This window comes from Pantherophis guttatus, chromosome 4, assembly GCF_059756535.1.
Source record: "Pantherophis guttatus breed Tessera chromosome 4, ASM5975653v1, whole genome shotgun sequence".
NCBI classification, from domain to species: Eukaryota; Metazoa; Chordata; class Lepidosauria; order Squamata; family Colubridae; genus Pantherophis; species Pantherophis guttatus.
Window position 1 is genome coordinate 96241487 of NC_142066.1, and position 288358 is coordinate 96529844.

A 288358-nucleotide genomic window follows, 5' to 3' on the forward strand; every position below is an offset into this window, starting at 1 on the left:
ATTACCATATGTGGTGGATATGTGTAGAAGCGAAAAGATATTGGACTAAAATCTACACATGGTTGGAAAAAATGATAAAATAACACATGGACTTTAAGCCAGAGATTTTTTTATTAGGGATTGTACCGGAAACATACAATAGAGAAGTGAGATATTTGATTGTGAATGTTTTAACATTTAGCTAGAATTGTATTTGCTAAAAACTGGAAAAATGAGAAAATACCAATGCAAGATGAAATTATTAAGAAAATCATGGAATGTACTGAAATGAGTGAAATTAGAGAACAAGAAGATAAGCAATATTATAAGATATGAGATTTATTTTATTAATGGCTAGATAATAAAGCATGGAAATGAAATATGAAATATGAATGCTATAAACATAATAGTTGAAAATAATTTTTTTAGAAGCAACAATGCAATAGTTAAATAAATTATAAATGAAGATGTTGATTTGTTTGACAATATGAGAAATTAGATAATTAGTAAATTTTGAATAGTGGGATGATGCACAAAAGATTTGTAACCGACTGACACACTGTTTGTATTTGTAATGGATGATAGATTTGTTATATGTTTTGTTTTAAAATAAAAAATAAAAAATTTCTCAAAAACAAAACAAAACTCAGTTTAATTGGAAATTAACTTGGCCCCAGTCCTTCACATTTAACATTACATGGGGAAATTCATGCTTGAGACCAATTATTTCACACTTGATTTAATTAATTCTATTTATAACTGTGAAATCTATGCTTCAATTTTCAAGAAGTGTGAAGATCTGTGTCCCAATTTTTTTTCTCACATGCCTCATTGCTTAACAGAAAACTAGCTGCCAATATATTTTGATGTAGCAGTTATTCATAATTTCAGTATAAGTTTGTATCTTGCAGAGAGAGCCTTTGCCAAATTGAGATGTGAAGGAAAAGAAATGCCTTGTTATTTCAAAAAGTTACACAAAAAGTGTAAATAAAAATCCAAATACTGAAAGGTTTCCAGTTTAGAGAATTTGTGAATGCCTATGAGCCATATCTAGAGATCATATCATTATCTAAACATTTGCAATTAATTATTTTGAGATGATCAATATTTCAAAAAACAGCCAATAAGCGACCTCAGTTGACCAGCAAGGCTTTCAGTGAATTAGTTTAGGATGATCGCTTCACTCAACTGGTAAAAACTTTATAAAGTTAAATATAACACTACTAGAAGATCACTTTAGAAAAAATGAAAAGTGAATCCCCTTAGTAAGTGCTATTAACCAAAAAAGCAAGGCTAGACTGCAGATAAAGAAAAATTCAGGCAAACTATCAGAATTTTAAGTGGTGAATAAAATATGAAAAGGGGAATATAAACTTCATTTCATTTTTCTTCCCATTGCAAGGCTTATAACTATAGCAAACACTTCCCCAACTCTAAGCCCCTCCAAATGAGCCACTTAGATTGACAACATTTTCAGTCAGCACTCCTAGGTTAATGAGGATGATGGGAACTGTAGTTCAATACACTTGGATAATCAGTTTCCCCCACCAGTTTGGGGAAAAATTCTCTAGCCCAATATGCAATAAAATACGTGTGTGTGTGTGTGTGTGTGTGTGTGTGTGTGTGTATATATATTTTTCTAGTCAGGGTTTTTTCCTATGTAGATCAAGTTGTTAAATGGCCATAGTGGGATGATATCTCAAATCATCACTTTCAGGCTTGTCAGACATTTTGTGTTGTTTGTTCTGAGACTTATGGGAGACTGGGATAGCACTATTTCTGTCTTTTTGGACTTCATCGGCCAGCCACACCCATATTTTATGACTCCTCCCTGTAAAGGTCAAATATTTATTCTTTTTAATTCATAGGCTCAAATGTATGATATTTTTGTAGTCAGGGTTTTTTCCTATGTAGATCAAGTTGTTAAATGGCCATAGTGGGATGATATCTCAAATCATCACTTTCAGGCCTGTCAGACATTTTGTGTTGTTTGTTCTGAGACTTATGGGAGACTGGGATAGCACTATTTCTGTCTTTTTGGACTTCATCGGCCAGCCACACCCATATTTTATGACTCCTCCCTGTAAAGGTCAAATATTTATTCTTTTTAATTCATAGGCTCAAATGTATGATATTTTTGTAGTCAGGTCATAAAATATGGGTGTGTGTGCGTGTGTGTGTGTGTGTATAGTTAATATTTCGGGTTTCTTCTCGTGTAATTGTGGATATATCCCTAAAAGGGTAGAAGCGATGTTTTGACAGAATCCCATCTGCCATCATCAGGCTTATGTCAGCAGTCATTTTGCACTAACTGCCGTTGGTATTTCAAATCTGGTGCTGGTATTCTGGGTTGGCTCCACCTTTTCATTCTGATTGGTTGGGAGTCCCAGTATGTGTTTATTGGCTTGGCTTCGGGTGTATGGTCGGTTTTTCTCCACTAGGTGGCAGGGCTTCATCTTTGTGGCTGGTTTGAATATGATTTGGTTGGGATTTTTTTGATTAATGTTTGGTCTATGTTTTATATATGGTGTTAAGATTCGTCTATCTATGAGAGCAGGTTTCCAAATAGTAGGCAGACGTGAAGTGTCATCCCATTTATTCATGCAATATGGTCTTTTTTCTATTTCAATTGCTTCTGATTATCCTGCCATTGAGATGTTCTATTTTTGCAACTGTTTTTGTTTTATTAAAATTAATGTTGTGTCCTGTTGTATTTATATGTTGAACTAATGATGATGTGTGTTCTTGCTTTTGTATTGAGTTTTTGTGTTCCTCGATGCGCACACTCATTCTTCTGTTGGTCTGTCCAATGTATGTTGATTGGCAGGAAGCACATGGGATTTTGTATATGCCTTGATCTTCTAATTCTATTTTGTCTTTGGGGTTTCTCAGAATGGACGATATCTTTCTATCTGTGCAAAATATGGTTTTGATGTTGTGTTTATGTAGTACTTTGCTAATTTTATCTGTTGTTCCCCTTATATAGGGCAAGATGGCTTTCCCATTGTTTTGTTCCTCTTGTTGTTTTTTATTCTGTCTTGGTGTTGTATGTTTGATCATATTGATGACTTTATTTCTACAGAACCCATTTGATGTCAGTACATTAGTTAGTGTATATAATTCTGTTTGTAAATGTGCTTCATCAGCCACACGTTTAGTTCTTGTGGTTAATGTTTTGGCAACAGAGTTTATTTGTGCTGGATGGTGGTGTGATTTGGCGTTGAGATAGCGGTTCGTATGTGTCTTCTTTTGATAGATGGTATGTCCTAAGGTGCCATCAGATTTTTTATAAATTAATACATCGAGGAAAGGTAACTGGTTTTCTGATTCTATCTCCATGGTGAACTTTATTTTGGGATGGAGGCTATTCAAATATACTAAGAAGTTTTCCAATTTATCTCTTCCATGTGGCCAGATCACAAAGGTGTCATCAACGTATCTGAGCCATAATTTTGGTTTGTTAACAGTTTTTTCTAAGGCATTGGATTCGAATTCTTCCATGAAAAGATTAGCGATGACTGGTGATAATGGTGATCCCATTGGTGCACCTTCTACTTGTTTATATCTCTGTCCTCTGTGTATGAAATATGTGTTGGATAAACAATGTTCTGTTAAGTTTGTGATATGTTTTGGTAGTTGATATTTGTTTTTAATTGATGACAGGGCTTCTTTGACAGGTATTTGTGTGAATAGTGATACAACATCAAAGCTTACAAGAAGGTCACTTTCTTTTATGTGTTGCTTTTTTATTATTTGTATGAAATGGTATGAGTTCTCTACATATGAAGGAGCAGATTCTGCGTAAGGTTGAAGATGTTTTGCTAAATATCTGGCTAGATTTTGTAAAGGTGAGCCTATGGAACTTACTATGGGTCTGAGAGGTATTCCATCTTTGTGTATTTTTGGGAGGCCATACAGTTTTGGGCATTTTGATGATTTTTCTCTGGGAATAATTTTTTGTTGGATTTCTTTACTTATAGTACTTGATTTTATCTTTATCTTCGTGGTTTTTTCTAGATATGTTGTTGGGTCTGTGTTTATGGGTTTATATGTGGCGTCTTGAAGTAAGTCAGACAGTTTCTTTTCATAGTCACTGTGTTCATTACTACTGTTGCATTGCCTTTATCTGCTGGTAATATCATTATGCTATTATCGTTTTTTAAAACTTGCAGTGCTTTTTGTTCTTCTTTTGATAAGTTGCTTTTAGGTGGTTTACTACATGACGTCACAACATAGAATGTTGGTGACGTCATGTCTGACTTTATCAGCATCGTCAGCACTGAGTTTCTTTAGGCTGGTTTCAACTTCACATATGATGGTTTCTATTGGAATTTTATTGGGTGCCACTGCAAAATTAAAGCCCTTTGCTAAGACATTTGTTTCTGCTGTTGTTAGTTTTCTATCAGAAGCATTGTATACTACTTGTTTTAAATGATGTTGTGTTGTGGTTGGAGGTTTTTTATGTTCTAATTTCTTAATATATATATATATGTAGGTCTTTGGTTATTCGGGTTTTCTCCTGCGTAAAATTGGAGGTTTCTTGGCAACGTTTTGACAAAGTCTCATTCGTCATCTTCAGGCTGGTGTTCTCAGCTTCGTGCTTCTAGGAGCAATGTGTGTGATCACAGCTGTTTCTTCCTTTTAACTGCCAGTGGTGGTGTGAACTGATTGGGTGGGAGCTTGGCTGTGTTCTGATTGGGTGGAGGTGTGTTCTGATTGGTTGGGGGTTTGGCTGTGCTCTGATTGGATGGGGGGTTGGCTGTGCTTTGATTGGATGGGTGTGTGTTCTGTTTAGGTGGGGGCTTGGTTGTGCTCGGGTTAGTCGGAGTAGCAGGGAGATTTGAGCTTGGTGAGCTGTGTTGCTGTTGTTTGGCTTCGTGTTTGTGGCCATGCCAACTCTTCATGGTGGGTGTCAGTCTGCTTCATGTATGGATTGGAGGGGTTTAAAGTGGCTAATGATGCAGCTGTGGTCTGGCTTCTGGTCAGAGCTGGGTCTGGTGTTAATCTTCGTGGCTGGGACTCTTCTGTTGACTAGGGCTAGTTTCCAGATGTCCGGTAGGCGGGAGGTATGTTGCGTTTATTCATGTTATGGGGGTGTTTCTCTATTTGGATGGCTTCCATGATTATTCTCTTGTTGAAGTGTTCAGTTTTGGAGATTAATTTGGTTCCTTCAAAGTCAATTTCGTGTCCTGTTGTTTTAAGGTGCTGGAAAAGGGAGGAAGTTTTTTCTTCTTTTCTGATTGCGTTCTTGTGTTCTGCAATGCATGCATTTATTCTCCTATTAGTTTGTCCAATGTATGTGGCTGGGCAGATTTTGCATGGTATTTCATAGACTCCTTGATTTTCTAGCTGGATCTTGTCTTTGGGGTTTCTTAAGATGTTGGGTATTTTTTGGTCAGTGCAGAAGGCTGTCTGTTTGTGGAGAATTTTGCTGATTTTATCTATGGTGCCTTTGATGTAAGGGAGGAGGGCGATGCCGTTGTCCTGTTCTGTGTCTCAGTTCTTGGGGGGGGTGTCTCCCTTTGGATTAGGTTGGTAATTGTGTTTCTTTGGAATCTCTAACAGATATCAGGATATCACAACACAACTCAGGATATCACAACACTAGAACTGAGGATGTTAACATACAGCCCACTACCCAGGTCGTTAAAACACAAAAGACTAATGGGCACACATCAAGGACCTCACCCACACAGGATGTTATGAAACAGCTGGGTAATCTGCAAACATCAATTCCATCAACCAATCAAGATGTAACAACACAGGCAACCAACCAGCTCACAGCAGCAAAGCCAGCATCCCACACCTCCCCACCAGTATTTATAGAGAGACGGCAGCTCCGATCACGCTTTCCTTGCACAAGCACGAAGCTGAAGACACCAGCCTGAAGATGACGAGTGGGACCTCATTGAAACGTCGCCAAGATACTATCAATCTTATATGGGAAAAAACCCGAATACACCAAAAATTGCATGTGTATGTATGTATGTATGTATGTGTGTGTGTGTGTGTGTGTGTGTGTATATATATATATATATGTAGGTCTTTGGTTATTCGGGTCTTCTCCCACATAAAATTGGAAGTGTCTTGGCGACGTTTTGACGAAGTCTCATTCGTCATTTTCAGGCTGGTGTTCTCAGCTTCGTGCTTCCAGGAGCACGAAGCCGAGAACACCAGCCTGAAGATGACGAATGAGACTTCGTTGAAATATCGCCAAGACACTTTCAATTTTACGTGGGAGAAGACCCGAATAACCAAAGACCTACATACAAACACCCGTGAAAACCTGAGAAAACAAATTATATATATATATATATATATATATATATATATATATATATATATATATATATATATCTTACTTCTTCGTAGGGTTTATGTGTGTTTTTCTTCTAGCCAGGTTTTCCCTACGTAACCAAGGTTTTTTGTAGCTCCAGCTCAGTAGAATCACATCCACTCGATTCTGGGCTTTTTTCTTTTCTTTTTCTTTTCTAACAGCTAGCAAGCTCTTACTTGCAACAGCTTGTTAGTAAGAGCTTGCTAGCTGTTAGAAAAGAAAAAACCCAGAATCGAGTGGATGTGATTCTACTGAGCTGGAGCTACAAAAAACCTTGGTTACGTACAAAAAATTAAAATCTCGAGTGTTTTCCCGCATCATTGTAAATAAGTTGGTTAAAATGTTTAAAATTCTGGTTAAAATCCCAGCTTAAAATCTTCTAAAAATCCTTACAGAGCACTCTGCAAGGTCCTTTAAAACCTCAGCTAAAATCCTACTAGTGACTTTAAAAGTTTTTCTCATCGCAACGTTTCGACAGGCTCACAACCCTGTCATCTTCAGGCTCTTGTTTTGTTTGGAAGCTATGGGTTCTCTGTTGCGAGGTCGGAGCTGTCGCTTATCTATATTTGCTGCTGCTGACATATGCTGGCTAGCCTGCAACTCTGTGTCCCTATTGGAGGACAGCAGTTTTTCTTCCTGCTTCCTCATCCTAGCTGCTTGGCTGCGTGTTACAGGCCCAGCTTTCTCAGATTCCCTATTATTATCTGTCTGCTATAGAGGGGAAAGGATTCTGGTAGGCATCAAGAGCACCCTTGATTGTTAGTTGAGATCTCAGCCTGTCTTCTGGCTCGATCCTCTCTCTCTCCTTATTGCTAGCCACCCTCTGCAAAGAAGGAAGAATTCTGGCAGGCCTTACAACACCACTGATTGCTTGTTGGAATTTCTGCCTCTCTTCTGATGTTAACACTCGAATTTCTCTCAGTGCAGGTCCCCAAATGCTTGATAACCTAGAGGCGTCGTCTCATCTGTTCATATTCTGCGGTCTCTTTTCAATTTCGATGGCCTCCCTGATTATTCTTTTGTTGAGATGTTCCTCTTTCGCCACTGTTCTGGTTTTATTAAAATCAATATTGTGTCCCGTGGCTTTCATGTGTTGTACCAAAGAAGAACTTTGCTCTTCTTTCCTCACTGCATTTTTATGTTCTTCTGAACGCACACTTATTCGTCTATTTGTCTGTCCAATATAAGATGACTGACAGGAGGCACATGGCACTTCGTATATCCCCTGGTTTTCCAACTCAATTTTATCCTTAGGGTTTCTCACCATCATCGATATTTTTCTATCTGTACGGAACACTGTTTTTATTTTTTGTTTCTGTAATATCTTACTAATTTTATCGGTGGTCCCTTTTATATAGGGCAGGATGGCAGTTCCCATATTCTGTTCTTCTTCTTGGGTTTTGCTCTGTCCTACTGTCCCTTGTTGGAATATAGTTCTAATTCTATTTTCGTGGAACCCATTTTCCATTAATACTTCTGTGAGGTCTTAAGCTCTGTTTGTACATGTGCCTCATCTGCTAGACGTTGAGTTCTAGTGATTAAAGTTTTTGCCACTGAACTTATTTGTGAGGGATGATGGTGTGAGTGTGCGTTCAGGTAATGATTTGTATGTGTCTTCTTTTGGTAAACACTGTGTCCTAGGGTGCCATCAGTTCTCTTATATATTAGTACATCTAGGAATGGGAGTTGATTTTCATTCTCCATTTCCATAGTGAACTTTATCTTCGGGTGCATGTTATTCAAGTGTGCTAGAAAATTGTCTAGCTTGTCTTTTCCATAAAAGATAAAGTTCACTATGGAAATGGAGAATGAAAATCAACTCAAATCATGGGTTCCACGAAAATAGAATTAGAACTATAATCCAGCAAGGGACAGTAGGACATCCAAAGCTGTAAAATGACATGTTATCTTCTTTTTCAATATAAGGACATACATAATTGATTCAAATTTAGAACAGATACTCTTTCTTTGGATAAGTCCCAGGATACCCATAAATTTTTATATGAGGCCCGTGTCATTTGGAAACAATCCTTCCTTCACCTTCACAATATCTTCATCTTGCCACAAGGAGTCACTGTTTATCTAGCCAAAGGGAACCTGGTGATTTTTTTTAAAAAAAGACTTGATTCATTATTACTTAAAGTAAAGGAGCAGCATTCCAAAGGTTTCTAGCACTTTAAAGTAAGGATTTAATATTGGCTTTCAAGTACTGCGGGGTGGGTTCACTTACCTTTACTACCAGTTCAGTGCACCTGCGTGTTCAAATCCTCCATTATGATGTCCGGGTGGAGCCTCCCGACGTTTTTACTATCGGTTCGCAAGAATCGGACAGAACCGGGAGCAACCCACCACTGAAGTACTGGGCATTTATGTATTCACAACTATTCTCTTTGTTAATAGAATAGAATTGCATTTGTATGAAATAGTCTTCTATCCAAAGAAGGCAGATAAACCACCAAGGATTTGCATGAAACAAGGGTGGTGAATTGCAAAATGGTCACTGGGAAAAGGATTATTCCCCTTTCCTAGGTAGATTTCCAAATGTATTTTTCCAATGATAAAGATGGACAAATCAGGAAAAGGTATCACATTCATGCTAACATTTCATGCATCAGAGCAGACAAATACTTGCAAATTTACACAACCCTTTCTTTTACATAGATTAATCTATATACTATGACACAGTTTTTCAAGGGTCTTTTTATCTGCTGTATACAGCATTGATTTATTTCTCTATGCTCCATTTTTGTAGTGGCTTCTAGAGAGGGGAGTATTGTTAAGTAAATATAACAAAACTAGCCTTAATCATCTTCTCTATCAAAAGAAAAGAAAAAAAACCAAACCCAAATCAAGAAACCAATGTCTTGGGATAGCACTAGCGTTAGCACTTAGACTTATATACAGCTCCATAGTGCTTTATAGCCCTTTCTGGCCCTCTCTTTACAGCCCCCAACAATCTGGGTCCTCATTTTACCAATCTCAGAAGGATGAAAGGCTAAGTCAACCTTGAGCCGGTCAGGAACAAACTCCTGGCTATGCACCACCTGTGATAGCCTAAAATGATTACATCACAGAAATAATTTTTCTGAGAATTTTAGAGGACATGTTTATCATATGGGCCTTGGCAGGGAAGTATATTGCAATGCTCCATTTTCTAGAGTGGAATTATTTTGATCTTACCATCAATTTAAGCTATTTGTGAAGTGAATTTTCTGGATACTACTAACTGAGCAAGGTACATATATTCATTGCCTTATTGTATACATGAAATTAAATGATTATTGTACTACATGTATTAATATGCCTCCATTTATCATACAGAATATAGTGTAACATTAAAGATGTAGAAACTATGGCAAATATGGTTGAATCCATATTATAATCTACCAACAGAAAAGCTAAAGGAGGTGAGGTGATAGAGGGGGATTGATGAATAGCCAGCTGGTCTCCCCCTTGGATTCACTCCCTCCCGTGTGAAATGGCCTTCCCCTGTTACTGCCTGGACTCTCTGTTTGTGGTCGGGTCATTTTTTCCATCACCTCTGACTCTGGGACTTTACTACCACCCTCTTTGAATTAGTGTCGTTTGATCTCTATCTCCTCGTTGCTGCTGTTTGTTTCAGCCCTGCCTCCCGATTATCGCCTTCTGGCCTGGGCGTGGGGGAATTGGGATTGCAGGTTTGGAAGGAGAAACTGAGAGTCCTGGACAATGGCTGCTGCTCCATCTGCAGGAAAAGAGTTTAACTCTGTTGGCCTTATGTCATCCAGCCGCTGTGAGAGAATGGCTGTGGCCATTTGCTTGCACTGCAGCTATCTGACCTGGACGCCCCATCGCTGTGAGAGAGTGAGAGGCTCCAGTTTTGCCCAGATCCAACCGTATTGCTATCTCGCACCTCTAGGACCATCGCTGACACCCAGAGTTACTCTCCCTTACCTCGTCATACTTATATGGCTTATACCTCGGCAGATCTGCTCGCGCTGCGAGATGCCCCCCTCTCGCGGCGATGGCCTTCCACTTTATCAAAGGCCTACCTTAAGGACGGGCTTTGGAGCCCCGAGAGGTGGCATGTTTTAAAGCGAGGATTGAGGGTTTTTTAATTAGGGCTTTTAATAATTTTTTAAGGGGAATTGGGAGGGTGACCAAGGGGGATGGGGGGGGTAATCCACCAAGGTCGGGGTCGAGCCCGGCACGGGGTAACGGTTTGGAGGGTGCAGGACAAGGGATTGGGGAGGGGAAGGCGGGCTATCTTAATGAGGGATGTACCATCAGCACGGTGGATGGGAGGGGCAGATATGGCGGGAGCAGGGGACCATATCATGTGTCGGGGGTGCGCACTCACTACTTGAGAGCAATTACGCACCCCAGTCCCCAAGGCTCCTCTCGGATACTAGGTGGCACAGTTACTCAGGACTTGGGCCTCCGGATGATGCTGTGCAACACCAGGTCCATGGTAAATAAGGCCCCCCTCATTCACGATCTTATTCAAGAGGGGGGAGCGGACCTGGCTGGTATTACGGAGACCTGGTTGGGCCTGGAGTGGTCCCTCTAGTTGAGATGTGCCCACCAGGCTTCAGAGCATTCCATCAGCCGAGGGCCCAGGGGAGGGGCGGGGTGGTGGTGGTTATTATTAAAGAAGGTCTTGGTCCGAGGGAGACCACTGTGTCACAGATTGCCAGATGTGAGTCCCTCTTTGTGAGATGGGGTCATGGGGTTCAAATGGGCTTGCTGCTTACGTACCTGGCTCCCTGCCACGTGGCAACGGCCCTGCCCGAGCTACTCGACGTGATAGCCACGGTGGCAGTTGATACACCCAGGTTTATGGTCATGGGTGATTTCAACTTGCCGTCCGTTGGTGAAACGTCGGAGATGGCTCGGGAGTTCATGACTTCCATGACGGCCATGGACCTGACCCAGTTAGTTCATGGCCCCACTCACGGGGGGGGGGTACACACTCTGGACTTGATTTTTGCCTCTGGCTAGTGGTTGAGTGGTCTTATTATAGGGGATATAGACATGAAACCCTTATCATGGTCAGATCACTCACTCCTTCGTCTGGACCTTCGAACAGCTAAACCCTGCCACAGGGAGGCGGAGCCAATTAGGTGGGTCCACCCCAAGTACCTGATGGATCCTGATAGGTTCCAGATGGAGCTTGGGCCATTTCCTGAAGATCTGGCAAATGACTCGGCCAAGGACTGGTGGCTGCCTGGGATCTGGCGGCTGATGGGGCCTTGGATCGAGTCGTGCTTTTGCGGCGTCTGACCCGGTGTCAATCCCTCATGGCTCCTTGGTTCACCGAGGAGCTGAGGGAGATGAAACGCCAGAAAAGGAGAATTTTATAAGAAATTGGGCCACAAAATAAGCGAACTGGACTATAGGAACATCTGCATAGTTGGGGGTTTTAATGGGGTAGTAAATCTGGAAAAAGATTATAAGAGTGGAATAGAGAAAAAGAACAAGAGGGATAAGCTTCCAAAAACTTTTTTTGATTTGGTTGATGAGCACAACTTAGTAGACATATGGTGAGTATTACACCCGAATGAAAAGTAATATACCTGTTATTCGAATCCTCAGAAATCCTGGTCAAGGATTGACATGATCTGGGCCAGTAGGAGTTTGGGGTTGGATATTCACTCAGTAGAAATTACTCCGAATGTATGGGCAGACCACAACCCATTAGAGATAAGGTGGAAGAGTTTAAATAGGGCCAAACAGAAGAGATGGAGATTAAACACCCATATTCTTAGAGATAAAGAATTTACTAAAAAACTCCAGGGAGACCTAAAATTGTTCTTCCTGGAAAACGAGAGCCAAGAGATCTCTCAAGCATGTGTCTGGGATACAATGAAAGCCTACTTAAGAGGCCTAGTAATATCGTACAATATTTACAGCAATAAGGAAAAAAGGAAGGCACAGAAAGATTTGACAGCTCAGTTAGGAGAAGCAGAAAAGGGACTACAATGAGATCCGGGTGATGAGGCAAAAAAAGAAAAATGAATGATAATAAGACACAAATTAAATTTACTGGAACAGGAAGAATTGGCAAATAAAATTAAACAATCTAAACAGTATTATTTTGAGAATGCAAACAAGACAGGGAGGTATTTAATTTAATATAAATTAAAAAAAGAGAAGGAAAAGGGGATTATAGATTGTTTGGAGGATTCGGAAGGAAAGATGTTAGATAAAGAGGAGGAGAAACTCGAATATGCCAGACAATATTATGAGACCCTGTATAGAGAGGAGGAAACCTCAAGGGATAATATCAAGCAATATCTGGCAAACCAGAACCTCCCACAGATAAAGGAGGAAGAAAGAGAAATGCTCAATAGAGAGATCACAATGGAGGAATTAAAGGGCGTAATATCAAAATTAAAAAATAATAAATCTCCTGGCCCTGACGGTCTTCCAGGAGAATTATACAAAAACCAAGAACTGGAAGAAATACTTGTACCAAAACTATTGGTAATATGTAATGAGGCCCTGCGAAGCTCTATGATTCCAGACTCGTGGAGGAAGGCGTTCATCACATTGGTAGAAAAAGAAGGCACTGATCCGAAACAAATAAAAAACTATAGACCTATTTCCTTACTTAACACAGATTATAAAATATTCATGAGTATACTTGCAGGTAGGATGAAGGCAATATTGAGTAATTGGATCCATCCCGATCAAAATGGATTCCTCCCGGGATGACAGATTAGAAGTAATACAAGGGTGGTGATAGATGTTTTGGAGTATTATGAGGCACACTCAGAGAAGCAAGTGGCATTGGCCTTCCTTGATGCTCAGAAGGCCTTCGACAATTTAAATTGGAGATTCATGACCCAGCAAATTGAAAGGATGAATTTTGGAGAGTACTTTGAGAATGTGATAAACACAATTTATGATAAGCAGAGAGCAAATATTATACTTAATGGAGATATGACTAAAACACTCCAGATCGGTAAAGGAGTAAGACAGGGTTGCCCGCTCTCACCACTCTTATTCATACTGGCTTTGGAGGTGTTGTTAAGGAAAATTAGGCAGAATAATGAGATCAGAGGATTGGAAATAAGGAAAGAAAACTTCAAAATTCAAGCACTTGCCGATGATGTGGTAGTGATCATGGAAGAGCCGCTAACAACTGGGAAAAGAGTATTAGAAGAGATAGATGAGTATGGGAGGTTATCCGGATTTAAATTAAATAAGACAAAAACCAAAATGTTAACTAAAAATATCACAGTAGGAGATCAGAAAATCTTAGAAGAAAATTTGGGCATCCAAATAGTTAAAAAGATAAAGTATTTAGGGATTTGGATTACGGCTAGATGCTCAACCCTGAAAGAGGACAATTATATACCACTATTGGCAAAAATTAAACAAGATTTGGAACGATGGGGGAAGTTACAAATCTCACTGTTGGGTAGGATAGCCACCGTCAAAATGAGTATCCTCCCCAAACTGATATATTTATTCCAAACTACGCCAGTCAATGTAGGGAAAAAATATTTTGTAGAACTAAACAAGATAGTCAGGAAATTTATTTGGGGAGGGAAAAAGCCAAGGATTGCGTTCCGAACATTGCAGGAAAAAAGGAATAGAGGTGGATTCAGGCTCCCAGTGTGGGAGCTATACCATAAAGCCGCTAACCTAGTGTGGCTACGAGATTGGGCCACACTAGGAAATAAAAGAATCTTACAATTGGAAGGGCATGATTTGCAAAAAGGCTGGCATGCCTATCTTTGGGATAAAGGAAAAGGGGCAGGGGTATATTTCCACCAACATAAAATTAGAGACGTGTTAATGAAGACATGGAAAGAAATTAGGCGTATACATTACACAAAAATCCCAAAATGGACCTCCATAATGGAGGCAATGATTCATCCAAACAAGCTAAGCAAGGAAAAAATGCACACTTATCAAGATATTCTAGACAATAGCGGCAATCTTAAAACAAATGAGACCTTAAAGGAGCAGGGGATTCACATTGATTGGTGGCCCTACTTACAAATTCAATCCCGATATAGGAAAGACAAGCAGGAAGATGGTATAGAAGTGGGAACAAATAGCTTTGATAAGATATGGATGGGTGGTGAGAACAAATTATTAGCCAAATTATATTTATACCTGCTTGAATATGATAGAGAAGGGGAAATACTCAAGGACCAGATGATTGCTTGGGGGAGAAACATCGGATCAAAAATAAATCTAGATGATTGGGAAGAAGTGTGGAACAACAATCTGAAGCTGACAAGAGCGGTAACTTACAAGGAGAATCAGTATAAAATGCTGTATAGGTGGCATCTAGCACCATCTAGGATTGCAAAGATATACCCAAACGCAAACCCTAAGTGTTGGAAATGCGGTCATTGGCAAGGTACTTTCTACCATATGTGGTGGACGTGTCCTGAAGTGAGGAAATTCTGGAAATTGATACAAAAATGGATCCAAGAAATAATAGAGGAGGAGATTGCCCTTATACCAGAAATTTACCTCCTGGGAGTTCTGAAACGAGCATATGGGAAGACGAAGAAATATCTAATTATCCACATCGTTACAGCTGCGAGAATCTCTTATGCACAACATTGGAAGGAGAAAAGATGTCCAACTGAGGAGCATATAGTTAACAAAATATTGGAATGTGCAGAAATGTGTAGATTAACATATGTACTAAATGAGAAGGAAGATTAAGAGTTTTATACGGTATGGGATTTGTGGTATAGGTGGTTGGGAAATAAATGCAAAAGTTAATTACTAAGGGGGACAACACTTAACTATTAACTTAACTTATGTACTATTATATTATGACTTATAATACATTAATTTCATAAATATCTTACGATTCTAAATGTAAATTATCTATATAACCTATTAGCTACCATATTTATAAGCATATAGTATGACTATACGTTGCCAAACCGAAAAGGTTGAATTGTAATATATTTGTTTATTCAATAAAATTAAAAAAAAAAGAAAAGAAAAAAGAAACGCCAGAAAAGATGCCTAGAGAGCGGTTGGAGGGCCAGTCTCACTGAATCTGACTGAACATTGGTAAGGTCGCATATTAAGACTTACTTAGTGGCGATAAAAGCGGCAAAGTTTAATTACTTTTCCGCTCTTATTGCATCATCAGAGAATCATCCGGCCGCCCTGTTCAGGGTGACCCGCTCCCTGCTCCACCCGGGAGTGCAGGAGGACCCCCTGGAAGGCAGGGCCGAGGATTTCGGACAATATCTGTATGACAAAATCGCTCAGATCTGGGGGGATTTGGACTCTGACTGGGTAGATTCGGGCAGGGTGGCGAGGAATAGTCTTGAGAACGTTATCTGCGAAGAGTTTGACTCTGTGACCCCTGATGACGTGGACAGGATTCTGGGGAGACTTAGTGTGGCCACATGTTTACTGGATCCGTGTCCCTCCTGGTTAGTACTGGCTTCCCAGGAGGTTACACGAGGCTGGCTCCAGAGAATTATTAACACTTCGTTGAGTGAGGGTTACTTCCCCATGGCCTTGAAAGAGGCGGTGGTGAGGCCTCTCCTCAAGAAGCCTTACCTGGACCTGGCAGTATTAGCCAACTATCGTCCTGTCTCCAACCTTCGCTTTGTGGCGAAGGTTGTGTTGTGGCCCCGCCCTCTGAGCCTGTCCCATCGGAGGAAGAAAGCTCCGAGCATGAGGAAGAGGAGTCAGCCAGGCCTCCCTCTCCAGGCCCCTCCCCTCTGGCACTGTCTCAGGTGCCGGCCGAGGGAGAGGAGATTAACAGAGAGACAGGTGGCTCGGATGAGAGCGAAGGAGAAACATCATTCCTGGACGCACGCCTCCGAAGGCGTGATAAATGATGGCAGCAGCTCAGGAGGCGTGCTAGGGATTAGAACTGAGTCACTGGACCACACCCCAGAGACTATATAATAGAGGGTGGTGGCCAGTGATCCTTGTGACGAACAAAACTAACCTTGGATAGTCACTAAAGCCTCGTCCGGAACTGCTGAGAGAAATATTATTCTGCTTGGACTTTTTGTACGCTAAGTATCTTATCTTTCTGTTTTGTGGAAATAAACGCACTTGGCAGACGGTGTGTAAATTGCTGCCAAGTTGGAGATAAGACCTGGGTGTGTGCCAAAGTGTTTCCTTAACCCTCGGCTGGCTGTGTTTGTGTGTGTGGACGGGGACAGATCAGGTTGTTGAGAGTGTGGTCACACAACAGTTTTGGCAGTACCTGGAGGAAACGTCTTATCTAGATCCGTTCCAGTCGGGTTTCAGGCCCAGGCACAGCATGGAAACGGCATTGGTCGCGTTGGTAGATGATCTCTGGAGGGCTCGGGACAGGGGTTGCTCCTCTGTTCTGGTCCTGTTAGACCTCTCAGTGGCTTTTGATACCATCGACCATGGTATCATGCTGCACCGGTTGGAAGAGTTGGGGATGGGGGGCACCGTGTTACGGTGGTTCTCCTCCGTTCTCTCTGACCGGTCGCAGTTCATGTTGGCAGGGGGGCAGAGGTCGACCTCGAGGCCTCTTATATGTGGAGTGCCTCAGGGGTCGGTTCTCTTGCCACTTCTGTTCAATATTTATGTGAAGCTGCTGGGCGAGATCATCCGTGGCTTTGGGGTGAAGTACCATCAGTACGCTGATGACACCCAGGCCACCCCAATGATGCCCTTGAAGTGATGTCCTGGTGCCTGGAGGCTGTACGGATCTGGATGGGGAGACACAGGCTCAAGCTCAACCCTTCCAAGACTCAGTGACTGTGGCTCCCGGCATCCCGATATAGTCAGTTGACTCCATCACTGACTATTGGGGGTGAGTCTTTGGCCCCCTCAGAGAGGGCTCGCAATCTGGGAGTCCTCCTGGATACGCAGCTGTCCTTGGAGGAACATCTGACGGCTGTTGCCAGGGGGACTTTTGGTCAGGTTCGCCTGATCCGCCAGTTGCGGCCCTTTCTTGATCGGGATTCCCTGTGCAGTCACTCATGCCCTCATCACCTCTCGCCTGGACTACTGCAACACTCTCTACATGGGGCTCCCCTTGAAGAGCACCCGGAGGCTCCAACTGGTCCAGAATGCGGCCTCGCAGGTAGTCACGGGAGCCGCATGGTGCTCCCATAAAACACCTCTCCTGCGTGAGCTGCACTGGCTCCCAGTGGTCTTCCGGGTGCGCTTCAAGGTGTTGGTTATCACCTTTAAAGCGCTCCATGGCATAGGACATAGTTATCTTCGAGACCGCCTGCTGCTACCGACAGCCTCCCATCGACCTGCGCTCCCAGAGAGAGGGCCTCCTCGGGGTGCCATCAGCCAAACAATGTAGGCTGGTGACCCCCAGGGGGAGGGCCTTCTCTGTGGGGGCACCTATCCTCTGGAATTAGCTGCCTCCAGAGATAAGGAGAATCCAAGACCTCGGTGCCTTCCGCCGTGCCCTTAAAACCTTCTTTTTCCAGCAAGCTGGGCAGGCCTAACACTTTTTAAAATGTTTTTTAATTGTTTGTTATTGTTTTTAATCATGGGGCCAAATTTATATATATCTTTTTAATTGTATTTTAATGTTTGTAGTTTATGTTTTTATTTGGCTGTTCACCGCCCTGAGTCCTCAGGGAGAAGGGCGGTATACAAATTTAAAAATAAATAAATAAATAAATAAATATTAGACATTAAATCAAATCAAATCAAATATCTTTATATATTTCAACCAGTTTTCCAATAAAAAAGAGAAGTAGTTTGATACAACCATTTATTATTGGGAAAAACAAGAGGACAACAAAGCAATATATCTAATTAAAAGTTTTGCAAGGTTGAATGACTTGGTGAAGATATTTGGTCTCCTTAAATAATGTTAGTGTTGTATTAGCATTCCTTAAAAATAATTAATATAAAATTTATCAGTGTAACAAATCAGACATCTCTATTTATAATGTCCACCAATGAAATTTAAAAACAGACCATACCAAGGTACAGAAATTCCCAAAATAATTATTAGACCAGAGGGGATGTAGATAAATGAGAGATCCAGCAGAGCTCCATTCACTGTCAGCTATAATTAACTTTCTAAAGTTTCTCAAATATATCATGTGGTCCCTAGAGCCCTACTCTAGAGAAGAATCACATTTCTCTTTCATACAACTAGGTGGCCTTTACAGTATTTCCCAAACAACACCACAGCGTTAAAATAGTGAACAACCAACAGTTACAGACTTTGCAGTGGGTTCAAACCTAATCAAGGAGTCGTTAGGCAGAAACCAAATCAAATTCTGTTCATTTGTCAGCAAAGCTACAGCAATATCATTCTGTATATTTGAAACGCAATTATAGTACTCTAATCCATATCATTAAGGCTTTTAAAGAAAATTTCTTTGACAACATCATGTCACTCTATGTATAAAGCACCCAATTCTGAATCCTAGATATTACTGAAGAAAACTACATATGGCTATTAGGCTACCATTTAGCAAAATTGAACCTTCTCTTAAAGATACATTGTTTCAAAAATATGTTGTTGCCTGAAAAGGACATTGCATGAGTTTATAAATTTTTCCAGTAAACATCCAGTGAGAACAGGATAGCTTCTTTGCTTTATCAAAAGGCAAACGATTATCCAGAGACTTGGTCTGCAGTGATTTAAGAACAGGAAAAAGTGTACTTATTAATTTCACTTTAAAAATCCTCACTAAGTTTATATTCTTCAATTTTTTCATTAACATATCTGACCTGAAAAAAAATCTAAAAAATCAAGTCTCTCTTTCCTGCTGTCACAAAATACTACCTTTTAGAAGAGAGGAGAATGATTTCAAGCAGGTAATACCAAATACTTAAGACTTCAGCAAAGCATTCGACAAAGTAGACCACAACCTACTTCTTCGTAAACTAGAAAACAGTGGGATAGATAGCTTCACCACCAGATGGATTCGCAACTGGCTGACAAACCGTACTCAACCAGTAGTCCTTAATGGGTCTAAGTTTACATGGAGAGAAATAAGCAGTGGGGTGCCACAAGGTTCCATTTTAGGCCCAGTACTCTTCAATATCTTCATAAATGACTTAGATGAGGGAATAGAAGGGAAACTCACCAAATTTGCAGATAATACTAAGCTGGCAGAAATAGCTAACACCCTAAAAGATAGGCTCAAGATCCAGATGGATCTTGACAGACTTGAACATTGGGCCCTACCTAACAAAATGAAATTCAATGTAGAGAAAAGTAAAGTCCTACACTTAGGTAAGAAAAACCAAAAGTACACATATAAACTGGGGGAAACCAGGCTTAATAGCAGTGACTGTAAGAGGGATCTTGGAGTCTTAGTGGACAATCAGCTAAATATGAGCTAGCAGTGTGCAGCGGCAGCTAAAAAAGCCAATGCAATCCTAAATTGCATTAACAGAGGGATACAATCAAGATCAAGTGAGGTACTAACATCACTCTATAAAACCTAGTAAGATCACATCTAGAGTACTGAATCCAGTTTTGGTCACCACACTATAAAAAAGATGTTGAGACTCGTATCTAGAAAAAGTGCAGAGGAGAGCAACCAGGATGATTAGGAGACTGGAGACTAAAACATATGAAAAACGGTTACATGAACTGGGCATGGCTAGTTTAGTGAAGAGAAGGACCAGGGGAGACATGATAACCATCTTCCAATACTTGAGGGGCTGCCACAGAGAGGATGGGGTCAAGCTGTTTTCCAAAGCACCTGAAGGCCAGACAAGGAATAATGGATGGAAACTGATCAAGGAGAGATTCAACCTAGAAATGAGGAGGAACTTTCTGATAGTGAGAACAATCAACCAATGGAACAGCTTGCCTTCGGAAGTTGTGGGAACTTCATCACTTGAGACTTTCAAGAAAAGATTGGACTGGCATTTGTCAGAAATGGTGTAGGGCAGTGATGGCGAACCTATGGCACGCATGCCAGTGGGCACGCCAGCTCAGCTCTAGCGCGTGCCAACCAGCTGATTTTTGGGCCTTCTGGGCCCACCAGAAGTAGGGAAACAGGCTGTTTCCTGCCTCTCTAGGGCCTGGGTTGTGTGGGGAAGGCCCATTTTTCTTTCTTACCTGGCTCCAGAGCCTCTCTATGCATCTGGGGAGACTCCTAGAGAGGCTCTGGAGGCTGGGGACAGCAAAAGAGTCACTTCCTGTCCCACCGAGAGTTGGGAAATGGGCCCTTTCAGGCCTCCGGTGGGGGGGGGGCTCCAAGAGGGTGGGAAAGGCTGTTTTCACCCTTCCCAGATGCATAGAGGGGATCAGGAGCCAGGTGAGAAAGAAAAACGGGCCTACCGGGCCATCATGTGCCCATCATGTGCGGAGGGAGGGGAGGGCAGGGCACATAGAATTAGGGGTGTGGGCACACATGCACATGAACATCCCCCACCCACCCCCTCCTGGCACATGATGGCAAAAAGGTTAGCCATCACTGGTGTAGGGTCTTCTGCTTCAGCGGGGGATTGGACTAGATGACCTATAAGGTCCCTTCCAACTCTGTTAATCTGTTAAATCACTTCCCTCACATAAGTTCTGTTGTTTCCCAGCAGGCATGTTAAATACTCGTACAATTAATATAATATATAACTAGATCCCAAGAATCTTAATTGGACTTTATATATAAGATATTTGTTCACATACAGAAACCAGCCACCTAGCCAGGTATGATTCACATAGCTTTATCCTGTAATGGAGAGAAATATTCATCATTTTTGTAAGGGTAACAATGTTCAATAGTAGATTATTCATATATGGGCAAGAAACAAACATCTCTTCATAGGTACAAGAGTTACATGATTAATGCTATGACTCACACTCTCATAACGAAAATAAGTTATTCTACACAACTGTAATCAGTCTAGAATCTTTTATTGAGCAGCACTCAAACAGCTTCAACAACTGAATCTGAACTGCAAAATAACAAGAATGACAAAAAATAAATAAATAGTAGAGCCAGAATACCTCAAACAATTTATCAGAAAATAAAACATGATTCAATTACAATACTCTTCCTTTTCAGGTTGAACTTGCAGAGTATGCAGCTTGCCCTAACATGCATAATCAAACATCTGGTAAGAACAGTTCTGGCCTGACTCTGCTATTAAATGGAGTCTGATTCAACAGAACTATTTTAGACCATAAGTATGCAAACAGGTACAGACACAGCAGAATGAGGAAGTGGGTATCATAGTCAGAAATCACAGAAATGAGTTTGCATTTTTAAAGGAAAAAACATGCTGGATATTTTTAAGTTTGTGAATTGCCACATCAACTTGCCAACTACAATTATTTCCTGGGAGGTACACTTTCTAAAGGAGAGAAAAGCATAGTTTAAGTGTTCAGCGCTGATTAACATTCCACTTGATTTTGCAGGACAAAATCAAGTTTCAATCAATTGAAAATAGTTTCAATCCGAAGCACTTGGTGTAGCCATCATATGGGTATGCTTCTTCTATTAAGAAATATCAAGTTTTCATCAAGTTGGCATGTTCCTGGGTAAACCCTAATGTATCAATAGATGAATATTAATACATAATGGAAATAAATCAGCCACACAAACAGCAGTAGGCCGCCCTGCATTTGCATTTGAGATTCTGTTTAAAACAGCAGTTGTCTTCATTGCACAGACAGAATGTCTAGATAAACAAAAACAATACACAAATAGTTTATGATATAATGGAAATGAAGATAAGGGCAGATGTGATTTTCTCCAGAAGGAAAGACTGGAATATTTTCTCAGTTGTTCAAGTAATCATTAAACTACTGTTGCTAACGGAGTAGAAATCCATAAATTATGAAGGGTGGGGGGGGGGGAGAACCAGTTTGCCTACTCTAATTTAATATGAAACACTCCAAGCTTCTTAAAGATTAAGTCCAATTTGAGAAAGAATCTTCTTAATCTCCTGGAAATTTAAATACAAAAATATGTGAATATGCATTGGATAGACCAATAGTGTTGGCTAAGTAGATGGGTTGTGGCAGATATTTTGTAAAAACAAGTCTTTTGAAAAAACAACAATAGTTTCTTCTTAAAATGAAAAACCAACTTGAAAAATATATAGATCGTGCAAGTAATCTAATTGGAAAAATTCCAGTGTGATAAAGGAGGAGATAAATCTAAGGCCCTTTTCTTTTTTCAGTCAGATTCATGCCAAACTGTTATAACTCAGCCATGTGACTCTAACACAACCTTTATTCAACTGGCGCCTTTTCTGTTTATTAGGAATGCAAATCTCTGAATTCTGAAGCAGCAGTTTGTAGCTGACCAATTTAGGAAGATTTCTGTCCTATTTATTGAGTTATGCAACCATTGCTGTCAGGTGGGTTCTAATTTTTTTTACTATCGGTTCTGTGGGCGTGACTTATTTTGTGGGCATGGCTTGATGGTCATGTGAAAATTCTTTAGGATTTAGCAGAGGTACTGGTCTACCAGGCTTTTAACTGCTTGCAGAGCTGTACCAGTCTACTCATTTGTTTTTAGAGGTACTGGTCTACCCATTTATTTTTGCAGGCACCAATCTACTCATTTGTTTTTGGAGGCACTGGTCTACCACCACACTGTCTTTTAACACTGATCAGCTGTAGAGTGGCCCTTTGAAGCCCAGCGGCAAGAGTTTAAACAGTTTCTTTCCTTATAGCCCATCAGCTGGGACTCAGGAGGCAGCAATAGATTGGGGGTAGGGCCAAATAAAAGGTAAGAATAACGCAGGGGGGGGGAAACCAGTTCGGTGACGTCATATCATCACCGCTACCGGCTTGGCGGAACCAGGCGGAACCGGGAAGAACCCACTACACATTGCTGTTCTGATAAATCACTAATGCAGTTATCTTTTATCCTGCTGCAGTGGATACACCATATATGGTCAAATTCTAATCTATCTATATCGGAAGAAGATATTATAACAGAAATAAATGTCAAAATTAAAGTCAAGATTCAGAGAAGAGTTCATGACTCTTATTTTAATGAAGTTTTTATTTGTGTCCAATTCGGAAAATGAAGAATTAAAGTAACAGTGAATGTTCTGCTATGTTCTAACTGTAAATATTTCCATGAGAATTATTTTGTTTTGCATTAAAAGAGTCCATGTTTTGTACAAAGGCAGGAAAGTAGAGTGAACCAGTTTGTCTGTTTGATAACATTTAATAAAAGTAGATTTGACAATAGCAGTGCCTAATAGTTGTCCAGTCACATTAATGTTATATTTTACCTATTTATGTCACTAACATGCTGAGTGTTTAAAAGCATACTCATTAGATTAACAAACAGAGAAAAGGGGAATGAAAGAAGTATTTCTAAACTGCTATGGCCCACCCTTGCTATGCATTTTTACCTCCATTTTTTTTTTTTGTATGTGAAATTTAAAAGAAAATTCTTGGGTTTTATTATTTATTATTATTTGATTTTAACTGGTTTTAATTCGGATTTTTATTGTATGTTTTTGTTTGTGTTTGCCACCCTGAGTCCTTTGGGAGAAGGGTGGCATATAAATACGTGCAAATAAATAAATAAATAAATAAATAAATAAATAAATAAAAGAAATGGAATAGAAAAAGAAAGTGAAACAGGTAAAATCCACATCCTTTTAGTTCAATATTTAAATATAGTTTTAAATTATGATCACATAGAGCAGTGGTTCTCAACCTGTGGGTCGCGACCCCTTTGGGGGTCGAATGACCCTTTCACAGGGGTCGCCTAAGACCATCAGAAAACACATATTTTCAATGGTTTTAGGAATAATTTTATGGTTGGGGGTCACCACAACATGAGGAACTGTGTTAAAGGGTCGCGGCATTAGGAAGGTTGAGAACCACTGACATACAGTAATATTAATTCATTAATTCTTAATTTTCTCTCTTCAAAAATACAGAGCAAATACGATCTTCAACCCAAGATTGTAAATCTGGGATAGCAAAAATCTTTCTATACTTAAATAGAAATACATTTCTATACATTTTTATTACTTAAATATTTGTAATTAGTTCACAATTCTTCATACATTAGCAAACTCCAAATGTTAAAATAATTCATTTTATCTTCTTACATTTCTTTTCTGATTTTCAGATATGCGAACAGATTTTATTCTGTGAGAATGGCTCTAAATAGTTTTTTATCCCTTTATATCTACATTACAAATCCTTCATGTTAGCTTTTAATTTTTATCTCAACTAGGTTGTCTAAACATACATGCATTCTTAAAGAACTAAAATTTAGTATTTAATAGGCTATTTGATTCCAAAGATTATTAATTCACAGTTTTCAGGATGAAAAATAATCTTCAAACCACAAGCTAAAATGGAGAGAACACATTTATCCTTTTTTAATTACCAGTGAACAGAAAAATATGAAGGAATAGTTGACAAAGAAAAACTAATGCATTTTGTGCAAGTCTTCTTAAAATTGGTTTTCTTTTCTTTAATTTCTAAACATATAAATTTTATCATACAATAAAAAAGATTACCATAGCAATCAAGCTTTATCTAGTGTATTTTCCCTTTAACTATTTATAAGCTAAGAAGAACAAAGTACATTCAATCAGAATATCTTTTCTCTTCAATAACTCCATACACTTTGTTTGCTGCATTTCAAAGCAAGCTTCTCAGTAAAGAACAAGTCATTTGAGGTTTGCTTAAATTATCCTTGTAATTGTAAACATTCTTTTATTTCAATTTGAAGAATGAACAAAGTATATACAATATGCATATACACAAACATTTCAATTGTATGCATTAATGCAAATTAAATAAAACAGCTGTGTCAGAGGAACATATAAGAACCACCATGTTACAAGACTATGAAAACGCTAACATCAATACTTCCATTCATATTCAAAATGTGACAAACATTTACAAATATTCTAAATTAAGAAAACAACTTAGTAAGGTTTTTAAAAGTAAGAAAGAAATATATAAAGAACAAGTTGTAATAACTAAAGAATAGAAATTGTGACATAAAAGTAAAAAATGAGATAGGAGAAGAAAGTAGTTTTATAATGTTTATTTGACCCAACAGTTTATACTAAAATTTGGTTATTTGGAGTTTTGGATCTAACAACCTATCTTCTATTAGTGATAAAAGTAATAAAACTCTTGCTGTTGACAAGAATGTTGATTTCAGAAATAATTATGCTAACAGAAAATATTTTTGCAACTTTAGAAGGACAATTGACTGTGCTTTAATATACTTTCTTTTTCATTAAATAATCCCAAGCATCCCTGACAAAATTAACAATATGCATATATAAGAATGTAAACAAACTCAATCTTGTTTGCCTGAGGATATAAGGACCAATATCATACATAATTCTTTATAAAACAAACAGTAGTTCAGTTTATATCTAACCACACAGTTAAAGTAAAATAAAAATAGTACATAAACAGGAAGCAACACTCCCCACACTCAGTAGTACAGATAATGTTATCTGATTGGATAATGAAATGTCTCAAACAAACAACCAAGCTCAGAGAGCATCAAGGATCCAGTAAAATGAAATGATTAAACAGAACATTAAAAGCTTGGCTAATCTCATATTTGACTTTTCCTGTGATGCTGTAGCATCATCAAAAGGCTTCCTGCAGCCTTTGAAAAAATCGGGAGGCTTTGTGATGCAGCCTGAAACTTTTCAAACATTTGCAATCCCTGAAATAGGATAATAGAAATAATTACAGATGTACAATATATATTCTAAATAGTTTAATTTTTCATACAGATCAATCACGAAAATGTGGCAATTTCATAGCAGTCTTAGCATGCTCAGCTCTTTTTGTCAATTCATTACAACGCACATGCCATTCCAGAAAGTTGTCCAACCCCAGGAACAATCTGTTTGCTCAGCAAAGCAGGAGGAAGGGATGCTTTCAGAAGCTTCGCTGCACATACAAAGTGTGACCATAACTCCTTCTGGATTCTAGGAATTCATTTTGACTATTAATTCTTCTTTCTAAAAACAATCGTCTCATACACTTCACCAGGAAAATACATTGTGCAAGAGTCACTGTGGTTACAACAATGCAGAAGTTTTTTGCAGCTGTTAGCTGCTTACGTAGAACTTCAAAATGCTAAATTCAAGCTGAAGTAAAAATGCTTTTCCACATCTTCTCATCCATTGAAATGTATTGAGTAGAATTCTGTGTATTGCAAAAGTATCTTTCAAGATACATTCCATAAGAATAATAAACTTTAAAAAAAAACAAATAAAACCTGCTGAACTATATCTTTCCTGTTCCTTTTTTGCATTCTGATTTCTCAGGTCTTGGGTTAGGATACCCATTCTATATGGGTGTGGTTTGCCGTATCTACCACTGTTTTTTGTTGTTTACTTTTTAAATTTTTTTAGGATTACTATGTTCTGTTTTTATTCTATTGGTTCTACTGTATGCTATCCTGAGTCAGTTGGAGTGGACATTATCCAAATCAGGTATTCAACCCAAACTATTAAAGGTTACCGTAATTCACAATAGGCCAATCTATAGTATGCCTATGCTACCGTCTCATGATGTGTTCAAAACTGTATCTACAAAGGAACTTCTGTACCTTCCTTTCTCAAAAGTAGACAAATGGATGCACAGACTGACTACTGGTAATGTGTACATATCTATATAATAATCTTATATTGGTTTCCAAGAAATCTTATTGGTTCTTAGCATAAAGTGGCCAAGAAGCCATAGAACTCAAGTCGAAATATCTCAGAAGGCTTGTTTCCTATGTATCAGAATACTTTTACAGTCAATTACTTTGTAACAGTGGAACAATAATTCCATTAATTGCAGAATGGTCCTTTTATTTTCATTACAAACTTAGTGTTGTCCACCCTTTGAAATGTGTAACTGAGGATAATTTGTTAAAATTCACTAAATTATTTCCACAGAGCTAAAATTAAAAAGTAATATTTTTTTAAAAATACATATATTATACAATGTGTGTAAGGACAATAAGTAAAAATCTCATTTACAAAAAGCACAATTCTTGCATTTAATGCTCATTATCCAGCACAATCTTTGGATTAAGAGTTCTTTTGCTAACCTAATTTCTTAGTTTTGTTTAACATTCAGGTTTGCTGACTTTTTAAAAAAAGTTTACTTATATTGAAGATTAAAAATCTGTAAACTTCAAAGTTGTTGCATTCTATACAACAAAGTATGGCATTACATCCTCAGAAACCTCTTTCCCAAAATATGAACAGATCTGCTATCTATATTTTAGTAAAAAGAAACCACATAAATAGTTTTCAAATACAACCCATAAGTGAGTTATAAGTTTTTTCTTTGAATCAGAGAAGTCACAGATCATCAAGATATCAAGTCTAGTCCACAGAATTTCCCTGTTCATTGTTCCTGCTGCCCACGTGTCCATTACCATTCACATTCAGGTCACCATTATGAATATTCTCTGGCACATGACGTGCAAAGGTATAGTCCTCACTATCAGTTACAAGCATGTTTGATGATTCCTGCAGGTCTGAGCTCTTAGATATTTTTCTGATTGGAGGTGGGGAAGGTGGTGTAGTACTTACTGGTCCAGAAAAGGGCCTGTACACCCCTACCTCAGCCATCTCTGGTCTTGTAGAATTATCAAGCAGGTGCCCATAAACCATAACATCTTCAATGACTGCATAGACATGAGAATCATTCTTCTTCCTCTCCTTTTTAAAAATGCCCTGCCTTCCAGGTAACAAGGTGTTGACATTGGTATTATAAACTCCCACCACAGGGTTATGACTTTCCTTTCTTTTGCTATAAAAGAGGAAATAAATTTTAAAACAATACACATTTGGATTTTACTTTCTCACAGATTTTCATGATGTTGATTTACAAAGCTTACACTTTCATTTTGCTAATTAAAAGATGTCACATTTAACTTTTTACCATGATTCTTTCCCCCCAAGAAAAAAAATAGGTCTCACAGATTACATTAACATTTTACAAGTTTTAGCTCTTTCTGAAAGCCAGCTTCTACTTTCTCCTGTAGATTTTTACAAGTATTAAAAACAAATTCATATATCCCAGGCAATTAATTAAAAGCTGGCAGATTAGTCTATTTTGTGAGGTTTTGCAAACTTAATTCATGTAAACCAAATGACTAATAAAATATTCTTTCAATTTTATTTAATTTTTTAATGATCTCATATTGTGAGATGGTATGTTCTTATAACTTCATTAGTTTATTCATCTACCTTAATAGAAAAATCCTAAGGTTAAATTTAACTGCCAATGAATTATTACCCATGGCCAGCAGGTTATATGCTCTAGCGAGTGATAACGTGCAGAAATCTTATTAATAAAGAAAACAGAAAACACAAGATGCTCAGTTCAGCCCAAGGACTCAAGAAAAATAACTATGTTTTAACACTCTAGATAGAAAGACAGAATCTAATCTGCCCATATAGGGGGAAATTTCACAATAAGTTTTTTTCCCCTATGTAGCCCTTTGTCTAAACCTCTCTGGAGACTCAATGGTATTCCTATTTCATCTTCCCCGCAGAAGCAATTATTTTGAGTAATTTATTACCATTTCCTGATAATGAGATTTTCCATTTTATGTATGGCCTAAATCACATAATAGAAAACAGAACATTGTAGAATTTTGAGTGCAATATGACTCAGATTTACTCAGAAACATCTTTGCAAGTCTAGCCGGGGGTAGATGTCATCTATGAAACATCTTCAACTGGTTTTCCTTGTATGCCGTGGACATTGTTAGTTTTGTATTTATTTGCCACATTTTTTCCTATTTCTCCAATTCTATTGTGTGGTTAAAGTTTTTTGCCCATTTAATCATTGTATCCTTACAATGTATCCTATTTCTTCTTCCATTTTATATCGTAGCAAAAATTTGTATATTCTACTGATTAATTTCTCCTCCGTAGTTTGTATAATTTTGTCCAATTCATTTTGTTCAGTGTGTATCGCATTTTAATATATTTCTATATTTTATTATCTTGTCCCACTCAGTTAAATTTGGATGTTTTAATGTTTCTGTAGGTGAAATCCAAATTGGTATTTTTGTGTAATGTTTTTTAATCTTGATCCAATATAGTCTTTAACTTTTTCTTCTGCTATCTCTTCCTGACAGTATAGATTTGAGAAAAAACTTTTGTATAATTTCCTTTTTGTCCTCCCTTTTGTGTTGGGTTATTCCATTTTCATCTTTCAATTGATATATCATTCTTTTATCTTTTTCTTTTTTTAATTTATAGGCCAACCATCTACCCGTTTTATTCCATGTTAAAAAAAAAATTGTTTTGATAGCTTTATTTTCTGCGCTATTTCCTTTTGGATTGTTAAATTTATTTTATGTCTAACTATATTCCATTCCTCTTTTATTTTTTTATTTTGGGGATCTTCCTGTAATTTTCTTTCTAACTTTTAAAGTTCTTTCTGTAGTTTTTCTTGTTGATATTTCCTTTCCTTCTTCTTCCTGCGTTATAAGCCATTGTCAGTCCACAGATGTATGCCTTTAGCGTGTCCCAAAGGTTTTGTATTGATGTATCTTCTTTTTTATTCACATTAAAAAATATCTTCAACTCCTTTTCCAACATCTGTTTGTATTCTTTGTCTTTGCATATATTTTGATTCAATGTCCATCTTTTAAATCTTTTTTGTCCTTTCCATTTTATAGTTATTGGGTTGTGGTCTGCCCACTCGTTTACTCTTATTTTTACTTCTTCCACTCCTGTCTGTATTTCTGCTGTCATCCAAACCATATTAATCCTGGACCAGGATTGATGTGGGTATGAATAAAATGTATATTGGCTCTCTTCACTATGCATTTCTATCCATACATCTTGCAATTTTAGTTCTATTGTCATATTACAGAATTCTTGGTAATATATCTTTCTTTCTTTTTTTTTATTACTTTTGTAATCTTTTTTGATATCCACTATTGCGTTATAGTCCCCAATGGGGACTCAGATTTCTATCAGCTTGCATGAGCATCAGTTAAATCTTGCTGACACAGACCTGGCCATTTTAGAAGCAGGGCTGCATACAGGCACAGAGAGCACAGTCATGACTGTTTCATCATAGTATGATTTCTACTGGCAGGAAAAAATGAAGAAACTTGGGTTTATCCCTTCCTGAGTGAATGCTGATTGACCTAATGACACATAGAGTTGGCTGGGATGCTTTGGGAACTAGCTGACATGTTAATAAAAAGGAAGGGAGGTCAGTGGGTTTGTGGCAAAGCAATGGTGAAAATCACCATATCTAAGAGATGATCTTTGTATCTTCATTACAGAGATTCCCAAAGAAAAGTATTTTTACTCCCAAAAATTACAAATCAGTAAACATTATTGAGAGAAAATCCTAACAGGTTTGGAATATAACCATTCTTTGATAACAATTTCTGAAAATTAATACAAAAAAGTTAAGAAATCCAAGAAGAAATCAGCATGGTTGCCCAAAGATCTCTCTGATAAACTGAATGACAAAAAGAATAAGTACAAATGATGGAAAGAAGGACACATAACTAAGGCAGAATATCAGCAGATAGCCAGAATCTGCAAAGACTAAGTCAGGAAAGCAAAGGCTCAGAATGAACAAAGACTTTTTTTTAAAATTTGATTTATATGCCGCCCTTCTCTGGAGACTCAGGGCGGCTTACAATGTGTTAAGCAACAAAAGCAACAAACTTGCAACAAAAGTCAATGCGTTAAGCAACAAAAGCAACAAACTTGCAACAAAAGTCAAAGATAATAAAAAAAGTTTCTTCCAACTGGTCCAGAATGCGGCCACGTGGGTAGTCATGGGAGCCGCATGGCGCTCCCATACAACACCTCTCCTGCGTAAGCTGCACTGGCTCCCAGTGGTCTTCCGGGTGTGCTTCAAGGTGTTGGTTATCACCTTTAAAGCGCTCCATGGCATAGGATCTAGTTATCTTCGAGACTGCCTGCTGCTACCGACGGCCTCCCATCGACCTGTGCGCTCCCACAAAGAGGGCCTCCTCGGGGTGCCATCAGCCAAACAATGTAGGCTGGTGACCCCCAGGGGAAGGGCCTTCTCTGTGGGGGCACCTACCCTCTGGAATCAGCTGCCCCCAGAGATAAGGAGAATCCAAGACCTTGGTGCCTTCCGCCGTGCCCTTAAAACCTTCCGCCGTGCCCTTAAAACCTTCTTTTTCCAGCAAGCCGGGCTGGCCTAACACTTTTTAAAATGTTTTTAATTGTTTGTTATTGTTTTTAGTCATGGGGCCAAATTTATATATATCTTTTTAATTGTATTTTAATGTTTGTAGTTTATGCTTTTACTTGGCTGTTCACTGCCCTGAGTCCTCAGGGAGAAGGGCGGTATACAAATTTTAAAATAAATAAATAAATAAATAAACATATAAATAACAAGAAAAAAAATCAAGGAAACAGTCAGTCCATTAAAGAGAGAAGATGGCAAGGAAGTAACAGGCAGCAGAGAGAAAGCAGAGCTGCTTAACTCATTCTTTGCATCAGTCTTCATGCAAAAAGAAACTAGAGCCAAGGGGTGTCAAATTCGATTTCACTGAGGGCTAGATCAACATTGTGGTTGTCTTCGGGGGCTGGGGTGTGTGGTCGTGGCTGACTGGGTGTGGCCTGGGGGTGTGGCCAGCTTGACATCGCTCATGTGGGTGGTGGGTGGGGAATCCAGAGGTCTCTGGTGGGTGGGGCAGGGGATGGGAGGCTCATTCTGTGGGATAAGCTGAGGCGAGGCAGAGAGTGGGGCAGCTACCGCTGGTGTGCCATCAGTTGCTTTCAGCATCTTTCAGTTTTTTCACCCCACCCCCACCAAGCTGGTCTGGTCTGGTGGGAATTGCCTTCCGCCTTCTCTCCCATGCCACAAATGAGGATTGACCATCCCTCAAGCCCTGCCGCTGACAAAGTAAATCCCAGGCACTTCGCTGCAATGAACAGATGAAAAGCGCAGCTTTTGTCTGAAGGAGGAGGAGGAGCAGGGAGAAAGAGGGAAAGCAGCTAAGTGAGAAGCATCCTGCCGGCCAGGCACTGAAGCACGCTGCTGGCAGCCCTGGTATAACTCCCCAAGGTTGGATCAGCGCTCTCTTGCTCTCTCTCTCTCGCACAGTGCCTGGCCAGCAGGGTGCTTCTCACTTGCTTTTCATCTGCCCATTGCAGTGCATTGGCCAAGATTTACTTTGATAGTGGTGGGGCTTGGGGGATGGTCAATCCCCGTTCATGGCACAGCAAAGGCAGAAGGCAATCCCCCCACTAGACCAGACTGGTGGGAGTGGGGTGGGAAACCAAATGGCACCGAAAGCAGCTCTTTCTCTCTCTCACACACACAGAGGTTTAATCAGATCGTTCTCTTGCTCTCTCACCTCACCTCATGGTGGCAGCATCAATCATGTTCTCCACGGTAAGTCTGCACTGCTTCGCCCTCTATCCCCCCACCATCTCTCTTTGTTTGTCTTCATTCTTCACCACTTCTAATCCTTGTTCACTGCATAACGGAGCAGGAGGATGAGCAACAGACTGGTGCGGCAGCCACAAAGCAAGGCGGTAGGGGGGTGGAAGATGAAAGAAGGCTGTGGAGGGGTGGAAGACGAAGCAAGGCAAGATGCGCAGAACTGCACCACATGCTGGCTTACCTAAGGGCCCCTCAGCCAGGCCATCAATGTCATGACAACTGCCTGACCTCGTGGTGGCGCCTCCAGAAATCCGCCCAGGACCCTGTGTGGCCGCTGGCCTGCTTCTCCTTGCTTGCCCGCCGCAATGTAGCAAGAGGCTGAGGGATGCATGTGGGACCCTGGATGGGACTGCTGGAGTCGCCGCAAGATGAGGCAGTTGTCAGGATGTAGATGGCCTGGCTGCGGGGTGCTCAGGTAAGCCAGAGTGGGATGTGGGGGGCAGTTATGCACCCCTGTCTTGCTTCCTCCAACCCCCACCACCTCGCTTTGTGGCCACCACACCAGTGTGTAGCTCAGCCTCCTGCTCCATTACAGCAGTGAGCAAGGAGAAGTGGTGAAGAACGAAGCGAGGTGGGGGGGGGGGGTGGAGGACGAAGCAAGGCAGGGATGCAGAGCTGGCCCACCCACCCCGCATGAGCTTACCTGAGGGCCCTTCAGCCAGGCTACCCATGCCAAACCCTCACCCTCCCACCCCCCTACCCTCTCCCAGGGCAGCCACATCCCTTCACTAACCTGCTTTCCAGCTCCGTTCACCACTACCATGTGCCAGGCAACAAAACTAGTCTGTGGGTCTATGGTAAAAAAAATAGTTCATAACTTCCAACTTCTCATGAAAAAGAAAAAGATCTCACAAAGTTGGAAGGTCTGAAGTATTTTTTTTACCATACTCCCAACAGACTACTTTTGTTGCCCTGCATGCAACGGCAGTTAACTGGGTCTGTGTGCGCATGTACCCACTGCTTCCTGTGCCCAAGCATGATCACCGGGATGGCGTCGTCCAGGCCAAAGCAACTTGGACCAGCCCTTTACAGTTTCCAGGATGGCCATGCAGGCCAGATCTGACCTTATCATGGGCCGAATCCAGCCTGTGGGTCTTGAGTTTGATACCACTGCTGTAGCCCAACCTACCAAAAACATAACTGTAAAAGACAGACTAGAAATAAAAGTTAAAATAAGCAAAAAAAGGTAAAGAGAACACCAATCTGATGAATATAAATCACTGAGACCTGACAGATTACATCCCACAATTTTAAAGGAGCTGGCAGATGTCATCTCAGAATCACTGTACCACATCTTTCAAAAATCTTGGAGTACCAGGAAGCTACCAGAGGACTGGAAAAGAGCTGATGTGGTTCCCATCTTCAAAAAAGGGGGAAAAAACAGACATAGGGAACTACAGACCAAACAGTCTAACATCAATACCCAGGAAGATACTGGAAAAGATAATAAAAAACAGATCTGCCAACATCTAGAACAAGTAAAATAACTAGAAGTCAGCATGTGTTTGTTAAAAACAGATCATGCCAAACCAATCTTATTTCATTCTTCAATATAGTGACTAAATTAGTAGACCAGCGAAATACTATGGACATAATAGACTTCAGCAAGGCATTCCACAATGTAGACCACAACCTACTTCTTGGTAAGCTAGAAAAAAGTAGGATAGATAGCATCACTATCAGATGGATTTGTAGCTTGATGATAAACCATACTCAACGAGTAGTCCTTAATGGGACTACATTCACATGAAGGGAAATAAGTAGTTGGGTACCACAAGGTTTCATCTTAGGCCGAGTACTCTTCAACATTTTCATAAATGACTTAGATGAAGGAATAGAAGGGGAATTTACCAAATTTGTGGATGATACTAAATTGGCAGGAATAGCCAACACCTTAGATGATAGGCTCAAGATCCAGATAGATCTTGACAGACTTGAACACTGGGCCCTATCTAACAAAATGAAATTCAATGTAGAGAAAAGTAAACTCTTACACTTAGGCAAGAAAAACCAAAAGTACACATATAGACTGGATGAAACCAGGCTTAATAGTAGTAACTGTGAGAAGGATCTTGGAGTCTTAGTGGACAACCTATTAGCCCTAATTACAACTTACTGTTTTGTTTAAAATTATTGCTATACTTTATCATCAAGGAGAAGTGAAGCTACTGTTCAGAATATTCTGCATCAGATGGCAGCCTTGGTTACTGTGCAGTCAGAATTGAATTTGAGAACCTACTTCAGACCTTGTAATATTCTAAAACAGCCCTGGTTCAGGTACACAACTTTTATCATGACATCCCTGCATACAGGATGACACCTAGGAAGTTCTTTTACTCTCCTGCTTCAGACATTCTTTTCAAGTTTACCTGCAACCCATATGGACAATCTGAAATTCCTAGCCTGACTTCTCTTTTTCCCTTAGCCTTCCCATTGATGTCAAATTGCCATGCAATTAATGGCAAGGAAAAACCTTAGCAGAATTTTGTGTTTATTCCCCATGAAGCTCATCGACCTGGGATTGGAGGGAGAGTAAAGGTGACAGGGGAAAAACTAGAGCCGGAAGAGTCTTTTCTACTTGCTTCTTCCTAGGCAATTTTCCACTTAGCTCCCAAAACAGCTATTTCTGAGAATATTGTGAAGTATTCTTCCTGCAATGGGAAGTATCTGTCTTTCATTCCAACAGACAGAGCCTCTAAAAGAGAGATGATATTACTGCCACAGATGAAACCCCTCTTTCAAAGAAATTTCAGAGGGGAAATACCACTAATGCATTGTTTGCCTAAGGCCCACTAATCTGACAATAGAAAGAAACTTGTTTGTTACCGGAACAAAATGAACATACCTTTTTCTTTTTTTCTTAACATAGCAGATGAGGAGCCCAGTAATAGCTAGAACTGCCATCCCACCAGCCACCACACCAATTATGACGGTCAAATCTGTGAAAAGATAAAGGGAAAGAGACATTCAGGATGGTTCAAAGTAAGAGGGAAAGGATTTTGTTCCTTCCAAAACTACTCAAAGACTTCTCATGCAGAAGATCAGAGACTTGGAAAGAGAGGAGTTACACAGATTCTTCCCCTCCAGTGTCATCTTCCATGTCTTGAATAAAACACCCTCAAGACTAATTAAACATATTGACAATTTACTAAAAGCCAAATTTAAAATATTGTTGATTACATGCCTGTTTATAGAGAAATAGAAAGAGGGAAACAAAAATCAATTTGAAATTCATGAACAATTCACCGACTGCGGAGATACATAATGTTTCTCCAGTAGTTAATAGCTGGGTGGTAAGATGAAAGGGAGCGATGGTGAAGAAGTTAAAGAAAGACAGAAGGAAAAAACAAATAAACAGGAGAGGAGTCATAAGAAATTATATAGCAGAAAAAAAAGTCATGCATTATTACTGTCTCTTTTCAAAGATACTCTTCTCAGGAGGTTGGGAGTGGTTACCTGATATCTTCCTCATTTGTGAACTTCCATGCTCAACAGCATTTTGATTGCTGCAATTTTACATTTACATTATGCTGAAGAAATATCCATGTTAAGAAGAACGATGCACAAAATAAGAGACATCATATTGATTCGTGCCACATTTTAGATCTGTTTTTGTACCCAAAATTAAACCATGGGCTATGGGGGGTCTAGTTCCCTGGGCTAGTAGGTTCAAAAGATTCATTCATGCAGAATAGTTCTTTCTTTGTATGAAATTCATAGAGAACTTGGTTATGTAACAATGTGAGTATAACTTACCTGAATTTTTTTGAAATGTCACTAAGAATTGCAAACTCAGTTGTTGCTTGGCAGATGGTTTACAATTAGTGATATTAATCCAAAAATGCTGTCTCAAATTCAAAGTCCTCGGGAGTACATTATCATCACGGCACACAGTTTCTAAGGCTTTTGCACTCTGTTCTTTAATGTAGATAAAAGCCCTACTCTTTTCACATGTTATGCCCATCCTTTCATTTAAGAATGTCAGCCGTGCAACTTGCTTTGGCAGGACACTGATATTCCAATACACTGACATAAAAGGAAGAAGGCCTTCCAGCCAGTTAGGAGTCTGTACATAAACTTTGGTCTTTCGATCCGGACTAAGGGTGAAAATGCAATCTTCTGTAGAGGCAGGGAAGGAAAAAAACATTTTATTCTTTATTCTAATAACATAATCTGAAACAACACAGTTGCTTAAAAATGACAGTAGCTGTCTTACGGTATCAATAATGAGCTCAAATCTATAGGTGCCATAAATTATTCAGAGAATGATTGATTAGAACTCCATGGCAGCTACTGATCACATCATACGGTACATGCTACTTGTCTTATACCTTCTCATCTGCAAACTTACCTGAGCGCCTTATGTTTTGTAATGGCTTCTGTGATGATTGATCTATTCTCTGTGGTATTTTATTGCCAATATAGGTCATCAGGATCATACTGGTAGTAGTCAAGGACTTGCTTCTTTTTCAGTGCCCTTCTCTATTTTATGCCAGTTTACTAATTCTATTAAAATTTGCTTTATGGAATAGAAGTTTGCACAGCTAGAAAACTTTTGCTTTCCTTTCTCTAATCAAATAGTAATCTCCCTCAAAAGGGCTACCATTAATCCTTTCTGGATGATGATGATTTCAATTTAATAAATTATGAATTTCCAATGGAGTAGTCTTAAAGTATCACTTTTATAAGAACAGATAAAAAAACAAAACAAAAAACCCACAATCTATTATCTTCCTAGAATCACCTGACTCTTGTGCAAAGAATGTTTGGGTGTTTCTTATGAAAATAGTTCATGTTGTAATTCCTCCAGCTGGGGCACTGTTACTGAGTGGGGCCTAATTGAAATGTTTTCTCTCATGATAAATATAGTTTCTCTCTCCAACCCATCCAAATACTATCAATATTTTTATTTATTTATTAAATTTCAGTGTCATCTAACTCTCTGATATACCTACTCTGGGAAGCTTGCAACATAATTTTTTAAAAAATAATTAAATATATCACTGTTCAAACATTATTGGATAATTGTAATATACCAAAATGCTCTTTGAATTGGTATCTGTTGTGTTAAAGTTATTGGATAACATACATGTTTTTCCTTTAGCTTATTGTTTTAAATTTAATTTCCAGTTTTAACAAATAGGAAATCTTCCAAAACATTCATAGCTGAGAATTTGGGGAACTAAAGAAATGAATGTCTTGGAAGATTGGTAGACTGCTCAGGCTAACAGTAGGTTGTTGTAGAGAGGTACTATATTCTGCTCCAAGCTCCCCAGGAGAACAACAATATACATACAGAAACAAAAAAACCATTACCCCCCAAAACCAATATTAAAACATGTTGCAAGCTGAGACTTCTGGCGGTGACGACATCGTGCAGGGGTGAGGAAATGGGGCTGCTGTTTCTGGAACCTCAAACTCTCTATTAGAAGCTCTTTAAGAGCACTCCCGATCCCGTAGAGACCGGGAAATAAAAGAGGAAATCTTGATGCCCCTGGGCACTACGCTAGCATCGGAGGGGATATCGGATGAACCTCTTTAAACTGGTGGAGAGAAAGTTGGCCTCAGGGCAGATAGGAGCGATGGCGGCCGCCTAGAGTGAAGCTAAAAGGGACTGCAGTTTTGTGTGGTTGTGTAAAGAAACCCCAGATGGAAGAGAAGAAAAGGAGAAGCACGGACTGAGGTGGGCGCAAAACTAGGGGATTAACTAACGGTGGCGAACTAAAACAGAAGCGCAATAAAATGTAAAAAAAATCAACAACAATAGCATGAGAAAGAAGAGACCCGTGGAGTGACTAGGCAAGATCGGAAGACTGATAATCCCAGGACCCCAGAGACGGTGGTGGAGAAGGAGGGAGCCGGAGCCGGAGAAGGAGATAAACATTTTAACTTAAAAACAGCGAGGCTAAAAGGAACTTAAAAGATTTTTGAAGTCCCTGTGGGACTTTAAAATGGAGCGGCGTTATCAGTGATTGCAGAGAGAGAAAAAGAGACTTGAGGGGAAGGAAATCTGATACGAATGGACTACAGGAAATAGTAACATTTACAGCCACTGATGAGATCGGAGAAGAAACGTTAAGTACCATTAAGAAAAAAGAAAAAAAAACATTTTCCTTTATTTCTATATTTGATTAATTGTATTTTTATATATTAATTATTAAGGTAATGGAAAATAAAGGGGGGGAAGGAACAGAAATAATACCGTAACTCTGAAATATATATGCATTGTGAATTTATAAAATTTGAAAAAGGGGAAGGTGAATGAATTATAACCTAGGCTGATTGAAAATACTGTAAATAAGAACTGAAAACTTGTAAAATAATAACTAAGTAATATTAAGTGATTAGTAATCAATAGAAGTGTATCAAAGTGTGGTAACATTATAAGGGAAATTGGTGATTAAGAATTATATGTTAGTGTGGGAAAGTTTTGTACGAGCATTAAGTGTCAACTATAACTACCATAATGAAAACAGGGAAAAAACCAGCTGTAAATACCACAGCAATGGTGGCATCACCACTACAACAAAAAACGTTAGATAGCATGGTAGGAAAAGAAAAGGAGAAAGAGAAAGAGAAACCGGAATTGACACTAACTGCCATGCAAAGCATGTTTTCAATGATCCAGGAAACACTGTTAAAGACTCAAGAAAAAATAGCAGAAAATCATGAAGAAATGAGAATATTTAATGCAGAGATTAAAAATGAAATTGGAGAAGTTAGAGAGGATATTAAAAATATGAATGACAAAATCGGAGATATTCAACAATCAATAATAGAAAACGAACAAAGAATTAGAAAAGCAGAAACAAAAATAGATCAAGTAGAAACAAAGGTAGAGGCAATGGAGCAAAAAGCCCTTCAATTAAATGAGGAGATGTCCGACTCAATAACAATGCTTGAGATGGAGAAAGTTTCATATTTTCTCCGTTTTCAAAATATAACAGAAGAAAAACATGAAGACTTGGGAGAAAAAATGGCGGAGATAGTGTAAGAAATAATACAAAAAGACAAACTAGAAATAAAAGGACAATTAGATGAAATATATTGCGTACATGCAAACTATATAAGAAGACATCACCTGGCAAGAGAAGTACACATCAGATTTTTCCAAACGATCAATTAGAGAGGAGGTATATAGGAAATCTAGAGAAGGGACGTTGACATACAAAGGAAAAGAAATTATAGTCCTAAAACAAATCCCCCGAAGAATCAGAAATCAACGTCAACAGTACCAATTTCTAACAACGCAACTGAACAGATATAAAATAATCTTTAGATAGTTAACTCCGGAAGGGATCTTGGTCACCTGGGAAGATAAAAAATACAAAATAGACACAGTAGAAAAAGTGAGGGAATTTTATAATGTGCACTTTGACCAGGAGTAAGAGCAGGAAAGTAAAGAAGAAACAGAAATTAGAAGCCAGGAAGAAGAGCAAATAGAAGTGGTGCAAGAGAAAGAAGTGAGGAAAAATCAAGAGAAAGAAAGAGAGGAAAGAGAGGGGGCAAGAACAAAATCTTGGATGGAAACAAGACATACTAAAAAACAATTACATTAGACAATGGAAGAGGCAATGAAACTTTTTTCTGTAAATATAAACTGACTAAATGCACCAAAGAAAAGATCTCAAACATTTACAAAATTACGAAAGTTAGGAGTAGATGTGATATGCCTTCAAGAAACACACATCAAAAAAGGGTACCAAAAAATACTAGAAAACCCAAAATTAGGAAAATTATATACATCCCAGATTCAAAAGAAGAAAAGAGGAGTAGCAGTTTACATAAAAGAAAGAATAGATTTGAAACTATTATATGCAGACGAGGAAGATAGAACGGTGATGGTTGAGTTAGTACTAGAAAGTAAGAAAATATTATTAGTAGCAATATATGTCCCTAACCAAAACCAACAAGAATATTTTAAAGGAATACATAAAAAAATAGTAGAATTAGAATATGAAGAGATCTGTCTAATTGGAGACTACAATGCAATAGTAGATGTGAAAAAAGATTATAAAAGTAGCAAAAAGAATAAGAGAAAGAAGGAAATACTCCCAAAATAATTTTTTGATATGACCATGGAAATTAATTTGAGAGATGTTTGGAGGGAAACACACGAAGATGAGAACCAGTTCACTTTTTATTCCCACCCTCACCAATCCTGGTCCAGAATCCTGGATGACTGCAAATATTAGGAATGGGGTAGAAAAAATAGAAATAGAAGTAAATCAATGGGCAGATCATAACCCAATCCTTATAATCTGGAAGGGGAAAAAAAGGTTTAGGAGGTGGACAATGAATCAAAGGATATGTAAACAAAAGGAATTCAAACATATGTTAGAAAAGGAATTAGATTTATTTTTAAAAACAAACAAAAAAGAGGATACTTCCTTATAGAACAGGTGGGATATGGCAAAAGCATATATAAGGGGCTTGACTATTGCTTTCTTAGGAAAGAAAAATAAAGAAAGGAAACAGAAGATAGATAAATTATATGAAGAATTAAAGAATATAGAACAGAAACTTCAACAGTATCCTGATAATAAAAAAATAAAAGAGGAATGGAAAAAAGTTAAACATAACATAAATTTGATAAATCAAAATGAATTAGCACAGAAAATAAAAATGGCCAAACAGAATTATTTTGAGTTTGCGAATAAAACAGGCAGATGGTTGGCGTATTGAAAAAAGATAAAGATAAAAGAATGATACACCAACTTAGAGATGAAAAAGGAGATATTCAATATAGCAGGGAGGTGAAAAAAGAAATCATTAGGACATTTTATGCAAATTTATATAAACAAGAAGAAGTAGAGGAAGAAAAGATAAAACAATATATAAAAGGATCGGATATGCCAATAATTACAGATGAACAAAGAGAAATATTAAATGGGCCAATAACTAAGATGGAACTAGAATTCCCACTGAAAAAACAAAAAAACAACAAAACACCGGGGCCAGACGGGCTACCAGTGGAGCTATATAAAACTGTACAAGAAACAATAGGAGAAACTATACTAGAGGTATATAATGAGGCTCTGGAGAAGACAAAAATCCCATTATCTTGGACGGAGGCAATAATCACAATCATACCCAAAGAGGACACGGATCATAAATTAATTCAAAATTATAGACCAATATCTTTATTGAACACAGATTATAAAGTGTTCGCAGCAATTATAGCGGAAAGAACCAAAAAAGTATTGAATAATTATATCCATTTGGAGCAAAATGGATTTCTGCCGGGCCGTCAAATCAAGAACAATAATAAATGCACTTGAATACTATGAAGCACATCCGGAAAAACAAGCTTTGCTGGTTTTCCTTGATGCCCAAAAAGCATTTGATAATTTAAACTGCAAATTCTTAAAGGCGCAATTAAAGAATATGCAATTTGGAATAAAATTTGAAAAAATCATTGGAGAAATTTACACAAAACAAACAGCAAGAGTAATTCTAAATGATGACATAACAGACCAATTTGATATTACAAAAGGGGTTAGACAAGGCTGCCCACTGTCTCCATTATTGTATATTTTAACACTGGAAATCTTGTTAAAAAAAATTAGGGAAGACCAAGAAATTCAAGGATTAAAAATAAGACGAGAAGAATACAAAGTTCAGGCTTTTGCCGATGACCTTGTATTTATAATAGCAGAGGAACCATTAGAAGTAACACCAAAACTGTTCAAGAAAATAGAAGAATTCGGAGAGGTGGCTGGGCTAAAAATAAACAGAAATAAATCGAAACTAATAGCAAAAAAACCTCACGAAAAATCAAGAAAAGGAATTGGAGAATAGCACACAAATTCAAATAATGAAGAAAATAAAGTATTTAGGGATCTGGCTGTCACCAAGAAGCTCATCAATAAAGGAAAACAATTACGACAAATTAATGGTACAGATAAAAAAAAATTTGGATAACTGGAGAAACCTACAGATCTCATTAATGGGAAGAATCTCCACTATTAAAATGAACATTCTACCAAAATTATTATATCTATTCCAGGTCGCTCCAATAAAATTAGAGAAAAAGTTTTTTGAAACATTGAATAAGATAATCTCCAAATTTATATGGCAAGGAAAGCGACCACGAATTAAACTTAAACTACTTCAAGACACGAAAGACAGAGGAGGAACAGCACTCCCAGATTGGGAACTCTACTATCAATGGATGGAATTAAAAAACAGCAGGATATTAACAATTGAAGGCCATGAACTGCAAATGGGATGGCATTCCTTTTTATGGGATGAAAGATATAAAACACATACCTATTTTAAAAGACATACAATTAGGAATACACTACTACTAATTTGGCTAAAAATTAAAAAATCCGAATTGGCTATCACCATCAGAAGCGGTAAGGCACCCAAATTTAACAGAACCCAAAAACATAATTAGATATAAAGACTTAATTGATTATCAAGGGAAGCTGAAACCAAACAACAATTGGAACTAGAGTTAAATAGAGAAATCGATTGGTGGATTTTCACACAGATCCAATCCAAACACAAGGAACACATAAAAACATATGAAATCCACAGAGAGAAACAAGAACTAGATAAAATTATATTAGACTCACAAGAGAAATTAATTAGTAAAATCTATAATTTTCTATTGCGATATAAGATGGAGGAGGAAACAGTAAAAGATACAATGATTAAATGGATGCAAAATTTTAAATATACAATAGATTTGGAGAAGTGGGAGGAATTATGGCAAATGAATACAAAATTAACACTAGCGGTGGCATACAAGGAGAACCAGCTGAAGATGTTTTATAGGTGGCATATGTCGCCCACAAGATTGGCAAAAATTCATTCAAAGAATAGTTTATTATGCTGGAAATACAAAAAAATTGCAGGGTACTTTTTACCATCTATGGTGTACGTGCCCGGCAGCAAAGAAGTTTTGGTCTAACATCAAGAAATGGTTGGAACAAATAACAAAATTACAAATAGAGATGAAACCAGAAACTTTCCTGCTAGGAATCTTCACAAAAACATATCCTAACGATATAAAATACCTGATAATACATATTCTAACGGCAACTCGAATAACATACGCAAAGAACTGGAAACAAGAAAAAATCCCAACGGAAGAAGAGTTAACAGATAAAATCGCACAGTGTGCTGAAATGGATAGACTAACAAAAGAGATTAAGGAAAAAGAAGAGACAGAGTATTATAAAATATGGGACAAATGGTTACCTATAACGCCGCTAATAAAGATATATAGGTGCAAGAAAAATAGAATAAAGATAGATATATTAATAATTTCCTATGGGCAAGTAAACATGAACAGGAGTTTCAAAACAAAAGTATAATTCAAATATCAAGATTGTTAAGAAATCCCAAGGGGAGGGGAAAAAGAAGAGGAGGGGGGAGAAAAGGGAATGGGAAAAATTACTAGGCTAAACATAAGGGGAAAATCACAACTGTATTAATTGAAGAACCACTACAAAATATTGCTTTAAGAAGAAAATTTACTTATACGCTGTATGTTTTGTAAATGTGTTTTTTATATGTGTTTTATATGTGTTTTAATAAAGTTTATAAATTTTTAAAATTAAAAAAAAAAACATATTGCAAGCTAGAATTAAAGATGAGTTAGATAGGCTTTAAGTATTTAGGCAAGATTGCATTTGAGTCCTGCTTTTTTAATGGCTCCTTTAATGGCTCCTAATGTGTTACACTCCCAACAGGATAGCTGGACATAGCCTGGAACTGTTATCCATCTATATGACATTTTCTTTTGCTTCCATTTATCGTATGTTATTCCAAGTTAATTAAGTATTCCACATTGTGATAGAACCCAGTTATCATATCTTAAACATTAAATTAATTTTAATGTAATAACACAGAAAACGAATTATAGAAAAGAGCACTGCATTTGATTCTCAGTTTAGAAAGGCATGATAAAATCCAAGAATCTTTATATATTGCATATAAGCAAGAAATATAGGTAACCCTTGAGGTACGAATGTAATGTTGCTTGCCAATTACATTTGTAACCCAAGGATTCATCCGAGTGAATCATGTAAACATGAAAACTCCCTGCCTTTGCCCATGCATTCGCTAATCTAATGTGCTGGTCATTAACTGCACGAGGTATCTCAGAGTGAGGAAGGCCATGGGGGGGGGACTGATGGAACAGGCCATCCAAGGCCCTGACCCACTGAGATATCTCATACTGCCCGCAATTTCTTCTCCCCATCTTACTTGCCAAGATCTAGTGAGCTGTCTCCTCTCTGCCATGATTTGCCTATTTCTGGTGCTCCAAAATGTCAGCGTGTGAGTTCATGAATTGGTATAGACAAGGTAACAGGCCAGCCAATGGGGACTGTTTGGTGATCCAGACGGCTTGGAGCCTGGGAGTGGCTTAGGTTCACTGATCTGTATATATATGAGTGCCTCTGTATTATATCTTACTTCTGTGAGTATTACTTCTATGCTTCTGTAATTATTGATTCTGTACTTCTAGATTCTGAGTTCTGATTCTGGCTTTTGCTGCATGATATTGTATATAAAGAAGTTTCTTATATAAATGAATCCTGCTGAATTCTTTACTTGCGTGTTGGTTGGATTGCTGCAAACTCTGACACAAAAGCGGAGTAGTGAGAGCAGAGAGAGAGCGGGATGCGTGTGTCAGCTTGTTATCTCCCACTAGGCTCCAATTGTCTTTGCAAAATGCTCTTGCCCGCAAACAATGGAGCCCATGAAGGATGCGCCGGGCCCTCCCGGGCCCTGTTTTTGCTGGTAAAGTTTTCCAAAGGCTTGTCAAAGCCTAGAGGGAGATAGCATCCTTTTAGGCTCTGATTGTATTTGCAAAAAATCTTTGCTGGCAAGAACAGAGCCCAAGGATAGGCACATCCATCCTGGGCTCTGTTTTCAGCAGCAAGGGCTTTTTGCAAAGACAATCTCCCTCTAGGCTACTGCAAGCCTTTGCAAAAAGCCTTTGCCGACAAGAACAGACCCCAAGAGAGGCTGGCATGTCCACCCTGGGCTCCGTTTTCAGTGGTGAGGGCTTTTTGCAAAGATGACCTGAGCCTAAGAGGGAAATTGCAAGCTGAACAGGGCGCACTTGTCCCGTTCTCCCTTTGCTCTCACTGCTCCTGTTTTAGAGCAGGCAAAGAAACCGTGGCAGAAAGGCTGGAGAGGAGACAGCTTACTAGATCTTTGCAAGGTGAATCTCCATAGGCTCAGTGCTGGTAGAGACCTGCCCGACGGGAGGGCGGGGGGGGGGGAATAGGCAGGATGAATGCTGCAGTGCCTCTGCGGTCGTAAAGAGTGAACGACTGCTGTGGTGCTGCTACATTCGTAATTTCGGGACTGTGTCATAAGTACTTGGGGGAGGGGGGTTATGTCGTAATGTTGAATGTTCGCTAAGTGAATTGTCATAACTGGAGGATTAGCTGTAAAAAAAAACTAACTTACCTTGTAAGACTGTGGTCGTTTGTAAAGGGTGAACAACTGACATGGTGCTGCTTCATTCGTAACTTCAGGACTGTGTCATAGTACTTGGGGGGGGGGTGTTATGACATTGAACAGTCACTATGTGAACTGTCATAACTCAAAGATTATCTGTAAAAGAAAATTAACTTACCTTGTAGAACTGGCTTAAAAAACAGCTTCAGATCCCCTTTCTGAGCATTAGACTCATTGAACCATCTTTTGCCAAATGTCTTAAGGGTTATGGTGACATTATCTTTAATCTGGATTTTTTCAATGTCTCCAACAGGACAAAAATAACCAAGACTCCATGACCTTCCTGGACTGGAGCCATTAATAATATAACTATAACTTCCATTGCACCTTTGATCCCGGTTTGGGATATGTTGCTTGAGTTTCAAGGTGGAGGACCTGATTTCTATATTCACTGCTTCAAGAGCTTGAATTTTCCATGTAAATGTCTCAATTAAAATTGGCAGCTGGAGAAGAACCGAAGGTACAGCCAGCTGGAAGAATAGATTTTCACATGTTCTGGCATTCCAGCAAACTGTATTTAGAAAAAACAGAACACAGCAGATTTGAATCTGAAACTAATTAGAAAATCAGGCAATTTTCTATCTTTCCCATTATTGTTTTTTCTACATGGCAAGCATCTTTTTCTACATGGAAGATTTTCTGGTAAATCAATAAAACTTAGTATTTGAGAGATCTGTATTTGAGTAATTATCTGTATATTAATGTTACAAAGCTGGTGCCCTCCAGATATTTTAAGGTTCAGTTTTTAATTCACTATATTTTTCACTGCAACAAACTATCATTAAACTACTTTCAACAATACAACTATATTGGTTCAACAGTCACATTAAGTTGCCAATTAATTCTCAATATTCCCTTTCACCATATTTTTCGGAGTATAAGACGCTCCGGACTATAAGACACACGTATCTTTTTTGGAGAGGAAAACAAGAAAAAAAAATCTGCCTCTGCCTCCCAGCAATTTGCTTCTTTGCAGCAAACAGCTCGTTTCAATTCCAGTTTAGCACAGCCTTATTAGCACAAGCAGCTGATTGTCGGTTGGATCGGCCTCCCGAAGATCAGCTATTTCAGGCTGCAGGGATTGCCATAGCCTATTGCCGCCTCCGCGCGCCCCATTTTCCAGGCGGGTGGCGGGTGGGTGGGGCTACATTTGATGTATAAGACTCACCCAAATTTTCACCCTCTTTTATGGGGGAAAAAGTGCATCTTATACTCCAAAAAATACGGTAATTTACACTGATATGTGAACTATTGCATACATGATTACTTGAATATGTAACACCCTAATGGCTCATATAACACTTTAATGCGCAAGCTGCATTGGGTGCTGATTTGTTTCTGGGTCTGCTGACTTGTTTCTGTGTCCAATTCAAGGTGTTGGTTATGACTTTTAAAGCCCTACATGGCATGAGACCTATGGAAACATCTTCGTCCTATTACAACAGCCCAGCCCAGCCCAGCCCAACCATTCAGGCAGAGAAGACATGCTGCAGACTATCAATAAAAGAATTCCAACCAGTGGACCCAGGAAAAAAGCTTTCTCTGCCATTGCCCCCATCCTGTGGAACATTTTCCCCCTAGAGTGAGGGTCCCCCACTTTCCTAGCCTTCTGAAAAGGAGTCTTGGGGCTCATATAGAAACATGAAGTTGTGGGGCTGGCTAGTGCATTGAAAACTTTCCCATCTTTTAATTAATTTTTTATATTAATGTTTAATACATCTTTGCATTTTTAATTTGTAAATTTTATATTCTGTTTTCAATGTTTGATATTTTATCTGTATACTGTCCACAGGCAGTGAGGGAGATTAACAGTTCTGAGAGAAAGAGAGAGATGGGGGGAGGGAGAGAAGAGAGAGAGAGAGACAGAGGGAGGGAGGGGGAGAGAGAGAAAGAGAGAGAGGGAAAGAGAGATGGAGGGAGGGAGGGGGGAAGAGAGAGAGAGAGAGAGAGAGGAAGAGAGAGGGAGGGAGAGATGAATCCAGTGATTTTAGAAGCATGTAGTTCTTAGAAATCCTATAAATTTGAGTCGTATAACTGCCCTTTTATCATCAATGTTGCCATGTTTCAGCAGTGTTTGGAATAATTTGGAATAATTTCTGTGCTATTAATTTGTCTCCCACAGAGGCACCGGTGACCCTCAGATCCCCATCATTATGTTTAATATACTGCATATTAATAAATATCAAACTGAGATATTAGAAGAAATTACAAGACATTTAGAAAAAAAAACCTGTCACTGATATTCCTTCCATGTTACTGGCTTTTAAACTTTAAAGGCACTTTTAATTTGCCTTTCAGTTTTAATAAAATAATTTCTCAACAATCTTTTTGACAGTATTGTTACAAACATAAAATATTTGCACTGAAATAATGAATGGGGATTGGGGAGGAAGAGATTTTTATTTTTTCCATCGTCAAAGAGAGTAGCAATTGTATGGATAGGACCAAAAAAATTATTCTAAGAAATAAGGAATCACCACAGATACAGTCTTGCCTTTTCTAAGACTATGGAAACCAAAATAAGGCATTTGAAAGCTGAATTGGGTAGAATGGAATTTGCTAATATACCCTTCACATAACTCCTTCCATTTTAGGTCAAGAGAAACCAGAACTTTGGATTCAAACTAGTAAAAATTGGAAGGCTCTGCATTTCTGCAAGTACTGAAGAAAAGTTCTATTCTTTCTAGTTAACTACTGCATTCTGAATTTTGGATCCCATCTATAGCATATATTGTGGCAGTGATCAGAGTCAATTTTGTCTTTACATTCTATTTAAGACTGATCTTACAATCAATGTAACATAGAGATGAATGCTGGAAAATACAGCTAAACTTGCATCCAAAAATTATTATTCATTACTATAGATTATGTTTCTAGCATGTGCCACATCTCAATAAACTACATTTTCTTCCAATCTGGTATGGTACGAATATATCTTACATATACAGCTTTTATAATCTATAGCCTTCATGTCATAAGTAAAGATGACAAGGATGGTAATTCAACACAAGTGCAATTTTCAGATTGAATTAGATTATAAAAATGTAATGGCAAGGCAATCTTGTTTCTCCTATAGCATATGATGGTGCTCAGTTCTACCTGACTACTGAAATTAAAGTAAACAAGAACAAAATACATGTATGCATTCTGCTTACATCTTTCATGTAACAAAAATCTAAGTATTTTTCTCATACCTATACTTTGCTCAGCAATTATCCTTATATTCTCCAAATTTTGGCACAAGAAGGTAACAAAATATGTGCGACCATATTCTAATGTCACATTTGGTCTGCAGTTTCTGCTAGAGTGAACACAGATCAAACATTCATTCATTGATGATTTTGAATAAACTGTAAGATTAGTCTTCTCATGTATTAGATCAATTTTGTAGGTTACATCTAAAAACAAACAAAAATACACAAGATCAAATTTTAAAATAATTGCCATATTCTTACAAGAAAATGATACTGTTGTTATCTTGGGTTTCAATTAGATCTATTGAGGGATAGATTAAGTATGCAGGTTTACTATGATAAACTCTGAAGCAATGAAAGATTTGCAAATGAATGGGCAGATAAAATTGCCTGAGTTTTAAAAAATCTGAAATCTGATTTAACAATAGATTCATGCAAGAGTAACTGATTTTAACATTGTATCCACATAATAAAAACCCAAGATTGAAAATCTTAATTTTAATATTTGGATGATCTGTTTGTCTTGATAAAAAAGAAAAAGATCATTTCCAATAGCAATTAAAATATTATGTACTCAATTGAACAAGAACAAGAAAGATAGAGATAAAAATGAGGAGTGTGGAAGGCGAGTAAAAAAATGGATAAAAATTGAAACACTAAAGAGAAGAGAGGATGGATAGAAAGAATTGCCTTTTAAACATTAAGGGAGCTTGTTGTAAACTGATAGAGGCAGAAATAAAATTAGATAGGGGAAATATTAGAACATATATTTTAATAGAATAAACAAAAATAATTGATAGAAAGATTAGAGACTTATAGATGTTAGGCATTTTTTCCTGCTGTTTAAATAGTATTATGAGGATCACCTAAGTTTGATAAATGTGATAGAAGATTAAAAAAAATATTATGTACTAATTATATAAAATCTGTATGTGAATGCATGTATATCCGGGGTTGACAAGAACTGTAAGACAACACGGATAGAAGATACTAGTTGGGGAATGCGTCTTCAAATTTAGTTAATATGCAAATATATTAACCAAAGGAAATGGTCATAAGACAGAGAAGAACAGTTGCTTACTCTCTTCATTTTTAGGGTAATTTACTATCACTTTAAATAAGAGTCTGAGGAACCCTGGCTTCATGTCATCTTGGTCACATCCATACAGGGAAAGGTTGAAACTGCCAGGAATATTGACAGGTTGCACATCATCCAGGGATAAGACTCTAGCATCAGGAGAATAATTGGGTAATGAGTATTCCACCCGTTCATATTTCCGTTCACAGTTCGGTTTTGTATAATTGATGAAGTTGATATCTGCTCTTAAACTGGATGGAAGAACAAACTGCCATGTCATGAGTTCATCTTCTGGTAACCCCAATGGATAATTTGCAGACATCAAAGTTGCTGATGATTTGCCTTTAAATGTAGATTCTATAATGCAGAGTCCTATCTTAAAAAAAGGAAGATTTACTTCAAAGGAGAAATACTCCATGTACAGTAATCAAAGATTCTCAAAGTTTGAGGCATCAAAATTAGAGGTTGGAAGCACTGCAGCAATTAATCTCACTCTTGATTGTTCAAAACTCAGTGAAGCCACTGACCAATTCCTCTATTCAATCTAGATCAGGGCTGTCAAACTTGTGGCCCGTAGTTATAGTTGGGGGCCACAGTGTAAGGCACATCAAGTTTGGCAAAGGGGAAAAAAGTCCTGTCATGTGATGCCGCCATGACGATTTGCGTTTGACACCCCTGATCTAAATAGTGAAAATACATTGTTATAGTCTCTTTGAAGTCTAACAGCAGCATTCAGTTTGCCTTCAAATTAATGCCTTTTTTTCACTTGATATACTATATCCAGACAAAGTCCTCAAACCCTGCCAAGGGGCAAGAAAAAGTGGTGTGCATTGATATCCTCTATTGGTAGCATTAAGCTCCATTTACTGTGATTTGTGGGCACCCTTATATATGAATATGTTCTTAAATAGCCCAACTTCTCCTTCCTGATCAGTCTTTTTTACTCTGAGTTACAGCTTTGGCCTAGAAGTGGAAAATATTTTCTATTGTCCGATAAAGAGAGTAATATTTTCTTCTTCCAGACTAAGAAGCAAGACACAAATGAAGACTTCCTGATTATCAATTTTCCATTAAAAATATCTCAGTGAAAGTGGGTTTGATTTTGTTTATTAAGTACATACAGCAGCCAAGGTTGTTGCATGTATTTTGGAAATTTTAAAATGAAATTTAATTTGAAAAAGCTTGTTAAAAATCTAATGGTACAAAATAATGTGAATTAATTATTTTTTAAAAAAAAGTACTAGATCTAGTTACATAATAAACTGGGCACTTAAAAAGAAGCAAGGCTTTCTTTTCCCCATCAAATTAAAAAAAAGAGAGAGAACACTATTTGCTACATGCTAGATCAACTTCTTAGAACAGATTTTTGAGGTACACTTCTTAAAATATGTGCAAAAAGATGGCATAGATCAGGGGTGGGCAAATGTGGCCCTTTTACAACCTGTGGACTTCAATTCCCAGAATTCCTGAGACAGCCAAGCTGGCATAGATCCATTGGCATAGATCCATTGTTGGCAGCTTCTGAGTTTGAGCAAGTCCATCTTTCATATATATTAGTCCATATTTTTCTATAAACAGTTCCTCAATCTGAATTAGGCATTATCCACAATGTTGGTTTAATCCCTTCCACATTATCCACAAATAGACTAAATGAAGCTCAAAATTATAAACTTTCTGCTTCAAGTCTGCAACATTCCCATGTAATCCTTAAAAATAATAATAAACTGAAATAATCCATACAAAAAATTGTCATTCATTAAAAAGCAGAAATAAAAGAACCTAAGTAGGTCCATGGTGGACCAGCACCGGGCCACGGCATGCCAGAAACCGGGCCACACAAACAAGCAAAGCATGGATGCGGGCAGCATACAAAATCATATGAACTAGTTCCTGTTGCCCAAAAGGCTGGGGGGCACTGGTGTAAGGCATTTAAATATAGCAAATTGCAATGTGGCTGTCAATGGAAGCAATGTATCAATTTCCTATGCTTACGTTGTATGGATGATCTGCTTTCAAGCTTAACTCCAGAGGTTGCAAGTTTTGAATCCCAAGGAAGTTGTAGACTCAAAATAGCGTCACCTTGTGCCTTTACCCGTGACACTGAACCATTTCTGCAGAAGGTTCCAATGTGGACTCTATCTTTTCCCAGACGACTGCCAATGTTGTAAATAATTTGATCAGGGCAGGTGTCTCCAGGCAGAATTTGCCTTAACCATGGAAAGAATTTCAGTTCAAGTCCAACTCTTCGATTAGCTTTAGCCTCCCAAATGAAAGTCCTATTAAGATTTGGCAATCCAGGAGGCTGAAGCTGAACATCTCCAAAAGGACATGGACCTGACAGACAATCTAGAAACATAGAGAAATGTGTAAGACTTATACTCAAATCTGAAATGGTTATAATAAATTATATTGATTTGGTCTATGATTTTACTCTTCCTTCTGTTCATACTACCAGAATATTCTATCAACAATCCATAACTAAGCTACTAAAGTTCCTACATATACATAAACTAATTGGTTTTAACTACTTTACAGGATAGTAGTCTTACTCAGAACTTAGTTAGCAATAAATTCTATGGGAATTCTGGGAGCTATAATCCAACACAGCAAGTTACCAAACTTAGTAAATATGCTTAAAATTGTACTCTATACATTCCCCCCCCCCAAACTGTCATTTTTACACTTTGAGGGCAAAGATGTATACTGGTCCATCCATTTTTAAGTGGCAGCCTTAGCCTCTGCCTTGTTCAAGCAGTATTCAAGAAAGCTCACTATGGAATTTTGAACATGACATATTTTTATTTATTTATTGGGGGAGGGGGGGAATGTCCCATTAAATAAAAAGTCCAAAGATTATTATATTATAAAAAAAGGTAAGAAAACCTGAAGTGTAAACTTCAGATTCTTTTAAAACATTAAGCAAAAACAAAAAACAAAAAAAACCAAAAACCATTTTAACCCATTTCACTGATGTGGTTGTTCAAGTTCATTTAGACTTCTGACAGAGTTGGTAAATAATCCAGTGCTTTAAAAAGCTCCCACTAATTTTAGATGCAGTTCATGTAACATTGCTTACCAATGTTTTTCTCCACAAGTATGGACCAATATTTCTCTGGTGTTGAACAATTAAAGGTAAATTGAAACTTCTGTCCAGGGTTTATGATTTGCTCAAAAAAATAAGTTTTTTTTCCTTCATGCAGTGCACAGGTATTTAGAAAAGAAAATCCAGGTTTTATTTTAACTGTTATGTTTCCACCCAGAGGAAGAGAAATTTCAAAAGCACCTAAGATTAAAAGAGAGAAAACATATGGACCTCTGGCATTAAGACCTAGGCATTTATTATTGTATCCACTTTCATGCAATAATACAATCATCTTCATCTAATGAAGTGGATGTACATGATCAGTTAGACTACTAAAATGCTTTAGAACTCTGTTACTGTGTATTGAGGGAGGGACAGAGGGAGGGAGGAAGGGAGAACTATTTTGTATATATGTTAGTCTACCCCATCCGATCTGAATGAATGAATTTATTTTCTTTTTCTATACATTTGCATGGACATGTTTGAGAGAAACTCAATACAAAGCAAATATATTTATGTAGGTGCAACGCTCCTCTATATTTTACTTCCCATTACTGAAAACCCATCCTGAAGATTGCAAAGAGGGAGGAAGCAAGAAGAAAAAGAACAACTTCCTTATCTCATGCAGAAAGCCTCCCAAATTTGAGAGAAATTGGATCCAAGGTAAACGTTAAAGAGAATGCTACCACTGTCTTGGTTTTTAAAAAATTCAAGGCACAATCTTTTAAGATTGGCAATTTTTTCAAAAAAAGAAAAGTAATTTTTACATTAAACATCCACAACCTTCTTATAATCACCTGAAGTATTAATTAAACCTAACAATTGTTACAATTAGTAAGTAGAAAAGAACCATTGCCTACATATAGATATCAATTTTTTAAAAAAAGGTATTGTGAGAACATTTAAAGCAGAAGTGTCAAACTCAAGGCTCCTGGGCCGGATCTTCCCCGTGGGTTGCTTATATCTGGCCCGCAGGGCCGCCCTGGAAACAGCAAAGGACTGGCTCGCAATGCCTCTGCCAGCGAAAACAGAGTTTGGGAGGGTTGTGTGCGACTCTCCTGAGCTCCCTTTTTACTGGTAGAGGGTTGCAGGAGACCATTGCAGCTGAAAACGGGGCTCAGAGCCTGTTTCTGCTTTCAGAGCACTTGGGCCCTGTGGCGCTCCCAACATGAGCGATGAGCTGGCCATGCCCACCCTGGCCACGTCCATCCCAGCCCCCTGAGGGTAAACACAATCCTGATGTGAAATCAAGTTTGACACCCCTGGTTTAAAGGAACCTGAAACATTGCACAGTACATATCATACTCAGGAAAAATAATGAAAGGTTCATTCTACTCAAATACAAGTAAAATTTTATCATATTTACTGTGTTTTGCATCTAAAGAAGTGGTACTAGGCTTAACATACAATAAAGAATAGTACATTCTAATATATTTCAAAATAAGATATGTTAAAGTTAAGCAAAAGCAAAGCTTCAGGCCAAGTATGTTCTTCAAACGAGTACCAATTGGCCATTCTCAGTTATCAGTTGAATGTAAAAAGAAGTTGTATGAAGAAAGTGGTGGATGTGTTGAAAAGACAGTGTGCCTTCTCTAAATCTAATTGTTTATCAGAATTACATACTTTAGGAAAATAGTTTTCAAACAGTTTTTGCCCTGTAAATCACTTAAACATAAAGAGTTGGGTTGCACCTTTTCTAATTATTAAAAGGCATAAGCTTTTTATGAGCAGCTCACTCCATCAAATGCACTAAGTGGTTACACTGACGAGGAGGGGAAACATAGCTTAACACATAGACAAAATCTGTTAGTTAGAAAAGATGCCAGCAGATTCCCGATTATTTGTGTTTGTTTCCATAGACACAGTTGTCTTTCCACAATCACTGGAAACATGTAAGCCAACCAAACAATTTTTTTGTGGCTATAGTTATTCCACATTATTCACTGTGTTAAAGCCTTGGCTGACTCCTTTCAAAAATCTTGTCCAAATTGCTGAGAAGCCTATTCCATTCTCCATCTATCCATCAATCTAGTCAGCCTCACTTTCCCAATAAAAATACAGTTGATAGAAAGTTTACTTTTTCCATGCTCATTCTCATCTACTCAGTTGAGTAGATACACTTGAAAATTATTATCCATTGATGTTTTTAATGCATATATCATTGCCCATTGTTCAGAAGAGTAACAACTGTTGATCCAAAGCAATCCCACTTGAATAGCAAGCCCAAAGGAAGGTTAATCAAAATCTACTCACTAAATACCTGGAAGCACAGCATGAGTGTTCTGCATGTTCTATGCTTAGGACTAAGAAATTTAACTTATTAAAAACTTAATACAGATAACATTTAATTTATAATTATGATTCATAATGAAACTTTTCTTTTTCCTATGTTTCTTCCCACATGTATTCTTATTAGTATTGCAGGAAGTGTATGTACATCATTCTCAAAAGAAGGGAATTTTAAAAGCTTATTATAAACCAATGCTTCAGCATGACACCGTGGATTATGAGAGTTCAGTTCTTCCATGCTTAAATAAAACATACAATTGGTGGGAAAGTACAATAAAGGGACACAAAAGGGCCTAGATTTCTAAAACTCTAAGGCAGGGGTCTCAAACTCACATCATCACGGCAGTGTCACGTCATGTATTGGGACTTTTCCCCCCTTTGCTAAACCAGGTGTGGGTGTGGCCAGCATGTGACGCATCCGGCCCATGGGCCGGGAATTTGACAACCCTCTTCTTCTTTTTTTTTTGGTTTTAAAAAACAAACTTTATTAAATTTAAAAAGATAAAATTATATAAAACATTCACAGCCTTAAAATACAATCAACAATACTAATCACAACAAACAAAGTATATGATATATATATAAATACAAATATACACAGTGACTTATTTCCTCTTTTATCTTAATGATGGTGTATAATTATTACTTTTAATTTCTTACTAGATTTTAACTTTACCTTCTTTTCCATTGGTTTATCCACTCATACCAACTATCCCATACCTTAAAATACTGTGAGTCTTCCTTGTCTTTCAATTTCAACATTAGTCTATCCATTTCTGCACATGTATAAATTTTTTGAATTATTTGCTGCTCCATTGGCAATTGATCTGTTTTCCAGACTTCTGCTAGGGCTAACCTAGCCGCCATGATTATATGTAATGTTAGGTACTTTTTTTCTTTTCTAATGTTTTGTTTAAGCATTCCTAACAAAAAGATTTCTGGTTTTAGCTCAATATCTTCTGCAGTTATTTCTAATATCCAAATTTTTATTTTTATCCAATATTTCTTAATTTTTGGGCAAAGCCACCAGACATGAAAGAAGGTTCCCTTTGCTTGTTTACATTTCCAACATGTTGGATCAAGATTTGCATACATCCTCGCCAATCTCGCAGGGGCTAGATACCATCTGTACCACATCTTGTAATGGTTCTCCTTATATGCTACCGATTTTGTTCTTCTATAGTTGGTTTCCCATACCCTTTCCAATTCTTCCAATTGTATATTTTTACCAATATTCCTTGCCCAGGCTATCATTTGTCCTTTAACTAGATTTTCTGCCAGGTCAAATTCTAATAAATATCTGTAAATCTTTGAAATCAAGTTTCCATCTTTAGCTCCTAATAATTTGTCTAGTCGATTGGGATTTATTTCGATTCATCCTTGCTCACTATCTTCATTGTATCTAGTTTGTATTTGTAGGTAGGGCCATCAATCCATTTCTATACCTTGTTCCCTAAATTCCTGCTGTGTTTTTAATCTTCCATGGGAATCCAGTAATTCTTTGTATCTTATTAATTTATGGGAAGCTAGTGTGTCGAGGTGCATTGCCGCCTCCAATGTGGATATCCAGCCGGGAACCTTCATATAATGTTTATTTTTAATTTCAAACCAAGTGCCAATTAGCGAATTTCTTATTATGATTTTTAAAGTGTTTATACGTTTTGTCCCCAGCGTTCCACAAGAAGGCATGCCACCCCTTTAATAAGTCGTGGCCTTCCAATTTTAATTGTCTATAATTATCCAAATTGACCCATTCTTTAATTCATGTTAGACTTGCCGCTTTATAGTATTTTTCCCACGCTGGTAGGCCAAAACCCCCTCTAGTTCTATCGTCCTGTAATATTTTTAAATTTATCCTTGGTTTTTTTCCCTCCCATACGAATTTTGATATTATTTTATTCAGATTTGTGAAGAAGTTTTTCTCTAATTTAACCGGAACAGTTTGAAATAAGTAGAGAAGTCTCGGCAGTATATTCATCTTTATTGCCGCAATTCTTCCTAGCAATGATAGCTTTAGTTTCCCCCATCTTTCTAAGTCTTTTTTAATTTGTTGTACTAACTCTCCGTAATTATTATCTTTTATGGCTACATTCCTAGTTGTTAAATTGATACCTAAATATTTTATCTTCTTAACTACTTGTAATCCTGATTGTTTTTCTAACTCTTCTATTTGTTTTACTGTTAGGTTTTTAGTTAATATTTTAGTCTTATCTTTATTAATTTTTAAACCTGCCACTTTACAGAATTTCTCTATTTCTTCTGTTAATTTTAATTCTGTTTCTAATGGATCCTCTATGAAGAATACAAGGTCGTCGGCAAATGCTTGGACCTTGTATTCTTCTCCTTTTACCTTAAGTCCTTTTATGTTTTTGTTTAATTTGATTCTTCTAAGTAAATTTTCCAAGGTTAGAATAAAAAGTAATGGTGAAAGTGGGCACCCTTGTCATATTCCTCTACTTATTTCAAAAAAATTTATTAGTTCCCCGTTGACTAGTATCCTTGCTCTCTGTTTTGTGTATATTGAAACTATCATCTTTTCGAATTTCTCCCCAAATTTCATATTTTTTATTTGTCGTGTCATAAATTTCCAATTAACCCGATCAAACGCTTTTTGTGCATCCAGAAAAATCAGGGCTACCTGTTTCTCTGGATGCACCTCATAGTATTCTATTACATTAATCACCGTCCGTATGTTGTTTTTAATTTGTCTTGCCGGCAGGAATCCGTTCTGGTCCAAATGTATTCTACGGTTTAATATTGCCTTTAATCTGTTTGCCATCAAATTCATAAAAATCTTGTAGTCGGAATTTAGTAAGGAGATCGGCCTATAATTTTTTATCTGTGTTGTACCTGCCCCTTCTGTTGGGATTAGTGAGATATATGCCTCCCTCCAAGAGTCTGGTAGCTTTGCTTCTTTCAATGCCTCATTGTAGACCTCTAATAGTATCCAATTTAATGATTCCCCTAATCCTTTGTATAATTCTATTGGTAGAATAGAATTGTTCCCGGAGTTTTATTGTTTTTTTCTTTCCTAATTGTTTCCTGTAGTTCCTCTATAGTAATCTCTCTATTCAGTATCTCTTCCTCTTACCAGTAGTAACCCCAGTTACTACTGGGATTTCCTCCTCTTTTAAATATTAATCTATTTCCCCTGTTGGCACTTTATCCTGTGTGTATAAATCTTGAAAAAATTGGGTTACTATCTCTCTCTTCTTTTCTAGTTTCTGCTGTACTTACCATCCTTATCCTGTAATTGATGAATAGTTCATTTCTTTCTTTCCTTAATTTATAAGCCATCCACCTCCCTGGTTTGTTTGCCTGTTCAAATTGATTTTGTTTTACAAATTTCATTGTATTGACATATTTTTCTTGTTCAAATAGGTTCAATTTGTGCTTAGCTGCCATCCAATTAGTTCTTATTTGTTCATCCCCTGGCCTCTCCTGTAATTTTCCTTCCCAATTTTTGATCTCTTCTTGAATTTTATTATATTCATTTTCCTTCTCCTTTTTCCGTTTACTATTATAGGCTATTGTTAAACCTCTAATATAGGCTTTTGTTATTATTTTGAAGATGATGTCTCTGACTTTTCTTCGCACGAATCGTACGTGGACCTCTCTTGGCAATTTGTGTTGTCTCGCGTAGTTGGTATGCACTCTAAATACTTTATCTAGTTCGCTAATAATCTCGTCTTTATCTCTCTGCAGAGCTTCCGCGATCATTTCGGCCATTACTAGAGTTAGGTCCTCATCTCTTTCTTCTCTCACATTTTGGAACCTTAGGTAGAATGCCGCTCTCTCCATCTCTAACTGTGCCACCATGTTTTCAAGCTCTTTATTGAGGCCTGTCATTTTCTCATCTAATAACTATAATTTCTCTTCCGTTTGCTCTATTTTTTTTTCTATGGCCGTGATCCTTTGGTCATTTTTTTGTGTTATCTCTTGAATAGAGTCCATTTTTTCATCTAGTTTTTATATATCCTCTTTGACCGATTTTTTGACTTCGTCCAGGTCTCTCCTGGCTTCCTTATGGTTTCTAGACAAACACTCTTGCATTTTTAACATGGTCTCCTGTATTGTCGCTAATGTAGTCTGGACAGTCTGCATACTCATGGTGGAAGTTTGCTTTTCAGTCAAAAACATCCCTTCTAAAGTCTTTTGTGTTGCTGGGGAAGCCGTTAATCCAATTGGTGTTGAGGTGACCTTCTTTCCTGATTTTACTGTGGTTACTGTGGCGGATGTCATTTCTTTCAAAATTTTATATTGTTTTTCTAGAATTCTGTCTATTCTTCCCCAGATCAGCATCCACTTCTGGTTAGATTTTGAGTACTACTAATTACTAAAGTTCTTAAGTAAGCTTAGGTGTATTCCATTCCTGTTTTATTTAAATATAAGATCTCAATCTATAACTTACAATTTATGTTTTAACTAATTTACTATATATCACTGTAGTTGATTCTCAGTTTAACTGTATCTTAGTCTTAATCTTAATCTTAATGAAAATCCTTCCCCTGTTCCAAGGGCTATAAATACTATAAAGTACTATAAATGCTATAAATGCTTTAGAATTGTACTAACTTGTACTAAGATATTATAATATTATATCTCTAGACAGATTAATTAATTAATTATCTAACTAACTTAATATTAATAAAGATCTTAATCAAAATATGTATAAGGAAGCAACAGACAAAATATTATGGTATATAAACAGCACTAAAATATTATATATATAAATTGATTATAGTTTAAATTGATTGTCTAATAAATACTTAAAAATAATTTATAATTATTAAATAGTAGTGACTAATAAATATGTAAATCATTGTTATATATAAAATGTATATAGAAATTTTCCTTTCGTGGGTTAATCAGTGCGAAATTCCACTATAGTTGACACCAGTCCCACTCTGGCAACTCTCCAACACCAACAGTTATAAGTCCAAATGGAATAGAATCTTCTTTATAGGACAGAAAATGGAGAACAGAGTCTTTCACTCTCACCATCCAAAATGGCAATCTCAGCTCTGCAGCTTTCCCTTTTGTCCCTCTTTATTATTACCTATATCGTCCTTCTCCGTCGGTGCACCTTTATTAGAAGGGAAACCAACGTCCTGTTCTAAATCGCTTCCCTTCTCCGAATTTCAAAGCGCTTGCTTTTTCGAACGTCCCTTTTCTATTCCTCTGTATATATCCGACAAGACAGGTTTTGCTGCATCACTTCGCTCCCCTCGCTGTTTGCCGCCTGCAGCTTTTCAAGTCTCCCTTTCCTTCAGCTGCTCCTCTGGACTCTAGGCTTTATCACCTCCTCGCAGTTATCGTCTATAGCACTGTTTCTAATGTTTTAATCTCCTGCTTGCACCGCCAATCTTCACGCCGTACTCACTCTTTCGTTTCCCGATTTTTGCACTTGGGGTCTCTGGGTCAGCCATGTCAGCTGTCTTCTTCTGTGTTCAAAATGAGGGTTCTTCTTGGTGCGGCGGGAGACCGCACTTCTCCACACCAGCTCCGCCGAAATCACCCTCTCTTTATCGGTCCACACCAAGACCGATCTTTCCCGAAACGGGCACCGAAACACTGGAAATTCGACATGGAATACGGAGTGCTCCTTCCTCATGTTGCCTCGATCCACGCCTCAACCGGAAGTCCGACGACCCTCTTCTAAGGGGTCACTTTTCAGTATATTTTTTCCTATTGCAATTGGTGTTTTTGTTACATATTCAGGCTTGCAACAACTGGCACTTATAGATTCTATCCAGTGCCCAGCTATTTTACCTCTCTTTTTATTCTTCCCACCACATCTCATCTCATCTCTTCTTGCAGTACTTTAAAGGAACAGCAACATAAAAGACACAACACTGCCACTGCTTTTAATTATCACCGACAAGAAAATGTAAAGATCACCTCCAATCTATAGCTAGTAGCAAAAAATGTTGACTATTATTTTATATTCTTTGTAGCCTAATAGCAAAACTAGATATCTCTAGTGCCAAGCTGGCTGGGTGACTTTAGGCTGGTCACTATATGACAGCTCAACTCACCTCACAGTTTGTGGGGGAAATGGAAAAAAGAGGTATTGTGTGTTTGCTGCCTTGGTTATTTATAAAAATAATAAAGGTAGTTTATAAATAATAATAATACACCATAGTAGTGCATAATAAATTATTTGAATACAAAACATTTTGAATTTGCTTTAAGCTATAATATTAAGAAATAAAAGATTTTTTTGTTTTCTTAAGCACAGTGTGAGCGTCAAGCAACACTCAACACCCTGATGTCAGAACGACAATAAGCGATGTGGGGCCATAGGGCACGGGTGACGGTGAGGGTGAGGCGGCTAGGTATTATACGCACTGGTGGTGGGATTTAAAGGGCTTGGGTCGGGGCCCAGATAGCAGCCAAGAGCCTGCCAAGAGCGATGGAGCCTAGATGACGTCATAATCCTACAGCCACGCTGATTGTACTGGCGGCAGATTCGAAAGAGATGCTTTCCAGCTGACATCAATTGTGGCTACGCTCAAGCCGGCAATCAGCACGGGGTGGACCTATAAAAGACGCTGAGGGGCGGATGCTCTCAGTGCCGACTTTCTTCATGTATATTTTTATTTATTTATTGTTTAAATTTGTATACCACCCTTCTCCCGAAGGTCTCAGGGTGGTGAACAGCCAAAATTAAAATACATACAATATAAAATTTAAAATAATTTAAAACAGAATTAAATCAAATTGGCTTTCCAAAAATTAAAACCCATTACCCTTAAAATAACCCATTAAAATTTTAAGCCAGCCCATCTTGCTGAAATAGGAAGGTCTTCAAAGCTCGACGGAAGGTCCGGAGGTCCGGGATCAGTCGTATTCCTGGGGGTAGCTCGTTCCAGAGGGCGGGTGCCCCCACAGAGAAGGGTCTCCCCCTGGGGGGTCATCAGTCGACATTGCTTGACCAACGGCACCCTGAGGAGGCCCTCTCTGTGGGAGCGAATTGGCCGGTGGGAGATTATCGGTGGCAGAAAGTGGTCTCGTAAATAACCGGGCCCTAAGCCATGGAGTGCTTTAAAGGTGAGAACCAATACCTTGAAGTGCACCCGGAAGACCACCGGAAGCCAGTGTAGCTCGCACAGGCAAGGTGTCACATGGGAGCGCCATGTCGCCCCCAAAATTACCCGCACGGCCGCATTCTGGACCAGCTGGAGCTTCCGAGTGCTCCTCAAGGGGAGCCCCATGTAGAGAGCATTGCAGTAGTCCAGGCGAGAGGTGACGAGGGCATGAGTGACCGTGCATAGGGAGTCCCGATCCAGAAAGGGACGCAACTGGCGTATCAGGCGAACCTGATAGAAAGCCCCCCTGGCCACAGTCGTCATATGCTCTTCTAAAGACAGCCGTGCATCCAGGAGGACACCCAAGTTACGAGCCCTCTCCGTGGGGGCCAATGACTCGCCCCCAATAGCCAGAGATGGCATCAGCTGGCTATATCGGGACGCCGGCATCCACAGCCACTCGGTCTTGGAAGGGTTTAGTCGAAGCCTGTTCCTCCCCATCCAGACCTGCACGGCCTCCAGACACCGGGACATCACTTCAAGGGCATTGTTGGGGTGGTCTGCAGTGGAAATGTACAGCTGAGTATCATCAGCATACAGATGGCATCGCACCCCAAATCCACGGATGATCTCACCCAGCGGCTTCACATAAATGTTGAACAGGAGAGGCGAGACGACTGACCCTTGCGGCACCTCACAAACAAGGTGCCTTGAGGTCGACCTCTGCCCCCCAGCCAACACGGACTGCGACCAGTCGGAGAGATAAGAGAACCACCGTAGGACGATGCCACCCACTCCCAACCCCTCCAGCCGGCGCAGCATGATACCATGGTCGATGGTATCAAAAGCCGCTGGGAGATCTAATAGGACCAGAACAGAGGAACATCCCCTGTCCCGAGCCCTCCAGAGATCATCGACCAACGCGACCAATGCCGTTTCTGTGCTGTACCCAGGCCTGAAGCTGGACTGGAACGGATCCAGATAGACAGTTTCATCCAGGTACTGTGGGAGCTGTTGCGCAACCACACTCTCAACAACCTTCGCCACGAAGCGAAGATTGGAGACAGGACAGTAGTTTGCCAAAACAGCCGGATCCAGAGAGGGCTTCTTGAGGAGGAGCCTCACCACCGCCTCTTTTAAGGGGGGAGGTAAGACGCCCTCACTGAAAGAAGCATTAATAATCCTCTGGAGCCAGCCTCGTGTAACCTCCCGGGTAGCCAGCACCAGCCAGGAGGGACACAGGTCTAATAAACATGTGGTTGCGTTCAATCTCCCCAGCATCCTGTCCACGTCCTTGGGAGTCACAGGATCGAATTCCTCCCAGGTGACATTCTCAAGACCCGCCTCAGACACATCGCCTGAACCCACCCAGTCGGAGTTCAAGCCATCCCGAATCTGAGCGATTTTATTGTGCAGATAATACGCAAAGTCCTCAGCACACCCTTGCATGATCCGGCGCCTAGAAACTGTTCTGTAGCAGGAGAATAAACTGGGTTTCTTCAAGTGAAGCCCCAGGGATGAGGCTTCTGCTTCATCCCTGGGGGAGGTGATGTGGGGTTTGGAACAACCACAAGCAAGGCCATTGAGAAGGGATGAAGGTCATGTGACCAGCCGGCAGCCGGGGCAGAACAGAGGGGACCGTGATGGCACAGCCATGGGTCACACTATGGACTCCTTACCCATATGGGCTCCAGGAATGTGGAACCCGCAGGTGCCATGGGGGCCCCCTCCTGTGCAAGCAACATTCGACGGGGCTCTGGAATGGGTGGCCTTGTTCCTAAGCCAAGTAATCAGCCATATGGACCTTTATGGTTGCTTCTATCTGTCTCAATGGGCAATGGTTGTGGCGGTCACAGCAGAGAGCAGCTGATTGGGTGGCTGACCTCCACAGCTGACCTCATGGGGGAGGCAGCTGATTGGGTGGCTGACCTTCACAGTGACCATGCTCGTGAGTTAACAAACCTGGGCTTATTCCTAGAGGCTTTACGTAGCCGTTTTGAAGATGAAGCCTGTACCCAGGTGACCGAGGGAGAGTTAGTTGCTCAGAAGCAATGGAGAAGACCAGCTAAGGAGTATGTAAAGGAGTTCAGGAAATTAGCCAGGAGGCTGCAGACTTGGCCTTTTGATACATCAATTCCACATGGGCCTGGATAGAGCTCAGACAGGCTTGTGTTTACCGGGGTCTCACACCTCGTTTAGCTTACTGGTACAAGGCAATGGTGGAACTGGACGTTGGCTTGCAGGAATTCAGACCATGGACGGGGACATATGGGCTATCTCAGGGTAGACGAGGGGGGGTATGACAAGCAATGGACCGAGATCTGGTAAAACCCTTCATATCCATGAGCTCTCGGAACGTCGAGCAGGCTAAAAGACCTTTCCATTGTAATCGGTGCAATCAGGAAAGACACAGAGCACCAGAGTGTCCCTTGCCACCCCCGCACATATCTACTCCAATGGCTCCGGCCTCAGGAAAGCTCAAAGAGCGACCTCAGTGAACCCCAGAAAGGTCTAGGATTGCAACCCAAACGTCCATGAGTGATACGACCATGCATACAGATATTGGGAGTCCTCCTGGGACGACTCGTGTTTCTTTGGATTCCAGGATGAGCAAAGCAGAGGAGGACGTACAGGATCCCATGGTAAGTGAGCCAATACACCCGTTCATAATCCCTATAATCATTAGATACCTGGAAATGGGGAAAGAGAGTGATCAAGAGGCGCTCGTGGATTTTGGATGTACTCGATGACTCCAAGAGAACTGACGGCATTAAGGAAGTACATTGATAAAATCTGGCTAGAGGCTTCATTCGGCCTAGCAGAGCACATATGGTGGCTCCAGTGCTTTTTAGGGAAAAGAAGGATGGCGGTTTATGCCTCTGTGTTGATTATAGATATCTCAATGCCGTGTGCCTAGAACCATTATACCCTCTCCCATTTATGACGGATTTGTTAGCTATGTTAGCGACTGATAAAATCTTCACAAAGCTGGATCTTTGTGAAGCGTATTATAGGGTTCATATCCAACCAGGGGATGAATGGAAAACCACATTCAACTGTCCCCTGGGAAGCTATCAATTCCAGGTGATGCCATTTGGGCTACACGGTGCTCTGGCTGTGTTTATGCAACTAATCAATGAGGTGCTCCACGAGTTTTTGTACCGAGGGCTCCTGGTGTACCTCAATGACATTCTGATTTACACAAATACCATGGAGGAATATGTTCCGTTAGTTAAACAAGTGTTAACAAAACTGCTAGAGGCCCGACTATTTGTGAAACTCTCCAAGTGTGAATTTCACCGTACGGAGATAGACTATTTGGGGTTTAGGATTACTGGAGAGGGGATTGAAATGGACCCAAAGAAGGTGGAAACAGTGTTGGCATGGCAAGCACCAAGGACTAGGAAACAACTGCAGAGCTTCCTTGGGTTTGCCAATTTCTATAGGCAGTTCATCCCGTCGTTTGCTCAGGTTGCTTTGCCTTTAACAGACTTATTACGCACAAAAACAATATCTACTGGCAAACCCAAACCAGGACAACTATTAAGATGGTCTCTTGTGTGCCAAAAAGCATTCAAACATTTGAAGGCGTTGTTTGCCCGAGAACCTATTCTTAAACACCCGGATATGTCGAAACTATTCGTCATACAGGCCGATGCAAGTGACGTTGCTGTAGGAGCCATACTATTGCAAAGAAATACACAAAAGAGCCTTGGTAGTACAGTGGTCTAAGGCACCCTGTTATTAAGCTGGTTATTAAGACCAGCTGCCTGCAATTACTGCAGGTTCGAATCTCGCCAAGGCTCAAGGTTGACTCAGCCTTCCATCCTTTCTAAGGTAGATAAATTGAGGACCCAGTTGTGGGGGCAATAAGCTGACTTTGTATAAATATACGAAAGGATGAAGGCTATTGCTGAGCACATTGTAAGCCGCCCTGAGTCTCCGGAGAAGGGCAGCATATAAATCAAAATAAAATAAAATAAATAAATAAATAAAACCGAGTTCCAATCTTGTGCCTATACGTCACGTAAACTAACACCAACAGAGAGAAACTGGGCTGTATGGGAAAAGGAAGTGTTTGCTGTGAAATGGGCTTTACAAACATAGAGACATTTATTAGAGGATACAGAAAAAAACATTTGAAGTTTGGACAGATCATAAGAACCTGGAGGTGCTCCAAACATCCTATAAAGTGTCTCCCAAACAGGTTAGATGGGCACAGTATTTCCACGTTTTAATTTCGTTCTCAAATATGTACTAGCAGGAAAGAATTTCTTAGCAGATGTGTTATTATGCATGCCCCAATACAACAGCAAGAGGGACGGGATAATCCAAGCCCTAGTACCCCCTACACAGACGGGAACATGAGTGGTGGACAAAAAACAATTAAAACATGACTGGGTAAACATCCTGAAGAAAGAATCAGAGTCTGATCCCTGGCTATCGGTTAACATAAAGTCGGTTACACACTGAGAAGGATTGGCATGGAGAGGGGACAAAATCTATATTCCAACATCTTTGAGAATCAGGGTGATGAGGCAATGCCATGAAGTTAAAACAGCAAGGCATTTTGGGTTTTTGAAAACCTTACATCTAATCAGGAGACAATTCTGGTGGCCTAGAATGCATATGGAAATTGAGGAATATGTCAGAGGATGCCCGGTCTGTGCTACCTCCAAACCACGACCAGGGAAACCACTCAGTCTCTTACAGACAGTTGCTGAACCCAGTAGACCATGGGATGAAATCTCCATGGATTTCATAGTAGAACTACCAAGCAGTAAAGGACATACTGTAATATGGACTGTGCTCAATTTGTTTTCCAAACAGGCCCATTTCATCCCATGTAAAGGGTTGCCATCAGCACAAAAATTAGCTAGACTCTTATTCAGCACATATATCGTCTACATGGAGTACCGAAACGCGTCATAGAGGGATACAGTTTACTGCTAAATTCTGGAGGGCGTTTCTATGTTACATTGGGTTAGAACAGGGACTTAGCTCCGCATTCCATCCTAGCACCAACGGGGCCGTTGAACATGCCAATGCTATGGTGGAACGTTATCTATGGTCCTATGTGTCATATCAAAAGAATGATTGGTACGATCTATTACTGTTTGCGGAGGCAGCATATAATAATTCAGTTCACCGGAGTACAGGCTACACCCCGTTAGTAACAGGGAATAGTAACAGGGAAAGAGTTTCCTGCCATTCCAGACTTAGCTATACAAGCCTTGGAACCTAAGTCAACAGCAGACTGGACAGAAAACATACAGAGAGTCTGGCCCCATGTGAAAGAAGCACTAGAGAAAGCATTCTAAAGAATACAAACAACAAGCCAATAAAAAGAGGGATGATTGCCCGCCATTCCGGGTAGAGGACTGGATAAATCTGTCTACCAAATACCTACAGTTATGAATACCCAGTAAAAAACTTGGTCCCAAGTTTATAGGGCCATTCACCATAACTAGTGATAAACCCTGTAACTATGGCATTGAAGCTACCCCCTTGTTGGGTAAGATACACCCAGTGTTTCATTGTAGCTTATTAAAACCAGTGACAAACCCCTGTGATCCCAATACATACCCAGGCCCTGTCTCAGGGACCCATTACGAGATCGAAAAGATCATTGATTCTAAATACCATAAGGGGGTCCTTAAATATCTCATTAAGTGGAAAGGATACCCAGATACTGATGCCTCATGGGTACGGAAACGGGACATCAATGCTCCAGTTCTATTATGGCGATTCCACAGGGCATACCCAAAAAAACCGGGTGGCTCAGAGGACTAACACTAATATCTCCCTTTCTCGTTTCAGACAGAGGCTTGGTAGGGGGAACCAACTGTCGAGCATCAAGCAACACTTGACACCCTGACAATAAGCGATGCGGGAAGGGGCCATAGGGCACAGGTGATGGTGAGAGTGAGGCGGCAAGTATTATACCAGCGGGTGGTGGGATTTAGAGGGCTAGGGTCGGGGCCCAGAACAGCTGATATCAGATAGCAGCCAGCAGCCCGCCAAGAGCGACAGAGCCTAGATGATGTCATAATCCTGCAGCCACGCTGATCGTACCGGCGGCAGATTCGAAACAGACGTTTTCCAGCTGACATCAATTGTGGCTACCCTCAAGTCGGCAATCAGCATGGGGCGGATCTATAAAAGATGCTGAGGGGCGGATGCCCTCAGCGCTGACTTTGTTTGTGTATACAATCCGGCGCTGACTAGAAGCTGTTCTGTAGCAGGAGAATAAACCGGGTTTCTTCAATTAAAGTGGTGGCCTTTTTTTTTTAAAGGGTTTTTATTTTATGATCAAACAAGTATACAATATAAGCAAACATTCGAACTGTCATCAAGAAAAAAAAATTTTTTAATCCATAATCCATCTCTAAACTCAATCTTCAACCCCTCCTCACCACCCCCCACCCCCGACTTCCCAGAACAAAAACAGGGCATAGATTTCACCAAACATTCGCTAAAATAAACTAGCTAACTGCAAGATTTAATAGCTCCCAAGACCGCTTAACTCCCCTTTTACAATTTCATCAACCTCCCTTTTTATAGACTCAAAGTAACATATAATACAATAACTTTTTAATGGTTTTAAAACCATTAACAAATATTAAGCATTCAAACCTTAAAAAATCTCTTAATATATCAATAAGGTATTCAATTCATTTACATTTTTCCCCCTCCTACTTTTCTCAAAATTCAGATATTTTGAAATCTTATAACAAAAAGTAAACCTTAAATATTCAATAGTTAAATTTCTACATTTTCCCCCTGTTGTTCCTCCCTCCAACTTTTAAAATTTTAAAACATAAACATCAGTGTTTTAATTAACCATTAGTACATAAACTAGAAAACCAAAAAAGATTAATCTTACATTCTTACTCTCGAATATTTTAAAAATCTTAAAACAAAAAGTAAACCTTAATTAATCATAATCTGTACGTTTACCCCCTCAGTCTTTTTTCCTCCCTCCAACTTTTAACTCCTAAAACATAATCATTTTTAGCCATTATCATTATTTAAATTTCCACATTTTTTTTGAAACATAATCATTTTAATTAACCATTAATGCATCATATTTAAAAATCAATATTTAAATGTATACATTTCCCCCCTCAGTAGTTGTAACACCTAAAACATAATCATTTTTAACCATTAATAGAACAACTGCAAAACTAAAAAGAAAGGTTAATCTTCCATTCTTGCTTTCTTTTTATATTTTTTCCAGTCTTTCTGCATCCCTCCTACTTCTATTTTGAGGAAGTTTTTAATTTTAATTTGAGGTTGATGTATCTGCAAAGATTGTCCCCTTTTTGAGAAAATTTCCTCTGATTTAGAGCCCCCATATCGCCTCTTCTTGCTTATATAGATCAGTTCATTCCTTCGTCTGTAAAACCAAAGATTGTCAAGAGATTGTGAAAAAAGGTTCAGTTGTTTCTTTTCTATTAAATGTATAAATACCACTGGCAAATCTCCTTCATCCTCTAAAACTTCAGAAGTCTGATCATTTACTACTTTCTTCCAGACCAAGTCGTAATTTTGAAAGATTCTGTCAATTTTTTCAAAAAGAGCAGAGAATAAGCTTGAAAATTCTTGAGAAAATTCTTGAGAACCAACCAGTTCCACCTTCTCTGCTTCAGTCAAAATGTCTCCTGGATTGTCATCATGCTCCGTACTTGCTTTTGCCTCCTCCATCATTTCTGTTGTTATCCCTTTGAGAATTGCTATTTGATTACTTATAGCTACAGTATATTCATGGCTTCTTTTATAAATTCTGTAAATTCTGCATTAGCATCCTTGTAGTTCTGTAAATCAGACAACTGTATCATTTCTGACACCACCAAAGAGCTTCCAGCACTTTCAAAATCTCCTTTCTTAGAAGCCATTTTATTTTAAAAAGATTTTCTTTCTTTCCACAACCATAAAGTCATAAAGTCACAGCCATCCTCTTGAGCAACTTTCAGCAATTTCTTTATAAATCACCAAACGAGATAATCTTTTCCCAAACAGCTCTTTAAAATCTAATCCAGCAATTTAAAGCCAGTCTCTGAGCACGAGTCTGTTAGCAGGCACTTTCCTTTCTAGCTTTCACTTTTAAAATCGCAACAAAAACGCCATCTTTACTTCCAGCTCAGAAAATTCAATTAGAAACATTGTATCCCCGGAGTTAAGCATTATACTTGCAAAAAGCTTGTCCTCCTGCTTCCGTTCCGCCTGCTTTTTTGAAATCATTTAATCTTCTATTTGACAGCAGAAATTGGACGCGACGCCTAGCTCTGTAAAAACAGAGTCCCCCCAGATCCGGAGCTTCAGCGGGCTGAACGGGGAGCTCTCGCCCTCCGAACCCCTGGAAGGCCTTTTGTTGTTTCCCGAAATCCTGCACCGGCAGCCTAGCGGGGCCAAGATACAGTTCTTTATCTACCTGAGTAACTTCCCACTCTCAAAAATGTGGGGAGGGGGGAAGCTAAAACAATTTTGTATTTTAAAAAATCAAGAAGAGAAAGGGTTAAATAGGCTCTTCCCCCTCAGTTTTACCACTGAGCAATCCTCCAGTTATATTTATAACTTACTGTCACCATTTTTTTAATTAAAGGAAGTATGTAAAAACTCAGAATTCTGATTTTTAACTGCCTCTCATTCAGTAAATCTAGTTTGGTCCAAAGCCTCAATATTGTGATTTCATGTAATCAAGTGGTGGGTTTCAAATAATTTCACCATCGGATCCCCGAAAATGTGAGCATGTGTGCACGCACAGCTTCCATGCATGCACGTGCATATAGCTTCCACCATGTGGCAAGGCTTGACCGAGCAACCTTTCAGGGCCTTCCCCCCTCCATTTTACCTGATATACTCCTTCTCGGTGTGCTGAGAAAGAATCCAAGGAATGGGTTAACTCTGCACTTCTGCTTGCTCGGAGACTGAGTCAATCAAACTTTTGGTCACACCTCCATTGCCTGTGCATGCCCAGTTTTGATGAAGGCATTGTGATTGACTTGACATATTTTCAGTGCTGAATCTGGCCACTCCTGGACTTTGGACCAGACGGTTGCCAGGGTGGGACTGGATTCTCTCTCAGCACACCAAGAGGGAGTGTATCAGGTACCACCAATGCCCCTTCTCCAGCATGCCAAGCAGAGAATCCAAGGAATGGGACAAACCAAAGCCAGCTGTCCTAAGGGTGGGTAGCAGTCTGGTCCTGAGTCCCCAAGGCTATATGCACCCATCTGCTGAATGCCACTTCAGCTGAAGTGAAGGCGTTCAGTTTGTAGTATCTTATGAATGGGGATGGAAAAGACCATGTTGCTGCCCTACAGATGTCGATAGAGGCCTTGTTGTCCACGCAGCTGTCATGGCTGTGTTTCTGGTGGAATGGGCTGTCACTCGCCTAGGCCAGGGGTCGACAACATGCAGCTCTAGAGATGCATGTGGCTCTTTGGGCCTTCTCCTGTGGTTGTCAGATGATCCCACCACTGGGTGGCCCTCCCCCTCCCTCTCACTCCTCGCCTGCCCTGAGAAGAGGCAACTATGGAGGATGGAGACTGGCTCTGTATTTCAGAGCAGGAGCAAAGTGCCCCTCTAGTTGTCTCTTTTTCTAGCCCTTGTTGGTGCTGTGCGCACCTTGGCCAGTGGGGGAGACATGTGATTTTCCTCTGTGCCAAGACACTGGCTGGGCCACCCAGCTGCAGTTGATACTCCACATCGTAATGGGCTCCAGGAGGAGGAGGAGGGAGCGCCATCTCCCCCATTGTGCAGCGTGCTAAGTTTAAGTGCAAGAGCAGCAAGCAGCCACAGAGGCGGTGAGAGGAATATGGGGAGACGCGTCCCAGCTGGTGTTTTGGGGTGGAGAAAGTCACGCGTCTCCCCATATTCCTCTCGCTGCCTCCATGGCTGCTTGCTGGTCTTGCACTTAAACTTAGCACACTGCACAATGGGGGAGATGGCACTCCCTCTTTCTCCTCCTGGAGCCCATTACAACGCGAAGCATCAGCTGGGGCAGCCCAGTTGGTGTTTCGGGGCTGAGCACCTTACCTTCACAGGCAGCCGCGGTGAGCAGAATGGGCGAGGCGTGGATATTAGCTGTATTGCCAGCGTGGTAGGCCATGACAAAGGCAGGCAAGCTGGCGGCGCCACATGGGATAGTGAGAGGCAGCTAGCAAGGCTGTGACTCGCAGGCTTACCCAGGCTGATCAGGGCCACTCAGTTGGGCCGTGGGGACTCCGTTGGAAGGCAGGCAAGCTGGCTGGCCTGCAAAGACCATGTGGTCAATGGCATGTGAGAAACCAAATAGAAGCAACAGCTATGCCGGGGAGGCGAGATGAGAAGTGACTGGGCGGGGTGGGGTGAGCAGCAAGTGGGCAGGGGTGAGAGGGCAGGGGAGGGGCCAGCCAGTGGTGAGATTTTCCAGTTCTCCAAACTGCTCAAAATTTTCACTACTAGTTCACCCGAACTGGTGCGAACCACCTGAATACCACCTCTGATGTTATCCTTTCCTTTTTCTTTTTCCTATGGGGAAAAAATAGATCAAAGACTTCCTAGGAAATGGGACAGGTTTTAAGAATAATCTGGATATAACACTCCTTTCTTTATTACTACTTGTGTCAGAGAGGTGTATGATTTCATGATCCCATTAAGTCAAATGAGCAAAAGTACACTTAAATGGAGTTGAATTTTAAAGTGAACAAAACACAATTAAACATTACCATTTAACAATAAAGGAAACCAAGGTAATTCAGTAAAGAAACTAAAATTATTTCACTGCAGCTTTTCAGAAATCTCCCATGTTTAACAAGATGCTCGGTTTGAGGTACTCAACTCCATGCCCAAGTCTGGGTTTGAGGGTAATCAAACAAATTCTGTCATTTTTCACTTCCCTTCCTCTGCAATTTCCTGGCATGGGCCTGGGAAAACCTTCAGCAGTCCCTCATGAAACACAGCACTATTTTATTGCTTTAGTGAAGCCATAATACCAATTAGTATTATATTGTGGTTGGTTTCAGGTGACTAGAATTGTCCATCTGCCATCTGAAATAGCAATTTCAGGCACTTTGGGTTCCACAGCTTGAAATTGACACAGTGGCTTTTTAATAACTTCTGTTAGGGAATAGTGCAGGGGAGTCAAACTCATGTCATCACGGCAGGGTCATATGACTATCGGGATTTTTTCCCCCTTTGCTAAACCAGGCATGGGTGTAGTCAGCATATGACACATCTGGCCCGGGAGTTTGACAGCCCTGGAATAGTGTAAAGCAGAACCAGAAAATGAGAATGTACTCCCTCTCTGACTGCTGGTGTTATGAGTTTGGCCAAGCTTCCTATGGATGGAAATGGGTGTTAGAAGTGTCTTGTGAGGAAGAGTGATAGGATTGTGTGTTCTGTGCCAGTAGCTTTATGTTTTGCTTCATAAAGAGTATCTTTTGATCATTAATTATTGGCATCACAAAAATCATATTAAACTAATAGGTTTTTCATTTTCTTCCTGCACACACTATCTTTTCCCCCAAATTTTTATTTTATTTTATTTTATTTATCTCACTGTGTGAATGGTGTGGTATCTGGTATCATACATTTCAAAATAAACAAACATAACATTATTGTTCCTAATAATTACATTTCATTTTCATTTTCCATTTTGTTGACACATAATCTTTACTATCGTCCTTCAGTTCTAAACCTTCTCATACTTCTTCCATACATTTTAACATTTTAGTGTCTATTTTTACTATTATTCCCCTCTTATTTCTACCTATTTTAACCTTTCCCCCTCTAACACTCTAATATTCAAAGACATGATCCTTCCTTTTTTCATTATTCAGTATTTCAGTATACACTTCTAGTTCCAGTCACAATCGTTCATTTATTGTACATCTATTCATATTCATGTTCTTTCCAATCCTTCAATCCTTATAATTCTACATACACGTTTTCATATACACGTGTATACACGTATACACGTGTATACACAAATATACACGTTTTCATTAAAATATATTCTTTCATTGTCTGATCTCAAATTACTTAATTCTAGCTTTTCACTAATCACATTTTAATACATATTTAATAATACCTTCATACAAATACTAAGTAATTTTTTCCACCTATTTAATTCTAATAATGGTGTACATTATTAATATATATTCAACAATAATTTGTAACTTTTTATCCCAATTATCCATCATCTCTTGTCTGCTTCCAAATTTTTAGTCTTATTTTTTTTTAACTTGCTTCCGGTGTTCTTCTTTTAAGACTTTTTCTCCCTCTATTTCGAAATCTATGTTCTGACTATATAATGTAGGTTATTTTCCTCCCTCTACCTTTTCCCTCTGTTTAATTTCAAAACAATTTCATGCCCCTTCTTTTCCCCAATTCTCTTCCTGTTTCTCCCATTCCCTCTTTAAAACTTTTACATCATTTCCCTCTTGTTTTAATTTCTTAATCATTATTAATTTTAATGGTATCTCTTCCTTGTTGTTATCTTCATCTTGTTTGCTTCTCACTTCTGCTTTCTCTCCCATTTCTTCTGATAACTCAATTTTTCCCTCATTGTCCAAATTTTGCTCGTTATCTCTTGCAATCTTTGAGCTATGCAATCAAACATTTGGTCCATGTGATCAAGTATTTCCTTAGTGCTTTGAGATGATTCCATTCCATTTAACTTAAACATTCCGATTGCCAAATCATAGTTTTAAGTATTTCTTCAATACACAGTCTATTCAATTTTGGTGGGAGGGAGAGTTTTCCACCCTCTTTAAGTCACTTTTATATGTTCAGTAATATTCAAGGGTCTCTTATTTAAATCTCCAGTGATCTTCAGGTAGAAGCCTATCCAGCAAATATTTTCAGTCTTTTTAAGTATTTATTTCAAAAGTTACTTAGTTCATTTTTATCAGCAAATGGTGCCATCACTTCAGTCTGCTCCAACCTCTCTGCTATATTGTTAAAAGATCCAATTTCAATTATTTTTAGTTGTAAATCCAATAAATGATCAATAATAATGAAACAGAAGTTTGGGGTTGTAATTCCAGCATTTAAAATGCCTTCTCCACATCACAACTTTTATTTTGAAAATCCAAATTTCTATTTGTATTGGGAAAATTTTTTTTCTTTCTTCAGCATCCAGATATTTTTCTAGATGCCTGGTTGCTGCTTTAACAAATATCTCTTAAATATATATTCCCCTTGGTTTTCTTGGGGTCAGACTGCAATTAAAAATATTTTCTCACCCAGTTCGCTCACCATTCACTTTCTCCGCTCCAGCACAGTCTTAGGTATTCTGACTGTCCCCAGCTTTGTGGCAGCCATTTTTGCTGCCATTGCTCTTCGGATAAGGGGATTTCCTGATCAGGGAGGGGAGATGCAGCTCTCTTCGATCTGCCAGGTGGTCCCCCTTTACTTCACCACTCCTCCAGAGTGGCTATGGCTCAGATTTGAGCCCTCTGACAGAGAGAGTTTGGAACAGGACCACAAAACTCATGGTTCCTGCTTCCGAAGGTGCCGGAAGTACAGCCGGAAGTCAACACACTATTATTTATTTATTTATTTATTTATTTATTGGTTCGATTTATATGCCGCCCTTTTCCGGAGACTCAGGGCGGCCTACAATGCATTAAGCAATAGCCTTCATACTTTTGTATATACCTGCTTAGTAGGTCTTTCGGCCCCCCTAAGCGGTGTTCTTTTTTATACAAAGTCAGCTTATTGCCTCCACAATCCGGGTCCTCATTTTATCTACCTTGAAAGGATGGAAGGCTGAGTCAACCTTGAGCCTGGTGAGATTTAACTTGCAGTAATTGCAGGCAGCTGGTGCTACTTAACAGCACTTTAGTCTGCTGTGCCACCCAGGCTCTTATCTTTTAAGGCCAGACATATGAAGTTATGAATACACATACACACACACACACAAACACACACCAGGGGCAGGTTTCAAAACCTGTCGCTACCAGTTCATTCATGGGCGTGCACATGCACAGAAGCATCTGGGTGGGTGGGTGGAGCCTCCCGCCGCCACCGCTACCAGTTCGCCCGATCTGGGGCAAACCGGTAGCAACCCACCACTGACAGACACACACACAGAGAGAGAGAGAGAGAGAGAAAGAAAGAAAGAAAGAAATAGAGATAAAGATTTCTGAAAGTTCAGATGGACATAGTGAGACTCCAGATCAGGGTCCCCAATCCCCAATCCCCAATCTATGGCCCAGAGCCAGGCCACAGCCTGCTTGGAACCAGTCACAGAAGTAGAGGGTGAGCGCAAGTGCTCACACGAAGCTGCATCTCCTATCCCCCAAATACAAGATTAAGTAAGTTAAAAGCTAAGAAAGCAAATTAAAGTGGCTTAACACACACCATGAATGTATTTCAAAGGTTCCTAGATAAGAACAAGAGGAGGGGAGAAAAGGTGAACCCAAGCAATACAACAGTTCTATACCATATTAAAATCATAGTGACAAGCCAACAAACAGGGTGAGGACAATTTTTTTCCCGTATATCATGAAAGGGAAATGAAATTACCCCTTGGAATTCCCTGCTATAGCTGGTCCTATTTGGAAGAAATCCTCCAAATACCTAGAAGCATAGGAAGGAGCTTGGAAGATGCAGCAAGTATAGATGAGTGGATCATTTCCACCAAAGGCATTTTATTAAGTAGACATGTTTTTATTTGTCTTTCCTTTATATGCTCAAAGACATCTAAATCTTGACATTGGCAAATCTGCTTCAACACCATAGTGAAGAACATTGAAAGTAAGTGTAGATGAGAATTTTTTTGATAATGCAGTTTAAATAATTTGCCTATATTCTAAAAATATGCAGTAACACTTATTCAGTTATTATGAAATTTTACAATGCTGCCCAATTCACTCATGGTGACTTATAGAAATAAAAACAATACAAATACAAACCCAATAAGCTTCCCTACACACCCCAATGTCAACAATTAAATCAACCATTTGATGGGCTCCATATTACCCTTGGATCTCCTGATTCATTGGAAAACCATGTCTTCAGGGGCTTTTGAAAGAATGACAAGATGGGGTGGCAATCTGATTTCTGCAGGATGTTCCATAGGGACCATGGAGAAGGCCCTTCTTTTTGGTCCCACCATATGGACCTCCTTAAGAGAGGGGACCTGTAACATACCCTGCCTTCCTGCTCTAGTGGATCAGATAGATGTGGGGAAAAACAATCCCTTTTTTTTGTTGATTGAATTGAAAAGGGAAAAAACAAGAGAGAGGAGAAGGAGTAGAGAGAGTGCTCTTTGGAAGAATATTGTGAAAAAGATTGGTCTTACCTGATACACTTCTTCTCGATGTACTGCCGGAGAATCCAAAGAGTGGGTATTGTTCTGCCTTCTTCCTTTGGAGACTGAATCTGTTGAGCTTTCTGCCACACCCCTGCTGGTTGCTTCCCAGTTTGATGAAGATGTAGCAGATGACTTGACCTTTCTCTAACTTTGCTGTCCATTTCTATACTCCAGACCAGACTGTTGCTAGGGTGGGATTGGATTCTCCAGCAGTATATCGAGAAGAAGCATATCAGGTAAGACCAATGCTCTTTCTCTGATGTACTACCTTGAGAGTGGGACATACCAAAGCAAGCATGTCCTAAAGGTGGGCCCCGTTCTGGTCCCAAGTCTCCCTGTCTGTATGTACCTTCTGGAGGACCCTTCTGCTGAAAGCCACCTCAGTTGAGGCGAATGCATCCAGCTTATAGTGTCTGATGAATGGGGATGGTGAGGACCAAGTTGCTGCCCTGCATATCTCCTTTACAGAGGCTTGTGTAGCCCAGGCGGCTGTTGTGGCAGTGCTTCTGGTAGAATGCACGGTCACTTTTCTGGGCCCTGGCAGAGCCTGTATCTCGTAGGCCTTGACGATGCATGTGCGAATCCATCGTCCCACTGTTGTTGCCGTAACCTTACTACCTATCGTGGAAGGTTGGATTGAGACAAATAGTGACTCCATTTTCTTCAGAGGAGCTGTTCTTTTAATGTAAATGCAAAGTGCCCTCCTGACATCCAAGGTTTGGCACTTCCTTTCTAGTTTATGTTTTGGGCTCGGACAGAAGTCTGGCAATATAATTTCCTGTGCCCTGTGGAAGCGGGAATTAACCTTGAGTAAAAACGTAAGGTCCAATCGCAGTACTACCCTGTCTGTATGGAATATACATAGATCCTCCCTTATAGACAGGGCTACCAGTTCTGATATCTGTCTGGCTGAAGTAATCGCCACAAGGAATACTACTTTGCATGTTAGGTATTGCAGGCTAGTCTCTCGTAATGGTTCGAACGGGCTCAAGGTGATTGCCTGTAGAACCTTGGATAGATCCCAGATGAGGTAACTGTGCACCACTGGTGGTTTTAAATTGGTTGCCCCCCTTAATGAAGCTGTGCACCATAGGATGATGCGCAAGGGATTCTAGGTCCCCGCATGACAACACCGATGCAAGTGCTGCTACCTGCCTACATATGGTGCTTGGAGACAGCCCTTTGTCCAATCCATCCTGAAGGAATTCCAGGATTTGACCTACTGTTACTGAGATGGGATCGATGTTGACCTTGGGGCACCAGCTACAAAAGATCTTCCAAGTCAAGTCATAAATCCTATTTGTTGAAGGCCTCCTGGAAGCTTGGATTGTTGTGATGACTCTGAGAGATAATTTGCTATGTATCAGGGCTTTCAGCTCAAATGCCAAAGAGTCAGATTTAGCCATTGTGGTTCCGAATGCACCAGAGCCCCCTGGCTGAGGAATATCTTTTCTTGTGGTATCCTCCATGGTCTGTTTACCATCAGGCTGACCAGGTCTGCGAACCATGGCCTCCTGGGCCAGTGGGGAGCTACAATTAATACTTCCCCCTTCTCCTCCAACACCATCCTAATTACTCTTGGGATCACTAGAAGAGGGGGAAAGGCATATAGAAGTCCCTTTGGCAACGGGGTTTGGAATGCATTGGTTGCCTCTGCACATGGTATTACGAACCTGGAGTAAAATCTTGGCAGCTGGCTGTTTGATATTGTTCTGTTATTTCCTTGAATATTCTCAGGTCCAGCCGCCACTCTGTGCGATCGACTGTGGTTCTGCTGAGCCAGTCTGCCTGTACATTCGCTGTCCCTGATATGTGCTCCGCTCTGATGGAGAGAAGGTGCTTCTCCACCCAGAGGCCCAATTGTTCTGCTTCTTGCATGAGAACTCTGGAATGCGTGCCCCCGATGGTTGATGTGGGCCTTTGTGGCTACATTATCTGTCAGGATGAGAACGTGATGGCCCGCAATCCTGCCCTGAAACTCTCTCAAGGCCCGGTGAACTTCCCTGAGTTCTAGGCAGTTGATATTGTTTGCCCAGTCCTCCTGCGACCACTGTCCCTGTGCCATCAGTTCCTGACAGTGGGCTCCCCAGCCGAAGAGGCTGGCATCCATTGTGATGGTCAGACGGTCGGCCTTTTTTTTTTTAATTAAAAAGTTTTACAAAAAAAAAAGATTTCCCCCCCAATATTCCCCCCACCCTTTTTCCCTCCCCCCACCACCCCCACACCCCTTCCCCGCATCCCCCCTCCCCCGAGACTTCCCAGAACAAAATACAGGGTATTTCAGTTAACAATCATAAGCTAAATTAACCTATCTATCCTTACGACTACAAAATCCCCCCCTGAAACCTTAACTCCACTATAAATAACGTAATACTTCTAAAACTTAACATTCATTCATAAGCTATTTGATATTTTCTTGTCTGATACTTATTTTGAATATAATCAATCCATCTTCTCCATTCTGATACGTATCTTTCTTGTGTATAGTCCTTCAAATATGCTGAAATTTTCACCATTTCTGCTACGTTCGTTACTTTCAGTGTCCACTCTTCAATAGTAGGCAAAAAGTCCTTCTTCCAATATTGCGCTACCAACAGCCTAGCTGCTGATATTAAATTTAAAATCAGTTTAGTCTCTAATGCTGTACAATCCGTAATTATACCCACTAAAAACAATTGCGGAGTAAATTTCAACCTTTTTTTCAAGATGTTCTGCATCACCCACCAAATTTTTATCCAAAATGCTTTGATTTTCTTACAAGTCCACCATATATGATAATAAGTTGCTTCGTCACATTCACATCTCCAACATTTAGCTTGCAAGTTTGGATACATACATGGTAATTTTTTAGGATCTAAATGCCATCTATAAAACATTTTATAAAAATTTTCTCTTAGGTTTTGTGCTTGCGTAAATTTAACATTTCTAACCCAAATCTTTTCCCATGTTTCTATCATCACTGGTTCCTGAAAGTTTTGTGCCCATTTTATCATACAATCCTTAACCAATTCCGTTTCTGAATCTATTTCCAGTAATGCATTATACAGCCTTTTAAAATGCATTTGACTTTGATCTCTCATCTGTTTAACCAAGTTCTCCTCGTTTTGCATAACACCAATTTTTTGGTCTTCCCTCCATCTAGCTTGAAGCTGACCATACTGAAACCAAGTGTAAATCATCCCTTCTTCTTTTAATACATTTAAAGGTTTCAATTGCAATTTACCCCTTTCCATAAAAAGAAGCTCTTTATAAGTAATCACTTCCTGTTTTTGTTCTATACTTATGTTTTCTATTGCATGTCTGGGATTTGCCCATATAGGTATCTTGTAGTTTAACTTATATTGATACTTTTTCGAAACCCTCAGCAAGGCAGTTCTAAGTATGTGACCCTTAAACACCTTATCCACTTTTTTTTCATATAACAAATAAGCATGCCATCCATATAACAGATCATAACCTTCTATATTTAACATTCTCTCTTCAGTTAAGTTAAACCAGTCACTAATTTGTGATAAAACAGCTACTTCATAGTACAATCTTAAGTTAGGCATTTTAAGACCTCCTCTCTCACGTACATCCTGTATAATTTTCAGTTTCACTCTTGGTTTCTTCCCGCCCCAAATAAAAGTATTAACCCCTTTCTGCCACTCCCTCACGTTTCCATCTTTCTTAAGCACTGATATCATTTGAAACAAAAATAAGAAGCTAGGTAATACATTCATTTTTATTACTGCTATCCTTCCCAGTAGAGATAGTTGTAACTTTTTCCAATTTTCCATTTCTTTCTCCACTTTTTGCCAGAGAACTTCATAATTGTTTTTAAATAATTTCGTATTTGAGGCTGCAATATATACTCCTAGATATTTAACCTTTTTAACTATTTCAAACCCCGTTATCCTCCCTAAATCTTCTCTTTGAGATATGGACATATCTTTAGTTATCATCTTTGTCTTATGTTGATTTACTTTAAATCCAGATACCTTACCATATTGACCTATTATGTCCAACGTATGTGGTGCCGATTCTATAGGTTGAGATAAAGTAACAACCAAGTCATCTGCAAATGCTCTTAATCTATAATCTTGCTGTCTAATTACAATTCCTTTTATTTTATCAGAATCACGTATCTTATTCAGCAAAACTTCTAAAGTTAAAATAAACAGCAATGGAGACAATGGACAGCCCTGCCTTGTATCTTTCTCAATTTTAAAAGAATCTGTTAAACCTCCATTAACTATTATTTGTGCTGTTTGCTCCTGATATATTGCTCTAATTGATTGTATAAAATACTCTCCAAAATGGATTTTTTTCCATTATCTTAAACAAAAATTGCCAATTCGATCGATCAAATGCCTTCTCTGCATCCAAAAATACGAACGCTGCAGGGACCTGGTTATTTTTTTCCAAATATTCCAATAAATTTAAAATTTGTTTAACATTATATTTCATTTGCCTCCCTTTTATAAACCCTGATTAGTCATTATGAATTGTTTGTTGCATAACTGGCATTAGTCTATTCGCTAATATCTTGGCAAAAACTTTGTAGTCAGTGTTCAAAAGTGATATTGGCCTAAAATTTTCAGGTTTGATACAGTTTTGATCTTCCTTCGGGATCAGTGAAACAAAAGCCGTTCTCCAAGAGGGTGGAATTCTTCCCCCTAATTGAATTTTACAAAATAAAGCTCTAAGCGGTTCCACCATTTCAGACTGTAAATTCTTGTAATAAACAGCTGTTAATCCATCTGTTCCCGGAGCTTTACCTGTTTTTAACTGCTTAATTGCTGCAATAATCTCCTCAGAAGTTATTGGCCGATTCAGTCCTTCCCTCTGTTCTAGCGTCAATTCAGGAATATTCTCTTCCTTTAGGTAGAGATAGAGGTAGAGATATAGATATCTATCTATATCTATGCCTTGTATTGAATCACTAGCATATAGCTTTGTATAAAATTCTAAAAAAGCCTTTTTGTGTCACTGCGTTATTTTATTTACCAGCTGAGCTCATTATTTCTGGACTGTCAGACTCTCCGTAGCTTTGCCAACTTCTTATCAGTAAGCTACATGTTTCCGTATCCACCCACATTCCTTCACTTGCTCTTCACACTCTTCCCTTTGTTCTCTTGCCAGAGGTCCGGCTCAGATAGCCGGCAAGAATTATTTTCAAAATGTAACAATTAACTTTTCTTAGTTAGTGAGGTGTTTTATTTTCTTTATAACAAATAAATGAGTTTTATTAGAAACCTTCCTCGCGTTTCTTTTCAGATTATTGCAACTTGGAATAAGCCTCGATTCATCTCCTCCTCTAAACCAGGGTAATTAGTCCCAGAGCCAAACATGGGATTAATAAGTGCCCTGACATTCTGGTAGCAGAGGATGGTTTGATTTATGGCTTTTTCCTTGTTTTTGTTACTTCTGATAAGAGCACATAGGCAATTAGTTTTTAGCTACTGAGGTACGCTAATTATTTTGCTAAGATGCCGAAACAGAAGAAGAAAAAAGGAAAAATGAAGCACAGAGCTTTATCCTCTTTGGAAGAAGAACAGGAGATAGTAACGCCCTCAAGATTCCAGCCTCTTGCTACGGCTACGCAATTGGAACAAGAAGGTGCCATGGGTGAAGAAGATCTGAAAATGCTTTCGGAAACACATCAAAGGACAGATATCAGAACAGCTGCTTTTTGAAGATAATGAACTGCGACTGAGGTCGGTAGCTTTTTCTTCTCAATTTGCATGCTATGAATCTATTCTACCAGAGCCCACAGATTACGATGTGCTTGGTGCCAGGCCAAGAAAGTTTCCACAAACGGCAAAGCTTTTTCACCCCCACGCAGAGAGAGAAGTAATTCATTATTCTTCTCAAAGCCCTGAGCTCACCCAGCGTGAGATGGCCATCAAATCCTATCGTGAGCATGTAAAATATTATGAAAATGAACTGTCTCGATTTAAGAGAGATTTGTTTATGCTTGAGCATGATAAGGAAGAATCCCGTGACTTAAATTTTTCAAAAAGCGCCATCTTGTCTTCTTCCTCGGAGCCAAAGACACTCCCCCTGGTGGATTCTGTGTCAGGCCAATTAAGACAGACGGCACTGCATACGTCACATGAAAGTCTCCCTGATCAAGTTACATATAAACCTGCCACGCAATCATTTCTTGAAACTGAGCTGCCCGAAGGTGCAGCACCATCTGCTGGCGAAAGTAATTTACTACAGGAAGCTGAAAGAGAAAGGAGCTTAGATGAACATTTTAAATTACTACAGCAGACCCTGGCAAACCTGTCTCTAACTCACTCAGAGATTCAAGCTGAAACGCCACAAGTGTCTCCACGGGCTCAAACTCCAACACCCCCTGGTGGTGTTGGTGTCCTTTTAGATGGAACACAGCAAAGGCAAATGATTGCATCTCCAGCAGGTCATGCCAATATTGCAGCTCAAGCACAAATGGCAACTGGAATACAGCAGATTCCAGTGCATCAGCCACAGCAGCTACAAATGCCTGCATATGTGCCCCAGCCACAAGTGCAAATAGGGCCACCTCCTGGCCCACCTCCAATGGCACAACCAAGACCATTTTTAGGTCCACAACAGGCACAGCAAATACCACAGGCATTCCTGCCAGCACAGCCAGCATACCAAGTACAGGCTCCTCACCAGGCATTTTCTGTCTCTCCACTAACTGGTGAGTCAAAACTAAAAATGTCTGAACTCCACGGTTCGAGATTGAAACCTGGTGAACAAATTGGAGGACATTTGACCAAACTGAAAGGTCTGAGAACAGAATTGAGAGAAAGAGGCCATAACATTGAAGATATTCAAATGATCAGCATCATTATTAACTCTTTGAACTATGAATGAAAAGATGCTGTTACAAAAATTAACCAAGTCCCAATTGCTCAACGCACAGTGGACAATGTCTGTAGACTTTTAATTGAAGAAGAGGCATTCATGTTGGCCACACCACACTTGAGAGGACCACCCGCATCAAGAGCTCCAGCTAGGCGCCCCTTCCGAGGAAGAACCTATGCTCCAAGGATGCCAAGATGCTACACCTGTGATCGTGTGGGACATGCCACCCGGGATTGTCCCCAACGAGTTCCAGCTCCTGTCACATACCAGCCCAGAGGAACAGATTCCAGAGGCAGAGGCAGAGGCGGAAGACAAGGTCGTCGTGGTCCCCGGCGTGATCCACAAACTCCACTCACCACATTGGCTTTAACCAATGATCCACAACCTCAAACAGAGTACGACAGACGACTCCTGTGGACTTTGGACAGTGGTGCAGCATTGCATGTTACCTACAGAAAGGAACTCTTCACAGAAATGCACGAGCCTGAACCTGAACTACGTGAACTTTATTCTTTCTCCAATCATCCTTGTCAGGTCAAAGGAAAAGGAACTGTTTATGTTGAAGAGCTCGATGCATTCATTCCTGATGTTTATTACATACCAACAGCAACCTGTAATTTGCTTAGTCAGTGTCACTTGTCTAGAATGTTAAAGTTTCAGGTTCACCACCTTGAAAAAGCAAGTTACATAGTTAAAGATGGAGATACTGTTGCTGAAACCATATTAATTGGTGGTGTTTATTACTTAAAGCCAAAGCCTAAAACACAAACACAGGCAAGTATGCAAACTCCAAAAAGGGAGCGCACAGGCCCAGATAGAGATGCTCCAGAGAGAGATCCTGTTGCTACCCCTAAGGCTCCTAAAGCCAACAAAAATAGAATTGGTAAACAGGTTGCTCAGAGCAAGCCTGAAGTTCCGCATAAAAATGTTAATGTTGAGAATTCACTAACTAGTAAACCTTTGCATTCCAGGTGTATCCACAAATGGCATAGAAGATTGGGGCATGCCAGTTTCCGTGTTCTTAGGAAGATGCCGGAGTTCGCAAAAGGTTTGGATCTAAAGGGGTGTAAGGTGTTTTTGGATTGTGCTGTATGCAAGAAGGCCAAATCCAAAGCAGCAGCCATTCCCAAACGCGCTACACACCTGTCAACACGCATTTTTGATTTGGTTCACATTGACATAGTTGGTCCATTCCCGCCATCATTTGGTGGTAGAAAATATTTTCTAACAATTGTTGATAATTACTCTAGATATGGATATGTATATCCTATGAAAGGAAAATCAGAGACCTTTCAGATCTTTAAAGACTTTGCAACCCTTGTTTCTACCCAACACCAAGTTCACATCGCCAGAATCCAGAGTGATCGTGGTGCCGAATTCATGTCTCAGCGTTTCCAGGACTGGATGCGTAAGAATGGAATTCTTCATCAGACTTCGCCCCCTGACACACCGGCTCACAACGGAGAGGTACTGCAAACCATGATGCGTTGCCTCCTAGAAGACGCCAGCCTTGATATGATATACTGGGGTGAAGCTATCAAGTATGCAAATTACATTGTCAACCGTACTTGGAGCAGTGTAACAAATCAGACTCCTTTCTTCATGTTGTATGGCTACAAGCCTGATCTTAAAAACATCCATATTTTTGGTTCATACGCTATGGTGAACATTCCCTTAGCTCAAAGAAGAAAAGGAGGTCCAACAGCAAAGAGACTGAGATTTATGGGTATTGATGATAATTCAAAATGGAGCAAATTTATTGATTCTAAACATGCAATTTTGATTTCCCAATCTGCTAATTTTGAGGAAGATATTGACTGGTCCAGGATTCATTCCAATGATCCTGGAGTTTATTTTCCCAGAGATGATACTGCTGATGCCACGCAGATTGATGATCAAGATTCCACTGATTCTTCTCAACCCGATGTTCCGTCTTCGCAAACTGACGCTAGCGACGAAAGTGAGGACGAGGACGAAGAAGAAGAAGACTGGACAGTTGTCCCGAGACGTTCCAAGAGGGCCACAAAAGGGATCCCTCCACAACGATATTCTTGGCAACTGACAAAAGCACCCTTGCCTTTGATTTGCAATGTTACACTTCCACCTGATAATTTCACACAAATCAAGCAGCTCCCTGATTCAGAGCAAGACAAATGGTATGAAGCAATGCAGGTTGAAATGGACAGTCTAAAGAAACTTAAAGTATTTACACCTGCAAAACCTCCAGCAAACAAAAAGGTCATTGGCACTCGATGGGTCTACAGAATCAAAAAGAAACCAAATGGTGAGTCATTGTACAAAGCCAGACTTGTAGCTCAGGGTTTCGCTCAACGTTATCCTGAGGTCTACACAAATACCTACTCACCGACAGTCAAAACTGAGAGTGTAAAAATTGCTTTAGCAACTGCAACTATCCTTGGTTTAGAAGTTTTCCAGTTTGATGTTGACACGGCTTATCTACATGCAGACCTAGATGAAGAGATCTACGTGAAAAGTCCTCCAGGATTCCAACAACAAGAAGGGGATACCTGGTTCCTAAACAAAAGTCTCTATGGTCTGAAACAATCTGGTTTAATGTGGTATTTATGTCTTACTGACAAACTAAATTCAATGGGCTTTATTAAGTCTGAAACTGATGAGTGCGTGTTCACAAAAAGATCTAACAATGCATATGAGATAGTTCTTGTTTATGTTGATGACATTGTTTATATTGGTCCAAATAAGCAAATGAGTGAAATTTTTGCCAAAGCTTTGCAGAGATACTTCACATTGAAATCATTAGGTCACATTAGCACTTACTTAGGTGTTCAGATTGAAAAGACACAGAAGGGGTTTAGTCTTTCACAAGAAGATAAAATTGAACAAATTTTGCATCATTGCAACATGAAAGATGCTAATACAACAAAGACACCCATGCAAACAGATTTTCATAACTTGACACAAGAAGAAAGTCCTGAGTTCGAGGATCAAACACTTTATCGTTCAGTCATTGGGTCACTGTTATACATTAGTAGTTGGACCAGACCCGACATTGCACTTAGTGTTAACCTCTTATCTCGACACGTAGGGAAAGCAAAACAGTTTCATTGGACATGTATTAAGAAATTATTGAGATACCTAAAATACACTAAACACATGAAGTTATTGTTAGAACCAACACATACTGATTATGCAGAATTATGTTGTTATGCAGATTCTGATTGGGCAAGTGATAAGAAATCACGTAAAAGTACTTCAGGTTATATGATGTTCTTAAATGGATGTCCTGTTTATTGGCAAGTACGTAAACAGAATTTTGTTTCTTGTTCATCTACTGAAGCTGAATATGCTTGTGTTTCAGATGCATGTAATTCTCTAACTTGGTTTGATGCTTTAGTCACAGATATCTGGACACACCCGATCCGACCGATCACCGTGATGGAAGACAATGAATCGGTGGTTTATATTTCTGAATCTCATTTTACAGGTTCTAGGTCCAGACACATTGACATTCGTTACCAAAACATAAAGCATTTAGTGAAAAAAGGTTTTGTCAAAATGCAATATGTATCTACACATGATCAAATTGCTGATATGCTCAACAAACCACTTCCAGCAGCTCAACATGAGTATCTACGCAAGAAGATGTGCCTTATTTGATGATGTACTGATATTCGCTCAACTGGCAAAAGAAGGGGAATGTCACTGCGTTATTTTATTTACCAGCTGAGCTCATTATTTCTGGACTGTCAGACTCTCCGTAGCTTTGCCAACTTCTTATCAGTAAGCTACGTGTTTCCGTATCCACCCACATTCCTTCACTTGCTCTTCACACTCTTCCCTTTGTTCTCTTGCCAGAGGTCCGGCTCAGATAGCCGGCAAGAATTATTTTCAAAATGTAACAATTAACTTTTCTTAGTTAGTGAGGTGTTTTATTTTCTTTATAACAAATAAATGAGTTTTATTAGAAACCTTCCTCGCGTTTCTTTTCAGATTATTGCAACTTGGAATAAGCCTCGATTCACCTCCTCCTCTAAACCAGGGTAATTAGTCCCAGAGCCAAACATGGGATTAATAAATGCCCTGACATTTTGGTCATATTCTGTTGATAAACTTCCTTACCTCTAAATTCTATCTTACCAATAACTCATGATTTCTGTTTTTTCCTAAACACATAGGCCAACCAACTGCCTGATTTATTAGCATTACAAAATGTATTGTGCTTAGCATATTGTAAACTTGTTGCCACTTGATCAGCCATTAACATATTAAATTGCTCTCGTAGTATATTTATTGTTTCTTTTACTCTCTTATCTCCTGGATTAAGTATGAGTAACTGTTCTTTCTTTTTTACTTCCTCCTCTATCTCTTTCCGCTTCTTTTGTTGTTTTAATCTATGTTTATTATTCATATGTATTAAAGTTCCCCTCATATAAGCCTTACTTGCATCCCAAACCATTTCCATAGAAGTACTCTTATGCATGTTAATAGCAAAAAATTCTTTCATTTGTTTTTTAAGCTCATTCACATTTTCTTCATATCTAAATAAATTTTCATTTAACCTCCAAGACCTCCTTTCTCCCCTCTCCTGTTCCAATTCCACCCAGACCGGACTATGATCAGTTAGAGTTCTTGGACATATCTTCGTCTTCTTCACCCTAGAAATAAAATCATTTGTGATTGGTATGAAATCAATCCTGGAAAAGGATTGATGTCTATCAGAAAAAAATGTAAAATCTCTTTCCTCAACATTACGTTCTCTCCAAATATCTCTCAATTCCATATCTTCCATCATATCAAAAAAGGGTTTAGGTAATTTAATAGTTCAATTGCAATATATCTTCCTTGAATATCTGCTTCAATTAAATTAGCTGATAATCCTTTCTTTACATATATAACTAGCCCATTTTTCTTCTCTGGAGCTGATGCCACAAAGTGTGTACCTAATCTTGAATTTATCAAATATTTTTGGTCTGATAGTCTAATATGTGTTTCTTGCAAACAAATAACATCATTCTTAAATTGTTTCAAGTAATGAAATACTTTCTTTTTTGTGGTAAATTTAAACCATTAACATTCCAAGTTAGGAATTTAGTTGCCATCCTTGGCCTTTCGAAGCTTCAAAAGCATCAGCTGAATATCCTCCTCCATCTTACTCTTCAGCCTAGCCCCTCCCCCACTGCTTCTGTTTTTTGGACTTCTTGAGATGAATCTTGAAGTTGTTGCACTTTTAATTGTTGTTCTTGACGTTCCTAGGTTGCTCAGGTCATTCGTTGTTCTCTTGGTTCCTCCTTCTTGAGTGGTTCCAAAGTTGGGGGTGGACCCCCAAGGTCCAAATCTTCTTCCACGATGATTCCTCCAGCTGCAGCTTCAGCATAAGTTTGTATCTGCTTTCCATCTTTCTCTTGTTGTAACATCTCCATTTTCTTTCTGCCCCCCCCCCCGGTGAGGGTGGGCATCCAGCCTTTAGAACATTGACATAAAAATCTTTTGCCTTCTAGACTGTGTTTAAACGGTATCTTTTTCCACCATAATTCACTATTAGACCGATTGGAATATCCCATCTGTACTGCACTTGCTGATTTCTCAGTTCATTTACCAGGAAGCCAAAATCCTTTCTACTTCTTAACGTTTTGGGAGGGATCTCTTTCAGGACCACCAGTTCTTGTCCAGCCACTTGAACCTTATTCTTGTAGGAAGCTTGTAAAATGTCATTTCTGATCCCCCTGGTTGTGAAGTAGATCACCACGTCTTTTGGTAACTGCCTTTGTCTTGCCACCCAAGAGTTAACCCTATAGATTTTATCGATTCGAACTGCCACATCTTCTGGTCTTTCTTTAATTATCTCAGCCATAGCTTCAGCACAAATGTCCTTTAAACTTTCCTTGCTGTTTTCTTTCAGTCCTCTCAATCTCAGGGCAAATTCCATAGATCTATATTGTAACATAACCAATTCATCATCCACTTTCTCTGTTTTAGTCATGATGTTTTGCCAATCCTGAGACTGCTAGCACAATATCCTCTCTTATTTCATTATGCTTTTCTTCAACAACATCTTTAATTGCCTTTATATCCTCCGCAAAGGTGGTCGGCCTCCTTGAAGGCACAGCCCTTGTCCATGGCCCGGGACATCCACCACTGGAAGGACTATAGCACCTTGTTGGTGACCCGAACCTTGGTGTTTGAGTTGCTTTCTCCGGACTTCTGGTAGGGTAGGAGAAACCACTGTAGGGGTCTTGTGTGTAGACGAGCCCAGGGAACTATTGCGATACATCTTGCCTAGGAGCTTTGAGAGAATGGCTAGTGGTACCTTGCAGTCTGCCCGAATCCAATTTATTAATGTCCTTATGCTTACCTGTTGCTCCTGTGACAGGTACAGCTCACATAGTGAGGTGTCTATGATTGCCCCGAGGTGAGGCAAACGATTGGTAGGACTCAGATGACTCTTCCCGTAATTGACGGAAAACCCGTGATCCTGCAGAATCTGGGTTGTGACCAGTAGGTCCTCTGATGCCTGATTGTAGGAGGAGGACTGGATTAGTATGTCATCCAGGTAACATTGGACTCTTTATCGGTAGTGCCCGGATGTGGACCAAGAGTGCTGCCAGGACCTTGGTGAACACCCTGGGTGCTGAGGACAGGCTAAACAGCAGGGCTCTGTATTGGTAATGGAGCCCCGCATAATAGAACCTGAACCGGTGGTGTGACGGTAGTATGGGGACGTGCAGGTATGCCTCTGTCAGGTCTATGGATGTTAAAAAGTCGTCCTCTCAAATGCTCTCCAAGATGGACTGGAGAGATTGCATCTTGAACCTCTTGTAAACAAGGTAATCGTTTAATTTTTTCAGGTTTAGAATTGCTCTGCACACACCCCCTAAGGTCTTGGGAACCACAAATAGTATGGAATAGAAACCCTGTCCCCTTTGGTCCACCGGGACCAGCTGTATTGCTTGGATGTCCAACAGGTGTTGAATTGCAGTTACTATGAGGTTCCTCTTTGTTTTGTCCCCTGGAATGGGGCAGCGAATAAAGAATCTTGGGGGTTTGGAGAGGAATTCTAGCCTGAGGCCTAGCTTCACTATACTTAGAACCCATGTGTCTGACGTGGTTGCCTCCCATTGGCTTGCAAAGAGTGCTAGGCATCCACCAATGGGAGCTTTTTCCTGGGGTCACTTGTAGCATCAGAAGGGCCACCCCCTGAACCACAAAATGGTTTCTTGGCCTGGAACTGCTGTTTGGCTCTGTCCTGGAATCTGGCCTCTATCTGAATAATGGTCGGTTCCCTGAGGGTATCTCCTTTGAAAGAAACCTTGGCTCGCTTCTGCTGGCCGAAAGGAGGAATTGTGTGTATAAGGCAATGACCGCCAGTCCGCTTGTCTGTGCAAGAATAGCAGAACCTTCCTCCTGTCCTTAGTCTCTACCAGCATGGGTTCCATGGCTTTCCCGAACAGCTTACCCCCTGTGAATGGTGTAGAGGCTAGCCTCCATTTTGATTTGGCATCTGTCTGCAGTTGCAAAGCCACAATATTCGTCTAGCCGCCACCGCTGAAGCCATTGCCCTGGACACAAATTTGGCTGTGTTCAGGGTGGCATCCGCCAAGAATTCTGTCGCTGCTATCAGCTTAGCAATGTCCTGCTGAAAGCGTTGGTTGTCAGATGGAATTCTGCTTTGCATCTGTCTCAGCCAAGCTAAAGAGGTCCTGTTGAAAAGTGATGCAGTCATGGTTGATCTTATTGCCCAGGCTGCAGCCTGATGAACCCTGCGAAGAGCCAATTCTGACCTCCTCTCCTCTGGCCTCAGACTGTCTGCTGCGTCCTGGGATACTACGTTAGTTGAGTTCAAGGCTGCGATTAGCCCATCCACTGCTGGCAATTGTAGCGTCGCTGCAAAGTCTGAGGCTATATTGTAAATTTTTTTGTCATTCCCATTTGGGTTGGGATATGCTCCTGGTTGGGTCCATTGTTTTTGGACCACATCACAAAACAATTTTGGTGAGGGAAATCTCTTCACTCTGCGTCACTGGTTGTGCACACAGAAGCGCGTTTGGATCTGCTGTGCCGGGAGAAGTCTCCAAAGATTTAGGGTTGCTTCCCCTGTTAACTGTGGCCTTGACTTTAAACAAGGATTTAAATTGGGGGGGGGGGAAACAGCCCCGTGAATGCCGGTGGATCAGGAGCTGATCCCTCATCTTCTGAAAGGCTCCATTCTCTCTGGTCATCCTCTCCTGAAATCCTCTCCTCCCATCTCTGCTCTGTAGGGATGGGGTGAGGGAGTAGGATTCCCTAAATTTTCTCCAATCTCCCTCACTTTGTTGTGCCAGGCGTTGGCTATGCTCCAGGGCTGAGCCTGATGCCATAGCATTTTTCCGATTATCCTGCTGCAAGGATGTGACTAGTCCTTGCGTTAGGGATATCAATAATTTCATTTGTTCAGTAATCTCTGAGGTTTGAGTCTCCCCAGGGTGTAAGTCAGCCATTGTGGGAGTAAAGGTTGCCTCTGAAGCCATACGCTTCCTCTTTAAATCAGGCTCCAAATCAATCTCTGCTAATAGATTGTCTGGCTGAGGGGACTGCTCTATGTAGCCCTCTGGTGACCAGTTCGGGAGGCTGCATTGACTCCCATCCCCCGCTGTCTCTGAATGTCCTGAGGAATGGATGGTTTCCTTTATTTCAGAGAACTCTGCCAGTTCTCACCATTCTGTCTGCCTCCTTGCTTTCGCAATCTCCCTTTCCAAAGCCTTCTCCCTCCTGAGGGCATCGCATTCCTCTGCCTTAGAAATCCTTCTCTTTGCAGGTAATCTTTCACTATTCATCTCTGAAGCTGCAGGGCTTCTCTGTTCTATCTGGGGTGTCCTGTGCCCCCCTCCTTTCCCCACTCATGTGTGTCATCTCATGACTATCTGGTGCAGCCATATTCTCCACCCTGTGCTTGGGATTCTTCAGACCCGATGGGGAGGGGGCACCAGGATGTCTGTTGATGAAGTGCACCAAACTTTAGCCCTTCTGTGAAGAAGCTGGAAATGGCGCTGATCTGAAGTACCTTTCACTCCAGCCACTTACTTATGGCAGCTGCCAGCACGCCCTTTCTCTGCCTTGAAGTGGCACCAGCCAAGCTGGGTAGCCTGCTAACTAGGTTGCAGCAGGTATCAGAGAAACTGATTCACCAGCTGTTCTTACCCCAAAGAGTTTCCTTCGCGAGCCTCTCACGATCAAGAACTTTGCACTTTAAATTCCAAGCCTCCATGCTCCCATGGTGCTCTTTACAGTTCAAGCTGTTCCCAGCTCCCTGCTGCTTTCCCTACAGCTAATTAATGCTTAATAATAGAGGAGACTGACCTTCCTTCCTTCCAGATGCCCCAGAAGCGCTGCTTCCAAAGCTCCGGTTTTCTGCTCCTCTCAGCTGTTCTGACCAGCAGGCTGATCTACTCTGGTCCTTGCACGGTGAAATTAGTTTGTTTAAATCTCTCTGGCAGTTCTCTCTCTGCCCTGAGAATCCAAAGTATACAATTAGCTAAACTACTTCTCTAATAGCTCAACAAAAGGAAATTGTGTCTCTCCTGGATACAAGACTGAATCAAAACTAGGAAGCAACCAGGAGACTTCCAGTTGGTGCCACGGGGATACAGACGGGGAATTAGCAGGCTCTTCAGAGCCCCACGAAAACCCAAGCCCCCACCGGTAGGTCTTTGGACCTACCCTGTCCTGTAGAGACAGGAGGATAGAGAGGGACCCCTCGGATGGCTGAGAGGAACAGGCAGGTTCCTCGGGGCCAGAGGCTTGCCCTCTGCACCAGCGGCGGTGGAACAACAGTCATGGCGGCTGCCCTGAGACCACAGCAACCAGGATACAAGAATGCGCAGGAGGAGAAGAGGAGAAGCGGAGAGCGGAGCCGGGAGTTTGCATGCCCACAAACGCTGAATTACAATTAGTCTGCCCCCAGCCTTAACAGCGGCTGAGAACTATTGGGGCACAAAGACAAAAGACCTGTTGGTGGATAACATAAATTACTGACTTTTTGGAAATGTTTGACTACAGATCTGAATATATTTTTTCTTTACTTTTTGGTGGATAAATGAGATTGGACTATGTTTGGGAGAGAGGAAGGAGAAGAGGAAATAATTACGCCTTCAAAAGCAAAGGAAAAAGACAAATTGAGACAGATAAAATGGTTGCCAGCTGAAAAGTGAAAGTGTCAATTCCAGGCTGCTTGTTACTTGAAAAGAGAAACTTTGTTGCTTGTTATTTAAACTTGACTATTTTGAGGAAAAGACTCAGAGAACTAGACTTAGGATACATAATCTGTTCACTGGAGGATTTATTGAAGATTAGAAAGAAAATAAATGGAACAATGAAAACTGAACTAATAAACGTGGCAACAGAAGAAGGGTGTGGCAATAGAAGAAGGACATGATGATACGGAATAGCTTCAGAATTAACTTTGTAGAACTCATAACTTCGATGACATTGAAATGGAAAAGATACATATTTGGACAGACTGGAGAAAGGAATAATGGAATATATTATGTAACAAGACAACAAAATATTATATTTTGATTTAAATGAATGTAACCGTTTCTGGGTGGTTGAATAATGCTAGGAGATACTTTTTTTTCCTTCTTTTTCTTCTCTATGCTCTCTCACTATTTCTTTTTTTAAGTATCTTTCTCTTTGTTTCTTTTCCCCTCTCTATTTTCTTTAATTCATTTGACTTCTTTTGTTATATTTCTACTCTCTTCCTTTTTCCGTGTTGCCTTATTTTTTTTTGTATTTCTTTTATTGTAATTATTATTATTATTGCTATTACTCTCTCCTTTTTTTCTATTATTATTCTCATATAAATATATAAACAATTTGGTTAAGAAATAAGAGCATAAATGATTGAAGAAAAACATGATTTTTGGATGTTCTAATGCCTTTTTTAAACTTTGAATTTTTAACTAGCACTACCTACAGATTTAATAATCTGGAAGAAAATGTTTACCCTTAAAGCATTGGATGTTAAAAAGAATTATTTATAGAATTAGAACATAAAAAAATTGATCTTAGTGTTTCAAAATGTTTCCTATTGAAAATAAGAAATAAGCATAGAATAGGAGAAAACTTCAGAGAGAATAGAAGGTATTTATTGAAATATACTTTTATCATAAATTGGTAAGAAATATGGAGGAGAATAGATTGGAAAACAATATTGGTAACACATTCCGAAGTAATTTGGAGCTAAACAACTGAATAAGAGATGTTATGAATTAGTTAAATAAATGAATTTAGGAGTGGAGGAAAGCATGATCCTGGAGATCAGTAAAAGCAAAGCTGTGACCCAGTTTTACAAATAAGGTAGGAGTGTAGGAAAGCATCAAACTGGAGAACAGTTAAAGTAAATTGGGAACCAGTTAAAAATAAAAATAAGAGTTAGGAGTGGAGGAAAGCATGTGCTGGAAAATAGTTAAAGCAAAGCTGTGAACAAGCCAAAATACTGAGTTAGGAGTGGAGGAAAGCATGTGCTGGGTAACAGTTAAAGCAAAACTGTGAACTAGCCAAAAATAAAAAGTTAGGAGTAGAGGAGACCTGGGGATCAATTGAAATAAAGTTGTGAACCAGTTAAAAATAGGGGTAGGAGTGGAGGAAAGCATTGCTGGAAGGCAACTACTTGAGTTGTGAACCAGTTTTATAATAGATTTAGGAGGAGTTAAGGAGAAGGTTGGTGTGCAGTTAAAATTATACTGTGAACTAGCTAAAATAATTAAGGTAAGGAGTGGAGGAAAGCATTGCTGGAAAGCAGCTGATTAAGAAGCGAACCAGCTAAAAAATAAATTTAGGAGAAAGTGGAAGAGATTTTACTGGAGAATAGTAGCTAAACTGTGAACCAGTTTAAATAAATACAGATAGGAGTATTGGAAAATACAGCTGGGAAATAGATATTTAAACTATGAACCAGTTAAAAATTAGATGCAATAAAATATGAGAATAAACTTGAAGTAAATAAAATAAAGTATTGTGGAAGTAACAAATTATAGAAGGAAATGTTGATTGTTTATGAAATGACTTTAAGAGAGGAGGAAAATACTTTTTGTCAAGATTATGGATATTAGATGTCATTTAAGAGAAGTAAAATATAGATTTGAGGTAATGGGTTTTAGGATTGAGGAATATATATGAAATATTGATTGTTAAAATGATAAAGATTTAGAACGGTGTTTATTGTTTAGAATTTTGGGTGTAATAGTAGAATGATAAATGTTTAGAATAAGATTTTTTTTGTCTTTTGTCTTTTTCTTTTTAAGATGTAAATGGATAAAATTTGGAACAAAATTGATAGAGGGAATGTGTAAAATGTGTACTCATTTTATGCCGGACCAAACCCTTTCTCTAAAAAGATGTATTTTATGTTTTATGTTTAGAAAAAAAATTTAAATTTTTTTTGGAAAAAACAACAACTGGGAAGCAACCAGGAGGGGTGTGGCAGAAAGCTCAACAGATTCAGTCTCCAAAGAAAGAAGGCGGAGCAATACCCACTCTTTGGATTCTAAAGTCAGTACATCGGAGAACTTTGTAAATGTGTGCTTATGCACACATAAAGATGCAAACATTAAGATCAGCAAGCTCCCAAAAAAGTCATTTAAAAATCACTCACCAGAAAAATATTATTTATGGGTTTATAGAAGCTTTCTTTCAAGAAATGCAAATGTTTTGCAATTACTCTGTTAGAAACTTAATACAAACAGACCTGGAGAATAGAAGGGGAAGAGACCCAGAGTTAGTTTTACAAGATAAAAGCACAAGTAGCCTTCAATTATGGAAATAACTGATAAGTGATAGAGATGATTAGCTGACCAGACCTGACTTCCACTAACCAAGTTCTCATGTTTAAAATTTGCCATCCCTCCATTTCTCCTTGACAATGTGAAACCAAGTCTACACAGAAGAAAATCCATGGAAAGAAAGATTAGGAAACAATCAAATTGTTTTTCCTTTGTCCTATTTTTTGTGGCATCAAGAATAACTTGATAATTATTATTATATACTATATTATTATATACACAATGTGAAATCAGAGGTGCCAATTGTTTAGCTGGTGTTGGCCTTAATTAAGTTCTTCCAAAGAATCTAGGATATTGTAATATAGTAATATTTATGTGGATTTAAGCAGAGTGACATTTTGTAATTAACAGATGAAAATTTTATCAACATGAAGATTTTCTAAGTGCTATCCAAGATTTTTTGATATAGTGCTCAATATACCAACTAAGAATACTTCAGCCAGTGTATATCATAATTTTCAACTTCAATTTTCAGATCTTGATACTTTGTGATCTCCAATTCTTTGTCTTCTCTTTTACTATCTCCTTCTGTGGCTACATCAATTGTTCACGTTTTCTTATTTTCAATCACATTTAAACCTAAAGTATCAGGTTTGTTGTATTTGGAAATCCCACACCACTTTGACTCTCACATTTTCAACTATTTTTTCAACTATATTTCAAACCTATTTTTCACTATTGGCACATGGTAAATTTATAGCTATTCCAGTGAATAATTTTGGTGACTGTGTAATGTTATTACAGGTAGTTCTCAAGTTACGAATGAAATGGAGCCTGCCCATTCCATTTGTCACCTGAGAGTTTGTGGGAGTGAATCACGTACCTTGAACGTGATCAGTCCTTCCTTTCGCCCAGACATTCGCTAATCGAATGTGCGGTTCGTTAAGTGCACACGAGGTATTTCAGGGTGGAGAAGGCCATTCAGGGTGGGCCTGCCCCTCCGAACCTCTGATTTGGCAGACGAAGTGCCAGGCAAGGCCTGTGCAGGCCAAAATGGAACATTGGAAGGGCAGGCTTGCCCCTCCAAAGCTCCATTTTGGCCGGTAAAATGTAGAGCAGAGGGGAATAGGGAATCAGTTTGTGCAATCTTTCTACATGAGTTGAGTATATGATCTATTATTTCTTGTTTCTTTGTATAATTTGTACTTTAAACAATTTGATGGTTTTTCAATTCTGGCCTTATAAGTTTTATATTTTTATTAATTCAAAGCAACAAATATTTCTCCCACCACCTATTTTCCCCACAACAACCCTGTGAGGTGGGCTTGGCTGAGAGTAACTGGCCCAAAATTAACCAGCTGGTTTTCAGGCCTAAGTTAGGCCTAAAGCTCACAATCTCCTGGTTTCTAGGCCAGCACCTTCTTTAACAGATTAACAGAGTTGGAAGCGACCTTCTAGGTCTTCTAGTCCAACCCCCCCACCCAAACAGGAGACCCTACACCATTTCTGTCAAATGGCAATCCAGCCTATTTTTGAAAGCTTCCAGTGATGAAGCTCCCACAACTTCTGAAAGCAAGCTGTTCCACTGATTGATTGTACTCACCATCAGAAAAATTCTTCTTATTTCTAGGTTGAATCTCTCCTTGATCAGTTTCCATCCATGATTCCTTGTCTGGCCTTTGGGTACTTTGGAAAATAGTTTGAACCCCCTCCTCTCTGTGGTAGCCCCCCAAATATTGGAACACTGCTATAATGTCTCCCCTGGTCCTTCTCTTCATTAGTCTAGCCATGCTGACTACGTGCAACCATTCATCATATGTTTTAGCCTCCAGTCCCCTAACCATCATGATTGCTCTTCTCTGCATTTTGGGATACTTCCAGTGATGGGTTGCCCCCTGGATTGCCATTTACCGGTAGTAAAACTGGCGGGAGGCTCTGCCCACTGACCCCGACGTCATCAAAACACTTCTGTGCATGCACAGAAGAACGCGCAGCCTTGCTGCAAACCGGTAATAAAGGTAAGTAGAACTCACCCCTGGATACTTCCCATCGCAGGAAGAATACTTCACAATATTCTCAGAAATAGCTATTTTGGGAGCTAAGTGGAAAATTGCCTGGGAAGAAGCAAGTAGAAAAGACTCTTCAGGCTCTAGTTTTTCTCTTTTTACCATTACTCTCCCTCCAATCCCAAGTCAATGAGCTACAGTATGAGGAAGAAACATAAAATTCTGCTAAGGTTTTTCCTTGCCATTAATTGCATGGCAATTTGACATCAATGGGAATGCTAAGGGAAAAAGAGAAGTCAGGCCAGGAATTTCAGATTGTCCAGAAGGTTTCAATTTCAGATTGTTCAGAAGGTGCAGGGTTGTGGAATGTAAGGAGCAGAGAGAAGTAAGATCAACTAGAGCAGTGTTTCCCAAACTTGGCTATTTTAAGATGCATGGACTTCAATTCCCAGAATTCCCCAACCAGTATGCCTGGTTGAGGAATTCTGGGAGTTGAAGTCCATACATCTTCAAAGGGTCAAGTTTGGGAAACACTGAACTAGAGTAACAAAACCCACATATAAAGTATGAATATGGAAGAAAGAAAATTGATTTCAATAAACATAAATGGACTTAACTCAGCTGTAAAGAGAAGAAAGGTATTTTATAAACTAGAGAAATTGAAATGTGATATAATTTGTCTAGAAGAAGTGCATATCAAAAAGCAATATGAACAATTATTGGTACAACCAAAACTTGGAAGAATTTTTACATCACTCCTACAATGTAAAAAAGGAGGAGTAGTTTTACTATATTAGAAATGCAATACCCACTGAACAAATGTACGCAGATGAAAATGGTAGAATTCTGATGGTGGAGATAATAGACAATAATACAAAAGTCCTCTTAGTCGCTATATATGCTCCAAATAACAATCAAAGTGACTTTTATAGAAAATTGCATATGAAAATAATTGAATTGGAATACAACAATATCTGCATGATGGGAGATTTTAATGGTATAGTGGATGAAAAGTTGGACTATAAAACACATAAAGCAATAAGTCATAGTAGGAAAACACTTCTGAAATCCTTTTTTAAGATGACTAAGGAAATAAATCTAAAAGATGTATGGAGAGACAAAAATGGGAAAAATAGACAATATACCTTTTACTCGGATAGACATTAATCGTGGTCTAGATTAGATATGATATGGACAACAATGGAATACAAGGGATACAAAAGGGGGGCTGGAAAAAGTCCTAGTGTATGTCGATGACCTTTTATATATAGGGCCTGACAAGGGGGGGATGTAATATATTTGCCAGGACCCTACAAAAAAGGTTCACTCTAGATGTCAGCGTCCCAGCACTGACATGTAATAAAGGGAGGAGAAGCCTGAACTTTTGCCTACTAAATCTCTTTGAAGATTCTGTCTCCTCAGAGATGGGAGAGGGGGGAGACATTCCTGTGATCTGATGAAGAAGGGATCAGGAAAGTGACTTGGAAGATAGCCAATGAGAAGCAGAGAATTGGGGATCGGAAAGGGAGGGATTGGGGGGCAAAGGTCAGTACTGACTGCGAAAGAGCCAGGATCAGATTGCTGTGCTCAAATAAAGAGAAAATTTCCTTAAAGATCGGCAATTTGGAAATTCATTTATTTTGAGATAGCATCGAAACCTGACACTAAAGTCTTTAGGATATGTGGACAAGTTCTTAGGTGTACAAATCATCACTACACCAAAAGGTTTTGCTCTCTCCCAAAAGGAGAAGATAGAGGAACTTTTGGTGAAATGTAAAATGGAAGATAGCAAGCCAACTGCTATCCCAATGCAGACGGACTATTATGGATTGGCACCCAAGGATAGCCCAGAGTTCCAAAATAATATTCTATTTAGGTCAGTGGTCAGCTCATTATTATATATAAGCAATTGGAGCCGTCCAGACATTGCCCTGGCTGTGAACCTGCTATCCAGACAAGTGGAACATCCTACCCAGTTCCACTGGTTGGCCATTAAAATTAAGGTATCTCAAGACCACAGCAGATTACGTGCTTCGCTTGGAACCTGAGAATAGAGACAAGGCCCAATTAGAATGCTTCGTGGATGCGGACTGGGCCGGAGATACCAAAACCCATAGGAGTACTTCGAGCTTCTTGGTACTGTTAAATGGGGCACCCATCCATTGGCATGTGGGGCAACAGAAATTTGTTTGGTGCTCCACCGCTGAGGCCGAATTTGCATGCCTATCAGAGGCAGAGAACGATCTGATATGGTTTGATGCCTTAATCTCTAGCATCTGGACACCACCGACTTTGCCCATCCAAATTATAGAAGACAACATCAGGGCCATAGGCATTGCCAAAGCCTATGCGGTGGGGAAAAGGTCCAGACATATTGATATCCGTTATCAAAATGTTAGACAACTAGTAGAGATGGGGTTTATTTCTTTAACACACTGTCAGACCAAACATCAAACAGCTGACATTTTCACAAAACCTCTACCAGCGGATAGGCACAAAGATCTGTATAGAAAGTTATGTCTCACAGGGTAAAATCTGTTGTGCATTGCATTAGTGTGTTTGCATGCCATTGGCTCGCAAGGAGGGGAACTGTCAAATATTTGCAAGCCATTGGCACATGTGTCATATAGACACCAGTGGAGGCAGAGAGTGTCTCCACCCCATGTGGAAAGGAGGGGTTTACCCTGAGTATAAAACCCCCTCCAACCTTTTCCACCTTGCTCTCTCTCTCGCTCTCTTTTCATGTTTGTTCCTCATGAGACTTGATCTCTGTTGTACATAGTTAATATGATTTTTCATATGAATAAATACATTTAAGACATTTATTTATGCATCTGCCTCTGAACTCTTCTATGCTCCTGGGTGTTTCTACGATCCCAATTCCACAAAAACACTTCTGAAATCCTTTTTTAAGATGACTGAGGAAATAAATCTAAAAGATGTATGGTGTCAGCACTTCAACCTGCATTTACTCTAATGCTGACATAAGAAGGAGAAGAGAGGGCAGCTGGGAAAAGGACACTTGACATTTCACCTACTTATTTTCCTTGAAGATAATATCCCCTAGGAGATGAGATGGGAGAGGGGACATTCCTGGGAGCTTAAGTAGTAGATATGGGGAGAGTGATTTGGAAGGCGGCCAATGAGACACAGAGAATTGGGGAATGGAAAGGGAAGGTTTGGGGTCAGGAAGTCAGAGTTGGCTATGCAACAATCAGGGACAGGTTGTTGTGCTTAATAAAATGAAAGATTTCTTCAAAGACTATCTGTTTGGAAATGCAATTTATTTTATTTGAGACGACATCAAAACCTGACATATGGAGAGACAGAAATGGGAAAAATAGACAATATACCTTTTACTCAGATAGACATTAATCGTGGTCTAGATTAGATATGATATGGACAACAATGGAATTGATTTTGAATATAGAACAAGCAGAAATAGAAACAAACATATGGGCAGACCACAATCCTGTGACACTCATTTGGAAAGGACGAAATAGAAGACTTAGATGGATTTTAAATAATACAATATTAAAAGAGAAAGACTTTGTGCAAAAAATGGAGAGAGAGTTGGCTTTTTTCCCCAAGGAGAATAAGAAAGAAGATACATCATGGAGACCGGAAGTTGGCGTCATGGCAAGACACACAGGGTTTTTGGAAGCTCCTGAAACCCCGCCGAAAACTCTGCTGCTGGACGGTCCGAATCGGACCCCACAGTCTCGTTTTGACTGTGGTAGTGGAGGGCACGTCCTGAGGACTCCAGGGACACCGCTAAGTCCCTGGACGAGCCAGGAAAGCCCCTTTTCCAGTGGCGGAGCAGCAGCCATACGCTGCGGAGGCTGTGACAACTCCAGGAAGGCAGAGCGGAATGACAGTGAACAGATCGGTGAGAAACTTTCACCTTTTAAAAATAATATTAAGAACACCCTTATTGATAATTGAGATAGTGATGGAGAGGGAATGAAGAGGAGCGGTGAACCTATTTTGGACTAAATTTATTTTACCCAATATATACTTTAAAAGACTTAAAATTGCTTAATTGGTTTACTTCCTTTTTGGATTACCGGACTGGACTGAAAGTAGGAAAAATAGCATTGGGACATATTTGAAATTTTGAAACTTGCTGATATTAGATGGTTTGGATTGCTGAGTTGGAACTGGTGCTTTTTTTTTTTTGGATTATTTAAAAGAAAGATTTTCCTTTCCCTTTTTCTCTTCCCCCCCCCTCCCTTAAAAGAATAGGAGAGCTGGGGAGAGTACAGTGCTGCCACCCACTGGAAGAGAAACCTTGTTTCTATATTTATTAAAGTAGCAGAAGAAAAGAAATATTGTAGCCAAAACAGAGCTTGAAGAGCTACTGAATGTTGTTTACACAGGTGCTCTTTATTTAAATTGATAAAGCCTAGGAACACACTAGAAGGCTTTGATTTATTTTATTTTATTTTTCTCTGAGTAACTATCTTACTTCCAGTGTGATGTGTGGCTTGGAAAGAGCCAAAAGAAAAAATCACTCCCTGTAGGCTCTCTGGATATAAAAGGATTTGAAGGACTATTGAATTTCTTCTTTGCTCTTTTTTCTTTTTATCTTTTTTAACTTCCACATTCCTGTTGTTTTTGTTTTCCTCTTTTCTCTTTGGAGTCGGAACTCCCACCTATTCTTATTGGATTAAGGCACCCAAAAGCCTGAAGATTTATTGATATTTTTTAATTTTAATATTGGCCTTCCAATTGGAAGAGGATTTTAAATTTTTGTCTTTTTCTATTTTTCTTTCACTCTCTCTCTCTCTCTCTCTCTTTTGTGTGTTTTTTCCCTTTGGATTAGGGTTTCAGAGAAACCTGAAGAATTTGGGGAAATATTGCTTTTTCTTCTTTTTTTCCCTTCCCTTTTTTCTATGTTTTCCTCCTTCCCCTCCCTTTCTATTGTTCAGTCGGATTGCTTGAAGTGAACTTGGCTAACTATTGAACAAAATGAGTAAAAAAGTAGCGACAGTAGGAGCTGCAGCGACTACACCATCCTTATCACCATCTGGAGGCCAATGTTCCATCCAGACAATGTTACAACAAGAGAAAGATAAAGAGTCAGTGACACAAACAATCTTACAAACACCTCAAAGAATGGAACAGCAACAAAAAAAGATGGAGCAGCAACAACAAAGGATGGAACAGCAATTATTGCAAACAGACGAAAAGGTGGTCAACACACAACAAACAATGACTAAATATGAAGAGAGATTGGTTAAACTAGAGGAAAAGGATGGCAAAAAAGAAAAAGAAAAAATGAAGGAAATTGAGAATAGATTGGGAGAGGTAGAACAACGAACATCTGGCTTAATTGGATGGGAAATGGATAAAGCAGAATTTTTCTTAAGATTCCAAAATGTCGAGGAAGAAAAAGGGGAGGATCTAGCCGAGATCATGAATACGATTCTAGCTGAGGCTTTGGAAGTAACTAAAGAGAAGATGATGGAAGGAATCGATGAAATTTATAGAGTTTATACTGGATATGCGATGCGTAATAAGCTTCCAAGAGAAGTACACATAAGATTTACTAAGAAATCAATCAAGGCACAAATCCTTCAGGCTGTTCGTGACAGGGCTTTGAAATACAAAGAGAAAGAAGTGACAGTTCTGAGACAAATTCCAAGGAAAGTGAGAGAGTTAAGAAGAAGATACCAATTTCTGACCAAAGTTTTGTTGCAAAAAGGGATGGCTGTTTCCAGAAGGAGTAGTTTTAACATGGCAATTCTAAAGATACAGGCTGAACACAATTGACAAGGCAAGAGCTTTCTATGAGGAAATTCTTAAAGAGAAAGAGGTAGATATGGCAATCGAAATTCAAGCAATATCAGTCCCAATAAAATCCGCCAAAGAGGAATTGATAATGCTGGAAGCAACAGAAGGAGCGGTTGGCAGAGTGGAATATAAGGAACAACGTGAAGCCAGATCGACTAGAACAACAAAACCTATTTATAAAGTATGAATATGGAAGAAAGGAAATTAATTTCAATAAATGTAAATGGACTCAACTCGGCCAGTAAAAGAAGAATAGTATTTCATAAATTAGAAAAATTAAAATTTGATATAATTTGCTTACAGGAAATGCATATTAAAAAGCAACATGAACAACTATTGATTCAACCAAAACTTGGAAAAACTTTCTTATCATTGCCACAAAATAAAAAAAGAGGAGTTGCTTTGTATGTTAGAAATGTACTAATGGGACTTCCGGCGGTGACGTAAGAGTCGTGGCGGCACAGAAGAGAAGAGCTCTCTCTCTGTTGCCGATTTTCTGAGCTTTGGTGCCTGTTTTTGGCGGAGACCGGTCCCGAAGAGACCGGGAATAAAGAGGGGAAGCTTTGGGGGAGGCGAGGAGAGGTGCGATCTCCCGCCGTACCGTAAAGAGCCCTCAATCCAGGCTCGGGAAGAAGTCGGCTGGCGCGGTGAGCACAGTCGGCCCGGAGACCCGAACGAGCCGATTGAGATCACTGGGAGTAAAGGAGGGAGTACAGTGTAGAACTGCTGAGGTCGAACAGGAACGGAACTAATTTGGATCACTAATTTTGGCGCAAAACCGAGGAGAAAGTTTCTTTTCTTTCCGGAGGGACAGCGTGAAGAAGGAAGATCTCAAAGTGTAATCGGGCGGCAACTGAAAAGGCGAGCAAAGAGGAAGGGGCAAAATACGGAGCAGCGAAGAAAGTTTTAAAAAACTTTAAAACAGACAAACGAAGGTGAGGAGAAATAACTTAAACAGAGGAGATTAAAAGAAGAATGGACTCTTTTTTTTTACCCCCGCTGCTAGCTGCCTGAGCGGAAGGAGTGAGAAAATCTTGGCAAAGTAAGGATTACATACAGTGACTGTGCAGAATAGAGGCCGCCATACTGTAACCGGAAAAGACTTCAACAGTTGTAAAAGAACTTGTTTTTTTTTTTATTGAAAACATACCGAGGCCAACAAAAACATTGAAAAGCACTGCTCCAACTTATCATTATTTTCTTTACTTAAGTATAGATGAATTAATATTAATGTTATTTATTGGAATTAATCAATTAAGAAATATAGAGTATACTTAATCAATTTAGAAAATATTTATAATACATAGAGATTTAGAAGTATTATTATTAGAGCATCATATTACTATTAATTAATTAATTATTATATATTAACCAGTATATATTATTAGAATATTTTATGTTTGTGGATCTTATTGAATAACTAATTACTAGATATTAAGATACTAAGAATTGATCAATTGTATAGTCTTTAATTAGATAAGATATTTATTTATATATATATTTATACTGGTAGCAATATTTATACTCATATTTATATTTATATCTATATTCTTATCACATTCTTAACTGAATTATATATAACTTTACATAGAGAGAATTAATTATTTAAAGGAATTTATTTATTTAAAGAAGGCTTATTGGATTGATCTTTTATAAGGTGGGGGGGAAAAAAGAGAAAAGAAAAGAAAGGAATCATAGAAATTATAGAAATTTGGATGGTGATTTGGGAGAAAGTTGATAAAATACTGGGAGAACAATACAAGATCTTGAAAGAAATGACTAGCACTACCACAACCACGTTGAAAACAGCTAAGAAGCCAACACCATTTTTAACAGGAACAACGGCCTCCCCAGTGACACAGAAAACCTTGGAGGGAATGTTTGCATCAGACAAGCAACCCAATACACCTAATATGCCAACAATGCAGGCCACACTCATAACAATTCAGGAAACTATGGCCAAAATGCAAGAGTGTATGACCAGAAACCATGAACAATCCAGAAAAGACATGGACGAGGTAAAGAGAGAAGTCAAGAATGACATTCAAAAGATTGATGGAAAAATGGACTTAATACAAGAAATCATTCAAAAAAATGACCAAAGGATAAAAGAAATAGAACAAAAAACTGAACTGACGGAAGAAAAACTAGAAGCATTAGATACAAAAATGACAGGATTAAATAAGGAACTTGAGAACACCGTGGCCCAATTAGAAATGGAGAAGGCAGCATTCTATTTGCGTTTTCAGAACGTAGCGGAAGACCGGGAGGAAGATCTGACGATGGTAATGGCTGAGATGATAGCAGAGGCACTCCAGAGAGAAAAAGACGAGATAATTAATGAACTAGATGAAGTTTACCGAGTCCACACTAACTACGCCCGACAAAACAAACTCCCTCGGGAGGTACACATAAGATTTGTAAGAAGGAAGGTGAGGGATATTGTATATAAGATAACAAAGGATGAACCAATGTATTATAGAAATAAAGAAATAATCACCCTAAAGCAAGTACCTAAAAGAATACGAGATTTGCGAAGAGATTATTGGTTCCTGGCCACGTTACTAAACAGAAGATATATACCATTCAAATGGATAACCCCGGAAGGAATGTTAGTAACGTGGCAGGGAAAGAAAATCAAGGTGGACTCGCACAGCAAAGCAAAAGAACTATATGACCAAATGATGGGTGCTGAAGCAACAAATGGTAATAAAGAAGAGGAAGGACGAAATATCAAAGGAAAACAGAAGAGAGATTGGGAAAGAACACCACAACAAGGAGGGAAAGTAGATGAAGGAGAGACCCAGGAAGAGGAAGGAGTGCAGACAAGAGGCAAAAAAAAGGAACAGGAAGAAATAAAGAAGAAACAACAGGAAAGTCAATAAAAAAAAATGGAACGCACTTTAAAAATACTATCTGTAAATGTTAATGGACTCAACTCACCATCCAAACGACACCAAATTTACAAAAAAAATTTGAAACAAAAATCAGACATTGTGTGCCTCCAGGAGGTACATATAAGAAAACAGGATATTAAATATATACAATATAAAAAATTAGGTAAAGAATACGCTTCATTGGCAGAGGAAAAAAAAAAGGAGTGGTGGTATATATCAAGGAAGGAATAGACAGTAATATGAGATATGTGGATACAGAAGGTAGGATAGTCATGGTAGAGCTAAATCTTGAGCTCAAAAAGATATTATTGGTAGTAATATACGCCCCAAATAGTCAACAATTAGAATTCTACAAAAAAGTGCATGAGAAAATTATAGAACAAAAAATGGAGAATGTCTGTCTGATTGGGGATTTTAACGCAATCTTAGATGTAAGAAAAGATTATGAATGTGGTCAGCAAAACAAAAATAAAAAAAATGTATTACCTAAAACCTTTATGGATATGGTGGAAGAGTTAGATATGGTAGATAGCTGGAGATGTCTTAACCCCGAAGCAAGAAATTATACATATTATTCGAATCCGCATAAATCATGGTCAAGGTTGGATATGGTTTGGGTAACTAAGATGTTAATAACGGAAATAGAAGAAGTAGATATTTTACCAAATAATTGGGCTGACCATAACCCGATAATGATGAAGTGGAGAGGTCAGCAGAGAAAGAAGAATAGATGGACTATGAACACACAGACACTGCAAGAAAAAGAGTATAAGAATTACATAGAAAAGGAGCTAGAATGGTTTTATAAGGAAAACACAAAGCAACACACTTCCCTACAAATACAACCAAAGCATATGTAAGAGGCCTCACGATATCATATAATGTAAAACGGAGAAAAGAGAGAGAGAAAGAATATAATAAATTATTAGAAGAAATTCAAAATTGGGAATGTAAATTGCAAAGAAACCCAGGGGATGAAAAAATAAGGTTAAATTGGTTAACAGCAAAACATAACCTAAACATATTAGAGCAGGGGAAATATGCAACAGCATTGAAATATACAAGACAAAATTATTTTGAAAACGCAAACAAACCAGGGAGATGGCTGGCGTATAGGCTGAGGAAGGAAAGAGAAAAAAGAACAATTCAGAAATTACGAGATGACGAGGGAAGGATTCAATGGGCTCTAGAGGGAAAAAAGGACATAATAGTCCAATATTATCAAAAACTGTACGAAAAGGATATAGTAACAGAGGAGGAAATTGAATATTATTTAAAAGGGGAGGGATTGCAAATACTAACAGAGGAAGAAAGAGAATTATTAGATAAGGAGATTACGATGGGGGAGTTAAAAGAGGCACTGAAGAGGCAAAAAAATAACAAAACCCCGGGGACAGACGGTTTACCAATAGAATTTTATAAGACATTTGGAGATCCATTAAATGGAATACTGTTAGAAATATATAATGAGGCCCTAATAGAGGCAAAGCTACCCAACACATGGAAAGAAGCATATATTTCCTTAATACCTAAAGAGGGGACAGATACCACATTAATAAAAAATTATAGGCCGATTACTTTGTTGAATACCGATTATAAAGTTTTCATGAGTATAATTGCCAATAGGATGAAAATAATATTACAAAATAAAATACACCAGGACCAAAATGGTTTTCTGCCTACAAGGCAGATAAAAAACAATTTAAGAATAGCATTGGATGTTTTAGAATATTATGAGGTGCATCCAGAGAGACAGGTAGCACTGATCTTTCTGGATGCACAAAAAGCGTTTGACCAAGTCAACTGGCAATTTATGAAGCAACAAATCAAAAGTATGAATTTTGGAGAAAGATTCACTAAAATGATAACATCGATATATCAGAATCAGAAAGCATGTGTCTTGGTGAATGGTGACCCAACAAAAATTTTTGGAATAAATAAGGGAGTAAGGCAGGGATGTCCACTTTCCCCTTTACTATTTATTTTAACATTGGAAAATTTATTAATCAGAATTAGAGCAAATAAAGAAATTCAAGGACTAAAGATCAAGAGAGAGGATTACAAGGTCCAAGCATTTGCAGACGACCTTGTTTTTTTTCGTAGAAAACCCATTAGAAACAACCCCAAAATTAATAAAAGAGATTGAAAAATTTGGAAAGGTAGCAGGTTTAAAAATTAATAAAGAAAAGACAAAAATGATAACAAAAAACATGATAACAAAACAGGTAGAGAAATTAGTAAAAGAATCCGGTCTGCAGACAGTTAAAAAAGTTAAATACCTAGGGATAAATTTGACGGCCAAAACGACAACAATAAAAGAAGACAATTATGATACTCTAGTCCAGAAAATAAAGGAAGATTTAGAAAAATGGGGGAAACTAAAATTGTCTTTACTGGGGAAAATAGCTGCAATAAAATCAAACATACTGCCAAGACTCCTTTATTTATTCCAAACAATTCCAATAAAATTAGATAAGAAATTCTTTGATAATTTGGATAAAATAACTAAAAAATTCGTGTGGGGAGGGAAGAAATCAAGAATAAAATTGAATATACTACAAGATGATAAAAGTAGAGGTGGATTTGGACTCCCGGCATGGGATAAATATTACAAGGCCGCCAGTTTATTATGGATTAAAGATTGGATAACCTTAGATAATCAAAGATTGCTAAATTTAGAAGGGCATGATTTAATGAAGGGATGGCACGCCTTTATATGGAGTTCAGGAAATAAAATATATAAACATTTTAATAACCATACAATTAGGAAATCTTTAATTAACACATGGCTACAAATTAAACAAAAACACTACATGAAAATTCCCGGCTGGCTATCGACTATAGAAGCAATAACTCACCCCAACATATTATCAAAACAAAAGATTCTAAGATACAGAGAAATAGTAGATGTTCAGGGGAAATTGAAAACTAGGGAAGAGCTCAAAGAACAAGGAATAGGAATAGACTGGTGGCCCTACTCGCAAATAAAAGTAAGATACAGAAAAGATCAAGAGGAAGAAGGAATAGATTTAAAACAAAATCGATTAGACAAACTATTAGAATCAAAAGAAGGGAAATTAATTTCAAAAATCTACAAATATTTACTCGAATTCGATTTGGCAGAAGAGTTGGTCAAAGGGCAGATGATAGCCTGGGCGAGGAACATAGGGCATAATATACAATTAGAAGATTGGGAAAGAGCATGGGAAGACAACTATAGAATGACAAAATCGGTATCATACAAAGAAAATCATTATAAAATGTGGTACCGATGGTATCTGCCACCCGCAAGGTTAGCAAAAATGTATCCAAATGTGAACCCGGCCTGCTGGAAATGTAAAAAAGCGCAGGGAACTTTTTACCATGCTTGGTGGCTTTGCCCAAAAATCAAAAAATATTGGAACAAAATAAAAACATGGATATTAGAGATAACAAATCACGAAATTGAATTAACACCTGAAGTCTTTTTACTCGGCATGATCAATAAGAATATTAGGAAGGACATAAAATACCTAATACTCCACATTATAACAGCGGCAAGATTAGCGTTGGCACAACTTTGGAAAATAGACCGTTTGCCAACTGATCAGGAAGTAATACAGAAAATCTACGTATGCGCAGAGATGGATAAATTAACCCTAAAATTACAGGATAAGGAAGATTCAAAATACTTTAAAATATGGAATAGCTGGTACCAGTGGATAAGTCAGAGAGGGGGAATGCTTAGAGATGAAAGTTAGGAGAAATTAATGCAAATAAACAACTGCACTGTCAGAGAGATATAGAAGGAAATAAGTCACTGTGTGTATATATATATATATGTATATATAACATTAGAAAGTAGTTGATAGATGAAGTTGAGCACTATATATGTATAGTATATGTACTTGTAATTTGTGTGTTTGATTAAGAAAAACTTGTTCAGTTTTTCTTATAATTGTTTTAAATGTCCTTTTTTTAAATACGAATAAAGTTTGTTTAAAAAAAAAAAAGAAAAAAGAAATGTACTAATGGCAGAGCAGAAATACTCCGATCCAGAAGATAGAATTTTGATGGTGGAAATAATTGACAGCAATACAAAATTACTTTTAGTAGCAATTTATGCTCCTAACAATAATCAAAGTGACTTTTATAGAAAACTACATAATAAGATAATTGAAATGGAATATGAGAATGTCTGTATGATGGGAGATTTTAATGGAATTGTGAATGAAAAATTGGATTACAAAACACACAAAATAACAAAACATAGTAGAAAGGTATTGCCAAGAACTTTTTTTAAAATGATAGAGGAAATAAACTTGAAAGACATATGGAGGGAGAGAAATGGAAAAAATAGACAATACTTTCTACTCTCATAGACATTTATCTTGGTCCAGATTAGATACGATATGGACAACAATGGAACTGACTTTAAACATTGAACAAGTGAAAATAGATATGGGCGGACCATAACCTGGTGATTGCTATTTGGAAAGGGCGAAAAGGTAGATCTAGATGGACATTAAAGAACACAATATTAAAAGAGAAAGACTTCATACAGAAAATGAATCGAGAACTGGACTTTTTTTTCAAGGAAAACAAGAAAGAAACATCAACCCAAAACTGTTGGGATACAATGAACGTCTTTGCCAGAGGATTAATTATTGATTATACAAGGAAAAGAAATGTGAAGAAAAGACAAACCCTTAAAATATTGATAGATGATCATAAAAGACTTGAAAAGGAATTCCAGAAAGATCCATATAAGAAAGATGTAAAAATTAAAATGGATATTATAAAGCATAAAATGGATCTACTGGAGAAGGAAGAATTAGCTCAAAAAATAAGAGCTGCCAAACAGAACTATTTTGAAAATGCAAATAAACCAGGCAGTTGGTTAGCATATAAATTGAAAAAAGAAAGAATCAAGACAAATAATACAACTAATTGATCATCAAGGACAGAGCAGATCTGGAAATAAAGAGATGGGGGAAATAATACAGGAATACTATACACAACTGTACAAGAAAGACATAATAGAGGAGGATAAAGTGGCAAGGTACCTACAAAAAGCAAAATTGCCACAAATTCCCAAAGATGTTGAGGAGCTGTTGGATGGAAACATACTCTGGATCTGATTTTTGTCTCTGGGCAGTGGAAGAATGATCTCGAGATAGGGGAGATAGTGATTAAGCCCTTGTCATGGTCGGATCATTCCCTTCTTAGGCTTGACTTTCTAACCGCCACACCCCGCCACAGGGAGGCGGAACAGACCAGATGGTTCCGCCCCAGGCGCCTGATGGATCCTGATAGGTTCCAGACGGAGCTTGGGCCATTTCCTGAGACTCTGACTCATGGCTCGGCTGAGGATCTGGTGGCCGCCTGGGATAGGGCGGCCGCTGATGCTTTGGACCGAGTCGTGCCTGTGCGGCCTCTGACCTGTCGCCGAGTCTACCTGGCTCCTTGGTTCTCCGAGGAGCTGAGGGGGATGAAGCGCCAGAAAAGACGCCTAGAGAGCAGTTGGAGATCTAGCCGCTCCGAATCCGACCGAACACTGGTAAGATCTCATATTAAGACTTACCTAGTGGCGATAAAAGCGGCAAAATGTAACTATTTTTCCGCTCTTATCGCATCGGCAGATAATCGCCCGGCCACCCTGTTTAGGGTGACCCATTCCCTCCTTCATCTGGGAGCGCGGGAGGATCCCTTGCAGGGTCGTGCCGAGGATTTTGTTCAGTATCTGCACGATAAAATCACTCAGATTCGGGAAGGCTTGGTCTCTGACTGGGTAGGTACAGACGGGATGATGGGTGTCGGTCTTGAGACTGCCATCTGGGAGGAGTTTGACACTGTTGCTCCCGAGGACATGGACAGGATACTGGGGCGGCTGAACGCGACCACATGTTTATTGGACCCGTGTCCCTCCTGGTTGGTGCTGGCCTCCCGGGAGGTTACGCGAGGCTGGCTCCAGGGTATTATCAACGCTTCCTTGAGCGAGGGTGTCTTGCCGTCCGCCTTGAAAGAGGCGGTGGTGAGGCCCCTCCTCAAGAAGCCTGCTCTGGATCCGGCTGTTTTGGCTAACTATCGTCCGGTCTCCAACCTTCCCTTCTTGGCGAAGGTTGTTGAGAGTGTGGTGGTGCAACAGCTTCCTGGGTACCTGGATGAAGCTGTCTATCTGGATCCGCTCCAGTCCGGCTTCAGGCCTGGGCACAGCACGGAAACGGCATTGGTCGCGTTGGTGGATGATCTCTGGAGGGCTCGGGATAGGGGTTGTTCCTCTGTCCTGGTCCTGTTAGATCTCTCAGCGGCTTTTGATACCATCGACCATGGTATCCTGTTGCGCCGGTTGGAGGGGTTGGGAGTGGGGGGCACTGTTTTGCAGTGGTTCTCCTCCTATCTCTCTGACCAGTCGCAGGCGGTGTTGGCAGGGGGGCAGAGGTCGACCCCAAGGCGCCTTGTTTGTGGGGTGCCTCAGGGGTCGGTCCTCTCGCCCTTTCTGTTCAACATTTATGTGAAGCCGCTGGGTGAGATCATCCGTGGCTTTGGGGTGGAGTTCCATCAGTACGCTGATGATACTCAGCTGTACATCTCCACCCCGGGCCATCCCAACGATGCCCTTGAAGTGATGTCCCAGTGCCTGGAGGCCGTGCGGATCTGGATGGGGAGTAACAGGCTCCGACTCAACCCTTCCAAGACTGAGTGGCTGTGGCTTCCGGCATCCCGATATAGCCAGCTGGTACCATCGCTGGCTATTGGGGGCGAGTTATTGGCCCCCACGGATAGGGCTCGCAACTTGGGCGTCCTCCTGGATGCACGGCTGTCTTTAGAAGAGCATATGACGGCCGTGGCCAAGGGGGCTTTTTATCAGGTCCGCCTGATTCGCCAGTTGCGTCCCTTTCTGGATCGGGATTCCTTACGCACAGTCACTCAGGCACTCGTCACTTCCTGCCTGGACTACTGTAATGCTCTCTACATGGGGCTCCCCTTGAGGAGTACCCGGAAGCTCCAACTGGTGCAGAATGCGGCCGCGCGGGGGATTATGGGAGCGAGGGGTCGCTCCCATGTGACACCTCTCCTGCGTGAGCTGCATTGGCTTCCAGTGGTCTTCCGGGTGCGCTTCAAGGTGTTGGTTACCACCTTTAAAGCGCTCCATGGTATAGGACCTGGGTACTTGCGGGACCGCCTTCTGCCGCCGATAGCCTCCCACCGTCCAGTACGCTCCCACAGAGAGGGACTCCTCAGGGTGCCGTCGGCCAGGCAATGTCGGCTGGCGACCCCCAGGGGGAGGGCCTTCTCTGTGGCAGCCCCCGCCCTCTGGAACGATTTGCCCCCGGAGATAAGAAGGATATCGGATCTTCGGGTCTTTCGCCGAGCCCTGAAAACTCTTCTTTTCCAGCAAGCAGGGCTGGCGTGAACCCCGCCCCCCTTTTTTAGTTTTTAATGGGTATTAATTGTTTAGTTTTAATTTGTTAATGGGTTTTAATTCGCACTGTTTTAATTTGGGCCAAAGTATATAATTCTTTTAATTAATTTTAAATTTTGTATTGTTATGTATTTTAGTTTTGGCTGTGCATCGCCCTGAGTCCACCAGGAGAAGGGCGGTATATAAATTGAATAAATAATAATAATAATAATAATAACGCTGATGGAACTAACTGAGGCAATTAAGAAACAGAAGAATGGAAAGGCACCAGAACCAGATGGACTGCCAGCTGAATATTATAGGACGGTACAAGAATCTTTATCGATCCCAATGCTGGAGGTTATGAATGAAGTAATGACAAAAAGAGAAATACCCAAAACATGGACTGAGGCTTATATTACATTGATTCACAAAGAAGAGACAGACCCACAACTAATCAAAATCTATAGACCTATATCCCTGCTAAATGCGGACTATAAAATCTTTGCTACAATATTGGCAGAAAGGCATAAGAGATAGTTGAATAACTTTATACATTCTGACCAAAACGGATTCCTGCCAAAAAGACAAATTAGAGACAATATAAGAATAATTTTGGATACCTTAGAATATTATGAAGCCCATCCTGAAAAGCAGATGGCTTTGATATTTTTAGATGCACAAAAAGCCTTTGACAACGTGAATTGGCGATTTATGACGTTACAAATGGAGGAGATGGGCTTTGGAAAGAAATTTCTTCAGGCAATGCAAGCTATATATTCCAAACAAAAGGCTAAGGTCATGATAAATGGAGAACTGTCTGACTTTATTGAAATAGAAAAAGGCACTAAACAAGGATGTCCACTGTCCCCACTATTGTTTGTATTGACATTGGAAGTTTTAAATAGAAATATTAGAGAAGAAAAAGGGATAAAAGGTATGAAAATTCGGAAAGAAGAATACAAGTTGCAAGCTTTTGCAGATGACCTGGTCTTTAATATTGAAGAACCATTAATGTCAATAAATAGTTAGAATGCATTGGAGAGTTTGGGGAAGTAGCTGGTTTCAAAATTAATAAAGAGAAGACAAAGATAATGACTAAAAATATGTTGAAAAAGCAAAAAGATGGAGATTTCAAATATGCAAGTCATGAACAAGGTAAAATATTTGGGGATACAATTGACAACAAGGTGTAGTTCTCTTAAGGAAAATAATTACAATAAGGTTAAGCGGCAGATAGGACAAGATTTGGAAAAATGGGGAAACTTGCAACTATCTTTAATTGGGAGAATTGCAACTATTAAGATTAATATTTTGCCTAGAATTTTGTATTTATTTCAGACAATTCCGATAAAGTTGGACAAGGAATTTTTTACAAACTTGAATAAAATGATATTGAAATATATTTAGCAAGGGAAAAAGGCAAGAATAAAAATTAAGTTGCTACAAGACGTTAAAATGAGGGGTGGTTTTGGTCTACCTAATTTTGAATTATATTACCAAGCAGCTAGTTTAATGTGGATTAAAGAATGGGTAACATTGAAAAACACTAGATTACTGAATTTGGAGGGACATGATTTGTTGATGGGGTGGCATGCCTTTTTACGGTACAAAGGAACTAAAATACAGAGGTGTTTTAGAAGACTTCAGATACGTGAAGCCTTGTTTCTGAACTGGGAGAAGATCAAAAAATATCATTATTTGAAGATTCCAGTCTGGGTATCTACAATTGAAGCTTTTTCATATCCAATGATATTCAAAGGGGAACAAATTGTTAGATATAGTGAATTATTGGATGAAAAGAGTGAACTTAAACTAAAACAAGATTTAGAAGATCAGGGATTTAAGATGGATTGGTTTTCATATATGCAAATATTTTCTAGATATCGAGAAGATCTCAAACAAGAAGGCTTTTATAATGTTTTGACTATTTTAGATAAGATATTAATGGGTCTGATGACCATGTAATTAAAAAGTTATATGGATATTTGCTAGAGGTAAAATTGGAAGAAGAACAAGTTAAAGAATCAATGATAGCATGGGGGGAAAATTTTGGTTATGGCATTGATTTAGAGAAATGGCAAAAATTGTGGTCACATAAATTATAAAATGACAATGTCTACAGCATATAAGGAGATTTTGTATAAGATGTTTTACAGGTGGCATTTACCCCTGACGAGGATAACCAGAATGTTCAAGAACAAATCGGAGAAGTGCTGGAAGTGTCATCAGACCCCAGGATCTTATTACCATATGTGGTGGACATGCGTAGAAGCAAGGAGATTTTGGACTAAGATACACACGTGGTTGGAAAAAATGACAAAGAGACATATTGACTTTAAACCAGAGATATTTTTATTAGAGATCTTACATTTAATAAAGAATTGCAATATTTGATTGTGAATATTTTAACAGTGGCCAGAATTGTATTTGCAAAAAATTGGAAAGGAGAGAAGATAATTACTGAAGAAATTATTAAGAAAATGTTGGACTGTGCTGAAATGAGTAGATTGACATTTGAAATAAGAGAACAGGAAGATACACAGTATTATTTAATATGGGAGCTATTTTATCAATGGATAGATAATAAAGCATGGAGATGAAATATTATATATGAAATGAAATTTGGATAAAATGTTTAAATACTAGTTTTTTGTTAAAGGAAAGAATATTTGTCATATAATGAGATTTTGAAAATTTTGAGAGCACGAAATGATTTTAACCGATCGAAATACTGTCTGTAATTTTTTGGAAGGATTATGTTTTTATGTTGTTTTTGTTTAAACTTTTTGAAAAAAAAAGAAAGAAAGAAGATACATCGACACAAAATCTTTGGGACACGATGAGGGCCTATGCTAGAAGTTTAATAATGGACTATACAAGGAAGAGAAACCAGAAGGAAAAACAAATACATAAAATGTTGGAAGATGACTATAAGAGATTTGAAAAGGAACTCCAGAAAAGTCCATATAAAAAAGATGTAAAAGTAAAAATGGATATAATAAAGCATAAAATGGACTTACTAGAGAAAGAAGAATTAGCCCAAAAAATTAGGAGCTCTAAACAGAACTATTTTGAGAATGCAAATAAACCAGGGAGATGGTTAGCATATAAATTGGAAAAAGAAAGAGAATCAAGAAAAATAACACATTTAATGGATGATCAAGGGCAAAGCAAATTTGGAAATAAAGAGATGGGAAAAATAATACAGGAATATTATAGATATTATAGGTTATTTACGGGACCGCCTACTACCACCAATAGCCTCCCACCGGCCAGTACGCTCTCATAGAGAGGGACTCCTCCGGGTGCCGTCAGCCAAACAGTGTCAACTGGCGGCCCCTAGGGGGAGAGCCTTCTCTGTGGGGGCACCTACCATCTGGAATGAGCTCCCGCCGGAGATACGGAGGATCCCGGATCTGCGCTCCTTCCGCCGTGCTGTGAAGACCTTTTTATTCCATCAAGCGGGCTTGGCCTGATCTCTTCCCTTTTTAAAATATGTAAATTTTAATCTGTTTTTAAATTATTGGGGTATTTTAATTTGTCTGGGCCAAAAAGTTTAATTTGATTTTATTGGGTTTTTAAATTTTGTGTATTTATGTATTTTATTGTTGGCTGTTCACCGCCCTGAGTCCTTCGGGAGTAGGGCGGTATACAAATCAAATAAATAAATAAATAAATAAAAATAGACAAACTTTACAAGAGAGAAAAGATATAGGAGGAAAATATGATAAAATACCTACAAAAAGCAAATCTACCTCGAATTCCCAAAGATGTCGAGGAGATGCTAGAGGGACATATAACAATGATGGAGTTAACAGAAGCAATAAAAAAAGAATGGGAGGGGACCACGGCCTGATGGCTTGCCTGCAGAATATTATAGGACATTACAAGAATCTTTAAGTCTCCCATTACTGGAAGTTATGAATGAAGTGATGACAAAGAAGAAAGTACCCAAGTCATGGTCTGAGGCATATATCACATTGATCCACAAAGAAGATACAGACCCACAACAAATCAAAAACTATAGGCCCATATCCCTGTTAAATTCAGATTATAAAATTTTTGCTTCAATACTGGCAGAAAGACTTAAGATACTTAAATAATTTTATTTACATAAATCAAAATGAATTTCTTCCAAAGAGACAGATTAGAGACAATATTAGAATAATCTTGGATACTATGAAGCGCACCCTGAAAAGCAGATGGCCTTGATATTCTTAGATGCACAAAAAGCCTTTGATAACACAAATTGACGATTTATGTTGATTCAAATGGAACAGATGGGCTTTGGTAGAAAATTTATTCAGGCAATAGAAGCTATATATAATAAGCAAATGGCGAAAGTAATGATAAACGGAGAATTGACTTAATCAATAGAGACAGAAAAAGGCACGAGACAAGGATGTCCACTGTCCCCACTGTTGTTTATATTGACATTAGAAGTCATAAATAGAAATATCAGAGAAGAAAAAGACATAAAAGGTATGAAAATTTGAAAAGAAGAATATTAAGTTGCAAGCATTTGCTGATGATCTGGTCTTTATTATTGAGCAACCTTTAACATCAACAAATAAACTGATAGAGAATATTGGAGAGTTTGGGAATGTGGCTGGCTTGAAAATTAATAAAGACAAAACAAAGATTTTGACTAAAAATATGTTGATAAAACAAAAAGAAGAATTGATGGAGATATCAAAGATGCAGGTCATGAATAAGGTAAAATATTTGGGGATATACTTGACAGCAAGGTGTAGCTCACTTAAAGAAAATAATTATAACAAGCTTAAACAACAGATAGGGACAGACTTGGTGAAATGGGGAAATCTGCAGCTTTCTCTGATTGGTAGGATATCAACTATCAAAATGAATATTTTGCCTAGAATTTTGTATCTATTTCAGACAATTCCAATTAGACTGGGGAACGAATTTTTTGAAGATCTAAATAAAATGGTATTGAAATATATTTGGCAGGGAAAGAAGGCAAGGATAAAATTAAAATTGTTACAAGAAGCTAGAATGAGGGGAGATTTTGGTTCACCTAATTGGGAACTTTATTATCAAGCAACAAGCTTGATGTGGATTAAAGAGTGGATAACTTTGAGAAATATTAGATTATTGAATTTAGAAGTACATGATTTGTTGATGGGGTGGCATGCTTTTCTATGGTATAAGGCAGTGGTTCCCAAGCTTTTTCAGTCCACCGCCCCCTTGGTACTACAAATTCATCCTCAGTGCCCCCCACCCAGGGGTGGGTTCTACTTACCTTTACTACCGGTTTGCAGTGGGGCCAGGCGTGTGCGCTCACTTCGCTCGCGCATGCACGTGCTCTTCTGCACATGCGCAGAAGCATTTTGGTGATGTCAGGGTCGGTGGTTGGGGCCACCTGCCGGTTTTACTACCGGTTCTAGAACCGGTGAGAACTGGGGCAACCCACCACTGCCCCCATCCCTACCCCCTATAAATAGCATTGTTTGGAATAGTGGTTTGCACGACCCACTAAGGAAGATAGTAACAGTAAAATACACGGAATACAGCCATTTTTGGCCTCCTGAAGCCTTGCTCCGCATGTCCCGTTTTTGTGAAAAACGGGCCTGTTTTTCGCAAAAACAGGGTGCGCGTGTAACAAAAATTAGCTAACACTATTTGTTAACACTAAAGAAATTCCCTGAATTAACCAATATAGAGCAGTGATTCTCAGCTGGGGGTTCCTTTTGAATTTGCTGACCACCAGCGAGTGGGAGAAAGCAATTTCACAGAGGAGGGTATGGAGAGGGCTGTGGGATGAATTCACACCCATTACCAGACCCCCTTCGGATCAACCTGCAGTCCTCCCCTGCCTCCTGAGGCGGTGGAGCATGTGGGGGGGGATGCTTTTCAAGAAGTCACAAGGAGGGCTGAGAGCTGGTTTCTGTCCCACAAATAAGATTTGGTCCAGAACCAAGCCCAATATGAAGGTCTTTTATTTGCTCCTTGTACTCCTTGTCTTTGCATTTTTAACAGGTAATAAATTAAATTTCTGATGATGTCAAAATAGCTCATAACTCACCTTTCTAAAGAGCTATTATCATGTCTAAAAGCAAGATACTCTTCTCCATCTTTTGTCTGGAGTACCATTTAATCCAGAGCCTTTTAATTCCAGAAGTCCAAGTTTAAAGAATGGACTTCTGGAATTAAAGCTCCATTTTTTAGCTAAAACTTAATTCACACCTGTTAATTTTGCTTGAACAGTGTGAACAATTGACAGTGTGATCCTCCAAAGGTCTGAAAAATATATTATTGATTTTTCTTTGGCATTTAAACTAGATAACCAATGTGAAAAAATGCTCAGGGAAGGACTGGAAAGCCAATTCATACTGAACTGTATTGGGTTTTCTGTTGCTATTTGAATAAAATGAAAAGAAATCAAATAGTGGTACCTAGTGCGGAAAAAGAGACGAAATAATGGGTCATTCTCAACACTTGAATTCTCTACACTTAAAATATCTAGAAATTATTATGGTTAAGTGAGTTTTGCCCCATTTTATGATTTTTTTTGCCATTGTTCAAATCAAAGTTCAAATCAAAGATTTGATAGTTCAAATCAGAGATTTGATAGTTCAAATCAAAGATTTGATAGTTCAAATCAAAGATTTCTGAGATCAATGTTGAATACTTAAATTTCAGTAGTCACCAATCCCAGTCTTAAAATGAGTTTAGAATCAGTGGGAGTCACTGATAAAAATGAACTAACTAGTTATTGATAATGAGTCCAGTCCTGCCTTTCTTTTCCTTCTGTCCAAGTTTTGTAAATACTTTTTCCAGGTATATGTTTTATTCCAAAGTATACAAACCATTATTGTTAGGGAAAAAATGGGTCTTCCAAGCAATTTTAAGAGACACTGCTCCCCTTGTGGCTCCTTGAAAAGCACCCCCCCCGATATATGTAAATGAAAAGAATAAGCTTAAAAATCCTAGCCTTTTAAATTTGAAAATATGGAGAACTGGGACGATGAATATGAGACACTAAGGGAGATGTTTCAAAAAGTAAGGGAAGCATTTAAGGTAAATAAAGAAGTAGAGAATTGGTTAGCTTGCAAAAAAAAGGAAGAGAAAAGATGAATGAGAAACAAGGAGCTAAATATTGAAAGGAAATAATTGAAAAAAAAAGATAAAGATGATTACACTGGGTTCAATAGAAAAAAATGGAATAAGATGAAATATACTGCTAATAATTAAAAAGATCAGGGGAAATTTTGAGAAATATACTTGATAAATGAAAGAAAGACCAGGGCTGCCTGGACTCCATAGTGGAAAATATAAAATTGAAAATGAATACAGCAATAGAGAGGGATGAAGGAAGGAGAAGAGAGATGGAAGAAGAAAGGAGAGAGAGGGAAGCAAGAGAAGGGAGGAAGGAAGGGAGGGAAATTAGAGTAGGAGTGAGGGTAAGAGAGGGAGGGAGGAGAAGGAGAAAGGAAGAGGAAGTAGGGAGGAGAAGAAGAGGGGGGGGAAGAGAAAGTAAGAAGGAAAGAAAAGAGAGAGGTGGTAGGTTTGTGGAGAAAGATTGCTGTACAATAAAAAAAGATGAAATGGAAGAAAGGCAATCCCAAACAAATATAAAAATATTAAGATAAAGAATGAATTGTTGAACTTTAAAGAATAAAAGAGAACAAATATGAATAAATAGCAATAATTAGAAACACACATACAAACATACAATGTATTTTCTTTGAACAGAGTATTTGGCCGGTTCACAAATTTAATCCGTGTTTAGTCATTTCAATTAAATTTACAATTTCTATATTTCCTTTTTGCCATATTTATTCCTCATCTATTTTTTTAAAAAACTATATTACCCTTCATCCTCTCTAATATTAATCAAATTCAATTTTCCCTTCTATTCTACATTATACCCCTTCCCATTGTTATCTATTTTTATATCCATCCTCACATTGGTTAATTATGTAATATTACAGTTGTTTAATACAAATTCAACATTTTAATATAAATCAGTTAGTTATATAACTACCTTTTTTGTATATTAATCAATATGAACATAAATATTCCAATTATTTCTATGCAATCCAATTTCTTACAAATCAATTAATTATATTTACCAATAATAATAAATCAAATAATTTCCCCCATATATTCCTCCAAACCACAACTTAACCATTTCTGCTTTCAACACAATATACAATAGTATCTCAATTATTACAATTCCCTAGTTAAATAGGGCTTTTTTTCTTTTGTGTTTTAAAATCTTGAACTCTCCTCTTTTGCCCTAAATTTCCCATTGTTTGCACCTACCTTTTTTGATGAGGAAAAAGAAAAGAAATCTGCCTTTCCAATGTTGCAGCAAACAGCAAAGCCAATAACCTGCTTTACTTTCGGTTTCGGTTTCAGCTTGAATTGCACAAGGAGAAAAAAAAATCTGCTCCAGCAATTTAGCTCTTTGTAGCAAGTAGCAGATCCCTGCGCAAAACAGCTGAGAGCAAATCAGCTGAGAGTTGCAGATCTTATCAAGGAGCTAATGCCTATGCTGAAGCTGAAAAGAGTTGTATTTTCTTGCTGTTTGCTTGCAAGGAGGTAACTGCACAGGCCAAAGGGTGGGGGCCACCCTCCTTGCCACTTAGCACCCCCCTGCCACCCCCTTTTGCCTCTAGCGCCCCCCTGCCACCCCCTTGCCTCTTACCACCCCCCTAAGGCATCCCACTGCCCCCCAGGGGGCGGTACCGCCCACTTTGGGAACCACTGGTATAAGGGAACAAAAATACAGGGTATTTTAGGAGACATCATATACGTGAGGCTTTGTTATTGAATTGGGAGAAGATTAAAAAACAACATTATTTGAAAATTCCAGCTTTTTCATATTCAGTAATATTTAGAAGAGAAAAAATTGTTATAGTGAATTAATGAATGAAAAGGATGAACTTAAATTGAAGCAAGAATTAAAAGAACAGGGTTTCAAGATGGATTGGTTTTCATATTGGCAAATACGTTCTAGATGTGAAGAGGATTTAAAACAAGAAGGTTTTTATAATGTTATGACTAATTTAGATAAGATTTTGATGGGTTCTGATGGCTATGTAATTAAAAAATTATATGGATATTTGTTAGAGGTAAAATTGGAAGAAGAACAAGTTAAAGAATGATAGCATGGGAGAAAAACTTTGGTTATGGTATTGATTTAGAGAAATGGCAAAAATTGTGGTCACAAAATTATAAAATGACAATGTCTACAGCATATAAGGAGAATTTGTATAAGATGTTTTACGGGTGGCATTTACCCCGAGGATAGCCAGAATGTTCAAGAATCAGAGAAATGGTGGAAATGTCATCAGACTCCAGGATCATACTACCATATGTGGTGGATATGTGAAGAAGCTAAGAGATATTGAACTAAGATACACACATGGTTGGAAAAAATGATAAAGAAACAGACTGACTTTAAACCAGATATATTTTTATTAGGGATTTTACCAGAAATATACAATAGAGATTTGCAATATCTAATTGTAAATGTCTTAACAGCGGCTAGAATCGTATTTGCTAAAAATTGGAAAGGAGAGAAGTTACCTACTGAAGATGAAGTCATTAAGAAAATTATGAAATGTGCTGAAATGAGTAAATTGACTTTTGAAATCAGAGAACAGGAAGATAAACAATATTACTTGATATGGGATTTGTTTTATCAATGGATAGATAATAAAATATGGAGATGAAATATGAAAGATGAGATTGATATAAAGATAAAATATGTGAAGTTCTTCCTTATGAGAAATAAGCTTTTGTTATAAATTGGTACCTTGGAAATGAGCTTAAGCACAAAAGAATGTTTACCGATTGACACACTGTCTGTAATTGTATGGAATGATGATGGTTTTATGTTTTGTTTTTGTTTTAAACTAAAAAAAAATTAAAAAAAGAAAAGAAAAGAATGTCTGAAGCGGGAGAGTAAAAGATCTTGCTAGGTGTCGTCCTGTATGCAGGGATGTCATGATAAAAGTTGTGTGCCTGAGCAGGGCTGTTTCAGAATATTACAAGGTCTGAAGTAGATTCTCAAATTCCATTCCCGCTGCACAGTATCCAAGGCTGCCATCTAATGCAGAATATTCTGAACAGTAGCCTCATTTCTCCTTGATGATAAAGTACAGCAATAATTAAAAGAAACCAATAAGTTGTAAATTAGTTAATTTTGACAGTGCACATCTTCCTCCTTATTTTTCTCTTTCTGCTGTTTTTGGGTTTCTCTCCAAGGATAGATTTTGTTTTAGCCCCCGGTCCCCTAATCATCTTAGTTGCTCTTCTCTGCACTTTATTTACAGCAGGGGTTGTCAAACTTGATTTCATTGAAGGCCACATCAGTATTGTGTTTGACCTTGGGGGGCTGGGGTGGGTGTGGCCAGCTCAATGTCACGCATGCTGGGAGCGCCTGTGGTGGCCCAAGTGCTTTGCCATTGAAAATGGGCTCACAAGCTCTGTTTCCAGCTGTGACAGCCTCCTGCTCTGCCAGTGAAAAGGAACATTGGGACTTACCTGAATGTTCGTTCTATGTGCGCTGCAGGAGAGTCCAAGCAATGGGTTAACTTCTGTCTGGTTGGCCAGAGACTGAGTTGAATTTGCTTAGCCACACCTCTTCCTCCTGTGAGCTTCAGTGTTTCAACGAAGTAGATCTGGAGAGGACGTAGCCAGTATGATGAATTTAGGTACACTGGAAATTGGACCGCTACAAGAACTAGGGTGAGGTTGGACTCTCCTGCAGTGCACATAGAATGAACATTCAGGTAAGTCCCAATGTTCCTTCTTCTGTTCACTGCTTGGAGAGTCCAAGCAATGGGATATACCCAAGCTAAGTATCCGTAGGGCGGGAGTCCGAGCGGTCCAGGGACCTTTCGCCTGGTAGAACCTGCTGCAGTACCCTTCTGCCGAATGCTGCCTCGGCTGATGTAAATGTGTCCAATTTGTAATTCCTGATAAACGTAGTGGGGGAGGCCCAAGTGGCCACCCTGCAAATTTCCAAGATGGAAGCTTGTGCAGCCCAAGCTGCTGTGGTAGCAGCGCTGCAAGTCGAATGCGCAGTGAGGTGTCCTGGAAGGGGCCTGGCTTGATGTTCATAAGCCATCACGATACATGCCTTGAGCCACCTCCCAATGGTTGATGGAGTCACTTTCTTTCCCATCGAACTGGGCTGGAATGAAACAAACAATGATTCAGATCTCCTGAATGAAGCAGTTCTGTCCATGTACTTGCGAAGAGCTCTACGAACATCTAGCATGTGCCAACGTCATTCCCTGGGATGTGCTGGGTCTGGACAAAAATTTGGCAAAACGACCTCCTGTGCCCTATGAAACCAGAAATTGATTTTAGGCACGAAGGTTGGGTCCAGGCGGAGAACGACTCTGTCGGAATAAAAGATACATAAGTCCTTGCGTACAGATAGAGCCACCATCTCAGAAATTCTCCTCGCCAATGTGATTGCGATGAGAAAGGCAACCTTGAAGGTATCTTGAGACTGGCAGACCCCAATGGCTCGAACGGTGAAGATGTGAGGGCTTGCAGGACAAGAGGCAAATCTCAAGTTGGATACCTATGTTCTGTAGGAGGACATAAATTGGAAACCCCTTTCAGGAAACTTCTTGCCCTCGGATGCTGAGAGAGGGTGGTTGTGCCATCGCAGTGTAGGATAGTCGCAAGGGTGGCCCCCTGCCTGCGGAGTGTGTTGGTAGAAAGGCCGTGGTTAAATCCAGACTGGAGGAAGCTCAAAACATCTGGAATGGATGCTAATGTGGGAGTTAAATGTGATTTCTACACCAGCGTGAAAAGGCTGTCCATGTGGCTTCGTAGATCCTGGTGGTTGAAGGATGGTGGGAAGCCTGAATCGTGGAAATGACTTCACTTGAGAATCTGAATTTCTTTAGGATTTCCCTCTCAAGTGCCAGATGGCCAATTGGAGCCATTGAGGCTCTGGATGAAGTACGGCCCCCTGGCTGAGGGAAATCTTGTCTGGTGGAATCCTCCAGGGGCATGACACCGACAGTGACACCAGGTCCGCAAACCACACTCGTCTGGGCCAGTGGGGTGCCACAAGGAAGACTTCTTCCTCTTCGTCGACCCTAGGTATGAGAGGGGTCAGAGGAAAGGCATATAAGAGGCCCTGAGGCCAGGGCACGCGGAGGACGTCCGTCCTTTCGGCCCCCCGCGTCAGGAAGCGGGAAAAGAACCGTGGCAGCTGAGTGTTCTTTGAGTTGTAAAGAGATCCACACATGGTTGACCGAACCTGGTCGACAGCTGACGGAACAGATCACGGTGGAGGCACCATTCGGACTGGTCGATGGTTATTCTGCTCAACCAGTCCACCTGTTCGTTGTCCATCCCTGAAATGTGTTCCGCCTGCAGGGAGAGCAGATGAGACTCTGCCCAAAGACCAAGTTTCGCCGCTTTGGACATCAGGTCTCTGGATCGGGTGCCCCCTTTTCTGTTCACATGCGCCTTGGCTGTGACATTGTCTGTTAACAGTAATACGTGATGGCCTGACCACGAACGATGGAAATGGTGCAGGGCTAGATGAGCTGCTCTCAGCTCCAGTCAGTTGATGTCATGTAACAGTTCCTGTGGGGACCATCTGCCCTGAGTCACCTGGGAGCTCAGATGTGCACCCCAGCCGAATAGACTGGCATCCGAAGTCAAGGTCAGTCGTGGCGGTTCCTTGAAGAGACAGCCCTTCTTGATGGAAGGTGATGTCCACCAGTCTAGAGAATGAAGTACTTTCGGTGGCACTCTGACTCTTGTTGTGGAATGGCTGTTGCCTGCCCGTTGGTTCAGCAATAAGAACCATTGTAGGGGCCAGGAGTGTAACCTTGCCCAAGGAACTATGGCAAGGCAGGAGATCATCTTCCCTAACAGCTGGGACAATAACGCCAGGGGTACTGATCGTGATGTCCTGACCGGCTGTATCATGGCCCGTATACTGGCCTGATGTTTTGGTGACAGGAAGACCTGACAACTGAGTCTATCCGTGCACCCAAGTGGAGGATACTGTGAGGGGGTCTAACTGGCTCTTCTCCAGGTTCACTGAGAACCCGTGCACCTGGAGGGTTGGATTGTTTCTAATAGATCCTGTCTTGCCTGGCTTAGGCACAATGATTGAATCAAAATGTCGAGATAACATTGTAGTCTGAGGGGGTGAGTCCGAAAATGTGCTGCTACACCATCTAGGAGCTTGGTAAAGATCCTTGGGGCAGAGGAGAGGCCGAAGGGAAGGGCTCTGTATTGGAAGTGTTATCCTGCGTAGCAGAATCTGAGATATTTCCTGTGTGAAATCCAAATGGGAATATGCAGGTACGCTTCCTTGAGATCTATTGATGTTAGCAGATCTCTCTGTCTGATGCAATTCAGTATGGAATTTAGGGATTGCATCTTGAAGCGCTTGTACTTTATATGTACATTGTGCTTTTTCAGGTCTAAGATGCCTCTGCTGCCCCCCGATTTCTTCTGGACCAGGAAGAGAATTGAATAGAAGCCAAGACCCCACTGTTGGACAGGCACTGGCTCTATGGCCTGTATGGACAACAGATGTTGGATCTCGGCTTCCATCAGAGACCTCTTGGTGGCCTCCCTGGGTACTGTGCATGTGATGAACCGTCTTGGGGGAATGGAAGAAAACTCCAAGGTGAGCCCAAGCCTCACCATTTGCAGTGTCCAGGCATCGGTCGTGGTCAGTTCCCATTGGTTGGTGAACATTGTTAAACAGCTGCCAATAGGAAACCCTAATTGGGAGTTACTTGGACCTACGGTAAGGCCTATCGCTGGCTCCTCGAAAGGGTCTTCTGGACTGAGACTGTCTGGATCTGTCCCGGAAGGAAGTCCTATCCTGGGAGCGGTCAGTAGGGGGTGGATATGGTCTCTGGTAGGTTGGGACGGAGTATCCGCCCTCAGACCTACGAAAGGACTGCCTACGATAAAAGGGAGTGTATCTTTTGCGAGACCGCCTTCTGCCGCCGATAGCCTCCCACCGACCGGTCTGCTCACACAGAGAGGGCCTCCTCAGGGTGCCGTCGGCCAGGCAATGCCGGCTGGCGACCCCCAGGGGGAGAGCCTGCTCTGTGGCAGCACCTGCCCTCTGGAATGACCTGCCCCCTGAGATACGCACGATATCAGACCTCCGGACTTTTCGTCGGGCCCTGAAGACACACTTGTTCCATCTAGCTGGGCTGGCTTGATCCCATCCTCTCAGTTTTAATTGAATTTGGTTTTAATTGGGTTATTTTAATTACTGGGCCGAAATTATTTAATTGTTTTTAAACTATTTTTTAAATTTTATATGTTATGTTTTATCTCGGCTGTGCACTGCCCTGAGTCCCGCAGGAGAAGGGCGGTATAGAAATATAATAAAATAAATAAATAAAAATAAAATAAATAAATCTCCTGTCTGCCCTTCTGTGTTCAAGAGGAAGCATTTTCCGTTTGTCTTTGGTCTCTACTAGAATGGGGTCTAGTACCTTGCCAAAGAGATTACTCCCTTTAAAGGGAGCAGACACCAACTTCCACTTAGATTTCATATCAGCCTGCCAGTGGCGAACCATAAAAGGCATCTAGAAGTGACATTGGAAGCTAATGTCCTTGAGGCAACTTTAGCTGCGTTGAGTGTCACATCAGCAGAATACTCTTCTGCAGCTATCAATTTGTTAATGTCCTGATGTAGTCTAACATCCCCTAGGGATGCGCGTGCCTGCATTTGGCAGAGTCATAGGAGAAATGTCTTGTTAAAGAAAGATGCTGCTATGGCTGATCTAAATTGCCCAGGCAGCAGCCTGATGTGTCTTACAAACTGACATCTCAGCTTTTCAATCCTCCATTTTCAGTCCTTCTGCTGAGTCTGAGGGAAGAATATTAGAGGAGGCCAAATTAGCAAAGGGAGCATCTATGGCAGATAACTTTAGGAGGTCCTCTACTTCCTGCTCTACTGTATACATTTTCCTGTCCAATCCACTGGGATTAGACAGTGACCCAGGTTGGTTCCACTGCTTTTGGATAAGTTCTACAAATAGTTTGGGGGAAGGAACGATCTCTTGCGTAGTGACTGGTTCAGTGAATAGACGGACATTGGGATCCTGCTCAGCAGAACAGTCAGATGCCCCAGCTGCAACCCCCAAATTTGCAGTAGTTTTAGTCTTTAATAATAAGGTCTTAAACAAATTGGGATTGAAAAGGCCAGTGAATGCAGGCTTGTTGGGAAATCTACCCTCGTCCTCAAGAGAATTCATGCTCTGCAAATTCCTCCTCCTCCCCAGTGAAAGACACCCCGCTGCCCTGATACTCCTGAGGTGAATGGGGAGCCTGGGAATACACAGGTTCTGGCTGCCCTCGAAGCATATTGGGTGCTGTGCCACTGGGAGTAGGTGCTGTTATGCCCCTCCTAAACCGGGCTGAATCAATGCCTTGGGCAATGGTCTGGGCAATAATGTTACATAGCTCTTGGGAAAGGACAGGATTTTTATTCTCTTCAGGGCGGAGCCCCGCCGCTATGGGAGTGAATGTGGCCAATGGAACTGCCTTCTTAGGGCCTGGGATGGCCATTTGTTCTGAAGAACCCTGACCAGATAAGGGAATATAATCCCCTGCATAGGCTGGTAGTTTAATTTGTGGGTCTGGAGGGGGGGTCTGGAGACCAAGATAATCTTTCTTCAGGCAATGCTGAAAAAGATACGCTTTGTGGCAGGGAAATATTAGCCTCCAAGTGGCCAGTTTGAGGGCCTGGGCTCCTTGTGGTTTCTGCCTGCTTTTGGGCCTTGGCAAATTGTTTTTCTAAAGCTTTTTGTCTTCTTTCTGCATCCTTATCAGCTGCAGTGGAAGTGGATGCCTTTGATCTAGTAGAAGGCCCAATCTGAGCACTCATTGCCTTACTTGGATCAGATGCCATTGATTTCCTAGAGCCAGAAGATGAGGCTGCAGAATCTCTGGAACCAAAACCTGTCATCAAGGTAGGCCCTCAATAGAGTGGAGGGCCAGGCCTGCGAAAAGGGGGTGTATCGCAGTGCAAGAAGGACAGCTGCTGTGTACATCCAATAAACATAAACATAGATGGGAGGTAAAAAGTTCGGTCAGGGGTATGATGAAAAGTTTAAAAGTACTGGAGCAAGATGGATCTGAATGTCATCTGAATGTCAGTAAGCTACACTCCACTGCCCTCTCACGGCAGTGGGAGGAGTCCTGTGTCATTTCGCCAAAACTGGAGGTAAGGATCCAAGCCTCTCATGGTGGCTAGCCCGGATGGAAATGGCTCAGGAAAGTCAGATAGTCTGTTCCTCCATTGGTGAAAGGCAACAGCTCCCTCAGCTCCTGTATAACAATTGCCCTCCGGCTGGGGCTCAAATGAAAAAGGAGACCGGTCTGTAGAGGCAAGATGATATTAGACCCGAGGGAGGAAAGATGTTCAAAAAGGAGAGGGATAATATGCAGCTGGACACAATCTGGAGGTGGATGGCCATATAAGCCAAAGACCAGGCCACAGACACAGATGGAGGGGGAGCACCCGAGGTGACCAGATGACCACCCTCCAGTCTCTCCAACCACCAGAACTTCATAAATCCTCCCAGTCGTGTCCCCAACCTCCAGGCTCCAGCCCTCAGATCACAATGGGGTCTGTAAATCCCTACAGTCCCCGCTGGTAGGTGATGGTAAGGCCAGAAATAAGCCGGCCATATCTTCCCCTCTACTTGGCTCCTAGGCACCAGGCCGCTGCCGCCATCGTCTCGCCATCAAGCTCCCGCCACCATTGCCGCCCCGGCTGCCGCTGTCGACGCTGTCCGGACCCAGGCCCTTCAGCACATCCCAGGCCCACCAGCAAAATATCCAGGGCCTGGGAGGGGGGGCGCTCCATACCACCGCCGCCACACCCACAGCCGCCGTGGCCTCCAGCGCTGAAGGTTGCCACACCCAGGTCGCCGCTGCCACCATCCCGTGGTGCCTCCCGCGTCGGCTCCAACCCAGCCATGTCGTTCCGGAGGGCAAAAAAGCCCTCAACAGGCTGGGCAGAGACTCCCCAGCCGGGGCTGGAGCCGCAGATGGTTAAATCAGCCCCCAAAGTCCCCAAACAACCAGAAACTGTCCCATCGTCAGGCGTAGCTCACACAGACAGCGCCATCTTGGGGCATGCACAGAAGAAAAATCTCCAAGTATTGTTTGGCTGATTTCTTCTTTCTTTCCACCAATAAAACCACCCATAGACAAGAGCAGGAATCTCCAAAATTCAAAAGCCCTTGGTTATTTTCAAATTAATCCAAAATAAATGACAGATCACATTATTTCTTTTTCAAACGGAAGTCGAATCTCTGCAATCCACACTTTCGCTTGGTCACAGCAATTTCCATTTTGTTGCAATTATGTAACCATCCCTTTATCTCTCTTCTTCTAAATTTAAAGGTGTTAAATCCCTGTTTATTGCTTTTTCTTTTTTCTTTCTCCAAAGATAAGATCAGTTCCAATGTAAAAAGATTTCCTCCAATTTTTGTAGCATGTTTCAATGGTAAATTGTTCCAAATTAGTCTATACTAAGATAGATTCCTTAAAGGGTCTTTAAGGAATTCCTTTACTAGATCTTCCTGCCCCACAAATCCACAGCTGCTATTTAAGGCTAGGGGTCTTATTAGTAAAAATTCATCCTCTGATGTTGTTTCTCGCCAAGGTTGGTGTCAGTCCCCTGGCTTTGAAGTACATCATTCTTTACTTCTTCCTCCTGCACATTTCTTTTTTTGGTTTGTCCCAGCTTCGTGGCAGTCACCATGACTGCCACCCCCCGCTGCCGACTCAGAGGGTTCCCTCCGACCTCCGAGGAACTTGCCTGTTCCTCTCAATCGTCCGAGGTGCCCCCGTCCCTGCAAGATGGGTTTGGTCCGAAGACCCATCGAAGGCGGTTTGGCAGCCGGGGTTTTCGCGGGACTCATCAAGAGCCTGCTATTTCCCCTCCTGTCTCGCCGCAATGCCAAATCAGAAGTGTTGAGCTGCATTTCTGATTACACAGCTGCTGCCAAAGGTAAAGCCGAAGGGTGTGGGGAAAGGCCAGTGAGGGGTGATATCGCTGGTGCAGCTTGAAAAGCTTGCAAAAGTACTGCCTTAATTTAAAAGTCTTTGAAAACAATTTAAACGGGATCTTTTTCAGAGTTTGAATGGGGGAGTGGGGTGCTTGCCTTCTCCAGGCTTGGAAAGTACTGCCTTAATTTAAAAGTCTTTTTCACAGCCATGTGAATCAGTACCGGTGTTTGAGTAGGGGAGGGGCTGTTTTAAAGTAGCACTTTAAAAGTGGGTGGGTGGGGGATAAGTAGGGGAGGGGCTGCTTTTAAAGTAGCACTTTAAAAGTGGGTAGGCGGGGGATATGTCTCCATGTCTCCTAGCTTTTTCAAAATCAGCTGAACTAATTCAAATGCAATTGCAGTATAATGCCTGAAGGAGAATTCACCCACTGCTTTGATTTTGCCATATATAAAGTACATCCACCAAATTGGTTGCTGAACAATTTTGGTAGCTTTCACACAGGCACAAGTGTGGCAAAAAACAAATCAGTTTGAATTCTCCTTCAGGCTTAAAAGACCGTTAGCCTTGAAGTTTAATGTTTTTTTGCACTACAAATAAAGATATGTGCAGTGTTTATAGAAGTTTGTTCATGTTTTTTTCAAACTATAGTCCGGCCTCCAACAGTCTGAGGGACCATTATCCCTCCTTAATTCACCACTGGAGGCTTGGGGGGGGGGTTGTTTTGATTCTCGCTTCTGCCTGCTTCCAATGTCTCTCAATGCCCATCTTGAGGGTTTTAGTTGCAGTCTTAATTGCTGCAGTTCTCAGTCTGGTTTATTGTGTGGTCATCTGAAACATTTGATCAGGAGTTATTTTGCCCTCGTCACTTCTCGACTGGACTACTGTAATGCTCTCTACATGGGGCTCCCCTTGAGGTGCACACGGGGGTTCCAACTGGTCCAGAATGCGGCCACACGGGTGATATTGGGAGTGACATGGCGCTCACATGTAACACCTCTCCTACGCGAGCTGCACTGGCTCCCAGTGGCCTTCCGAGTGCACTTCAAGATGTTGGTTCTTACCTTTAAAGTGCTCCATGGCTTAGGACCTGGGTACCTATGAGACCACCTTCTGCAACCTATAACCTCCCACCAACCAGTACGCTCCCACAGAGTGGGCCTCCTCAGGGTACCATCACTAAAGCAATGTCGACTGGTGGTTCCCAGGGGGAGAGCCTTCTCTGTGGGGGCACCTACCCTTTGGAACAGGATACCCCCAGGGATAAGAATAATCCCAGATCTTCGTACTTTCCGTCGGGCACTTAAGACCTTCCTCTTTCACCAAGCCGGGCTGGCATAATTAATTTTTTCTTTGCTTTTCCTAATTGTGTAAATTTTATTCTGAAGATCTTAACTTAACTGATAAGCCAAATTGACTTATTATTTATTGCTTCTATTCACATTTTTATATATATGTTTATTTTGACTGTTCACCGCCCTGAGTCCTTCGGGAGAAGGGCCGTATAAAAAATTAAATAAATAAATAAATAAAAATAAATATTTTGAAGAAAATCCTGTTTGTTTTATTCCTTTTTTAATGGCCTATTTTAAGGAGCCTGAAGCTGCTGTTGTAATGAAGTTAGACAAGTGGCAAGAAAGTTTGTGCTCTTTTTCCCTTTGGGGGGGTGGATCTTTTTTTTTTTAATTAAAAAGTTTTATCAAATATTACAACAATTTTTCCCCATCCCTCCTCCCCCCTTCCCTCCTCCACCCACCCATCCCCCATCCCCCCTCTCCCTCCAGCCCCCCTTCCCCCACCCTGGACTTCCCAGAGCAAATACAGGGTATAACATTTAACAAACATAAACTAAAATATGCTAACTTTCTATAGGCTCTTAATTCCCTCTTGCTCTTTAACTCCCCTTTCAACTAACAAAACATAATTCAAAAAGAAAAAGTTGGTTTCATTCATAAGCTATTTGAAGCTTTTTAGTCCGATATTTGTTTTGAATATAGTCAATTCATCTTCTCCATTCCGATATATATCTTTCATTTGAATGGTCCTTCAAATACGCTGAAATTTTGGCCATCTCTGCTAAATTCACTACTTTTAGTGTCCATTCTTCAATAGTAGGCAAGTCTTCCTTCTTCCAGTACTGTGCCACCAAAAGTCTGGTTGCTGTTATTAAATTTAAAATCAACTTAGTCTCTATAACAGTACAATCTGTAATTATACCTAACAAAAAAAACCGTAGAGTAAATTTTATCTTCTTTTTGAGAATATTTTGAATAATCCACCATATTTTTATCCAAAATGCCTTCATTTTCTTACATGTCCACCATATATGATAATACGTGGCATCATCACATTCACATCTCCAACACTTAGGTTGCACACTTGGATACATACAGGCTAACTTTTTAGGATCTAGATGCCATCTATGAAACATTTTATAAAAATTCTCTCTTAAGTTTTGGGCTTGCATAAACTTCACATTTCTAACCCATATTTTTCCCCATGTTTCCATCATTATTGGCTCTTCAATATTTTGTGCCCACTTTATCATACAATCCTTAACTAACTCCGTTTCTGAATCTATTTCTACCAATACATTATACAACCTTTTTATATGCATTTGACTTTGATCTCTAATCTGTTTTACCAAGTTCTCATTTTGCAAAATACCAATTTTCTGATCTTCTCTCCATCTAGCTTGCAACTGTACATATTGAAACCATGTTTGAATTATCCTTTCTTCTCTTAGTTGATTCAAAGATTTTAATTGTAGTATACCTCTTTCCTTGTTAAGAAGCTCTTTGTATGTAATCACATCTTGTTTTTACTCTACACTTATATTCTCTATCGCGTGTCTGGGTATTGCCCACATTGGTAACTTCTTGCTTAATTTATACTTATACTTTTTCCAGACACGCAATAAAGCATTCCTTAATATGTGACTTTTAAAAGTCTTATCCACTTTCTTATCATATAATAAATAAGCATGCCACCCGTAAACCAAACCATATCCCTCAATATTAAATATTCTTTCTTCTGTTGAGTTCATCCAATCACTCATTGCTGATAGGCAGCTGCCTCATAATATAGTCTTAATTTGGGCATTTTGAGACCTCCTCTTTCACGTATATCCTGCATTATTTTTTGTTTTATTCTCGGTCTTTTCCCTGCCCAGGCTAAACCCTTCTGCCATATCTTCAAATTTTCAGCTTTTTAAAGTATTGGTTAGGCAAAACATTCATTTTTACTGTTGTTATTCTTCCTAATAAGGATAGTTATAATTTTTTCCAATTTTCTATCTCTTCTGTATCTTTTGCCACAACGGATCATAGTTATGCATGAATAATTTCGCATTTGATATCATAATACAAATCCCTAAATACTTAACTTTTTTTACTATTTCAAATCCTGTTAATCTTTCTAATTCATCTTTTTGATTTGTAGTCATGTTTTTAGTTATTATCTTCGTTTTCCCTGCATTTATTTTAAATCCAGATACTTGCCCATATTGCTTAATTATATCCATTAAACCTACAACCGACTGTAATGATTGGGTTAAAGTAACAACCAAATCGTCTGCGAATGCTCGTAATCTGTAATCAGACTGCCTAATTTTAATTCCATTTATTTTGTCCAACCCACGTATTTTACTCAACAAAAATTCCAAAGTCAAGATGAACAATAATGGAGACAAGGGACATCCTTGTCTTGTTCCTTTTTCTATATTAAAAGTATCTGTTAAACTACCATTAATTATTATTTGCGCTGTTTGTTTCTGATATATTGCCTTAATAGATTGTGTAAAATATTCTCCAAACTGCATCTTTTCTGTTATTTTCAATAAGAAGTGCCAATTCAATCGATCAAATGCTTTCTCCGCATCAAGAAATATTAGCGCCGCAGGGATTTGGTTGTTCTTCCCCAAATACTCTAATAGGTTAACCACTTGCCTTACATTACTCTTCATTTGTCTACCGTTTACAAAACCAGTTTGATCATTATGAATCATTTGTTGCATGACTGTCATTAACCTATTTGCTAGTATTTTAGCAAAAATCTTATAATCTGTATTTAAAAGTGATATAGGCCTATAATTTTTTGGCTGAGTGTGGTTTTGCTCCTCCTTTGGAATCAGAGAAATAAAAGCTGTTCTCCAGGATGGGGCTACATCTCCTCCAGATTGTATGTTGGTAAATAACTCTTTGAGTGGTCCCACCATTTCTAACTGCAAGTGTTTATAATAAGCAGCTGTCAAACCATCCGTCCCGGGGGCTTTACTCACTTTCAACTGCTTAATTGCAAACATAATCTCTTCGGAAGTTATTGGTTGATTTAAACCCTCCCTTTGCTCTCTTGTAATTATAGGAATATTCTCTTTCTGTAAATATCTATCTACATCTATACTTTGAATTTTATCACTAGCGTACAACCTCGTATAAAATTCTAAAAATGCTTTTTTAATCATATTTTGCTGATAAACCTCTTTACCTTTATATTCTATTTTCTCTACGGTCCGTGACTTTTGTTTTTTCCTTAACAAATATGCTAACCATCTCCCTGGTTTATTAGCATTGCAAAAAGTATTACGTTTAGCATATTGCAAATTAGTTGCGACCTGATCTGCCATTAGCATATTAAATTGCCCTCGCAATAAGTTAATTGCCCTTTTTATTTTCTTGTCTGCTGGGTTCAATATCAAAGCTTGTTCCTTTTTTTAATTTCCTCTTCTAAGTCCTTCCTTTTTTTCCCTGTTTACGTCTATTTATTATTCAAATATATCAAAATACCTCTCATATATGCTTTACTTGCATCCCAAACCATTTTCATAGATGTACCCTTATGCATATTTGTTCTGAATTGAGAACGACGGATAAGAGACCAAGATAAGCAACACGGTTTATTCACAGCAACAAGCACAAGGGTTAAAATGTAACCTAACATCGGTCGTGCGCAGCCGCTATTTATATTGCAGCTGGGCTCGCACAGCCAATAAAACACTTTAAAACATTCACACCTCCCGCCGGCCGAGCTATCAGCTCAGCCGATCAGGAAGCCTCCGCTGCTGGGCGGCCGCTCATCAGATCGTAACACTCCTCCCCCTTTAGATAGTACAATAATCGTCCAGATAACCCGGGCGCCTACATATACGCCCGGACCGGCGCAAATCGCCGTCCAAGCGATCAGGCGCTGACGCCGTCTCCGGTACTTCCTGAGATGTCATAGACGGAGGTAGCTGGTCTGAAGACGGTGGAATATTTGATGATCGTGCAAGAACATCTACGGGTACCTCTGGCAATGAAGGAGCTGTAATTACAACAGGTGAACGTGAAGACCCCAACGACGGAGCCTCTAGAGTACTATCGTCCACCGGATCAGCCATTGGAAATGCACCAAACATATCCGGCTCCTCGTTACCCTGGGTCCGAGCCGTAATGCGACTCCTTAGCTGGTCTATATGGCGCCGCCAGGTCCAGCCATCCTCAAGTTCGACCCTGTAAGAACGGGGTCCCGTGACTAAAATAATACGTCCAGGAAGCCACAAAGGATCACCCCCATAATTCCTGGCATAAACGCCATCACCAACCCCGAACACCCGGGGCCGGCTAGAGGAATCCACGGGTGCCTCAGGTGTATAGTCCGGATGTAGCCTATCTAACACAGTCCTTAGTCGTCGGCCCATAAGAAGTTCGGCCGGACTACGATTGGATACCGGGCACGGGGTTGAGTGCTGCGCCAAAAGGTACTGCTCCACCTTCTCTTGCCAATCACCAGGGCTGAAACGGGCCAAGGCGTCCTTGGCCAAGCGGACGGCCCTCTCCGCCCAGCCGTTACTGGACGGATGATATGGTGCCACTAAGGCGTGACGAATACCCAACCCCATCAAAAACATCTGAAACGCTGCTGAAACAAATTGGGGTCCATTGTCCGAGACAATTACATCGGGAAGTCCATGTGTGGCAAATATGTTACGGAGAGCCTTGCTCACAGCGTCCGATGTGGTTGATGCCATACGAACAACCTCCACCCATTTAGAATACGCATCAACCACGATTTAAAAAGTCTGGCCCTGAACTGGCCCTGCTAGATCTATATGCAGCCTGGACCACGGATTCCTGGGTATCTCCCATTCCCTAGGTGTGGCAGCCGGGGGCCCTGGCCGGGATGACTGACAAACTTGACACCTTGCTACCCAATCTATGATGGCCTGATCAAGCTTAGGCCACCAAACATAACTATGGCCTAAAGCCTTCATTCTCTCGATACCGGGATGGCTATCGTGCAGCCGTTTCAGAATAGTTGGCCGCAATACAGGGGGAACCACCACTCGGCAGCCCCACAAAAGGCACCCCCGGGAAATAGAAAGCTCGTGTTGGCGGATGGAATATGCTTAACCTCCGTGGGTAACGGCCCACACGGCCATCCCCTATGCACCCAATCCATGACCTGTACAAGGGTAGGGTCCTTAGCGGAGTGTTTAGCTACATCCGCAGCCGTCACAAGGGAAGGAACATCATCTATCAAAAGAACCAGCTGGTCCGGAACAGGATCCTCTACGGCCAAAGGAAGAGGGCAGCGGCTAAGGCCGTCCGCATTTCCCAAGGTGCTCCCGGGGCGATAAATTAACTGAGTTATAGGCGGCCAAGAAAACAGACCACCGCGCCAAACGCGGGGAGATAATCTGGGGAGTAGGCTTATCTCCGGCCAGCAAGCCCAAAAGTGGCTTGTGGTCCGTAACTAATTGAAAAGAACGGCCGTAAATATAATCGTGGAACCGCTTTACGGCAGCCACGAGTGCCAACGCTTCTTTATCCAGTTGACTATAATTCCTCTCTGTCATCGACAGAGTTCTGGAATAATAGGCAACTGGAGCTTCGGACCCATTGGGTAAAACATGATTCAGCACAGCGCCGATGCCATATGGGGAGGCATCGCAAACCACGGTGAGGGGTATATGGTCACTATACTGGACCAGCACGGCATCAGAAGTAAGTAAATCTTTAACAGCCCTGAAAGCAGTAGCTTGGGCTTGCCCCCACTTCCAGGGGGCCGTTCTGTCCAATAGCCGATGGAGTGGTTCCGCCACAGACGCCTTATGCGGCAAAAATATGCTATAGAAATTAAGCAGGCCCAGAAAAGCCTGAAGCTCAGCCCTACATGATGGCGTTGGAGCGTTCTTTATGGCATCGACCTTAGAAGTTGTAGGATGAATGCCAAACTTATCAACAAGGAACCCTAAAAATTCGACCTGGGGAACGCCAAATTTTCACTTAGATTTTTTAAGTTTCAGGCCCTTTTGTTGAAATCTGCATAGCACCTGGCAAACACGTTCGATGAGATCGTGTTTGGTGGTAGCCGAGATCAAAACATCATCGAAATAAGGAACGACGCCAGGGATTCCCTGGAGCAACCGCTCCATAAGGCTCTGAAAAATGCCGGGAGCTACGCAGACCCCAAATTGTAATCGGTGGCACTTAAAAGCGCCCCGATGCGTGACAATTGTTTGGGCAGTGGCTGTGGCATCATCAACAGGAAGCTGTTGATACGCCTGGGACATATCCAATTTAGCAAAAATAGACCCTTGACCCAAAGAATGTAAGAGGTGTTGAACTACCGGGACCGGATACGGGTGGGCCTGCAAGGCCCGATTAAGGGTACACTTAAAGTCACTACAAATACGGATGGAACCATCCGGCTTAGTGGGAATAACAATAGGGGTCTCCCATCGAGAATGATCCGTAGGCTCAAGTACACCCTGAGCCAGCAACTTATCTATCTCCACATCCACTTTAGGGCGAAGGGCAAAAGGGACCCGTCGGGGCTTAAGGCGTATAGGTGGCACCTGGGGGTCTAAATTAAGAGATATGGGGGTACCCTTATATTTACCTAAGGTGCCGTCGAAAACCTCAGCGAACCCTGTTGTCAAGGTTTTGAAATCATCACTAGACGTGGTATGGATGCCGGCAATGGAAAGCCCCAACACCCCAAACCAGTCTAAACCCAAAAAGCTAGGGAGCCTGCCCTTGACTACCAAAAGTGGGAGGGGACCTGCAAACTCCCCCCACTCCACCATAAACTGGCTGCAACCCAAAATGGGAATGCCATTTCGTTGGTAGTCGTGGAGACGAGTAGAACAGAGTTGCAAACGGTCACAAGCGAAGGACGGCACCAGCTCTTTAAGGGTCTGCCAGGCGATGATGGACTTAGAAGAAACCAGTATCCACTTCCATCCTGCACGGTTTTCCTTCAATACGAACAGTCAGAAAGATCTTCTTGTGACCCGAGACAGCATGGTTGCCAGACGAGAGAAGATCACAGCGGGAAATAGCAAAACAAGAGTCCTGAGGACCGTTGAACCCTTCCCGGCCTAATTTAATGGAAGATGGTACGCCTGTGACGTCCGCGGAGGATCTTGAATGGCAAAACTGTGCCAGGTGGCCTTTCTTTCCACAGTGGCGGCAAACGGCGTTTCGAAAATGGCAAAAAGCACGAGGATGTGGATCCCCACAACCCAAACAAAACGCTGGAGCCCGTCCTTTGGAGGGTGGGCGTCGATTGAAGACCGACGCCTTGAGGCGGTCCACCTCCTCTTCGCTATCAGCAACGGTATCAGAGTGTTCGTAAGACTCCCCTAACTGTATGGCTGCACAACGAGAGGCCGGTGGAACATGCGGGAAGTTTCGAATTTCTGCTGCAGACCGGTCAGACATCTCAAACGCAGCCACTTCCTCAACAGTAGTCTCCAAATTGATGACAGATTTGGCCAAAAGGCGGCGCTGCAACCGCAAATCGCGCACGCCGCAAACTAGTTGCTCAAGGAGGGAGTCATCAAGGTTTTCAAACTCACAATTTATCGCCTCAGTCCGAAGGGCGGCGAGATAATCATTAATGGACTCCCCTTCCTTTTGCACCCGTTGTCGAAACATGAAACGGCGAAAAATGCGAGAAGGTGCGGGTGCATAATGGCCCTTCAATTTAGCCAGCAAAATAGACCAAGAAACGGTGGACAGCTGTTGGGGTGCTACAAGCGCCCGCGCCATTGCAAAAATCTGCGGCCCACATGCGTTGAGAAAATGGGCTCGCTTCCGGTCATTGGAAAAGTCAGTATAGTCATTTGTCTGCAAAAAACACTCAAAACGCTCAATATAAGCGTCCCAAGTTTCTGCGCTGGGCACAAAAGGTGTAAAGATAGCCAAATTACTCATTAGAAAGAGTTGCAGGCCCACAAGGAACGAGAGAGAAGAGAAAAGAGAAAAAAAATGTTTGCCTCATGTAGCTACCTTCCGAAATGCCAACAACAAAACAATTCTTCTCTCGTGGCCGTACTCAGTGGGAGTCATCCCTCCTCGTCACCAGTGTTCTGAATTGAGGACGACGGATAAGAGACCAAGATAAGCAACATGGTTTATTCACAGCAACAAGCACAAGGGTTAAAATGTAACCTAACATCGGTCGTGCGCAGCCGCTATTTATATTGCAGCTGGGCTCGCACAGCCAATAAAACACTTTAAAACATTCACACCTCCCGCCGGCCGAGCTATCAGCTCAGCCGATCAGGAAGCCTCCGTTGCTGGGCGGCCGCTCATCAGATCGTAACAATATTTATAATGAAAAATTCTTTCATAAGTTTTTTGCATTCTTTTACATTTTCCTCCTATCTAAACAGATTTTCATTTAACCTCCAAGACCTCTTAAATCCCATTCCATACTCTAGTTCCATCCAAACTGGACTATGATCTGTTAAAACTCTTGGACAAATCTTCGTCTTCTTCACCCTAGAAAAAAGATCATTAATAATTAATATGAAATCAATCCTAGAAAAAGATTGATGTCTATCAGAAAAAAAGGTAAAGTCTTTTTCTTCAGAGTTCCTCTCTCGCCAGATATCTCTCAACTCCATATCATCCATCATTCCAAAAAACGATTTTGGCAATCTAGCACGCGTTGAGATATTTTGCAAGAGCCCCTTCTTATCTTTTTTATTGTCCAAAACTCCATTCCAATCACCCAATAAAATGCATGATTTGTAATCCCACTGTAGTAACTTGGAATGTAAAAGCTTATAAAAATTTTCCTGTTGTTGGTTTGGTGCATATACTCCAATTAAAAGTATTTTTTCTCCTTTTATTAAAAGTTCAAATGCTATAAATCTTCCTTGATCATCTGCTTCAATTAATTTGGCAATTAAGTCTTTTTTTAGGTATATACCATTCTTCTTCTCGGGAGCAGATGCAACAAAATGTATACCTAACCTTGCATTTATTAAATATTTATTATCTTTACTTCTAATATGAGTCTCTTGTAAACAGATTACATCATTTTTAAACTGTTTCAAATAATGAAATATTTTTCTCCTCTTTTGTGGTGAATTTAGGCCATTAACATTCCAAGTCAGAAATCTAGTTGCCATTCTTGGCCCCCCTGAAGCTTTTGGAGCATCTGCTGGAAATCTCCATGCATTTTGCTTTTTGGTTTTGCTCCTCCCACTGCTTCTGTTTTTGTAGTTTTTTGAATCATCTGAAGTTGCTGCACTCTTAATTCTTCTTGACGCTTGGCTGCCGCTCCAGTCTGTCTTTGATCCTTAGGTTCTTCTATCTCCAAGGCTTGAACAGTAGTCGAAAGTTGTATTAAATCCTCTTGAGTAATCAAAGCTCCCCTTTGGGCCTGTGCCAGCAATTCTTCCTTCTCCCCCTTTCTTGCCCCCTCTGCTTCCGTCTTCCGTCTAACTTCTGGGGACTGTGGGCATCCAGCCTTTAGTACATTGGTGTAAAAATCTCTTGCCTTCCACACTGAGTTAAGACGATATCTCTCTCCTGAATAGTTCACCACTAGTCCAGCTGGAACCTCCCATCTGTACTGTATCTGACGGTTTCTCAGTTCTTCCACCAGAAAGCCATAATCCCTTCTGGCTCTCAACATTTTGGGGGGGATTTCTTTCAGTATTAAAACTTCCTGCTCCTGCACTTGAAGTTTGTTTTTAAAAGTGACTTGTAGGATTTCATTACGTATTCTCCTTGTTGTAAAATAAACTACAATGTCTCTTGGTAGATGTTTCTGTCTGGCAACCCATGAATTGACACGGTAAATTTTGTCAATTTGCCATTCAAGATTTGCTTTTTGATCTCCCATTATCTATGCAAATGCTTCTGAAAGAATCTCTCTCAAATTCTCTTGCTTATTTTCTTTGAGGCCTCTTATTCTCAAAGCAAATTCCATATCTCTGTATTGTATCATTATCACATCAGCCTCTGCTCTTTCCATCTTATTCTGGACATTTTATTTTCCAAATTCTCATTAGACTGCTTAATTTCTTCCACTTTTTCATCTATTGCCTCAATATGGCCTGCCAGACCTTGGACTGCCATAATAATATCTTCTCTAATTTCCTGATTACGTTTTTGAATGAACTCTTTAATTTGAGCCGTCTCCTCAGCAACATCTCGAATTTTATCCTCAAACACCGAAGTAATTTTTTTTTCTATAACAGAGGCTTGTGTTTTAAGGGCTTCCTGCAACATTTCAAGTGTTAATATTGATGGTTCCGTTGGAACAGAGAGAGATTGCAATTTGGACGTTTGAGCTGGTGAGCTCCCAGCACTTTTAGGAACAATAGTCTTTATTTGTTTTGAAGCCATTTTTAGTTTCCAATTTAAATTTATTCAACAACCAGAACAACAAATCCATCAAATCCAGAGATTTCCAGTCTTTAAATGATATCAATCCTTTAAAAAAAAACCAAAAAAAAAAACCCACTGCTATAGTCTTTTTAACTTTTAATCTTCTTTCTTTCCAAGCAAAAATCTCTAATTTTAGACCGGGGCTGCCAGCGCTAAATGAAACTTTCTTTTTTAACTTTCGCTTTCACGCCCCATTAACCAGCCATCTTGGTTTCACTTTCTCCCCTTAGTAAATCAGAAGGAAGTAATACACATTTGGAGTTAAAGTTTAGTACTTGCAAATCTGATCTCTCCTGAGTTTGCTCAGCCTGCTTCCGAATGATGTTTTATTCCAAGCGTTGTTTGCAGGGGTGGTCACGGCGTCTTCTTTTGCTTAAAGCAGAAACGTCCCGGATCCGAAGCTCTGTCCGGCTTCCAGGGAGCTCTCACCCTTCAAGCTCCAGAATTGTTCCTGGGAGAAAGTTTTCAAGCCGCTAGACAGCTAATTTGCACTGTTCTAGCGGCTTTACGAGATCGTGGGGCTGGCGCTCACAAAAGGAGTGTCTTCGGTGCCTACGTGCCACCGGAAGTCCGGGAGGTGGCTCTTATTAAGTAAATAGATTCCTTGGCTTCAGCAAGTACAGTTTAGGAAGGAGAAACGCATAAAATGGACCGTTAAATTGGCCACACTCACCCAAATACATGACCACTTAGCCACGCCCACCCAGCCAGTTCGGGGGCCCCAACAGTTTGAGGGTCTGTGAATCAGTCCTCTGTTTAAAAAGTTTGAGGACCCCTTCTCCAGAGCCTTTCTAGGATCCTGGGAAAGGCGAAAATGGCCTTCCCACTCTCCTGGAGGCCCTCCAGAGGCCGGGAATGGCCTGTTTGCTGACTTCCAGTCCATAAATTGGCAAACAGGCTGTTTCCAGCCTCCAGAGGGCCTGCGGGGGGGGAGGCCATTTTCGTCCACTCAGGCTCCTAAAAAGGCTCTGGAGCCTGGGAAGAATGAAAAACGGGCCTACTGGGCCCACTGTGCCATTGCGTGCCAAATGCAGAGTTCGGGCGGGAGGTCGCATGTGCATGCACAGGGGGGCAGGGCACATTGAATTATGGATGTGGGCAAGCACACATGCGACCCCCCCCATGTTCCCACACTTTTGGCACACGATGGCAAAAAGGTTCGCCATCACTGTTATAGGCAATGGAAATGCCAAGGAAGGATCTCTACTGTGGGCTCTTTCCACAGTGTTCATTTTAATCTCAAAAACTTATTGCAGGGCTCAACTATCATGCTAAGCCAAAATCAAGACCCAAAACACACTCTGCATCTTAGCAAGACAACTGAAACCAGCTATGTTATCTCAACCAACCAGGCGTGAGTAGTAAGCTCTACTAAGCATCTTCAAAACAGCATTTCAGAACTGTGGCTCCTATGTTGTGAGAAAAATGTTCACTTTAAGTAAGAAACCAGTGTGACTGGAGATAGATCAGGGGTGAAATCCAGCAAGTTCTGGAGAACCGGTAGCGGAAATTTTGAGCAGTTTGGAGAACCTGCAGCAGAAATTTTGAGTAGTTCAGAGAACTGGCAAATACCACCTCTGGCTGGCCCCAGAATGGGGTGGGAATGGGAATTTTGCAGTATCCTTCCCCTGGAGTGGGGTGGGAATGGAGATTTTGCAGTATCCTTCCCCTGCCACGCCCACCAAACCACGCCTGCCACACCACGCCCACAGAACTGGTAGTAAAAGAATTTGGATTTCACCACTGAGATAGATACAACTATGATGCAAACTCTCAACAAAAACAGTACAGATGACAAGGAAGAAGTCATGTCATGTGCTTGTTCTGAATCATCGCCACTCTTCATGGAAAGGGAAGGAAACATATAGGCTGGATTCATACATTACATTAAGCCATGGTTGCCTCTACTGAATAAATCACACTTGCCATAAACTATAGCACAATGTGCTTATACCATAAATCATGGTTTCCAAACCAGTCAACAATTTTTTTTAAAAACAAACCATTTTAAGGATTTATACAATGTTTAGATTAAAACCGTCCCACAGACAAACTGTTGGAGCTGTGGAAATTACCGTACTGCTAGGGGCAAAAGAAAGACAACAAGCTACTGCAGATACTCATTACTCTGTTCTTTCCCTTCAGTGCAATCCTCATTATCTAGCCAATACGATGCACTTCCCACAATTTATGCTTCAAATGAACTCAGAAAATTGTAACTGGTAGAAATATGCTAAACACAATCTAAATATCTGTAAAGTACCTGGCAGTCTTTGAGCAATAGGGATTAATAGGTCAGAAAAAGAAAGGAGACCATGCTGATATTTCATTCACAGCTGATACAATGAAATCCATATAAAGTGCAATATAGATAGTCCTCAATTTATGACCATAATTGAGCCCAAAATTTATGTTGCCAAGTGAGACATTTGTTAATTGAGCTTTGCCCCATTTTACGATCTTTCTTGCTACAGTTAAGTGAATCACTGCAGTTGCTAAATTAGTAACACAGTTGTTGAATGAATCTGGCTTTTCCCATTGATTTTGCTCGTCAGAAACTTGCAAAAGGTGATCACATGACCCTAGGACATTGCAGCCTTCATAAATACGAGTCAGTAGCCAAGCATCCAAATTTTGATCACAGGGATGCTGCAACAGTCATAAGTGTGAAGAATGGTCACTTTTTTTTTACTGCCATTGTAACTTTGAACAGTCATTAAACTAACTGTTATAAATCAAGGATTATCTGTGTTATATGAAACAAATCCTCAATGAAAACATAAGTCTGTATAAATCTATTCAGACAATAAGGGTACTCCTCAACTTACAAAAAATTGTTTAGTGACCTTTCAAAGTTACATTGGCACTGAAAAAATGACTTTTTCACACGACTGTTGCAGCATTCCCATGGTCATTTGATCAAAATTCAGATTTTTATTTATTTATTTATTTATTTGATCAAATTTGTATACCGCCCTACTCCCGAAGGACTCAGGGCGGTGAACAGGCACAAAATAAAACACATAAATATTTAAGCCCAAGACAATTTAAAACATCCTAAAAATTTAAAACAAATTTAAAATTTCAATTTAAATTTAAAAATTAAAAAAATTTAAAAGGGGGAAAGGTCAGGCCAGGCCTGCTTGCTGAAATAGAAAGGTCTTTAGAGCGCGGTGGAAAGTGCGCAGGTCCGGGATCCTACGTATCTCCGGGAGGAGCTCATTCCAGATAGTAGGTGCCCCCACAGAGAAGGCCCTCCCCCTGGGGGCCGCCAGTCGGCACTGTTTGGCCGACGGCACCCGGAGAAGCCCCTCTCTATGAGAGCGTACCGGCCGGTGGGAGGTTGATTGTGGTGGTAGGCGGTCCCGTAAATAGCCAGGTCCTAAGCCATGGAGCGCTCTAAAGGTGGTAACCAGAACCTTGAAGCACACCCGGAAGACCACTGGGAGCCAGTGCAGCTCGCGCAGGAGAGGTGTTACGTGGGAGCGCCATGTCGCTCTCATAACCACCCGCGCGGCCGCACTCTGCGCCAGTTGGAGCCTCCGGGTGCTCCTCAAGGGGAGCCCCATGTAGAGAGCGTTGCAATAGTCCAGGCGGGAAGTGACGAGGGCATGAGTGACTATGTGTAAAGAGTCCTGATCCAGAAAGGGACGCAACTGGCGGATCAGGCGAACCTGATGGAAAACCCTCCCGGTCATGGCCGTCAAATGCTCTTCTAAAGACAGCCGTGAATCCAGGAGGACGCCCAAGTTGCGAGCCCTCTCCGTGGGGGCCAGCGATTCGCCCCCAATAGATGCTTGGCAACTGATTCATATTTATGAAGGTTGCAGTGTCCCAGAGTCATGTGACTGGCTTTTGCAAGCTTCTGACAAGCAAAATCAATGGGGGGGGGGCAGAATCATTTAACAACTATGTTATTTTTAACAACTGCAATTATTTACTCAACAGGTGTGGTAAGAAAGATTGTAAAATGAGCCAAATTTACTTAACAAATGTCTCACTTAGCAACAGAAATTTTGGACTCAATTGAGTAAGTCAAGGACTACCTGTAAAAGACATTCCCCCCATGTAAATGGCTGCTAGTCTATAGCTTTAATTTATTTTTATTCCAAGTTTTCAATATAATTTTATACCTTCTTCTAGCCTCTAATGACCATAAATACAGGTAGTCCTTGACTCAAAGGTACAAGGCAACTGGACTGAAGAACTGAAAAAAGTTTCTTGGATGACAAGTGAAATGTTTTCAAGGAAAAAAACCAAGGAAGTCTAGTTGCCTTTTGAAAAAGCAACTTTGGAACAACCATGGGGTTAACTGATTGAGAATCTCCAAGACAGGGAGTCCTCGATTTACAACAGTTCATTTAGTGACTACTTGAAATTACAACGGTACTGAAAAAAGTGACTTATGACCATTTTTCACACTTGCAACCACTGCAGAGGTAGAGGTAGATTCACCTCAAAAAACTGATTACCACTGGGGAATTTTAGTTTGACTGACATGAAGTCTGTAAAGGATCGAGGGAAGAAAGCTGGAGCTCTGGCAGTCTGTTACTCTGTTAAACATTTTTCCAGAGGCTGCAGGAGCTCCAGCTTTCTTCCCTTGATCCTTTCCCCACCTCCTCAAGCAAAGAGTATGGAGGGGGGTCTCCAAGAAGGAATAAAGTTTGCTTATTTAAAGAGGACACACCTCTAGTGCGAACGTCACATTCCCTGAAAGGCTTGGTTGCTCTGGTTGCTCTCTTAGAGTGGGCTGCCTACGAACAGTTGTGATAATTTTGAAAATATCTTCGAAGCCTGCCCTTCAGTTGCTTTTGAGTTTGGAAAAACATTTAACAGAGTAACACATTGCCATAGCTCCGGCTTTCCTCCCTCGATCCTTTCCCCTCCTCCTCAAATGAAGCAGCTGCTCTGAGCCAATGGCTGAAACTGGGTTGTGTGAACTGATCCAGCTCTGAGTGTTTATTCTGCCTCACTAGGGGTAAACTAAGAGCGGCTGGTGGGGTTAGGAGAAAGGAGGAGGAAGGGAGAGAGTTTGGATCAGTTTCCTGCCCCCCTTCCAGCCCTCCTGTCTTTTCTCTTGGAAAAACATTTGGCTCGTCGATTCCCCCACCCCAGGAGTGGGGAAGTACGTACGTCCAACACTCCGAGCATCCTTGTGAGAGGAGAGGGGTTCCCCGATTACTCACACATGCAGCTTTGGCTGCTGCCCGCCTCTTGTCTGGCACCCACAGCGAGGCAACTGGGGAGATGCCCATATGTTTTGCAGCAGTGGCGATAAAGCTGTTGCCCCCCCCCCAGGACTGCTGCTCCCAACTTTGTCCTCTCGGCCTTGGTGCTCTTACCTTACATGGCAGTGGTGGCGCCTCCTCCTGGCCGCACCTTGCAAGCCAAGAGTGCAGCCTGGCAACACCCAAGTGGGGGCTGCGCACTTTTGCCCTGGCAGCACCAGCGGAGCCACAATCTGCCATCCGCCATGCGAGTGCCAATAAGCAGATGCAGCCCAGCCCATGCTGGCTTGCCCCGGTCGGCCTGGCTCCCAACCCCACCAGCCACTCTTATCTTATGCAGCGGCGGCGCCTCCTCCTCCTCCTCACGCCTTGCAGGCCAAAAGCACGGCCCTACTTCCCTGAGCGTCCAAGCCGGTAAGTCGCTCTTGCCTTTCCCCCTGCAGTTGCCGCTGCTGCTCTTCTGGGGCAGTGGAGCTGCACAGCAGGAATGCTGGAGATAGCGCGCCAGCTGGCCCTTGCCATTGCTGATCTTCATATGCGCATGCACACCAGAAACCAGGAGACCAAGTGGCCGATGCGCATTCCTGAAACAGGAAGATCATCTTCCTAGACTGCATATGCGCAATGGGTGGCTGCTCTTTCGGTTTCGGGCACGCATGAAAACCAGCTGGCTGGCATGATGGAACCTGGAAGAGCAACGGGCGACAGCTCTGTGTGCCCGTAAAGATGGCTCTGCATGCCACTTCTGGCAGTCATGTCATAGGTTCACTATCACGGCTCTATCCCATCCTAATGTAATAATCATATATTACAAAGCTACAGTTTAACCAGAATTAAGTAAATCAAATTGGCTGGACTCCCACATATCAGTGAATGCGTAATCTTATTTCAATTTAATGGATACAATTTAAAGTTTAATGCAAATATGTAAGGTATCTCACAAATGTGTGTGAGATTTAGTATCTATGCCATAATACTAAACCATAATGTGGTGTTTTTGGTTGAATTTACTTAGGTATGTGTGAGCTTGGTAATTGTGTTGTAAATCATTAGTTTTGAATAATCTAGGTCATTATGATTTATTAAACAACCAAAGTTAAATAAATCATGGCTTAGTACAACATGTTAACTAGTCTTTTCCATGTTCCAAAGGAACAATACAGAAAGGAATTAAGCAACTAAAATATCTGAGAATGGTTAATTGTCTATAAAAACAATTCTTCTCTCGCTATAAGTTATCTTAAGAAAAAAAGAACAAAATATGCAAGGCCCCAAAATGGAGGAATTAGACGTTCTTAACATTCGGGAGCGATAATAAATATTACTTGTCTTCCCCAGGGTGCAGTCCTACAAACAATTCCCATTGGCCATACTCAAAGGAGAATGATGAAAGTGGTAATCCAATATAGGTAGTCCTCAATTTACCACCACAATTGAGCCCAAAATTTCTGTTGTTAAGTGAGACAATTGTTAAGTGTCCCATTTTGCAACCTTTCTTGTCACAATTGTTAAATGACTCACCACAGTTGTTAAATTAGGTAACAAAATTGTTAAGTTGAATCTGGCTCCCCCATTGCTTGACAAATGGGGTGACAAAAGTGACCACATGACCATGGGATATTGCAACTGTCATAAATTTAACCAGTTATCAAACATCTGAATTGCAATCATGGGGATGTTGCAATGGTCATTAAATGTGAAAAATGGTCATAAGTCACTTTTTTCAGTGCCATTGTAATTTTGAACAGTCACTAAATGAACTGTTGTAAATTCATTGTACCTCTTAAGGGCACTATGTTAGAAAGAGTAATCCACGACAGAGGCAAGGCCTCTCATACCTCTGTGAATCCCATCTATAGAATCTTTTGTGGTTACTTGCGAGCAGCAACTGTCTGAACTTTCAAATGGTGAATATCTCCAACACAGTTAAGATTCTTAATCTATACACCAAGAGCCAGTTTCCCCAATCTAAATATTGTGACTGAAGTGACAAAAAAATCATAAGGAGGCTGGTAGCACCTTTTCGACTTACAGATTTTATTAAAAAGCATAAGATTTAGTGAGCTGCGACCTAGTATTATCAGACTTCTTCTAAGCCCCTTCTCCATAATGGGATTATCATGTGTGTACAATAAACCCAGGTTGCAACAGATCATCACAGCAATGCATTCAGCAATTGTCTAAAAGATATAATTTGGAAAATGAACAGATGTGAGACTCCAACCTATACAATAATATCTGAAAGAATAAGAAGTTAAGCCAAGTAGGAAAAGCACTCCAAAAGACTGAAAGTCTTTTAGGAAAGTCAAGAACCACCATCACTTCAGATTCAAGAGATAAAATTTCAGGGAAGGAGGTATAAATAGATTTTATACCACTATCTAGGTTCAGATGATACCCCTTTCCTTCAATTTTGTCATTATCTTCGTAAGAATTTGGTCCTCTAAGCCCTAATGGCTAAACCAATGTGGCTTAGCGTGACGTGAGTACGCAATCAGCGAATCATGTTCTCAAAGTAGCAAAAAAGGCAACCGTGCGATCAATAGAAAAACTTCCTAGATATATTTCAAAAACGAAAGGTTCTGACCAACCAGCGCGAGCGTCAGCAGCACTCTTTTAAAATGTCGATAAAGAAAAGCGTCGAAAGTTGCAAATCCTTCTTCAAAGACAAAGAGCGCACAGGTAATCTGTTCCTCACCCACCCGTCCAAGGCCGCTGTCCAGGCTACCAGAATGTACCCCAGTTCCCTTCAACTCAGCGAAACAGCAGCACGATTCGCCTTCCACCCCTCCCAGAGAACGTGCGGAGGAGGAAAGAAAAAGAAGCACCCAATCCCCGCTTACCTGCCCTTAGGAGGGCCAACACTGCAGCGAACAGAAGCCTAGCCAGCGGCAGCGAGACCCACCACGCCGCAGCCATCTCCACGCGTTTATTCTGCGGTTGCAGCGGACTTGCCCTAAATTCAGTAGCTGCGGCCCTCGCAGGGTAAATCGCCTATTTGTCGATCACGCAGTTGCAAGAACTCCTAGCAACTTCGACGATCTCCTCTTCCTCCTCCCTATGGTCAGACAGGAGGCACCGCCAGCTCCTCCCCTTCCCTCATCCCTATCCCCAGGTAAAACTCCTCCTCTTCCTTGATGAGGAAATCCAAGGCGTCAGCTAGTCCTCTCTTTGGACTAGCTGTGGCCTCTCGTACTGTGGCAAGTGGTGAGGAAACCGCATCTCTTTCCTCAGCCCCGATCCCGTCCATCCCCGCCTTAAGACATTAGATATCCTTTCACGGGGCGGAATCCTGTCTAGTACAGGAGGGAGAAAATGAGTAGATTAAAGGAGTGCTGTGGCGTGTTCCGCACGGTGTCTCAACTTTTAAGAGGAATGAGGTTGCCCTTTTTTAAATGAGTTACAGAAGACAAGAAAACAGCCCGCTCTGCCTGGATATTAATGGATCTTTCATTGATGATTCGGGATATTTAAAAGGGTGGACTTCGTAAGTAAATCATATTTCCTGAGTCCATGGGATGGTTCCATGACTACAATTAATATTCCACTGTTCGTTGATTTCAAAAACTGCTGTGGGCTGTGATTCATCCCCTGCACACTTACTTAGAAAGGACGTTTTGCTGAAATAGGAATTGTTTGCAAATAAGCTATTTTTGGAAAAATAAACGGAAAGTTTATCTGTTGCTACAGTGAGAACAAGGAGGCTTAAGCTTCCTAAAGACAGTATGTTTTATCATGACAGAAACTTTAGGGAACTGCAATATAGCAGCAGTGGAAGAGGAAACTTTGGGTGTGGTAGTTATTTGGATGAACTTTTTATTTGCTTCTGAAACCTGTGCCACCAGGCACCAAAGCTCTAATTATTTATACAGAGTACAGTGATTAGAAAGTTCAGTATACAATCCTTCCTTAGCATTTCCTATTTTGGTATCTTACTGGTGCCCTCAATTCACTTGATTATTCAGTGCAGAGCAAGCTAAACCAAAGACGAACCAAATGTATTTTTTCTGGCATGTTGTATGAATTCAGAAAATGGGGTTTATTTAATAGTCTTTAATTAAATATTCATGCTACTAATTGTCACTGCGTTATTTTATTTACCAGCTGAGCTCATTATTTCTGGACTGTCAGACTCTCCGTAGCTTTGCCAACTTCTTATCAGTAAGCTACGTGTTTCCGTATCCACCCACATTCCTTCACTTGCTCTTCACACACTCTTTCCTTTGTTCTCTTGCCAGAGGTCCGGCTCAGATAGCCGGCAAGAATTACTTTCAAAAATGTAACAATTAACTTTTCTTAGTTAGTGAGGTGTTTTATTTTCTTTATAACAAATAAATGAGTTTTATTAGAAACCTTCCTTGCGTTTCTTTTCGGAATATTGCAAACAAGGATAAGCCTCGATTCATCTCCTTTAAACCAGGGTAATTAGTCCCAGACCCAAACATGGGATTAATAAATGCCCTGACATTCTGGTAGCTCGGACGGTTTGATTTATGGCTTTTTTCCTTGTTTTTGTTACTTCTGATAAGAGCGCATAGGCAATTAGTTTTTAGCTACTAAGGTACGCTAATTATATTGCTAAGATGCCGAAACAGAAGTAAAACAAATACAAAATGTATTTTGCTGAGAAGGTGGCAGAAAGGAGGTTTCCAGATTTCCAGCCCCTTACTACAGCCACACGCCTGGAACGACAAAAAGCCGTGGGAACAGAAATGGAGACAGATAAGACAGAAGCTGTTTTTGAAGATGATGATTTACGACTGAGGTCAGTAACATTTTCTTCTGATCTTCCAAGCTCTGAAAAAGTCTTCCCAGAACCTTCTGAATTTGTAATGCTCGATGCAAGGCTAAAGCACACTGCTGAGCAAAATTCCTCCCACGCAGAGAGAGAAACAATTCATTATTCTCCTCGAAGCTCGAAGCTCACCCTGGATGAGCTGGCTATGAAAGCCTTTCGTGACCGTATAAAACTCTATGAACAGCAGCTATCCCAGGCAAAAATGGCTATATCTATGCTTGAGCAAGATAAGGGAGATAACTTAAATTTTTCAAAAAGCGCCATATTGCCTTCTTGCTCAGAGCCAAAGACACTCCCCCTGGTGGATTCTGTGTCAGGCCAATTAAGGCAAAGAGCACTGCATACGTCACATGAAAGTCTCCCTGATCAAGTTACACATGTCTTACATAACCACTCCTACTCTAAAGCATACAATGCCACGTATGCAAAGCTGCCCGAAGCTAAAGGTGCAGAACCATCTGCTGGCAAAAGTAATTTACTACAAGAAGCTGAAATGCCACAAGTGTTTCCACAGGCCCAAACTCAAACACCCCCTGGCGGTGTTGGTGTCTTTTTAGATGGAACACAGCAAAGGCAAATGACTGCATCTCCAGCAGGTCATGCCAATATTGCAGCTCAAGCACAAATGGCAACTGGATTACAGCAGATTCCAGTGCATCAGCCACAGCAGCTACAAATGCCTGCATATGTGCCCCAGCCACAAGTGCAAATAGGGCCACCTCCTGGCCCACCTCCAATGGCACAACCAAGACCATTTTTAGGTCCACAACAGGCACAGCAAATACCACAGGCATTCCTGCCGGCACAGCCAGCATACCAAGTGCAGGCTCCTTACCAGGCATTTTCTGTCTCTCCACTAACTGGTGAGTCAAAACTAAAAATGTCAGGACATAATTACAAAGCCTGGGTCAGTGAGATTACACTATTGCTTCTTAGAGAAGGCAGTCACTGTATGGTTTTTAACCCACCTGCTCAACCTTGGACTTATGCAATAAGAGATTTAGAGATAAGGGCTCGCACAACATTATTGATGTCCATGGATACTGAACTGCAGGTCACTTTTCCACCAAATACAACAGCCCGACAAATTTGGGCTGAATTGGAAAATTGCTACAGGCCTATCTCAATTGAATCGTCATGTTTACTCATGTCTGAACTCCACGGTTCGAGATTGAAACCCGGTGAACAAATTGGAGGACATTTGACCAAACTGAAAGGTCTGAGAACAGAATTGAGAGAAAGAGGCCATAACATTGAAGATATTCAAATGATCAGCATCATTATTAACTCTTTGAATTATGAATGGAAAGATGCTGTTACAAAAATTAACCAAGTCCCAATTGCTCAACGCACAGTGGACAATGTCTGTAGACTTTTAATTGAAGAAGAGGCATTCATGTTGGCCACGCCATACTTGAGAGGACCACCGGCATCAAGAGCTCCAGCTAGGTGCCCCTTCCGAGGAAGGACCTATGCTCCAAGGATGCCAAGATGCAACACCTGCAATCGTGTGGGACATGCCACCCGGGATTGTCCCCAACGAGTTCCAGCTCCCGTCACGTACCAGCCCAGAGGAACAGACTCCAGTGGCAGAGGCAGAGGCGGAAGACAAGGTCGTCGTGGTCCCCGGCGTGATCCACAAACTCCACTCGCCACATTGGCTTTAACCAATGATCCACAACCTCAACCAGAGTACGACAGACGACTCCTGTGGACTTTGGACAGTGGTGCAGCATTGCATGTTACCTACAGAAAGGAACTTTTCACAGAAATGCACGATCCTGAACCAGAACTACGTGAACTTTACTCTTTTTCAAATCATCCTTGTCAGGTCAAAGGAAAAGGAACTGTTTATGTTGAAGAGCTCGATGCATTGATCCCTGATGTTTATTACATACCAACAGCAACCAGTAATTTACTTAGTCAGTGTCACTTGTCTAGAATGTTAAAGTTCCAAGTTCACCACCTTGAAAAAGCAAGTTACATAGTTAAAGATGGAGATATTGTTGCTGAAACCATATTAATTGGTGGTGTTTATTACTTAAAGCCAAAGCCTAAAACACAAACACAGGCAAATATGCAAACTCCAAAAAGGGAATGCACAGGCCCAGAGAGAGATGCTCCAGTGAGAGATCCTGTTGCTATTCCAAAGGCTCCTAAAGCCAACAAAAATAGAATTGGTAAACAGGTTGCTCAGAGCAAGCCTGAGGTTCCACATAAAAATGTTAATGTTGAGAATTCACTAACTGGTAAACCTTTGCATTCCAGGTGTATCCACAAATGGCATAGAAGATTGGGGCATGCCAGTTTCCGTGTTCTTAGGAAGATGCCGGAGTTCGCAAAAGGTTTGGATCTAAAGGGGTGTAAGGTGTTTTTGGATTGTGCTGTATGCAAGAAGGCCAAATCCAAAGCAGCAGCCATTCCCAAACGCGCTACACGCCTGTCAACACGCATTTTTGATTTGGTTCACATTGACATAGTTGGTCCATTCCCGCCATCATTTGGTGGTAGAAAATATTTTCTAACAATTGTTGATAATTACTCTAGATATGGATATGTATATCCTATGAAAGAAAAATCAGAGATTTTTCAGATCTTTAAAGACTTTGCAACCCTTGTTTCTACCCAACACCAAGTTCGCATCGCCAGAATCCAGAGTGATCGTGGTGCCGAATTCATGTCTCAGCATTTCCAGGACTGGATGCGTAAGAATAGAATTATTCATCAGACTTCACTCCCTGACACATCGGCTCACAACGGAGAGGTACTGCAAACCATGATGCGTTGTCTCCTAGAAGACGCCAACCTTGATATGATATACTGGGGTGAAGCTATCAAGTACGCAAATTACATTGTCAACCGTACTTGGAGCAGTGTAACAAATCAGACTCCTTTCTTCATGTTGTATGGCTACAAGCCTGATCTTAAAAACATCCATATTTTTGGTTCATATGCTATGGTGAACATTCCCTTAGCTCAAAGAAGAAAAGGAAGTCCAGCAGCAAAAAGACTGAGATTTATGGGTATTGATGATAACTCAAAATGGAGCAGATTTATTGACTCTAAACATGCAATTGTGATTTCCCAATCTGCTAATTTTGAAGAAGATATTGACTGGTCCAGGATTCATTCCAATGATCCTGGAGTTTATTTTCCTAGAGATGATACTGCTCATTAGGTCACATTAGCACTTATTTAGGTGTTCAGATTGAAAAAACACAGAAGGGGTTTAGTCTTTCACAAGAAGATAAAATTGAACAAATTTTGCATCATTGCAACATGAAGGATGCTAACACAACAAAGACACCCATGCAAACAGATTTTTCACAACTTGACACAAGAAGAAAATCCTGAGTTCGAGGATCAAACACTTTATCGTTCAGTCATTGGGTCACTGTTATACATTAGTAGTTGGACCAGACCCGACATTGCACTTAGTGTTAATCTCTTATCATGACACGTAGGTAAGGCAAAACAGTTTCACTGGACATGTATTAAGAAATTATTGAGATACCTAAAATACACTAAACACATGAAGTTATTGTTAGAACCAACACATACTGATTATGCAGAATTATGTTGTTATGCAGATTCTGATTGGGCAAGTGATAAGAAATCACGTAAAAGTACTTCAGGTTATATGATGTTCTTAAATGGATGTCCTGTTTATTGGCACGTACGTAAACAGAATTTTGTTTCTTGTTCATCTACTGAAGCTGAATATGCTTGTGTTTCAGATGCATGTAATTCTCTAACTTGGTTTGATGCTTTAGTCACAGATATCTGGACACACCCGATCCGACTGATCACCGTGATGGAAGACAATGAATCGGTGGTTTATATTTCTGAATCACATTTCACAGGTTCTAGGTCCAGACACATTGACATCCATTATCAAAACATAAAACATCTAGTGAAAAAAGGTTTTGTCAAAATGCAATATGTATCTACACATGATCAAATTGCTGATATGCTCAACAAACCACTTCCAGCAGCTCAACACGAGTATCTGCGTGAGAAGATGTGCCTTATTTGATGATGTACTGATATTCGCTCAACTGGCAAAAGAAGGGGAATGTCACTGTGTTATTTTATTTACCAGCTGAGCTCATTATTTCTGGACTGTCAGACTCTCCGTAGCTTTGCCAACTTCTTATCAGTAAGCTACGTGTTTCCGTATCCACCCACATTCCTTCACTTGCTCTTCACACACTCTTTCCTTTGTTCTCTTGCCAGAGGTCCGGCTCAGATAGCCGGCAAGAATTACTTTCAAAAATGTAACAATTAACTTTTCTTAGTTAGTGAGGTGTTTTATTTTCTTTATAACAAATAAATGAGTTTTATTAGAAACCTTCCTCGCGTTTCTTTTCGGAATATTGCAAACAAGGATAAGCCTCGATTCATCTCCTCCTTTAAACCAGGGTAATTAGTCCCAGAGCCAAACATGGGATTAATAAATGCCCTGACACTAATTTCATTCCAACTCTAACTGAGTAAACCACAAGTAAGTATATTTTGTGAACCCAACCACTGAAATACCAACCACCTTTCTCTTAGCCATATATGTTGTAAAGCTAGGAGGTAGTGATAAGTATGTATGTACTGTCCAAATACCAAAGACTGGAATGAGTTGGCTGGTGTTCAGTTAATATAGCTATAGCTTGAGAAAGTGTCTTTCCTTATTTTATAGCTGCCTTCTGGATACTTGCAGATAGACGTACAGGCAAGAAGCATTTGCTGAGACCTGAGCTTATGCCTGAGTTTATGCAAAGGGGTGAAATCTAAAATTTTCTACTACCGGTTCTGTGGGCGTGGCTTGGTGGGAGGGTAATGTGACTGGGTAGGCGTGGCCAATTTTTTTTTTTTACTTCTGAGCCTCTGATGATTGTGCGGCTCAGTTGGGCATGGGAGGGGGCCGGGATTTTTGCTACTGGTTCTCCGAACCACCTGCCTCCATCGCTACCAGATTGGGCGAGCCGGTCCGAACCTGGAGCATTTCACCCCTGGTTTGTATTCTGCTTTTATAGAAGATGTGATGCTGCCATCAGAGATGAAGAACTAACATTTTGTCCTTTAGTTTATATGGCTTATTTCTATAATAAAACTAAAAATAATGACTGTTGCAACTTTTCACATGTTTTATAATGCACATTTTATATTGAAAAATAAAGTGTAACCAATGAAAACTCTTAGTTAGGTTCAGCCTAATATTTGCATTATTCGACCTAACTTTGAATAATAGATTTGTAAATATAGGGAGATTGTGGGCAGCGGGTTAAAGAAAAATGAGTGATCATCTAGGTTTTTTTTAAAAAAAGTTCCTATAGCAAGATCCATTGTGCCTGACCAATTCTTAATATATTCCGTGAAAAATATGGGTAGTAAATTGATTAAATCATACTCTTTTATAACCAAGAGTCTAAACTTTATTTTTGCCAAAATAATGGTTTTTTATAATATAGTAATTCCACTTGATTGAGCAACTGAAATGTGTGTTATGGAAATTAGAGAAAGAAAATGGCCCTCTGATTCTTCATCCAACCTGTTTTAAAATAAAAGTCCTAATAATTCATCTTGGTTGCAGTGTTTTTGCATTGAGTCTGTTGCAGAGTGTACTTTTGGCTGGAGGAGGAGGGTAGCCTCATACTTTCTATCCTAATGCTTCCATATGAAGGTCTAAGTATTATTTTTTTCATTATTCCACTTCTAGACGATAAAAAAGATGCCTTCAGTATGGCTGTTCCTTCCTGTTGTGGAGGTTAATAAATCAATAAACCGTGAACCTCTATCTCTATGAAACTCTACTTAAACAAATGAGCCTCTGAAATGTTTGCCTACAGCAAATGTTTATTTACATAATAAAAACATAATAATATATATACAATCAATAAACATCACTAAGTTACTATTATAAATTATACTGTCAGCTATCTATCTTTATACATATCTATTCTCTCTAAGCTATGCTATCTATGAATATTCTTCCTCAGGAGAAATACCACTTTATACCACAGAATTGCTCTTCTAACGGACTTCCAGACTGCTCACATTTATCTAAAGGAAGATCCTAGAATACAATACAATACTAGACCGAAGAGCAAACTGAACAACAAGGTGAAGAGCAAACTGAATACCAAATTGAAGAGCAAAGGTTTCTGTTAAGAATCACCTTTTTTACTGTTAACTGTGACAGTTAGGGGAGGGCCCTGGAGATTCAAACATATTGGCTGCCCTCTGATTGGCCCACACATCTGTACATTCCAAAAGCCATCAATAGGCACAGCTATAGAAAAATAAATTTTCTCTATCCCCTTCTCTGTGTCTATTGATGCTAATTATATATCCTTTACATACAATGTATCATACACAAATACATTCTTTACATCACCAAGCTTATTTTACCCAATAGATATTGGTGTTGTTCCCGGGGCAATGGTTTAGTTAGTATGTCTGCCATCTGTTCTTTTGTCTCACAAAATTTGGTTTCAATAAAACCCAGTTTGCATAACTCTCTCACATGCTTGTATTTAATATCAATATGGCATGACTTTTGACCTCCAGCGTCAGCCTTTGATATATTGATTGCTGCCATATTATCTGCGTGAATTTTTACTGGATACACAGGTTCTTCCCATAAATTCATTAAAAGATTGTCAAACCATACTAAATTGTTTGAAGCCTTGGATAGACATACATATTCTGCCTCACCAGTAGAAGTGGCAATCAACTTCTGTTTCCCTGAATACCAATGGACTGGGCTTCCATTCAGTAATATTACATACCCCGAAGTACTCTTTCTGGACTTGATGTTCCCTGCCTCTGTATAACAATATAATTTAGGTTTTTCTGATACATAAGGTTCTAAATTAAGTGAGTAATTTACAGTACTCTTCAGATACCTGAGGACTCTTTTTATCCCATTCCAGTGAAATTGAATAGGGTTTTCAGAATGCCTGGATAATACATTTACAGCTAGACTAATGTCTGGCCTTGTCCACCCTGCAATGTACAATAGTGATCTTATTACAGATTTGTAAAATGTCTTCTGATCAAATTCGGCACTTTCAGTATACATATTTTTAAGAAAGTCTGTTTGCATGGGAGTGTCACAGGGCTTGGCCTCTGCCATGTTGCATCTTTCAATTAACTGTAATATTTTATCCCACTGAGAAAGCTTAAACCCCTTCTCAGTCTTAACGAATTGAACTCCCAAAAATTTGTCAATTCGGCCTAGAGGCTTTAGGGCAAAATTCTGGCCTAATTCTTCAGAGAATATCTTACATCTGCTCTCTGATTTACAAACGTATAAAATGTCATCTATATAAACCAAAACGGTTTCTTTGGTGCCCTGGTTACTTCTGATTAATACACATTCATCAGCTGATGATGCAGAAAAATGCATGTGCTTTAGAAGTTTGATAAGACATTCATACCATCTTCTGCCCGATTGTTTAAGACCATAGAGACTTTTATTTAATAGCCAAACATCACCTTCCTTATGATCTATATCCTGAGGAGCCTTGACATGTATCTCTTTGTCTAATTTAGCGTGTAAGTACGCACTTTGTATATCAAATTGGTATACACTCTCCTCTTTTATGGCAGCTATGGTGAGCACAGTTTTAACGCTTTCAGATCTTACTGTAGGCGAGAAGGTATCAACATAGTCATCAGGAAATCTCTGTGAGAAGCCCTGTGCAACCAACCTTGCCTTATAAATAAATTTACCTTTTTCAACTGGCTTCTTGAATACCCATCTAGTGCCAATTACATTTTTACCTTTTGGTAATTTTGTTATTGTGTATACATCTAATTTCTTTAGACTTTTCAATTCTGTATCCATTGCAGTACGCCAATTCTGCTCTTTTTTAGATAGCTTTAACACATCATATCTTTGAGGTGATATAGTTATTTGATTAACAAAAGTAACATAATCTTAGTATCTGTTAGGTTTCTTTCCCCTATTGGATCTAATTGGCCTTGTAATTTCTTCTTCTGTATCAGAACTATCTGATGAGCTATCCTCCTCATCACTGATTTTCTGGATTTTTAAATTGTGTTGCCCCTTTTTTCCATGCCTCTCCCTTCTTTTTCTTTAGTATTCCTTTTAAAGGTCTGGAAGGCATGCGTTCTCCCTTATCTTCAGATCTAGATGTGTCACCATCACTAGATGAATTTTCTGACTTATCTATTATTTGTTTGCCTAAATTACGATTAGTACCGGGAGACAATAGCTTGTTGGCATGAATCCTGCTCCAATTTTTATTTTCATGAAAAGTGGCTGACCTTGAAATTACAATTCTTCCATTTGATTCCACAAACCTAAACGCTTTAGATCCAGATTCATATCCAACGAACCTTAATTTGGTGGATATTTTATCCCCCTTCTTTCTAATTTCCTTGGGGATGTGGACATCTGCCATAACTCCAAATACATGGAGATGTGTTAATTTTGGCTTATTTAATTTAATTTAATTTAATTTCCAATTTATATACTGGCCTTCTCCCTGAGGACTCAGGGCGGTGTACAGCCAAGATAAAAAACTTAGAATACAAATATTAAAAAACATTTAAATATATATATAAATTTTGGCCCGAAAGTTAAGAGATCACAGACTGATTAAAAGAATTTAAAAATTTCTTCTTAAGCCAACCTGGCTTGCTGGAAAAGATGGGTTTTAAGGGAACGACAAAAGGCATTGAGGTCATGGATTCTCCTTATCTCCGGGGGCAACTGATTCCAGAGGGTGGGAGCCCCCACCAAGAAGGCCCTCCCCCTGGGTCACCAGCCTACATTGTTTGGCTGATGGCACCCTGAGGAGGCCCTCTCTGTGGGAGCGCACGGGTCGATGGGAGGTCGTCGGTAGCAGCAGGCGGTCTCGCAGATAGCTAGGCCCTATGCCATGGAGCGCTTTAAAGGTGATAACCAACACCTTGAAGCACACCCGGAAGACCACCGGGAGCCAGTGCAGCTTGCGCAGGAGCGATGTTACATGGGAGCGCCATGTTGCTCCCATCACTACCCGCGCTGTTGCATTCTGGACCAGCTGGAGCCTCCGGGTGCTCTTCAAGGGGAGCCCCATGTAGAGAGCATTGCAGTAGTCAAGGCGAGAGGTGACGAGGGCGTGAGTGACTGTGCACAAGGAATCCCGATCGAGAAAGGTCCGCAACTGGCGAATCAGGTGAACCTGATAAAAGGTCCCCCTGGTAATAGCCGTCAGATATTCCTCCAAAGACAGCTGCCTATCCAGGAGGACTCCCAGATTGCGAGCCCTTTCAGTGGGGGCCAAAGACTCACCCCCAATAGTCAGTGATGGAGTCAACTGACTATATCGGGATGCCGGGAGCCACAATCACTCAGTCTTGGAAGGGTTGAGCCTGAGCCTGTTCCTCCCCATCCAGATCCACACAGCCTCCAGGCACTGGGACATCACTTCAAGGGCATCGTTGGGGTGGCCTGGGGTGGAGATGTACAGCTGGGTGTCATCAGCGTACTGATGGTATCTCACCCCAAAGCCACGGATGATCTCACCCAGCGGCTTCACATAAATGTGGCCATACACTACCTCATATGGTGTCTTCTGCACCACACTAGACCATACCCTGTTAAGAGTGTAGTTCGCATACAAAGCAGCTTCTGCCCAATATGAATAATCTAAATCAGTATCCTCAATTGCGCACCTCATCATTTGCTGCAGTTTACCATTTCTTCTCTCTACCACTCCGTTTGGAAAAGCGGAGTAAGGAGTGGTACACAAATGTACTATGCCCTTCTCTTTCAGCCAATCAGAGAACTGAGCTGAATTGAATTCAGTTCCTCTGTCAGTCAAGATCTTCTGGATATTGACCTTGTGCTGATTTTCAATCAGATTGCAGAATTCTTTAAATTTTGATAAGGCCTGATTTTTGGATTTGTTGGGATAGACAAATCCGAACCTGCTATGGTCATCTACAATGGTTAAGAAATAATGATTCTTACCAATGGAGGGTTTCAAAGGACCTACCAAGTCCATGTGCACCAATTGAAATATGTGCTCAGAATGCCTCTCAGATTTTCCGGGCTTTGTCTTTATCTTGGATTTTGCACTCCTGCAAATAGAACAATCTAGGAAAATATTACAGTCTTTAATATTTATCCCCTTTGAGCACTCAGGCACTTTCTGCACCACAGGGAAACTCAAATGACCTCATCCTGTGATGCATGAGGTGAGCACACTCATCATGTAGTGGCTTGCCAATATAAATTGCATTGGCATCCTCAGGCCTTTCATTACCTTGCTTCAGATTGAATCTTACACACTTTTTACATTTTGAATCATTTTTACCATTGTATGTGTAACCCCTCTTTTCTTGGGTACACTCAGTCTCATCATCTGATTCAGGCTTAGATTCATCATCACTATTAGAATCAGTGACCTGGTTGCTGGCATCATATTCATTATCTCTTATAATTGATGAGTAATAAGGCAGACCATTAATTTTTAAAACTTCCCCAATTACTCTCTTATCATTTGTTACAATGGCAGTACCTTTTGTAAATAGTACCTCTATCTTAGAGTTTTCGCTTATTTTTACTGTGCTGAGCAAATTATAATCAATTTCAGGTACATACAAAATGCCATTTACTTCCCCAATCCCAGGGATGAATATCTTTCCAATTCCAGTTACCTTACCCCTTATGCCATTTGCAACCTTGACCATAGAATTATGGTTTTTTTAATTCACAAAACAGTTTTCTGTCACTCACTATGTGTTTACTAGCCTCACTGTCCAACAGCCACATTTGTTCATGTCGTTTCTTAGATATTTTTGATTCTGCAGTTTCTATCACAGTAGCAAAATTATTATTAAAGTTGAATCTGTCCCTTTTTTCATTTTTCTTTGACCATTTACCCCTTCTCTGGCTAGAAGATTTATCTTGTGGCTGTCTATGTGGTGTAGGTGATCTCCTTCTGTACCTGTCACTAGAAGGTGCCCTTTGACTTGCCCTGGTGTTGGCAGTATGCGGGCAGACTCTTTTGTAATGGTCCCTGGACCCACAATTAAAACATTCCCCAACAGTGTTTACTCTTTCAGGACTATTAGATCTCCTTGTTGATCTTTCTTTCCTGTGGAAGGCCGCCCTGTCTTTTCTCAGATTGTCCTTTGCAATAAATTTACCAGACAGTACTTCCAGGGATATACCCTCATAGCTGGTGTTATCCAATTGGGAAATAAAATTATTCAAGCTAGAGTCTAATGAATTAATAATTATGCTTATTAAGCTCTATTCTGACACAGGCTCCCCTCTTAAAATTAATTCCTCCCTTAATTTATTAAGCTCACAAAGATGCTCATTCATATCCACCCCTGCCCTCAATTTAGCAGAATGGAATTCTCTGGAAATCCTGCTAGTTGCATTAGAATTCTTACAACAAAACAAATTAAATAATTTTTCCCATACTTCACTTATAGTTAAATTATGTGGAATACTAGGATACAATGTTGGGTCAATAGTTAATAATAAAATACAAAAAGCCTTATGATGTAACAAATCAATTTCCAGAGTCCAGGGCTTAGGGGGAAGTTCTAATAATAAAGACAATACATTTTCCTTCATTAGTACCACCTGTACCCCTTTCACCCACTCTTATAAATTCTTTCTGTTTAAATTTAACGTTTTAAAACCAGGCGGCAATACACTTGTATTTGCAGACCCTGAAAAAGATAGCTGTTGCTGTCCATGGTGCTGCAATTTCTTAAAGGAACAGAAAGGCATGGGTATAGAAGCAGCTGGCTTGAATCCCATTGGCCAGCTGTTTGACAGTTGCTCCTCCCTTGTGGGAGGGGTTGAGACACCGAACTGCGCAGGCGCACAGTTCATTTTCATCGGGACTCTGAGGAGTGAGGATCTCTTTGTCTGCTTCTCAGCAGAAGGCCTCCGGCCTGCCTCTGGGACCTCAGCCTCGGCTGGAATAGTCCCGGAAAAGACCCCGAAGACTGGATACGCTGCAGAAGAGGAAGGAACCATCATGGAAGTAGTTAAGTAGCGGGCCGCAGTCATCGGAAGGGTTTTGGGTCGGGCCGCTTTCACACGATAGTTGTGGGGGAGCTGGAAGTTGGATCCGAAGGCCGCTGTCAATATTTTGACTGCATCTTTTATCTCAAGCTCAGTGGGCGAGCTTCTTGTCGTTGTTGCTTGGGCCACTGCGACTGGGCTGGTCACCTGGGTTCGGGTCCATTCGGCCAGTGCCGGTGTCATGTTCAGCACGGCTGGGACCAGCGGTGCTGCTGATGCTGGCAGAATCAGCTCTTCAGCTGGCTGGTCGCTTTGGGTCACCACAGCATTATAAGCTGAGAATTTTGGATATTATAACAATTTTGAATGTTCTTTTCTAATATGGATTTCTTGTAAACATATAATGTCCATCTTCAAAGTATTTAATTTAGCCAATGTTCTATTTCTTTTTATCGCCGCATTCAATCCATTTACATTTAAGGAAATTGCTTTAATTTCTTCTTCCATGTTTTACTTATTACTAGTTTTTAATTTCATCACTCTTGTCTCTCTTTGTTCTATTGGGTCTTGGCTCTGGCTCCCTCTCTTAACGCTCTTTCCTCTTTTGCTTTTTTATCTTTATCTTCCTCTCTCTTTTGCCCCACCTACAGCTCCCAAATCTTCCTCCAAGGGAACACAAAATTGCTGATAAAATAATTTTGCTTTTTCAAGCGTGTCCAATCTGTATCGTTGTTCTTGCCATGTCACCATAATTCCTTCAGGTATTAGCCATCTAAAACTCACTCCTTTGTATATTAAGAATTTCATTAGGAATTGATACTCTCTCCTCAAATCTCTAACTCTTCTAGGTATTTGTCTTAATACCACAAGTTCTTTACCTTTATATTTCAGTGTTGTAATTCTTGCCGCTTGTTTTCTTTGCCCTCATTGTAAATCTTACATGCACTTCTCTTGGGAGTTTATTACTTATTGCATATCTAGTGTAGACTCTAAATGCTTCATCAATCTCGTTTAATATCTCTTCCTTGGGTTGTTCCAAAGCCTCAGCCAGAACATCTGCAATTACTTCAGGTAAATTTTCTTCCTTTTCTTCCTCTATGTTTTGAAATCTTAAGTAAAAGTCAGAACGCTTGATCTGCAATAGGATAATTGTTTTTTCTTGTGACTTGTCTGTTGAAACCAATTTCTCTTCCAGCTCCTCAACCTTGTTTTTCTATCATTTCTATTTTTTCTTCTACTTTATGAATCCTCTTCTCATTTTTCCCCATCATTTCTTTCATTTCTTTTAATTCCTGTTTTATATCATGAGGAAGTGATTGCATAAAATTTTGTAATTCCATCATCTTTGGATTTTTCTGCTTTTCTGGTGCTGAGGGGCTTGGTGCTGGCTGTGTAAATTTCTTCATTTCTCCTCTTCTCAAATACTTTGTATTCTACTTGCAGTTTATTTGTAATCCAAATATCTAATTCAACCGATTGTTGAATTAGTTAAAATAAAATAAAGTAATGTGGAGAGGAAAAAAAGAGAAAAGAAAAAAAAAGAGAAAAAATTCCCAGATTTCCAACAACCTCCACCCTCCAAAAGATTTAAAAACTCCTCTTGTCAAAATACAATCAAAAATCCAAAAGAAAATGGGTTTGGTAAAAAGAAAAAAAAGAAGATAATAAAAGCCAACAAGAAATAGAATAAATTAAAAAAGGTTTCTTCTGACTCTTCAAGTCTTAATCCAAGGGAAAAATATTTTAAAATCCAATTCCATTAAATCCAGTGAAAACAGAAAAAAAGAAAAAAAACACCTCTAAATATATAGAAGAAAAAAAAGGAGTGAGTCTAAAGTCTTTTTCCACCAGCAATTCTCAAAACATAAAACTAGTCAACCAAAAAATAAGAGATAATAAAAAAAAATTGAAATCCAAAAAAATCAGACAATCTGAAAACTCAGAAAAAAAAGGAAGTTCAAAGGCAAGTTTCAGTCTAATCTTCACAGCTGTTCTATTATCTTCTAACCAAAATGTCAAGGTCAGTTCTCACAGTTTCTTCAGAAATATATGTCTTTTTTCCTTCTGCCACTAGATGGCACTGCAGGTTAACTTTCAATATTGTATCCATAGTTTTATCTCTTTACAGTTGTTACATAGTTTCTTTCACCAATCACTTTCTCTTATATCCCATTCATAAACAAAGTATTGTTCATTCAGTTCAGTCAAAGTTTTAGTATCCAATTCCTTTTTTAAGCCAATTTCAAATCTTCGAGTCTTTTTTCCCCCCTTCACTCAAAATCTGGTAAAATATCTAAAATGCTTTCTTCCGTCTTCCTCACAGCCAAATATCCAGATGTGGATGCAGATACATACCCACTCCCACTCCTCGCTCAGCCAATCTTTTCCACCCTATCAATCTTTCAGGTGGATCAAGAAAAAAATCTCAGAAAATAGTAAAAAAAATATAAAAATCCTCACCTCAATGTCACAGGCTGTCTCTTTGCTTCCTCTTTTGTTGCGGCCGTCCCAACTTTTTAGCGACTTCTAGGTCGCTTTCCACCCTGTCTGATTTGAGGAGCTTCTTCTGGTCTTTCCAGGGAGATTGCAATCTCCCTGTGTTGACCAGTACATGATCCTCCTGTTTGTTGTCCCTACAGGACGACTTAGGTCACGGAGGACCCTCAAGACAGTGGGGATATTGACAAATCCTTGGGAGCAACCAAGGAGTCTGTGTTACCGCTGCGACATTAGCCATGCCTCCTCCTATCAGAACAATACAAAGGAATGTTAGAAGAAAGAATAACGATGGAAATAACAGAAGCAATAAAAAGACAAAAAAGTGGGAAAGCACCAGGACCAGATGGTTTACCAGCGGAGTTATATAAAACATTACAAGAGGTGATCAGTAATATAATGTTGGACTTATTTAATGATTTATTAATAAAGGCAAAAATGCCAGATTCATGAAAGGAGGCATATGTAACACTTATACCTAAAGAAGACACGGATTTACAATTGATAAAAAATTATAGACCGATCTCATTGTTAAATGCAGACTATAAGATTTTTGCATCAATAATGGTACACAGACTGAAAAAGCCATTAAATGAATATATACATGCAGACCAAAATGGATTTTTACCAAAAAGACAAAGACAATATGAAGACGATTCTGAACACTTTGGAATACTATGAGAACCATTCAGAAAAACAGATGGCGTTGATGTTTTTGATGCCCAAAAAACTTTTGATAATGTGAGTTGGCAGTTCATGATAAAACAATTACAGAGAATGGATTTTGGGGAGAGATCTATAAATGTTATAAAAACAGTATATGATAGACAATTTGTTAAGATAATGATAAACGGGGAAATGACAGAAAAGATTAACATAATGAAAGGTACTAGACAAGGATGTCCTCTTTCACCATTGTTGTTTATCTTGACATTAGAAGTTTTAAATAGAAATATTAGACGAGATGAAGAGATAAAAGGGATAAAAGTTTTAAAAGAAGAGTATAAGTTGCAGGCCTTTGCAGATGATTTGGTATTTATTATAGAGGATCCACAAATAACAGGCCCTAAATTATTAGAACAAATAGAAGATTATGGGAAAGTCTCTGGCTTGAAAATAAATAAAGACAAAACAAAAATTTTGGCTAAAAATATGACAGAAAAACAAAAAAGAGAGATGGAAGAAAATTTGAATATACAAGTAGTGAAAAAAGTTAAGAACCTTGGAGTATATTTAACTTCAAGATGTGTAACAATAAAAGAAGATAATTATCATAAATTAAAACAGCAAATTGAAAGAGATTTGGAAAAATGGAAGCATCTTCAACTATCATTCATGGGATGGATTGCACTGATAAAGATGAATATATTACCAAGATTATTATTTCTATTTCAGACTGTGCCAATAAAAATTGAAAAGACCTATTTTCAATATCTCAATAAAATAATAAATAAATATATACTACAAGGGAAAAAGGCAAGAATAAGCATAAGAATAATGCAAGATACAAGATTGAGAGGTAGATTTGGGTTACCAAATTGGGAACTATATTACCAGGCAGCAACTTTGACATGGTTGAAGGAATGGGTGGAGTTAAGAAATATAAGGTTGTTAACATTGGAAGGGTATGACTTGCAACTGGGATGGCATGCTTTTTTGTGGTATGGTAGAAATAAGATACACACATATTTTCATAGACATTATGTAAGAAATGCATTGTTATTGGTTTGGGAGAAAGTAAGAGATAAATACTATGTGAAAATACCAACATGGTTATTGGCTATGGAAGCTTTAATACACCCAAATGTTTTTAATTTTGGCAATTGTTAGATATAAAGATTTACTAACAGATGAGGGAGAATTGAAAGGGAAATAGGAACTAGAAGGACAGGGGATTGAGACAGACTGGTATATGTATATGCAGATACAAACAAGATATGGGAAGGATGCCAAATTATATGATTTTTATATGGAAAAAACTGAGTTGGATAGGATACTCATGGGAACAGATGATAATTTAATAAAAAAATATAATTTTTTGCTTAGTATTGAATTAGAGGAGGAGCAAGTAAAAGAAACAATGATAGCTTGGGGAAGAAACTTTGGACATTCAATTGATTTGGAAAAATAGCAACAACTATGGGAAAGGAATTATAAATTAATGATATCTATTGCATATAAGGAAAATCAATATAAAATGTTTTATAGATGGCATATGCCACTTGAGAAATTAGCAAAAATGTTTAAAGAAAAATCAGCTGAATGTTGGAAGTGTCATCAACTACCAGGATCATGTTATCATATGTGGTGAACATGTCCGGAAGCTAAAAACTATTGGATTGAATTTAAGACTTGGTTGGAGGAAATTGTTAGGAAATGGTCACTGCCTAACTAGTTGGCCAGATAATATATAATCCAACATTGTATGTTTGTATTGTGTAATGTATTATGTTGCTTTAAGAACATTGCTGAGTCATTCTGCATCCTGATTGGGTGAGCTCTGTAGCCAATCTATTTAAGGAGAGCTTTATTGTGGTTAGTTGTGTTCACTACACCATATTTTTCCTGCTTCTATGCTGTAACTATTTTTGATCTCTCTAAATGGTCATTGTTTGATCATGGTTTATTTATTACTGTTTCCTGATATTTATTGAACTGTTTTTATATTGTTCCTAATGTTCCTTGTATTTTTCTAAAAACTGATAAGAAGATTTTATATCCCTGGATTGAACTTGTATTGCACTTTATATGGCTAAGACTTGGATTGTTAAATGACTATGATTTCGCTTTACCCTCAAAGTAAAGTAATATAAAACCAGTTTGTCCGCATGTTATTCACAATTACTCTCAAAAACCGTTTCCGTGCGTAAAAACTTCTGATGGTACTCTGTTTTATGAACCATGACTCTGGTTTGACACAACAATATCCTTAATAGAAATGATACATCAACGTATTGAATTTAAACCAGAACTGTCCCTACTGGGTATCCTACCTGAAAAAATTAGCAAGGAAAAAGTTTATTTGATAATACGTGTAATAATAGCTGCAAGGATTGTCTATGCACAAAATTGGAAAGCGGAGAAAATACCTTTGGAAGAAGAAGTAATTTTAAAAATCTTAGATTGTACAGAAATGAATAGATTAACTCTTGATGATTAAAGATAGAGAAGACTCAGACTATTTTAAAATATGGAATGATTTTTATTATTGGTTGGAGAAGAGATATAAATGATTAATTATATAAGTATGTAAAAATATGTGATGAGTTGAATATTATATTAGTGATGAATTGATATTGTGGACTGGATAAGGATCAAGATAGAAGTAATGACAACTATACAGAGGAAGAAAGAACTTTGGAAGATAACACCGAGATGTCACAGGGAAGAGAAAACTGATGTATTAAATGTTTGTTTGTCTAAAAAATAAAAAACTTTAAAAAAAAAGAAAAGAAAAATAAATTATTGGAAATAGTTATGGTCATAGTCTTAATCAATATCCTTCATTGGTCTCCAAATTTAGCTTTCTTCTTTTATTTTTTATTATAATTGAAAACACTTTCCCTCCCCAAAATGGCTGCTGTATAGTAAAATATTTTCTTTCCTTTTATCCACGAGCTGCTGAATTTACTGCCAAAGCTGGTTCTCTGGCAGTGCTAATCCCTGGATTTGAATGGGAGCATTTAGGAATGACGCAAGATTATTTTTGGACAACCATGGACCCAGTTGGGAAGGGGAGTCTTGAAGATTCCAGTTCCCTCTGGAAGTGATTGAAAAGTCACTGGGTGTATACATCTTCCTATCAGCAGTTTTGTTTTCTTAAGCATGCCTGGAATCTTAACTTTCACTTTTTGAATTTATTGTTTTATTTTGTTTTTTGCTTTAAAAATTGATCAGCTGTTGAATACTGATTTATTTCAATTCCTTGCTTGTTTTTTTTTTTTCTTTTCCTTTTGATATGTGATGTTTTGGATAACTTTTGTTCCTTCTGTATGAAAACATGTCATATCTTTGGAAGGTGAAGAGCTTTCATTTGACTTATTTCAATATTAGCACTCACCATAGGATTTCTGTACTTTTTGAATTTATAAAATATTTGGAGTTTATCTTTTTTATTTTTTAAAAAAACCTTGGATTAAAAGATACAGAAACAGTTAGAAAACATCTCTTTGGTTTCCTTCTGCTTCAGTGTTCTTTGCTCCCTGATCAAGTTTCACAGACTAAAGAATTGCTGAACAGTGGCGGATAGCTAAGAAAAGATATTCTCACAACTACAGAACTGAGAAATATTGTCACAACTGGAGAACTGAGTTTATTTTATGTATTTTTCCATGGCAATGCTACACAATTCATTGGTGGGTTCTATCATTCTTGCTTGTTAGGGACTGAGAGTGTACTATGCCTTTAAATTTTCCTCTGGCCACTCCTCCTGATTCTTTGGCTCATCAGTTATTTCTCTCAGTCTTAGTATAGGGATGTGAGTTTAGCTTCTCTCACTTTTGTGAGGTTTTGCTTTTTTTTTTTTCTTAGCACCTTTGGTGAAATTTGTGTATAGTGTAAATAGTTGTTTGTTCGCTTATATAGGTTAGTTAGCTTTTATTAGGTGTGGGAGCATGAAAGAGTGTGAGACTGCTGCGGTTGCAGCTAATCTTCTGCTGCTGATGTGGGGGTCGCTGGGGATCCGGCTTGACTGTCCCGTCAAATTTCGCAGCGAGTGAAATTTTTTCCTCCTTATAGGAGCTCCGAACAGCCTGAAGGCTGTATTACTTGACCGCTGGCGTGCAGTTGGGATCGCTGGTCCACTGGTTGTCCCTCCGCTGCCATTTTGCTCCCTACTTAGTTGGTGGTTCCAGAGTACCTGCTCGGGGATCTGAGTTCAAACTCTGTGTGGAATTTGCCTCACAGCGCTTTAAGGGACTGTCTGTCTCTTGTGCCTTGCCTGCCAACGCCAGAGTTGGAGATTTCGGCGCTTTGAGACTTCAAAGGACTTCGGAGCTATTTGGACTTTTGCACGCCTTTTTGAGTGCCATTTTGTGTGTTAATTCAAGCGAGGCTGTGCTTGAGGGACTGCCTGTCTCTTGCGCTTATTTCGCCGGGCTCACCAACAGAGACTGCATTTTTGTGAGTACAGTACATCTTGGTAGCTGTGGGACTTCGTGCCACTTTTGGGTGCCATTTTGAGAGCCAGTAGCCATTTTAAGGGGATTTATTACTCTCGTTTAAGCTGTGGTAGCTGGAAGTGGGGGTTTTGAACTGCCTTTGTGACTATTCCCCTCAGTATAGTCACTTAGAACTTGCTTTACCACCAATTTTTTTGGACGCCTTGTACTGGTGCCTTGGATAATTACCATGGCTGACCAGGAATTTTCATCGGACCCTGAGCAGGCTCCTATTGCTCCCAGGCCTAAGAAGACCTCCAGGAAAGGTGCTAGGGCCCCTTCTTCAACCACTTCTACTGCCCTTCCTTCTACTTTTGTGCAGGATTCGAGTGGATCTACTACTACAGACAAGGAGGAGCAGAGGAGGCATAAAGCTCTTGAGAAGCAGTTTACAAAAGCTCAAAAACAAGCTCAGCTTAGGGGGGAAGTAGTTGAGGAGGCCACCCCTGATCAGCAAACTGTAGGCAGTCAGGGCTCTGACTTGCCCCCACATGCTTCTCATGATACAGTCTCCGCTTCCAGGGGAGACATTCCTGCACCATCTCAAGGGTCCATTTCTTCTAGTAGACCGGAGCCTTCAGCGACTTTCACACCTATGGATGCTGGCGTCTGCCCGCAAGAGGGGCTGGCCCCCTCAATTTGACTTTCAATCCCTTTTTACGGATGCTTTAGCCAAGGTGATAACTTCCAGGTTACAGCAAGGGAGACAATCGCAGTCGGGGATGCCAGCTTGGCAAATGCCATTGCCCCTTCCTCCCATATCAGATCCTCCTCCTCTGCCTCCTCCCGTATCAGCTCCTTTGCCTCAGGCGCCATTAGAGGCGGCACCTAGTGAGGAATTCTACATGGCAGGGGGGGATCAGATTGACCCTGGGTTCTCAGATGACGATGAACTGGTGCCTGATAGGCCGGTGTTCACCACCTTGTTCCGACCTGCCGTCTTTAAAATATTACTTAGAAAGGCTAAGGCCGCTACAAACATGGGCAGGATTGTTAATTCGAGTGTCCAGGGGTCAGCAGGGACACAACCTCATTGCCAACTATTTGCCATGCCTGCTCCAGATCAGGATTTTGTCCCGTGTCCTGATCTTTTTAAGGACGTGATTAAGAGACAATGGGATTCGGACTTCCGGTCGGCGAGCGGCAGCGACATGGTGCTGAGTGAGTGATCGCCACTCCTCAGCATCCTTTGTCACCGCGTTTTGGGGATCCCTTCGGGGGCGCGGGACCTGGAGAGCCCCGCGGACAATAGAGAGAGCCGGGGGAGCGAGAAAGTGAAGCGCAAACACTTCTCGCATAACCGGGCAACTCTGTCAAACTGACGCGTGTGAAGTCAGCCTTTCAATGGCTGACCTGAAGCTGTGGTAGCCGACAACTAGATGGGAAGCAAGAAAGATCGGAGGCTGCAGTGTCGGGATTAAAACGTGTCCTCCCTGCATATGTGAGACCGAACATCAGGAAGGGGTCGGCGGAGTCGGGCGAGAAGGGCTCGAGTGGAAAAAGGCGGCGACGGAGTTTGGAGAACAGCCTGAATAACTACAGAGCTCGACAAGCCCGCACTGAGAGTAAGAAATCGAGGACGCTAAATCGCCTGCGCAAAAGGAGGATCGGTGGGCATAGGGAGCAAGGAAACCTAAAGAATCCAGAAGAACTCTTTTTTGTTTCATTTGCTGGGGATAGCAGAGAAGGTTAATCAAGTCGGAGATTGGACTCTATCCAACTGTGCCTGAGAACAGGAAGTGCAGCCATCGAAGAAGCCTGACAGAGCAAATTGAAAAGGACAGACATAGAGACAATCTAGCTTCGAGGCTTACCATAGAGTTTTGACAGTGGCAAAGTAAACGCGGCAAGAAGAAAGGATTGGAGGAGACTGGTGGCTGAACGAGAAAGAATATTACTTGTTTGGGAAAACTTTGCCTGCCCTAAATTAAAATCTGGACATTTTCTATTCCCCCCCCTTTTTTCCCCCTTTTTCCCCCTCTCTCTCTGAAACCTTTTTCTAAAACAACTCTGATCCTTTGCTTAATAACATTTTTATCAATAAGAATTGTAAATTTTTATAGTAATTAAGTTGTGATCCTGCCTATATATAAGATACTTTTTTATAGAGTCCATTAGATCTATACTTATCTAATTAATTATTTAATCGCATATACATATATTTACTCATATCTATTTGTATTGACACTATTCCCATATATTTAACTTGACATATTGTTATATTAGAATTGCTATATTTATATATATTAAGTTATCTATTGGTAAATAGCTATATAGTAATTTAAAATATAGGAATTTTAGTTATAGATTATAGACCTATCTAGGAGTTAGTGCGTTATAGTGACTTAAATTATTAAGATTTGAATTAACTATAAATTAATTAATTATTAACAAATAGAAATAAACCCCTATCAATTAATTATTTTCTATTATATCAAGTGACTACAAATTAATTATAGATCATAAATATTGATTGGAAGTGATATAGATATAGATTGATAGACTGATTTCGATTGAAAAATATATTTAAGAGTACTGTTTGAAAGAGATATAGATTGATAATTTGACATTAACTGATAATTAATCTCTCTCCATATTCTGAAGAAGTATAGAAAAAAAAAAAAGAGGTGAAAACTAGTGTATGAAAATTTGGAGAAATATCGAGAAAATAATCAACGAACAAAAAATAATCCTGAAAGAAATGACGAGCATGTCATCAACAATCCTGAAAACAGGAAAAAAGACCCCTTCAAATCCCACTATATCCATGACCTCCCCGGCTACCCAAAAGCCAATGGAAGGACTACCAAAAACGGATAAGGCCATAGCAACACCAACATTATTAACAGTGCAGTCAACATTGACATTAATTCAAGAAACGATGATGGCCATGCAGGAAAAAATGTCCAGCAATCACACCAAACTTAAAACAGATATCCACCTACTGGACCAGAAGATGAATGAGATCCAAGTCTCAATCTCTAACAATGAACAAAGAATCCAGAAGGCGGAGCAAAAAATAGAACAAAATGAGAAGAAGCTGGACATGGTAGACCAGACACTGACGATGCAAAACAAGGAATTAGAAGATTCGTTAATACAATTAGAGATGGACAGGGCGTCGTTTTACCTGCGTTTTCAAAATGTGGAAGAAGATAAAGATGAGGATCTTGGAGAGAAGATGGCGGAACTAATCGCAGAAGTACTCCAACAAGATAAATGTAAGATCATCAGAGAATTGGACGACGTCTATAGAGTCCAAACAAATTACGCGAGGAGGAATAGGCTCCCCAGAGAAGTCCACATCAGGTTCGCGAGAAAGAAAGTAAAAGACAACCTATACAGTATGGCGAGAGACGGACAAATAACTTACAGAGGAAAAGAAGTGATAATATTAAAACAGATTCCAAGAAGAGTGAGGGAGGTGAGAAAGGATTACAGATTTTTGGCTGTGCAATTGAATAAAAGAAATATATTATTTAGATGGCTCTTACCGGAGGGGATGTTAATCACCTGGCAGGGGAGAAAAATAAAAATAGATAGCCTGAGCACAGCACAAGACTTCCTTGATCAGTTAAGGGGTGCAGAAGAAGAACAGAACAGTAAGGAGGAAATAGAGGTGACAAATTTAGAAGAGGAAGGAACCGCGGAGGAGAAAAAGACCGAAGAAGAAGCCAGGGAAAAAAAAATAAGACCGGTAAGAGCCGTAAGACTAAATAAGAACTAAGACCGAGCAAGGAAAACAAGAATGAATGACTTGAAATTAATTTCAGTAAACGTTAATGGATTAAACGATAGTAAAAAGAGGAAATTAACACTTACAAAACTAGCAAAACAAAATATGGATATAATCTGTTTACAGGAGGTCCACATAAAAAAGGATGAGGGTAAACGTTTGGAGTTTAAGAAATATGGTAAACTATTTACCTCATTAGCTGAAAAAAGAAAGAGAGGGGTAGTAATCTATGTTAAAAAAGGAATTGAAGCAGAATTGAAATATAATGATACAAAGGGAAGAACCCTCATGGTTGAAATTACGAGAGAAAACACTAAAATATTACTTGTGGGCATTTACGCCCCAAATAAAAAACAAGGAGAATATTTCCAAAAGCTTCGCGAACAAATAGGGAAAATGGAATACAATGAACTTTGTATGATAGGCGATTTCAACGGAATCATAGACCCAGACAATGATTACAAAAGTAATAAAATGAACAAAAATAAAAGGGCGACCTTCGATTTGGTGGAGGAAATGAGCTTAATTGATATATGGCGAACCTTGCATCCAAGTGAAAGACAGTATACATTCTATTCCAATCCGCAACAATCATGGTCGAGAATAGACATGGCTTGGGTCACCAGGTCGTTGGGGTTAAAAATAGAGACAGCAGAAATTAGCCCAAACATTTGGGCTGATCACAACCCCCTAGAAATAAAATGGAGAATTACAAAGAGAAAGAAACAACAGAGATGGAGGCTCAACACAAATTTACTCGGTGACAAAGAGTGTGTAGAAAAATTGAAAGGAGAAATAAAGACTTTTTTTATGGAAAATGAGAATCAAGGGACACCCCGTGAAATAGTATGGGACACAATGAAGGCCTATCTAAGAGGGGTAATAATATCATACACTGCATATAAAAATAAATTAAAAAGGAAATCCCGGGAAGATCTTATTAAACATTTAGATGAAGCAGAAAGGAAACTCCAAAAAATACCTGGAGATACTGTAGCAAAAGAAAATTGGCTGGTGTGGAGACATAAATTAAACATCCTAGAGCAAGAGGAGCTAGCCCAAAACATAAAAAGAACAAAACAGTACTATTTTGAGAACGCCAACAAATCGGGCAGGTGGCTGGCCTATAAATTAAAAAAGGAAAAGGAAAAAGCGACAATTCAGATACTAGAAGACGCTAAGGGAAATCTTTTAAATAAAGAAGAAGATAAATTGGAAAGAGCGAGAGAGTACTATGAATCCTTGTATAAAGAAGAGGAGGCCCCGGAAGAAAAAATAGACCAATACTTGGCAAATGCGGAGCTCCCAAAAATAACGGAGGAAAGGAAGGAGATGTTAAACGCGAAGATAACAATTGAAGAATTTAAAAAAGCCCTCTCCAAACTCAAAAACAACAAATCACCAGGCCCGGATGGATTCCCGGGAGAAATATACAAAAAATTGGAAGAAATTTTACAACCCAAACTAATGGAAATCTTTAATGAGGTTTTGACGGGCTCAAAAATTCCTGACTCATGGAGGGAAGCGCATGTCACACTCCTGCCGAAAGAAGGTGCCGACTCCAAAAAAATCCAAAATTACAGACCGATTTCGCTCCTAAACACTGATTACAAATTATTCATGTGTATAATGGCAGAAAGAACCAAAAAAATATTAAATAATTGGATTCATAAAGACCAAAATGGATTTCTCCCGGGGCGACAAATTAGGGATAATTTGAGAATTGTATTAGATATTCTAGAATACTATGAAGAACACCCAGAAAAGCAGTTGGCCTTAGTTTTCTTGGATGCCCAAAAGGCATTCGACAATTTAAATTGGAATTTTATGACCAAACAAATTAAAATAATGGGATTCGGGCAAAACTTCGAAAAGATGATAAAGACCATTTATGACAATCAGAGGGCGAGCATCTTAGTTAATGGAGACAGGACAAGAACATTCCAAATCAGAAAGGGAGTAAGGCAGGGCTGCCCCTTGTCACCGCTATTATTCATTTTGGCTCTAGAAGTTCTGCTACGTAAGATTAGAAATAACAAGGAAATTAAAGGCCTAAAAATTAGAAATGAGACCTATAAAACACAAGCCTTTGCGGATGACGTGGCACTAATACTAGAAGACCCATTAACATCTGGACAAAAAGTACTAGAGGAATTGAGTAAATATGGAGAGGTGGCTGGCTTTAAACTGAACAAATCTAAAACCAAAATATTAACTAAGAATATAACTGAAGCGCAGAAGAACGAGATAGAAGGAACTTTGGGCCTAAAGGTTGTCCCAAAAATAAAATATTTAGGAATTTGGCTAACCAAAAGGTGCTCATCTCTAAGAGATGATAATTATACCCCATTAATTAATAAATTAAAACAAGATTTGGATAGATGGAAAAAGATTAAATTGTCACTTATAGGCAAAATTGCGGCAATTAAGATGAACATCCTCCCCAAGATCCTATTTTTATATCAAAATCTACCAGTGATTTTAGAGAAAATTTTTTTCCTAGAATTAAATAAGATTATTAGGGAATTCGTTTGGGAGGGAAAAAAATCGAGGATCTCACTCAAAATTCTACAGGAAAAAAGGAACGTGGGAGGATTTGGTCTTCCGAATTGGGAAATGTATTACAGAGCAGCAAAGTTGATTTGGATAAGGGAATGGATCACTTTGGAGAACAAGAGAATCCTAATGCTAGAAGGCCACGATTTACAGAGAGGGTGGCATTCATACTTATGGGACAAAGACAAGAAAAAGAAAACCTATTTCCACAGGCATAAAATTAGGGACTCCTTAATACAAATGTGGGCGGGGATCAGGCAGAGACACTATACAAAAGTTCCAAATTGGCTCTCTACGGTAGAGGCATTGATTTACCCCAATAGGTGGGGAATGGAGAAATTGTGTAGATATAAAGATATCATTGACGGAGGGGGAAACCTCAAATCAAATGATGCTCTGAGAGACCAAGGCATAACCTTAGATTGGTGGACTTACCTGCAAATAAAATCAAGATACCAGAAAGATAAGGATGAATTTGGCATAGAATTGAGATATAACGGATTGGACAAAATTTTGATGGGACCAGGGAAAAAAGCGCTGGCCAAGCTATATAATTATTTACTAGATGAAGATAGAGATGAGGATACAATCAGAAACCAATTGAGAGCATGGGAGAGAAACATTGGGCATAGTTTGAACGTTAATGAATGGGAAGAGGCGTGGAATAAAAATTATAAATTAACTAGAGCAGCCACGTATAAGGAAAATCATTATAAAATGCTCCATAGGTGGCATTTAGCCCCTGCAAGATTATCAAAGATGTTTCCCAATGTGCACCCAAATTGTTGGAAATGCGGTCATGGCCAGGGCACCTTCTTTCACATGTGGTGGACATGCCCCGAAGCAAAAAGATACCGGAGCAAAATTTGGAGATGGTTAAAAGACATACTCAAAGAAGAAATTGATTTGACTCCAGAAATATTTCTCCTGGGAATGGTAAAGAAAGGGCATGGAAAGGAAAAGGTCCACCTCCTAATACATATAACTACAGCTGCCAGACTGGCATATGCTCAATACTGGAAAAAGAAAGACCTACCACCAGACGACCTTATAATTAGTAAAATATTAGAGTGTGCAGAGACAAGTAAATTAACGCACGAAATAAGTGATGATGAAAATTCAGATTACGATACTGTGTGGGGAAGATGGTACGAATGGATAAATGATAGAATTAAGGAAGGAGTTTAAAGGTGCAGAAATTAATTAGAAATGTATAGTATAAAAGACACCAGATATTTTTTTCATGTACATATGTATAAACACTGCGAATCCGATGTCAAACAAAATTGTTATTATATTTTATCTGTCTTAAAAAAATCAATAAAGTGTAAAAAAAAAAAAGAGAGAGACAATGGGATTCACCAGGAGTTCTGTCTGCCACTAGTGGACATGACAAAAAGCTCTACTGTGCTGAGCCAATTTTGGAAGATCTTCTTAGTTTACCATCTGTAGATCCCCTGGTAGTGAGCCTCTCTTCATCTGTGGTCTTGTCCTTGGACGCAGTGGAAGTTTTGAAGTCCAATGAATGGAAGGCGGAGGTTTCCTTCAGGAAAATGCACCAGGCAGCGGCTTGGGCTGTGAAGGCTGCAACTTCTGCATCTTTCTTTAACAGAGCTACTTTGATTTGGCTTCGCCAGTTACAGGAATGGTTGCCCCCGGATGACACCAGACTCAACCAAGACCTTAACAAGTTAGTGGCTGCTACAGAGTATTCTGCGGATGCATCTTTAGATGTGGCCAGGTTTGTGGCCAGGACAATGGCTTCGTCTGTAACTTCACACAGACTTCTTTGGCTCAAGCCCTGGAAGGCTGACTCCAAATCAAAATGGAAGCTAGCCTCCTCCCCTTATCAAGGGTCTTCCCTCTTTGGGGCAGCTCTAGAGCCAATATTAGTCGAGGGGAAAGACAAAAGAAAGGTATTGCCTGTGACTTACAACAGACAACGTAAATTTACCCCCTATAGTCAGTGGCAGCCCTTTCGTGCGGAGTCAGGGCCCAGGGGGTCCTATTATAATAGATCATTTTCACAAGGGTTCGACCGTTTCAACAGTAGACAGGGCAGTGGTGACAAGGGGAAATTCCAAACCACCTCCAGACGGCCTTTTAGGGGCACAGGCTCCTGCTCTACTAGATAGGGCAAATGACTCCCCTCCCCTCATTCTCATTGGGAGTCGACTCCTTCATTTTCTACCCCAGTGGGAGTCCACCACGTCCGACCCCTGAGCTCATCGGACAGTGGGGCTAGGACTAATGCTAGAATTTCAAACTGTTCCCAGGAATTTTTTCATCCACTCACCAGTGTCCCATCACAAGGACAGACAGGTCAATCTCAGGGCAGAGATACAGCACCTGTTGGTTATAGGGGCGATAGAGAAGGTACCAACTGTGCAGGAAGGGAAGGGAGTCTATTCGATCTTGTTTTTGGTGCCCAAGTCCTCGGGGTGGAGGGCCATCTTGAACCTCAAGCATCTCAACAAATTCATCTAGTACAAGAGGTTCAAGATGCAGTCCCTCAAGACCATTTTGGGTTGTATTCGAAAAGGGGACGTTATGACTTCCATCGATTTACAAGAAGCTTACCTCCATGTCCCGATACACCCTCAACATCGCAAGTACCTCAGATTTGTGTACGCCGGCCGGCATTACCAATACCGGGCAATGCCGTTCGGCCTTTCATCTGCCCCGAGGGTCTTCACCAAAGTGTTGGCTGCCGTGGCAGCTTCCATTCGGTGATTCCCATTCGCATATTATGCTATCTCGATGACATATTGATTCTGTCCAATTCTCCCCTCCAAGCACAGCAGGACATGCTGACCGTCTGTCGGGTCCTTGAACTCCATGGCTTCTCCATAAATCGCCAGAAGAGCCACCTATTCCCTTCCAGATCCATCATCCATCTCGGTGTTTGGGTCGACTCGGAGATGCTTCACATTTTCCTCTTGGTAGAGCGACAGCAGAACATCAAGGACTTGGTTCAGCATACCCTGTCTTTGAGGCGAGTGTCTCTGATAAGCTTATCTCGGTTGCTTGGCAAATTTATTTCTTGTTTAGGAATCGTACCTTGGGCACGCCGCCACTCCAGGCCGCTCCAGTGATTTATCTTGCCTTTCCAGAGACTGGGCCAGGGCTCATCCAAGATAACAGTGTCGCTTCCAACTCAGGTACGTGTGTCCCTCCTATGGTGGGCGTCGGGGGCTCTGGCTCAGGGCTGCCTGTTTCACGAACCCACCAGGTTAGTGGTCACCACAGACATGAGCCTCTCTGGCTGGGGGTATCACCTAGAGACTCAGATGGTCCAAGGGCTGTGGACGCAGACGGACTCTCGGGACAATATCAATGTTCTGGAATTGAGAGCTGTGTGCCTAGCACTGGTCCATTTTCAGCAGGTCTTGTTTCACCGCCATGTCCTTGTCCTCATGGAAACATGTCAGCAAATGCCCACATAAATCGGGAGGGGGGCACCCAATCTCTCTCTCTCATGCTGGAGACTGAGGGCGAAACATATTTCGGGGACTGCGAATGTCAGGGCAGACTGGCTCAGCAGGAAACACTTGGATCTGTCGGAGGGGAGGTTGCATCCAGATCTGTTTCAGGAGTTGATACAACGGTTCGGTCTACTGCTGGTGGATCTCTTCGCCCATCAGGACAACGCGCAGCTGCTCAGATTTGTCACACGATTCCCTTGCTGGGGAGCCGAGGCCTGCAATGCCCTACGGTGTCCGTGGCCACCAGGTCTGCTTTATGCTTCCCCCCCCATCCCTCTCATCCCAGGGGTGATCCGCAAACTGTTGTTGGAATGGGCAGATCTCCTTCTGGTTGCACCTCACTGGCCTTGGCGTTCCTGGTTTGCCGACCTGGTGACTCTCTCCGTGGATCGGCCGTGGTGCATTCCTCCAGACTAGATATTGCTCAGCCAAGGGGTTGTACTTCATCCAAACCCCCAGTGGCTGCAATTAGCCATATGGCGCTTGAGCAGATCCACCTGAGAAAAGACAACATTTCGGGGGACCCCATCCATACCATCCAGGCAGCTAGACGTCCTTCGACTGTCAGAATCTATGATGCTTCTTGGAAGGCATTCTGTATTTGGTGCACTTCTTGTCATATTGACCCTACTTCTGCAGCTGTTCCCGCCATTTTAGATTTTCTCCCAGCGGGTTTGACTAAAGGTTTAGCTCCCTCTACACTCAGACACCAAGTGGCTGCCTTAGCGATGGTCCTGGGGCCAGGAGACACTCAGTCGCTTGCTCACGACCCCCGCATCAGGAGTTTTTTTGCGGGGAGCCACAAACCTCCGGCCTCCTGCCATTCATAGCTATCCCTCCTGGGATTTGTCCCTAGTTTTGAGGGCACTCACCACTTCTCCCTTTGAACCCCTGGCTTCAGTCAGCTTTCAATTTTTGACCCTGAAACTGGCCTTTCTCCTTGCCATTACATCGGCACAGAGGGTTTCGGAGCTGGCTGCCTTGTCAGTTCGTAGTGACCTATGTATTTTTAAGCCCAATACTGTTGTCCTCAGACTTGACCCCTCCTTTGTTCCCAAAGTGAACTCCACCTTTCACAGGCAACAAGAAATCATTCTACCCGATTTTTGCCCCCAGCCTCGTCATCCCTTAGAGACTCAGTGACACACTCTGGATGTCAGGCTGGCCTTACGCCGCTATATTGCCAGAACAGCCTCCTTTCGTAAGTTGGAGGCGCTTCTGGTTTCCTTCCATCCGGCATCCATGGGACAAAAAGTTTCATGCCAGACTGTGGCCCGATGGATTAAGGCTTGCATCTCCTTAGTTTATAGCACTCAGGGCAGGCAGCCGTCAGGTCATATTTGGGCCCACTCCACACGTAGCGCTGCCACATCAGCTGCTTGGTCCACTCAAGCCTCTATCCTTGACATTTGTCATGCTGCTACGTGGACGTCGCTTTCTCCATTTGTCCGGCATTACAGGCTCGACTCCTTTGCTTCGGCAGAGGCCTCCTTTGGCCACAGGGTGCTTCAGTCTGTCCACTCCCCCGGGGTCCAAGGGCCCAGCCAGCCTCCCTCCCAGTAAATGGATGCTTAGGTATATCCCACCAATGAATTGCGTAGCATCGCCATGGAAAAAGGACTTTGGATTACCTGAATGTTCCTTTTCTTGGCGATGCGAAGCAATTCATCCCACCTCTCCGGCTGTCTGGGGGGGAGGGGAGAAGTTTTCTTGTGTTTTTTTTCTTAGATCATGGCTCCTGTTGAACATCTTCGAGAAATAACTGACGAGCCACAAAATCAGGGAGGAGTGGCCAGAGGAAAATTTAAAGGCATAGTACACTCTCAGTCCCTATCAAGCAAGAATGATAGAACCCACCAATGAATTACTTCGCATCGCCAAGAAAAGGAACGTTCGGGTAATCCAACGTCCTTTCTCTGAAGTTTAAGCCTACATCATCACCACCATCATCCTTTTAATCATTGTCTATGCCAGGGATCTGCAACCTTAAACACACAAAGAGCCATTTGGACCCATTTCCCACAGGAAAAAAAAACACTGGGAGCCACAAAACCTGGATGGGCATGGCCAACTCCATGTCACTCAATCCCACTCAGTCACATGACACCCTAGCTACGCATACCCAGCAGGTCATAAAGGCAGAGAACCGGTTGTTAAAAAGAGCGATCACTCGATATCTTAAAAGAATGACAGCAATACGAGCCAGTTATATCAAAAAACATTTTATCGATTGTAAGGAAGATGAGCTCAGTTAGAGAGGAGCTATCCTATTTGGGTTATCTAGTCTTGGCAACTTAGCTATTGAAAACTGATATTGTAAAATTTTAACATCATCTATCATATCACTACTGCAACGCTCTCTACATGGGGCTCCCCCTGGTCCAGAACGCGGCCGCGCGGGGGATTATGGGGGCGACGAGGCGCTCCCATGTGACACCTCTCCTGCACGAGCTGCACTGGCTCCCGATGGTCTTCCGGGTGCGCTTCAAGGTGTTGGTGACCACCTTTAAAGCGCTCCATGGCTTAGGGCCGGGGTACTTACGAGACCGCCTTCTGCCACCAATAGCCTCCCACCGGCCAGTACGCTCGCACAGAATGGGCCTCCTCAGGGTGCCGTCCGCCAGACGATGTCGGCTGGCGACCCCCAGGGGGAGAGCCTTCTCTGTGACGGCGCCCACCCTCTGGAATAACCTTCCCCTAGAGTTACGTATAATAACAGACCTCCGGACTTTTCGTCGGGCCCTGAAAACCTATTTATTTCAACTAGCTGGGCTGGCTTGAGCTAAATTTTAAATTGATTTTAAATTGGGTTGTTTTAATTTACGGCCAGAATATTTAATTATTTTAATACTGTTTTTTAAATTTTGTATGCTCTGTTTTTACTTAGGCTGTGCACCGCCCTGAGTCCTATTTGGAGAAGGGCGGTATAGAAATTTAATAAATAAATAAATAATAAAAAATAAATATATTTTTAAATTGCTATTTTTGTAACCGTTTTACCTTTTTACCTTTTTCTTTTCTGTTTTGTTTGAAAAGGCCTTCGGGCTATTCAATAAACTATACTAATATTTCCTAATTCCTTAAAAAGAAAAAAAAAAACATTACACCGGGAGCCACAAAACCCTTCTCTCTCTCTTTCTCTCTCTCTCTCTCTCACTTTCTTTCCCTCCCTTCATCCCCCTCTCTCTGTATCTTCCCCTCTTTCTGTCTCCCCCTCTCCCTCTCTTCCCCTCTGTATCTCTCTCCTTCTCCCTATCTTTTCCCCTCCCCCTGTGTGTATCTATGTCTCTCCGCCTCTGTAGCTTGCTCTATGTCTGTCTCTCTCCATCTCTCTGTCTCCCCCTCCCTCCCCCCTCTCTCTATTTCTTTATGTCTCTCTCTTCCTTTCTATCTCCCATCCTATCTCTCCTCCTCTGTGTCTCTTTCTCTCTCTCTCCCTTTCTCTCCCCCTCTCTGTATCTCTTTCTGTGTGTCTCTCTGTCTCTCTTCCCCGTCCCCCTCTCTCCCTCTCCCTCTCTATCTTCCACCCTCTCTCCCCCTCTATCTCTGTTTCTCTCCCCCTCTCCCCCTCTGTCTCTCCCTCTCTCTGTATCTCTGTGTATCTCTCTCCTCCTCTTCCTCTCCCCCCTCTATATCTCTGTGTCTATGTCTCTCCCCCTCTGTTTCTCTCCCCCCTCTCTCCCCCTCTCTCTGTATCTGTCTCCCTCTCTATCTTCCCTCTCTCTCCCCCTTCTCTGTATCTTTCTCTCCCTCTCTTCCCCTCTCTCTGTATCTCACTATCTCCCCCTCTCCCTCTTACTTCCCCTCTCCCCTCTCCCCTCTCACTGTATCTCTCTGTCTCTCTGTTTTCTCCCCCTCTATCTCTCTTCCCCTCTCCCTATCTTTCCCTCTGTCTCCCACTCTGTATATCTCTCTGTGTGTGTCTTTGTCTGTCTGTCTGTCTGTCTCTCTCTCTTCTCACTCTCTCAGAAAGCCCGGTGAGCTCTCCTTGGGGCTCTTCACTACTCCTTTTCTTTCTTCTTGGCAATTTTTTGGAAATTCAGGCTGGCTCAGGAACAAGTATGAGCCACGGCGGAGGTTTCCCTCCTCCTCCTCCTCCTCCCTCCTTCTCCTCTCACAATCCCCTGGCCAGCTGTGGTGGGGCCAGGGAGCATGTGTACGAGCAGGAACACCCTTCTCAAATGAGTGGCCGGGCTTGGCCAAAGCGCAGCAAAGGCGCATGCAGTGCGGCTGGTGCTTGCTTGAGGAGGGTCTTCCCACTCATGCGCACACTCCTTGGCCCGCAACAGCCGGCCAGAGGGTCACAAGAGGAGGGGGAGGGGAGGAGGAGGGAAGCCTCCATCTGCAACATGTGCTTGTTCCTCAACCAGCCCAAATTTTCAAAAAGTTGTCAAGAAGAAACAAAAGGAGTAGCGAAGAGCCCCAAGGAGAGCTTGCTGGGCTTTCTGAGAGAGCGAGAAGAGAGAGAGACACACACACACACACACACACACACAGAGAGAGAGAGAGAGAGAGAGAGAGAGAGAAATAGAGAGAGATGGGGAGACCGGCTGATGGGTGAGCATCTTTGGCTAAGGTGCTCCAGCTTTCTCCGAGCCTGTACATTCAAGCTAGTACAACAGAAAGCTTGAATGTTTTGCTTCCTTCTGGTAGCTCCCCCATGGAATTGCTATCACGTTCGGCTTCTGAAAGTACTCAAACCCCAATAAATAAAAAGCAACCAGTCTAAAACAAAAAGAAAAGGAAGGAGACATCCAATAGTACTTAACAATACAAATCAAAATTAACCATCCAGTAGGACAAGCTGGGGTCCCCGCCAATTTGAAGAAACATCAATCTTAGATCAAAAGCAGAGGAACACTGGCAATCAAGATAAAGAGGAGCAACAACAAGATTTGCAATTCATGAGGAGAAATATCGAACCTCACAATAACTCTGTCTATATGGGAAGCATAATTAATATCGACCCAGCTCCATCAAGTTGACATCTGGCATTCTTACCATCTAGCCAACCAACCAAGCAAGCCAGACCACCCTGGGAATCTGGAAATTCCATATATACAGATGGTGACCTGGAATATGGCAGGCTGGAAAGGGATAGTTGATAGTGGACTAATGAACTTTCTCTCTAGATTTGATGTAATAGCCATTCAGCCATTCAGGAAACCTGGTTAACCGAAGTAGATGAACCAATACAACTGCCAAGCTTTCAGGGATGGACCTCCCCAAAAACAAAGGAAGACCCTCTGGTGGGTTATGCATTCTTATAAAGCAAGAATTGCAATGGCAGAGGGAGAAACTATACAATGAAGACAAGTATTTGTATTTCCCAACTGTTAAATTTGGATATGAAGAATTCGAGTTAATACTAGTAAATGTGTGTATATCCCACCAAACACATCCCGGATACTGGATAAATTTGGAAATTATCCTAGATGATACTGTATCTCTGTATTATACCCTCAGTCCTTAGTGGTATTACTAGGAAATTTTAACTCTAGGTTGGGTCCTTTGTATGAGTTCGCCCAGAAGAAGGGAGTCCTAAGGGAGTTTTTCAATAACCATCCACAGTGGCTCTTGAGAGATTGCAAAAGTAACACTGCTGGCCTGCTTCTAGTCTCCTTAATTTTTAAGGGTAATCTCCAAATTGTGGGAGGTAAGGATAAGAATTACATTTATCCTTACACCTACCATTCCAGCAGTGTGCTGGAATTCTATTGTGTGTCTAGAGATAAAGTTGACCTTGGAGCTTACGGTACACTTTAGTGACAATAGCAATCATCAGCCTGTAAGTGTGATATTGCGAGGTCGCTCAGATTTAAGACCATATTACATAGCTGACAGATGACTCACCAAAAAAGTAGAGGTGACCCAAAATAAAAGGTTAATGTGAGCTAAAGTTGATATTAAGGCAATATCAGACTGTCTTAAAGCAGAGAATGCTACCAATTGGACTAGAACAATCCAGTCATCTACTATGACTGGCGGTCAGCCTTTGACACATTCTCTAATCTTTGTAATATCCTGAAGAAATACCTAACAATTAAACCTTGTACAAAAAGAGCTTGAGTGGGTACCCCGTTTATTTGATTCTGAATGCCAGTGGCTGAAAAAGAAATTGAAGGCAGCCATGAGGCTCGTCCAGAGGAATTACTGCTCATATACAAGTTGAGATGTTGAATACAAGAAGAGAATACAAAAAATTATAAAACTAAAAAAAAAAAGTTCTGCCATCTTAATTTGGGCAGAACTTGAATTGGCTGCTAAAAGTCATAACTCAGCAATATTCTGGCATTCAATAGCAGGAATTCTAAAGGAATGGAGATTTGCATTTGATATACCAATCTCTGCTGAAGAGTGGGAGAACTACTATCAAAGTCTGTTTGCCTCTACCAAATATGTAGAGAAACTGCCTTTAAGCAGTGAACAAGCATCCCCTGAAACCCTTCGCCCTTGGCCGCTGGTCTCTTTAAACAATCAATTATTAAGTGTCTAAAGAGCAATAAAGCCCCAAGTGATGATTTTCTACCAGCAAAAATATTTAAGAACTTCGCTGATTGGTGGAGTCCATTATTGGCAGGTCTTTTCAACTATAAATTTTCACCTTTTCACATATAAATAATACCTGCCATATTCCAGTTGGCTGGAAAATGGCAATAGTGGTCCACATATACAAAAAGGGAATAAAAAAGATCCTAGTAAATATAGACCCATTAGCCTGATCAATATTGTAGCAAAAATATATGTGAGGTTCCTTCTGAACAAAATGGAAACCTGGGCAGAGGAAAATCATATTCTTGTAGAAGAACAAGCAGGCTTTAGACAAAGTTGATCTACCATTGACAACTGCTTTGTTCTGAACCATATAATTGCCAAATATGCCTATAAGAGGAGACCCCTATATGCAACCTTTATAGATCTCACAGTCTCATTTGATATGGTAAGTAGAGATGTACTATGGCGTAAGCTGAAAACTCTTAAAATTGAACCCAGACTACTAATCCTAATTAAAGCCCTATATCCTCAGGGAGCCTGAGTCCTCAGGGAGAAGGGCGGTATACAAATTCAAAATAAAATAAAATAAAAAATAAAATATATACAAATACTTGTTTGAAAGTGCAGTATGGGGTTAATGGAACCCTGACTGACAGGATTCACACAAGCAAAGGGATAAGGCAAGTGTGCATTTTAGCCCCATTACTATTTAATTTATACATCAATGACTTGCCAGGATTAATGAAAGACCCTATGATGCACATGCCAACCATCCTAAATAGAAATTGTTAAGAAATTGTTATATTAAGATATAGAGAAATACTAGATAGACAGGGGAAACTGAAAACTAGGGAAGAATTAAAGGAACAAGGAATGGCAATAGACTGGTGGCCATACTCACAAATAAAGATAAGATATAGGAAGGATCAGGAGGAGGGAAGAATAGATTTAAAAAATCGATTGGACAAATTATTAGAATCCAAAGAAGGGAAATTAATTTCAAAAATTTATAAATATTTACTCAAATGTGATTTGGCAGAAGAATTAGTTAAAGGGCAGGTGATAGCCTGGGCGAGGAACATTGGGCACAGTATACAACTAGAAGAATGGGAAAGAGCGTGGGAAAACAACTATAGCATGACAAAATTGGTAGCTTACAAAGAAAATCACCATATGATGTGGTATCGATGGTATCTGGCCCCCGCAAGGTTAGCAAAAATGTATCCAAATGTAAATCCGACCTGTTGGAAATGCAAAAAGCACAGGGAACTTTTTATCACGCTTGGTGGCTCTGCCCAGAAATTAAGAAATATTGGAACAAGATAAAAACATGGATAGCAGAAATAACAGATTATGGAATTGAATTAGAACCTGAAATATTTTTATTAGGCATGATTAAAAAGAACATTAGAAATGATATAAAATATTTAATACTTCACATAATAACGGCGGCTAGATTAGCGGTAGCACAATTTTGGAAAACAAATAGATTGCCAACCGATCAGGAGCTAATACAAAAGATATACACATGCGCAGAAATGGACAAATTAACTTTAGAGTTACAGGATAAGGAGGACTCAAAATATTTTACAATATGGAATAGATGGTACCAGTGGATAAATCAGAGGAGGGCAAATGGGTAGAGATGAAATTTAGAGGAAATTAATATAATTAAAAACTGCACTTTCAGATAGATAGAAAATGAAATATGTCACTGTAGGTTTGTATATATGTATATATAATAATAGAAATTAGTTAGTAGTTGAAGTTGTGTATTGTATATGTATATGTAAATTTGTTTCTTGATTAAGTTAACTTTTAACTTAATCAAGCTTTTGCATGTTTTAAATGTTTTTAAGAATGAATAAAGTTTTGTTTTTTTTAAATTAAAAAAAAAGAAATTGTAACACCTTGCTCTATGCTGCTGATATGATTCTATTATTGTATTCACAGGTAGGATTGTGTAGGCTATTAAGGAGATTTAATTAGTACTGTCAGGATAGCTCTCTTAATTATTAGCAAATCCAAATAAAAAATTATAGTGATTGATAAACATAACCAGAGACATAGATGGCAACTAGATAGGGAACCAATTGAACAGGTTAGCACCTTGATGTATTTAGCTATAACTTTTTCAAAGATCAGATCTTGGGCTTGTAACCGCCAATGGAGTGCACTTAGAGCAAAAGCTAATTTGAATCTATTACTTAAATTAAAGAATCACAGTTACCCAGGCTCCCTAGTACCACTAATCGAAGTATATAAAGATAAGGTAATCACATGCTGCTATACGGAACTGAGCTGAGTCAGATGCCAGGTGGAGAGCAGGCGTGGTAGGGTGGTCAGTGGGCATGGCAAGGCTCTGAGGGACGTCTTGACACTTGAGCTACGTGCCACGCTATTGACCGACTCATGGCTTCAGGAGAACCAGCAACTAGTCACCCAAAGGGACGGTGTTGTCTGAAAGGCAGCAAACTGTATGTGCCACTCACCATGAGACCTGGGGTGCTGCAATGACACCAAACAAGCCAGCCATTTTGGGTTCCTGAAAACCCTACACCTTGCTAGGCGACAGTTCTAGTGGCCACGGATGAAGACTGACTTAGAAAGCTACGTCAAAAGCTGTCCTGTCTGTGTAACTACAAAACAACGGACAGGGAAACCCCTCGGCCTCTTGCAGGCTGTGGCAGAACCCTCCCGGTCATGGGAGGAGATCGGCATGGACTTCATTGTCGATCTACCAGAAAGCAACAGTCACACTGTTATATGGACGATCCACCCTTGCTGGGGAAGGTGCACACGTGTTTCATAGTAGCCTCCTGAAACTGGTAGAGGAGAGTGACACTCGAGCCCTTCCCCAGCCACCAGGGCTGGTGGGGGAAGATAGATACGAGATAGGCTGGGTCCTAGACTCATGCCTCTATAGGGGAAAACTGCAGTACCTGGTATAGTCGAAGGGGTACCCAGTCACTGACACTTCATGGGTGGTGGAGCGGGATATGCAGCTGCCCACATGTCTCCGTGCATCCAGTCCTGTGGTCCAGGACTCTACAGGTGGCCTGAGACTGCAACTGGATGTTAGCCACAGATGGCTGGATGTCAGGTGGACAGCAGGCATTGTGTGCAGCGGATGTGGCCCTAAGCCATAAAATGCACTGAGAGGAGAGAGCTCTCAGCGCTGACTTTGTGCAGCTCTCTGTGTTAGATTCAACGTGTACCAAGGCTCTGGCCTATGCGTGTGAGAAGTAAACCTGGATTCTTGAGCTGCTGAGTTTCCTGTGTATGTTTGCTTGACTCCTTCCCAGTCCAGGCCTGGACCATTTGAGATTGGGGTTTACACTATTACAGCCTTAGAACAAACACAATCTCAGCATCTAAAATGTATTTTGGGTGTGGACCCTAAGACATCTGCAGCAGAAGTCAGAGCTGAATTGGGAATCTACACAATTCATGCACTGTCTAAAATTAGAGTTTACAAGTACTGGCTCAAAATTAATGAAATGGAGATGAATAGACTTTCTAAGCCAGAGGTCTGAAACTCAAGGCCCACAGACCGGATCCAACCTGCGTGGCCATCCTGGAAACTGTAAGGTCTGGCCCATGTCACTTCGGCCCGGCGCACACCATCCTGGCATGCATGCACACATGCCCAGTTCTCCATCGTCAGGTTTTTTTTGTGTGTGAGAAGTTGGAAGATCTGAACTAATTTTTTTTACCGTAGTCCCACAGACTACTTTAGTTACCCTGCACGCAATAAAGGAGAAGGGAACTGGAAAGCAGCTTATTGAAGGGATGCAGCTGCCCTGGATAGGGGTGGGTCAGTGGGGGTTAATGTTTGGTCCAGCTGGTCTGCCCCCAGGTAAGGGCCCTCAGATAAGCCGGGGCGGGGTGGGTGGGGCAGCTCCGCACCCCTGCCTTGCTTCATCCTACACCCCCCAATCCCCAGCCTCACTTCAATCTACTTCGTTCTTCACTACTTCTCCTTGCTCACCATTGTAACATAGCAGGAAGCTAAGCAACACACTGGTGCAGCAGTGACAAAGCAAGATGGTGGGAGGTGGAGGACGAAGCAAGGTGAGGGGGTGTGGAGCTGCCCCCCACACCCTGCACCATCTTACCTGAATGCCCCACCAGGCAGGCACTGAAATGCTGCAACTGCTGCCTTCATTCAGCCTTCAAACAGTAAGGCTAGCCATGGAATCTGAATCAGCTGGGCACAGGAACCAACCCTGTCTGTGCCCTTGGTGCGCTGCTCACTTGCCTGTGCCAGCCTTACTGTTTGGAGGCTGAACAAAGCCTTCAACTGAAGAAAGCACTTCAGGGCCAGTCCCTTCACAGCAACAACAATTCTTCTTGCCACACAAACAGTAGTTGGTTAGAATAACAAACTCACTCTGATTCACAAACCACAATGATAGCTGTGGGGATGGTGTTATCTCAGTGGTTGGCAAACCACGCTGAGTAAGCAACGTCAGCACAAGGTCCTAATCTCATCAGGAATGTAAAGACAGGATGTCTGGCAGAGACCCTATCTCAAATATGCAAGGCATGGGGACCCGGCACATAGACATTGTTTGTCACAGGAAGAACATGAGGGAAACACGGGGGGTCCACATGGAATTCACGAGCCTTCTTTAGCCAATCAGTACAAGTAAACGTTGATTAATGTTTTGCCATGGTAGTTGTAAAATGACAATAAAAGGGAGCCTTTTGGATGGGGTCAGGGTGCCTTCAAGAAGGTGCCTTCCCATGAACCATCTTCCTGCCTATGCGTCTTTCTTCATCGAAACAACATCTGATGACCCCGATGTGATACCTCCTATGCTTACTTGGTCAGACGAGCCCAGGTGCACCTCAGCGAACTTCGCTCCCAAAATTTCGTAAGTATGGGAGGGGAAATCTCAGTTCCGCAGAAGTTTCATGCACAAGAACTGAGGAAAATACTTAAAAGTAATGGAATGGCAGGAATTAAGTTAAGTGAGTTAGAACAGTTAGTACATGAAATAGGTTGCCAATGCCCATGGTATCCTGAAGAAGGAACCTTGGATTTGCAGGATTGGATTAAAATTGGAACTCACTTACGCTCACCACCACGAGCAGAAATAAAGCATTTGTTGCTGTGGCAAAAATGTAAGGAAGCAGTAGAGGATATGGGGACTCATAAACTCAAGGCACTGTCACCATCTCTCTCTGTTTTCTGATCAGGGGTCTGTTCCCCCTCCACCTTATTTTCAGCTGATTTTGCCGGCTGCAACTACGCTGCAGCCAGAAGAAAGTAGCTCCCCGACAGCTCCCTTATCGATTTCTCCTTTACAGGAGACGTTTTCAGCTGTCAGAGCAGGGTTTCAGGAAGAGCAACAAAAAGGGACTCTCACTGGGGTAGAAATTGCAGAGGGTCTCCAAGCTTTTCCTGTCATACAGACAGTTAATCCCCAGGGACAAGCCCAATATCAGTGGAATCCTTTGCCATATCAAGTTTTGAGAGAGCTGAGGAAAGGCATCACAGAAACAGGTTTGCGTTGCACCTATACTACTGGGATGGTGGAGGGCATATCTAATGGCTATAATTCAATTCCACAAGATTGGAAGGATTTGTTTCGCATGCTTCTCACACCAGCACAGTATGTTGTTTGGGATTCAGAATACCAGAGGGAAGCTATTCATGCAGGGAACAATTCAGGAGGTTTGTATATACCAGATCAACTATACGGGGTGGGTGCTTTTTCTACAATACAGCAACAAACCAATGGCACACCCCCATCAGCTTACTCTGTGATAGGGCGCTGTGTGATTAGAGCATTTAAGAAAGTGCCGATCTCAGGCAAACCTAGTAAATCTTTTGCAGCGATTCGACGGGGCTGGTGAAACATACTCTGATTTCATTGATAGATTGCAAGAAGCTATTCAGCGGCAAGTAGATAATGAGGAAGCTAGCGGAGAGTTAATGAAAAGGTTAGCTTACGAACATGCCAATGTGGATTGCTGCCACGCATTGCAGTCTATCGTTAATAGAGGAGATTACACCTTGGCTGATATGTTAAAAGCATGCGCTGACTGTCACTGCGTTATTTTATTTACCAGCTGAGCTCATTATTTCTGGACTGTCAGACTCTCCGTAGCGCCATATTGTCTTCTTGCTCAGAGCCAAAGACACTCCCCCTGGTGGATTCTGTGTCAGGCCAATTAAGACAGAGGGCACTGTATACGTCACATGAAAGTCTCCCTGATCAAGTTACACATGTCTTACATAACCACTCCTACTCTAAAGCATACAATGCCACGTATGCAAAGCTGCCCAAAGGTGCAGCACTATCTGCTGGCAAAAGTAATTTACTACAGGAAGCTGAAATGCCACAAGTGTTTCCCCAGGCCCAAACTCAAACACCCCCTGGCGGTGTTGGTGTCCTTTTAGATGGAACACAGCAAAGGCAAATGACTGCATCTCCAGCAGGTCATGCCAATATTGCAGCTCAAGCACAAATGGCAACTGGAATACAGCAGATTCCAGTGCATCAGCCACAGCAGCTACAAATGCCTGCATATGTGCCCCAGCCACAAGTGCAAATAGGGCCACCTCCTGGCCCACCTCCAATGGCACAACCAAGACCATTTTTAGGTCCACAACAGGCACAGCAAATACCACAGGCATTCCTGCCGGCACAGCCAGCATACCAAGTGCAGGCTCCTTACCAGGCATTTTCTGTCTCTCCACTAACTGGTGAGTCAAAACTAAAAATGTCAGGACACAATTACAAAGCCTGGGTCAGTGAGATTACACTATTGCTTCTTAGAGAAGGCAGTCACTGTATGGTTTTTAATCCTCCTGCTCAACCTTGGACTTATGCAATAAGAGATTTAGAGATAAGGGCTCGCACAACATTATTGATGTCCATGGATACTGAACTGCAGGTCACTTTTCCACCAAACACAACAGCCCGACAAATTTGGGCTGAATTGGAAAATTGCTACAGGCCTATCTCAATTGAATCGTCATGTTTACTCATGTCTGAACTCCATGGTTCGAGATTGAAACCCGGTGAACAAATTGGAGGACATTTGACCAAACTGAAAGGTCTGAGAACAGAATTGAGAGAAAAAGGCCATAACATTGAGGATATTCAAATGATCAGCATCATTATTAACTCTTTGAATTATGAATGGAAAGATGCTGTTACAAAAATTAACCAAGTCCCAATTGCTCAACGCACAGTGGACAATGTCTGTAGACTTTTAATTGAAGAAGAGGCATTCATGTTGGCCACGCCACATTTGAGAGGACCACCCGCATCAAAAGCTCCAGCTAGGCGCCCCTTCCGAGGAAGGACCTATGCTCCAAGGATGCCAAGATGCTACACCTGCAATCGTGTGGGACATGCCACCCGGGATTGTCCCCAACGAGTTCCAGCTCCCGTCACGTACCAGCCCAGAGGAACAGATTCCAGAGGCAGAGGCAGAGGCGGAAGACAAGGTCGTCGTGGTCCCCGGCGTGATCCACAAACTCCACTCGCCACATTGGCTTTAACCAATGATCCACAATCTCAACCAGAGTACGACAGACGACTCCTGTGGACTTTGGACAGTGGTGCAGCATTGCATGTTACCTACAGAAAGGAACTTTTCACAGAGATGCACGAGCCTGAACCAGAACTACGTGAACTTTATTCTTTTTCAAATCATTCTTGTCAGGTCAAAGGAAAAGGAACTGTTTATGTTGAAGAGCTCGATGCATTGATTCCTGATGTTTATTACATACCAACAGCAACCAGTAATTTGCTTAGTCAGTGTCACTTGTCTAGAATGTTAAAGTTCCAAGTTCACCACCTTGAAAAAGCAAGTTACATAGTTAAAGATGGAGATATTGTTGCTGAAACCATGTTAATTGGTGGTGTTTATTACTTAAAAAAAAAAATTGGTGGTGTTTATTACTTAAAGCCAAAGCCTAAAAAACAAACACAGGCAAGTATGCAAACTCCAAAACGGGAATGCACAGGCCCAGAGAGAGATGCTCCAGAGAGAGATCCTGTTGCTACCCCTAAGGCTCCTAAAGCCAACAAAAATAGAATTGGTAAACAGGTTGCTCAGAGCAAGCCTGAGGTTCCGCATAAAAATGTTAATGTTGAGAATTCACTAACAGGTAAACCTTTGCATTCCAGGTGTATCCACAAATGGCATAGAAGATTGGGGCATGCCAGTTTCCGTGTTCTTAGGAAGATGCCGGAGTTCGCAAAAGGTTTGGATCTAAAGGGGTGTAAGGTGTTTTTGGATTGTGCTGTATGCAAGAGGGCCAAATCCAAAGCAGCAGCCATTCCCAAACGCACTACACGCCTGTCAACACGCATTTTTGATTTGGTTCACATTGACATAGTTGGTCCATTCCTGCCATCATTTGGTGGTAGAAAATATTTTCTAACAATTGTTGATAATTATTCTAGATATGGATATGTGTATCCTATGAAAGAAAAATCAGAGACTTTTCAGATCTTTAAAGACTTTGCAACCCTTGTTTCTACCCAACACCAAGTTCGCATTGCCAGAATCCAGAGTGATCGTGGTGCCGAGTTCATGTCTCAGCGTTTCCAGGACTGGATGCGTAAGAATGGAATTATTCATCAGACTTCGGCCCCTTACACACCGGCTCATAATGGAGTCGTAGAACGAAGACAAGGTGTACTGCAAACCATGATGCGTTGTCTCCTAGAAGACGCCAACCTTGATACGATATACTGGGGTGAAGCTATCAAGTACGCAAATTACATTGTTAACCGTACTTGGAGCAGTGTAACAAATCAGACTCCTTTCTTCATGTTGTATGGCTACAAGCCTGATCTTAAAAACATCCATATTTTTGGTTCATATGCTATGGTGAACATTCCCTTAGCTCAAAGAAGAAAAGGAAGTCCAGCAGTAAAAAGACTGAGATTTATGGGTATTGATGATAACTCAAAATGGAGCAGATTTATTGACTCTAAACATGCAATTGTGATTTCCCAATCTGCTAATTTTGAAGAAGATATTGACTGGTCCAGGATTCATTCCAATGATCCTGGAGTTTATTTTCCTAGAGATGATACTGCTGATGCCACGCAGATTGATGATCAAGATTCTACTGATTCTTCTCAACCCGATGTTCTGTCTTCGCAAGCCGCGGATGCTGACGCTAGCGACGAAAGTGAGGACGAGGACGAACCAGAAGAAGATTGGACAGTTGTTCCGAGATGTTCCAAGAGGGCCACAAAAGGGATCCCTCCACAACGATATTCTTGGCAACTGACAAAAGCACCCTTGCCTTTGATTTGCAATGTCACACTTCCACCTGATAATTTCACACAAATCAAGCAGCTCCCTGATTCAGAGCAAGACAAATGGTATGAAGCAATGCAGGTTGAAATGGACAGTCTAAAGAAACTTAAAGTATTTACACCTGCAAAACCTCCAGCAAACAAAAAGGTCATTGGCACTCGATGGGTCTACAGAATCAAAAAGAAACCAAATGGTGAGTCACTGTACAAGGCCAGACTTGTAGCTCAGGGTTTCGCTCAACGTTATCCTGAGGACTACACAAATACCTACTCACCGACAGTCAGAACTGAGAGTGTAAAAATTGCTTTAGCAACTGCAACTATCCTTGGTCTAGAAGTTTTCCAGTTTGATGTTGACACCACTTATCTACATGCAGACCTAGATGAAAAGATCTACGTGAGAAGTCCTCCAGGATTCCGACAGCAAGAAGGGGATACCTGGTTCCTAAACAAAAGTCTCTATAGTCTGAAACAATCTGGTTTAATGTGGTATTTATGTCTTACTGACAAACTAAATTCAGTGGGCTTTATTAAGTCCGAAACTGATGAGTGCGTGTTCACAAAAAGATCTAACAATGCATATGAGATAGTTCTTGTTTATGTTGATGATATTGTTTATATTGGTCCAAATAAGCAAATGAGTGAAATTTTTGCCAAAGCTTTGCAGAGATACTTCACATTGAAATCATTAGGTCACGTTAGCACTTATTTAGGTGTTCAGATTGAAAAAACACAGAAGGGGTTTAGTCTTTCACAAGAGGATAAAATTGAACAAGTTTTGCATCATTGCAACATGAAAGATGCTAACACAACAAAGACACCCATGCAAACAGATTTTCATAACTTGACACAAGAAGAAAGTCCTGAGTTCGAGGATCAAACACTATCGTTCAGTCATTGGGTCACTATTGTACATTAGTAGTTGGACCAGACCCGACATTGCACTTAGTGTTAATCTCTTATCACGACACGTAGGTAAGGCAAAACAGTTTCATTGGACATGTATTAAGAAATTATTGAGATACCTAAAATACACTAAACACTTGAAATTATTGTTAGAACCAACACATACTGATTATGCAGAATTATGTTGTTATGCAGATTCTGATTGGGCAAGTGATAAGAAATCATGTAAAAGTACTTCAGGTTATATGATGTTCTTAAATGGATGTCCTGTTTATTGGCAAGTACGTAAACAGAATTTTGTTTCTTGTTCATCTACTGAAGCTGAATATGCTTGTGTTTCAGATGCATGTAATTCCCTAACTTGGTTTGATGCTTTAGTCACAGATATCTGGACACACCCGATCCGACCGATCACCGTGATGGAAGACAATGAATTGGTGGTTTATATTTCTGAATCTCATTTCACAGGTTCTAGGTCCAGACACATTGACATTCGTTACCAAAACATAAAACATTTAGTGAAAAAAGGTTTTGTCAAAATGCAATATGTATCTACACATGATCAAATTGCTGATATGCTCAACAAACCACTTCCAGCAGCTCAACATGAGTATCTGCGTGAGAAGATGTGCCTTATTTGATGATGTACTGATATTCGCTCAACTGGCAAAGAAGGGGAATGTCACTGCGTTATTTTATTTACCAGCTGAGCTCATTATTTCTGGACTGTCAGACTCTCCGTAGCTTTGCCAACTTCTTATCAGTAAGCTACGTGTTTCCGTATCCACCCACATTCCTTCACTTGCTTCACACTTTTTCCTTTGTTCTCTTGCCATGGGTGCTGGTTGCTGAAAGGCAGCTGGCCCAAATTATTTCAAAAATGTAGCAATTAACTTTTCTTAGTTAGCGAGGTGTTTTATTTTCTTTATAACAAATAAATGAGTTTTATTAGAAACCTTTCTCGTGTTTCTTTTCAGAATATTGCAACTTGGAATAAGCCTCGATTCATCTCCTCTAATCTAAACCAGGGTAATTAGTCCCAGAGCCAAACATGGGATTAATAAATGCCCTGACACTGACATAGGCACAAATGTCCATCAGATGGAAACCTTAGCAGCTGCCTTACAAAAAGGAAAGTTTGGCAAGCTCAAAGGCAATTGTTTTAATTGTAATAAATCTGGCCATTTCAAACAGCAATGTAGAGCCCCTGGTGGTGGAGCCCATAAAGGCGGCGGGCCAGGAGGAGGTCAAACATCCAGACCAAAAACTGTTTGCCCTAAATGTAAGAAAGGTTTTCACTGGGCAAATCAGTGCAGAAGTCAGGGAAACTAGATTTCGGGCTCCCAGCAAGCCCCGGCCCAATTGCCGCAACTCCTGTTAAAAATGCTAAAGCAGCTACGAAAGGTAGCGTTGGTATTGATTTGATTAATCAAGAAGAAAAATTCATTCCTTTCCCTGGAGTTGTTATTTTAATGTCATCACAATTGAAAGGACCATTACCTATTAACACTGTGGGATTGGTCCTCCCTCGGTCTTCCGCAGGGAAAAATGGGATTTTTGTCGTCCCTGGAGTCATTGATTCAGATTATTAAGGCATAATTATGATTCAATTTGAAACAAATGTGCCCATGACTTTAAAACAAGGAGATTCTTGGGTACAATTGGTGATTGTTCCGTATGTAGTGCCAGCAGGGGGTGAGCAAATTAACAGAGGAAGTGGAGGCTTTGGTTCTACTAATCCTATCCGCTCCCTGCATTCTAGCATTCTGGCAGTAACACAATCAATTCAAGAAGAAAAACCAAAGCGCATATATTTGTTAAATGACAGATCTTTTGAAGGAGTCCTTGATTCTGGCGCAGACGTCTCTGTCATAGCCACTGACAATTGGCCCACAGATTGGCCTACTATAGAATCGCCTTCTGTGTAGGAAGTTGGAGGACTCCAAGCAGCTCGACACAGCACCAAATGGCTTACGGTAACAGCTCTTGATGGCAAACGCACAGCCCAATTAAAGCCTGTTATTCTCCCATTCATGTAAATCTGTGGGGGAGAGATTTGATGTTGCAGTTTCAAGCGAAGTTAATTATTGATGATTAATAGGTACTATGTCGCCACCTACTGCTCTCCCCTTAGTATGGCAATCTACTACGCCTGTGTGGATTGAGCAATGGCCTTTAACACAAGATCTAGCTGCGTATGGTTTGCAGATAGCACCAGAGAAGGTACAGCTACAAGAGCCATTTCTTTATCTAGGTCACAAGTTATTGCAAACATATTCACATCCACAAATTCCTCAGCTAAAGGTAGAGGATAAAGTTTCCTATGTTCAATTACAGCAACTTTTGGGTTCAATTAATTGGTTGCAACCATACGTGGGTCTTCTTACTAATATGCTTAGTCCTTTGTTTGATGCATTAAGGAATAAGAAAGATCCATCTGAGGTGATCACATAAAGTAGTCTTCACAAAACTTAATGAAGCATTGAAATTGGTTTGGGTAGATAGATGTCAGGAAAATCTTCCCTTGTTAATGATTATCATTCCAACCGCAAAACAACCTACTGCGGTATTAGCTCAGGAATTCCAACAACAAAGTAAGCCTAAGCCTTCTTTGTTAATAATTGAATGGTTATATCTTTCACATAGCCCTAGTCATACTATTAGTGTGCCAGCACAAATGCATGCAGAGTTAATTTTTAAGGGAAGGGAACACTGCAAGGTCCTTCTAGGTCTTGATCTTGTTAATATCGTAGTTCCCTTGCCATTGAAAGATTGGGAGCGCATGGTTAGCCTCTCCTCTCCTTTGCAAGCAGCACTGACTGATTACGTTGGGAAAATCTCTTATCATATTCCTGCAGATCCGCGCCTGCTTGCCTTTAATCAGATAGAAATCATAGTTCAGAATGGTATCTCATTAAAACCTTTGGTGAATGCCCTCATAGTCTTCACTGATGGGGGGCCAAAATGGGGTGCAGCTGCCTGGCTTGAGCATGGAAAATGGGTTACTAAAATCACACCCCCGCAAAGATCCGCTCAGCGTGCAGAGGTTGCAGTGGTAATGTTGGCTTTGTAAACCTTTCCAACTCAAGACCTTAATATTATTTCAGATAGCCAGTATGTTTGTCAAATTGTCACCTCCCTCCCTGGTGCATATGTTACACCATCTTTGGATGAGGATCTCTTGTCCCTCTTTTTAACGTTGCAACAGCTTTTGCACTTCAGAAAGAATCAAATTTATATTGCACATATTAGGAGTCATCAGCCTTTCCCAGGTATGTTATCAGAAGGAAATGCTGTTGCAGACGCTGCAACGAAGCAGCATGTTTTATCTGTTACTCCATGGGAAAGTCATTCTATGTTTCATCGAAATGCCAAGGCTTTAGCGAAACAATTTCCCATTCCTTTCAATCATGCTAGAGCGATTATACAACAATGTCCTCAATGTTCCCAAATCACCCCATCTCCTTCCATTGGGGTGAATCCGAGAGGGCTTAAAGTAAACGAACTTTGGCAAATGGATGTAACTCGATATCCCTCTTTTGCTCCTTGGAAATATCTTCATGTAACCATTGATACTTTTTCTCATTTTATTTGGGCTACTCCTCAGAAAGGAGAAGCCACTAAACATGTTGTTAATCATTGTATTCGAACATTTGCTGTCATGGGTCTGCCTTCTACGTTAAAAACAGACAATGGCCCTGCATATTGTAGTCACTCCTTTGCTGAATTTTGTGACACATGGCAAATTAAACATCTTTTTGGCATACCTTTTAACTCTACAGGACAAGCCATAGGGGAGCGCGCAAATTTTACATTAAAGTCTGCTTTGGATAAACACAAACAAACAGGAGGGATTCCTATAGGTCTCCCTGGTAAACAGGAATGGTTAAATAAAGTTCTGTTTACTCTGAATCATCTTAATATCACAAATTTATCAACTCCAGTAGATGATCATTTTGGAAGTAGAATAAGTCATCCCCAGCCACAGGTAATGTATAGATTATTGCCTAACCCCGAATGGCATGGACCTGTTCCCTTATTGACGTGGGGACGGGGCTATGCCACTGTGCTTGCTCCTACAGGTCCGGTGTGGATTCCTGCTAGGTGCATAAAACTGTGGAAAGATGGTGTGGCACGAAGGACTGAAAAACCCGATCCCAAACTTCTCACTCAGCCTGCAGAATCCTCAGCAGGATCGGGACCGAGCACCTCACCAAGCTCATCAAGTGACCTGGGGACAGATTAAAGCCCTTTCTGTTCAATCCACAAAATTGCTACAGGAAAAGAACGTGCCGCAGATGCCGGAGAACTTTTTAGTAGAGGCTTTTGCTTGTTTAAATGCTAATTCTGTAACCATTATAATGTGTATTCTTTTTATGTGTATTTTCCCTCCTTGTGCGGCTACGATGACTTTGCAACATGGAATTCCAGAACAAGGTCTTTGGGATCAAAATTCCTATATATGGGATGTGCAGAATATCTCTCGATTAATAGGTAAAACTGATTGCTGGATCTGTATGCATGTTCCCTCACATGTCAAAGGAGGACTTTTAATACATGCTGTTCCCTTTAATGACACGAGATGGAAGACTTTCACTTCGAAGGATGGAGGCGTTAGTGGCACTAAGACGACTGGCAAGAACAATATCCTAGCCATTGGAAGCAGGTTTCAGGAAATAACGACATACTGTTGGGAATTCATCAATAATACTAGGCGTGCATCTGTGGACGTTGGAAAGTATCCTTATTGTAACACAACATTAGCACCACTATGAAGAGAAACAATACTATATGAACATTTACATAATTTCACTCACTATGGGTGTACATACCAGATATTAGGGTGTCCTACAACATGCACATGTCCAGGACCAGCAGATGTTTTAAAGTGTGGTGGGTTGTTCCTTTGTAATGTGGTGGAGTCTATGGTCCAGCAGACCCAGTCATCAGATAACAGCAATTCCACTTTTAAATAATATTTGGATGCTATGTGGTAGAAGGGCATATCAACATATTCCTGTATGGTGGTCTGGTCGTTGTACTCTGGGATACATTGCTTCCTCTGTAGTGATATCTGATCATTTACCTAAAGGACGGTTAAGGAATCGTCAAAACATAGATGTTCAAAATCCCATTAATCATTACACTGCGACCATGTTAGCAAGGGGTGTTCTTCCTCCTTTAGGAGTAATGATGAATTATAGAGATTTACATATTTTATCAAATTGGACAACTGCATTGTTTAAGGCTACTGTTCAATCCCTAAAATTGATCAATGAAGAGATGTCACAAATTAGAGATATAGTGTTGCAAAATTGTTATGATTTAGATATTATTTTAGCAGCCAAGGGTGGTGTATGTGCTGTCAGACTTCAATGCTATCTCAGAATAAATGAATTTCCAAACTGCCAATCTTTAAGGAAATCTTCTCTTTATTCGAGCACAGCAACCGGATCATGACTCGATGCGGACAAGACTGACCTTTTGCCCCCCAATCCCTCCCTTTCCAATCCCCAATTATCTGCTTCTCATTGGCTATCTTCCAAGTCACTCTCCTGACTTCTTGTCTCATCATTTCACAGGAATGTTCCCCCCCTCTTCATTTCCATGGAGACCGGGCTTCAAAGGGATTTAGCAGGCAAAAGTTCAGGGTTTATCTCCCTTTCTATGTCAGCGCTGAGGTGCTGACATCTGGCCCCTCTCCCTTCTCTCTCCCAGTGAGGCCTGCGCAAGATAAACAACAAGTTTAGTACCTTACCCTGTCCGAGGATGTACCCCACCCCCTCCCGGCTTGTCCAGGTGATCTGCATGGAATTTAGCTATGAGGCGGTCAGCTTGGATGTTTGTGCTCTTCACCCAGGAAGCTTCTGACAAGGGGTAACTCTTCCACTTAATTAAGTACTGGAGGCACCCTCTGTGCCACCTCAAATCGAGAACTCGCTGTACTTCATAGTGGGTCTGGCCTCCAACAATCAAAGGCCCTGGGGAATCACGTGGCACCGGCCTTAAAGTTGACCCTACCACAGGCTTCAGGAGGCTACTGTGAAAAATGGGGTGTATCCTCCCTAGTAACCAGGGCAACTGCAATTGTACTGTGACCGGGTTGATTATTTTTACTATTGGAAACGGTCCTATGAATTTCGGCCCCAGTTTTCTGGTCGGGAGTCTGAGTCTTAAATACTTGGTGGAGAGGTAGACCTTCTCCCCTACTTGGAACAGCCTCTGGGGGGCTCGGTGCTTATTTGCTTGTTTCTTATAAGACCGTGCTGCCTTGTCTAATGCCCTCTTGATGTTCTCCCAGGTTTCTCTCAGCATTGCCACCCATTCGGTCAAAGTAACTGAGGAAGGAGGCTTCCTTGGGTACTCTGGCATGGGGATGAAATCGATGCCGCTCACTATCTTAAATGGGGTTAGTCCTGTACTACTGTGGACAGCATTGTTATATGTGACCTCTGCAAACGATAAGAGGTCCACCCAGTTCGATTGTTGGTAGTCAACATAGCACCTCAGGTACTGCTCTATCATGCCATTCAACCTCTCCGCCCCCCCCATTGGTGCTCGGGTGAAATGCTGAGCTGAGGCCTTGGGATGATCCTATGGATCAAAGGAATTCCCTCCAGAACTTCGCGGTAAACTGGACACCTTGATCGGAGATGATTCTTCTGGGTACTCTGTGCAGGCGGTAGATGAGTTTTATGAACAGTTTGGCCAATTGGCGGGCTGAGGGTAGTCCTCTGCCGGGTATGAAATGTGCCTGTTTGGAGAATAAGTCTATTACAGTCCAGATCACTGTGCTTCTGCTGCTCCTCGGCAGTTCGACTATGAAGTCCATAGCAATCTCCTCCCATGGCCTTGACGGTTCAGCTACTGGCTGCAGCAGCCCCGGGGGCCTTCCTGGTCGGGTTTTCAGCATGGCACAGATGGTACAGCTTTTTACATAGCTGTCTATGTCTTTTCTCATGTGGGGCCACCAAAACTGTCTCCGTGCTAAGTGCAGAGCCTTTAGGAAGCCAAAATGTCCCGCTGGTTTGACATCATGACTACTCTTGAGGACCAAGGTGCGTAAGGCCTCTGGGACATAAAGTTTCATCCCTCTCCATGCTAGGCCATCTCTCTTTGTCAAGAGATGTTGATTGTAGGGGCTTCCAGTTTGGCTTCCGTCGTCGCTAGATGGTCTTTTGGGACCGCCACCCCCGCCGCCGGTAAAGAGTCGCCCTTACAGCTGGGAGGCGGCTCGAAAAACTCCATTTCCTTAAGGAAATGTGAGGTGAGCCGGCAAGAGCAAGTAGAGCCCTCTGCGAAGTCCCCAGAGTTTTCTTTTTACTCTAGGGGAGGAAGCAGGATGAGGCTCCCTATCCAGCTTGCTGCTGCTCCGGGCTTCGGGAGAACTCTGCGCTTTGCAGAGCTAGACGATGTGACCAACCTAATTAGCGAAAACTAACAGATTGCTTGAATAAGCAGGATGAAATCCGGATTTGGGACTCTAAATCGCAAGTATTTGTAACAACCCTATGATTGATTTTAAGAATGAAGAAAGAGTGAAAAGGGAAAAAAAGTTTAAAATGGCAGCTGGCTGAGGCTTGAGAAGAAAGCTGAAAGCGAAAGTCTTTCCGTTTGAATGGTTTAATATGTTACAAAGTATCTGAAGCAATAGTGCTGGCTACAAGAGAAGAGAAAAATTTCTGTTTCATGCTTCTTCCTTTCTTAGAGACTTGATATTGATATTGTGTGGAGAGAAGACTTTTTCTTTAAAAAGAGTCTGTTTGTGTGGCAGGATGGCGTTAAAACTGGCAAAGCCAGACAACCAAGCTGTGGGGGGGGCCTCCCCCATTTATAAATCACAAGAGCAATTTTTGAGCTCACAGATGCAGAAGAATGGTTTTGATTTAAAGGAATATGTTGTGGAGGAGTTGGCAAGACATGATGAGATTATGAACCAGAATCTTGAAAAATTTAGACAGGAAATTAAAGAGTTGGTTCAACAAAAGTATGATAACCTGAAGCGATATATTGTAACAGCTTTGAAAAGCTTCTCAGAAGTAATTCTAAAAATGGATAAAGATATTAATTTAGAAATAGAGTCTAAAATGAAGGAAGCTGATTATAAGATTCATAATCTGGATAATAAAATACAAAGAATTGAAAATGATTTGACAATGATTCAAGAAAATAGCTCAGAAGTAGAGTCTAAAATGAAGGAAGCTGATCACAAGACTTACAATGCAGGTAATATAAAGCAAAGGATTGAAAATGAAGTACAATGATGCAATTTAGATCCATGGAATTTGCGATCAGAATGAGAGGAATACAGGAAAACAACAGTGAGGACTTGAGAAAGATGTCTGCTGAAGTTCTGGCTGTGATTTTAAAGGTCAGCTCTGAACAAGTATTCTGTAAGATTGATAAGGCCTACAGAGTAAATTCTTGGGTGGCAAAGCAAAGACAATTGCCTAGAGATGTGGTGATTTATTTTACTGATAAAGGAATAAGAAATGATATTGTGCAAAAGTCTTTTAACTCCACTCTAGAAATGAATGGAATGAAAATCTGGATATATAAAGAGCTGCCATCCAAGATGTTAAAAGATAGAAAGGACTTTGGATTTTTGGTGAGTGAGCTAAAGAAACAAAACATCCCATTTAGGTGGGATGCTCCAGTTGGTATAATATTGAGATATCAAGGAGAAAGATATCAATTAAACACTGTTGAAAAAGTGGAAGAATTTTACTACAAGGTTTTTAAAATGGGTCCAACATCTCCACGTATGTCATCAGTGTCAGGAATACAGGAGGGGGATAAAGAAAAGCAAAATGAACAAGAGATTGAAACTCAGGCTAAGCAGATGGAGATGGAGGTAATGGAAAAACGACAAGTTATAGAGGGCTTTTTGGATGAGCTGCTTTTGGATTCTCCTTCAGAGGCTATAGTTGGATCACCTATAAATATAAGAGAGGTGGCTTTGGATCTCGATTTGATGTCTTATCAAGTTAAAGATGAGCATGTAACTCAATCAGCTGATATACAAGTCCTAGAAAGGCAACCAGGGTGGAGATCTAAACTACAACAAGTTAAGAAAAGAAGAAGCAGGTTCTACAAAACTAAAAAAAATTAAACTACAATTCTTTTTTAGCCAACAGATTAATGCCAGTTATTTAAGAGACGATTAAATATAATAAGCGGGATTTATAGAAGGCTGATACATGAAAATATAGCTGAGGCAAATTACAGACTTATACTATTTTGAGAAGAATAACAGATCTCTGCAGTGCTGGTGTTTTTGGGATGTGGAAGATGGCCTGTAATTGAGCGGATTGGAACTTTCTATTTTGGACTCTCTGAAAAATGGATTATGTATATGTGGAGCTATAAGGCAAGAGAACTATGGAATTGGGGCATGCAGATGATCTGGTTGTTACCCTAACGTGGTTGTCGGAATTAATAATCTAGATAAAAGGCATTACAGAAGATACCATATGGAATATAAATATAAAGTCACTCGGGGTTTGTTTTTTTTCATATACAGAAATACTTATTAATGATGGGGGCAGATGGTAATTGAAGATACTGAATATACTGTTGGAGCAGGACTTGATGTTACCCTAACATGGTCGATGGAATTAACAATCTAGTTGAAAGACATTACAGAAGATACTACATGGAATACAAATTTAAAGTCATTTGAGGGTTTTACTTATATATGGAAATATCTTTTAGTGATATGGGCAGAAGAATAAAGATATTAAATATATTATGTATGGTAGACCTGTAGGAAAGTGGGTGAAATAAAATTGATATGGTACAAGGTGATAGGTAACGTTACTGATTGCTTAGTTTAGCAAAAGGGATGTTATGTCTAGAAATTAATATACTTAAAAGATTTGAATTAAGAGATATACGTATGGGGGTGGAGGAAATGGGTAGATTATGAGTAGAATAAATGCCAAATTAGGATTTATTATATAGTTTCATAGCCGAATGTTGTTTTGAAACGTATAGTATATGGGGGACATAATAATAATGTTAGAAAGAAATGTTTAGCACATAGGGGGTGGTGTAAAAGGGTGGTAAAGTATTATATAATGTGATATTAATTTGGATTTCATCTTGTAGAAGCCATGGGGGGAGGGGAGGGGGAGAGGGGTTAGGGAGCGAGGGGGGGAAAAGGGGAAAATTTGTATTTGAAAAACTTTTTCAATTAAAAAAAAAGAGATGTTGATTGTCTCGGAACCAGGGGTCTGCCAACGTTTCTGCCCTGAGCCTTGTCGTTAGGTCACTCGTGGGTTGCCCCTGCTGGTCTCGATGCTGCCGTCTGATGGTTACTTGGCCCACTCCTTGGGCAGAAGGGATGATGGGATTTACTATCTACTCATGTTCACTGTTGTATTGAGGCATTCGGGAGAGGGCGGCAGCCAGAAAGTTCTTCCCCCCTGGGATGTGCTTCAGCTCGAAGTTGAAATGATTGAAGTATTGGGCCCACCGGACTTGCCTGGGTGATAACTTCCATGGGGTCTTGAGGGCCTCCAGGTTTTTGTGGTCAGTGCAAACCTCGAACAGTGTCTGGCCTCCTTCTAGCAGGTGTCGCCAGGTTAACAGCACCCATCTCACAACGAACGCTTCTTTTTCCCATGCCGCCCATCCGTCTCTCTGTGTTGGTGAGTTTGCGGGATGTGTAGGCACAAGGTTGCAGGTCCCCCTGGCTGTTCTTTTGGAGTAGGACTGCCCCTACTGCCACATCGCTGGCATCTGCTTGGATGACGAAGGGTTGTTCGGGGTCAGGATGCTTCAAGACCGGTTCTTTTGCAAACATTTGTTTTAGTGTCTTGAATGCCTGTTGGCAGGCTGGGTCCCACTGTAGAGGCTGTCCCGGGCAGGGTTTCATTGTTGGACTCCCTGTCTTTAGGAGGTCCATCAGAGGTTTGGCAATTCTTGCAAAGGAGGGGATGAATTGCCTGTAGAAATTCGCGAACCCCAGGAAGCTTTGTAGTTGCCTGCGGGTGCAAGGGGGTCACCAGTCTAGGACTGATTGTACTTTAGCCGGGTCCATCTTTATCCCCTCGTTTGACACTCGGTAACCTAAATAGTCTAGACGCAATCAGTGGAACTCGCATTTTGACAGTTTGACATAGAGGTTCGCTTTCAGCAGTTTTTCCAGCACTTTGCGTACGAGGGGTATGTGTTCGTCTATGGTCTCCATGTAAATGAGAATGTCATCTAGGTAGATGAGAACCCCTTCGTACAGGTGGTCATGTAGAACTTCGTTTATCAATTGCATGAACATGGCTGGGGCTCCCTGTAGCCCAAATGGCATCACCTTGAATTGGTAACTTCCCAGGGGGCAGTTGAATGCTGTCTTCCACTCGTCTCCTTCTCTGATGCGTACTCGGTAGTAGGCTTCGCGGAGGTCTAGTTTGGTGAAGATCTTCCCCTTGGCCAGGTGGGCTAGCATGTCTTTCATGGGGGGAGGGGGTATAAGTTGTGTATGCAGACCACATTGATGCCCCGAAAGTCAACTACCAGACACATAGAGCCATCTTTCTTCTCTTTGAAAAGGACCGGTGCCACGACCCACGGTTTAACTGGCTCAATGAAACCCCTTCATAGGTTCTTGTCTATGTAGTTTCGCATTTCTTGCATTTCATGGGGCGTCATGGCATACAATTTAGGTTTAGGTAGTTTCACCCCAGGGATGATTTCAATGGCACAGTCGGCATCGCGGTGGGGAGGTAGGACGTCACACTTGGTCTCGCTAAATACCTCTGCTAGGTCTTGGTAGTCTTTTGGGATCTGCTCTGTTTCATGGGTGCTGTTGGATGTGGGCCCCAGCTGCTTCGCGGTGCCCTTCGGGAGGGGCCCTTGTGTCGGTGCCATCTTCTTTTGCTCAGGCGGGAGACGTTGGGGCTCGAGTGTGGGGGGTGTTTGTTCTGGTTGGAACGGCAGAGGTTGGGGCCCTTTGGCTATCCTCAGTCTGCGGGTCCCCTCTTGCCACCAGATAATTGGACCCCACTTGTCTAGCCAGGAAAGTCCCAATATGACTGGATCGGCCATCTTGGGGGCTATTATGAACCGTATTGTCTCCCAGTGATCCCCTAGTTCTAGCTTCACTGGCTCGGTCAGGTGTGTGGCGTAAGCTCTGCCTACTAGGGTCCTATCAGCTTGCTTAAATCGAATTGGGTGGTTGAGCTTCTTAGCTCGGATCCCCAATTTTAGGACGGTGGGTAGATTAATCAGGCATCTAGTGCAGCCCGAATCTATCAGGGCTTGGAAAGTCTCTTGGGTACCTGTTTTTGGGGCTGTTAGGTGTATGGGGAAAAGGAAAGGGTGGATGGGTCCACTCACCATTGGGTCATCTTCACCCTCATCCTTGCTGTCATACAAGCCGGCAGATTGGGCTCCATCATCCGGGACTCCCCTTGTCTCGGTCACGTGGGCAAAGACCTCTGTGCCTGGGGGGAGACTTCGTGGCGCATCGGTGGCTCGCTTGTGGCCCCGTTCTTGTTGTGCCTTTAGCTGAGGGTTTGGCCTCGGGCCCAGGGTTCCACACGCTGCTGCTAGATGGTCCATTCCTCCACATCTGTAGCATCTCATTGGGCTCCACGGAACGAAAGGCCTTTGGGTAGGCCGTAGTGCTGTGGTTCCTCGTCTGGTATGTGGCCTCGGGTCCGATTGGTATCTCTCTCTGGCCTCTGGTTGCTTTAGCATGTCGTTGGTGCGCAGTCCCCTTTCAACTTGCATCGCCACACGGAACCATTCGGAGAGTCGGTTTGGGATGTCCCGATAAGTGGTCACTTGAGTGATCCGCTTATCTAGGCTCGTTCTGAAGAAATACACTAACAGTCGCTCTGGTAGGGGAGGCAAGGTGCCCATGACTCTACATAACTCATGAATGTGCTCCTTGATGGGCTTCCCTCTCTGCATTAGGCTTCTGAGTTCGTCTTCCACATATGGGTCCTCCCCTGCTTCCTCAAACCTCGCCCGCAGTGATTGCAAGAAATCATCTGCGTCTTGCAGTTGGGGGGCTCTATTCTTGTAGAGGGCTGATGACCAAGTCTTTGCTTCTCCCTCCAGCCCTTCTGAAATGGCATTGACTAGGGCTCTGGGGAATGGGTAAAGGTGCCCATAGTGCTCGATATAGACCTCAGCTACGTCGAGGAACTGCGCTACGTGGTCTGGATCCCCATCAAACTTCCCTCTGAACCGGGGTGGCTCTGCCCTCGGTGGCCCCTCCTCCCATAGTGGGGCTCTGTGTGCCTGTCTAGGGTGTTGTTGGGTTTCTTCCTCATCTCTCAGGCAGGGGCGGGGGGGTGATGCCTTGCGTAGGCTGGTATGCTTGCTGGGCAGAGGAGAAACCCATGGATGCAAACTGGGACTTTCTTTCTTTCTGGTGTGGGAGGGGGAAGGGCTGGGCCCCCGTCTATGGTGACTTAGTTCAACAGGGTCAGCTGGCCTCCTTCTATCTTTGGGCCTGCAGAATGGACCATCTTCCAGGCTGATGGCACATTCAAAATCTTGTTTTAACTCCTCCATGGGGCTTTCGAGTGGCAGGTTTGAAGTTTTCTGCTGTCTGGCCTGCTGCCAATCCCATAACCAGTCCGCCCTTCCCAATTCACTCAGGGGCTTCCCCTTACCTTTAGCATCTGGAAAGGGGAATTCAGCTTCTGCAGATTTTGGCAAAGTCCACCAAGGTTCATCATTTTTTCTTCTCTTGGGCTGGAGCACTATCGTCTGTCCTTGGTAATTCTGTGGCAGTGGGGGGGGGGAAGGGGGGGTTGCAGCTTTGCTGGGGGAGCGGGTGGCCCCGTTGCATCCAAGCTGGCTGGAGTAGGGAGGGGTGGCTGGTTCACAGCCTTTTGGAGTAGACTTTCAGTAGAGAGCTGGCTTTCTGCCATGGCTTCAGAACCTTGCCTCCACTCCATCCAAACATTTGGCAGGGAGCTGGGGGGCTGGAGGTTTGCCAGTTTGGCTTGGAAAGTTGTGAGTCTTGTCCATCTGTCAGACTTCGATGCTATCTCAAAATAAATGAATTTCCAAACTGCCAATCTTTAAGGAAATCTTCTCTTTATTCGAGCACAGCAACCGGATCATGACTCGATGTGGACAAGACTGACCTTTTGCCCCCCAATCCCTCCCTTTCCGATCCCCAATTATCTGCTTCTCATTGGCTATCTTCCAAGTCACTCTCCTGACTTCTTGTGTCGTCATTTCACAGGAATGTTCCTCCCCTCTTCATTTCCACGGAGACCGGGCTTCAAAGGGATTTAGCAGGCAAAAGTTCAGGGCTTATCTCCCTTTCTGTGTCAGCGCTTAGGTGCTGACATGTGCTTTGATTCATTCGCATTGTTGTATGTATATTACTGATCATAAAGCAAATATTTCAGCTACAATTGAGCACATGGAAAGCATGATTGCAGATAATCCAATTGGCTCCACTATTCCACAATCCCCATGGGAGTGGTTATGGTCTTGGCTCCCAGATTTTGGATGGGTGCAACAAATAGAATCCATCGTTATATTAGTCTTCATTGCTTTGATTTGTTGTTGCTGTTGCATACAATGTTTGCCTGGGTTATTAGCAATATTTCGTCCAAGAATTCGGCCCTCCAAATCTGAAGTTATGTATGCTTGCAAAATATTAAAAAATAAAATAAAAGAGGAGGACATGTGGGGATGGTGTTATCTCAGTGGTTGGCAAACCACGCTGAGTAAACAACATCAGCACAAGATCCTAATCTCATCAGGAATGTAAAGACAGGATGTCTGGCAGAGACCCTATCTCAAATATGCAAGGCATGGGGACCCGGCACATAGACATTGTTTGTCACAGGAAGAACATGAGGGGTCCACATGGAATTCACAAGCCTTCTTTAGCCAATCAGTACAAGTAAACATTGATTAATGTTTTGCCATGGTAGTTGTAAAATGACAATAAAAGGGAGCTTTTTGGATGGGGTCAGGGTGCCTTCAAGAAGGTGCCTTTCCACCGAGGGGCCTTCCCGTGAACCATCTTTCTGCCTACGCGTCTTTCTTCATCGAAACAACAGTAGCAGATCCATCCAACTGATGATAGCACAATGGTTGCAACTCCACACACAATGGTAACTTATCATCAACTGAATACGTTACAGTACCCTTCTTAAATACGTTCATAACTAATTACAGCATGACTCAGCATTACAATGACTCAGCAGTAAAACTTTACAGTCACATAATACATATTCATATTAAAGTCACAGAACACATATATTGCCGGGACAACTTGTTAGGCTCAAACCATATCCTAACACCCCTCCCCCCTTCTGTCTTGCTGCAGCGGGAGTGGCCAGCTTGAGTGCCCTGACTGCATCTGAGCTGAAAAAAGCAGAGGTGTAGCAGCAGACTTGCCTTCAATGATTGCTCCAAGTGCATGCAAGCATGCTCCGTGGGATAACAAGGTCACATTAAGTGGAAAGTTGTTTGGGGGGGGCGGGAAGCAGGAGACCGGCAAACACTTTTCACACAGAGAATGAAAATTTCTGGGTCCCTGACTCTCTGCAAAAGACAATGGGTGCCTGAATCTACATGATATTATAGCACCCAGGAGTGTCCATTCTCGGCATGAAAAGCATTTCCAAGCCAACTCTCCTCTCCCTTCCTCAAAGGCAAAGAAACAGAGAAACAAGAGAGGAGACAGACAAATGTTTGCAAGGTAAGTGAGTCCTTATGGCAGGAAGGAAGGGAGAAGCATGAGGTATCTTAGTAGGTTGGGGAGGTCTTGAGGGCCTGTTCTATTACTAGCCCCCCCCTGGTCTTCCCCACCCTGAGATACCTCATGTGCACATTGGTATTCTTGAATTGTGAGCTCTCAGGAAAGTATCCCCTCCTTGTGTGTCGCAAACAGCTATTTACAGTGGGGCTATTTACAGGACAAAGCAAGTGAGGAAAATAGTTTCCTTTGCTACATTTCCAGCCTGAATTAGACCATGGCAGGGTCCCTACAGGAAAGCCCTTTTAAGGAGTATGTATTAATAGAAAAGCAACTAACTTACCTGTCAGTTCCCTAAAACTGATACTGCCATTCAATTGGCAAAAGAGGGAGACTTGGATTCGATTTACTAGCATTGCCTGTGTCAACAGATATTTTACAACCTATATCCTGGCATCAAAGCGCCCTGAGATCTCCTTAACATTGAGGAATGTTTATGACAGCCATGTGGACTGTTTTACTTTAAAGGATAATGGAGGATAACTATGTGAATACATGTTTATCTGGTTCTCAGGGCAGCTGGTAAAGAAAACATCTTCACACTTGTGTATTGGCTAAAATCTGCATTCTGGTTTAAGGGAGGGGTCTCTACTGCTTTAATCCTACTTGTCTTGCCTAAGGGTATTCAGACATTGCTTTGAATCCATTGCTGTCACTTCTGCTTAATAAAATGTTCCTTTTGAAGTACTATGTTTCAAGAGTTTTTACTTTCATAAGTTGAAAGGAGAGGCAATCCTTACATTATCTCTGTTCTTAAATGCTAAAGCTGTTGCACATAAAAAACAGAGGAGCTCTTATCAACTATCAGAGCCATCATTTTGACAGTTTTGCTGTACTGTAGTCTGTGGACACCCCCATGAAATACAAGCATGAGATAAACTGGGCCTGGTTTGTCCTCAAGTCTTTTAAGTGGCCACAAACTACTAGCAAAAGTGGCATTTGATTACAAGGTGAGGAGGCATCAAGAAATGTTTCCCCTTTTGCATTTGAGGATCCAAGAAGGGACAGGAAAGACAAAGAAAAAGAAGGAAAGAGGGGAAGAGAGTAAGGAAGGAAAAAGAAGAAAAGGGAAAAAGAAAGGAAGGAAATTATAATGAGAGGGAATGAGTGTGTGAGATAAATCCTGCCTTAGCACTTGGCTACCAGCAGCCCTGCTGCTTTTTGCCATGCCCTTGTCCCTTCCTCCCGACCTCTCCTGGTGGTCTCCCAAACTATTACTGAAGATGCTTTGGTTACAAATCTGGGTCTCCTCATAAGGAGAGGGGGTGGGACTCCCTCTGACCCACACACTTTGCCCTCCCGCACACACCATGAGCAACCTGGCCAAGGAGAGTGAGCACAGCAGCAGTGGGAGCTGGTTATGCCCACCATGGCCACACCCACCACGGCTCCCTGAAGTCAACCAAAATTCTGATGTGGCCCACAATAAAATTGAATTTGACACCCCTGCCCTAAGCTACGTCTGCTGGAGCAGATAAAATTGCAATCACAAACCCTCTAGTTTCCTAAATTATATAAAGAGCTGTGGCCTCCCTGCCCTCGGTGTAACAGGAGAACCAAAAAAAAAAAAAAGAGTTGCCCAAATAATCATGGATATAGAAGCTCAAAATGACATAGCCGCACTTAGTAAGGCTGATAGCCTGAAATGGCTGAGCAAATATAAACTCACCTTCCAAATGGACAACTATTTAAAATTACAGCTGCCAAAACATCTCAGGAAGACATTTACCTGAGCAAGATTTGAACAGCTTGATACAATGGTTAGATTTGGGAAATTCCATTCTATTCCATACAATGAATGTACATGTATTTGTGGAGCTGAAGAGGTAGAAGATCAAATTCATATATTATTCAATTGCTGTTTGTATAAGGAGCGAGAGATAAGTACCTTGATCCATATATTAAACGTATGACCAAGTGGGAGGCCCATATTAAAACAACATAGCTCATGTGTGGCCAGAATTTGAAAACAACATTTAATATTGCTGCGTCCGAAGTCTTCATTCCAGTCTGCTTCCCTAGAGGGCGCTGTGCTGAATCCTGATTGGCCACCTGTCTGACTGCTGAATATAAAAGGAGCTGTCAGACAGAGTCCCAGCTGTTGCTGTTAGCTGACCAAGCATGGTAGCTGACCACTGCCTTGTCAAGCAACCAGTGATAGAAATAAACTTGTTAGCCTTTATATCCTGGCTCACCTCAGTTCTTTACCCTCCAGTTCTCAGTACAGAATAAATACAGCACAATTTCTGACTAAAATGGTTCAACTGAGATCAGCATATATGGGCCTGATTGGGGTAGATTGTAGGGGTGATGCAGAAATATAATTTTATGTCATTTTATTCTATTTTACATATTTATGTATTAAATTATTGTATTTTATCCTATATCTAATGTATTTTACCTTACTCTTATTTTAAATTGTTTGCATAGGATTTTATTGGTAATGTGTTTGAACCTTGTACATTGACATGGCCTATAAAGGTAAAGGTAAAGGTTTCCCTCGCACATATGTGCCAGTTGTTCCCGATTCTAGGGGACGGTGCTCATCTCCATTTCAAAACCGAAGAGCCAGTGCTGTCTGAAGTTGTCTCTGGTCATGTGACTGGCATGACTAAACGCCAAAGGCGCATGGAACACTGTTACCTTCCCATCAAAGGTGGTCCCTATTTTTCTACTTGCATTTTTTATGTGCTTTCGAACTGCTAGGTTGGCAGAAGCTGGGACAAGTAACAGGAGCTAACCCCATTGTGCTGCACTAGGGATTCGAACTGCTGAACTCTTGACCTTTCAATTGACAAGCTCAGCATCTTAGGTACTGAGCCTCATGTCCTTTATGTCACTGCGTCCCTCATATCCCTATATGGCCTATAGGCTAATAAATAAATAATAATGTAAAATTAGACAACAATTGATAAGAGATGGCATTAAGAAACAAATGTGGATATTTGATCCAAGATTTAGGATACATAAGATACCTTGGTAAACTTTCTATGAGTAAATTACAGTAACAGTCTGTTAACAGAGTTTTGAAACTTTAATTTTGTTTTGTTTCAGTATTACTATTTTTGCTGAGAACTATTTTGACACTAATATAATATATAGGAGACAGGTCAATAACTTGCAAATAGGTTCATTTGTTTAAAAATTTGAGAAATTTTAGCAACATTAAAGATATTATAATAAGCAAAACTAAATATGGTAGGGCTATAGAAAATGTAATGATTTAACCAGAGATGGGATTCTACCAGTTCGCATCTATTTGCTAGAACTGGTAGTTGATTTTCTAAGCAGTTCGGAGAACTGATTGTTAGAAGAAATCTCCTTTTGTTTTTTTCCCACTTTACAGAGTTAATCCTGTAAGGAATTACAACATTCTGGTGTTGTTTCTAGCCTAATCTTTATTGCCCTGCTTACAGAAACTGCCTCTCCATTAACCCTTATTACATTCTTGGCATTACACCTATACTTACTATCACCTGAGCTTCTCCAGAGGTTTTTTTTTCTTTGCTGGTACTTTGCTTGACTTTCTTAAAGGGGAAGGGTTGTTTTAAGCTTTTTACACTGCTGTTGGGAGGAAATACTCCCTTGTTGGAGTTCTTCCAGCTGGGATGCAACAATCAGCACTTTGAAGAAATAATTGAATAATGAAGCAGAGCTCACAGAAAGAAACTTTTAATGACATGGAACCAAGATTAGTGACATTCAGCAAGGCTTCTTCGCTAGCTAGAAAGATTGACATTCAAATGTGAGTTTACATACCCTTTCTGACTTTTGGTCTAAAACTGGTTTTTGGTGAAGTTTAATTCTGTGCTTGGTGATGTTTAATCCTGTGTTTTTTGATGGAATAATTTTCCCTATTCAGCTTTGTTTGGAAGGAAAAATGTTAATTTCTGTTCCTGAAAAGAAGCAGCTTCAGAAATCTGGCTAGTTCCTGTGTCTATTTGTTCTATTTGTTAAATTGATTTAACAAGCAACAGCTACTGTGTTTGTTCCTTTGTTTCATTCTAGTGTTAATTGCTTTCTTTGTAGTTAGGCTTATCTCAAGTGCTTTTTCTATCTGGGGAGGGGATCTTCCATCACTGCTTTAGTGGTTCTTGGCACTGTCATTTTGGGGCATATTTCCAAGAGGCAGGATGCAAACTTGGCACTGATTTTTTTACTGCCTTTCTGGAGGGCATGCGATCTTTCCTTAAATCTGGATGATTTCCTTAGGATATCTTATGAGGTGAGTGAGATCAGCTGGTATCTTTAAGTGGTGCAAATGGACCTAAGGATTGCTTCTCCTGGGTGTGCTCTTTCTGGAGAGCTTAAATGACCTCTCTGCTAAAGGGTTTCACTTTATGAGCAAGAGTTGGCTGTTGATAGTTACTGTATCATTGCATTTTAACTATTTTAATTCCTCAAGGTGCTCTGGCACCCTGCCTGATTTGTAGCTCCATCTTGCAGGTAAGTCTAATCTAATGATTGGTATTTAGGGCAGCTTTTTGCAAGCAAAGAAGCTTTTCGTATTTTTGTACACGTAATCTTTGCTTACAACAGTTTGTTTAGTGACCATTCAAAGTTACAATGGCACTGAAAAAAGTGACTTATGACTATTTTTCACACTTACATCCGTTGCAGCATCCCCATGATCATGAGAGGCTGGGTGAGGCAAAGCACCCCTCGACATGAGTGACATCAAGTTGGCCACGCCCACCTAGTCACATGACCACCCAGCCACACCCACAGAACTGGTAGTAAAAAAATTTGAATCCCACAACTGAATCCCACCACTCAGTTTTCTGAGAATTTTTTGCATGTAAATATGAAGTAAATCTTCCAGAACTGAAAATGGTTCATGGGACTCTGAACCATATCCTGTCTTAGAAGAGGTATTTTGAAAGCAAAAGCGACCCTGGAATTGTCTTCAAATTGGCATGTTCTGGGGAAAAAAATAGAACACTTCTGAGATGAAAACTGCATTTTAGAGAGGTAGCTCAACAAACAGATTATAGTTTATATTTATTTACAAACAAAAACACTTTTGATTGTATTTCTTTAATACGAACAATTGGTAAGACTATACATTGAGCTTAATTGGACCTGATGCTATTTAGGTTGCAATGCTGAACTTGGATTTCAGATGATAACTTGTATGAGGGATTTTTCTTTTACTTTGTCATAGCTATTTCTAGGATGATCTCCATTAGAAATTATAATATTTTGATGTACAAGTGAAATATAATCTAGACATGTGCTTAGAATCCTACTATAGATCTTAAATTTTAAAACATCATTATATATTTCAGTCTGAAGTGACAGCCCTCAATATTTTTAATTCCTATGGTTATTTCAAATGTCTTCAGGTATTAGTTAATTCCTTTTTCGGCTTGACTATTCAACAAGATTTTCAAAAATGGTTTAGCTGATCCATTTATTCAGAAAAATACAAAACATTGGTGAATCTAGATCCGTTCCAGTTGGGTTTCAGGCCTGGGTACAGCACGGAAACGGCATTGGTCGCGTTGGTGGATGATCTCTGGAGGGCTCGGGACAGAGGTTGTTCCTCTGTCCTGGTCCTATTAGATCTCTCAGCGGCTTTTGATACCATCGACCATGGTATCATGCTGCACTGGTTGGAAGAGTTGGGGGTGGGAAGCACCGTATTACGGTGGTTCTCCTCCTTTCTCTCTGACCGGTCGCAGTCTGTGTTGACTGGGGGGCAGAGGTCGACCCCGAGGCCCCTTATATGTGGGGTGCCACAAGGATCGGTCCTCTCGCCCCTTTTGTTCAACATTTATGTGAAGCTGCTGGGCGAGATCATCCGTGGTTTCGGGGTGGAGTACCATCAGTACGCTGACGACACCCAGCTGTACATCTCCACCCCAGACCACCCCAACGATGCCCTTGAAGTGATGTCGTGGAGGCCGTACGGATCTGGATGGGGAGAAACAGGCTCAGGCTCAACCCATCCAAGACCGAGTGGCTGTGGTTTCCGACGTCCTGATATAGTCAGCTGGTGCCATCGCTGACTATTGGGGGCGAAGCATTGGCCCCCACGGAAAGGGCTCGCAACTTGGGTGTCCTCCTGGATTCACGGCTGTCTTTAGAAGAGCACTTGACGGCCATGACCGGGAGAATTTTTCATCAGGTCCGCCTGATCTGCCAGTTGCGTCCCTTTCTGGATCGGGACTCGTTATGGACGGTCACTCATGCCCTCATCACCTCCCGTCTGGACTATTGTAACGCTCTCTACATGGGGCTCCCCTTGAGGAGCACTCGGAGGCTCCAACTGGCGCAGTGTGCAGCCACGCAGGTGGTGATGGGAGCGACGTGGCGCTCCCATGTAACGCCTCTCCTGCGCGAGCTGCATTGGCTCCCGGTGGTCTTCCGAATGCGCTTCAAGGTTTTGGTTATCACCTTCAGAGCGCTCCATGGCTTAGGACCTGGCTATTTGCGGGACCGCCTGCTACCACCAATAGCCTCCCACCGACCAGTACGCTTCCATAGAGAGGGGCTCCTCCGGGTGCCATCGGCCAAACAATGTCGACTGGCAGCCCCCAGGGGGAGAGCCTTCTCTGTGGGGGCACCTACAATCTGGAACGAGCTCCCCCCCCCCCAGATACGGAGGATTCCGGATCTGCGTACCTTCCGCCGCGCGCTTAAGACGTTCCTATTCCATCAAGCTGGCCTGACCTAAACTTTTCCTCTTTTTAAATGGGAATTTTAAATTTGGTTTTAAACTGGGGTTTTAAAATGGTTCAGCCAAATTTATTTAATTTGTTTTATCTCTATTTTAGATTTTGTATTTATATGTTTTATTTTATGGCTGTTCACCGCCCTGAGTCCTTCGGGAGTAGGGCGGTATACAAATTTAATAAAATGAAATGAAATGAAAATGAAATTCTGGTTTTAAACTATATTGAAGTAAATTGAAATAATTAGATTTCTCATAATCAAATGGAATATACGCTGAAATATATTTTAATATTTTTGAGGTACAATAGTTATAGATAAGTCTGATTTAATTTAGAACTTGTTATTTGTTATTATTTATTATTAAGGTGATTGTTGGCTTGATGCAATAGCAATGTCTGTAACTGTAAACTGAATGCATGGTTTAAACTATGGAACAAACATTTTTTAATTTAAAACTAGAGTTAATAAAACATAAAAGCTTGTGTCGCACTTATTAAAGAAATACGCAAAATGTACACTAGGAAAATATGCAATAACTATTATAATTTGAAAATTGGAGAACTTATATTATTTCTCTTTTTCATAAAATTAACAAGTTTTTTGGCAAGATTTTGCTACTATTGGAATTTATCATCAAATCACGATCTATGACTATGCCTGGGCTTTGTCAAGGGAATTATTCTACTTGTGAAGAATAAAACAATAATAATTTGATTGTTATGTATTTTCATGTTTGAGGAGATACAGCTTTGACAGAAAGTTGAAGATTTTCAAAAATGTGGACCGATTTTATTGAATTGTTTCATTTATATAATTTTAAAGCTCTCTTCATTTGGGCACAATATGTTCATTTATTTTTAAATATTATTTTGTTAAATCAGATTATCCTGCTTCATAGAATAATATGATTTAACAAAATAATATTTAAAAATAGCATTTGAATGTATTGATTCCAAATATATTTGATTTTTTTTTCTCCCTGCTTTATAAAAATGAGGAAGTATTGGAAAAAATTAACAGTGTTCTGATGAAATTGTGGCATCTATTGATCATAGCTTTATCTCAAGGGCTGAAAGAAAATACAGACTTTTACTTAATGCACTGTGCTATATCTTTAAAAAATAATAAAAATGAATACTTTATTACTTTTAATGAAGTCAAAGAAACTAAAACTGCCTTGATATATACCAGCAGGATTAACAGAGTTGGAAGGGACCTTATAGGTCATCTAGTCCAAACCCTCCCCCAGGAGACCCTACACACCATTTCTGACAAATGGCAGTCCCATCTTTTCTTGAAAGTTTCAAGTGATGAAGCTCTCACAACTTCTGAAGGCAAGTTGTTCTATAGGTTGATTGTTCTCACTGTCAGAAAGTTCCTCCTCATTTCTAGGTTGAATCTCTCCTTGTCTGGCCTTCAGGTGCTTTGGAAAATAGCTTGACCCCCTCCTCTCTGTGGTAGCCCCTCAAATATTGGAAGACTGCTATCATGTCTCCCTTGGTCTTTCTCTTCACTAGACTAGCCATGCCCAGTTCCTGTAACCGTTCTTCATATGTTTTAGTCTCCAGTCCCCTAATCATCCTGGTTGCTCTCCTCTGCACTTTTTCAAGAATCTCAACATCTTCTTTATAGTGTGGTGACCAAAATTGGGTGCAGTACTCCAGGTGTGGTTTTACTAGGGCTTTATAGAGTGGTATTAGTACCTCCCTTGATCTTGATTGTATCCCTCTGTTAATGCAATTTAGGATTGCATTGGCTTTTTTGGCTGCCGCTGTACACTGCTGGCTCATATTTAGCTGGTTGCCCACTAAGACTACAAGATCCCTCTCACAGTCACTGCTATTAAGCCTGGCTTCACCCAGTTTATATGTGTACTTTTGGGTTTTTTTACCTAAGTGTAGGACTTTACTTTTCTCTACATTGAATTTCATTTTGTTAGATAGGGCCAGAGGTGAAATGCTCCCGGTTCGGACCGGCTCGGGCGAGTAGGTAGCGATGGTGGCGGGCAGTTCGGAGAACCGGTAGCAAAAATCCCTGCCCCCGCCCCCCATACCCAGCTGAGCCGCGCGATCATCAAAGGCCTTTTTTTTCTTTTAAATGACTCTGACGAGCCAAGCTCTGACGATCTCAGCTGAGATCGGTACTGCTAATCGGTAACAAAAATCCCTCCCCCTCCCCCCCTCAGCTTGCTTACCTTAGCTGCTGGTCACAATGCCTTGCTGTAATCCCTGCAATCCATTGCATCAGCAAGCAACTGAATCTCCCTGCCTGCAATCAAGCAGGCAGGGAGTTGTGGACTTCAACTCCCAGAATTCCTCAGCCAGCAAAGCAAAGCTGGCTGAGGAATTCTGGGAGTTGCAGTCTACCAGTCTTAAAGTTGCCAAGGTTGGAGACCCCTGTTCTATTGGGTAAGTTTTTTTCCCCTTTGGGAGCTTTAAAAAAATAGTTAATTGGGCTTTTTTTTAGTTGTTCTTTTTTTAGACCTAGCCATTTAAAGTTGTTGTTGTTGTTGTTATTATTATTATTATTATTATTATTATTATTATTATTATTATTATTATTATTAATTGAATTTGTATACCGCCCTACTCCCGAAGGACTTAGGGCGGTGAACAGCCAGATAAAATACATATAATATAAATGTTAAAAAAGCATTAAAATACAATTAAATAATTGGCCCGGAAAACGAAATTTAAAACACCCCAAATTCAAATTGAAGAATTTTAAAATTTTAAAAAGTTTAAAAGAAAGGTTAGGCCAGGCCGGCCTACTGGAAAAGAAATGTTTTGATGGCACGGCGAAAAGCACGCAGGTCCGGGATCCTCCGTATCTCCGGGGGGAGCTCGTTCCAGATGGTGGATGCCCCCACAGAGAAGGCTTTCCCCCTGGGGGCCGCCAGTCAACATTGTTTGGCCGACGGCACCTTGAGGAGCCCCTCTCTATGGGAGCGTACTGGTCGGTGAGAGGTTACTGGTGGCAGAAGGCGGTCTCGTAAATACCCCGGTCCTAAGCCATGGAGAGCTCTAAAGGTGGTAACCAAAACCTTGAAGCGCAGCCGGAAGACCACCAGGAGCCAGTGCAGGAGGGGGGTCACATGGGAGCGCCCTGTCGCTCCCATAACCACCCACGCGGCCGCATTCTGGACCAGCTGGAGCCTCTGGGTACTCCTCAAGGGGAGCCCCATGTAGAGAGCATTGCAGTAGTCCAGGCAGGAAGTGACGAGGGCATGAGTGACCGTATTTAATGAGTCCTGATCCAGAAAGGGATGCAACTGGCGAATCAGGCGAACCTGATAAAACGCCCTCCCGGCCACAGCCATCAAGTGCTCTTCTAAAGACAGCTGTGAGTCCAGGAGGACTCCCAAGTTGTGAGCCCTCTCTGTGGGGGCCAATGACTTGCCCCCAATAGTCAGCGATGGCACCAACTGACTATATCGGGATGTCAGAAACCACAGCCACTCAGTCTTGGATGGGTTGAGCCTGAGTCTGTTCCTCCCCATCCAGATCCGTACAGCCTCCAGGCACTGGGACATCACTTCAAGGGCATCATTGGGGTGGTCCGGGGTGGAGATGTACAGCTGGGTGTCATCAGCATACTGATGATACTTCACCCCGAAACCATGGATGATCTCACCCAGCGGCTTCACATAAATGTTGAACAGAAGGGGCGAGAGGACCGACCCTTGTGGCACCCCACATACAAGGGGCCTCGTGGTCAACCTCTGCCCCCCTGCCAACACTGACTGCAACCGGTTGGAGAGGAAGGAGGAGAACCACCGCAACACGGTACCTCCCACCCCTAGCTCTTCCAGCCAGTGCAGCATGATACCTTGGTTGATGGTATCAAAAGCCACTGAGAGATCTAATAGGACCAGGACAGAGGAGCAATCCCTGTCCCAAGCCCTCCAGAGATCATCAGCCAATGCGACCAATGCCATTTCTGTGCTGTACCCAGGCCTGAAGCCCGACTGGAACAGATCCAGATAAGCCGATTCATCCAGGTACTGAGGGAGCTGTCGTGCTACCACACTCTCAACAACCTTCGCAACAAAGCGAAGATTGGAGACTGGACGGTAATTCGCCAATATTGCCGGGTCCAGGAAAGGCTTCTTGAGGAGAGGTCTCACCACCGCCTCTTTCAAGGTGGCGGGAAAGACACCCTCACTCAGAGAAGCATTTATAATCCCCTGGAGCCAGCCTCGTGTAACCTCCCGAGAGGCCAGCACCAACTAGGAGGGACACGGGTCCAATAAACATGTGGCAACATTCAGTCTACTCAGTATCCTGTCCACGTCTTCGGGAGTCACAGAATCGAACTCTTCCCAGATAATATTCTCAAGACCTGCCTCCATCCTCCCCCCGAATCTACCCCGTCAGAGTCCAGATGTTCCTGAATCTGAGCGATTTTATCATACAGATACCATACAAAGTCCTCAGCTCTACCCTCCAAGGGGTCCTCCCGCGCTTCCTGAAGGAGCAGGGAGCGGGTCACCCTAAACAGGGTGGCCAGGCGGTTATCTGATGATGCAATAAGAGCAGAAAAATAGTTACATTTTGCCGCTTTTATCGCCACAAGGTAAGTCTTAATATGAGACCTTACCAGTGTTCAGTCAGATTCAGACCGGCTGGCCCTCCAACCGCTCTCCAGGCATCTTTTCTGGTGCTTCATCTCCCTCAGCTCCTCGGTGAACCAAGGAGCCAAGTGAGATTGGCTCTGGGTCAGAGGCCACAAAGGCACGACCCGATCCAAAGCTCCAGCGGCCGCCCTATCCCAGGCGCCACCAGCTCCTCAGTCGAGCCGTGAGCCAGAGCCTCAGGAAATGGCCCAAGTTCCGTCTGGAACCGATCTGGGTCCATCAGGTGCCTGGGGCGGAACCACCTCATCGGTTCTGCCTCCCTGTGGCGGGGTATAGCGGTTCGAAGGTCAAGGCGAAGGAGGGAATGATCCGACCATGACAAGGGTTCAGTCACTATATCCCCAATATTGAGATCATTCAACCACTGACCAGAGACAAAAACCAAGTCCAGAGTGTTTCCCCCCATGTGAGTAGGGCCATGCACTAACTGGGTCAGGTCCATAGCCGTCATGGAAGCCATGAACTCCCGCGCCGCCTCAGACATTTCACCAATGGATGGCAGGTTAAAATCCCCCATGACCATAAGCCTCGGGGTATCAACCGCCACCCCGGCTATAACGTTGAGCAGTTTGGGCAGGGCCGCTGCCACGTGGCAGGGAGCCAGGTACGTGATCAGCAAGCCCACCTGTACCCCATGACCCCACTTCACCAGGAGGCTTTATTTACTACGGATCTGGCATTGCATAACATCAGCTGGAGATCTGGGCCCTGAGAATCTGGACTACCTGGGGAACGAGAGGAGCCTTCGGGGCCGGAGCGCACCACCGCTTGAAGACAGTGGGCGCGCACTCCCAAAACCAGGTTTGGCCCCCAGCTCCCGCCATATCTGCCCCTCCCACTCACAGTACTGATGTACTGGCCCTCATTACAAGCTCTAACCCCCTCATCGACCCGGAACCCTGCGCCTCCCGTGCCATGCCCCCCAACTGGGCCTGGTCCCTCTCTCAGTGGGTTATCCCCCAAACCCACAACCCTAGTTTTCAATCCAACCCTCCCCCCCAGAACCCCTTAAAAATTAAATTAAAAATTTAGAGAGAAAACTCCTCAGCCTCCTTTTCACTGCATGCCACCTCTCGGGGTTCCAAAACCCATCATCAAGGTAGGCCCTTATAGTGTGGAGGGCCAAACCTGCGAGAGGGGGGAGTCTCGCAATACCAAAATTCAGCCGCTGAATACATCCGAAAACAGCCTGGAGTAAAGATGATATATGGCTGGGGATTCAATCATGATTGACAAGTAAAATGGTCCCGAAGAGAAAATACAGAGCCTTTGGGTATGGGTCATCTGGAATCCACTGCCCTCTCACGGCAGTGAAAAAGGAGTCTCAGCCGTTCAAAAGAAACCGGAGGATAAAAATGCCAAAACCACCCTCTCACAAGTTTAGGAAGTCTTAAATTTAGCTGCTTTTATATAAAAATAAAAATAAATAAAAATAAAATAATATTTGTGCAGCTTTCTGAGATTTAGTGTGTTTCTGTAGTGTTTCACTCTAACTACACAAACACACAAAATCTCACAAAGCTGTATGTGGAATTTTGTGTGTGTAAAGTGTAAAAGTTGGTTTTTTGGGCTTTTTGTGGCTGTGTGAGGTTCCTGCTTGTTGCAGGGGCCATTTTGGGTTTAGCACAGCTGCTTTTATACTGTGGGTGAGCCAGTTGTGTTGTGTTGCATTTTGTAGGTTAAAAAAGAGCAAAGAAGTGACATTGGCTTGGCCATGCCCACCTGACCAACAAGCCACGCCCTCCCAGTCACCTTACCACCAAGCCCCGCCCACTAATTAAGCCATGCCCACCAGTAGCAAAAATTTTTAGATTTCACACCTAGATAGGGCCCAGTGTTCAATTCTGTCAAGATCCATCTGGATCTTAAGCAGGGGTGAAATGCTCCCGGTTCGGACCGAATCACCCGATCTGGTAGCGATGGAGGCGGGTGGTTTGGAGAACCGGTAGCAAAAATCCCCTCCCCCCATGCCCAGCTGAGCTGCACAATTATCAGAGGCTTTTTTTTTACTTTTAAAAGCATTTCTTCTACAACCTCTTCAGCCGAAAAAATGCTCTGATGATCCCAGCTGAGTTGCCTGATCTGCAGAGGCTTTTTTTCTTTTAAATGCCTCTGATGATCAGGCAACTCAGCTTGGATCGTCAGAGCCTTTTAAAAGAAACAAAGCCTCTGATGATCAGGCAACTCAGCTGGGATCGTCAGAGCCTTTTGAAATCATTTTTTTTACAACCTCTTCACCAAAGAGGTTGTAGAAAAAATGGTTTTAAAAGTAAAAAAAAAATTGGCCATGCCCACCCACTCACATTAGCCCCACCACCAAGCCACGCCCACAGAACCAGTAGTAACAAATTTTAGATTTCACCACTGATCTTAAGCCTATCTTTTAGGGTGTTAGTTATTCCTACCAGCTTAGTATCATCTGCAAATTTGGTAAATTCTCCTTCTAGTCCCTCATCTTAGTCATTTATGAAGATATTGAAGAGTACTAGGCCTAAGACAGAACCTTGTGGCACCCCACTGCTTACTTCTCTCCATGTAGACTTAGACTCATTAAGTACTACTCATTGAGTACAGTTTGTCAGCCAGTTACAAATCAATCTGGTGGTGAAGTTATCTATCCCACTTTTTTCTAACTTATGAAGAAGTAAGTTTGGTCTACCTTGTCGAATGCCTTGCTGAAGTCTAAGTATATTATGTCCACAGTATTTCACTGATCTACTAATTTAGTCACTATGTTGAAGAATGAAATAAGATTGGTTTGGCATGATCTGTTTTTAACAAACCCATGCTGGCTGCTAGTTATTACTTTACTCATTTCTAGGTGTTGGCAGATCTGTTTTTTTATTATCTTTTTCAGTATCTTCCCAGGTATTGATGTTAGGCTGATTAGTCTGTAGTTTCTTGGGGCTGTTTTTTTCCCCTTTTCTGAAGTTGGAAACTACATCAGCTCTTTTCCAGTCCTCTGGTAATTCCCCGGTGTTCCAGGATTTTTGAAAGATGTGGTGCAGTGGTTCTGAGATGACATCTGCCAGTTCCTTTAGAACTCTGGGATGTAATCAGTCAGGTCCTAGTGATTTGTATTGATAATGATCAGACAGGTGTTCTCTTATTATTATTATTTTGCTTATTTTAACTTTTATTTCCAGTCTGTTTTTTACAGTTATGTTTCTGGTAGGTTGGGCTATAATTTCTTTTTGCATGAAGACCAATGCAAAGAATGAGTTAAGCAGCTCTGCTTTCTCTCTGTTGCCTGTTAATTCCTTGCCGCCTTCTCTCTTTAGTGGACCAACTGTTTCCTTGATTTTTTTCTTGTTATTTATTTATTGGAAGAAACTTTTTTTGTTATCTTTGACTTTTGTTGCAAGTCTTTGTTCATTCTGAGCCTTTGCTTTCCTGACTTTGTCTTTGCAGATTCTGGCTATCTGTTGATATCCTTCCTTAGTTATGTGTCCCTCTTTCCATTTTTTGTACTTGTCCTTTTTGTCTTTCAATTTGTCAGACACACCTTTGTGCATATTATTTAAAACTAGTAATTAGTCCTCCAAAAAATGGCATGCTCAGTAGCAGGATTAATTTTTCTCCTGCCAACAAACAGCTGACTTTGCTGTCAAAGCTGGCTCTTTGGCAATGTGCTCCCCAGATTTGAACAGGAGCAACTAGGAACAATCCAAGACAACCCTTGGATGACCATGTTTTTGTCTGGGAAGAGAAATCTAGAGGATTGTGATTCTTGGTAAGAGAGATTGGAAGATTGGGTCTCCAACTTTTCCGGTCAGTGCTTGGGTTTTTTTTAAGGTGGGCTTCTGTTTTAAACATCACATTTTGAACTTTTTTTTTGCTTTTGACCAACATCTTTAATTAATCGTCTGGTTGAATATTGATTTGTTTTATACCCCTTTGTTAGACTGTGATTTTTTAATTGCTTTACTTCAGGAAACACTTTTGCTTTTGTCACATGGAAGCCTATGGCGTAAAGACTTTCTCCTTGGTAGTGAAAGTGATCTTATTTAATTTATATCTGCCCAGATTACTGCAAGGATTTTGTATTATACAGGTAGTCCTCAATTTACGACCACCATTGAGCTCAGAATTTATGTTGCTAAGTGAGAAATTTGTTAAGTGAGTTTTGCCCCATTTTATGACTTTTCTTGCATCTTTGTTAAGTGAATCACTGCAGTTGTTTAATTAGTAACATGGTTGTTAAGCGAATCTGGCTTCCCCATTGACTTTGCTTGTCAGAAAGTCACAAAAGGTCATCACATGACCCTGGGACACTGCAACCGTCATAAAAGTGAACTAGTTGTCAAGCATTTGTATGTAAATCATGTGACCATGGGTATGCTGCAAAGGTGTGAAAAATAGTCATAAGTCACTTTTTTCAGTGCAGTTGTAACTTTGAATGGTCACTAAATGAACTGTTGTAAGTCAAGGACTACCTGTTCTAGTTTTGTATTAGTATTTTACTAGTTTTTAAAAGAAATTAGCTACTTTATTTTATATTTAAATATATTTCTAATCTTTTCTTTTTTTCTCGAAAGTGATGGGAATTTTCTCTTTCTTTTCTATTTACTCTCCATTCTCCATTATTTTAATTTTTCTGTGAATATTTTGTTATAGTACATCTACTTCCTTTGTCCTTCAGAAGTGTACAGTTTATTTGGAGCCCCCTCTAAATCAGGAAACCCCACCAGAAAAGTTTCCTAAAGAAATAAGAAATTCCCATAAGGAAAGTACCCCATTCTCTTTATTTTTCTTTAAACTGCTTATGCCAATCACCGGCCTCATTTATTATTGGCAAATACTTGCCTCCATTCATAAAATGCAGTGCTTCCTTAACCAATTAAGATGGAGATACAATATATCCAATAACCACTGAAAGCTGGGAAAGTAATAAACTTGAACACTCAAAGCACTTACATCACTGGCAGAGGGAGATAGACTACAGAAAATGAATCCTAACTGCTAACTGACAGTAGCAGAGATAATATTGTCTCCAATGACCTTAGATAAACCTGAGAAGGTAGTACCTTGGATCTCAAAAAGGCTGTAGCTTGGATTGCAAAAAGGGCACAGATAGGCAGGAATCTAGCACTGGAGCCAATCCACATTTAAAAAGCATGGGGATTTAACACTTATGATAAAAAACATATGCCTACTATGGTAGGAAGATCTTTCTAATAAAAGAGATAGCAAGCAAAATATTTCCTCTAAGTTTCTCCCGTAATAAAACCATACATCACACTCACCTTTCATTCATAAAAGTAATACATAGGGCTCAAACAAAAACCTATAAAAATCTCCCTGGTGCACCAATCAATTGCCAGCTGCCCCAAAGACAATTATGTATTGTTTTTGGAAATCAAGAGAGAGCCCTCCTTCCTAGCAGCCTATGTTGCATTTTGATTGATTGTTCTCTTCAGAAGAAAGCAGATTCAAGGAAATTCTCCCAACAGAAGAATTGCCTACATTTTGTTGTGAAAGTCTGTCTATAAAAGACATTTTTATTATATTAAAAATGAATACAACAATACATTAAGGAGTAACATTATACATTATATACTCTTTTTTTTTAAGTCAAGTTTTTTATTTATATATAAATATTTTGAAGACAGTGTATTGTCCAGGCATTTCGGTTTACAGAAAAAAAAAAAAAAGAACAGATACAGTGATAATGATAATACATGTAATAGTTATAATTTAAATTTTTATAATTATATTAGCTTATTTATGATCATATTAATTATACTAGTATGTTTATACTAGCTTATAATTATAGTTATAATTATAGTTATAAACAACATTCATATTTTACTTACACATAACAATAATCATCTAATTTCTACCTCTTATCTCTAATCATTGATAAAACCTATTCCACGTTGAATAGTACTCTGTATCTCCTTTATCTTTTAGTTTCAATGTCAATCTATCCATCTCTGGACAGTCCAATATTTTCCAAATTATATTTTCATCCAGTGGGGTGAATATTTTTCCAATATTGTGCAAATACAATTCTCGCTGTTGTCAATACATGTAGCATTAAGTATATAGTCCTTTTATCATAATTTTCTGGTATTATGCCTAACAAAAATATTTCTGGCTTTAAATCTATATGCTGCTTAGTCATCTTTTCCAGCCATGTGTGTATTTTCGTCCAAGATTTTCTTGCTTTCATACATGTCCACCGCATAATAGGTATATTTGGTGGACATGTTGTTAAACATTTTTGCTAGTCTTGCTGGTGGCAAATGCCACCTGTAAAACATTTTATAAAGATTGTCCTTATATGCAGTAGCCATTGTCAGTTTGTAATTTCTATCCCAAAGTTTTTGCCATTTGTTTAGTTCTATAGTATAATCAAAGTTTTTTGTCTACACTATCATTGTTTCTTTTACTTGTTCATCTTCCATTTTAAAACTTAGTAGGCAATTATATATTTTTCTTATCAGTTTTTCATCTGTCTCTAATAATATCTTATCAAGTGCTATTAGTTCTTTATAGAAACCCCATGTTTTCTCATCTTTCTCATATCTCGATTGTATTTCCAAGTGTGGCCACCATGCTACACCATGTCAGACTGCAGTGCTATCTCAAAATTAAATGAATTTCCAAACTGCCAATCTTTAAGGAAATCTTTCTTTAATTGAGCTCAGCCACCGGATCATGACTCCGCGCGGACAAGACTGACCTTTTGCCTCCCAATCCCTCCCTTTCCGATCCCCAAATCTCTGCTTCTCATTGGCTGTCTTCCAAGTCATTCTTCAGACTTCTTTTCCTCGTCATTTCTCAGGAATGTGCCCCTTCCCCTCATTTCCACGACAACTGGGCTTCAAAGGGATTTAGCAGGCAAAAGTCTCAGAGCTTATCTTTCACTCTCCTCTGCTCTCTCTCTCTATGCCAGTGTTGCAACGCTGACAACTACACTACAAAACCATGCACCCTTGGTTTTGTAGTTCCTGTCTGGTTTTAAGTTCCCCTTTCTTTGTTTAAAATGTCATTATAGAATACAATTTTTTCCAAGTTAACAACATTTGGATGTATCAACGCTCCCATTGTAGAAAGCCAGACTGATATTTTCCTATAGTTTTGTGATTTAATTTTTTCCCATACTAAAAGTAAAGCATTTCTCACATAGTGTCTTTGAAAGTATCTATGTACTGTATTCCTTCCATACCATAGAAAGGCTTGCTACCCTAGTTGGAGATCATGGCCCTCTAGTAATAGTAGTCTTCTATGCCTCAAGTTTATCCATTCTTTCATCCTTGTAAGAACAGATGCCTGGTAGTATAACTCCCAATTCGGTAACCCAAAGCCCCAGTTACCTTTAGAGCAGGGGTGAAATGCTCCCGGTTCAGACCAGATCGGACGATCTGGTAGTGATTGTGGCAAATGGTTCGGAGAACTGGTAGCGATGGCAGCGCGAGGCTCCACTCACCTACCTGGGTGTTGTTACTTCCTGGTTTTAACCAGGAATTAATATGTTTTTTTATCCTCTGCACATGCGCAAAACCTTCTGCGCATGTGCAGAGGGACTGCACGTGCATGTGATGCTTGCACACACGGGACGCATGCACTTCCAAACTAGTAAGGAAGGTAAGTAGATTTCACCCCTGCTTTAAACTTCTGTAACATTTTCAATCTTATTCTTCTTGCCAGATATATTTCAAAATTGTTTTATTCAATTCCTCAAATTTTTTTCTCTAATTTTATTTATTTATTGTTTGGAATAAGAAAAGTAACTTTGGTAATATGTTCATTCTTTAAAATATTTTTTTAAATTTTTTGAATATACATCAATATCAATACATGAACAGTGAGGCATCTGGGTATCATTCATTTGAATACAAGTATCATGATAATATTAATATTATTTGTTATTTAAATCATACTTATGTAATTGTAATAATATTCTTATACATATTTGTATTAAAATATAAGTCTTCATTATTTAATTGTTCAGCATTTTAGTCTTCCATTCTAATTACAATAACAGTATCATTAGAATATACATAGTATCACCATCTTTCAACCTCTAATCTTTGTATCTAGCTATTACTTTTAATAATTATATAAAAATTTTGCATAATAATATTCCTCCTATTTCTTTTTTTTTGAAAAAGTTTTATTTTAGATTAAAAAAAATAAAATAAAATAAAAAACACAACAATAACATAAAAATATCATCCTTACAAACAATTATAGACAGCATCTCAATCGGTTAAAATCATTTCGTGCTTACAATTCTCCAAATCTCCTCATATAACAATTATTCTTTACTTAAACTAAAAATACATATTTAAACATTTTATATATGCTATCTCATCTCCATACTTTTTTATCAAACCATTGATAAAATATCTCTCATATCAAATAGTATTGTTTATCTTCCTGTTCTCTTATTTCAAATGTCAATCTACTCATTTCAGCACAGTCCAACATTTTCATAATAATTTCTTCATCGGTAATTATCTTCTCTCCTTTCCAGTTTTTGGCAAATACAATTCTGGCCGCTGTTAAAATGTTCACAATTAGGTATTGTAATTCTTTATTAAATGTCTCTGGTAAAATTCCTAGTAAAAATATTTCTGGTTTAAAGTCAATATGTCTCTTTGTCATTTTTTCTAACCACGTATGTATTTTAGTCCAAAATCTCCTTGCTTCCACGCATGTCCACCACATATGGTAATACGATCCTGGAGTTTGATGACACTTCCAACATTTCTCCGATTTATTCTTAAACATCCTGGCTATTCTCGTCGGGGGTAGATGCCATCTGTAAAACATCTTATACAAATTCTCTTTATATGCTATTGACATTATCATTTTGTAATTATGTGACCACAATTTTTGCCATTTCTCTAAATCAATACTATAACCAAATTTTTTTCCCCATGCTATCATTGATTATTTAACTTGTTCTTCTTCCAGTTTTGCTTCAAGTAAATATCCCTATAGCTTTTTAATTATATGGTCATCTGAACCCATTAATATTTTGTCTAAACCAGTCGAAACACTATAAATACCTTCTTGTTTAAAGTCTTCTCAATATCTGGAAAGTATTTGCATGTATGAAAACCAATCTATCTTAATTCTCTGATCTTCTAAGTTTTGTTTCAATTTAAGTTCACCCTTTTCATCCAATGATTCATTATATCTAACAATTTGTTCCCCTTCAAATACCACTGGATAAGAAAAAGCTTCAATTGTAGATACCCAGACTGGAATCTTCAGATAATGGTACTTTTTGATCTTCTCCCATGTCAAAAACAAAGCTTCACGTATCTGGTGCCTTCTAAAATACCCCTGAATTTTAGTTCCTTTATACCATAAGAAAGCATGCCATCCCATCAGCAAATCATGTCCCTCCAAATTTAATAATCTAGTATTTTTCAATATCAATATCAATTTTTCAATACCCATTCTTTAATCCACATTAAACAAACGCTTGATAGTGACTTCCAGTTGGAGCCGTTGTCGCTGATAGACGGTCCTTTTAAGACCACCAGCCCCGTTGCTCGTAAAGAGCCATCTCTGCAGTTGAGAGGTGGCTTGGAAAACTCCACGATCCAGAGGAATCGGGAGAAGAGCCAGCGTGACAAGGTAGAGCCCGCTTTGAAGTCCCCAGATTGTTTTTTAGCATCTGGGGAGGAAGCAGGGTGAGGCTCCCTATACAGCGCGCTGAGGCTCCGGGCTCTGAGGACGACTCTGCAATTGCAGAGCCATGTGACGCGTCCAACAAAACAAGAGAAAGCCAAGAAAATTGTTAAAAATAAGCAGGGTGGAATCTGGACTTCAAAATTAAACCGCAAGTATTTTTTTTAGCCCTGTGAATGAGTTTAGTAATTGAGAAGAAGTGAAAGTTCTTTTAAAATGGCGCCCGGCTTTAGCGATAAGGAATGCTGAAAGCGAAAGTGGAATTGTTTGAGCTTATTTGTGCTACAAAGTAACAAAAAGTAACAGCGCTGGCCTGAAGAAAGAGGAAAAGTTCTTTTAAAAGTGATTTGACTTGTTCCCTCTCCCTTGGGACTTAACTAAAGCTGGGGAAATTCCTGAAAGGTTTTTGTGGTGGAAAGGGAGAGAGGATATCTTTTTTTAGAAAGAGTCAGGCTGCGTGGAAAAATGGCTTCAAAACAAACAAAGTCCAAAAGAGCAGCCTTTGAGTTCACAGACACAGACCCAAACACAAGAATCTGGATTTAATGATTTGAAGGAATTTATTGCTGGGGCTTTAGATCAGAAATTTGAAAAATCACAGCAGGAATTTAAAGAGATGGTTCAAGAAAAATATGACAAGATGAAAAGGGAAATACTGACAGCTGTGACTGGTTTGTCAGAAGTAGTGCTCCAAGTTGATAAGAAAGTGGAACATCTTAGCTCAGAAGTGGAATCTAAAATGAAGGAAGCTGATCAAAAAATTTCTAATGTTGATAATAAAACACAAAGGCTTGAAAATGAAGTTACAATGATGCAATTCAGATTTATGGAGTTTGCTGTGAGACTCAGAGGTATAAAAGAGAACAATAGAGAAGACCTGAGAAGGGTTTGTGCTGATGCTCTGGCTGTTATGTTAAAGGTTGACCCTGAGGAGATTTTTTGCAAAATTGATAAGGTCTATAGAGTGAATTCTTGGGTGGCAAGGCAAAGGCAATTGCCTAGAGATGTGGTGATCTACTTTACAGATAGAAGAATAAGAAATGATATTTTGCAAAAATCTTTTGTTTCTACTATTCAAGTGGATGGAAGAGAGATTGGGATCTACAAAGAATTGCCACCTAAGATGTTGAGAGATAGAAAAGATTTTGGATTTTTGGTGACTGAATTAAAGAAACAACAAATCCCATTCAGATGGGACACTCCAGTTGGTATAATATTGAGGTATCAAGGAGAGAGATATCAATTAAATACTCTTCAAAAAGTGGAAGAATTTTATTTCAGTGTTTTCAAACCTGGTGCAGCATCTCCACGTACTTCCTCGGTGTTAACCATAGTGGAGGGTGAGAAGGATATGCAATTTGAACAAGAGCTTGAAGAGCAGAGGAAACAGACGGAGAGGGAGGCACTAGAGACTCAAGGAGCGGCAGGGGGCCTACCCTTGTTGGATCCTCCTTTAGAGTTTTCAATTGAACCACCTAAAAATACAAGAGAAGTGGCAGCGGATCTTGATTTGATGTTACATAGTGCTAAAGATCAGCGTATTACTCGAGCAGCTTATAAACAATTTTTAGAGAAACAACATCAGAGTTCAAAGTTACCACAAGATGAACAGAGAGTCAATGGTAAAGCACAAAAATCCGAAGCTGTGGGAGGAGCTAAGCCGAAGACTATCAGTGTGGAACAGAAACTTCAGCAAATGCTCTTATCGCTTCAAGAGCCCGCAAATGACAATTAAGTTTTTATCTTGGAATGTGAACGGATTGAATTCACACAGAAAAGGAGGAAGATATTTCATTATTTGAGACAATTTAATAATGATGTTATTTGCTTACAGGAAACTCATATTAGAATACAAGATCAAAAATATTTGATAAATTCTAGATTAGGAATACAGTTTATAGCTTCAAACTCGGAAAAAAAGAATGGTGTAGTGATTTATACAAATAAAAGATTGCTAACAAAAATTATAGAAGCAGATGATTGTGGAAGATATATAGCAATAGAACTTCTTACAGATAATGGCCCAATCTTGGTGATTGGAATTTATGCTCCTAATCAGCAACAAGAAAATTTTTATAAATTACTGCATTCTAAAATACTACAATGGGACTATAGATCTATCCTACTTATGGGAGATTGGAATGGAGTAATAGATCCTAAAATAGATAAGAAGAGCTTGGCAAAATCATGTGTTAAACTACCACAGGTTTTTTTTTATTTGAAAGAAGACTTGGAACTGAAAGATATATGGAGAGTGCATAACCCAAAAGAATTGAACTTTACTTTTTTTTCAGATAGACACAGATCCTTCTCTAGGATTGATTTTATTTTACTCACAGTTGACTTGCTTTTAAAAACAAAGAAAACAAAGATATTTCCGAGGACTTTATCTGACCACAGCCCAGTATGGATAGAAATAGAAATGGGAAAGAAAGAGAGAAGATCTTGGAGAATAAATGAAAATTTATTTAAATATGAAAAAAATGTAAATGAACTTAAAAAACAAATGAAGGAATTTTTTGAAATGAACTTGAATAAGGGTACCCCTATTGAAATTGTTTGGGATGCGAGCAAGGCTTATATGTGGGGGGTATTGATTTATATGAACTCTAAACATAAATCAAATCGACAAAGAAAAAGCTTAGAATTGGAAGGGGAGATAAAGAAAAAAGAGCAGTTACTTATAAAAAATCCAACAGATGAAAAATTACAAGGAGTTATAAAACTTTTGAAAGATCAATTCCATATGCTCACAGCGGAACAAACAGCAACTAATTTACAATTTGTGAAACACAATACATTTTGTAATGCCAATAAACCGGGCAGGTGGTTGGCTTACACATTGAGGAAACAGCAGAGTACTCGGACTATTGGGAATATTGAGTATAAAGGGAAGGAAGTATTTCAACAAAGACTAATTAAAGAAGCCTTTCTAGATTATTATACCAAACTATATGCTAAAGATGATATACAGAATGAACTTATAAATAAATACCTAGAAGAAAAGAGAGTTATAAAAATTTCTAATGATTAAAAGGAAAGAACGAGTTTACCAATAACAGCTGAGGAGATTATTGTTGCTATTAAACAACTGAAAACAGCTAAAGCTCCAGGAACGGATGGTTTAACTGCGGTGTACTATAAAACTTTACAAGCAGAAATGATTGAACATCTTAAAGACTTATGTTGTAGCATACAACAAGGGGGAAAAATACCCCCTTCATGGAAAGCAGCTTTTGTTTCTTTGATACCGAAAGAGGAGGCAGGCTCTACAAAACCAGAAAATTTTAGACCAATATCTCTCCTGAATACGGATTATAAAATCTTTGCGAAAGTATTAGCCAACAGATTAATGCCAGTTATTCAAGAGGTGATTCATCATGATCAAGCAGGATTTATAGAAGGCAGATACATGAAGGATAATGTGAGGCAAATTATAGATTTATTGGAATATCTTGAGAAGAATAAACAGATCTCTGCAGTGCTGGCGTTTTTGGATGCGGAGAAGGCCTTTGATCGAGTGAATTGGAATTTTCTATTAAAGACTTTTAAAAAGATGGATTTTGGGGATCAGTTTCTACAGGTGGTTTCAGCAATTTATCAAGAACAAACAGCACAAATTATTATTAATGGAAGTTTAACTACAAACTTTAGTATAGAAAAAGGCACAAGACAAGGTTGTCCGTTATCCCCGTTGTTGTTTATTCTAACCTTAGAAGTCTTGTTGAATACAATACGGGACTCGAGCACTTTGAAGGGAATACTGATAAGGCAAGAGGATTACAGAACAAGGGCATTTGCAGATGATCTGGTTGTTACCCTAACGCAGCCGATGGAATCAATAATTCAGATGAAAGACATTATAGAAGAATATGGTATGGTATCAGGATTTAGACTGAATCAAAAAAAACCCAAGATGATAGTTAAAAATATGACAGTTGATCAAAAGAAGGAACTGGAAAGGAAGGCAGGCTTTGAAATAGTATCAAAGGTGAGATATCTAGGAGTTCAAGTTGCAGATTCAAATATAAAACTGTTTCAAAATAACTATGAGGTATTGTGGCGAAAGGTACAAAAGGATATGGAAACCTGGAAAAAACTGCAGCTGTCTTTACTTGGAAGAATAGCAGCAGTTAAAATGAATGTTCTACCTAGATTTTTATTTTTGTTCCAAATTATTCCGGTGCTTAAAAGTGATAAATATTTGACTGAATGGCAAAAAGGAGTGAATAAGTTTGTTTGGAATGAGAAAAAGCCAAGAGTTAAACTGAAAATTATGCAAGATGTTCGTGAAAGGGGTGGTCTTAAACTTCCAAACCTGAGATTATATTATGAAGCTGCAGCGTTTACACAAGCAAGTGATTGGTTTGGAAGGACAAAGACTGGAATATTGAATATAGAAAGCCACGATCTTGAATTTGGTTGGCATGCATACTTATTTTATGAAAACAAGGTGGACAAAGTATTTAATAGCCATATACTTAGAAGCTCCTTGATGAGAGTATGGAAAAAGCACGATTCAAATGGGATTACAAAATACTGTTGTGGTTGGATCTTGGTCACATTATACAGAATATAAATATAAAGTCACTCTGGGACTTTTATATAAAGAAGTACTTTTTAATGATGGGGGCAGATGGCAACTAAAGACATTGAACACACTGTTGGAAGAAGGGATTAATTTAACTTGGTTACAGTATAATCAACTTCAATTGAGATGGAGAGAAGATCAAAAAACCGGTTTAATGTTGCATGAAGAAGAATTGGTTAGACAGATAAAAGAGAAAGGCCCAATGCATATTAAGAGGATTTATAATGTTCTGTTAGAAAGAGATTCAGAAAATGAATTGGTTAAAGATTGTATGATAAAATGGGCGCAAAATTTTGGAGAACCAGTTATGATGGAAACATGGGAAAAAATATGGGTTCAGAATGTTAAGTTTACACAGTCGTAGAATTTAAGGGAAAATTTTTATAAAATGTTTTATAGGTGGCATTTAGATCTTAAGAAATTGTCATGTATGTATCCTAATGTTCAACCGAAATGTTGGAGATGTGATTGTTTAGATGCTACATATTATCATATATGGTGGACATGCAAGAAAGCCAAGGCTTTTTGGATAAAAATTTGGTGGGTTATGCAAAATGTTTTAAAGAAAAAAATTCAATTTTCTCCTCATTTGTTTTTACTGGATATAGTTAAAGGTTTTTCAGTGGGTGAAACAAAATTGATATTGTATATGGTGACAGCAGCCAGGTTACTGATTGGTCAATATCGGAAAAGGGTTGATATGCCTACAATTCAAGAATGGACTTTGAAGATGGCCAGTTTTGCAGAAATGGCGAAGATATCAGCATACTTAAAAGACCGGACTCAAGAGACTTATGCATGGGAGTGGAAGAATTGGATAGATTATGTGCAGAATAAATACTAAACTAGGAAGTACCAGATAGCTTTTAGCTAAATGTTGTGTAGAAATGTATAGTATATGGGGGCAAAATAGTTTATTGTTATGTAGAAATTTATAGTCCACAGGGAGGAGAATAGAAGGGTGGTAAAGTATGATATAATACAATGTGGATGGATTTCACCTTGGGGAAGTCATGGGGAGGGAGGGTTTGAGGGGGTTAGGGAGGGATGGGGGGGAAATGGGGGAAAAATTGATGTTTGTAAAACTTTTTCAATTAAAAAAAACCCAAAAAAACCAAAAGCTTGATAGTATAATTCAAAATCCGGTAATCCAAAACCATCCCTCATTTTAGCATCTTGTAACAGTTTAAGTTTTATCCTTGCCTTCTTTCCCTGCCAAACATATTTCAAAACCATTTTATTTAAATCTGTAATAAATTCCTTACCCAGCTTTACAGGAATTGTCTGAAAAAGATACAAAATTCTAGGTAAAATATTCATCTTAATAGTTGCAATTCTACCAATCAAAGATAACTGCAAGTTTCCCCATTTCCCCAAATCCTGTCCTATCTGTTGCTTAAGCTTATTATAATTATTTTCTTTAACAGAACTACATCTTGCTGTTAATTGAATCCCCAAGTATTTTACCTTATTTGTGACCTGCATCTTGGAGATCTCCCTCAATTCTTCTTTTTGTTTTTTTAACATATTTTTAGTCATTATCTTTGTCTTCTCTTTATTAATTTTCAAACCAGCAACCTCCCCAAATTCACCTATTTTTTCTATCAAATTATTTATTGATATTAGTGGTTCTTCAATAATAAAAACCAGGTCATCAGCAAAGGCTTGTAATTTATATTCTTCCTTTCTAATTTTCATTCCCTTTATCTCTTTTTCTTCTCTAACCTTTCTATTCAACACTTCCAACGTCAATATAAATAACAATGGGGATAAGGGACATCCTTGTCGAGTACCTTTTTCTATTTCAATAGCATCGGTCAATTCTCCATTAATCATTACCTTTGCTGTCTGTTTCGTATATATAGCTTCAATTGCCTGAATAAATTTCCTTCCAAAGCCCATCTCTTCCATTTGTAACATCATAAATTGCCAGTTCACATTATCAAATGCTTTTTGTGCATCTAAAAATACCAAAGCCATTTGTTTTTCAGGGTGCGCTTCATAATATTCTAGAGTATTCAAAATTATTCTTATATTATCTCTAATTTGTCTTTTTGGAAGAAATCCATTTTGATCTGAATGAATAAAGTTATTCAAGTATCTCTTAAGTCTTTCTGCCAGTATTGAGGCAAAGATTTTATAATCCGAATTCAGCAGGGATATAGGCCTATAGTTTTTAACTTGCTGTGAGTCTGTGTCTTCTTTATGAATCAGTGTAATATAAGCCTCAGTCCATGATTGGGGTATTGTTTTATTTGTCAGTACTTCATTCATGACGTCCAAAAGTGGAAGGCATAAGGGTTCTTGTAATGTCTTATAATATTCAACAGGCAATCCATCTGGTCCTGGTGTCTTTCCATTTTTTTGTTTCTTAATTGCTTCTGTTAGTTCCATCATTGTTATATGCCCGTTTAGCATTTCTTCAATGTTCTTAGGGATCACAGGTAGTTTTGCGTTCTGTAAGTATTTTTTAACTTTCCCCTCTTCAACCTGCTCTCTTTTATAAAGTTGCCTATAGTATTCTTGTATTACTTTTCCCATCTCTTTATTTCCAAATTTACTTTGTCCTTGGTCATCAATCAGTTGCGTTATTTTTTTTTATTCCCTTTCTTTTTTCAATTTATATGCTAGCCACCTTCCCGGTTTATTTGCATTTTCAAAATAGTTCTGTTTAGCACTTCTTATTTTTTGGGCTAGCTCTTCCTTCTCCAGTAAGTCCATTTTATGTTTTAACATACCCATTTTCATTTTTACATCTTTCTTGTGTGGATCTTTCTGGAGTTCCTTTTCAAATCTCTTATGTTCATTCTTTAATATTGTAAAAGTTTGTCTTTTTTTCACATTCCTTTTCTTTATATAATCTATTATTATACCTCTAGCATAGGCCTTCATTGTATCCCAACGGTTTTGTATCGATGTATCTTCTTTTTTATTCTCCTTAAAGAAAAACTCCAACTCTCTTTGCATTTTCTGTACAAATTCTTTTTCTTTTAAAATTGTATTATTCAAAGTCCATCTAGCTTTCCTTTTTTGACCTTTCCAGGTTACTATCACTGGGTTATGGTCAGCCCATAAATTAGTGTCTATTTCCACCTGTTCAATTTTCGGAATTAAGTCCATTGTTGTCCATATCATATCTAACCTGGACCAAAATAAGTGCCTGTTTGAATAGAAAGTGTATTGTCTATTCTTCCCATTTCTAATTCTCCATATATCTTTCAAATTTATTTCCTCTGTTATTTTAAAGAAAGAGTTTGGCAGTGTCTTTCTATTATGCTTTCCTGTTTTTGTTGTTTTATAGTCCAATTTTTCATCTGCTATTCCATTAAAGTCTCCCATCATGCATATATTATCATAGTCCATTTCGATTATTTTCATATGTAACTTTTGATAGAAGTCACTCTGATTGTTATTTGGCAATATTCCTCTTATTTCTTGTGTCTGCCACTATACTAGCTCCTAGTAAAGCCAATCTTGTATTACAAAACATTTCTCTATCCATCATCTCTTGCCCATTTTAATATTTCAATTCTTATTGATTTTTTGACTTGCCTCCCAAATTCCACCCTTGGGTCTTCATCTCTGTCTATCTCTTTCCTGGTTAGCTTAGATATTTCTTCCATCTCTACTATCTTTTACTACCAAGCCTCTAGAGGATCTGCCCAACTCTCCATTTTCTTTTCAAAGATATCTTTCTGTTTATCCAGTATCATGTTTTGGTCTTTTAGCGTGTATTTTCCCTGAATTGCTTCATAAGTTATATTACCGTCTCCCTCTTATCTTCTTGTTTTGTTTGTTTATTTAGTTCTGCCTTTTCCCCTGGTCTTTCCATTGTCTCCTCTATTTCCTGGGCTTTTTTATATATATATGATTATTTTGTGGAGCACTTTCTAACTTCCCATTTATGTTATTCATTAAGTCCATTATCTCCCTGTGATTCCATGTCATATTATCATGAATGCTTTGAAACATCACCACCAATTCTTTTTGCAACCCACTTATTCCCCCCTCCTGAAATATTGCCTTCTTTTTTTGGTAAATCCAATTATCGCTCAGTAATATGTCAATGTTCTATCACTGCCCTAGAGTCTCAATTATTTTTGCCCTCAGAAAGTCAATCTGGAAACCATTTACCCAGTTTTGATATTGCTCCTCTGGAAATATAGTAATATGGTTCTTTGTGTCTCACAGTTAGTCAATTTAGCTCTTTTTAAATAATTCAGGAAAATTTCCAAATGTCTCCTTAGGTCCCCACTATAAGTTCAGTCATAACTTCTGATATTGAAAAGTCACTTTATTTAAATGTCTTCTGTATTTTCAATGTTAGAGCTCCAGTAGTCATGGAATAGATAAATATAAAGCAATAGATGGCACAGCAGTCCTCCAGGTGTTATTTCCACTTTCTCCTCTATCTTATCAGTATTTTTCTCAGGATTGTAGAGATGTAATGTATTCCATTCACCACTAGATGGCACGTTCCATTTAACTTCAACGTTGCATAGATTTTGACAAGTTCCATTTGTATGTATTCAAACAAATAATCAAAATACTGATAAGTAATTCCATCATTTTAAAATGCCTTAATGCCAATAAAAATTAGAGATCCAATCTTTCTGTGTTTTTAGAGGTTTTATGATTTCTTCTTAATTTCTTTTCTTTCAGGTCTATCATTTTTCTCTCTGTAATTGTTCGCCACTTAAACAAACTCTTCAAAGAGTCCCTTTTCCAGAGTTAATTTTCTTTGGGGTAGGTTTTAAATAGAAAAAAAAGTCACCTCACCCAGTTCCAGTCACTGTTCACACACCGCTCCAGCACATCTTTGTTTCTTCATCTGCCCCAGCTTCATGGCAGCCATAATGGCTGACACTCTTCTTTATTGTCGGCTGAGAGGGAATTAGCCCTGGGTCAAGCAGGAGATCCGCTGCTCTCCATGACCTGCAGGGAGCCCATCCACTCTTCATCACCCCTACAGGGTGACTTTAGCCCCTTATGAGCCCTCCAATGAAGAGATTTGGCACGAGTTCGCAGAGCCCTACTTTTTGCATTCAATACTGCCATGACGTCAACTGGAAGTTCTGGTAATATGTTCATTTTTATAGTGGCTATTCTCCCTATCATTGAGAGTTGTAGGTTCTTCCATTTCTTCAAGTCCAGTGTAATTTGTTGCATTAACTTTGTATAGTTATCATCTTTAATTGTGGCACATCTTGCTGTTAAGTAAATTCCTAAATATTTCACTTTTGTTACTATCTGAAGGTCTATCTTCTTTGTCAATTCTGTTTATCTGTAAGATTTTTGACTATTATTTTAGTTTTTTCTTTATTTATTTTCAGTCCTGCAACTTCTCCATATTCCTCAATTTTCCCTATCATTTGGGGGCCAGTTTCCAATGGTTCTTCTACCTAGATCATCTCTGAATGCTTGTAATTTATACTCTTCTTTTTTTATTTCCATTCCTTTTATTTCTAGATCCTGTCTAATATTTCTAATTAACACGTCCAATGTTAATATAAATAATAGTGGAGATAGTGGACATCCTTGTCTTGTGCCTTTTTTTATATAGAAATTTTCTGTCACATTTCCATTCACAATCACTTTTGCTCTCTGATTTATATAAATTGCCTTAATCATGTTTATATTTTTTTTGCCAAAATCCATACATTTTAATTGTCGCACCATAAATTGCCAATTTATATTGTCAAAAGCTTTCTGAGTCTCTAGAAAGATCAACGCCAATTGTTTTTCATGGTGTAATTCATAGTACTCCAGCATATCTAAAATTATTCTCACATTGTTTCTAATTTGCCTTTTAGGTAGAAATTGAATGTCAGGCATGCCTCCGTTCAAAACCCAAGAAAGGAAAACCCCAGCTCTATGATTGTAGAGAAAGGTACTTTTACTGAGTTTGAATGCAATGAAAAAAAAGCAAGATCTGAAGCAAAAGTTACATATTGAAAGTATCTCCAAATCCCTCCCCCAAAGACCCAGAGTAAATGTTCAATCCCCATCCCAATTGGTGTCATGTGGACAGCATCTTCAGGTGTTTTCATCCATCTGGTATAAATAAATAAATAACTTTATTGTCATTGTACATGTATACATTACACAGTATACCCATACAACAAAATTCACTTAACACCCAAAGAGCAGGTCCAACACACATAACAATCCCCAAATACACTCCCACCTACCACAATTTTCCACCCCTAAACCACCCAAACATCCACACAACAGACCAAGTAATACTGTCCAACAGCTCACTGATGGTGGCCCTTTAGTTCATTGTTGGGTGCAATTATAGCTCTGGGATAAAAATTATTCAGAAAACGTGTGGTCTGAGTTTTAATTGTTCTGTATCTTCTGCCAGAAGGCAACAGTCCAAAAAGATTGTAAGCAGGATGGGAAGAGTCTCTGAGAATGTTATGCAACTTTCTCAAACAGCGAGATTCGAAGATGTCATCCAGGGCTGGTAGCTGGAGTCCGATGATATTCTGGACAGTTTTAATGATTCTCTGTAGAGCATTTTTGTCCATTACAGAGTTGCTCCCATACCATGCAAGAATGCCGTATGTCAGGACACTCTCAATGGTGCTGTAATAGTAGGACAGAAGTAGATGCTGAGATAGATTTATCTTCCTGAGCATTCTCAGGAAGTACAGCCTCTTCTGTGACTTCTTCACAAGCATGTTAGCATTCATAATCCATGAGAGGTCCTCCGACATATAAATGCCCAGAAATTTAAAACTACCCACCCTCTCCACCTCCTCACCATTTATGTACAATGGTAAATGTACATCTCTCTTCCTCCTGAAGTCAATTATAAATTCTTTAGTGTTTGTGGTGTTAAGTGTGAGATATTTTTCATTACACTACAATGTCAGCCCTTGTACTTCCTTCCTGTAAGCAGACTCATTGTTCTTATTAATGAACCCCACCACTGTTGTGTCATCTGCAAATTTAATAATTGCGTTGGTGTTATACAATGGGGTGCAGTCATGTGTGTACAAGGAATAAAGGAAAGGGTTTAGCACACAACCCTGGCAGGCTCCTGTGCTTAGTATCAGAGTAGAGGAATGGTGAGCTCCCATCCTTACTGACTATGACATATCTGTCAGAAAATCCCTTACCCACAAACAAATCCTCTGATTTATACCCAAATTGGACATTTTAAAAAACAACCTATTGGGTAAAATGGTGTTAAAGGCAGAGCTATAATCCACAAATAACAGCCTCGCATATGTCCCTTGTTGTTCCAAATGATTCAATATAGTATAGACAACAAGAGACATAGTGGCTTCTAATAAAACTTCACTATATACCTCTAACATTGACAAGCTCAATGTATCTTGTAGATCTTTATAAATTTCTGCTGGTAAAACATCTGGACCTGGAGTTTTATTATTCTTTTGTCTTTTGATCACCTCTACTAATTCTACCATTGTTATTCTTTCATTCAACATATTCTTCACTGTTTCAGACACTTTTGGTAAATTGGGTTTTTCCAAATATTGTATTATTTTTTCCTCTGGAATTTTTTCATAGTCATACGGCTTCTTATAGAACTCCTGAATTATATATTTTTTTGTTTTCCATTCGGTAATGTAATGAACCTTCCTCATCCTGTAGCTTATTTATCCATTTCTTCTCTTTCTCCTTTTTCAATTTATAGGCTAGCCATCTTCCGGGTTTGTTAGCTTTCTCAAAAAAAATTGTTTTGCTCTTTTAATTTGTTGTGTCAGTTCTTCTTTTTCCATTATATTTAACATGTTTGATTATTTCCAATTGGTTTTTTAAATTCATTTTTTGTGATTCTTTTTGTAGCTGTGCTTCAAGTCTTTTATGTTCTTCTTCTAATATCTTTTGATATTGTTTCTTTTCTCTTATTTTTCCTCACTGTATAAGTTATAGCTAGTCCCCTAATATATGATTTCGCTGTATCCCAAACGCTTTGTAGTGAACTCTCCCCTTTTCTGTTCTCTTTATAAAAGCCCATTTCCTTTTCCATCATCTGTATAAATTCTTTGTCTTTTACTATAGATTTACTATTATTCAGAGACTATCTTACTCTTCTCTTTTGTCCCTTCCAACTAATTTTTATTGGATTATGGTCAACTGATAGGTTTGTTTCTATTTCTATCTCTTGCACACTTGTGCTTAATTCTGCTGACATCTAAATCACATCTATTCTAGACCAAAATTGATGCCTATTAGAGTAAAATGTGTATTGGTTTTTCCCTTGGTTTATTTCTCTCCATGTATCCTGTATACATAGTCCTTATGTCATTTTTAAAAAGGTTCTAGGTAAAGTCTTTCTTAATTTTTTGCTTATTTTACTACTTTTTTTAGTCAAGTTTTGAATCAACTATTGCATTAAAGTCTCCTATGAGACAAATATTTTCATATTCTGTTTCAAGGATCTTGTGAAGTTTTTAATAATATTCTTCCTGTCCATTATGTGGCGCATAGATAGCAACTAAGAGTATCTTTGTGATTTAATGTCACTTCCACCATCAAAATTCTCCCTTCTTCATCTTTAAAAATTTGGTTGGCACTTATTGTTTCTTTGATATATAACACCACCCCTTTTCTCTTTTGTTGCAATAGCGAAGAGCATAATTTCCCCAATTTAAGATACTCCAATAATTTATTATGGTGTTTTTAATAAGTACTTCTTGTAGTGAGATTATATCTAATCTTAGTCTTTGTAGTTTTGTAAATATTTTTTCTTTTCATGGGAGAATTCAATCCATATATGTTAATTGACAGTATTTTTATTTCTTCTTGAATTGCTTCACTTATGTATAGGTCTTATGCTCCTAGTTGCTCTTATTTCTCTCTGTTCCTTTGCTCTTGCCTTCTCACTCTGCTCGTTCTTTTTTCTCAGCTTCATTTTCATCTTGTTGTGCACACTTTTCTTCTGTAGTTGACACTTCTTGACCATTATATTCTATTTCTCCCCTTACTTCTTGTCCCTCTTCTATATTAAAATGGTGATCATAAAATTCCATTGCTTTGTCCAGTGAGTCCAGCTTGTATCTTTTTTCATGCTAAGTAACTATTCTTCCCTCAGGCATTAGCCATCTGAAATTTACATTGTATTTAATCAACATTGTAGTTAGGTCCTTTAGGACTTAGACAACCTCAAAGATGACTTGTTTGTTTAAAAATATAAGGCATAAGGATAGGATAGAAGAATAAGTATATATAAATAAAAAAGCTTTTAAATGTTGACAGTGATTAAGCAATAAACCAAGTTATTCCATGATGTTTACATGCATTTTGAAATATGTATTTTAACTCAGAAAGCATGGAGATGCTGAAAATATTAGCACATTTGTTTTCAGACACATATCTACAGTACTGGCCAAATGGATTTTGTTTTTAAAAAATTAGAACATTAAAATCTGATTCCCAATCACATTGTAGACATGAGTGATTCTAAAACTGTGGACATATTTTATATATATCTGCAGCCTGAGCCCAGGTAGAAATAAAAGAGACACACATCTTGACTTCCAAGGGAAAACAACTTAAAGAAGTATAATAATTAAACTGCAAATTTGGTCCCATTGTCATTTTGAGATGTGCACTGTTTATAAAGAAACCAAGTACAAAACTCAATATCTATGTGTCATACGCTCATTGGAATTACATTTTTAAAAAATAGTAAAAATGTTTTATTATGTAAAACATATGAGATATATAATAAAGCCCTGTCCAAAGTACATTAAGATTCTTAAGTGATGATTCAGGAAGTCCTTTGTTTCCTGAAACTCAAAAATTAGTTTGGTAATTTTTAGACTAAGGGTATTTTCCCAGTAAATGTATTATTGCCTCATGGGTGGGACTGCTTTTAAAGAGTGCTGGAAACTATAGATGGTAACAAAATGTGGTTGCTAGGTTATTATCAAGACTAAATGTTCAAAACATCTTTTGCTAGCTTTTTAATGACACCCTTGATTTCTGCTTGTTCTCCAACTGCAATTTAGAGCGACAGTGCTGAGTTTTGAAGCCAGAGGGTGTTTCCTAGGGACCTAGGACACATTGTATGAAGGGAAACAATAATAAGGATATAATAAATAATACTAGAATATGATATACTGGTATACTAGATTCTGTAACCATTAGGTTCCTGTAATACATATATGCCTTTGTATTTGTATCACATATATTATGCCTTTATATTTGTATCTCCTGTAACAAACATTTATTTATTTATTTATTATTCAAATTTCTATACCGCCCTTCTCCTTTCGGACTCAAGGCGGTGAACAGCCAAAATAAAACATTTATACATAAAGTACAATTAAAAACAGATTTAAAATAATTAAATTTGGCCCATAGTTTAAAATTTATCAATTTAAAATCCATATCAAAATTTAAAATCAACCATAAAATCATAAAATCAAGAGAGACCGGCTAACTGAAAGAGATGAGTTTTTAGGGCCCGACGAAATGTCCAGAGGTCGGAGATCACTCGTATCTCTGGGGGTAGATTGTTCCAAAGGGTAGGTGCCACCATAGAGAAGGCTCTCCTCCTGGGGGTCGCCAGCCGGCATTGTCTAGCCGACGGCACCCTGAGGAGGCCCTCTCTGTGGGAGCGAACTGGCCGGTGGGAGGCTATTGGTGGCAGTAGGTGGTCCTGTAAGTACCCTGGCCCTAAGCCATGGAGCGCTTTAAAGGTGATCACCAACACCTTGAAGTGCACCCGGAAATCCACCAGAAGCCAATGCAGCTCGCGCAGGAGAGGAGTCACATGGGAACGCCCCGTCGCTCCCATAATCCCCCGCGCAGCCGCATTCTGCACCAGTTGGAGCCTCCCGGTGTACCCCAAGGGGAGCCCCATGTAGAGAGCGTTACAATAGTCCAGACGAGAGGTGATGAGTGCTTGAGTGACTGTGCGTAGGGAGTCCCGATCCAGAAAGGGGCGCAACTGGCATATCAGGCGAACCTGATAAAAAGCCCCCCTGGCCACGGCCGTCATATGCCCTTCTAAAGACAGTTGTCTGTCCAGGAGGATGCCCAAGTTGCGGGCCCTTTCCGTGGGGGCCAGTGATTTGCCCCCAATAACCAGTGATGGCGTCAGCTGGCTATACCAGGACGCCGGCAGCCACAGCCACTCGGTCTTGGAAGGGTTGAGTCGAAGCCTGTTTCTCCCCATCCAGACCCGCACAGCTTCCAGGCACTGGGACATCACTTCCAAGGCATCGTTGGGATAGTCTGGGGTGGAGATGTACAGCTGAGTATCATCAGCGTACTGATGGAACTCCACCCCAAAACCACGGATGATCTCACCCAGTGGCTTCACATAAATGTTGAACAGGAGGGGCGAGAGGACCGACCCTTGTGGCACCCCACAAACAAGGCGCCTCGGGGTCGACCGCTGCCCCCCTGTCAACACGGATTGCGACCGGTCGGAGAGGTAGGAGGAGAACCACCGCAAAACGGTGCCCCCCACTCCCAGTCCCTCCAGCCGGTGCAACATGATACCATGGTCGATGGTATCAAAAGCCGCTGAGAGGTCTAACAGGACCAGGATAGAGGAGTAACACCCATCCCGAGCCCTCCAGTGATGATGATGATGATGATGATGATGATGATGATGATAATAATAATAATAATAATAATAATAATAATAATAATAATAATATTTCTATACCGCCCTTCTCCCGAAGGACTCAGGGCGGTGTACAGCCTATTTAAAAACACAGAAACAAAACAACAATTAAAATTTAAAATCATTAAATAATTAGGCTCCAATTTAAAATCCCAGAAATTTAAAATACCCCAATTTAAAACATTATGTTAATAGCCCGGCCTGGCGGAACAACAGGGTCTTTAGAGCGCAGCGAAACACCCAGAGGTCGGAGATCTTACGTATTTCTGGGGGCAGTTCGTTCCACAGGGCTGGGGCTCCCACAGAGAAGGCTCTCCCCCTGGGTGTTGCCAGCCGACATAACTTGGCCGATGGCACCCTGAGGAGACCCTCTCTGTGGGAGCGGACTGGTCGGTGGGAGGCTATTGGTGGCAGAAGTCGGTCTCGAAGGTACCCGGATCCTATGCCATGGAGCGCTTTAAAGGTGGTAACCAACATCTTGAATCGTACCCGGAAGACCAGTGGGAGCCAGTGCAGCTCGCGCAGGAGGGGTGTCACGTGGGCGCAACGAGTTGCACCCATAACCACCCGCGCGGCCGCATTCTGGACCAGTTGGAGCCTCCGAGTGCTCTTCAAGGGGAGCCCCATGTAGAGAGCATTACAATAGGCCAATCATCCACCAACGCGACCAATGCCGTTTCCATGCTGTACCCAGGTCTGAAGCCGGACTGGAGCGGATCCAAATAGACAGCTTCATCCAGGTACCGTGGAAGCTGTCGCGCCACCACACTCTCAACAACCTTCGCAATAAAGCGAAGGTTGGAGACTGGACGATAGTTAGCCAAAACAGCCGGATCCAGGGATGGCTTCTTCTTTTTTTTTTTTATTGCAAAAGTTTTACAATTACATTTTCACCCCTTTTCTCCCCCCCCACCACCCACCCCAAACTTCCCAACCTCCCTAACCCTCCCTAACCCTCCCCTCCCCCCAGACTTCCACACAATATACTCATATCAGGTAAAAAAAACCCTTAGTATAAAACTTGTATAAAGCTTGAACCCCTCCCTCCCCCTTATAATTTTTCTTTTTATCTTCATTACATTAAAATATTTCTAATACATTATTTTCAAATAAAAGCTATTTGATACTTCCTAGTTTGATATTTGTTCTGAACATATTCTATCCACTTTTTCCATTCCCATTCATAAGTCTCTTGTGAACAATCTTTTAAATATGCTGAAATCTTCGCCATCTCTGCAAAACTGGCCATCTTCAAAGTCCATTCCTCAATAGTGGGCAAAGCTTCGTTTTTCCAGTATTTACCTATCAGCAATCTTGCTGCTGTTATCATATACAATATCAATTTTGTTTCACCCAATGTAAAACCCTTAACTATACCCAATAAAAACAATTGTGGAGAGAATTGAATTTTTTTCTTCAAAACATTCTGCATGACCCACCAAATTTTTATCCAAAAAGCCTTAACTTTCCTACAGGTCCACCAAACATGATAATATGTAGCATCCAAGCATTCACATCTCCAACATTTTGGCTGAACATTAGGGTACATACATGACAACTTTTTGGGATCTAAGTGCCATCTATAAAACATTTTATAGAAATATTCCCTCAAATTCTGCGACTGTGTAAATTTAACGTTCTGAACCCAAATTTTTTCCCATGTTTCCAACATCACTGGTTCTTCAGAATTTTGAGCCCACTTAATCATACAATCTTTAACTAATTCGGTTTCTGAATCCCTTTCTAACAAAACATTATAAAGCCTTTTAATATGCATTGGACCTTTCTCTTTTATATGTCTAACCAATTCTTCCTCATGCAACATAATACCAGTTTTTTGGTCCTCTTTCCATCTCAATTGCAATTGATTATATTGTAGCCAGGTTAAATTAATCCCTTCAGCCAACAGTGTCTGTAGTGTCTTCAGCTGCCATCTGCCCGCATCTGTAAAAAGAACCTCTTTATATAAACCCCCCCCCTGAGTGACATTGGCTTCTTGAGGAGAGGCCTCACCACTGCCTCTTTCAAGGTGGCTGGCAGGACACCCTCACTCAAAGAAGCGTTGATAATTCCCTGGAGCCAGCCTCGTGTAACCTCCCGGGAAGCCAGCACCAACCAGAAGGGACACGGGTCCAATAAACATGTGGTGGTGTTCAGCCGTCCCAAGATCCTGTCCACGTCCTCGGGAGCCACAGGATTGAACTCCTCCCAGATAACACTCTCAAGGCCTGCCTCAGTCATCTCGTCTGAACTAACCCAGTCAGCGGCCAAGTCTTCCCGAATCTGAGTTATTTTATCATCCAGATACTGTACAAAATCCTCAGCTCGGCCCTGCAAGGGGTCCTCCCGCGCTCCCAGATGGAGAAGGGAGCGGGTCACCCTGAACAGGGCGGCTGGGCGGTTATCTGATGACGTGATAAGAGCGGCAAAATAGCTAGATTTCACCGCTTTTATCGCCACTAGGTAGGTCTTAATATGAGACCTTACCAGTGTCAAGTCGGATTCGGAATGGCTGGCCCTCCAACTGCTCTCTAGGTGTCTTTTCCGGCGCTTCATCTCCCTCAGCTCCTCGGAGAACCAAGGAGCTAAGTGAGTTCGGTGCCGGGTCAGAGGCCGCAAAGGCACGACCCGGTCCAAAGCCCCGGCAGCCGCACTATCCCAGGCGGCCACCAGGTCATCAGCCGAGTCGTGAGCTAGAGTTTCAGGAAATGGCCCAAGCTCCATCTGGAACCTAAACATATTCTGTTATTAGGCCTCTGTAATGTATCTGGTATTTGTCAAACATACGTCCCTGCCATTTGACCTGAACTCATATCAATCTTCTCCCTGTTTTTTCTTGTGCCATTTAAGAGCATGGTACGTATCTCCAAGGGATAATTTACACCTCAGCCCTAATTTATGTTTGATCTGGATAAACTCCTGGGTCTTCCAGAGCCAGGGGGCTAAGTGGCCAATTGAGTAAACAAAGAAATGCTTAAAATGACTAATTGGGAAGTTTCTATTCCCCCTTGCAGGGCAACAAGGAATACACAAACCTAAATTAGGAGGCCAGAATTGGGTACTAAGCTGACATCTCTGAGGGTATAAAAGGACGCCATATCTTCCCCAAGGTGTGCTATCTCCTCGCATGCATTGTATCTGTATGTTCTGGATATAGTTCCACCCAGTATTTTGTTTTTGGCCATAAATAAAATCTGTTTTTTTTTTTTGCAAGCCTTGTCTTGAGTCTCTTTCTTTGGCATGCTGGTGACTCAAGTGTATTTTGGGACCCTACAGTATCTCCAGTGGCAGGGATGCACAATGACAGACTTGGAACCTGTGGTTCTGGGCCCTTTTATACAATTTAGCAAATGAAAGAGACCACTTTGGGTATCAAAAGCACTAGGTATTCAGCCATGTTCCCTATTTAAAAGACATTTAAGAATAGGTTGGGCAGCCTATATAGAACCATTAGCTTCACAAGGTTTCGCTGCCAAAATTCACTTGGTAAACAATTTATTGCGAGCAGCACAATATTAGCCTTGCCACTTCTATGATGATAGCATCCTTCCAGTAACATCACCTGTAGAAATCTGACTGGTTGGGGCACCAGGTTATGGTCACCTCCCTCAGAAATTTGCCTACCCTTGACGTAGAAAATGGGAATCTAAAGAATATTTGTTTCCAAATCATTGTAGGTTCATCTGCAGAGACATCTGCTATTAGAATGTCAAAGCTTCACTCCACAGAATGAGCCAGGGGACCCAGCACTGAATCTATTATGAAATAATGAACAGAGGCTACTATAAACTCATTGAGTGCAGAATCTAAAATTACCTAACAAATATAATTGCTATTTGAATAGGGAATCAAGAGAGGAATCTCTGTTGTGTTGCTGGATTATGGCAATTTCTTTCCAACAAGCTCAACTATACATAGATTAAGACTGCTGGCCTTTAGCAAGGCACTAAAGACCTGGCTTTGTATTTTGGGTTTTGCTGATTAAATATGTTTATCGATATAGAAATGTTTAATATATATTATTATATAAAAGTAAAAAGTTAGGCTGTATGTTATTATCTTATTCTACTGTGCTAAAAAAGTCAGCAGTCAATGCTTTTCTTTCTCCCCCCCCCTTTCACCTATACTTTTACTTCTTTCCTTTTTCCTAGTCCACTATTTTTTAATTTTTCTTTGTGTTTTATATTTTGATAAATTAATAAAAATCTGAAAGAGGGAATAACAGCAGTGACAGAAGGAAATAAAAAAATCTTGCCTGTTTCATAACTGATCTGAATGTGAATGTTCTCTGCAGCTATTCTATTTTATGTTATTGATTATATTAGATTTCTTTTTAATAAATTGATTGTTTTATCTGGTTTTATTTTGCTTGGAATTGTTGGTTGGCAGTTCATATACATGACTCTGAGTGTATAAGTGTTTGTGTGTGAGTGCGCAAATGCTAGTCCCTGCAGTTTTCTTGGCATAGTTTTTTGTAAGTGGTTTGCCAGTGCCGCTTCCTTAGGACTGACAAAAAGCGACTGGCCCAAGGTCTCCTAAGGCTTTGTGCCTAAGGTGGGACTAGAACTCACAAGTTTCCTGGTTTTCTAGTCATTACATCAAACTCATTTACTAAATTAAAAAAATAATTAATTGTTTACATTAGAATAATCCCAACTAAATTCACCAGGAACAGTGAATTATTGCTCATCTGAGAAAAGATTGAATTTTAGATGCTATTAAAATAAACTTCACTGGATTCATTGGGAAGTTGTTCTGATGAACTCGCAAAGCCTTGGTACTACAGGGGTTTAAGGCACCCTGTTATTAAGCTTATTAAGGCCAGCTGCCTGCAATTACTGCAGGGTTCGAATCTCGCCAAGGCTCAAGGTTGACTCAGCCTTCCATCCTTTCTAAGGTAGGTGAAATGAGGACCCAGTTGTGGGGGCAATAAGCTGACTTTGTATAAATATACAAAAGGATGAAGGCTATTGCTGAGCACATTGTAAGCCGCCCTGAGTCTTCGGAGAAGGGCGGCATATAAATCAAATTAAAAAAAAAAAAAAAAGCATTCCTGACCTGCTCTCAAGTTGCCATAGGCAGGGGGATGGGAAAACCGAGCCTCGCAGCTGCATCGGGAAACTTGCATTTCAGTCAAAATAAAGCACATTCCAGCGGCAAGGTCAAGGTCATCTCTAGGGGAACTTCTACAACCCATGAAATTGCTTCATTGGGGAATGTGACTGATGACACATCCTGGAGGAGAGGGAAACAGGATCAGAACCAAGATGCGAATTAAGTGAGGCTCATGATTTAATTAAGGCATTGGTAGGAACCCTGACAGCAAGCCAACTAATCAAAATGATTAGGATTCCTGAGTTCCAGGCTCTCCATTCGCACCCTGACATCTGGGGTGCGTGGAGAGAAACTCAGGCTACCATGGAGTATCCAAAGAGAACCTGCTCTAGGTGACCCAGAGCAGGGCAGAAATTGCTCCCACCCAGGGAACTCCAGGAGCCAGCAGCCCAATCAGAACCAAACTGCAGCCTTCTCTGGACATCAAAGCCGATGCAACCCAAAATAAAGGGGATGAGTATTGGTGGGAAAAAGTCCCTAAAGCGGCTGAGGTTGAGCTCCCCCACCTACTGCCCAGGGATGGGGAAAACCCCTTAGCAAGTTAGGAAGAGTGGAATGGATGAGGGACTGGGAACAGGCCAGTCTCCCCAAAACTCTGATGGAACCCTTGGGGATATCCTTAGAACAGCTGAGGGGGAAATTTGACCGAACCACCCTTCGTGATGAGGGGCCATTGTGCCACCCAAAAGAGAGGGGGATTGCAACTGAGCCCTTTGAAGTGAGGAGATGCAGATGGGAATGCAGCCTCCCTTTTCCACCCACCAGAAGGAGAATGAGCTTGAGGTTGCTGATGGTGGCTCCTCTGTGCAACAGGCAAGCTGCCCAAGGTGGGAAACCCCTCCCCTCTCTATGAACTAGAGCCAAGGGAGACCACCAAATACACCAAGCACAGGCATATGGGGGCCAACATGATGAGGGAGGAGCACTGCTGAACAAACCACCCTGATTCAGGGGAAATTTGATGGGGACTCAGATCAACTGGCTCTGTTCCTTGACTCTGCTAGAGCCCACCCAGAGCACTATGGACACCTTTACCCATTGCACAGAGTCATGGTGAATACCATCGCTGGGGGACTAGAGGGAGAGCCCTCCAACTGCAAGATGTCGATGACTTTCTACAAGAGCTAGAAGCCAGATTTGAGGAGGTGGAGGAGGATCCTCCATCTCCTGAGGATGAGGTTTGAAACCTAAAGCAAAGAAGGTGACCCATTAAGGAACACATCTGTGAATTCAGGAGAGATCTACCCCCTTTATCACAGTGACTATTAGTTCACTTTTTCAGAATGAGCCTGGACAAGCAAATTGCCCAAATAACTGCCTATCGGGACATTCCAAACTGACTCTCTGAGTGGTTCCAAGTAGCCATAAAAGTTGACTATGTGTTGCATGCTATTGACGTGTGGAAGCAACCAGATACCAAGGAGAGAGAACAACCAGACCAGAGGCCATCTGGCTGACGGGAAGCCATGGCAGTACAGCTGGCCCAATGCCAACCCTCCCACGAAGCCAGTTGGAATGCTACAGAGGGGGAGGGATGGGCCACATTGCATCAGCATGCACGACCCCAGCTTTGAAACCCAAGTCAGAGCCACCACCCAGGACACAACTGGAACAAGGCCCCAGGTGTGCTGCCAACATGTCCCAAAAAGCCCTCCAGACTGTAGAGGTCCCTCCCCACCCAGCCGAAAGGGGGGGGGACTCTAGTCAACGATGACCAACCACCAGATCCCTATGACAGTGAGGACGAAAGTGAAAATGACCCAATGGTGAGTGAATCAATCTACCTGTTTGTCCTCCCAATATGCCTCACAGCCCCAAAAACAGGGAGCCAGGGGACTTTTCAAGCCCTAATAGGCTCAGGCTCCACTAGATTCTTTTATTAACCTAACCACGGTTAACTGAAACTGGGGATTAGAGTGAAGAGACTGTTTGATCAGATTCAAACAGGGCAATGGGCCTGACCGAACCAGTGAGGCTAGAGCTAGCAGACCACTGGGAAACATTTCAATTCATAATAGCTCCCAGAATGACAGACACAATCATACTGGGGCTCTCTTGGCTAGACAAGTGGGGCTTGACAATCTGGTGGAAAGGGGGCACACGGAGGCTGAGGATAGGAAGAGGACCCCAACCCCTTCCACACCAGCAAATGGAAGCATCAACCATGCAGGAAACCGAGACTTCCTGCCTGGCTCCGCAGCTTTGAAGATGCTCCTTTTTGAGCGCCCGTTTTCTGGTTCCGTAAAAGCCCCAGAACAGCCGAAAAACTGCTGTCTGGAGGCTTGGAACCCTCTCCCCGGGCAAAGAGGAGAGAGAAGAGTCGACAGGCGGGGGTAGAGCCCCCCCCAAGTGCGCTAGGAGAAATCCTGGGGCGCAAAGGGTGTGGGCTCCCTATTGAAGCCTGTCAAGCCACTCCGGACCAGAAACGACTCCGCTGAAGCGGAGCTAGAAGCTGCGACCAGAATCTGCAGAAAAATCAACAGGGGGGATTTTTAACATCTTTACTTCGATCGCAGACGGAGCAAATCAGGAGAAAACAAAAGGAAATTTGCAAGTAACACTTTAACTCTGCTTTAATATGCAGAAAATGGCGCCTGAGGGCGGGAGGAAGAAACTACCAGGGGAAGTGCTCGTTAATGGCTTGTTAACACTTTACAGCTACTGGATTACACCCTAAGAGAAAGTTTTAAATGGAAGCGGCCAGGAAAAGAATTTGGTACTGACTTTAACTAAAATCTGGTCTTTATACTGTGTGGAAAAAAGTTGAATTGTTCTCCTGATAGCTGGATAAATACAAAGTAGCTGAAATATGGCTGACAACAGGGCTGGTGAATCAGCAAATTCCCAAGCCGTGACTGTCCAGGCTTTTCAAGAACTTCTAGACTTTTTTACCTCAGCCCTGCTGAATACAATCGAAAGGGCTTTTTCAAAAAATAGCTTGGGAAATTATAAGCAGGAAATTATTCAGAAGAATTTGTTTTTGGAAGATCAGGAAATGGACAGGATTAAGAGATTGGCTGGTACAGCTGAAACAAAGGTTTTGGTGGACGTTTCCATTCCAATGACAGAAAAGCAACAAATGGTTTCTTTATTGCAAGCTGACAATCTTTATGGCAACAAATTTTGGCTATATGGACAAAGAAATGGATTGAATGATTATACAAACCAGAAGAGATGAGATGAGGATTTTAAGTTAGAAAAGCTGACTTCAAGAAGAGAGCGAGTATTTCAGAAACATCAACCTCAAATCACTATTTTAAAAGTTTCCAAAATAAAACTGGGGGGATTGTTGAAAGAATTTATAAAAAAAAGGATTGGAAAAAATACAAAAAGAAGTGAAAAATACAAAAAGAAGTGAAGTGAAGATTAAGAAAGATATTCTCCTGTGGATTTTGAAATTGGCAACGGGCAAATATGTGTTTTAATGGTATTAAAAGATTTTTAAAATGTTTAACATAAGGTTATATTATTCTACAAGATATATGAGATAAATTGTATAAGCTTTTAGGATGTTTAACCCTTTGAAGCGAAGAGGATTAATGTTAAACTCAGAATTTTATTGTAAACTGATAATTAGTTTTGGATAGTTAAGGGTTGTTCTTTTAAAAAAGTTAGAGGTATTAAGACGGTTAATTGAAAAATTGAAAGATACCCTCCTATAGATTCTGAAATTTATATTTGGTAAATAAGTGTTTTAAAGGTATTAAGAGATTTTTAAAATGCTTAACATTAGACTATATTATTTTAAAAGATATATGAGATAAAATGTGCAAGATTCTAAGATGAAAATTTTTTTTCTGGTATAGAAATGGAATTTATTCATGATTTTTATTGCTTGTAAGACTGCTAAAGTATTGGATTATGCATTAAGAAAAATGTTTTTTTCTTTTTTTTCTATATAAGTAGGAAGAATGAATTTAATTTAATTGGTATTGAGAATTTATAAAAGGGAGGTTGTTGAATTGGAGCAAAGGGAGTTAAAGAACATGTGGGAGCTTTGAACTTTATAATTTGTTAGTTTATTTTAGCATATGTTTGTTAGATGCTATACCCTGTTTTTGCTCTGGGAAGTCAGGGGTGGGGTGGGGAGGGGGGATAAGGGAGGGGGAAGTGATGATTAGAGAAATGTCTTAGCAGAAGAAAGTGTATTCTAGAATATAGGAGTTGCTCAGATACTAAAGGAGGAAAATATTTCACAGCAAAGAAGTTAGAAAGGAGAGAGGAGGAGGGGGTAGGAAGAGGAGAGGGAGGGAGAGGAATGGAAGAAAGGAGAGGAGGAAGGGAAGGGAAGGGGACAGGAGTAGGAGTGAAGGCGAGAAGGGGGAAAAGAAGAGAGAAGTGGGGGAAAGGGAAAGGAAGTAGGATGAGGTGGGAGAAGAGGTAGGAGGGAAGAGGAGGGAGGGATGGGAAAGAAAGGAGGAGGAGAAGAAGGTTTGTTGTGGAATGAGGGAAGAAGGAGAAGAGCAACTCCGAATATAATTAAAATGTTTTATTTTAATGCTTTCTTTAAGAACATGTAACATGTATATGGAGGATTTCTTATGTATAAGAAAATGTATAATTTATGTGGGGAAGGGGAAGGGTGGGGGGGAGAAAATTGTTTGTATTTCTTATAAAACTTTTTAATAAAAAAAAACAACCATGCAGGAAACCCACCCGAAGTCCCCACCAGAACAATTGACAGTCAAAACCCCAGAGGTTGAACAGATCCCCAAGTAATATCAGGACCTTATGGAAGTGTTCCGCCAGGCTGAGAACGATATCCTACCCCCCGACCAGGAGACGGGTTGTGCCATCTAAATTATCTCTGGGGCAAAACTACCCAAACCCAAACTGTATGCCATGACACCCCTGGAAATGCAAGAAATGTACAAATACATAGACAAAAACCTAGCAAGGAGGTTCATTGAGCCAGCCAAGCCACAGATCGCAGCCCCAGTCCTATTTAAAGAAAAAACAATGGAACTATGAGATTATGTGTCAATTTTAGAGGTATAAACTATGTGTGTGTACACAACCTATACCCCCTTCCTCTCATGAAGGACATGCTGTCCCACCTAGCCAAGGGAAAAGTCTTTACTAAATTAGACCTCAGAAAAGAATACTACCAAGTCTGCATTAGGGAGGGAGATGAATGTAAAACAGTATTCAGCAGCCCCCTAGTGAGCTTTCAATTCAAAGTAATGCGTTTTGGACTCCTGGAGGCCCTGGTGGTGTTCATGCAGTTAATAAATGAGCTGCTGCATGAGCACCTCTATAAGGGGGTCCTTGTCTACCTGATGGACATCTTCATCTACACAGAGACCATGGAGGACCACATACCCCTAGTCTGCCAGGTACTGGAAAAACTTCTGGCAGCAAACCTTTTTTTAAAGACAAGTTTTATTGATTTTTTTCTTTTCATCATACATATTTTATGAACAGAGTGCTGACCAGATCACATCTCATACATCTTATATATAATCCAAATCATCATTATAATATATCTTAATCTTCCAATTTTTTCCCGTTATTTATCTCTTTTATACATCCTTTATCACAAATTTATTGTTTTTTCTCCATCTCTACTTATTTCAATTTCTGCCATATTATTTTCTTTCCATCATTTTTTATCCTGTTCAATTTTATTTTTAAATAACATCACTTTACGCCTTATGCTTCTTCTCTGTTTCAATCACTCCAGTTGTTTACATTCTTCCTTCATTTCTGGAAATATCTTTCTAATTCCCTGCCCAATCATGAACAATAAAATATTCATCTTAATTTACATTGTTATCAAAATTAATAATATTCTTATATTACTTATTTTCACTTTTCCATCTGCTGTGGTTTGTCACAAACATGTTCTATTCCTTCTTTTTTGCATAAATAGTCACTTTCATGATTTCAACCTTGTTTTTCTCTTTACAATTAAGATTTTTTGCATTGATATCAAAATTAATAATATTGTCAAATTACTTATTTTCCCATTTCTGGTTTTTTTATTTATTTATTTATTTATTTATTTATATGCCGCCCTTCTCTGGAGACTCAGGGTGGTTTACAATGCACTAAGCAATAGCCTTCATTCTTTTGTATATTTTATACAAAGTCAGCTTATTGCCCCCACAACTGGGTCCTCAATTTACCTACCTTAGAAAGGATGGAAGGTGGTGATGTAGGGTCGTGGCGGCACAGGAGAGAAACGCTTTCTCTCTAGTGTCGGATTTCTGAGCGTTTGGTGCCTTTTTTCGACAGAGACCGATCTTGGAGAGATCGGGAAAAAGGAGGGGAAACTTTGGGGGAGGCGAGGAGAGGTGCGATCTCTCGCCGCACCGCGAAGATTCCTCATTCCAGGCTCAGAAGAAGCCAGCGGGTGCAACGAGCGCAACTGGCCCGGAGGCTCGACGAGCCGATTGAGACCATCGGGAGCGGAGGAGTGAGTACAGTGCAAGATTGTGGAGGGTGAGCAGAAAGCAAGAATCAATAATTTGGAATAATTTGGCGCAAATTGAAGAGAGAGTATTTTTTTCCGGAGGGGTAGCGTGAAAAGAGAAGACCTCAGAGCGTGAATGGGTGGCAACTGTAGAGGCGAGCAGAAAGGAAGAGGATGGAGCATAGATCAGCAGAGAAAGAATAAAAAAAACTATTAAGACAGCGAAAACGGGTGAGAAGAAGTGGATTTAAACTGTGGACACTTGAAGAAGAATAGACATTTTTGTAACCTCCCCTTTGGGCTGCCCTAATGGAAGGAGAGAGGTAGTTTGGCAAAATAAAAACTGCAAACTGTGACTGTGACTGTGCAGATTAGAGGTCACCATATTGAAACAGGAAAAGACTTCAGTGTAAAAAAAAAAAGAGAGAGACTTGCTTTTTCCTTCGTTGAAGATATAAAAAACGAGGCTCATAGAACATTTGAAATATATTGCTCATATATAGTCCCTTTTCATTTAGACTTGGATAATTGTTACTGATTGTTATAGATAAAATAGATAACTGCTACTGATATTTATTGGATATTCATTTATTTATTTACTTATTTATTGAAATTAATTAAGAATTATATATAATTAAGAATTATAGCGTAATCTGATCTTAATTTAAGTACTATAAATATTATTTTTATTAACTGATTATTAATTATTGAATACTAAATATTAAGAACTGATTGATTGAATAAGTTCTTGATTAATTAAGTTGCATATTTATATATATTTATACATATATTAATATTTATATTCCTATTTTATATTATATTTATATTTACATCTCTGCCACATTTTTATGAAGTATTTTATAGAGGTAATTATTATTATTTTTTTAATGAAATTTTATTGAATTAAGAACATATTACAATTCAAACTATATGGTTCGGTAACATGTAGTCATATTGTATATTTACAAGTACGGTATCTAGTCAATTATCTAATTATTTATACAATTTGTACAAAAATTCTTGTGTGTAAAATTGATTACTGTTTAATTAGAGTACAATAATATATAAGGTTAACTAATCATTGTGCATTATTCCACATGAGTATTAACTTTTGCATTTAATTTCTAACCACCTATACCACAGATCCCAGATCGTATAAAATTCTGAATCCTCCTTTCCGTTTAACACATACGTTAATCTGCACATTTCTGCGCAGTCAAGTATCTTATTGACTATCTGTTCCTCGGTTGGTCCTTTTTTCTCTTTCCAATATCTGGCATAGGAGAGTCTAGCAGCTGTGACAATATGAATAATCAAATATTTCTTGTCCTTTCCAAATGTTCGTTTTCGCACTCCTAGGAGATAGATTTCCGGGAGAAAGTTAATATCCTCCTTTAATATTTTAATATTTTAATATTTCTTGGATCCATTTTTGTATTTTTTTCCAAAACTTCCTCGCTTCCGGACACGTCCACCACATGTGATAGAAGGTACCTTGGTGGTGACCACATTTCCAACACTTGGGGCTTGCATTTGGGTAGATCTTAGCAATTCTAGATGGTGCTAAGTACCATCTATATAGCATCTTATACTGATTCTCCTTATAGCTTGTTGCTCTCGTCAGTTTAAGATTGCTATTCCATATTTCTTCCCACTCATCAAGATTTATCTTTGATTCGATGTTTTTCCCCCAAGCGATCATTTGATCTTTTAATATTTCTCCTTCTCTGTCGTATTCGAGAAGGTAGGAGTATAATTTAGCTAATAATTTGTTCTCACTACCTAGCCATACCTTATCCAAATTATTTGTCCCCATCTCTATTCCCTTTTCTTGTTTATCTTTACTATAACGGGATTTAATTTGTAAATAGGGCCACCAATCTATATGGATCCCTTGCTCTTTTAGTATCACATTGGGTATAAGGTTACCACTGTTATCCAAAATATCTTGGTAGGTGACCATTTTCTCCCTACCTAACGTATTTGGATGGACCAGTGCCTCCATTGTGGATATCCATTTTGGGTATTTTAAATAATGTTTATGCCTGATTTCTTTCCATGTCTTCATGAATGTATCTCTAATTTTGTGTTGGTGGAAACATATCCCTGTCCCTTTTCCTTTGTCCCAGAGGTAGGCATGCCAACCTCTCAATAGGCCGTGCCCTTCCAGTTGTAAAATTCTCTTATCTCTTAATAAGGCCCACTCTCGTAGCCATACTAAATTGGCCGTTTTATGGTATAGTTCCCAGACTGGGAGTCCGAATCCGCCCCTATTCCTTTTTTCCTGCAAGGACCGTAATGCAGTTCTCAGTTTTTTCCCTCCCCAGATAAACTTCCTTACTATCCCATTTAAGTCCGAAAAATATTTTCTGTCAATACTAACAGGAGTAGTTTGAAATAAGTATAGTAATTTGGGAAGAACACTCATCTTGACAGTGGCTATCCTACCGAGGAACTATATTTGCAATTTCCCCCATCTATCCAAATCTTGCTTTATCTTTGTCAGTAAGGGTATATAGTTATCTTCCTTTAAAGTTGAGCATCTGGCAGTAATCCAAATCCCTAGATATTTAATCTTCTTAACTATTTGGATACCCAAATTATTTACTAGTATTTCCTGTTCTCTTATTGGGATATTTTTTGTTAACATTTTAGTTTTTGTCATATTTAATTTAAATCCTGACAGCTTCCCGTATTCATCTAATTCTTTCAATACTTTTGGCCCTGTTGCAAGTGGGTCCTCCATTATCAACACTACATCATCGGCAAAAGCTTGAATCTTAAAGGTTTCATTCCTAATTTCCAATCCCCGTATTTCTTTATTTTGCCTAATTTTCCTTAACAATACCTCCAGGGCTAATATAAATAAGAGTGGAGAAAGTGGACAGCCTTATCTCACCCCTTTACCAATCTGGAAGGATTTAGTTACATCCCCATTCAATATAATATTTGTATCTGTTTATCGTAAATTGCTTTTATCGCGTTCTCGAAATACCCTCCGAAATTCATTTTTTGGATTTGTTGGGTCAAAAATTGTCAATTTAAGTTGTCGAAAGCCTTCTGGGCATCGAGGAAGACCATGGCCAGCTGTTTCTCGGAGTGCATTTCATAATACTCCAGCACATCCATCACCACTCTCATATTAGACCTAATCTGTCTACCAGGGAGGAACCCGTTTTGGTCGGGGTGAATCCAGTTATTTAATATTATCTTCAACCTACCCGCTAATATTCCCATAAATATTTTATAATCCGTGTTGAGTAAGGAGATTGGTCTGTAGTTCCTTACTTGCTTGGGATCGGTACCTTCTTTTCCTACCAATGTGATGAACGCCTCCTTCCACGATTCTGGGATCCTGGAGCCTCTCAGGGCCTCGTTGCATATTATCAGAAGTTTTGGTACGAGTATTTCTGCCAGATTCTGGTTTTTATATAATTCTTCTGGGAGGCCGTCGGGACCAGGCGTTTTGTTACTCTTTAATTTGGATATTACCCCTTTCAGTTCCTCTAATGTAATTTCTCTATTTAACGCTTCCCTTTCCTCCTCCTTTATCTGTGGGAGATTCTCTTTAGCAAAGTACTGATTGGTATTATCGATTGAAGTTTCCTCCTGATTATATAATGTCTCATAGTACTGTCTAACAAACTCAAGTTTCTCCTCCTCATCCTCTAATATTCTGCCTTCCGAGTTCTCCAGGCCATCTATAACACCCTTCTCTTTCTCTTTTTTTAATTTGTACGATAGCCATCTCCCAGGTTTATTTGCATTATCAAAATAATATTGTTTGGATTGTTTGATTTTTTTCGCCAATTCTTCCTGTTCCAATAAATTTAATTTATGCCTTGCTGTCATCCATTGCTCTTTTATTTTAATATCACTCGGGTCTTGTTGTAGTCTCTTTTCTGTTTCTTCCAGTTGGGCCAGCAGATCCTTCTGAGCCTTCCTTTTCTCTTTGTTGTTATATATATTATGCGATATTACTAATCCTCTTAAGTAGGCTTTCATTGTATCCCAAACACATGTTAGTGGAGTTTCCTGATTCTCATTCTCCAGAAAGAAAAATTGTAGGTCCCTCTGCAATCTCTTAGTAAACTCTACTTCCCTAAGAATATGGGTATTTAGTCTCCATCTCCTTCGTTTAATCCTATTTGGGCTCTTCCACTTAATCTGTAAAGGGTTGTGATCAGCCCAAACATTCGGGGTAATTTCAACCGAATGAATATCTAACCCTAAATTTCTACTGACCCAAAACATATCAATCCTTGACCAGGACATCTGGGGATTTGAATAGTATGTAAATTGCTTATCGCTCGGATGTAGTGTATGCCAGAGATCTACTAAATTGTGCTCATCAACCAAATCAAAAAAGGTTTTGGGGAGTTTTTCCCTTTTAGTTTTTTTCTTTAATCCGCTCTTGCGGTCCACCTCCGGGTTTACCACCCCATTGAAGTCCCCAATAATACAAATATTTGTATATTCCAATTCAGCTATTTTATTGCTTAATTTCCTGTAGAATTCTCCTAGGTTTCTGTTTGGAGCATAAATAGCTACTACTAAAATTGGGATATTACCCCTCTTGATTTCAATTGCGAGAAATCTCTCTTTGTCATCTGAATATTTAAATTCAGCAGCAATTCCTTTTTTTACATATAATGCTACCCCCCTTTTTTTTCTCTGCCAGAGAGGTAAAGCATTTGCCAAATTTCTCAAATTCTAAATATTTCCTCTCCTCTTTCTTTATGTGGACTTCTTGAAGGCAAATTATTTCCGGGTTAAGTTTAATCAATTTTGAAAAAATATGTTTTCTTTTCCTTCCATTGTTTAAACCGTTTACATTCACCGAGAACAATTTCCAATCCTCCATTATCTAACTAACTACGTAGTTTTTGTTTATATTTACTGCTCTTTGTGGTCTTTGCTTCTTTCCTGTAGTTTCTTTGGCTTCCTTCTCTTCTGACTCCTTATCCTCTAGTGTATCTTCCTTAGATTTTTTTAACTGTGCGTTGGTCTCATCCTGGGAGGCTATATCCAATTCCTCCTTGCTACTTTGGCCTTCCTCCTCACTTCTCAGTTGGTCCAAAAGTTCTTGTGCAGAGACTAGGCTGTTGATCTTAATCCATTTTCCTTGCCAGGTGATGAGCATTCCCTCTGGTATAAACCATCTAAAGGAAATGCTTCTCTTGTTTAGTTGTATCGCCAAGAACCTGTAATCCCTTCTCAGATCACAAACCCTCTTAGGAACTTGTTTCAGTACTATTACTTCTTTGCCTTTAAAATTGATAGGTTCATCTCTTACTATATTGTATAGCACGTCTTTCACTTTCCTTCGGGCAAATCTGACATGAACTTCTCGAGGGAGTTTATTCCTCCTGGCATAGTTGGTTTGCACCCTGTAAATTTCATCCAGCTCCTTTATAATATCATCTTTATCTTGTTGTAAAATTCCAGCTATTAGATCCACCATAACATCTCCCAGGTCTTTGTCTTTTTCCTCCACCACATTCTGAAAACGAAGGTAAAAAGCTGCCCAGTCCATCTCGAGCTGGATAATAGAGTCTTCCAACTCCCTATTCTGTGCCATCAATTTCTGGTCGATCGAGTCAAGGTTTCTCTCATTTTGCTCTACTCTCGTCTCGACCTTCTTTATCTTTTTCTCGTTGTTGTGGATGGACTCCTGAATCTCACTCTTTTTCTGATTGATAGAGTGAATATCAGATTTAAGTTCAACGTGATTATTAGTCATTTTTTCTTGTAACAGGAGCATCGTTTCTTGAATAGTTGACAGCGTCACTTGTATTGCTTAAATGGTTGATAACATTGCTGACTTATCTGCTTTTGTTAGCACCTCAGTGGATTTTTGCTGGGCTGGAGAGGACATTGTTAATACAGGGTTGGAGGACATTTTCTTTCCAGTCTTAAATACTGCCGATGAAATACTTGTCATCTCCTTTAGGATTTTCTTCTGGTTTGTCAAAATTACCTCAATGTTCTTCCAAATTATCATCCACTATCCTCTCTTCTAATAGCAAGATTCACTTAATTCTTCTAATCCTAAATTTACTCAATTTTCCTGTCTGCACATAACAGTTCTTACAGATATTATTATACGAAATTATATATAAATAAACTCAATATGATTACTAAATGCTCATTCCAATTATGATCTAGGTTATATCTATATATAAAATCAAGTACAATTAATTAATCCAAATCTATATATCATAATAAATACTCAATCTCTTCAATCTTAACCTTGCAATACTAATGTAGAGATACTATTCCACCCTTATTAAATTCATCAAACACAATCTATAAATAATTCTTATATAAGTATAAATATGGGTATCAATGTGCTAAGTATAAAAGGGTAACAATTCAAATAGAAAAAGGTTATACAATAAGAGTAAATTAAAATCTATTAGGTTTTTTCAAGATAATATATAGTACTAGACAGGAAAAGTTATCTAGAATAGTTGATCAAGAAAAAAAAAAGGCATGGCGCTTAGCCTTAGAGTTAACGAGCTGGCGAGTGTGGATTGCTGAACTCATCTTGCTTTGTCACAAAGTTTCTAAACTGTTACGAAGTTGCTTCGCTTGTAACAAGAGAATAAGAGAGAAATTTCTCCCTTTTCAATACTGGACTTTGCTTTACTTTAGTTTTTATTTGAATAAATCTGGGGGACTTTTTTAGAAGTCTTTGTGGAGGTGGGAGAAGAGGAAGAAGAACTTCCCTTTTTAGTAAAACTAGCTTACGTGGCAGGATGGCCTCAAAGAAGCAGGAAGTGAAGGCAACAAGAGGTGGATCTCCCACACATAAAACACAGCCTCCCCCTGAACAACAGATACAGACTCAGAAAAAAGATTTTGACGTGGGAGATTTAAAAGAATTTATTTCTAAAATTCTGGATGATAAATTTCAAAAATCTCAACAGGAGATAGATGATAAACTTCAAAAGTCACACCAGGAATTTATGTAGGAAATTAATGAAGTTAAAGATATGGTGAAACAGAATCAAAATAAGGTGACCAAAAAAATATCAGAAGTGGCGTCTGGCCTGGCAGAATTTATTATTAAAGTTAATTCTAAAGTTGAAGAATTTAAATCAGAAGTTAATGTTAAGATGAAAGACAATGATTATAAAATTGCTGATGTTGATAATAAAATGCAGAGAGTTGAAAATGAAATTGTGATGGTACAATTCAGGGCAATGGAGTTTGCAATACGGCTTCGAGGAATTCGAGAAGAGGATAGACAGGATTTGAGACAGGTCTGTTCTGAGGCTTTGGCCAAGATTTTACAAGTTAATCCCGATGTGGTTTTTCACAAAATAGATAAAATTTATAGAGTGAATTCTTGGGTGGCCAGACAAAAACAATTGCCCAGAGATGTGGTCATATATTTTACAGATAGAGAAATAAGAAATGACATCCTGCAAAAATCCTTTTACACCTCTGTGCAAGTGGGGGGCTCACGAATTGGAATTTTTAAAGAACTACCCCCTAAAATGTTGAAAACCAGAAAAGAATTCGGCTTTCTTGTTAAAGAATTGCAAAATCAACAGATACCATTTCGGTGGGACGCCCCAGTTGGTATAATTTTGAGATACAAGGGAGAAAGATATCGTTTGAACACCGTGGAGAAGGCAGAGCACTTCTATACTACTATTCTTAAGGAAAGAACACCATCCCCACGTACATCTACAGTTTTGGAGATTAAGGAGAGTGATGAGAAGCAACCTCAACGAGACTTGCAAGAACAGTCTAAGCAGGAACCAGAGGAAATGCAAGGCGCAGAAGGAGGTTTTTTGGATGAGCCTTTGCTGGAATCTTCTCCAATCTTGGACCCGGTTCGAATGATCGAAGTTAAGGATCAACGTATAACTCGAGCTCAATCTAAATTACTTAAACAAAAGCAACAACAACAACAGGAAAGACAAGACAAGAAGGGAGCTAAGACTACTACACAAGAGACTGGAGCCATGGGGGGAGCGACTCCGAAGATCGTGGATGATATTCGGTTATTCTGCTCTTTGCTCCAGAAAGATGAAGATGATGCTTAAGTGTTTATCTTGGAATGTGAATGGGTTGAATTCAGCACAGAAAAGGAAGAAATTATTTACATATTTGAAACAATTTAATAATGATATAATTTGTCTACAAGAAACGCATATTACAGTTCAAGATCAAAAATACTTGATAAACTCCAAATTAGGAATACATTTTATATCTTCAACGTTGCAAGAAAAGAATGGTGTGATTATCTATGTAAATAAGAAATTTATGGCTAAAGTTATAGAAACAGATGAAGATGGTAGGTTTGTAGCAATTGAATTACTTACAACATATGGCCAAATTCTTTTGATAGGAATTTATGCTCCCAACCAACAACAGGATTATTTTTATAAAATGTTACATATTAAAATACTACAATGGGACTATAGATCTATTTTAATTATGGGAGACTGGAATGGAGTAATAGACTCTAAATTAGACAAAAGAAGTTCAGCGAAATCTAGGATTAGGTTACCTCAGACCTTTTTCGATATGAAAGAAGATTTGGAACTAAAAGATATTTGGAGAATACATAATCCAAAAGAACTGGATTATACTTTTTATTCAGATAGACATAGATCCTTCTCTAGGATTGATTTTATTTTGTTGTCAGATGATTTACTTGTCAAGACAAAAAGAACAAAGATTTTTCCAAGAATTTTGACTGACCATAGCCCAGTATGGATAGAAATTGAGATGGATAAGGTTGAGAGACGTTCTTGGAGATTAAATGAGAACTTGTTTAGATATGAAAAAAACACAACAGAACTTAAAAAGCATTTGAAAGAATTTTTTGAAATAAATTTGAATAAAGGTACCCCAATAGAAATTGTGTGGGACGCAAGTAAAGCTTATATGAGAGGGGTACTTAACTACATGAACTCTAAACATAGACTGTTTCGACAAAAGAAAAGATCTGAATTGGAAATAGAAATAAAGAATAAAGAACAGTTACTTATTAAAAATCCAACAGATGAAAGAATATGCGGTGCTATAAAACTTTTGAAAGACCAATTCCAAATGCTTATGGCGGAACAAGTTGCAACAAACTTACAATATGCGAAGCACAATACATTTTGTAACGCTAATAAACCGGGCAGATGGTTGGCTTACACATTGAGGAAAAAACAAAGTATACGGACTATTGATAGTATTGATATTGGAGGGAAAGAAATTTTTCAACAAAAATTAATTAAAGAAGCTTTTGTGGACTATTATACCAAACTATATGCCAAAGAGGAGGTGCAGAATGGACTTATAGAAAAATATTTAAACGATAAAAGAGTTACAAAAATTACTGATCAACAAAAGGAAAGAATGAATTATCCTATAACAGAGGAGGAGATAATAGTAGCAATTAAACAGCTAAAAACAGCCAAAGCTCCTGGCACGGATGGTTGGACCGCAGTGTATTACAAAACTTTGCAAGCTGAAATGGTGGAACAACTCAGAGATTTATTTTGCAATATTCAACAAGGGGGTAAAATACCCCCATCATGGACAACAGCTTACATATCTTTGATACCAAAAGAACAAGTTGGTCCTAAAAAACCAGAGAATTACAGACCAATATCTCTTTTGAATACAGATTATAAAATCTATGCGAAAGTACTAGCCAACAGGTTGATGCCAGTAATCCAAAAGGTGATTCATGATGATCAAGCGGGATTTATCGAGGGCAGACACATGAAGGATAATGTAAGGCAAGTAATAGATTTATTGGAATATCTTGAGAAGAATAAACAGATTCCTGCAGTGCTGGTTTTTTTGGATGCAGAGAAGGCCTTTGATAGAGTGGATTGGAATTTTCTACTAAAGACTTTAAAAAAGATGGATTTTGGGGATCAATTTATACAGGCGATTTCAGCAATTTACCAAGAGCAAAAGGCACAGATCATTATTAATGGAAGTTTGACAACAGAGTTTAAAATTGAAAAAGGAACAAGACAGGGATGTCCGTTGTCCCCACTTTTATTTATTTTAACACTAGAAGTCTTGCTAAATACAATACGGGATTCTAATATCTTGAAAGGTATAATGATTAGGCAAGAGGACTATAGAATAAAGGCATTTGCAGATGATCTGGTTGTTACCCTATCACAACCAATGGAATCAATAATCCTGATGAAAGACATTATACAAGATTATGGTAATGTTTCAGGTTTTAGACTGAATCCAAAAAAGACTAAAATGATAGCTAAAAACATGACACAAGATCGTAAACATGAGCTTGAAAGGAGGGCAGGTTTTGAGACTGTACCTAAGGTAAAATATCTAGGAGTTCAGGTTGCAGAATCAAACATGAAATTGTTTCAAAATAATTATGAGGTGTTGTGGCGAGAGGTGCAGAAAGACATGGAGACTTGGAAAAAACTGCAGCTGTCTCTACTTGGAAGAATAGCAGCAGTTAAGATGAACATTTTGCCAAGATTTCTTTTTTTGTTTCAAATGATCCCGGTGCTTAAAAGTGATAAACAACTGAAAGTCTGGCAAACTGGAGTCAATAAGTTTGTCTGGAACGAGAAAAAGCCGAGAGTGAAATTGAAAATTATGCAAGATGTTCCAGAAAGAGGAGGTCTTAAACTTCCAAACCTACAGTTATATTATGATGCAGCAGCTTTAACTTTAGCAAGTGATTGGTTTGGAAGTAAAAAGGCTGGAATATTGAATGCAGAAAGTTTTGATCTTGAATTTGGATGGCATGCTTACTTATTTTATGACAACAAAGTGGATAAAGTATTTAAAAGCCATATACTTAGAGACTCTTTGATGAGAGTTTGGAAGAAGCACCGACTTAAATGGGATTATAAAATACCGCTATGGCTGGATCTTGGTCATACTTTGTGGAATACAAATATAATGTCATTCGGGGGGTTTTTATACAAAGAGGTTCTTTTTACAGATGCGGTCAGATGGCAACTGAAGACACTACAGACACTGTTGGACGAAGGGATTAATTTAACTTGGTTACAATATAATCAATTACAATTGAGATGGAAAGAGGACCAAAAAACTGGTATTATGTTGCATGAGGAAGAATTGGTTAGACATATAAAAGAGAAAGGTCCAATGCATATTAAAAGGCTTTATAATGTTTTGTTAGAAAGGGATTCAGAAACAGAGTTAGTTAAAGATTGTATGATTAAGTGGGCACAAAATTTTGAAGAACCAGTGATGTTGGAAACATGGGAAAAAATTTGGGTTCAGAATGTAAAATTTACACAGTCGCAAAATCTGAGGGAAAATTTTTACAAAATGTTTTATAGATGGCACTTAGACCCCAAAAAATTGTCGTGTATGTACCCTAATGTTCAGCCAAAATGTTGGAGATGTGACTGTTTAGATGCTACATATTATCATGTTTGGTGGACTTGTAGGAAAGTTAAGGCTTTTTGGATAAAAATTTGGTGGGTTATGCAGAATGTTTTAAAGAAAAAAATTCAATTTTCTCCACAACTGTTTTTATTGGGTATAGTTAAGGGTTTTACATTGGGTGAAACAAAGTTGATATTGTATATGATAACAGCAGCAAGATTATTGATAGGTAAATACTGGAAAAATGAAGCTTTGCCCACTATCGAGGAATGGACTATGAAGATGGCCAGTTTTGCAGAGATGGCGAAGATTTCAGCATATCTAAAAGACTGTTCACAAGAGACTTATGAATGGGAATGGAAAAAGTGGATAGATTATGTTCAGAACAAATACCAAACTAGAAAGTATCAAATAGCTTTTATTTGAAAATAATGTATTAGAAATATTTTAATGTAATGAGGGTAAAAAGAAAAACTATAAAGGGGAGGGAGGGGTTCAAGTTTTTACATAAGTGTTATATTAAGGGGGGTTTTTTTGTGTTTTTTTTATCTTTCTTTACCAGTTATGAGTACATTATAGGGAAGTCTGGGGGGAGGGGAGGGTTAGGGAGGGTTAGGGAGGTTGGGAAGTTTGGGGAGGGTGGGGGGGAAAAAGGGGTGAAAATGTAATTGTAAAACTTTTGCAATAAAAAAAAAAGAAAAAAAAGGCTTCGCAACTATATAAATAGAGATAATTATAGAATAAATAATTAATAAGGTAATAAGTTAATTAATGGATTAATAAATTAATAAATAATAGATCAATTAATAAATTGATAAGTTAGTATCAATATTAGTATCAGTAATAATATTGATAGTTGATAAAGAGTTCTATAAACGGTGTTTTATGAAGTTCATTACTCTTGTTTAGTTGACTACTGCCACTTTCAAGGGAGTTCTTCCACCTAAAGAGATGTCTCAGTTAATTAAGAAAAAAAGTCTCAAATAGGTCTAACAATCAGCAAGTCTTAATAAGCAGGAACACAATTGGGAGGAAAGATCGCAGCTCAGAATGTTACACAGTTCTTCCTGTTGTCAAGTTTCAAGTATCCGTTATAACATATGGCTGCACTTCCGGTTTCTTCCTTCGGGAAAAGCCAGTCAGCTGGAAGATGACAGCAAAATGATAGCAAGAAGTATTATTACAATGTATCCTCACGGTATTATCCACCAAATCTGAGTTTGACCCTCTTCATCCACGATCGATATACGAAGTGCCTACAGCTGATTTCAGCCTCCCTCGGCACAGTAAATTCTCCTTCCTCCTCGCAGCCTCACCAGCAGTTCACACTCGATCAGCCTGCTCCATTGTTAATATTCGCCACCTTCCCACCATCGTGAATCCTATTGGCTGGCTCGGCTCGCAGTTCTTTGAGGTCTGCTCCTACGATCGCCAGAGATCTGTGATTGGGTCTCCTTCTCACGTTGACCGCCCCGAACTCCTCGCTTCCTCGTTGTTGGTGGAGATTGCGACTTCGGGTCCGCCATTAAACGGCGGACGCACCAATGCCGGTTTGACAGAGGAACCTGTCCAAGCGAGAGGCGTTTGCACATCGCTCTCTCGCTTTCCAGATCCCCTCTCTTGTCCGAGACGCTCTCCGGGTGATCTCGCCCCTCAGGGTCCCCAAGACACGGCGAAAAAGCTAGTGCCGTGGAGCGGAGCTCGCTCACACAGCACCCTGCCGCCACAATCCCCAACCGGAAGTCCAGAGGTAATTAATTATTTAATTATTTAAAGATTATTTAAAGAAATCCACTTAAAGGAAAGAGATTAAGTGAGTGAGAGATTATTGTATTGAATATTTTACGAGAGAAAAGAAAAGAGAGAGAAAGAAAGTATACAAAATTTGGATGATGATTTGGGAGAAAGTTGACAAAATATTGCTGGTGCAACATAGATTTTTGAAAGAGATGACGAGTACTACTACAACAACGTTGAAGACTGGGAAGAAGATAACATCAATCTTAGCAGGAACAACAGCCTCCCCAGTGTCACAGAAAACTTTGGAAGGAATGTTTGCGTCAGAGAAACAACCCAGCACACCCAATATGCCAACAATGCAAGCCACATTAATAACAATCCAAGAAACCATGGCCAAAATGCAAGAATGTATGACCAGAAACCATGAGCAATCCAGAAAGGATATGGATGAGGTAAAGAGAGAAGTAAAGAACGATATCCAAAAAATTGACAAAAAAATGGATTTGATACAAGAAATTATTCAAAAAAATGATCAAAGGATAAAAGAAATAGAACAAAAAATGGAATTGACAGAAGAAAAACTGGAGGCACTGGATACAAAAATGACAGGATTAAACAAGGAACTTGAGAACACAGTGGCGCAGCTGGAAATGGAAAAAGCAGCATTTTACCTGCATTTCCAAAATGTGGCGGAAGAAAGGGACGAGGATTTGACGATGATAATAGCAGAGATGATTGCTGAGGTGCTTCAAAGAGAAAAGGACGAAATAATAAATGAACTTGATGAAGTATACCGGGTCCATAAAAATTACGCCCGACAAAACAAACTTCCCCAGGAAGTGCACATAAGATTCGTAAGAAGAAAGGTGAGGGATATCGTATACAAAATAACAAAGGACGAACCTATGTTCTACAAAAATAAAGAAATAATCACGCTAAAACAAATTCCCAAAAGGATAAGAGACCTACGAAAGGACTATTGGTTCCTGGCCACATTGCTAAATAGGAGATATATACCCTTTAGATGGACGACGCTGGAAGGGATGTTAGTAACGTGGCAGGGAAAGAAAATAAAGGTGGACTTGCAGAGTAAGGCAAGGGAATTATACGACCAAATGACGGGCAGTGAGGCAACAAACGGTAGTAAAGAAGAGGGAGAAGGAATATTAAAGGAAAACAGAGGCGGGAACGTGTACCCCCCCCCAAGGAGGAAAAGAAGACGAAGGAGAGACGCAAGAGGAAGGAGGAATGCAAACGAGAGACAAAAAAAAAGGAACAGGAAGAAACAAAGAAGAAACAACAGGAAAGTCAGTAAAAAATGGAAAGAACTCTAAAAATTCTATCAGTAAATGTAAATGGACTCAACTCGCCATCCAAACGAAACCAATTTTTTTAAAAAATTGTGAAACAAGAATTAGATATAGTGGCTTCCGGTTTGCTCTTCGTAGCCACCAGACGGTCCCTCAGGACCGCCAGCCCCTTCGCCTGTAAAGAGCCGCCTGTACAGCGCAAAGGCGGCTCGAAAAACCCCATTTCCAGGAGGAAATGTGGGATAGAGCAGGTGAGTGTAGGTAGAGCTCTCCGTAGCCCCCAGGGTTTTTTTTTTACTCTTGGGGGCAGGCGGAGGAAGCTCCCTATAGCACTCGCCGCCCACTCCGGGCGTTGGGAGACCTCTGCCTTTTTGCAGAACAAGGCTACGAAGACAAGCTTTTTAAGATATTTAACAGATTAACTAAAGATGATGAGATTTGGATCTGGACTTGTGACCCTAAATTGCAAATATTAATACTTATTTCGCAAAGGATATTCAACAAAGTAAAAAAGACCTTTTAAAATGGTGATTGCCGAAACTGGAGCAGGGAAGCTGAAAAGAGAAAGTCCTTCCGTTTCTTATTAAGCCACAAAGTAGCAGAATAAATGCTCCTGGCTACATTTGAAGGGATATGAGCTGGACCTGTGACCCTGAATCGCAAGTATCTCACTTATTTTATAACAATTATTGAAGAAGGAAAAGGAAAAGGAAAAAAGTATCTTTAAAAAGGGCGATTGCCGAGGCTTGAGAAGGGGCTGAAAGGGAGAGTCCTTCCGTTTCCTATTGAGATACAAAGTAGCTGAATAAATACTTTTGGCTACACTTGAAAATAAAGCTCTACTTTTGTGTTTTTTCTCTTCCTGGAGATCTGATATTGATCTTGGTTGGAAAGAAGTTTTTTTTCTCTGCTGCCTCTCTTTTCTTTTCTTTTTAAAAATAGTTTGTCTGTGTTGAAATATGGCATTAAAGCCGGACAAACAAGCAATGGGGGGGGATTCCCCCATTAACAAATTATGTGACCAAGTTTTAAAGCTCCAGTCTCAGAAAACTGATTTTAATATAATTGAATTTCTTTTGGAGGAGATTGTAAGAAGGGATGAGATTGTGAATCAGAACTTTGAAAAATTTAAGCAGGAAATTAAAGAATTAGTGCAATTAAAGTTTGATATTCTGGATCGAAAGATTATAAAAATGGCTAATGGCTTTGTAGAATTTATGATTAAGTTGGATGAAAATACTAACTTATTAGAGTCTAAAGTGGAAGAAATTGAGGACAATTTGGACAATAAAATACAAAAAATTGAAAATGATTTGACAAACATTCAAGACAATAGCTCAGAAGAAAAACCTAAAATGGAGGTTGAACAAAAGTCTTGTAATGCAGAAAATTTACAACAATGGATTGAAAGAGAGGTTCTAATGGTGCATTACAATTTTACAGAATATGCGATCAGACTGAGAGGTTTGCAGGAAAATAACAGATGATTTAAGGAAAATATCTTCTGAAATTCTGGCTGGGATTTTAAAGGTTCAACCTGAGGAAGTGTTTTGTAGGATTGACAGAGTTTACAGAATAAACTCCTGGATTTCAAAGCAAAGGCAATTGCCTAGAGATGTGGTGATTTATTTTACAGATAAAGAAATTAGGAATAATATTGTGCAAAATTCCTTCAATTCTACTTTGCAATTGTATGGAAGAAAGATATGGATCTACAAAGAGCTCCCCCCCAAGATGTTAACGGAAAGGAAGAAATTTGGTTTTCTGGTGACTGAGTTAAAAAACAGAAATATTTCATTTAGGTGGGATGCCCCAGTTGGCATAATATTGAGATATCAAGGAGAAAGATACCAATTAGATACTGTTGAAAAAGCGGAAGAATTTTATCAAAAAATTTTGAAAATGAACTTAACATCTATAGGCACAATACAGGATAAGCAGAAGGAGTTGGAAATAAAGGGAAAACATCGAATTACAGAGGTTGCGGTAGTCAAATTGCCTTTGGATTCTCTCGATACCCCAGATGGATTATCTACAAATATTTATTTATTTATTTATTTATTTATTTTTGAATTTGTATACCGCCCTTCTCCCTGAGGACTCAGGGCGGTGAACAGCCAGATAAAAACACCAAATACAAATATTAAAACACATTTAAAAATATATATAGATTTGGCCCCGTTAATTAAAAACGATCAGCAAAACAGAACAATTAATAAAACCCTTAAAAAGAAATTAAGCCAGCCCGGCTTGTTGAAAAAAGAAAGTTTTAAGGGCACGGCGGAAGGCACTGAGGTCATGGATTCTCCTTATCTCAGGGGGCAACTGATTCCAGAGGGTAGGTGCCCCCACAGAGAAGGCCCTCCCCCTGGGGGTCACCAGCCTGCATTGTTTGGCTGATGGCACCCCGAGGAGGCCCTCTCTGTGGGAGCGCACGGGTCGGTGGGAGGTCGTCGGTGGCAGTAGGCGGTCTCGAAGATAGCTAGGCCCTATGCCATGGAGCGCTTTAAAGGTGATAACCAACACCTTGAAGCGCACCCGGAAGACCACCGGGAGCCAGTGCAGTTCACGCAGGAGCGGTGTTACATGGGAGCGCCACGCTGCTCCCGTCACTACCCGCGCTGCTGCGTTCTGGACCAGTTGGAGCCTCCGGGTGCTCCTCAAAGGGAGCCCCATGTAGAGAGCATTGCAGTAATCAAGGCGAGAGGTCACAAGGGCATGAGTGACTGTGCACAAGGAATCCCGATCAAGAAAGGGCCGCAACTGGCGGATCAGGCGAACCTGATAAAAGGTCCCCCTGGTTACAGCCGTCAGATGTTCCTCCAAGGACAGCTGTGTATCCAGGAGGACTCCCAGATTGCGAGCCCTCTCTGTGGGGGCCAAAGACTCGCCCCCAATAGTCAGTGATGGAGTCAACTGACTATATCGGGATGCCGGGAACCACAGCCACTCAGTCTTGGAAGGGTTGAGCCTGAGCCTGTTCCTCCCCATCCAGATCCGTACAGCCTCCAGGCACTGGGACATCACTTCAAGGGCATCGTTGGGGTGGCCTGGGGTGGAAATGTACAGCTGAGTATCATCAGCGTACTGATGGTATCTCACCCCAAAGCCACGGATGATCTCGCCCAGCGGCTTCACATAAATGTTGAACAGGAGGGGCGAGAGGACCGACCCCTGAGGCACTCCACATATAAGAGGCCTCGAGGTCGACCTCTGCCCCCCTGCCAACACGAACTGCGACCGGTCGGAGAGAAAGGAGGAGAACCACCGTAACACGGTGCCCCCCATCCCCAACTCTTCCAACCGGTGCAGCATGATACCATGGTCGATGGTATCAAAAGCCGCTGAGAGGTCTAACAGGACCAGAACAGAGGAGCAACCCCTGTCCCGAGCCCTCCAGAGATCATCAACCAACGCGACCAATGCCGTTTCCGTGCTGTGCCCAGGCCTGAAACCAGACTGGAACGGATCCAGATAGGATGTTTCCTCCAGGAATTGCGGGAACTGTCGCGCGACCACACTCTCAACAACCTTCGCCAGGAAGCGAAGGTTGGAGACAGGACGGTAGTTGGCCAATATTGCTGGATCCAGGGACGGCTTCTTGAGGAGAGGCCTCACCACCGCCTCCTTCAAGGCCGCGGGGAAGTAACCCTCACTCAACGAAGCGTTGATAATACCCTGGAGCCAGCCTCGTGTAACCTCCCGGGAGGCCAGTACCAACCAGGAGGGACACGGGTCCAGTAAACATGTGGCCGCACTAAGTCTCCCCAAGATCCTGTCCACATCATCGGGAGTCACAGCATCAAACTCCTCCCAGATAACATTCTCAGGACTATTCCTCGTCACCCTGCCCTGATCTACCCAGTCAGAGTCCAAGTCCCCCCGGATCTGAGCGATTTTGTCATGCAGGTATTGTCCGAAATCCTCCGCCCTGCCTTCCAATGGATCCTCCCGCGCTCCCAGATGGAGCAGGGAGCGGGTTACCCTGAACAGGGCGGCCGGACGATTCCCTGATGACGCAATAGAGGCGGAAAAGTAATTAAACTTTGCCGTCTTTATCGCCACTAGGTAGGTCTTAATATGCGACCTTACCAGTGTTCGGTCAGATTCAGCGCGACTGGCCCTCCAACCGCTCTCTAGGCGTCTTTTCCGGCGTTTCATCTCCCTCAGTTCCTCGGTGAACCAAGGAGCCGCGAGGGATCGACACCGGGTCAGAGGCCGCAAAGGCACGACTCGATCCAAGGCCCCACCAGCCGCCCGGTCCCAGGCAGCTACTAGGTCCTCGGCCGAGTCGTGTGCCAGATCATCAGGAATTGGCCCAAGCTCCGTCTGGAACCTATCAGGATCCATCAGGCGCCTGGGGCGGACCCATCTAATTGGGTCCGCCTCCCTGCGGCGGGGTGTAGCGGTACGAAGGTCCAGACGAAGGAGTGAGTGATCTGACCATGACAAGGGTTCCATATCTATATCCCCTATAACAAGATCACTCAACCACTGGCCAGAGACAAAAATCAAGTCTAGAGTGTGTCCCCCCCCGTGAGTGGGGCCATGAACTAACTGGGTCAGGTCCATGGCCGTCATGGAAGCCATGAACTCCCGAGCCATCCCAGACGTTTCACCAACGGATGGCAAGTTGAAATCACCCATGACCATAAGCCTGGGTGTATCAACTGCCACCGCGGCTATCACGTCGAGTAGCTCAGGCAGGGCTGCTGCCACGCGGCAGGGAGCCAGGTACGCAAGCAGCAAGCCCATCTGAACCCCATGACCCCATCTCACGAAGAGGGACTCACATCCGACAATCTGAGGCACAGTGGTCTCCCTCGAACCAAGACCTTCTTTAATAATAACCGCCACCCCCCCGCCCCTCCCCTGGGCTCTCGGTTGATGGTATGCTCTGAAACCTGGTGGGCACATCTCGACCAGAGGGACACCTCCCTCCGGTCCCAACCAGGTCTCCGTAATACCTGCCAGGTCTGCTCCCCCCTCCTGGATAAGATCGTGAATGAGGGGGGCCTTATTTACCACAGACCTAGCGTTGCACAGCATCAATCGCAGGCCCAGGTCCTGAGTATCTAAGCCACCTAGTATCCGAGGGGAGCCTTGGGGGCCGGGGCGCGCAATTGCTCTCAGACAGCGAGTGCGCGTCCCCAACACATGATGTGGCCCCCTGCTCCCGCCATATCTGCCCCTCCCAGCCACCGTGCAGATGGTATTTCCCTCCGCCCCCTCCCCATTCCCTCGTGCAATGTCCTCCAAACCGTTACCCAGTGCCGGGCTCGGCTCTGACCTTGGTGGATTACCCCCCCCATCCCCTTTGGTCGTCCTCCCGGTTCCCCTTAAAAAATTATTAAAAACCCTAATTAAAAAACCCCTTAATCCCCGCTTTGAAACATGCCACCTCTCAGGGCTCCAAAGCCCGTCCTTAAGGTAGGCCTTTGATAACGTGGAAGGCCATCGCCGCGAGAGGGGGGCATCTCGCAGCGCAAGCAGGTCTGTCGTGGTATAAGCCATACATAGATGAGAGGTAAAAAAGTCTGGTCAGGAGTTTGATAAATAGTCTAAGATGTTGGAGCAAGATGGATCTCAAAGCAGGTAGCTGGACTCCACTGCCCTCTCACTGCAGTGGGAGGAGTCCCGTGTCATTTCATCAAGATTGGAGGTAAGAATCCAAGCCACCCTCTCACGGTGGCTAGCCCAGATGGAAAGGGCTTAGGAAGGTTAGATGGTCTATTCCTCCATTGGTGAAAGGCAGCAACTCCCTCAGCTCCCGCATGACAGTTGCCCAGACACCCTCCAGCTTGGGGCTCAAGATGAAAAAGGAGCCAGACCATAGAGGCATGATGTTATTAAACCCGAGGGAGAGAAGATGTTCAAAGGGAGGGATAACATACAGCTGGATACAATGTGGAGGCGGGGAGCCGAAGACCAAGTCAAGGGCATGGGGGGGGAGGGATCAATCGAGGCGACCAGATGACCAGTTTTTTGGTCGCATTCCAGCCTCTCCAGCCCCCAGGACTTCATAACACCCCCTGATTGTATCTCCCGTCTCCAGTCTCCAGCCCCCAGGTCAGATATGAGAGAAGCGGCATCTGATTTCAACGTGATGATTTACCAAGTCAAAGACAAGTATGGAAATCAATTAGCTGACATACAATTGGCAAAAAAGAAATATGAGATACAAAAACAAAACCAACAAGATCAACTTATAAAGCAGAATGAAAACCGATCAGTTGATATACAACTTGTAGAAAGGAAAACAGGATGGAAATTAAACCCACAAAAAGAAAAGAAAAAAAGAAATAGGTCTCACAAAAACAGAAATTTCTAAATTAAGCAACGGTGAAGCCAGTGATTTTAAAAAAATGAATGAATATGTGAAAAGATAGTGGAGGCGAAGTATTGGTTAATATCATCCTGAGGACAGTGACAGACCTCTGCAATGCCGTAATTTTGGGATGTGAAAAGAGCCTTAAACTGTTGGATTTGAATTATCTATTTTGGATTTCTTTCTTGTATTGATAAATATATTATAACTATTCTGAGCTACAAGGCAAGAGAGCTACGTTGGGGCATGCAGAAGATCTGGTTGTTACCCATTAGGATGATGGGAATTAATAATCCTGATGAAAGCCACAATTACAACTATATGGAATATAATCATAATGTCACTCGGGTGGTTGTTTTTACTTTTATATATATATGAGGATATTCATTACTGATGGGGGCAGATGATGACTGAAGACTTTGAACAAACTGTTGCACCAGGATGCTACGTTACCCAATTATGGATGAGGGACTCAACAATCCAGTGGAAAGACATCAAAGAAGATATTATATGGATTATAAATATAAAGTTATTGTCTTTTTTTTTTAAATAACGGAATATATATATATATATATATATATATATATATATATATATATATATATATATATATATATTAGCAGAGTGGGCAGTGGATTAAAGATATTAAGAATTGTTGTGCATGGTAATTTTGTAGGAAAGTGGGTGGAAATATGTTAGTTTACTGATTGATTAGTTTAAGAAAAGGGATGTTTAAGTGATATATTTAGGGCAGTGGAGGAAATGGATAGAGTTGAATAAATGTTAAATTAGGATTTATGGGGAAGGCTGCTTTGAAATGTTATATTAATATACACAAAGAATAAATGTTAAAGTAGGATTTATTATATAGTCTTAAAGTGGAAGGTTGCTTTGAAATGTTGTAATAATATATAGATATAAGTTTTGGGGAGGACAAAAAGGGCAGATTATTGCTAAATTGGGAGTTATAATAATATTATGCTAAATTAGAAGTTATCATACAATGTTATAGCAGACTGCTTTTTTTTGAAATGTATGGTAAAAGGGGAAAGTAACAATATCAATAATATTTTTAGTAAGTAAGGGTCAGTATATAGAGGAGGGAGTACGGAGATGGTAAAATATTATGTAATCTGTTATGAATTAGGTTTTTGGTGTGAAGAAGTCACAGGGTGGGATGGGTGGCGAGGGGGGGTTAGGGAGGAGGGGGGGAAGGAAAAAAGGAGGAAACATTTGTATTTGAAAACTTTTTCAATAAAAAAAAAAAGAATTAGATATAGTGTGCCTCCAGGAGGTACACATAAGAAAACAAGATATAAAATATATACAATATAAGAAATTAGGTACAGCATACTCATCATTGGCAGAAGAAAAAAAAAGAGGAGTAGTGGTATACGTTAAGGAAGGAATAGATAGCAATATAAGATATGTGGATACCGAAGGTAGAATAGTGATGATAGAGCTAAAACTGGATCTCAAAAATATATTGTTAGTAGTAATATATGCCCCAAATAGTAAACAATTAGAAATCTATAAAAAAGTGCACGAGAA

At 40.4% G+C, this 288358-nt stretch overlaps 1 protein-coding gene and 1 long non-coding RNA gene across 3 annotated transcripts; one reads left to right on the forward strand and one right to left on the reverse strand.

Annotated features, from left to right (window-relative positions):
* Positions 1–24894: 24894 nt before the first annotated feature.
* Positions 24895–153806, reverse strand: CDCP1 (CUB domain containing protein 1). 2 transcript variants are annotated; one of them, XM_060685945.2, is made up of 9 exons: positions 153533–153806; positions 53485–53691; positions 52401–52754; positions 50412–50780; positions 49331–49534; positions 46255–46647; positions 36405–36767; positions 35494–35587; positions 24895–27992 (listed from the first exon to the last, which is right to left on the reverse strand). In XM_060685945.2, the coding sequence occupies exons 1-9, from the start codon at positions 153606–153608 to the stop codon at positions 27563–27565; spliced, it is 2490 nt and encodes an 829-aa protein (XP_060541928.1). In that variant the 5' UTR covers positions 153609–153806; the 3' UTR covers positions 24895–27562. The 2 variants fall into 2 exon arrangements, with proteins under 2 accessions (XP_060541928.1, XP_060541929.1); XM_060685946.2 differs by lacking the exon at positions 50412–50780 and having other exon boundaries at positions 153533–153796.
* On the forward strand, positions 153775–159838 carry LOC148114244 (uncharacterized). The gene is made up of 2 exons (XR_015734245.1): positions 153775–158251; positions 159261–159838. It is a non-coding gene; the product is annotated as an uncharacterized LOC148114244 (long non-coding RNA).
* Positions 159839–288358: the final 128520 nt, after the last annotated feature.

Coding starts and splice junctions, on each gene's coding strand:
- CDCP1 (XM_060685945.2), bottom strand. CDS start 153,608: ATGGCTGCGGCGTGGTGGGTCTCGCTGCCGCTGGCTAGGCTTCTGTTC. Junction 36,768..46,254: donor TTTTAAGCCAGTTCTACAAG/GTAAGTTAATTT, acceptor CTGCCTCTACAG/AAGATTGCATTTTCACCCTT. Junction 35,588..36,404: donor GACATTTCAAAAAAATTCAG/GTAAGTTATACT, acceptor ATCTTTTCACAG/ATTTGACCGTCATAATTGGT.